The 286912-nt window shown below is 43.8% G+C and overlaps 5 protein-coding genes across 8 annotated transcripts; 4 read left to right on the top strand and 1 right to left on the bottom strand.

Annotated features, from left to right (window-relative positions):
* The first annotated feature begins 47302 nt into the window (after window positions 1-47302).
* On the top strand, window positions 47303-243328 carry LOC115774033 (NACHT, LRR and PYD domains-containing protein 12-like). The gene is made up of 17 exons (XM_030721040.1): window positions 47303-47588; window positions 48480-50259; window positions 50369-50542; window positions 50770-50943; window positions 51238-51411; window positions 215147-215320; window positions 224406-224579; window positions 227479-227525; window positions 227640-228276; window positions 228539-228570; window positions 230316-230380; window positions 230650-230699; window positions 236910-237124; window positions 238523-238791; window positions 240376-240489; window positions 240588-240729; window positions 241672-243328. Exons 1-17 carry the CDS (start codon window positions 47303-47305, stop codon window positions 241995-241997), a joined length of 4833 nt encoding a protein of 1610 aa, XP_030576900.1. The 3' UTR covers window positions 241998-243328.
* LOC115774201 (photoreceptor outer segment membrane glycoprotein 2-like) lies at window positions 54833-103953 on the top strand. Of its 3 annotated transcripts, XR_004019169.1 has the most exons (5): window positions 54833-54969; window positions 55417-56771; window positions 97851-98097; window positions 101949-102390; window positions 103081-103953. XR_004019169.1 is itself a non-coding variant. In XM_030721357.1 (4 exons), the coding sequence occupies exons 2-4, from the start codon at window positions 56191-56193 to the stop codon at window positions 102201-102203; spliced, it is 1083 nt and encodes a 360-aa protein (XP_030577217.1). In that variant the 5' UTR covers window positions 54833-54969; window positions 55417-56190; the 3' UTR covers window positions 102204-103953. The 3 variants fall into 3 exon arrangements, 2 of the variants coding, with proteins under 2 accessions (XP_030577217.1, XP_030577218.1); XM_030721357.1 differs by having other exon boundaries at window positions 101949-103953; XM_030721358.1 differs by having other exon boundaries at window positions 97851-98113; window positions 101949-103953.
* Window positions 122563-129626, top strand: LOC115774200 (creatine kinase B-type-like). The gene is made up of 8 exons (XM_030721356.1): window positions 122563-122674; window positions 124347-124560; window positions 125476-125630; window positions 126820-126952; window positions 128382-128553; window positions 128759-128882; window positions 128962-129151; window positions 129231-129626. Exons 2-8 carry the CDS (start codon window positions 124368-124370, stop codon window positions 129407-129409), a joined length of 1146 nt encoding a protein of 381 aa, XP_030577216.1. The 5' UTR covers window positions 122563-122674; window positions 124347-124367; the 3' UTR covers window positions 129410-129626.
* Window positions 185474-198452, bottom strand: LOC115774193 (MAP/microtubule affinity-regulating kinase 3-like). Of its 2 annotated transcripts, XM_030721346.1 has the most exons (19): window positions 197907-198451; window positions 196639-196827; window positions 196507-196560; window positions 195570-195618; window positions 194621-194686; window positions 194445-194515; window positions 194296-194352; window positions 192070-192204; window positions 191866-191967; window positions 191588-191707; window positions 188144-188243; window positions 187951-188063; window positions 187751-187868; window positions 187475-187668; window positions 187127-187215; window positions 186778-187050; window positions 186479-186523; window positions 185915-186292; window positions 185474-185788 (listed from the first exon to the last, which is right to left on the bottom strand). In XM_030721346.1, the coding sequence occupies exons 1-18, from the start codon at window positions 197955-197957 to the stop codon at window positions 185923-185925; spliced, it is 2196 nt and encodes a 731-aa protein (XP_030577206.1). In that variant the 5' UTR covers window positions 197958-198451; the 3' UTR covers window positions 185474-185788; window positions 185915-185922. The 2 variants fall into 2 exon arrangements, with proteins under 2 accessions (XP_030577206.1, XP_030577205.1); XM_030721345.1 differs by lacking the exons at window positions 185474-185788; window positions 185915-186292 and having other exon boundaries at window positions 186511-187050; window positions 197901-198452.
* Window positions 243329-271890: 28562 nt separating the features above from the next.
* On the top strand, window positions 271891-277310 carry LOC115774032 (gap junction alpha-3 protein-like). The gene is made up of 2 exons (XM_030721039.1): window positions 271891-272005; window positions 276285-277310. The coding sequence occupies exon 2, from the start codon at window positions 276300-276302 to the stop codon at window positions 277308-277310; it is 1011 nt and encodes a 336-aa protein (XP_030576899.1). The 5' UTR covers window positions 271891-272005; window positions 276285-276299.
* Window positions 277311-286912: the final 9602 nt, after the last annotated feature.

The raw sequence follows: 286912 nt of genomic DNA, 5'->3' as shown, positions 1-286912 counted from the left end.
GATTCGACATAAAGCTGCCTTCTTACACTTACAATAACAAAACAGGGTTCCTTCATGTTGTTACTAATCTGAGCTGTTTACCTGTCTCAGGTGGATGTTATCACCCTGACATCAAGTTTTACTTCTCTTTGCAGCTTGATTGATTTGCTCGTTTCATTTTACTCTCTCAGCTTTCAGTTTCTGATTTCTTGATTACTTTCTTTTTCTCCAAAGTAGAAGAAAAACTGTAAAATGTACTCTGATTACTTCTTCTGATTGTTGTTCAATTAACAGACTGAACTGAAATTTCTTCTTGTGTTTGTACTGATGACAGAACAAAAAAAGGCTTTTTCGATCTGTAACTACACACCAGAAAATAATCACGACATGATTTAGAACGATGTTTTTCTCGACTGGTTTGGTTGGTTTGTTTCCTGTAGATTAGAAATGATTTTGCTTTAAATTCACGTGAATCTGCTGATGGGAACCCGCCTGCTGCCTCGGGCCGCTCATGATTAACGTTGGTGTGCACGTTGTGGAGCGACTTCATTCCTGTGGGTAAAACTGACGGTGCCTCATTTAAACAGAATTGCTCGCGTGGGCAATGACAACCGGCCACGTGCGGATTCAGTCCCTGAGTAAACGTAAATCCAGAAACAGACAGTGGTTCTTGTATAGAGGTTTCTGGGCTGCCTGAGCACACAAAGCACTTTGGAAAATCAAAATTCCATCTGATAATGTTTGTGAGGCCGGAAGATGACCTGAGGCAGTTTTGGTGAACAGTGGACAAAATATGAGACCTGTGAAAACTTTTGAAGATTTCCAGAAAATCCAATACGGCAGAAAATGACAATGCAGGGTGGGTGGAACTCGGCTAGATCTGAGGACCAACAGGATCTCCATTTAGAAAAAAAAACAATCACATGGGTCACAGGTTACAGTCCCAAATGCACGTCCAACTTTGCACCAGTGGTGGTGCCACAGAGCCCAAGGTAGTGACACAGAACTCTGAAAATGATACGGAGACTGTCCCGAGGAAGTGCACCAAATTTCATAACCACTGACCAGGCGGTTCTCGGGGCTGCCGTAGACTCCCACTGGACAGGAACAGAGCTGATGATGAGTAATAATAATAAGAACACCTAGAATCAGAGTGGGCGCCCACAGCCTCACTCCTCAATGATAACAGTACTAGTAAAACCAGTAAAAACCACACAGCACAGACAAATGGATATAAATTAAACAAATGGATGTAAATTAAAAAAAAAAGATGTGAGAAGACCAACAGTAACAGTAAGAAAGCACGAACTCATTACTTAAAGAATGAGACCTTAAAAAGCCAAATGTCTGGCTGCAGACACAGAGACTGGACCCCGGAATGTGAGGACATCTAACCATGAGGAGGAAGCAGCCTGACAGGAACACTTATAGTAAGCATGATCTGAATGTGGATCACATCCCTCCTAATGATCCATCCACACGATGATGGGTCCTCACGGCAAAGCTGCCTGAGAACGGACAAACTAACAAAGAAAAGAGGAAAGCTGAAGGGATGAAATGAAGCTGAGGACGTGTGTGCGGACGGCAGCGTTAACCGTGTGTTACCTCTGTTTCCAGAGAACATGGTTCTGATGTTTGAATCCAGCAGCAGAGGTCCTGGAGAGGAAACCTGTTTTTTTCTGCAGCACATCGTGATCCTCAGAGCGGAGTCAGGAGGCTGGAAGCCTGTGAGCTACAGCTGATCTTCTCTGGAAAACTGATTCTGGTTTTTGTTTTTACACCAGGAAGTGTGGTTTGATTAGAAGCTCCACGCTGACAGCAGCTCCACATCCAAGCTGGTGAGAGTCGGACATTTGGGAACCGTCATGAAACAGATTTCACTCAGCTGAACAGTTTGAAGGCTGCTTGTCACTGGTTCAAGGTTATGTGATTGAAGGTTATGTATTTGAGGATATACGGTGGAGGATTATATGTGTACCAAGCTTTACATGTGAATGAGTTTTATTGTTGTATTTATTCATTAAAACGGTAAACGATGTGATGATGAGTCGTTTCTGGTTCTTTGTGCTGTTTTCATGTCTTTCAAATTCAAACACCAAAACTAAATGTGTGGAGGGGGTCTGAGAATGATGTGGATCTGGATTCAGTGGAGCAGCTGTGGACCTGTTCACAGCCTGCTGTGTCTCATTAAGGCTGTTGGAGCCGTGAGATGGTCATCAGAAGAGGAGACATCATGTGACTGAAGTCATCAGGACTGCAGGTCTGCTCCTGCTTGAAAACTTTGTTCCTCTCAATGTTTAGACAACGAACACAGTGAGAGGTGCCAGGGTGGCTCAGGGCTTGAGGAGGTGACCATGTATGCCGTGCGACAGTGTGGACGGTGCAGGTTCAAATCCTGACCTGTTGCTATTTACTGCGTGTCTTCCCTGTCGCTCTCTCTACTGCAAAACTATGAAAAGGCCAAAAAAATAAAACAGTGTGGGTACTGGAAAGCTGAACAAGTGGTGCAACATGAGGCCATAAGCAACCTTAACACTGCAGTGTCACTGTGCTTGATGCATGCCACATGCAGAAAACAGGAGAAAGGTGGTCTTGGAGAAGTTCTCAGATGATGCTGCAGTTGTGTGGTGTATTAGGAATGAGCAGGAGGGGAGTACAGATGGAGCTCTTTATGAAAGAGTGTAGGGTCAACCATCTGCAGCTGAATACTACCAATGCCAAGGAGTTGGTGGTGGACTTCTGGAGAGCCAGGCCCACTATGCTAGCTGTTAACATGGAGTAGGTCAGGGGTTACAAGTACCTAGGGCTGCAACTGGAAAATAAACTGGACTGGTCAGCTAATTAAGTGTGCAGTTTACAGGAAGGGCGGAGCAGGATGTACCGAGGTCATTCAACATCTGCTCCTCCTGCTGATGTTCTTCTCATGGTCCTGAGTCAGTTTCCCCAGTGATTTGAGTTTTTTGTATTTTCAGGTTTATTTAATTATTCTTTGTAAGGTTTGTTTAATGTTCGTTTTTACATCCTGTATCTTTAGTGTGATTAGTTTTGTTCCCAGTTGCTTTAGTCTTATTCCTCTCTCTGTTTTCCTTCCTCTTCTGCTAAATTTGTGTGTCTGTGTTTTCCAGCTATTCAGTGTGTGTGCTTCATTCATTCATTCATTCATGATGAATTTGTGGGTGATGGTAACAGAGGTCTATCAATGTCAAATACCAGTCAATGTTTTAGTCAGTGTTTAAATATATCCAAATAAACTGGTGATCTATTAAGATATATTTTTCCGCTGTGCTGGGACTCAGTTTCTCTTTTTGTAAAATAACCTCTGTGGATTTTGAGGAAACTCTTCCACACGGTGCTGAGGAGGCAGGGCTGAACAAGTACCCCCACAGCATCCTGTCCAGGCTGGATACATGTAGCTCTGCCTCTCCAAGTACTGAAGGGGATCCTGCTGATGTTCGGTTCTGCCAAGTATCTGTGCACTTCAGCTGTGGCATCAGTGGTGAGACTGTGAGTTCTGGACTCCATGAAGTCCATGGAGTCTAAATGACTCCGTTTGCTCCTGAGAAGCAAAATTCAGTTCACTTCAATTCATGTAGCACCAGTCACAACAAACCGTCACCTGAAGGTAAAGACCCTACAGTAATTGCAGAGAAAACCCAACAGTTAAAACGACCCCCTATGAGCAGCACTTGGTGACAGTGGGAAGGAAAAACTCCCTTTTAACCTCCAGCAGAACCAGGCTCAGGGAGGGGCAGTCATCTGCTGTGAGGGGAGAGAGAGAGGACAAAAGACATGCTGTGCATCATGGGAACCCCCCCAGCAGCCTAGGTCTATAGCAGCATAACTAAGGGAGGGTTCAGGGTCACCTGATCCAGCCCTAACTATAAGCTTTATCGTAAAGGAAAGTTTTAAGCCTAATCTTGAAAATAGAGAGGGTGTCTGTCTCCTGAATCCAAGCTGGAAGCTGGTTCCACAGAAGAGGCGCCTGAAAGCTGAAGGCTCTGCCTCCCATTCTACTCTTAAGTATCCTAGGAACCACAAATAAGCCAGCAGTCTGAGAGAGAAGTGCTCTGTTGGGGTGATATGGTACTATGAGGTCTTTGAGATAAGATGGTGCCTGATTATTCAAGACCTTGTAGGTGAGGAGAAGGATTTTAAATTCTATTCTAGATTTAACAGGGAGCCAATGAAGAGAAGCCAATATGGGAGAAATCTGCTCTCTCTTTCTAGTCCCTGTCAGTACTCTAGCTGCAGCATTTTGGATCAGCTGAAGGCTTTTCAGAAAGCTTTTAGGACAGCCTGATAATAATGAATTACAATAATCCAGCCTAGAAGTAATAAATGCATGAATGAGCTTTTCAGCATCACTCTGAGAAAGGATGTTTCTAATTTTAGAAATATTGCACAAATTTGCGCATTACAGCAGCTCAGCACAGAGAAAAAAATGAAAAGGATGAGTAAGAACAAATAAACTAAAACTAAAATAGAATAGAATAAAATAAAATAAAATAGAAAAAGCCCCAACTGGTAGAGGGCTGCAGTGATAGTTGACTTTGTGGAACTTTCCCCCATCTCCCTACTGCATCTCTGGAGCTCAGCCACAGTGATCTTTGTGTTCCTCTTTACCTCTCTCACCAAGGCTCTTCTCCCACGATTGCTCAGTTTGGCTGGACGGCCAGGAAGAGTTCTGGTCGTCCCAAACTTCTTCCATTTAAGGATTATGGAGGCCACTGTGCTCTTAGGGATGTTGAGTGCTGCAGAAATTCTTTTGTAACCTTGGTCAGATCTGTGCCACAGTTCTGTCTCTGAGCTCCTTGGGCAGTTCCTTCGACCTCATGATTCTCATTTGGGGGGTGGGGTGGCTGTAGCTCAGTAGGTAGAGCAGGTCACCTACTGATTGGAAGGTCAGTGGTTCAATTCCTGGCTACTGCAGGCTGCGTGCCAATGTATCCTTGGGCAAGATACTTAACCCCAAGTTGCTCTCCGACCGTTCTGTCGGAGTATGAATGTGAGTGAATGTTAGACGATTAAAGCACTTAGCTTAATTAATTAATCATGGAAGTGCTTGTATGAATGCGTGTGCATGGGGTAAATGTGAACGTGTTGTGTAAGCGCTTTGAGTGCTCATATCTGAGTAGAAAAGCGCTATATAAGAGCTAGTCCATTTACCATTTGCTCTGACATGCTCTGTGAGCTGTGAGGTCTTATATAGACAGGTGTGTGCCTTTCCTAATCAAGTCCAATCAGTTTAATTGGACTTGATTAGGAGCTGGACACTGCTGGAATCCAATGAAGGAGTAGAACCATCTCAAGGAGGATCAGAAGAAATGGACAGCATGTGAGTTAAATATGAGTGTCACAGCAAAGGGTCTGAGGGTCTATGTGATATTTCAGTTTTAATTTTTTAATAAATTTGAAAAAAAAAATTCTGTCAAGGTGGGGTGCTGAGTGTACATGATGTACATTAATGAGAAATAAAATGAACTTTTTTGATTTTAACAAATGGCTGCAATGAAACAAAGAGTGAAAACTTTAAAGAGGTCTGAATACTTTCTGTACCCAATGTATAATGTAAATAGAATTGGTCCTAGCACAGAACCCTGTGGAACTCCATAATTAACCTTAGTGTGTGAAGAAGACTCCCCATTTACATGAACAAATTGGAGTCTATTAGATAAATATGATTCAAAACACTGCAGTGCAGTACCTTTAATACCTATAGTATGCTCTAATCTCTGTAATAAAACAAGAACAGGACAAGAACAGAGATGAGTCCACTGTCAGAGGCAAAAATGGGTAGTATAAATGAGGTTAAAACTACAAAATTTACTTCAAACTAAATCATAAATACTGACCAGGCATTTCAGCTACAGTATCTTGTGAAGAAGCCAAGTGATTTACATCTTGGGTCTAGCGTTGTTGCCAGTGACATAATACTCATGCTTTGGACTTTGTGGAGATTTTCCATTTGACTGAGTAAATTTCTAATAGCAGTTCTACAGAAATTTGGATTTGGTTCATCCTTGATAAACTGGATCAGAACACTGTACAGCTCTCCAAATGCACGTGTTAGGACAAATGATCTTATTTCCCAAAGCTTCAGTCTGCAGAGAGGCAACAGGCAGGGCTGCCCACTCTCTCCCTTGCCTTTTATCATCTTTATTGAGCCACTGGCAGCAGCAATCTGTCAAAATATAGATTTCAAAGAAATTCAAACTGAAAATAAAGACTATATGATAAGCTTATATGCTGATGATGTATTACTTTTCCTTGGGAACTCACAAACCACTCTTCTAAAGACATTCACACTGATAGATAAGTTCTCATCTACATCAGATTACTCCATCAACTGGAGCAAATCAAAAGTTTTGCCTCTGAATTGTAATTTTCAGAACACCTCCACAGCCCCACTGCAGTCAGGCAACATTAGATATTCAAATATAATTTTTTCTGCCAGGCTGTCAGACTTGGTGCGGTTTAATCACATTCCTCTACTAAAAACAATACCTCAGGCATTGGTCATCTCAGACATCTCAGACATTGGTCTACTAATTGTCTATATCTCTCATGGGGAGGGTTGCCACAATTAAAATGATGATTCTGCCTCAAATCAATTATTCAAGCAATTATCTGTTCTCACTGATTCCTAGCATCTCATCAATCTTTGGTTAGGATTCTGAAGAGATCACAAGAAAGTCAGTGGGTTGGGATCTGTATAAACAAAAAGAGGAGCACCTGACCCGACATAAACATCAAAATACTGGAGGGCACAAATCAGTCCAAGAGCTTCTTGTTTGATTACAGAATACTGCAGTTGATCAGACTTGAATGTTTGTGAGAAATAACTCAGTGGTTTTAAAACACCATTATCATCTGCCTGTAATAAGACTGCACCAGCACCAATATTACTTGCATCAACTTGCAACTGGAAAGGAACCCCTCCTTCAGGAGCAGCAAGAACAGGAGATGAACCGAGTTGTTTCTTCACCTTCTCAAATGCTGCCTGACACTGGGGTGACCAGACATACTTTACCCCAGCCTTGAGCAGGTTTTTCAAAGGTGCTACTACTGAGGAAAAGTTGGGACAGAAGCACCAGCAAGTCCGAGGACCCTCATAAGCTCTACTTTAGTTGCTGGAGCTGGATAAGCCTAAATGGCAGCAACCTTGGCGTCAACTGGCCGCATCTGTCCTTGCCCCACCACTTTACCCAAGTAGGTGAAGGTAGCTATAGCAATTTCATATTTAGCCAGATTAACTGTTAAGTTTGCCCAAACCAGTCTGTCCAATAATGCCTTAGGTCGGTCTATATGCTGTTCCCAGTGTCGAATGAAGTCAGTCGAGGTTGAGATCTTGGTTATTCGATGGCCTATGCCTGGTACTATGTGGACAATCATAATTTTGATTGAGGAAATTGTGAAATGTTGGAGAATGACTGAGCAGGGTAAAATGAGGAACTGAAAGCTGGTACCAAGGATGAGTAAGAGCAAAGAGAAAAACATGTCCAGACATGTTCAGAGTGGAAAAGTACCTAAAAGCCCAGAGGGGAGAGGGGATGAAGTAATGGTCAAGGCCCGATACCATATTTGGAGATTGAACAGTGGAGTGATAATTTGTCATGATGATGTTTTAAAACTAGGATGTGTCTTAGATTTAAACTATAAAAGGCGATGCACCGAGGCATCGGACGTGAATCTAGGGAGCCCTTCCCAGCACCAGGACGGGTCTACAGATTGGACAGAGCCAACCCAGCTGTAGACAGCTAATTGACTTGGAATAGTTTTGTGTGCGGTCTCCCTGCCTGTTCAGATGAAGATTGGAAGTACCTAAGCTGTTGGATTTCAAGGAGGATTTCTGCAAAACAGTAAGGACTATAGTGTTTGATATATTTATTGAAAATTTTACATTACAAAATCACTTTACAAAGATATAAATGTACAAGAAATATCCATGAGAGAAAAAAGGAAAAAGATTAGTAATAATAGTAACAAAAAACAAAAAAAAAAAAAAAAAAAGGACCCCCCCCCCCCCCCCCCCCCCCACCCCCAATAATGAACAAACCCAGTCCACACTGTCATGAAATACTATTCAAAGGGTGTAAAACAGTATATACTGATGAATAATACCCGATCGATCTGTATAACTAAAGAAAGAGCCTTATTCCTGAACCTGTGTTGAGGGTTGATTAAAGAAAAGAAAGAAAGATTTCCAAGTCTGATAAAATTTCTTTTCTGAGCCTCTCATTATACATCTGATTTTCTCCAGTTTTAAAGTAGCTAACACATCCCTAATCCAATATGTTACTGTGGGTGGGGCAGCGTCCCTCCACCCCAAAAGGATCAGACGGCGTGCCAACAAAGTTGAAAAGGCAATCACCCTGTGTCCCCCAACAGGTAATATCATCCCCTCGGGAACAACCCCAAAAAGCAATATAATTGGATTTAGATTCAATTTAACTGCAAGAACATCAGAAAGGGCTTCACAAACACCTCCCCAGAATTCTTGTATTTTAGGACAGGCCCAGAACATGTGAATCAGAGTGGCTTCCTCAGATTTACATCTATCACAGATTGGATCCACTTCTGGATAAATCTTAGCCAATTTTGATTTATGAAGGTGCATCCGGTGAACAACTTTAAATTGAATAAGGGAGTGTCTTGCACACATGGAAGAGGTGTGAATTCTCTTTAATACTTTAACCCAAGTTGTCTCACTGATTGTGATTTGCAAGTCTTGCTCCCAAGCTAGTTTTACTGCAGGGATGGGAGGGAGATGCAAATGGGAAATCAATCTCAAGATGGCAGAAATCGCTCTTTTCTTGGTTGGGTTAAATGATATCAGTTCATCAGTTATATTATTGTCTGGTTTATCTGGGAACCCTGAAATGGAGCATGAAACATAATGCCTAACTTGTAGGTACCTAAAAAAGTGCGAAGTGGGGAGATTAAATTTAGAAGACAGCTGTGCGAAAGAGGCAAACTTGTCTTCAATGAAAAGGTCTTTAAAATACTTCAGGCCTTTTTTGAACCAAGTATTAAAAGTGGCATCTTGCATTGACGGAGGAAAGAAAACATTTGATGCTATTGAATTAGAAAGGTTCATGTTTCGAAGGCCAAAGTATTTCCTAAATTGTGAATAAATTCTAATAGAGTTATTAACTACTGGGTTAGTGATTGTCCGATTTATGGAAAAAGGTAGAGATGCTCCGATTACTAATGATAAAAATTGAGGGTCACAGGACTGTTTCTCCATCTCAACCCATATGGGGCCTCTTTTATCAAAGCAGTAATATGCCCAAAATGACAGACACCACAAATTAGTTGCCCAATAATAATATCTATGATTTGGAAGGGCCATTCCACCAACTTGTTTTGATTTCTGTAGATGATCTTTTCGCAAGCGTGGCCTTTTCCCATTCCAAATGTATGTTGATATAATAGCGTCAAGCTTTTTAAAATAGGCATTGGGAAGAAACACAGGGAGACACTGGAACAAGTATAGATACCTAGGTAGCACAGACATTTTAATCACATTCACTCTCCCAAGCATAGACAGCGGGAGGGGAGACCATTTAGCCAAATCTTGTTCAATTTTAAGTAATAATTTATCAAAATTATTTCTTTTGAGATCTGCAAAATCCTTAGTTACAGAAACTCCTAGGTAAATAAAGCTTTGCTCAGCAATCTTAAAAGGCACCCTAATCTTTGCAAGAACAGTGTTATCTAAGTTTAATGGCAACAGCTCACTCTTATGCAGGTTTAGTTTATACCCTGAAATTTTCCCAAATTGAGTGAGAAGGTCTAGAATAGGAGGAATAGTCGTCTCTGCCCTGGATACAAACAGCAAGAGGTCATCAGCATAGAGGGATAATTTGTGTTCTGTACAGCCTCTGATAATACCATGGATAGAACCACTAGATCTTATGGCTATAGCCAAGGGCTCGATTGCTAATACAAAAAGAAGGGGACTCAGAGGACATCCCTGGCGAGTCCCACGATTTAATTTGAAAGATTTAGAATAAAGGTGATTTGTAAGAACCATGGCTGAAGGGTTGGTATATAATAACTTAATCCATGAAATAAATGTTCTACCAAATCCAAATCTTGCCAATGTCTCAAAAAGGTAATCCCACTCTACTCTATCGAATGCCTTCTCTGCATCCATGGAGAGAAGGCACTCCGAGTCAGCCTGGCATGTGGTGTACATAATGTTAAACAGACGCCGTACATTAAAGAAGGAGCGTCTATCTTTAACAAAACCTGTTTGGTCTGGAGAGACAATATCTGGCAAGACATTCTCTAATCGTCGGGCCAGTACCTTAGCTAATATTTTATAGTCACAATTTAACAGGGATATTGGTCGATAGGATGCACAGTCAAAGGGGTCTTTATCTTTTTTTGGTAGCAATGTTATACAAGCCTCATTCAAAGTGGCAGGAAGAGACCCTCTCTCAAGGGAGTCAGAGTACACGGCCGCCAGCACAGGAATAAGTTGTGCGGAGAATGTGGCATAGAACTCGCTCGGTAAACCATCTGGCCCGGGAGATTTCCGAGGTTGTAGCATTTTGACTGCCATCTCGACCTCCCGCTGCGTTATTGGTGCATCCAAGGCAGAGACCTGGTCTTGAGACAAGATTGGAATAGGTAAATCCCTAAAAAAATTCTGTAAGAGATCAGGGTTGCTGAGATTATCAGAACTATACAATTCTTCATAATACTGTTGAAAAGCATCATTTATCCCCTGCTGATCAATGGTGAGCCTGCCATGATGAGACTTGATACCTTTAATAATTTGTTTAGCTCTCATGCCTTTTAATTGTCTTGACAATATCTCTCCAGCCTTATCGCCATGTTCATACAAGTCACTCCTATTTTTCAATAATAGGTATTCTATAGATTGTGAGGTGAGTAAATCATATTCTGCCTTGAGTTTTAAACGTTCCTTATACAGATCCCGGGATGGAGCCTGTGCGTTCTTATTATCTATGGCTGCAATCTGACTTTCCAAATCCAATTGTTTGGCTACACTGCTCTTTTTCTTTTTGGCCACAAAAGATATTACCTGGCCCCTTAGATATGCCTTGAGCGCCTCCCAAACAGTCGACATAGAAACTTCAGGGGTCACATTGATATCCAGGAACAGAGAAATTTGGTCTGACAAGAATTTTCTAAAGTTTTCATCAGATAATAGAAGAGAGTTAAACCTCCAGTGTCTCCTAGGATTCATCACTTCAGATATATTAAGTTTAAGCATCAGTGGAGCATGGTCAGATATTACTATGGCATGATATTCACATGATTGAACATCCTGAATTAGTTTATTGTCAATGAAAAAATAATCGATCCTGCTGTAACTATGATGAGCATGAGAAAAAAAGGAATATTGTCTATCAAGTGGGTGTAAAAAACGCCAAATATCTGAAATGCAATATTCTGCAAGAAGAGCTTTTAGACAGGATGCTGATTTGGATGTGGCATAACCTGGTCTCACTGATGATCGATCCAGCCCAGGGTCCAGACACAAATTAAAATCCCCTCCCATAATAAGCTCATACGAGTTCAAACAAGGGAGTAGCTTAATAAAACGTGAAAAGAATTGAGGGTCGTCAAAATTTGTAGCATACACATTAGCTAATATAACATCTTTGTTATAAAGTTTACCAGTAACTATAACATAACGCCCATTGGGGTCTAATATCGAAGAGGCTGGTGTAAAGGGTACATTTTTATTAATCAATATAGCAACCCCCCTGGCTTTGCCCTGGAAGGTTGAATGGAAGAGCTGCCCCACCCACCCACATTTCAAACGCAGATATTCTGGATTTTTAAGATGGGTTTCCTGGAGAAATGCGATTCCTATTTGCAAGTTTTTGAGATGTGTGAGAACTTTCTTCCTTTTCAAAGGATGGTTCAGACCTTTGACATTCCAAGTAACAAACCCAAAATTATTTATCATATTCAGGACATCTGCAAAGTTAGGGAACTATACAGTTGGTTATAAACATAAAACAAAGTACAAAATAGTTTACGCTGGTCGATCTGGAAAAAGAAACTAAAAGAGTTACTATTATTGACAGCGGGAACCCAAAACCCTTCCCAAAACCTAAGGCGATACTAGCTGCAAAAACAAACAGCACACCTTCCCTATCTACCTGCATCACCTCCCTACAAAATCTATCTAAATGACATCTCCACCTGCTCCTTAGAAAAATTGGCAGGTTCCCCGCTGATGAACAGGACAGGTCAGGCCCAGACAGACTGAATACTTTGTTATCCAAATAACACTCATGATATTAGTACACTTGACCGGGGGAGCCCAGAACCAATAACTTAAGTAAATACTGTCCTTAACTTAGTCAGTGTAAATTAAGAGTCATTTGGGCGTGTTCTTACTTATGTAGGTATACTATTCAAGAGGGTTTATTAAAATCCACAATAAACTTCTCAGCCTCAGCCACAGAGCCGAATGCAGTTCGGGCCCCGTCAGTCTGTGTGATGCGGAGTCTTGCTGGGTACAGCAGGGAGGGTTTCAGTCCCATCTTGTATAAAGATGACATTACAGACCTATATTCCTTCCGTTTGCTCACCACTTCAGGGGGGTAGTCTTCGTAGATCCTGAACGAGATGTTTTGGTATTTCAGATCCCCCCTCTTCCTGGCCTCCCGAACAACGAGCTCCTTGTTTTGAAAACGATGAAAGCAGAGAATGACGGGCCGCGGCCTACATCCGGGGCCAGGCCTGGGCACCAGGCTGCGATGTGCACGGTCCAGCTCCGGTGCCGAGGGAAAAGTGTCGTGACCAAACACGTCCCGTAGTAGCTTTGAAAAAAAAAGACTGGGTTGTGGGCCTTCTATACCTTCAGGTATACCTATTAGCCGGACATTATTCCTTCTGCCTCTCCCCTCTAGCTCAGTTAGCCTGGCCTTAAGCTTCTCGTTGTCAGCTTGTAGCCTCTCGTGACTGCTCTCCACCTTCTCCAAACGCTGATGAAGAGATTCGGCGTTTTCCTCCAGCGAGGTCAAACGCTGATCGTGGCTGACAACAGTCTCTTGGATTACATCCAATTTGTCGTTAACCTCTTTAAACGATGTTTTCAGCTCGGAGATCAGCGCAGACCTATGCTCAGCTAATGAGGCTGTAAGGGCAGCTTTGCTAATGGCGGCTTCAGACTCAGCTTTTTCGCCTGTTTTGGGAGGTTTAGGCGGCATATTGAAGTTAAAAACTTGCTACGCAAGAGTAGCAAACACTTCAATGGCAGATGTCCGACTAAGATAAAAGCAGGTAGGTTTATAAGGATAAAACTTGGGGAGCTAGAAGATGACACGTCTTACCCCATGCTCGTTAAACCGGAAGTCCATCAAAACAGTAAGGACTATAAAAGAGGACAGTTAACAGAAGAAAAACAACATCTCTCTTTTTGGACTTCTCCTTTTCCTCCTCTTCCCTGAGGCAGTAATAGATTGGACATTGGGTGTGGTCGCTTCGGCCGAGTGACTCACTCGAAGCCCTTTCTTCTCAAAAAAGGATTTTAAACATTTGGACATTATTAAGCCCCTTTCCTTAACAATCCAGCTTAAGTATAACATATTGATTCAGATTTAGTAATTCTGAAAGTTATGCTCTGTGATGGATTCATTTTGATTCTGAAATTTAAATTCTAAGTAGATTGTTGAATTTGAAGAATTAATTAAGAATTGATTTTGAGCTAAATGCAAACTGCTTGAGCTCAAACCTGCATAATAAAATTTGACTCTAAAAAGTCAGTATAATTCTCTTGAGAATTATTTTCCCTATTAACAGTACATCTATACCATGTATACCAAGATGGCGCCGCGAATGGATGCCCTGGTACTTCGGTGCGCTCTGTTTTGTTTGTTTTTGTGCGTTATTTCTGTGTCTGGACACTCTTCTGGGTATTCTTACACCAGAGAAGAGCTTTTCAACATTAGGTCCACAACACCTTCGGATTTATTTCCTGTTTTTGTCGCATCTGCGGCGGATTTATTACACACTCTGGCCCAGAAAGTGAGACGCCGAAAGAGAGGGAAGCGCGCTGGCGTCCTTGTGAGGCTAAGGAGACGTGGATTACGCACAGCCTTACCTGGGATTTTCCTCTCCAACGTGCGTTCACTTAGGACCAAATGGACGAACTGACACTGATGAGGAGCATGAATAGAGACTTTTCCATATCCTGTGTGTTATGCTTCACGGAGTCATGGCTGTGTGAGGAGATACCGGACTGCGCGCTCCAGTTGGAGGGATTTCATCTCCTCCGCGCAGACCGGCAAGCTGCGCTTTCCGGCAAGGCTACAGGTGGAGGAGTCTGCTTCTACATAAACAGTGGCTGGTGTACGGATGTGACAGAGATTGCTAAGCACTGCTCTCCCTCACTGGAATATCTTTTCATTCCCTGTAAACTGTTCTTCTCTCCGCGGGAGTTCGCTTCATTCATACTGGCTGCTGTTTACATCCCGCCGGACGCGGACGTGCACGAGGCCCAGTGCGCGCTCACAGAGCAGATTCTGTGCATGGAGCGGACATACCCGGACTCTCTTATCATCGTACTTGGGGACTTTAATAAAGCCTGCCTGTGACAGGAACTTCCCAAATATAAACAATATATCACATGTCCGACCAGAGAGGAGAAGACATTAGACCACTGCTACAGCACGATAAGCGGGGCTTATCACGCAGTGCCCCGCGCTGCACTCGGCCTCTCTGACCACGACATGATCCACCTGATCCCCGCGTACAGACAGAGGCTGAAGCTCTCAAAACCTGTGGTAAGGACAACAAAGCAGTGGACCCGTGAGGCTGTGGAGGAGCTCCGCACATGCTTCGAAACTACAGACTGGGACTCGATGAGGGCTGCCTGTGACAGTCTGGATGACTACACGGACACTGTAACCTCGTATATCCACTTCTGCGAGGACAGCATTGTGCCATCACGCACCAGGGTGAGTTATAACAGTGACAAACCCTGGTTTACTCCCAAACTGAAGCAGCTGTGGATAGAGAAGAGGGAGGCTTTTAAAAGTGGGGACAAAGACTGCTACAAAGAGGCCAAGTACAGGTTTAGCAAGGAAGTGGCCACTGCTAGATCACATCACTCTGAGAATATACAGCAGCAGATCTCAGAGAACGACGCGGCCTCTGTATGGAAAGGTTTTAGGCAGATTACCAACTACAAGCCTAAAACCCCCCACTCCACAGACGACCTACAAACTGCAAATAGACTGAACGAGTTCTATTGTCGTTTTGATGGTCAGTTCAGCAGCCTTCACACCTCCACCAGTCCCAACTACAATACAGCCAACACAAATATTCACCCCCCAACCTCCCCCACTCCCCACACCTCAGAGAAGCCCACATCATCAAGGACTCCCACCCCAGAGTCCCCCTCCTCCCCCACCCCCACAGTCTTTTGTATTCAGGAGGACCAGGTGCTAAAGCAGTTCAGGAGTGTCAAAGCTCGCAAAGCTCCAGGTCCAGATGGTGTCTCACCTGCCACACTGAGACACTGTGCTAACGAGCTTGCCCCATTGTTCACGAACATCTTCAACTCCTCACTGGAGGCTTGCCACGTGCCTGTCTGCTTTAAAACCGCTACCATTGTTCCTGTCCCCAAGAAGCCAAGGATCACTGGACTAAATGACTACAGACCTGTGGCACTGACTTCTGTGGTCATGAAGTCATTTGAGCGTCTGGTGCTGTCCCACCTCAAGTCCCTCACAGCCCCCCTTCTGGACCCCCTGCAGTTGGCCTACAGAGCCAACAGGTCTGTGGACGACGCCATCAACCTGACTCTGCACTTCATCCTACAGCATCTGGACTCCCAGGGAACCTATGCCAGGATCCTGTTTGTGGACTTCAGCTCTGCCTTCAACACCATCATCCCTGATCTCCTCCAAGACAAGCTGTCCCAGATGAACGTGCCAGATCCCATCTGCAGGTGGATCATTGACTTCCTGATGAACAGGAAGCAGCACGTGAGGCTGGGGAAGAATGTCTCGGACTCCCGGACCATCAGCACTGGCACTCCTCAGGGCTGTGTCCTCTCTCCTCTGCTCTTCTCCCTGTATACCAACTGCTGCACCTCTGACCACCAGTCTGTCAAGCTTATTAAGTTTGCAGACGACATGACTCTCATCGGACTCATCTCAGACGGGGATGAGTCGGCCTACAGGATGGAGGTCAAACGTCTGGTGTCCTGGTGCAGCCACAATAACCTGGTACTGACCGCCCAGAAGACAGTGGAGAGTATAGTGGACTTTAGGACGCACACAGCCCCTCTACCCTCCATCATCCTGACTGACACCCCCATCACCACAGTGGACTCTTTTCGCTTCCTGGGAACTACCATCACCCAGGACCTCAAGTGGGAGCCCACCATCACCTCTGTTGTCAAAAAGGCCCAGCAGAGGATGTACTTCCTGCGGCAGTTGAAGAAATTCAACTTGCCAGCAAGGACCATGGTGCAGTTCTATACTGCCATCATTGAGTCCATCCTCACCTCCTCCATCACTGTGTGGTACGCTGGAGCCACCACTAGGGACAAACAGAGACTACAGCGCGTTGTGCACTCTGCTGAGAAGGTGATTGGCTGTAACCTCCCATCTCTCCAGGACCTGTACACCTCCAGGACACTGGGGCGTGCAGGTCGGATCACAGCCGACCACTCTCACCCTGGGCACAGACTTTTTGACCCTCTCCCCTCAGGCAGGAGGCTACGGTCCATACGGACCAGAACCTCCCGCCATAAGAACAGTTTCTTCCCCTCTGCTGTTGGACTCATGAACAATTACCCTAAGACTGTTACCACCACCCTCCACAAACGCTGATGACCCTATGTCTATGCACCTGTCTGATTGCACTGATGTACATATTAGTGGAATATAGTCTACATTCTTTTATCTTTTAATTAGTCTCTGCACTGTATATTTTGTAATTTTGTAATATTGTGCTAATATTGTTCTCTTCCTGCTCTTGTCGGAGACGGTCGCACTATCTCTCTCTCCCTGCCCTCCCCATCTCTCCGCTTGCTGCTTGCTGTGAGAGCGTCTTTTTACACACTGTCCGAATAAGAACAAGATTGAACCATGGATCTGGCAAACTGGGCATTCTCCATCATTGATCGAATTTTTTCCACTATGAGATCCGGGACAGGGGAGCCTGGGTGTCCCAGTGGAACAGACCCGGTTGGATACGTCATCGACTCTTGGAGCTCGTGGAGACCTGTGTGCTTCTCGGCCCTTGGAGTGGAAGACGTGGAAGACGCCTACATATTCGGCTTTTTGGTAGCAGTATCTTCTCTGTTTGGGCTCGGTGGATACCTGCTTTACTGGCAAATTAAGAAAATCTGGACGGCGGTTCGACATCTGCAGAGGCTGCCGATCCAGGTGGAAGGGCTGAGCAGAGCCGCACAAACTCAGACTCAAAGCCTGGTGGACCTGAGCCGCAAGATTAGCGAGCTCGCAGGCGAGAGGGGTTAGATCAGGAGATATAGTTCAGTTCTGCACAGTGAGGACGGCAATCAACTAATTTGGAATATTGGATTTTTGAATGGTTTCCCAGTAAGACTGAAGGCTGTTGGAAAAACAAGCAGCCTGTTCCAAAACAACTTCTGTTATCAGGAATTCGGCTCCCCTGCCGGCCTTGGGTTGGCAACCATATCTCTCTCTCCAGGGCACTGTGTGCGGCTGCTCTCCCCCCCACTCCGCGTTGTGATTTGTGAAGCTGGGTCTGGTGTATCACGGCCGCTGATGAAATTCCACCACTATCAGCAAACTGTTTTGGCTGGAACCTGGCATCTGGCTCCACAATGCCCCCACCTCTCGTCTCCTTCTGCATCCCCTCCTGCCCTGACCTCACCTACCGCCGCTGTCCTTGCTTTACATGTGCAATTGCTTTGCTAAGGTGGTTTTTTGGACCCTGGTATAGTGCTCTTTTTGAGCACTGTACCAGATGACTTTTTTTTTAACCTAACTTCCCCATGATGTGTTGTTTTCTCCTCCTGCCAAAGGTAGCGCTGCAAGTCGGCTGCATGACCCGAGGACACATATCCCCCTATGTGTGTTGTGTTTGTGTATTTGGATGGTGTTCTGTAACTGCAATTTCCAATGTGTGAACTTGTTCACCCACATGGCAATAAAACTTCATTCATTATAGTTATAGCTCTAATATCTCTGTATATTTGCAATTTGTATACTTGTATATTGTCTTATAGTTTTTATACTTATTTGTTTTTTTTCTGTAAGCACGAAGTACCGCAGCAATTTCCTAATGCTGTGAACCTGTTCACCCATATGGCAATAAAACCTTCTGATTCTGATTCTGATTCTGATCTATGTCCATGCAACAGTAAAACGCTAGGCAAGTTAAGCTCTAACATCTAGGTTCTGTTTTGGACACACTAGTCTTCAGTAGTCCACTTCAACTTTACTTATGTCCCTTGGGCTCACTGTCCGAGCCGATAAAAGAAATCTGGCCAGCAACAAGTGCACTGATCTAGGGGTGGGCCGCTATAACTAATTGGGCTATATTTCGGGGTCGGCTGTGTGAGCCTTCCTGACCGGCAGCATCGGAATATAGAGGAAGCGGGGCAGATGTTAGTATTATCAGTGGTTAGACGCCAGATGAGTAACCCCGAAACAGCTTAAGTAGAGTCACAAGGTTTCGGAAGAGGGTAATACCCCGCCGGCCTGTGGCCTGGACCCTATGAAACGGAGTAGCTGTCACAGAGGTAAAACCTGTGGGATCTAACACCAGGAATCACTGTATATAACCACATCATCTAAATATACTGCACAGCTATGTAACCCAGACACAACTGTATTCATTAAATGCTGAAATGTGGCTGGTGCATTTCGAAGACCTGAATATGAATATGAATACAAACCCAAAGCAGTGGTGAAAAAAAACAAATCTCCCTGGCCCTCTGAGTTAGACGAACCTGCCAATATCCTTTCAGTAGATCAAATTTACTCACAAACTTGGCAGCACCCACCTTGTCAACACAATCCTCCATTCTGGGAAGAGGATGTTAAAAAGATTATTGCAGTTAATGCTTTGTAACTGCATCAATGTTATGCTCCACTACATGAGTTCGTAAATGGACTAGTTCTTAGATAGTGCTTTTCTGCTCTAATTTAGCACTCAAATCACTTATACAACACATTTACATTCACCCATTCATACAAGTACTTCCATGGACAGCTGCTGTCATAAAATTGGAATATCATGAAAAAGTTGATGTATTTCAGTAATTCCATTCAAAAAGTGAAACTTGTATATTATATTCATTCATTACACACAGACTGATATATTTCAAATGTTTATTTCTCTTAGTTTTGATGATTATAATTGACAACTAATGAAAACCCCAAATTCAGTATGTCAGAAAATTAGAATATTGTGAAAAGGTTGAATATTGCAGACACCTGGTGCCACACTCTAATCAGCTAATTAACTCCAAACACCTGCAAAGGCCTTTAAATGGTCTCTCAGTCTAGTTCTGTAGGCTACACAATCATGGGGAAGACTGCTGACTTGACAGTTGTCCAAAAGACGACCTTTGACACCTTGCACAAGGAGGGCGAGACACAAAGGTCATTGCTGGCTGTTCACAGAGCTCTGTGTCCAAGCACATTAATAGAGAGCATCTATTAATGCACCCTGCACCCTGGAGAGGATTGTGGAACCAAAGCCATTCAAAAATGTGGGGGAGATTCACAAAGAGTGGACTGCAGCTGGAGTCAGAGCTTCAAGAACCACCAGCACAGACATATGCAGACATGGGTTTCAGCTGTCGCAGTCCTCGTTTCGAGCCGCTCTTCAACCAGAGACGGCGTCAGAAGCGTCTCGCCTGGGCTGAAGACAAAAAGGACTGGACTGCTGCTGAGTGCTCCAAAGTTATTTTCTCTGATCAAAGTCAATGTTGCATTTCCTTTGGAAATCAAGGTCCCAGAGTCTGGAGTAAGAGAGGAGAGGCACAGAATCCACGTTGGCTGAGGTCCAGTGTAAAGTTTCCACAGTCAGTGATGGTTTGGGGTGCCATGTCATCTGCTGGTGTTGGTCCGCTGTGGTCCAAGGTCAACGCGGCCGTCTACCAGGAAGTTTTAGAGCACTTCATGCTTCCTGCTGCTGACCAACTTTATGGAGATGCATATTTCATTTTCCAACAGGACTTGGCACCTGCACACAGTGCCAAAGCTACCAGTACCTGCTTTAAGGACCATGGTATCCCTGTTCTTCATTGGCCAGCAAACTCGCCTGACCTTAACCCCATAGAAAACCTATGGCGCACCCTTCACAGGCAGCTCTGGACATACCCCCTACTTCCACATTTCCTTGTACCAAAACACACAAACTTTATGGACAGGCACAAAAATGGTATTTAAACCCATTCCTCTAATAGGAACACAGCTCCCAGTATCTGACTGTGGTGAAAAAGGCAGAACTGACTCACTGACATATGGATTTAGAGCTCCTGAATCTCAAAATCTTACCTGGAACTTTCCCCTCCTCACCAACTAGAAACAGAAACCCATCAGATAAAAATGGGGAATAACTGCACATAGAATAGAATAGAATAAAATATTACAAAAATATTATAGCTGAACATCTGAACCTATTGTTTTAGTCTGCATCTGAAAAGGATGCTACCTTTGATATATTTGCTATAGAAGTGCTAACTGGAAAAGCTAATCCAGCAGACTTAGGAGGTAAAGCACTGGGCCCTCTTTTATGCTTCAAATGTCTTCCAGGGGCCAGAGCAGGCGACATTCATGGAAATTTGAAACTGCTGGCTAAGGCTAATCGTAGATTTGGTAAGATCGTTATTCACGTCGGCAGTAATGACACCCGGTTATGCCAATCGGAGGTCGCTAAAATTAATATTGACTCGGTGTGTAACTTTGCAAAAACAATGTGGGACTCTGTAGTTTTCTCTGGGCCCCTCCCCAATCAGACCAGGAGCGACATGTTTAGCCGCATGTTCTCCTTGAATCGCTGGCTGTCTGAGTGGTGTCCAAAAAACGACGTGGGCTTCATAGATAATTGGCAAAGTTTCTGGGGAAAACCTGGTCTTGTTAGGAGAGACGGCATCCATCCCACTTTGGATGGAGCAGCTCTCATTTCTAGAAATCTGGCCAAATTTATTAACCCTAAAACCTGACTACCCAGGGTTGAGACCAGGAAGCAGAGTTGCAGTCTTACACGCCTCTCTGCAGCTTCTCTCCTCCTGCCATCCCCCCAAAACCCCATCCCCATAGAGTCGGTGCCTGCTCCCAGACCACCAAAAACCAAAGCTAAAATCAGCAAAAAGCTATTTAAGCATAAAAATTAAAAAACAATAAATAATACAGCTTCATCAACTGCACCAAAAAATAAAACAATTAAATGTGGATTATTAAACATTAGGTCTCTCTCTTCCAAGTCCCTATTAGTAAATGATTTAATAATTGATCAACATATTGATTTATTCTGCCTTACAGAAACCTGGTTACAGCAGGATGAATATGTTAGTTTAAATGAATCAACACCCCCGAGTCACAGTAACTGTCAGAATGCTCGAAGCACAGGTCGAGGAGGAGGATTAGCTGCAATCTTCAATTCCAGCTTATTAACCCCTTAACTGGCAGCAAAAAAATCACCTGACAAAAACTACATAACACCCTCTGGTTATTATTGGCTCTGAACAACCCATTTCATAGCCTATTAACTGGCTGCGTCTGGTCCGCCGGCCGAATGAAGTGCATTTATATGGCAGGCTAGACCCGCCCATTTTGACTGACACCTCATTCGGCCAATCATGTTAAGAAATGGGTTTCCCAGAGCCAATAATACTCAGAGGGCGTCACGTAGCTTTGTCAGGTGATTTGGTGCAGCCAGTTACATGATTGGCCGAATGACGTGTCAATAAAAATGGGAGGGTCTAGCCTGCCATATAAAAGGGACTACAAACGGCCCGTCACCGGGCCCTTGCCAGTTAAGGGGTTAATTAATCAAAGACCCAGACAAAGTTTTCATTCTTTTGAAAGCCTGACTCTTAGTCTTGTCCATCCTAATTGGGAAAATCAAAAACCTGTTTTATTTGTTATTATCTATCGTCCACCTGGTCCTTACTCAGAGTTTCTGTCTGATTTCTCAGACTTTTTATCTGATTTAGTGCTCAGTTCAGATAAAATCATTATAGTGGGTGATTTTAACATCCATGTAGATGCTGAGAATGACAGCCTCAACACTGCATTTAATCTATTGTTAGATTCAATTGGCTTCTCTCAAAATGTAAAGGAGCCCACCCACCACTTTAATCATACTCTGGATCTTGTCCTGACATATGGCATAGAAACTGAAGACCTAACAGTATTCCCTGAAAGCCCCCTCCTGTCTGATCATTTCTTAGTAACATTTACATTTACTTTAATGGATTACACAGCAGTGGGGAATAGGTTTTATTACAGTAGAAGTCTTTCTGAAAGTGCTGTAACTAAGTTTAAGGATCTAATTCCTTCATTATTATGCTCTTCTGTGCCAACACAGTGCAGAGCAGCTACCTAAACTCTGCTCCCAGTGAGGTCGATTATCTCGTCAATAGTTTTACATCCTCACTGCGTATAACTTTGGATACTGTGGCTCCTCTGAAAAGGAAAGCTTCAAATCAGAAGTGCCTGACTCCGTGGTATAATTCACAAACGCACAGCTTAAAGCAGATAACCCGAAAGCTGGAGAGGGAATGGCATCTCACTAAATTAGAAGATGCTCATTTAGCCTGGAAAAAGAGTTTGTTGCTCTATAAAAAAGCCCTCCGTAAAGCTAGGACATCTTACTATTCATCATTAATTGAAGAAAATAAGAACAACCCCAGGTTTCTTTTCAGCACTGTAGCCAGGCTGACAAAGAGTCAGAGCTCTGTAGAGCCGAGTATTCCTTTCACTTTAACTAGTAGTGACTTCATGGATTTCTTTACAAATAAAATTTTAGACATTAGAGAAAAAATTATTCATAACCATCTCAAAGATTTATCTTCATGTTTGGCTGCTTTCAGCACTGCTGGTATTTGTTTAGACTCTTTGGCTCCAGTTGACCTTTCTGAGTTAACTTCAATAGTTACTTCCTCCAAACCAGCAACATGTTTGTTAGATCCCATTCCTACTAGACTGTTCAAAGAAGTCTTTCCAATTATTGATGCTTCAATCTTAAAAATGATCAATCAGTCTTTATTAGTTGGCTATGTACCACAGACCTTCAAGGTGGCTGTAATTAAACCTCTACTTAAAAAGCCATCACTGACCCAGCTGTCTTAGCTAATTATAGGCCAATCTCCAACCTTCCTTTTCTCTCAAAGATTCTTGAAAGAGTAGTTGTAAAACAGCTCACTGATCGTCTGCAGAGGAACGGTTTATTTGAAGAGTTTCAGTCAGGTTTCAGAATTCATCACAGTACAGAAACAGCATTAGTGAAGGTTACCAATGATCTTCTTACAGCCTCTGACAGTGGACTCATCTCTGTGCTTGTCCTGTTGGACCTCAGTGCAGCTTTGATATTGTTGACCATAACATTTTATTACAGAGATTAGAGCATACTATAGGTATTAAAGGTACTGCACTGCAGTGGTTTGAATCATATTTATCTAATAGACTCCAATTTGTTCATGTAAATGGGGAGTCTTCTTCACACACTAAGGTTAATTATGGAGTTCCACAGAGTTCTGTGCTAGGACCAATTCTATTTACATTATACATGCTTCCCTTAGGCAGTATTATTAGAAAGCACTGCATCAATTTTCATTGTTATGCAGATGATACTCAGCTTTACCTATCAATGAAGCCAGATGACACACATCAATTAATTAAACTGCAGGAATGTCTTAAAGATATTAAGGCCTGGATGACCTCTAATTTCCTGCTTCTAAATTCAGATAAAACTGAAATTCTTGTTCTCGGCCCCACAAATCTTAGAAACATGGTGTCTAACCAGATACTTATTCTGGATTAGGGATGCGCCAATCCGATATTCAGTATCGGTATCGGTCCGATACTGGCCTAAATTACTGGATCAGATATCGGAAAGAAATAAAAAATGTAATCCGATACATTAAATAACGTTTCGCTCACATTAGCTGCATTACAGTGCTCCGTCGTCTTCGTCTTGTGGGTTTGCGGTTCACCAAACCAGCTTAGAGCTACATTAACATTGTGTCTAACCAGATATCCTGGTCATTTTTGACCAGGATATGTCCTTCAATGCACATATTAAACAAATATGTAGGACCGCTTTTTTGCATTTGCGCAATATTTCTAAAATTAGAAACATCCTTTCTCAGAGTGATGCTGAAAAGCTCATTCATGCATTTATTACTTCTAGGCTGGACTATTGTAATTCATTATTATCAGGCTGTCCTAAAAGCTCCCTGAAAAGCCTTCAGCTGATCCAAAATGCTGCAGCTAGAGTACTGACAGGGACTAGAAAGAGAGAGCAGATTTCTCCCATATTGGCTTCTCTTCATTGGCTCCCTGTTAAATCTAGAATAGAATTTAAAATCCTTCTCCTCACATACAAGGTCTTGAATAATCAGGACCCATCTTATCTCAAAGACCTCATAGTACCAAATCACCCCAACAGAGCACTTCTCTCTCAGACTGCTGGCTTACTTGTGGTTCCTAGGATACTTAAGAGTAGAATGGGAGGCAGAGCCTTCAGCTTTCAGGCGCCTCTTCTGTGGAACCAGCTCCCAGCTTGGATTCAGGAGACAGACACCCTCTCTATTTTTAAGATTAGGCTTAAAACTTTCCTTTATGATAAAGCTTATAGTTAGGGCTGGATCAGGTGACCCTGAACCCTCCCTTAGTTATGCTGCTATAGGCCTAGGCTGCTGGGGGGTTCCCATAATAGACTGTTTCTTTTCATTCACCTTATTTACTTTGTTTATACTCCACTCTGCATTTAATCATTAATTGATATTAATCTCTGGCTCTCTTCCACAGCATGCCTTTCTCTCCCCTCAGCCCAACCGGTCGCGGCAGATGACCCCCCCTCCCTGAGCCTGGTTCTGATGGAGGTTTCTTCCTGTTAAAGGGAGTTTTTCCTTCCCACTGTCACCAAGTGCTGCTCATAGGGGTCGTTTTGACTGTTGGGTTTTCTCTGTATTATTGTAGGGTCTTTACCCACAATACAAAGCGCCTTGAGGCGACTGTTTGTTGTGATTTGGCGCTATATAAATAAAACTGAACTGAATTGAATTGAATTGAATATGACAGCGTCCGTCGTCACGTTGAAAGGACGAGCCAGCAAATGTTATCTTTAATTCATAACTCAGCAGTAACTGTTGGCCATAACAACGCTGAAACTGTGCGTGTGTGAACCTGGCTGACTGTCTCGCTCTCGCTCCTTCACTCATAACCAGCGAATCACCTGAACCAGTCAGCTGATTCATTCCCAGAACGAAGCAGTTCCTGCTTCATACGTCATATGTCACATGATTTTTTCATCCTGAAGCTTCGAACAGAGGTTCTATGGAGGTGTAAGCCCAGGGTTCGAAGAACATACCTATTGGTTGGTAATGTCCGTGAAACACTCTTGCTTATTTAATAAAGACCACACGTTGGATGAACTGTGGCCAAACAAGGAAGCTGAATCAAAAGTCTCTCCCAAACCACTAATACATCAAGTGTGACACTCCTCAATCCACCAACAAGACAACTTCCCTGTTTGTGTAGATACAAAAACCCTCAACACTCACCACATTCTAAATTCCCACCTAAACTGAAGAGCCCCCACCTTTGTCATAGTCCGGCTCAAGGGAAGGACAAAACTGGAAGGGGCCACACATGATAGTAAAAAAAGTGTTTATTTATCTTAAGAGAACTAACATAACCAAAAATATGTCAATTAGTAGTATGTGCATTGTCTGTATGTGTAATACAAAAGAACCAGTCAGCCAGCATAGCTGCAACCCGTTCTCCTCACAACCTCTCCAATGAGGAGGCAGCCAGAGGTCACAGAGTGTCACAACGAGTCAGCCTGTCTGTGAATGGATGTATGTGTGTCTGTGCTCTGTCCCCTTATTTCTTCTGTTTTCTCTCTTACATTTTTTTTATCTTCTTCTTAATCTTTTCTTCCTGCCTGTCAGACCTGGCAGTCTTATTGTGTGGACAGTAACAGAAATGAATGAATAAATGGAAACATTAAGTAGCCTGCAGAGGACTTATAGAGCTTGTTTGGGACAACAGATGCATTCAGATCATGATTCTGATTGTGAAAACTGCCAAACATGACAGGCTTAAAAAACAAACAAACAAAAACTAATAAAACAACACCACAAACCACAGAATAAAACATTAAAATGACTTTCAGCCCGTGACACTGCTGCACTAATGTTCCTGATGCTGGCTATATTAGTCCCATGCACATTTCCACGTACACTTTCCTCGCTGTAATTGTCTGGCTACAGCCTGTTCCAGTTTGTTCAGCTCACTGTGAATTGATTTTATGTGTTTACCTTCACCCCTCGACCTGCTGTTTCTCATGTTTAACAAGTTACTGGATTCAAATCCCTCCCTCCCTCCCAAATGCTTCATTGTTTTTAAGCAGTGGAGGCAGCGATGCACTTCCTGTGCCCAGTGTGCCGTGAATTAAGGAAGAATGCTACAGCTGTGCTCCCGGTGTGTTCCAGGGAAAGTGAAAACATTTCTCTGTGGTTTGAATGAGCTTTAATGCCTCTGAGAAACAGACACGCCTCAGTGACTCTTCATTTACAGCAGCAGATTGGTGAATCTGCTGAACCCTGAGCATGCACTGTGACCTCTGACCTCTCTGCATTTCTGTGAGGACTAAAGAGTTAACACTCAGTGACTGCAGAGGTCATGCCTGTGTTTTCAGAGCAGAGTGAAGCTCCACCTTAACCAACAGGTCAGTCTGCCTGAGCTGTAAGGAGGAACATTTCCCGCTCTGAGTGCTTCAGCTCATTCCTGGTTGCTGTCTGGCAGGTCTAACCACTCTAATCCTTTTCTGTGGAAGTTTTGTTCCAGGTAGGAAGGCGGCTCTCTGCTCAATTCCTGAGAACTGCTTTCAAAACACGTAACAAACCAAACATGCAGAAAAGGTTTCTGCAGGTGGCAGAGACTCCATCACTCATCACTGTGTTTGCTGTTAAAGGTGATTTCAGAAACAGAAATGAGAACAAAAAATTAAAGTGGCTCGGACAGTTTTCTCCAACAATATCAGAACAACAGCTGTCCTAAAACAGACGTTTATGCACATTCTGTATATGAAGCCTCATACACAACCCCAGCTCCAAAAACATCAGGTCTCTGTGTAAACTAAATAAAAACAGACTCTCAGAAACCCATATTTTAATACAACATAGAAAAAATAGCAACTGTTCAAACAGAGAACATGAAAATCAGAGCTCATTTTGAATTTGATGGCAGTGGCACAGCCAGAAAAGTTGTTACAGCTCTGTTTCCTGCTGTACGGCATCTGTAAACATCTGGAACTGAGCAGAGCAGCTGCTGGACTTTGGGAGAGGTCCCATTCTGTCTGATAGAGGATTCTAGCTACTCAGCAGTCCTGGGGCTACTTTGTCCTGTTTTTGGGTTCCTGATGCTCCAGATGTTCTCAGCTGGTCAAAGGTCAGGACTGCAGGCCGGTTCAGCACCCGGACTCTTCTGCTACAAAGCTGTGCTGCTGGATTAGCTGCAGGATGCAGTTTAGCATCATCCTGCTGAAATATGAAGGCCTTCCCCGAAGGAGACGTCTCTGGATGGGAGCACACACTGCTCTGAAACCTGGATACACCTTTCAGCTCTGATGGAGCCTTTCCAGATGTGCCAGTTCCACTGATGCACCCCCCCCCCCCCCCCCCTCCCCCCCATACCATCAGAGATGCAGGCTTTGAACCGAGCTGGGAACAGCCTGATGGTACCTCAGCTCTTTAATGCATGTTTGGATCTGTCTGGCCTCAGAACAGGTTCTACTTTTCCTCAGTCCATTTATTTTTTTTTTTTGGCCACAGCAGCTTTGTTGACAGTGTAAAAATGACAGGAAAGTGGGAGAAGAGATGGGGGAGGACATGCAGGACAGAGCAACAGGCTGGGACTCGAGCCTGCACCGCCTGCTTCCAGCCTCGCGGCAAACACGGTCGCCTGCTCCACCACTGAGCCACCCCGGGGCCCTTTCCTCAGTCCATTTTAAATGAGCTTTGGCTCTGAGACAGCGTTGTTTCTAGCTCAGGTTCACATGTGGCTTCTTCTTTGACCTGCACACTGATTTCTGGAAGAGTTTCTGAGCCCATGCGGGGATTTCCAGGACAGAACCAGGCCTGTTTTTACTGCAGTGCTGCCTGAAGATCACAGGTTTCCAGCCTCATCCCATACAACAGATTAATGGGACAAGAGGACACAGGCTTAATTCAGCAAACTTAATTTTCCAAATTGTAAACAAATAAAACAGCTCTTATGTTGTTGCTACGCTGTAACGGTTTAATGCAGTAACCTGAACTGTCCATCAAAGTGACCAACCACATTAGGCTCTGCAGCTCTGTGAGAACGTGAAGCTGCAGCACTCGTGTGTGCAATACTTCTTTGAGCTCCTGAGTTGAATTTAGAATGAATACCTGCACTCTCAAAATTAAATTATTTGCCCAGATTCTGTTTGTTCTTGTGTGTGACGTTTGACATAAACATAATTCCATACTCTGCCTCTCTTTTTAAACCCAATCACATCACTGAACTGTTGCAAATTACCTAATTAGCTGGAAAATAGATCTCCAGCTGTTTCTTTGTAGTACTACTTACTTTTCCAGGCTTTTGTTGCCCTGTCACAACTTTGAAGAGACATGATGCTGCCATCAAATTCAAAATGAGCTCATATTTTTTCTTAGAATGGTACATTTACTCAGTTTAAACATTTGAGATGTTTTCTATGTGAATTAAATATGGGTTGCATCATTGCATTCTGTTTTTATTAAAATATTACACAGAGACCCAACTTTTTTGGAAGTTGGTTTGTACATGAAGAAGTGAACAGTGAGCAGGCATCTAATGCATCATCTCTGATCTGACTAAAGTTTTGAGATTAAAAACAAGAAATGAAGAGATTCCTTATCTGGCCAAATTTAATTAACCCCCCAAAACCTTATCCCCATAGAGACGTGCCTGCTCCCAGACCACCAGAAAACAAGCAGCAGGATGAATATGTTAGTTTAAATGAATCAACACCCCCGAGTCACAGTAACTGTCAGAATGCTCGAAGCACAGGTCGAGGAGGAGGAGAGTAGCAGCAATCTTCAATTCCAGCTTATTAATTAATCAAAGACCCAGACAAAGTTTTCATTCTTTTGAAAGCCTGACTCTTAGTCTTGTCCATCCTAATTGGGAAAATCAAAAACCTGTTTTATTTGTTATTATCTATCGTCCACCTGGTCCTTACTCAGAGTTTCTGTCTGATTTCTCAGACTTTTTATCTGATTTAGTGCTCAGTTCAGATAAAATCATTATAGTGGGTGATTTTAACATCCATGTAGATGCTGAGAATGACAGCCTCAACACTGCATTTAATCTATTGTTAGATTCAATTGGCTTCTCTCAAAATGTAAAGGAGCCCACCCACCACTTTAATCATACTCTGGATCTTGTCCTGACATATGGTGTCATGGTCCTGGGCCGATGGCCCAGTGTTTTTTGTTATCTTTTGTATTTGTCCTTGGTTTGTAATTTCTAGTTCCTTGTGTTTCCATGTGTCAGGTCTGTGTCCTTGTTTCCCTGTTTGACTTCCTGTTTTATTTTGATAGTCATTTGGTCTCTGTCTGTCATATTCAGTTTTGCTTCCTTTAGTCGTGTCTGTATGATTACTGTTTCCTGTGTCTCCCAGCTGTTCCAACTCCCCTCATTATCCTCTGTATTTTAGTTCCGTGTTTTCACTGCCTGTTGTCGCATCATTAATGTTTCTGCGTCATTTGCTCTCCGGCTGCGAACCCTCCATGTTCTCCCTGGTTTTCTGGTTTTGCCCACTGATGTTCGGTTTTGTTTCCTTTTACTCCTGGCTACCCTTGCACTACGCCTAATAAAATCTGTTTGCCATTTACCTCGTCTGCCTTGGGGTCCTCTTCCTGCCCGCTACACAGCTGATCTGTGACATATGGCATAGAAACTGAAGACTTAACAGTATTCCCTGAAAGCCCCCTCCTGTCTGATCATTTCTTAGTAACATTTACATTTACGTATGGATTACACAGCTCTTGAATAAGAAAGGAGATGCCTCCAGTTTGAGTTTTAAAGTTAAAAATATCCATAGGATATGAATGAAGAAAGGTAAGACAAAAGTAAGAGGAAAAATGGAAAAAGAGGTTTAAAACCTTAAGTACTACAGAGCTGCTGGAAAGGCAGCCGTCTCCCACAGCACCACTGACTGTGCTGTTTGTTGTGATTTGGTGCCATATAAATAAAACTGAATTGAATTGAGTTTGGAGGTCATGTACAAACTGCTCCTCTCCTTGTCCCCCCTTCCTTTCTGTCTGATTTCTCAGACTTTTTATCTGATTTAGTGCTCAGTTCAGATAAAATCATTATAGTGGGTGATTTTAACATCCATGTAGATGCTGAGAATGACAGCCTCAACACTGCATTTAATCTATTGTTAGATTCAATTGGCTTCTCTCAAAATGTAAAGGAGCCCACCCACCACTTTAATCATACTCTGGATCTTGTCCTGACCAGGGTTATTATAGTTAACAAAAACGAAAGAAATAAAGAAAACTGAAATTGAAAAAACATTGTCATTAACTGAAATAAATAAAGGCTACAATTAAAAGGAAAAAATGATAACTAACTAAAACTGAATCGTGACTTTACAAAACTAACTAAAACTAACTGAAATTATTGTGGATTGATCATTTTTTCGCTCTCTGAGTTTAAGCTGGGAGCGCCGTCGGGCAGCTGTGTGCGTGCGTGTGCACGAGAAAGCGGCAGCGTGGACCCGCTCTGAACCGACCGGGTTCAGAGCAGGTCCACGCTGCCGCAACGCTGTGATGAACCTGTTCGGTCCTTGTGCGTTTCCGTCTACTTTATCAGTGAGAGAATAACAATCAGGAATAATAATCAAAGCATCAGTATAAGGACTCACAAATGTCAGCAAATTCCTGGAGGGAGACTGCTGTCGGAATGGACGTGAGGAAATGAAGCAAGTGGAAAAACAGGGACAAATATGTTTGCAGCCAAAAAACTGAGCACAAAGAGCGAGGACCAAAAAAAGTCCCAGCTGGCACCGCAGCACACGACCGCAAGGTAATAACACACACAACACACACAGCTACACAAGCATAAATGCAGACATGAGGTCGGACACTTCTGTAGGTTGTGAACAGAGGCCGCATAGACCCTGCAAGTTTAATTAGAGCATCTAACCAAGCTAACAGAAGCAGCTTCAGGTGGTGAGAACATCAGGATGCAGCTGGATTTGAGCTTTGACTCCTTCAAAGAGTTTCTTTTTGTCAAACACCACATGTAGCTGTTGTTAATCTACTGCACTGATGCTGAAGCTTATTGTGGAGTTTATTGTAGAATTAATTGAGTTTGGGAGTTCATATTTTTCTTTGTTTCTCCCTGTTGATGTTCATGTGTGTCCTAATTATTACACATTTAGCATGTAGTGCTTCTGTCTTGTGAACTGTTGGTTGTTGAATATATTTCTTTATGGTATATTTTGTTGAGTTTTTATTACACAATAGTCACTTTTGCGCATTGAATCTTGCACCTGACAAAGTATGAAAATACTAAATCTAATACTGAAACTAACGAAACTAAACTAAAACTAAGCATTAAAACCTAAAATAAAAACTAATAAAAAACAAGCAAAACCACTCTGAAAACTAATTAAAACTAACTGAATTAGAAAAAAAAGTAAAAACTAACTGAAACTAAACGATAATGTAAAATCCAAAACTATTATAACCCTGGTCCTGACATATGGCATCATCAGTAATTAAACCTCTACTTAAAAAGTCATCACTGACCCAGCTGTCTTAGCTAATTATAGGCCAATCTCCAACCTTCCTTTTCTCTCAAAGATTCTTGAAAGAGTAGTTGTAAAACAGCTCACTGATCATCTGCAGAGGAACGGTTTATTTGAAGAGTTTCAGTCAGGTTTCAGAATTCATCACAGTACAGAAACAGCATTAGTGAAGGTTACCAATGATCTTCTTAGAGCCTCTGACAGTGGACTCATCTCTGTTCTTGTCCTGTTGGACCTCAGTGCAGCTTTGATACTGTTGACCATAACATTTTATTACAGAGATTAGAGCATACTATAGGTATTAAAGGTACTGCACTGCAGTGGTTTGAATCATATTTATCTAATAGACTCCAATTTGTTCATGTAAATGGGGAGTCTTCTTCAAACAATTATTCAGTTCAATTCAGAGTCAGGGCTAACCTTATTAAAAGGGAGTTTTTCCTTATTAATTATTATTGTAGGGTCTTTACCATACAATATGAAGCACCTTGAGGTGACAGTTTGTTGTGATTTGATGATATATAAATAAAACTGAATTGAAATGAACTGAATTCCTGCAGCTGCATAGTGTGTGTGTATATATATATATATATATATATATATATATATATATATATAATTTTTTTTATAAATTGGAGCAAAAGGCTGAGTGAAAATATAAATTGAAAGGCCAGATGTCTCTCATCAGAGCTGGAGATTGAGATAAACTAGATTTCTTCCACAGAAGTTGAGTGAGATATGATGATCCATGATTTACTGATCAGTATGAACTGATAACCTACATCTGCATGCATGAAATGAGAACAGAGGAGTTCTGCATGTCACATATTTATTTAGATAACAATCAAAACAACAAATGGAAATGAAACTGAACATTCTTTTTATCCAAACATCTGAAAGGAAGGGGGGACAAGGAGAGGAGCAGTTTGTACATGACCTCCAAACTCAATTCAATTCAGTTTTATTTATATGGCACCAAATCACAACAAACAGCACAGTCAGTGGTGCTGTGGGAGACGGCTGCCTTTCCAGCAGCTCTGTAGTACTTAAGGTTTTAAACCTCTTTTTCCATTTTTCCTCTTACTTTTGTCTTACCTTTCTTCATTCATATCCTATGGATATTTTTAACTTTAAAACTCAAACTGGAGGCATCTCCTTTCTTATTCAAGAGCTGTGTAATCCATACGTAAATGTAAATGTTACTAAGAAATGATCAGACAGGAGGGGGCTTTCAGGGAATACTGTTAAGTCTTCAGTTTCTATGCCATATGTCACAGATCAGCTGTGTAGCGGGCAGGAAGAGGACCCCAAGGCAGACGAGGTAAATGGCAAACAGATTTTATTAGGCGTAGTGCAAGGGTAGCCAGGAGTAAAAGGAAACAAAACCGAACATCAGTGGGCAAAACCAGAAAACCAGGGAGAACATGGAGGGTTCGCAGCCGGAGAGCAAATGACGCAGAAACATTAACGATGCGACAACAGGCAGTGAAAACACGGAACTAAAATACAGAGGATAATGAGGGGAGTTGGAACAGCTGGGAGACACAGGAAACAGTAATCATACAGACACGACTAAAGGAAGCAAAACTGAATATGACAGACAGAGACCAAATGACTATCAAAATAAAACAGGAAGTCAAACAGGGAAACAAGGACACAGACCTGACACATGGAAACACAAGGAACTAGAAATTACAAACCAAGGACAAATACAAAAGATAACAAAAAACACTGGGCCATTGGCCCAGGACCATGACACCATATGTCAGGACAAGATCCAGAGTATGATTTATGTGGTGGGTGGGCTCCTTTACATTTTGAGAGAAGCCAATTGAATCTAACAATAGATTAAATGCAGTGTTGAGGCTGTCATTCTCAGCATCTACATGGATGTTAAAATCACCCACTATAATGATTTTATCTGAACTGAGCACTAAATCAGATAAAAAGTCTGAGAAATCAGACAGAAACTCTGAGTAAGGACCAGGTGGACGATAGATAATAACAAATAAAACAGGTTTTTGATTTTCCCAATTAGGATGGACAAGACTAAGAGTCAGGCTTTCAAAAGAATGAAAACTTTGTCTGGGTCTTTGATTAATTAATAAGCTGGAATTGAAGATTGCTGCTACTCCTCCTCCTCGACCTGTGCTTCGAGCATTCTGACAGTTACTGTGACTCGGGGGTGTTGATTCATTTAAACCAGGGAGTGTCAACTGGCGGCCCGCAGGCCACATCCGGCCTGCCAGAGCCCCCCCCCCCGAATAGTACTGCCACAAGTACTATATGCCAATCAATCATGTCACATCATAACCTGTTAAATACCTGTCTCTGACTTGTCTGAATTATTAAAAGCCTCCAAATGTCACTTCCTATTGCCTGCAGATAAACTCTTTGCTCTCATGCAACATTTTATAGTTTTCCATGCTCATTATATCTATAATGAGAACAACAACTGTCAGCATAACAGAGAAGAACATGTAAGTGCAAGACTTGCACATCACATCATTAAAAATAGTTTAAATTTGAAAGGACAAGTGGTGATGATATGTGAAGACTTATCCACATGGTTTAATTGCGGTATCCCAGCTTCACCAAAACTGTGCATTTTAGGTGATGTAAGTTAATTACACATGGAAACAAATATATCACACACAGTTCTTACTGCCTTATGCATCGCTAAGAAAACTATCCTCATGAATTAGAAATCAAAAAATGATTTATGCATTACTCACTATAAAAATCTACTTTTAGAGCACATTAGTCTGGAAAGAATGTCTGCTACCAATTGGCCAAATTTGACTCTCTCTGGTCCCCACTGATCAGCTCCATCACATGATGGGGTGACTGGCAGTCTTGTCTCACGGTGTACCGGACAGGTGGCTGGGGGTGGGCCAGGGGATTCCGGTGTCTGATGGCTCTTGGACTGGAGATGGTGGCTGCCATTCTGTGGTTTCTGTGAAGGGACCTGGTTGTTGGTAGTGGGGGCTTGGATGGACGCTCTTATGGTCTTGGGGTGTGGGGCCCGTGGCACTAGGGATGGCCTATGCCCCCTTGGGCGCGCCGCTGCCGGGGTGGGTTGGCCCGCGTCGGGGTGTCTGGCTGGCATTCCAGGATTGTGGGTGCCCCTCCCGGTGGGGGTGTTGGGCGCTCAGTTGAGGGAGCAACAGTTTCCCGCATGGGGCCAGTTGGTCCTGGACTCAGGACCACTGTGTGTATGTTTGTGTGGGTGTGACATTTGTAGTGTGCGTGTGTGTGTGATGTTTGTTGTGTGTGCGTGTATGTGTGTGTGTGTGAGAGTGTGTGTGTGGGTGTGGGTGTGTGTGAGATATTTGTTGTCTTTTGTATGCGTGTGAGGGTGTGTGTTTGCAGTGTGGGTGGTGGGTGCCGGCCTGGAGCATGATGGTGTACTGGGGGTGTGGCCACTTCAGGCCGTGGACCCTCCCTTCCCTGCACTGCGGTTGGGTGTAGGGAACTGGGGTGTCTAGTGAGTAGTCAGTAGTTAGCTGGCCCTCTTCTTCCAGGAGGTAGTCCTCTACCCCTCTGTCATATTTATCCTGACTCTTCCCCTCCTCCCACTCAGTTAAACATCACATTTTTAACACAAGTTCTTGGGGAGGGGGGTGCTGCAGTGAGTATGTCCACCTCCTTGGCTCTGCTCGCTGTGTTGCTTGATGTCCCACTCCTCCTTTTTAATTGCATCATTCAGTTCACAACACATCATAGTACATATAGGGCCTTGGGGGGCAGGTGTGTCACACAGGGGTTAGTGGGAGGAGCTACTGAGGCGGCGCCACTTGTCTGTTCACTGCTGCCTGCTCCTCAATTTTATTTACATTTTAGACATTGAGGGCCTTGGAGGGGGCAGTGTGGTTGGGCGCTGTTATTCAGTGCTCATATTACATCTGTCCGTCCCAGGGTTATAATAGTTTTGGATTTTACATTATAGTTTAGTTTTAGTTAATTTTTACTTTTTTTTCCTCTAATTCAGTTAGTTTTAATTTGTTTTCTGAGTGGTTTTGCTCATTTTTATTTGTTTTTATTTTTGGTTTTATGCTTAGTTTTAGTTAGTATTAGTATTAGTTTTAGTATTTTCATACTTAATCAGATACCGTTTAAAGAAATATATTCAACAACCAGCTGTTCACAGACAGCAGCACTGCATGCTAAATGTGTGTAATATTAAGGACACACATGAACATCAACACGGAGAAACAAAGAAAAACATGAACTCCAAACTCAATAAATTCTACAATAAACTCCACAATAAGCTTCAGCATCAGTGCAGAGATTAATAACAGCTACATGTGGTGTTTGACAAAAACAAACTCTTTGAAGGAGTCAAAGGTCAAATCCAGCTGCATCCTGATGTTCTCACCACCTGAAGCTGCTTCTGTTTTGGAGCTAGCTTGGTTAGATGCTCTAATTAAACTTGCAGGGTCTATGCGGCCTCTTTAGCCTATGGAAGTGTCCGACCTCATGTCAGCATTTATGCTTGTGTAGCTGGATTGTGTGTGTTAATTACCTTGTGGCTGTGTGCTGGGTTTTTTTTGGTCCTCGCTTCCTTTTTTTTCACTTTCTTCATTCCTTCACGTCCATCCCGATAGTTTCAGCAGTCTCCCTCCAGGAATTTGCTGACATTTGTGAGTCCTTATATTGATGCTTTGGTTATTATTCCTGATTGTTATTATCTGACTGATAAAGTAGCCGGAAACGCACAAGGACTAAGCAGGTTCATCACAACGTTGCGGATGCGTGGACCCGAGGAGTAGTCACGTTTCTCTGGAGGTGCAGGCCAGGTTACCTGGTAGGATGAGAGCAGTTTCCGTAGCTGTCTTGTGTGCGCTTCTCAGGTGGACTTTGATGTTGGTGTTTTTTTCCTGACTGAGAAGTGTTCCACACATTTTTCATCATCCACAACAACACATTCTCTGCTATCTGTGCTATCGTAATAAAAAAAACTCCACATGGGACTCTGCTGCTTTCTCTGCAGACCGCTGCCGTTACTTTGAGGAGCAGCGCGGTGTGGGCGCGCACGCACGCACACATTTGTTTGATGGCGTTCCGAGCTTAAACTCGGAGAGCGGAAAAAATTATTTCATATCAATCCACAAGACTTTAAAAAAAATGATAATATCTATAATTTCAGTTAGTTTTAGTTAGTTTTGTAAACTCACGATTCAGTTTTAGTTAGTTATCGTTTTTTCCTTTTAATTTTAGTTTTTATTTATTTCAGTTAATGACAATATTTTTTCAATTTCAGTTTTTGTTATTTCGTTCATTTTCGTTAACTATAATAACCCTGGTCCCTCCAATTTTAATAGCACCATAGGTTTCACCCCCCCCCCCCCCCCCCCCCCCCCCCCCCCCCAAACGTTGGGTGGGAGGAGGGGGTGGGCGGGTCTTCTCACACCCCTGCTCATTGCCTGTGGCTCTCGGGACTCTTGCCCTTTGGCCGTGGGGGCTCCGTCTGGAGTCTCCCTCCTTCCTCCTCTGGGGTGTGCAGGCGGTTGCCATCAGGATGTGTGGTCTCAGGTCTTCTGAGCTCCTAGTGGCTGTGGATAGCCTGGGTCCCCTGGGTCCTTTCCTATTTGCCTCTGGATCGCAGGGGACATGGTTGCAGTTCTTACCCTCATTGGGTACATTCCATGACAGAGACCCATACACACACATTACTGCAAACAGCAAAATTGTGTGTATGTGTGTATATGTATATGCATACAGTGGCTTCAAAAGTATTCATACCCCTTGAACTTTTCCATATTTTGTCACATTACAACCACAAACATAAACATATTTCACTGGAATTTAATGTGACAGACCAACACAAAGTGGTTACAATTGTGAAGTGGAAAGAAAATTATACATGAAACATTTTTTACAAATAAAAAAACTGAAAAGTGTGGTGTGCAAAAGTATTGAGCCCCCTGAGTCAGTACTTTGTGGAAGCACCTTTTGCTGCAGTTACAGCTGCAGGTCTTTTAGGGTTTGTCTCCACCAGCTTTGAACATCTAGTGACTGAAATTTTTGCCTATTCTTCTTTACAAAACAGCTCAAGCTCAGTCAGATTAGATGGAGAGCGTTTGTGAACAGCAGATTGGGTTTAGGTCTGGACTCTGACTGGGCCGTTCTAACACATGAATATGTTTGGTTTGAAACCGTTCCATTGTAGCCCTGCTTTATGTTTAGGGTCGCTGTCCTGCTGGAAGGTGAACCTCCGCCCCAGTCTCAAGTCTTTTGCAGACTCCAACAGGTTTTCTTCCTGTATTTGGCTCCATCCATCTTCCCATCAGCTCTGACCAACTTCCCTGTCCCTGCTGAAGAGAAGCAGCCCCAGAGCATGATGATGCTGCCACCACCATATCTGACAGTGGGGATGGTGTGTTCAGAGTGATGTGCAGTGTTAATTCTCCGCCACACATAGCAGGCAAAGAAAACACTGGACTTAAATACACAAAGAGGGGAGTGGGAACACAGGTGAATCACATTACACAGATGAGCCAAGAGGAAGCAAAACAGAACATGATAAAACAGGAAGTAACCTGGCACTGAACACAAAGACTAAACATCTAGGGAACACATAAGCACACCAGAAAAACAGGGAGACAAACACAGAAACCAAAATAAAACAGAATTCAATTCAATTCAATTTTATTTATATAGCGCCAAATCACAACAGTCGCCTCAAGGCGCTTTGTATTGTAGGTAAAGACCCTACAATAATACAGAGAAAACCCAACAGTCAAAACGACCCCCTATGAGCAGCACTTGGTGACAACAGAACTATACAAAAAAACAAAAACACTGAGCCAACGGACTGAGCAGGACCCCCTGGCGGCTCGGACTGAGCAGGACCCCCTGGCGGCTTGGACTGAGTATGACTCCTTGGCGGCTTGGACGCTGGTTCGGAACCCCCTGGCGACTCGGTCTGAGCAGGCCAAGATTGTGGTGCAGGGCGCTCAGACCGAGCCGTCAGCTGGGGCTGCTTTGGGGATTGTTTGGGTGTGTATAGTGGTGGTGAGGATGATGGTGACAAGGGCTCTGACTGGGAAGCTAGGGGCACTACTGCAGCTGACAGGAGAGGCTGGGGCTGAGACAGGGAAGCTGCTGAGGATGAGGGGACTGAGGATGAGGAGACTGAAACTGAGGGGACTGAAGATGAAGCTGAGGGGGCTAAAACTGTAGATGAGGGGACTGGAGCTAAGGTAGGGAGGGCTGACACTGGGGACTGAGACAGAGCTGCCAGTCATTCTGTCATGGCTGGCCGCTGTGCAGGCAGGAGGGGGAACCCCAAAACGCAGACTCCGGGAAGGGTGTGATTCACACAGGCTTTGTTTACACCAATCTTCATGACATCAACATGAACTCTCCCTGGCATACCCTTAACAGGGGGAGATACAAGAAGCTAACTAGACTTAACTAACTCAAACAGACGTACATGCAGGACAGCGGAGAACAACCAATGACGTGGCAACAGGCAAAGAAAATACTGGACTTAAATACAAAATGAGAGGAGTGGGAACACAGGTGAATCACATTATACAGATGAGACAAGAGGAAGCAAAACAGAGCATGGCAGACAGAGACCAGATGACTTATCAAAATAAAACAGGAAGTAACCTGGCACTGAACGCGAAGACTAAACATCTAGGCAACACATAAAAGCCCACAGAGAAAAACAGGGAGATGTGTGTATGTATGTATGTATATTTACTTCCAGTATTTTTTCTTTCCTTTCTCCCCTTCGCCCCCTCCCCCCTTTTTTTTCTCTCTTTTTTTATCCCTCTTTTCTATCCTTTTCCTTATTGCCTGTCAGGCCTGGCATAAATAACTAAATAATAATAAAAATACAAACATTAACAAGAATAACCTATAGAAAACTTATAGAGCTATTCTTGTAAAAGCAAATATGTTTGGTATGTCAATGCATTCGGATCATCGTTCTGATTGCGAAAACTGCCAGACATGACAGGCTTTAAAAAAAAAGAAAGGAAAAGTGGTAAATCAAAGATATTACTTAGGATACAATATTAATTTTGTTTTACTTATGAGAGCATCTGGCCCTCACACTGTCTGCAGAGAAAAATTCCAGCCCTTGGACAGATGTGGTTGATGACCCCTGATTTAAACTAACTGCTGTAACCAGGTTTCTGTAAGGCAGAATAAATCAATACGTTGATCAATTATTAAATCATTTACTAACAGGGACTTGGAAGAGAGAGACCTAATGTTTAATAATCCACATTTAATTGTTTTATTTTTTGGTGCAGTTGATGAAGCTGTATTATTTATTGTTTTTTGAATTTTTATGCTTAAATAGCTTTTTGCTGATTTTAGCTTTGGTTTTTGGTGGTCTGGGAGCAGGCACCGACTCTATGGGGATGGGGTTTTGGGGGGATGGCAGGAGGAGAGAAGCTGCAGAGAGGCGTGTAAGACTGCAACTCTGCTTCCTGGTCTCAACCCTGGGTAGTCAGGTTTTAGGAGGGTTAATAAATTTGGCCAGATTTCTAGAAATGAGAGCTGCTCCATCCAAAGTGGGATGGATGCCGTCTCTCCTAACAAGACCAGGTTTTCCCCAGAAACTTTCCCAAGTTTCTCTTAGCCAGCAGTTTCACATTTCTTTGAATGTCGCCTGCTCTGGCTCCTGGAAGACATTCGACTATGGTTGCTGGTGTCGCTAGCTTCACGTTTCTCTAAACAGAGTCGGCGAGTCTCCAACTGAGCCTGGCCTCCAAAGCTACAAACAGGCTACATTAGTTACAAGTACTGTTACTGCTAATGGAGGCTGATGAGTAACTAAACATCTGACACAGAGCAGGAAAGTGCAGGAGGGACAGGAAAAGACACCACGCTAAGTTCGCTAAGAACTAAGCTAACAGCTATGCTAAGCTATTGAATTCCTAAAAACACACTAAGTGAATAATGTGAATATAATTTATAGGTGATTCAGCAGAGGGTGTGCTTTGGATAAAGCACGTGAAGATTACATTATAGAATAAGTCGTTGTCAAAGATATATAATTAAACAAGCTACACAAACACCACAGTGCTCTGTAACAGGAAGTGATACAATACTGCAGTGAGAGACAACACTGTATAACTGTTGTAACAATTAAACATGCACTCATATTTTGACTGTAAATCATTTTTCAAAAAGTGAGAAAAACAGTAAGGACAGCAAAAGGATGCTAAAACTGAACAATGGCATTATTGTTCTTTTTATTTTTTATGTTTGCACACTGTGAATTCAGGACACCGTTACAGACCTCATCTACACACCAACTGCAGAGTGACTCTAACAGGCCCGAGGACTCAAAGCTCGAGTTTGGATGGGTGCCACTGAAAACTGGTTGTCAGTTTGTCCTCAGGAGGAAGATCATTCCTGTAACAAAAAAACAGCTTATAGCATGTGGCAATCCACAGTCACACAACACAATGATTGTATTTGGGGTTTGGCGCTGTCACATCTGTGTATTAAACACAGGTACTCTGACAATACTCTGATACTGAAATCAGCAGCAGGGTGGCGTGGTGGTTAGCACTGCTGCCTCACAGCTAGAATGACATCTAGAAGGTCTGGGTTCGATTCCACCTCTCTGTGTGGAGTTCGCATGTTCTCCCTGTGTCTGTTCAGGTTTCCTCCCAAAGACATGCAGTTACTGGGTTAATTAGTGATTCTAAATTGCCTGTGAGTGATTGTCTCTCTTGTGACAGGCTGGCAACCTGTACAGGTATACCCTGCTTCTTGCCCCATGTCAGCTGGAATAGGCTCCTGTGACTTTTAACAAGTGGAAGAGAATGGACAGAAAATGAATCATTGCATCCATGTTTAATAACTCAGAGTGTGAGGAAGCAGGTGAGCTGTCCTTTCTCTGTTTCAGCCATGACTCAGTGATAAAACCTACAGGTGTCACAGTCTCCGCCCTCTGTGCACATCCCGCCTTATCAAATACATCACTCTGTTGCCATGGATATTGGTGGTGATGTATGTAATGGTTTTTTCAAATATATAAAGAGGTCACGGCAGTGAACAAGCAGCAGAAACAACCAGACGCTAAGACGTGAGGTCAGTGTTTTGTCTGCAGGTGAAGATGAGCAAGAAGGTAAGAACAGCTCACCTTTGTGTGTGTGTGTGTGTGTGTGTGTGTGTGTGTGTGTGTGTGTGTGTGTGTGTGTGTGTGTGTGTGTGTGTGTGTGTGTGTGTGTGTGTGTGTGTGTGTGTGTGTGTGTGTGTGTGTGTGAGAGAGAGCGAAAGGAATTTGGGGTTTGTGCTGATGGTTCTGTATGCCATCTCATTAAATCATTAAAGATGAGAAATTAACTTTGAAGCTTTAGACTTTTGTTTAACTGAGGAACTCAAACCTGAAGCCTCTGAAACATGAACCACCTCCCTTCTATGATTCTGGATTTATTTCTACAGAAACACAGAAAATAAAACTGCAGTCATGATTTAATCTTTAATACAAATAAAACATAACACAAAGTGACTGACATACAGATCAGTTCCACACAGCCGAGCAGCTCGTCTGCTGTGGGTGAGACGCTCGGTGTGTGAGAGAAAGAGTTCATGGCTCAGAGTAAAGCCCGCTGTGTGAGGGTTCGAGGGCTCAGGGAGTGAAGTGAAGAGTTACCTGTACCTGCTGCTCATACATGCTGATAAATGTTTTCAGGCAACACAGGAACAGGTGGGAATGAAAAGTATGCAATATCTATAAAATTAGATTTAAAATATGGTCATATTAAATATTAAATTAAATTCTGTTCTATTCTAAATGTCAGCATCACACATTGATATCTCATTTCATTAAAAAAAATCTTGCTTTAATACAAAGATTTTTTTCTTGGCATCTCTGAAACATTTATATTACAGATAAATTTGAAACCATCAGAAGGATAAACAGTTTTAGAAATATAAACATGAATTCTGGTTTGGTCCGAGGCTGTTTGTGTATTTCATCATCGTTTTGTTTGTTTGGTTAACCTCATTTCTCATTTTTTGTTGGTAGATCAGTTTTGTGATTTTTTTAGGGGAGTTGTTTTAATGTCAGCTTATTGTTGGAGAAGCTGCTGTGTGAGATGGTTGTGGTTTTGGCTTTGATTAAATGGTGGAATGTACTTTTGCTTTGTATTTCATGTGAACATGTTGTGTACTTGGAGCTGTTAGACTGATGCTCTCAGTTCTTCAGAATCACAACCAGTCAAACAGGATGCTGCTGTAAGCTGCAGCTTATGCAGCGGCAGGACAAAGGTGAGAATTTAACTGTGTGAACTGAGATAAGCACCAACGCTGACATTCACATCATGTGATGGGGTTATATATGAGCGCGTATATAATGACATACATGGCATCATAGAAACACCAAACACTGTTTGGTGAGAATTTAAAATGACTGGATATGTTTTATGTCAATTCTTTGCGGCTCTTTGATTGGCAATAACTCACAAACTCGAAGTACTCATTTAACTTGTGGATGATCCCTGAATATATCTGTGAGGTGACTGACAGAAAGCAGAGGCAATGAACCTGAGTGCTGGAGAAGTGAATCATTCCTTTGGTAAACACTATGAAAACACCCCACGACAAATAAAAGTGCATTACTGGCAAGTAAAGTATCAAAAGTACAAGTAATTGCTGTGCAGTAAAATGTTCCCCATTAGTGTTACATGGATCGCTCTTACCGCTGATGTTGAAGGTTCTGAATCAGAATCAGAATCAGAAGGTTTTTATTGCCATATGGGTGAACAGGTTCACAGCATTAGGAAATTGCTGCGGTACTTCGTGCTTACAGAAAAAACAAATAAGTATAAAAACTATAAGACAATATACAAGTATACAGATTGCAAATATACAGAGAGATATATATACACAATATTACAAAATTACAAAATATACAGTGCAGAGACTAATTAAAAGATAAAAGAATGTAAACTATATTCCACTAATATGTACATCAGTGCAATCAGACAGGTGCATAGACATAGGGTCATCAGCGTTTGTGGAGGGTGGTGGTAACAGTCTTAGGGTAATTGTTCATGAGTCCAACAGCAGAGGGGAAGAAACTGTTCTTATGGCGGGAGGTTCTGGTCCGTATGGACCGTAGCCTCCTGCCTGAGGGGAGAGGGTCAAAAAGTCTGTGCCCAGGGTGAGAGTGGTCGGCTGTGATCCGACCTGCACGCCCCAGTGTCCTGGAGGTGTACAGGTCCTGGAGAGATGGGAGGTTACAGCCAATCACCTTCTCAGCAGAGTGCACAACGCGCTGTAGTCTCTGTTTGTCCCTAGTGGTGGCTCCAGCGTACCACACAGTGATGGAGGAGGTGAGGATGGACTCAATGATGGCAGTATAGAACTGCACCATGGTCCTTGCTGGCAAGTTGAATTTCTTCAACTGCCGCAGGAAGTACATCCTCTGCTGGGCCTTTTTGACAACAGAGGTGATGGTGGGCTCCCACTTGAGGTCCTGGGTGATGGTAGTTCCCAGGAAGCGAAAAGAGTCCACTGTGGTGATGGGGGTGTCAGTCAGGATGATGGAGGGTAGAGGGGCTGTGTGCTTCCTAAAGTCCACTATAATCTCCACTGTCTTCTGGGCGTTCAGCACCAGGTTATTGTGGCTGCACCAGGACACCAGACGTTTGACCTCCATCCTGTAGGCTGAAGGTTGAATTCATTTTAAATAACTCAGATATTCTGTTTAGCCTGCAGTAATACATCATATTCTAAAAAATTCATGTTTGTACGGCAGTCCTGTGACCACCGCATACTGCACTTAACAAATGTATGCAAAAAATAGTAAAGCATTTTATTAACCTGTTAACTGGCCGCTCCAAAATCACCAAAAACGCCTGAAAAAGCATACCCAAATTAAATCAGCTGCTGTTCCTGACCTCTTTGGAGTACATGCAAAAGCTTGGTCTCTTTGTGACGAAGACAGGCTATATTTTTCATTTTTGTAGTCAAAAATGCTGTAACTGTAATGAGTATGTAGCTATTAAGTTTGGAACACAGAAAAATTAGACAGTTTTTGCCTCGCCTGGATGTTTCCTGTTTGTTTTATGTAACTACACACTGAGTGTAGAAGGTATTGACTGGAAAATATACTGAAGCAGTACAATGAAATCTTGTCTACCTGTATTTCAAATTTGATCAAGATAGCACAAAAACCTACTGTTTTGTAAAGGTTTTTGTGTGTTGATCTCAGGTGTGGTCTCACATATTAGCAGCCTTTGATATGCAGACTTCAAATGTCTGTAACTCATCAGACATACGACCCTGAGGAATCCTCTGCTATACACAAACTTACTGATAGTACAAATTAATTATAATTATAGACATAAATCAGAGGTTGCCCTAATTTGTAAAAGAAGGAAAATGTTAGGCCTTCATTCACTCCCCCCCAAGTCTATTTTCAGTGATTCCTTCACACACACAAAATAAATAAATTGTATATTGATCAAAAGTTACAGTAAATGTAAACACTACATATACACATAAAATAAAAAACCACAATCCTCCCAATAGTCCTTCTCTGATACACAACTTACAACGCCCTCCCAAACAAATACCCCCACCCCCGCAAACAAAACAACTCACACAAAGCATAAAAAGCTTTTTGTAAAACTTGAGACATTTACTGGTCAAAAAAAGCTCTGAGCCATCGTCCTCCTCATCCTGCCGTAATAAACGTAATAAAGACCCCGTGAAAGCCTCATCGAGACCTGTAACAACCTTCCCTGCCCCCAATGCTGCTCTTGTAAATTTCCATATGTAAAGCACACACTCAATATAAGTGGAGCACCAACAGCGTACGGTGACATTTTCTGTGTAATGGTGCATGTCAAGCTCACCATTACATACATATTTACATCTAAACGGCATATAATACGAGGACGAGCTGAGAATAAAAAGTTACACGTACCATGGAGAGTTTGTGTCAGAGTTGACCAATCAGAACGATTGGAGAACATTTGGGGCAGGTCCAGAGAAGTCACATGACACTGTCTGCTTATTATTGGTTCTGGAAAATCCATTTCAAAACGTGATTGGCCAAATGAGGTGTCAATCCAATTCTGAGGGTCTAGTCATATAAAAGCATCGTAAGAGTGGACTGCAGCGTTACTGTGACGCTACGAGGCTTCAAAGTCGGAAAGCGCTACACAAGATAGCAATAATTTATTGGATATATACCAAGAGGCAATGAGATAAACTTACAGGACAGGACTTCAGTTTGGTTTTAAATTATGTGTATGTTTGATGTTTATTGTTGTTCCAGTGTTTGAAATTTTGATTTCTGTTTTTTGGAAATTTCAAATTCCTGTCAGTTTATTTATTAATCTACTATGATGTGAATCTTGGTTCTCGTGGTTTCCTTACATTTATTCTGGTGATGAGATTCTTGTGTTATTTTTATTGGTAGTCCTCTCCCATGTGCTTCTGTTTGTTCCTCCCTCTGGCTCATTTCTGTTTTAATGCCTTGGTCTTTCTGTGTCCACGTGTCCCTGCTTGTTTTCATCTGCTGCTGTTTTCACTTGTGTCTTTCTCTCTTGTGTTTCCTGTTAAGTAATCATTATTGTGTTTCCTTCGGTCCCTGTCAGGTCATTTGTGTATTTTCTTCATGTGCAGCTCTGTTTTTCTTCTGGCCTTTTGTGTCTCTACTTTGCATTTCTTTGACTTTGTTTTGATACCATTTCCATCAGCCAATGAAGGCTTGCTTTTAGATGATTACTTTTTATCACGTCTGCACTCAGGTCCTCAATCAAGCCTGAATTATGACAACAGAGTTCAACATTCTTTCTAACACAAAATACTGCCCCAGTCTTCCAGTCCACAGGTGCTGTCCTCAGAAAGACACTGAAGTTAGCCACACCGTACTCAAAGTCTTCAAAATATTTTGAAAAGGATGTTTGAGTTCTTCATCCTCGGTAGAAGTGGGAGTGTTTCTTCCAGTATTACCAAGATAAAGTTAACATTTCTGAGTCAATGGTGAAAATAATCTGTGCTAAAACATCCCTCTCCTTCTTTAGATGTCTGAAGGTTTGCCATCACTTCTTTGAGTTTTTCTGTTGGACCTTCATCGTCACACCTAAGAGTCTGCTTTTGTTGTACCTTGTAAACTTGTATCTTTGTAAACATTAAAGTGAACTTTTATTTTGTAAATTTTATGAAGAGCTGCAAAGAGCAAACAGGAATGTCAATGTTACTTACCTTTGCTTTTAGGCAGGAAAAGTAGCATATAAGAGAATAATGACAGATGTGGTCAATCACCCCAGCTATCACAGAACTCTTTCAGACATGAGATTTTTTATGATTTTGGTAGGGAGAAACAATGACAAATTCAACACGTGAAGAGCTACTCCTGAGAGCACTCAAGGATCTGGGAGACAATGAGTTAAAAGAGTTCAAGTGGTACCTGCAAAAGTCTGATGTCCTGGGACGCTTCCCAATAATCCCAAAGAGTCGACTAGATAAGGCCGACAGGCCAGACACGGTGGATCAGATGCTGCAGACGTACTGTGAAAATGTCCTGGAGGTCTCCAAAAAGGTTTTGAGGAAGCTAGATAGGAATGATCTTGTGCAAATTTTAATAGACCCAAATGCAGAGCCAGTAACAGGTAAGTCATGGAATGATTAAAACTCGTATTACAAATGTGCTTTGATTCCTGGTGGCAGGTGCATATATCATATAGAAAATTAATCCAATTAGCATTTTGGTTTGTTAGGAGCTACAGTGCTACAGGTGCTGTTCTTTACCTTGATAAAAATATTGTAGATCTCAGGGGGTGTCAAGGGGTGGGTAATAAAGAACAAGATCTGCTAATCATTTGGACATGAAATGCACTGACCAGACACTTAAGGAAAATTTGGTTATATTTTAATGTTGATCCAAAAAACCACTGTGGCCACTGTGTAAACTTACAACATGTTTTCTTATCAAAGCTTTACACTGAAATGCCATACCTTAAGCTGAATGATATGGTTGCCACACAGCATTAGTGTCCTTTTAACAATTACTGAAAAAACAATACACAATAAGTATCATATAAATACATCATATATGCTTAACAAATAAAGATACATAACCTTGGTTTTATACCTCGAATGTCTATTGAAAGACAGCATAATCCCAGCTATTCTCTGTTATTTTCACACTCCTAAGTTAAATATACTTAGTGTAACCCATACTAATGCCATTCTCACATGATACGACTTCTGCTCTGTTTCTTTATGGCTTAGCACAATTTTGTAGCATCCCAAAACCGTGTTTACACACAACCATATGTCCGCATCATAACAGGGGACACTGATTTTAAAAATTGCTACAGAAATTTGGGTAATTACTGGTTTTTATTAGGAATCTGTCCTTGCCATCCCAACCATGGTCTGCTTATTGTCCATTGACAATTATCAAAGTTACATAAATTTACCTTTTTTTAAAACAAACAAATAAACAAAAAACTCATATTTACTAAAGTCTACTTCCTCTGGTCTTATTGTTCATTCAGAGGGTCTTGATGAGTTCCAGAAAAACCTCAAATCCAACCTGATGAAAAAATTTCAGAATTCAGCTGAAATTTTTAAAAAAGGAGGAAAATCTAAGGTTCAAAATGAAACCTACATAGAGGTCTTCCTGAAAATAGAAAACAGTCAAGAGGTCAACAAGGAACATGAGATCAGACAGATTGAGAAAGCCTCCAGGAAACCAGACAGACCAGAAGCAACGGTCCGATGTGAAGACATCTTTAAAGGCTCACCTGGAAGAGCTGAACCAATCAGAACAGTGCTGACAAAGGGAGTGGCTGGCATTGGGAAAACAGTCCTAACACAGAAGTTCTCTCTGGACTGGGCTGAAGGCAAAGCCAACCAGAACATCCACCTCATATTTCCATTTACTTTCAGAGAGCTGAATGTGCTGAAAGTGAAAAAGTTCAGCTTGGTGGAACTTGTTCATCACTTCTTCACTGAAACCAAAGAAGCAGGAATCTGCAGCTTTGATGGGTTCAAGGTTGTGTTCATCTTTGATGGTCTGGATGAGTGTCGACTTCCTCTGGACTTCCACAACACTGAGATCCTGGCTGATGTTACAGAGCCCACCTCAGTGGATGTGCTGCTGATAAACCTCATCAGGGGGAACCTGCTTCCTTCTGCTCGCCTCTGGATAACCACTCGGCCTGCAGCAGCCAATCAGATCCCTGCTGAGTATATTGGCACAGTGACAGAAATGATAGGGTTCAATGATGCTCAAAAACTAGACTACTTTAGGAAGAAATTCAGAGATGAGAAGCTTATCGGCAGAATGATCCCTCACATCAAAACATCACAGAGCCTCCACATCATGTGCCACATCCCAGTCTTCTGCTGGATCACTGCTACAGTTCTGGAAGAAATGCTGAGAGCTAAAGAGAGAGAAGAGCTGCCCAAGACCCTGACTGAGATGTACATCCACCTTTTAGTGGCTCAGGCCAAAGTGAAGAAAGTCAAGCCCCAGGGAGGGACTGATGCTGATCCACAGTGGAATCAAGCAACCAAAGAAATGATTTTTTCTCTGGGAAAACTGGCTTTTGAGCAGCTACAGAAAGGCAACCTGATCTTCTATGAATCAGACTTGAAGGACTGTGGCATCAATATCAGAAGTGCCACAGTATATGCAGGACTTTTTACAGAGATCTTTAAAGAGGAGAGAAGACTGCACCAGGACAAGGTGTTCTGCTTCATCCACCTGAGTGTTCAGGAGTTTCTGGCTGCTGTCTATGTCCTTATGACCTTCATCAACTCTGGACTCAACCTGATGGAAGAACAACAAACAACATCCTGGATGTCTAAACTTTCAAGACGTAAATCTAATATCTACCAGAGTGCTGTGGACAAGGCTTTACAGAGTCCAAATGGACACCTGGACTTGTTCCTCCGCTTCCTCCTGGGTCTTTCACTGCAGACCAGTCAGACTTTCCTACAAGGCCTGCTGACACAGACAGGAAGTAGCTCACAGGAAATAGTCCAGTACATCAAGGAAAAGCTTGATGATGGTCTCTCCCCTGAGAAAAGCATCAATCTGTTCCACTGTCTGAATGAACTGAATGATCGTTCTCTGTTGGATGAGATCCAGAAGTCATTGAGTTCAGGAAGTCTTTACACAAATGAACTGTCTCCTGCTCAGTGGTCAGCTCTGGTCTTCATCTTACTGTCATCAGAAAATCTGGATGTGTTTGACCTGAAGAAATACTCTGCTTCAGAGGAGGTTCTTCTGAAGCTGCTGCCAGTGGTCAAAGCCTCCAACAAAGCTCTGTAAGTGGCGTGCATTACAGATGATTAGTTATGATCTACTATTGTTACCGTTTTAAAATGCCTGTTAAAAAAATTAAAAAGACTTTATTTCTCTCTCTCTAATTTTCAGGTTGAGTTATTGTAACCTGTCAGTGAGAAGTTTAAACATTCTGTCCTCAGTTCTCAGCTCACAGTCCTCTAGTCTAAGAGAGTTGGACCTGAGTCACAACGACCTGCAGGATTCAGGCGTGAAAATGCTTTCCACCATACTTGAGGGTCCACATTGTCCACTGGAAACTCTCAGGTCAGGAATCCTCTGTTACTGCTGGTCGATGCTCTTCCAGTTGTGTTTTGTGGATTATCTTAATCTTGTTAAATTTAATTGCTTCTTAAAAAAATGTTCCTCTTCCTGGTTACAACATAGAATGCTGTGAAAAAGTACTTGTCTCTTTCCTGATTTCTCTTTTATTTTGTTTTATGTTTGCATATTTTTCACACTTACATGTTGTCTTATGGTTGGCTGATAACCAGGCTGAGTGGCTGTAACTTGTCATGGAGAAGCTGTGAGACTCTGTGTACAGTTATCAGCATCAAGTCCTTGAGTCTGAAAGAACTGGATGTGAGCAACAATGACCTGCAGGATTCAGGAGTGCAGCTTTTATCTGCTGGGCTGGAGAGTCATCACTGTAAACTGGAAACTCTCAGGTCAGGACTCTGCAGTTTATTCGGCTTAGGACCATTTAAATATCACGTTATTCTTTTTATTGTCAACATCAAATCCTGCTACTGTCAAATAGTTTTCTTTAATTTTACTTGTTAATTATTATCAGTGAAGTTTTGGAGTACAATAGTGTACAAAGGGACTATCTGCTATCTTTTTGTTTTTCTTATTCATGTGATTTTCCTGTTACCAGATTTTGTAGGAAGGTTTCTAGCTTCAGAAAAAGAATACGAAAACATTTTAAAGGTTCAACAGAAATGGAACTGAATTAATTTCAGGCTGTCAGGCTGTCAAGTCACAGAACAAGGCTGTGTTGCTCTGGCCTCAGCTCTGAGCTCTAACCCTTCCCACCTGAGAGAACTGGACCTGAGGTACAATCATCCAGGAGACCAGGGAGTGGTTCTGCTTTCTGGTGGAGTGATGGACAAACAATGCCGACTGCAAACTCTCAGGTATGGACAGAAAAATAAACACTATTAACTATTAAACATATAATTAACCGTGTGATGGAGCCAACCTCTATCTCCAAAGAGAAAAAGAAAATAAAAGAAAAAAATATATTTTCCCACATTTCTTCCCCCAGGGTGGACCACTGTGGAGAACAGCGACTAAAACATGGTCTGAGGAAGTGTAAGAGACATTCATGTATCTAAATTTCAACATAATCTTAATATGATCTGCAAAACCCCGACTTGTATTATTAGGGGTTTGGCCTCCTAGACTGATAAGTTGGGGTCAGTAGTCTGGTAGCCTTTACCTCAGCTGACTGCAGTCCCTGAACTGGACCTCTGGACTGTGTTTGTGCTGTTGGACCCTTTCGGAGCATTTTTAATATCGCTGCTGTGTGGTTAATTGTACTAACAGGCCATCCAAGAGGACTGAGCTCCAGTTTTCGTGGGTGAAATTGTAGGATTTTAATTGGATATTACTGAGCACTAAGTAGCAGGTATCTGTGACGCCTGTGTCATGCTCCCATACAATCAGTAGATGCAGTCAAGGCCAAATATGATCATGTCTGGCTCTGTGGTTCGATGATAACCTGATGCGTTTGTCCTGCTGTTTGTTTCAGATGCCTTTGAGCTAGAAATGGATCCAAATACAGCACACAGAAATCTCAAACTCTCTGACAACAACAGGAAGGTGACTGTGGTGAAAGAGGAACAGCCCTATCCCAATCACCCTGAGAGGTTTGACTACTGCTGCTGGCAGGTGCTGTGTAAAAATGGTCTGACTGGTCGTTGTTACTGGGAGGTGGAGAGAGAGGGGCAAGTTGTCATAGCAGTGAGTTACAAAAGAATTAGCAGGAAAGGGAACAGTGCAGACTGCAGGCTAGGGTGGAATGACCAGTGCTGGAGTCTCATCTGCACTGAAGAGAAATATTCTTTCTGGCACAACAAGAGAGAACATGTTGTCTATCATTCCTATGGTGCCACTGTGCCTAAAAGAGTAGCAGTGTATGTGGACTATCCTGCTGGTACTCTGTCCTTCTACAGAGTCTCCTCAGAGACCGATTCACCGATTCACCTCCACACCTTCCACACCACACTCACCGAACCAGTCTACCCCCGCCTTTGGCTTTGGCTTTGGGTTCTGGTCATATAACTCCACAGCGTCTCTCTGTGAGCTGTAGGAGTGAGTCTGCTCCTGACTGCTGAAAGTACTCTGTGCTCTGCCACACAGATTAGAAAGCAATGCATCATGTAACAGTTACCCTCCTACTGATTCCTCACATCAACATTTACCTCCAGTATCAGCACAGGAAGCAGCGTGACTGTTGGAGGTTTGGTGTTGAATGAATGAAAGACTAGAGTTTATATCACTTTTATCAGCTGTGGTCATAAATGGATGGCAGCATTTGAATGGGCTGTGAATAAATCATACATGCAGGTGACGGACAGGTTTATCATAAATGGTTCTATGCCTTTAAACTCATCTTTATAATCTGATTGTGGCATCTTTGTTACTCTAATCTGACTCAGATTAGAGACAGAACTTTATTGCAGCTCTACTTTCATGCTGACCTGTTTCTGCAATCTGTGAGTGAATGTGTGATCATCTCCAATTATTCTCTTCAAATCTGTTCAAAATGAACTCAAACGGTTTTATTTGCTGTGTTTTACTTCTTTTTAAATGTTATTTGATGTGTGTGTGTGTGTGTGTGTGTGTGTGTGTGTGTGTTTTGTTACACTGAGCTGAGATGCTCCAGGTCTCTGTATAGAAAATGAATGGAAGCTGTCGGCTGAGTGACATGGACAGATTTGATAGATTTTTTCGATAACCTCTAATAGGTGTAAAAAATAGATGTTGCATTCACCGACGTGGATCTAATACATGGTTACATTTTCATGTTTGTGTGGTTATATGAGTGAAGTCAGAGAGACTGATGTGGATGCGGTGCACTTCCACAGAACCACAGAGAACAACAAAAATGTCTAAAAGCCTCTTAATAATTTAATGCTCGAGCCTTTTCTGTGGTTGAAACCTCAGCTCTGAAACTGGATGCATTTGGGAAAGTTTAAACTATGGTAGTGAGGGTGCAGGTTGTTCAGTGATATTGTGGGTATAGTGTTTTATTTTTATTTATAATTATAAAGAAACTTAATGGGAAGTGTGACATTTGAATGGGAACTCTGTGTACTTCTCTTTGTGTTTATTTCTCCTCCTTTTTACATGTAATGATGTGGGTTTTTTTTTTTTTTTGTTTTTTTTGTTTGTTTTTGGGTTTTTTTTTTTTTTTTTTTTTTTTTTTTTAATGATGTGTTTTTTAACTTTGGGATGATTTTAAATGTAAACTGTGTTCATATCATCATCATCATCATCATCATCATCATCATCATCATCATCATCATCATCATCATCAGAGAGCACTGATGGCACTGACTTACAGAATTATCTGCTTTGTTCATCTGGAGTAAAAACTTTGATTGTTTCCTTTCAATCAGCCTTTAACACAATTATTTTTAAAATTATTACTGTTTGCATATTCAGCATTATTACACGTCTTTTACCTGCAATTAGTGTGACAAATTGTCTTGATATGTAAAGTTTTGCAATCCTTCAATAAACGGAGACATGGTGACGTGACTGTGTTCATGTGTTCAGTGTTGTTTACTGCTGTGTGTGTGTTTCATGTTTTATTTGTGGATTTTATTCACAGTCACAGAGACAGAGCTGACTAAAGGAGGAACTAGTTTTGGATAAGCTCCATAGATCTGCACATTATGCACATGAGCTTGTAGGACGCTGTCTTCTGTTTGGCTACAGTTAAAACTCTGCATCCAGCTCAAACCTGACCCATCATAAAGAAACTGGAAGAAGAGAGATGCCCCTCCTATAAAACTCTGGCTTAATGACCTTGTAAGTACGTCACACCTCGAAAGAATACGACTCTTTCTGACCAGCTCTCCTCTTTCAGTAAAGTCTGGACACCTCACTCTACATGTCTACACCTGTAACTGGCAGTTACAGATCTGGCTTCTTATTTTGGTGGGTAGCTGCTCTGGGTGTGTGGGGAGGGTATTTTGTTGTGTTATGATGTGTTTGACTTAGTAACTTATGAAACGAGCAATACTTGGATACTGTAATAATGTCAAGCTTAAATCTTGTGAAATGCTCAATAAAATATATTTTATAAAAATATTCTCTACCCTCTCCTACCTTTACCCACTCTACAACAGCTTAACCGAGTCCACACTCACCACCTCCACTTCCTCACCTGCTCTCCCCTACCGCCTGATGTACTCTTTCGTCCTTTCTCCTCTGGAATTTGAGTGATTTAAAGCGTGGATATGTCTTCCTGCTGAAGACCCAGCTGGTGGATCGAGGGTTGGAGATTCTGTCAGCTTATTACAGCTGATTAGCTGTAAGGGGATTAGAGGTGCAGGATGGTGAGTTTACAGGCACTTCAAAACTCCCATTCTCAGGTGCAAAATTTGCTTTGTGCCAGCGCTCACCCGGGGACATTTGGGAGAAGAAAGTCCGGCGACGGGAGTTAGATTTCAGTACACAAGGTAAAATTTTTTAAGGTGTTTTATTGCGTTGGCATAGTGTTGGCTGATCGGATCAGCATATATGTTGTGGCAGCTAGCGTCCTCAGCCCAGCTCATCTTTGCGTGTTGTTCTGCTCTAGAATAATGAACAGGTAAACATGCCTTCACTTCATTTTTAGTCTGCTTCTTATGATGTGGACAGAATTCATAATCCCAAACTCCACAAAAGAAAACAGGATGTTTGGACTAGTAGATGTTTACTTCTGTGTTGGTTTACTGCAGTATCAAAGCAAGTAGATGCAAATATTTCCCAGTTAATTCTGATGGATGTGTTTATAAGATTCCCATTCCTCTGACTGAGACCTCATTCTGACTGAGGGTCATGTTCACACAGTTGGAGTTCTGATGATGGTGGTTCATAGTATTCGCACCAGGTTTGCTAAATGTCTTCTTCTTTCTTCCCTGCAGCGATCACATGCTGGTTGTGTCTTTGTCTTCAGTCAGGAGTGCCTAAAATATCTCTGTAAGCTGCTTATGGCACTCAGCGGGCAGCAGCCCGCCTCCGTCCTGCTCCGTCCTGCAGCTTTCATTTAAAAGCCCACGCTGAAGCCTGAGCCTGACCTCTGAACCTCTCGCACCAGTCTGGATTCAATGTGGGCCTATAAATTGACAGCAACAAGTCACCTGATGGTTTATGACTGCCAGAATTAAACCCCTTAGCTTAGTCTTATTCTCACTGCTGTTTGTCCAAAGAGAAGTTTTCTTTATTTACATCAAGGGTAATGAAATGAAGGCACGATTGGAAACCAGTGAAGGTGTACCCACCTAAAAACCATGATTGTTCTGGTGCCTTCATCATTACATATTCATACTAACATTTAAGAAGCACACATTTTGATGGTTCTTTATGAAAAGGTGCAGCCTTAAATATTTCAATCAATAGAGCTTTATGAGTTTCAGCTTGGACCAAATTAATGTGACAATAAGAAAATTGGTGAGCTAAAATCATATTAATTGCTAAACAAGTTTTAGTATTGCCACAAAAGGACACAGAGGGATTAAACAAGCTGCTGGGATGCTGTCATATATAAACTCTGTATAGACTATTCGCTCAGACAGCTTGACACAAGAATGTAATGCAGAGCCTAGTGGTCACAAGTGGCAATGCACATTGAGGAAATTCAATTTTGGCCATGTTAGGAGCTTCTTGGGTCTGAGTCACTCAGGAACCTGAGAACTGTCATGGCAGTTGGTAAGGTGACCTTCACCAAGGTAGAGAGAGAAAAGCTAGCTGAGGTTCTCTGGCTTCTTAACTGGATCTCTGTAGTGACAGGCACTATCCTCTTCAGCCTGGGCTTATTCCTCAGAGTAGAGATTCACAAATGGCAGGAAGTGATGTCAGAACAGGGAATCCTATATGTGGCACATATGCTGATCACCACAGGACTGGCAGCCTGCTGTATCAACTTCCTTGGTGGCAAGATCTGCCTGGAATGCACTGACACCAACAAGTTCCTGCGCTGGAAGCTGGTGATGATGCCATACATCATCTGCACCTTCTTCTTCACCTCCTGCGTTCTGGCGGGGGCACTGATGTGCTATGGCATCCGCAACCAGCTGGAGGAGTCCCTGTTCCTGGGCCTGAGGAATGCCATGCGATACTACAAGGACACTGATACACCCGGCCGCTGCAACCTGAAAAGAACTGTGGACCTGGTACAGATTGAGTTCCAGTGCTGTGGGAACACCGGGTACCAGGACTGGTTCCAGATCCAGTGGATCAGCAGCCGCTACCTGGACATGAGCAGCAGTGCTGTGGTAGAGTAAGTGGAGCCAGATATGCTGAGAGTCTCTTAGGGTTTGTTGAGTCCTCTGAGTGAGGCACATGGCAGCAGGTACAGGGTCATCTAGTAGAGTCTATCAAACTGAAACTACAGTTCCTCCTAAAGGAGTCTGTCAGAACCAAATCGTCACCTTTAGTGCACGACTCCACTGAATGAACATGACAGAATATGTTGTTAACTATCTTCAAATAACCATCTATTGGCTGTTTTTAGCAACATGAGCCCTCCAGTTATCAAACAAGAATAAAGTGACAGTATTTGTTAAATATTTAGGGCCCGAGCACAACCTGTGCGAAGGCCCTATTGTAATTTCTTTGGACATTTAGGCAAATTAATTGCTTTTTTGAGGGCCTAAACATGCTCAAAAACTCATGAAATTTTGCACACATGTCAGGTCTGGTCAAAATTTACATATTTTAATTTTGGTTTCAGGCATGGCCCTTTCAAAATGGCTCTACAGCGCCACCTTTAGTTCAATTCCCACTGCTGTGTTTCACGTACATGTATGAAATTTGGTACACATATGTAACATGTCCAGATGAAAAAAGACCACAGGGTTCAATGGCCTAAATCCAACGGGAAGTCCGCCATTTTGAATTAAATGGGCAATTTTAGCAAATTTCTGCCCTCATATTTTCTCTAACTACTCCTATGATTTAGAGGGGATCAACTTAATATTTGATCAGTGTAATCTACATACCAGGGACAATCTAAATTTCAAAACTGGTGAGTTTTCGCCAGGGGGCATGGCTGTGATGCCACACGGAATTTCAATCATTCGCCAGGAAATTTTGATTGGCTCTCATTCACATCTACATAATCCAATCTGGACCAATCTTCTTCAGTAGGATGAGGGTCCACCCCTGAACACATACATATGCCAGTATTTAATGAAAGCCACAGTGCCACCTAGTGGGAACAGGAAATATCATGTTTTACACATTGAGGGAAAGCTCCAAGGTGTTTGAGCATAACCATCTCAAATTTCCCCTGGAAAGCCTTAAGGAGTTGGGCTTACATTGTTTTCAAAACTGTGAGCCATGATGACAAAAATAGCAGTCACTCAAAGCCACATTGCCCAGTCTGCACCAAACCTCCGTGTTTTGATAAGCCTCCTGTCCTGAACACATTGATATGCATATAGTCAGTAAAAGTTAGAGCGCCACCTAGTGGGAACTGGAAATATGAAATACCATGTTTTATACACAGCCCTGGAGCTACATTTTATCTACATATCTGAAATTGTGCAGGCTCATGTAACATCTGACGATGTGCAAAAAACTCTCTTGGAGCCGTACCCAAAACCCTACAGGAAGTCAGCCACCTTCAATTGAAGGTGTCCATTTTTGCCATTTTCAGGCCTCGTATTTCAGTGAACTCCAACGAGGGCATTACTACACGATACTACATTAAAGCTATAGTGTGTGAAATATCACCACTAGATGTCAGTAGATTGCAGATTGTAGTGAACTGAATTCTGCAGCTGAAACCCCTCCGAATTCAAGCACATAATCCTAGCTACGGTGGCTGCTGCAGGAAAAACTGGCCACCATTCATCTGTACTGAGTGTAGACTGTCAATATGTGTCCACGTTGACTTACTCTGGAGGAGGCTGTAAAACTTTCTGAAATATGAGCTGATTAGTCAGTGAAGCTCAGTTCTGTCTGATGTCAGTACTGATACTCAGCTGAGTTGTTGAGGATATGCTGAATTTTACTGCTGTTTTTGCTGCTGTTAGGCAGTGGCAGTGAAACTGGTTTTGAAGTGGATGCAACTGTGTTGAACTCTGACGCTGAGTAAATAAACTCTCATACAATGTGAGAATGTAATCAAACTTTATCAGGGGAAAGTGTGATTTTTAGGACACTCAAGCCTAATGTTAGCTGGCAAATGTTAGCTTATAACCAGCTGCCGTCATTGTCAGCTGGTCGAAGATGAGAGGGGCACATGTCTGATCTGCTGACACTCAGTAACTGCACCAATTTTAGGAATAAATAAGCATGTTTGTGCACTTTTTCACGTGTTATGGTCCTGACTTCAGGGTCTCCAAGACAAATTCGGTCATGCAGCTCACGCAGAGTGAACTGGCAGAAGCTTTTGACAATTTTGCTTTGGCAGTGCAGGCTTTAGTGGGCATGATTTGGTCCTTGGAAGGTGAGAATGGCTATGAACTGCAATATGGCTCTTATGTTGATGAGCTAATGAGCAAGCTACCAGCCAACTATAGAGATGGGTTTGTTGAATACAGCCTCAGTCGTGGAATACTGAGAACTGGAACTGACAAAACGTATACACTGCCAGATTTCTCTGCCTTGCTGGAGGTGAAATCACAGGTGAAGTACATCTCAGACAGGGCAGCTGACATTTTTTGGGATCAGACCAAGCAAGTTAATAAAGGCAAGAAGATACAGGGACACCCTTCCACACAGATAGCTGAATCAGAGAAGCACTGCTGGTGACAGGATGACTCCCACGAAAGGAATGACAAAAATACAACCCTACTGCCCATACTCTGACACTCGTAAGCACTATCTTAGTCTGTGCTCCAGATTTAAGATATTATCCACAGCCCAGAATTAACCATCATCCTGTCACCTGCTCTGCAACACCACAATCTAACAGAGGAGTCAGAGTCATTTCTACTGAGGACTGCCCACCATGATGTGATCCACCTACAGGGGGCCTCAGCCTCTTCTGAAACTTCACCAGCCCATAATTTGGAAGCAAGACAGCAAATCCATCATGCTTTCAGTGCAGATAAATTGGGTCTTTCTGAGCGCAGTTATCTAGTTAAAGTGTTTGTGGGCAAATACACACATTTGTAGGCACCCCCACTAAATGACAGGATACGGCCTGTGGTTCTCATTATCTCATATTTTCCCCACCTACATGTCCTAACCAACCTGTAAAATCTGGTCCCCCTGGGGGTCCGTTAGTAGTCTGTACATGTCTTGGGTGTGCACTGTAGGGTCCAGCCACCCTAGCCCAGCTCCCTGCAAGTGAGCAACAGTGTGTCTATACCATATTCCCAACCTCTGATCTTTTTCAATATGTCGAACTGTTGTGGAAGGTGGATATACTGCCATACATAAATATGAGGGGCCGTTAGGGACATTATTACTGAAACGCTCTCACAAACACTACTGAAACGCGCTCACAAACACTACTGAAACGCTCTCACAAACACTACTGAAACGCGCTCACAAACACTACTGAAACGCTCTCACAAACACTACTGAAACGCTCTCACAAACACTACTGAAACGCGCTCACAAACACTACTGAAACGCTCTCACAAACACTACTGAAACGCGCTCTCACAAACACTACTGAAACGCTCTCACAAACACTACTGAAACGCGCTCACAAACACTACTGAAACGCTCTCACAAACACTACTGAAACGCTCTCACAAACACTACTGAAACGCGCTCACAAACACTACTGAAACGCTCTCACAAACACTACTGAAACGCTCTCACAAACACTACTGAAACGCGCTCACAAACACTACTGAAACGCTCTCACAAACACTACTGAAACGCTTTCACATACACTACTGAAACGCTTTCACACACACTACTGAAACGCTCTCACACACACTACTGAAAACCAGAGAATTTTGTGTGAACAGGAAGTCGTTTCGAATGAACAGGAAGGCGTTTCGAATGAACAGGAAGGCGTTTCGAATGAACAGGAAGTCGTTTCGAATGAACAGGAAGGCGTTTCGTGTAAACAGGAAGTCATTTCGAATGAACAGGAAGGCGTTTCGAATGAACAGGAAGTCGTTTCGAATGAACAGGAAGGCGTTTCAGTAGTGTTTGTGAGAGCGTTTCAGTAGTGTGTGTGAGAGCGTTTCAGTAGTGTGTGTGAGAGCATTTAAGTAGTGTTTGTGAGAGCGTTTCAGTAGTGTTTGTGAGAGCGTTTCAGTAGTGTTTGTGAGAGCGTGTTTCAGTAGTGTTTGTGAGAGCGTTTCAGTAGTGTGTGTGAGAGCGTTTCAGTAGTGTGTGTGAGAGCGTGTTTCAGTAGTGTGTGTGAGAGCGTTTCAGTAGTGTTTGTGAGAGCGTGTTTCAGTAATGTTTGTGAGAGCGTTTCAGTAGCGTGTGTGAGAGCGTTTCAGTAGTGTGTGTGAGAGCATTTCAGTAGTGTTGTTGAGAGCGTTTCAGTAGTGTTTGTGAGCGCGTTTCAGTAGTGTTTGTGATAGCGTTTCAGTAGTGTTTGTGAGAGCGTTTCAGTAGTGTTTGTGAGCGCGTTTCAGTAGTGTTTGTGAGAGCGTTTCAGTAGTGTTTGTGAGAGCGTGTTTCAGTAGTGTTTGTGAGCGCGTTTCAGTAGTGTTTGTGAGCGCGTTTCAGTAGTGTTTGTGAACGCGTTTCAGTAGTGTTTGTGTGAGCGTTTCAGTAGTGTTTGTGTGCGCGTTTCATTAGTGTTTGTGAGCGCGTTTCAGTAGTGTTTGTGAGAGCGTTTCAGTAGTGTGTGTGAGAGCATTTCAGTAGTGTTTGTGAGAGCGTTTCAGTAGTGTTTGTGAGAACGTGTTTCAGTAGTGTTTGTGAGAGCGTTTCAGTAGTGTTTGTGAGAGCGTTTCAGTAATAATGTCCGTAACGGCCCCTCATACATAAATGTGAAGACCGCTACACGTCAGAAAGCACTTGAACTTCTGGAGCAGGGCACCACTATGGTTGAGGTAGATGGTGTAAGAAGAAATGCAAGGCCTCTCCACTGTCACAAGGACAGTCCTGTCCTCTGGACACCCAAGATGGCACTATTACCTCAGCTACATGTTGGCTAGCCAAAGATATTTAGCAGGTTGAGACCTACTGTCAGGAAGTGCAGAAGATGGAGATGACTGGTTATGTTAACAGCTATCCCCTGAGAATGTGGAGTCCTCCAGTGAGTCATGGTATCTACTGCATCATGTAGTTCATCACAATGGCAAGGCTAGACTTGTATTTAACTGTTCATACCAATTACATGGGCTGAGCCTAAACATCCAATTACTTCCTGGTCTAATTCTGGGACCTTCACTGCTTGGTGCCCTCCTCCACTTCCTAGAACATACAGTGGCCATAAATGGTGATTTCAAAGTAATGTTACACCAAATCTGCCTACTGCCAGAGGACAAACCTCTTCTTTCCTCTCATCGCTCTGTTGAGAGCTATGAAAAAATGGGAGGAGCTGAATATGTGGGAGTGGCAGGTTCTACTTTTTGGTGTGACATGCAGTTCTTGTTGAGCTACATATGCCCTCCAAAGACAAGTAAGTGACAACAGTCAAAGGAATGAAGATATCTTGGATACTGTAGAGAGGGCCTTCTGCATTCTTTGCACAGTCTCACATCTGTGAAGTCCTTCATTGATCAGATGTGGGAGTTTCTTGCTGTAGGAGGGTTTGAGATCAGGCAGTAGGCTCGTAATGTTTCATCAGTGGTAGAGCAATTCCTTGTGGAAGCCAAAGCAGGCAGTGAAAAGCTGTGGCTTTCCCAGCACAATCAAGACCCAGAAGAACCAGTTTTATGCCTCCATTGGAACTGACTAGGAGGAGAAGCCAAACTTCAGTCTAGTTTTTCAGCTCTTGAAGCCCCCATTAAAGAGCAGCTGACCGGGCAGTTTGAATTCCGGTTTAACCCACCACGTTCCCCACATTTTGGGGGTACCTGGGAATAAGAACTAAAGATTGTGGTTGTAACACCCTTATACGTTAAGTTTAACAGTTCATTCTCAGTGCTCTTGCTGTAGTCCAATGTTTCTCAAAGTGTGGGGCGTGCCTCACTGGTGGAGCACAGGATCAGGACTGGTGGGGTGTGAACGACCTGGGAGAAAAGTCGTGCAGAACAAATGTTGAACATCGGATTAATTCTCATGGCGGAACAAGGAAATGTTAGCAGGTACACTAGCACAACGAATAGTGAAACTCTCCACCATCACCCTCGATGCATTGCCCCCTTGGTGATGGAACGATTGTTAGTGTCTGGCACTGAAGATTAATATTTGTATTTTTACTTTTCCTGTTTTATTTAGAACCACACACATATACATTGGATCCCACTCTTGTATGCCGTTTTCCATGCTGACTTTTTATTCACCTTATTAACCATCATTAAAGTCTATCTGGAATGAACTCTCTGTGCCCTACTCTGACCGGAGTCACTGTCCTTGGAAGAATCTATCAAACCAGCATCCAAGTGATAACTTCTCTACTTCCTCTAACTATAAATGCACAGTCTGCACAAGCAAAATCCAAATCTGAAACTGAGCACAGACATTCTCTATGACAGAAACCAGATCAGAAACTGCTGATCTACAAGATGGCACCAGTGTGTACAGCACACCGTTTATCACTCTTTACTTTGTTTGTGTTTTTGGTGTTTCTGTGTGTCATACAAACTGTCAAGTCGCTTCTTGTGTATGATTGCCAAAGACTTCTGGAGCTTCGTCTGTTTGCTGTAAAACTCGAGCAGTATCACCACGAAGGACTCTGCCTCTACTCTTATCTGGAATACCGGCTTTTCTCTGCTGACCTCCAGGCTCACCTCACTGGAGGAAGAATCATAGATGCTGGGGTAAGCACAGCGGGCAGTTGGTGAAGCCAACTTTACCCTGCTCCACCAGTGCTTTCCTTGCCCAAAATTAATGGGCTCCTCTTCTTTTTCCTTCATGGCCTTCCCTGGACCCTTTCAACTCCTGGCTGGTAGCAGTCTTTGGCTCAGATCAGTCTATTCCACCTCCCTGCTCCTACCCACTACACCTGCATTGACGAGGAGTGAGCCTCCAGAACTTATGGCCTTTGGTGCGTGCCCCACTCACTGCTGCTGTTTTGGATCTGGCCCCCATCAGGATGGGCCTGATGAACACCAAATCTCTAACGAACAAAACTTTTATACTAAAAGATTTTTTTCTTTCTTTCTTCAATTGAGTCTTTTTCGAGTTGGGTCACTCTCTTGCTCTGCTCTGCGTGGCGGTTTACCATCCACCAAAGTATAATAACGACTTTTTTAAGTGACTTCTTTGATCTCTTGGCTGAAATTATGCCAAAATATTACCAATTTTTAATGGTTGGGGATTTTAATATTCACGTTTCTTGCCGCTCACGGGGCCACGGCACCTGTGAGCAGCTTTGTAGATAACTGAAACAATGAAAAACAAAGGATGACACAGGAGACACGGCTTGTTGTCTTGGATTCCTCCACAGCTATATTAACTGTTAACACTGTCCATTTTGAATCAGCATCATCTTGCTGTACACATATATATTGTCTCTTTAGACATGTTTCAGTGTCCATAAATGACATAGATCCACCAAATGTTACATCTTGTCACATTATCTCCTTCATGTCAGTTTCTCATAACTCAGATTAACACTCTGCTCAGTACTGTACTTTAAATATACCTTTAAAAAAATACTATGAGGTTTTTATGGACTCCATGTTAAACAGCAGCACGTAAATAAACAAACTTTTAACTTAAACATATTGATAAATTATTACATTTTTCTCTATTACATTCCCTTTTAAACATGTATCTACTCAGTTTTCCTATATACACTGCTCAAAAAAAATAAAGGGAACACTCAAATAACACATCCTAGATCTGAACGAATGAAATATTCTCATTGAATACTTTTTTTCTGTACAAAGTTGAATGTGTTGACCACAAAATCACACAAAACTCATCAATGGAAATCAAATTTATTAACCAATGGAGGCCTGGATTTGGAGTCACACACAAAATTAAAGTGGAAAAACACACTACAGGCTGATCCAACTTTGATGTAATGTCCTTAAAACAAGTCAAAATGAGGCTCAGTATTGTATGTGTCCTCCACGTGCCTGTATGACCTCCCTACAACACCTGGGCATGCTCCTGATGAGGTGGTGGATGGTCTCCTGAGGGATCTCCTCCCAGACCTGGACTAAAGCATCCACCAACTCCTGGACAGTCTGTGGTGCAACGTGACATTGGTGGATGGAGCGAGACATGATGTCCCAGATGTGCTCAATCAGATTCAGGTCTGGGGAACGGGTGGGCCAGTCCATAGCTTCAATGCCTTCATCTTGCAGGAACTGCTGACAAACTCCTGCCACATGAGGTCTAGCATTGTCCTGCATTAGGAGGAACCCAGGGCCAACCGCACCAGCATATGGTCTCACAAGGGGTCTGAGGATCTCATCTCGGTACCTAATGGCAGTCATGCTACCTCTGGCGAGCACATGGAGGGCTGTGAAGCCCTCCAAAGGAATGCCACCCCACACCATTACTGACCCACTGCCATACCGGTCATGCTGAAGGATGTTGCAGGCAGCAGATCGCTCTCCACAGCGTCTCCAGACTCTGTCACGTCTGTCACATGTGCTCAGTGTGAACCTGCTTTCATCTGTGAAGAGCACAGATTTGCCAGTGGCGGGCGAATTTGCCAATCCTGGTGTTCTCTGGCAGATGCTAAGCGCCCTGCACGGTGTTGGGCTGTGAGCACAACCCCCATCCGTGGACGTCGGGCCCTCATACCATCCTCATGGAGTCGGTTTCTAACCGTTTGTGCAGACACATGCACATTTGTGGCCTGCTGGAGGTCATTTTGCAGGGTTCTGGCAGTGCTCCTCCTGTTCCTCCTTGCACAAAGCGGTCCTGCTGCTGGGTTGTTGCCCTCCTACGGCCTCCTCCACGTCTCCTGGTGTACTGGCCTGTCTCCTGGTAGCACCTCCAGCCTCTGGACACTACGCTGACAGACACAGCAAACCTTCTTGTTACAGCTCGCATCGATGTGCCATCCTGGATGAGCTGCACTACCTGAGCCACTTGTGTGGGTTGTAGAGTCCATCTCATGCTACCACGAGTGTGAAAGCACCACCAACATTCAAAAGTGACCAAAACATCAGCCAGAAAGCATAGGTACTGAGAAGTGGTCTGTGGTCCCCACCTGCAGAACCACTCCTTTATTGAGTGTGTCTTGCTAATTGCCAATAATTTCCACCTGTTGTCTATTCCATTTGCACAACAGCATGTGAAATTGATTGTCAGTCAGTGTTGCTTCCTAAGTGGACAGTTTGATTTCACAGAAGTTTGATTTACTTGGAGTTATATTGTGTTGTTTAAGTGTTCCCTTTATTTATTTATTTTTGAGCAGTGTAGTTTTTAATCTACTTTTTAACCCCTTAACTGGCAGCAAAAAAATCACCTGACAAAAACTACATAACACCCTCTGGTTATTATTGGCTCTGAACAACCGATTTCATAGCCTATTAACTGGCTGCGTCTGGTCCGCCGGCCGAATGAAGTGCATTTATATGGCAGGCTAGACCCGCCCATTTTGACTGTCACCTCATTCGGCCAATCATGTTAAGAAATGGGTTTCCCAGAGCCAATAATACTCAGAGGGCGTCACGTAGCTTTGTCAGGTGATTTGGTGCAGCCAGTTACATGATTGGCCGAATGACGTGTCAATAAAAATGGGAGGGTCTAGCCTGCCATATAAAAGGGACTACAAACGGCCCGTCACCGGGCCCTTGCCAGTTAAGGGGTTAAACTAATATAAACATAAACATGAAATACATCAAGAATCTTCTCACTTAATACATAAAACCACGGGAATGAAAGCACATTAGCTCAGTTAGTTAGTTGTCTGCTAGCAAAACAGAGCATGTTACCACCATTTTTACTCTCAGCAAGCAGCAGGTCTTATACACAAAGAATAATGCATCTCACCACTCTTTAATACCTTCATTTTGAACTCAACTTTGTCTGCAAACATTAACTAGCAGAAACAATGAAAAACAGAGGTTGACACAGGAGAAGCAGCTTGTTGTCTCTGATTCTTCCTCAGCTATGAGGGGAATACACAGCTGCAGGCATACCACCATCTCACAGTGCCTCCTACTGGTGGGAGCGGTGTAACTGCATACACACTCAATATTTAACACACAGTGTGAATCAAAAATTGACCCACATAAATATAAACTAAATGTACTTATAATATAACATTATAGGTCTTATTTAAATGCTTATTTTTAATTACAACAACATGTGAGCACACATTAGTGGGCTTCACCGGCTATATGGACCAAGCTCTCACTGCAGTTGTACAGGGACTGAATGGCCCGCAACAACAGGCCAGACACCCCATAATCCCACAGCACCTCCAGCAGGATACCCCAAGAGACGTGGTCAAATGCCTTCTCCAAATCCACAAAACACATGAAGACTGGATGGGCAAACTCCCTCGCACACTTGAATATCCTTAACAGGATGAAGAGCTGGTCCAGCATTCCACGACCAGGACAAAAACTGCATTGTTCCTCTTGAATCTGAGGTTCAACTGACGTACAGACCCTAATTTCCAGCACCCTGGAATAGACCTTACTGGAGAGGCTGAGGAGTGTGATCTCCCGATAGTTGGAGCACACCCTCCAGTCTCCCTTCTTGAAGATGGGGACCACCACCCAAGTCTGCCAATCCAGTGGCACCACCCCAGATCACCATGCAATGTTGCAGACAGCCCTACAACATCCAGAGCCTTCAGGAATCTCATCCACCCCAGGGGCCCTGCCACCAAGGAGTTGTTTAACCACCTCAGTGATCTCACCCACAGTGATGGGCGAGTCATCCCCCTCGTCCCCAGACTCTGCTTCCACTACAGAAGGGGTGTTTGTGGGATTAAGGAGGTCCTCAAAGTATTCCTTCCACCACCTGACTATAGCCTCAGTTGAAGTCAGCAGCACTCCATCCGTACTATAGACCACATGAGTAGACCCTAGTGAGTTGCCTGACAGTTTGCCAGAATTGCTCCGAGGCCATCTGAAAGTCTTTTTCAATGGCCTCATCAAACTCCTCCCACACTCAAATTTTTGTTTCGGCCACTGCCCATGCTGCGTTCCACATTCCACTTGGCCTGCTGGTACCCGTCAGTTGCCTCTGGAGTCCCACAGGCTAACCAAGCCCAATAGGACTACTTCTTCAGCTTGATGGCTGCCTTCACCTCTGGTGACCACCGTGTGGTTTGTGGATTACCACCACGACAGGCACCAACCACCTTGCAGCCACAGCTCTGAGCAGCAGCCTCAGCAATGGAGGTGCAGAACATGGTCCATTCGTATTCAGTGTCCTCAGCCTCCCTCAGAATGCTGTCGAAGTTCTGCGAGAGGTGGGAGTTAAAGATCTTGCAGACTGGGGCCTCTGCTGGACCGACCCGGGTCTGTTCAGCATCATCCCCTGCCACCTGATCCAACTCATACAAACGGAACATGTGACCACAGATCTGATGATATGATTTCAAAATCACTCATCAACCTGCGACCTAGGGTGTCCTGGTGCCACATGCACTTATGGACATCCTTATGTTCAAACATGTTGTTCATTATGGACAAATTGTGGTTTACCAATAAGTTCAATTACAAAACACCATTCGGGTTCAGATCGGGCAGGCCGTTCCTCCCAGTCACGCCCCACCAGGTCTCACTGTCATTGCCCATGTGAGCATTGAAGTCTCCCAGTAGGATGATGGAGTCACCGGATGGAGCACCTTTGAGCACCCCACCCAGCAACTCCAAAAAGGGTGGGACCTGTCATTTGGTGCATAAGCGTAAACAACAGTCAGGACCCGTTGCCCAGACTGAAGGTGTAGGGAAGCAGCGCTCTCGTCCACCAGTGAAAACTCCAACATACAAGCAGCAAGCTGAGGGGATACAAGAATACTGTCAGGTAAACAGGTTTTTTGTGAAGGAAGACACCTGAAACACTTTAAGTAAAAAGTAAAACATTTAATATATTAAAGGATCAGAAAAAATACACATGCATGTGGGGACTCAGAAGAGACAGCCTGTGTGTGAGCTCTCTCTCTCTGAGCCTGTGTTCCTGTCTAACCAAAACATTTTTATACTCCTGTTATCTATGCATAAACAATCTCTGGGTGCTATGAGTTGACCTTCGTCATCCAGGCTCGTTCCAGCTGGTTTTCATGACTCAGATTCCTATCAGTCATAGGCACATCTTCCTGATGTTCTAATTTAATCAATACAGAGAAATCTTGTCCAGATTAATGACAGAACATGGTGACGTTGGTGATGTTTTAATTGTACATTCAGTGGCTGGTCCTCAAGATAAGGTGCACTGAAAGAGAGAAGTTAGTCTAGAACTTTCTGATCTGTTGCTCTCTGTCTAATGTATTATTTAATTGTTTGTTATTTGGTTGATCCACTGTTAATTATTTAATTTACTGGAGTTTACCTTAAACATTTGTCCTTTATTCACTAAGTAAAAATAATCCCTAACAATACCCACCCTAGCTTTCTGCCTCTCACCAAAGGCAACTCCAGACTGGAACAGAGTCTGGCTCTTCTCCAGGAGACTTTTTCCAGAGCCCAGGCCATGCTTTGAGGTGAGCCCGACTATATCTAGCCGGTATCTCTCAACCTCACGCACCAGAGAGGTAACATTCCATGTATCAATACCCAGTCTCAATAGCTGGGGATCGGTCTGCCAGGACCTCCACCCTTGGCCACCGCACAACACACATTGCACCCAACCCCTATGATGCCTCCTGTGAGTGGTGGGTTTACAGGAGCGTGGGCCCGTGGCTTTTCTTCAGGCTGCGCTTGGCCGGGCACCATGGGCTAATGCTTGACCACCAGACGCTCTCCCTTGAACACCCTCCCCAGGCCTGGTTCGAGGGTGCGGTCGCAGTAACCCTATCCCGGGCAGGGTAAACAGTTCCCTTGGTGACTCTTCCATAGGAGTTTTTGGAATTGCTCTTTGTCTGGCCCCTCACCCAGGACCATGGGAGCCATGGGAAAGGGGAAAAACTGAACATAGCAGGCCTTATCAAAAGAAAATACCAATATTAACTGAACGATCTAAGTGGGAATCTGAAAGAACACTCACCACTGAGTAAAAGTAGCTACTTTCATGAACTGCCAGTTTCTGCAATGCTTACTCCACACACACAGCCATCGGCAGGGACAGGAAGTGACAGAGGAAATGCTGAGGCTTATCAGTCTACCAACACGTGGAGCAGCAAATGACCGTCTCTTCCTCAAATCACATGAGTCACATGTCTCCAAGCTACCATTTTTGTTTAAAATCCTGGAAAAGGTTCTTTACCCAATTGAAAACCTTCCTGGATTAACATGAAATTCTGTTTAAAACTCATCACAGCACTGAGGCCGCTCTGTTGAGAGTTTTTAATCATATTCTTTTAGCAACTGACTCTGGTGACTGACACTGGGGCTACTTGTGCTATTAGACTTAACAGCTGCTTTTGACACTGTAGACCATGAGATTCTCATCTCCAGGCTGGAGCAGTGGGTGGGCATCACAGGCACAGCTCTCCAGTAGTTTAGGTCCTACCTCTCAGACAGAAGTTTCTGTGTCATCACTGGTGACTTTAACTCTGCCTCTGCAGCCCTCCCTTGGGGGGTACCACAAGGCTCCATTCTTAGACCTCTACTTTGCTCTTTGTACCTGCTGCCACTTGGCACCAGGGTTATGATAGTTTTGGATTTTACATTATAGTTTAGTTTTAGTTCATTTTTACTTTTTTTTCTTCTCTAATTCAGTTAGTTTAGAGTGGTTTCTCTCCTTTTTATTAGTTTTTATTTTTGGATTAATGCTTAGTTTTAGTTAGTTTCAGTATTAGTTTTAGTTTTTCATACTTAATCAGGTGCAAGATTCAAGGCACAAAAGTGACTTTTGTGTAATGAAAACTCAACAAAAGATACCATTTAAAGAAATATATTCAACAACCAACAAGACAGCAGCACTAAATGTGTGTAATATTAAGGACACACATGAACATCAACAGGGAGAAACAAAAAAAAATATGAACTCCAAAACTCAATAAATTCTACAATAAACTCCCAATAAAGTTCAGCATCAGTGCAGCAGATTAACAACACCTACATGTGGTGTTTGACAAAAACAAACTCTTTGAAGGAATCAAAGCTCAAATCCAGCTGCATCCTGAACTCTATTGATGATCATCATGAGGAGATTGGGAGAAGGGGAACCCTCTTTCCTCTGGTCCAACTACATACCCGGCTGGCTATGTTATGGATTCATGTGGGGATGGAAGATAACGTTCCTGGCTGCACTGTGTGGACGTGGCATATATATTGATACCAGGATTTTTCCCGAATTGGACCTGGGGATACCTGGTTTCTGGGCAGCTGTTCGGGCCCCAGTAAGGCTGCCTATGAAGGATGCAGAAACAGTACGAACTCAATCAGACTAAGCAGAACTGAATCGAAATGGATTTTGGAGTCTCTGTTCTGTGTGGAGGAGTAGAACCAAATTCGGATTATTGGATTTCTGAGAGGTAACCAGAAAACTGTAAGGTCTGTCAGCAAATAGTTATGACGGCCTGAACCTAAACAATTGCAGTATTTGGAGTTTGGCTCCCAGACGGCCTTGGATGCTGTCTGTCTAAATCGTCTCCTGGAGATGTTTTTAAACAGATGCTCTTCACCCCCCCCCCCCCCCCCCCCGGTGTTGTGACCTGTATGAACTGGTATCCTGGCAACCAAGGCTGACTATACCATCTTATCATGAACATTATCATGAACTGCTGGTCTGGAAGCTGCGTGTCCATCACAGTATCCTGCTCGTCTCCGCCGGCAGCCCCTCCCCTACCCACCCTAGTGCTCTCCAGGCTTTAAATGTGCTGCTGCTTTGCTGAGGTGTTTTTGGAACCTCGTAAGGTGTTCATAATGAACACAGTACCAGATAATTTTTTTTTAACCTACCTATCCGCTTTGCCACTTCCGGTTTGCCATGCGAACAGGGTAGACGTAGTAACGAACTGCTCCGGTGACAAGTTCAACCTATTAACTAATTTCACCCCATAGATAGCTATTTTTACACCGCCTGCAGGTATAATAATATTCTTGCTAGAGTTCTAAAACTTTCCTTACTTACTGGAGATGGCTGGCAAGAATACGAGAGGAAATAAGAAGGAGGATGCCAGCTTGACGCTGGAGGCTATCACTGAATTGCTTCAGCAACATCAGGAGGATCTGGTGTCTGAACTCCAATCTTCAGCCAACATGCTTAGTTCCAAGTTAGACCAGGTGCGACAGGGTATGGAGGAACAGGCAGAGCGAGTTTCCTCCTTAGAGCTCGTAACAGAAGATCTGAGCCAGCGGGTAGCTAGCCTCGAAAACTCATGTGCGGCTCTACGCGAAGACAACACCAAGCTAAAGGATAAACTTACTGACTTGGAAAGCCGCAGCAGGCAGCAGAACATCCGCATCCTCAGCTTACCTGAAGACATTGAAAGTGGACGACCTACTCAATTTTTCTCCAACCTCCTCTGTGAGCTATTTGGGAAAGAGGTTCTCCTGACTCCACCAGAGCTTGACAGAGCACACCGCTCTCTCACAGCTAAACGGCCCGCAGGACGTCCACCTCGTCCGGTGATCATTCGCCTGCATTGGTTCCTGACCAAAGACCTCATCATCTGGGAAGCCAGGAGGAGAGGGAAGTTCGAATATCGAGGCATGTCTCTTCGTATTGTGGAGGACTACAGCCCAGACATCTTGAGCCGGCGCGCCGAATATAAGGACACCATGGCGGAGCTCTACAAGCCTGAAACCGGCTCTTCTCTTCCCAGCCCGGCTTCGCATAACGCAGCCCAGTGGTGCCAAGAAGTTCTTCGGCTCAGTAGAGGAGGCTCAGCAGTACATCAGGAGGCTCCCAAAATCATCGGAGGACCCATAAACGAACAATGTTGCCACTTAAACAGTGATACTGAATGCGAGGTAATAAAAACACACACTCCAGAGACATTTAAGAAGCTGCTTTACCTCTTCAATGCGTAGTTACGTATTACGGGCATAGTTTATCTCATTATCAAAGGACTGATTCATCCTCTCGAACTGTACGGGACTCTATCAAAGGAAAGGTAGCTCCATAAATACTTGTTTGACTGTGGCCCACAACATCTGTTATGTAAAGACTGGAGGCTCCTTTCATGTTTTTCTTTTGATGTTACGTTAAGTTCCATTATATTATTCCTATTTCTTTACTGTGGTCATGGTGGCCTTTAAAATATGTCTCAGAAATCAATAATACTGTGGGGGACTTTCACTTATGCCAAGCTTACTAGGGCAGTGGTTAGTTTGCTATAGGATGCTCTGCTTTTTGATACTAAGGTTATCTATAGGAAGATTATTATGTTAGGAATGTTTAGTTTGAAGGGCTTGCTGCCGTTTTGTTTTTGTTTTTTTGATTTTTCGGCAGCCGTTTGTTGGGGGATATATTTGGGGGAGGGTTAAGGTCACTGCCAGGAGTCTCACACAGTCACTTAATTTTTTTTCTTCATCTTTTTTACCTCAGTCTCCCTGCTATACTGTTATGTCATCTATTAAAGTGAGGGCAAACACAGGCTCTACTTCTGAAAGCATATGAGTCAGCATTTAAACTTCTTAAGTTGGAATGTCAAAGGTCTAAACCATGCAGTGAAGAGAAGAAAAGTTTTTTCCATATTAAAGGACTTAATGCAGATGTGGCGTTTCTGCAGGAGACCCACATTAAGAGCTCCGATAGTGGACGTCTCCTGGCATGTTGGAGAGGTCAACGTTTTTATTCCCTCTTCCAGGTTAAGACACGAGGGGTTTCCATACTGATCAACCAGAATACTCCATTTGAGGCCCATGATGTGGTAGCCGATAAATATGGCAGGTTTGTTATAGTGAGTGGGAAACTGTACAGCACCTTACTTACCCTGGTGAATGTTTACACTCCTAATACAGATGATGAGAATTTTTTCAAACACCTATTTTCTTCTCTACCTGATCTTAATAAATATTCTCTGGTCCTAGGGGGTGATTTTAACTGTTGTTTAGACCCAGCCTTGGACCGCTCATCTGTTAAAAATGTCACAAGCAAGTCTGCGTCGGTTATTCAAACCTTTCTATTTGAATATGGGCTATGTGATGTGTGGCGTACTTTAAACCCTGATAAGAGGGAGTACTCATTCTTCTCACACATACACAAAACTTACTCAAGAATTGACTACTTTATCATTGATACTAAATACCTGCAGCAGATCCGCTCCTGTGACCACCAGAGCATAATTATTTCAGACCATGCCCCACTCACTATGTCCCTGTCTTTTCCTCATCTTCGCCTAAGAGCAGGACAGTGGCATTTCAATTCAACCCTGTTGTCAGATGATAACTTCTTAAAATGTATTCAGGATGAGATAAGTTTTTTCTTTGCTACTAACTCTTCCCAAGAGACTTCCAGCCTTATAGTATGGGATGCCTTTAACCTACATCAGAGGCCAGATTATTTCTTACTCAGCAAAACTTAAAAAACAATCCATCTGTGAACAGAATAACCTAATGCAGCAAATCAAAGAGGTCAACGTAAAATATGCTCAAACTCAGTGCCCAGAACTTTTTAAAAACGAACTTAAAACAAGGCTTGACTTACTGACAACACACACAGCCGAATGTTTGCTTTTACATGACAAATTTAAATTCTATGTACATGGTGACAAAACCAATAAACTGTTAGCAACCCTACTTAAGAGCTCTAGGGCAAGGCAAACTATTCCTAAAATTCAAAAACAGGATGGTAATATAGTCACAAATCACGGAAAAATTAATGATGCATTCAGGGACTTCTATTCGAAGCTTTACAGCTCACAATCACAAACTACCTCTACCATGATTGATGATTTCTTAACTAAACTTCGCATTCCTGCAATTTCATCAGAACTTAAAAATAGATTAGATGAACCCATCTCTCAGTCAGAAGTCTCTTTAGCAATAGCCTCAATCTGGCAAATGGGATGGTCTTCCCTCAGAATTCTATAGACAATTTTCAGCCTTACTTTCTGCTCAGCTTAGTTCCATCCTCACAGATTGCTTTAAACAAGGATCCCTCCCTCAGTCATTTTATGAAGCCTGTATCACACTGATTATAAAAAAAGGGGAAAGATCCAATGGAATGTGCCTCATACAGACCTATATCTCTCCTGAATACTGATGTTAAAATCTTAGCCAAGATTCTGGCCCGCAGGCTTGAAACCACTTTACCGTCAGTTATTTCAAAAGACCAAACAGGTTTCATTAAAGGTCGCCATTTAAATTTTAATATACGAAGGCTGCTCAACATTGTTTATTCCAACCCCACAGACTCGGCTGAGTGTGTTGTCTCTTTTGACGCTGAAAAAGCCTTTGATCGGGTTGAGTTTGATTATCTTTTTGCAGTTCTTAGAAGATTTGGTTTGGGGGGAAAATTCATTTCATGGATTAAACTATTGTATCATCAGCCATCTGCTACAGTTTGCACTAATTCTCAAACCTCAAAACCATTTAAACTACAAAGAGGCACTCGTCAGGGCTGTCCTCTTAGCCCCGTGCTTTTTAATCTGGCTATAGAGCCCCTTGCCATTGCCCTACGTACCAGTAAGGAGATATCCGGCATCTGGAGAAATGATATAGAACATAAGGTGTCACTTTATGCAGATGATGTTTTACTTTTTATCTCCAAGCCATCAACTTCACTGCCTTTTGCCCTTAATATATTTAGCCAATTTGGACACTTCTCGGGATATAAGCTGAACTTAACCAAAAGTAAGCTTTTCCCCTTAAGTATGCCAGATCTTACCAATTTGCCGTTTAGAATTGAAAAACAAAAATTTACATATTTCGGTATCACGGTGACAAAAAAACACAAAAACCTGTTTAAAGAGAATGTGACTCCTTTGCTGAACCAAGTGAAAAGATCCCTCACAAAATGGATGCCGCTTTCCATGTCCTTGGTAGGACATATCAATTCAATTAAAATGACTATATTACCCAAATTTCTATACCTTTTCCAGGCAATACCTATTTTCATTCCTAATAGGTTTTTCAATGAACTGGACTCGATTTTCTCATCCTACATCTGGCACGGTAAACATCCAAGGGTTAATAAGATACACCTTCAAAAACCTAAAGAGGAGGGGGGATTTTCCCTCCCCAACTTCCAGTTTTATTATTGGGCTGCCAACCTTAGGAGTTTAGTGTTCTGGTATTTCTACCATAATCTGAGTGACCGCCCTGACTGGGTGACTATGGAACTACAGAGTGACAAAGATACTCTGTTCCCCACTTTCACTCTCCTCTCCTAATTCCATTTTAAATCCTGTAGTGAAACATTCATTGAGAATATCGGGCCAGTTAAGGAAATATTTTAAACTCCATGATTTTTCCTCTCTAAGCCCCATCGTGCCTAACCATTTTTTTTAACCCATCTGTTCAGAACGGGGTATTTTTAGAATGGAACAGGAGGAGACTCACTCATTTCAAGGACCTTTTCATAGAGAAGAAACTAGTATCATTTGAACAGTCAGCAATAAATATGGTCTACCACAATCCCACTTTTTTAGATATTTACAAGCCAGAACTTTTATTCAGTCTTTTCTTTCAGGCTCAGTTTCTCTACCAGAGTTTACGTTGTTAGAAACCATCTTATTACTGAACCCGACCTGTAAAGGCCTGATTTCATGGCTGTACAATAAAATGCTAAACATGACAGACACTTCCTCATCCAAACTTAAAACTTTATGGGAAGAAGACTTGAAGATGACCATTTCAGATGAGACATGGGCCTCCATGCTTAAACTTGTTAATACATCTTTGTGTGCACGCCACTGTCTTATTCAATTTAAAGTGGTACATAGAGCCCACTTTTCTAAAAGCAAACGATCTCGTTTCTATCAGGAAATCAGCCCATACTGTGACAAATGCAAAACTGCTGAGGTCACACTGGTTCATATATACTGGTCCTGTCCCAGTCTGCATCAGTTCTGGACAGATGCTTTTCACACACTGTCCAGATCCCTCAGAATTGCAATAACACCTAGCCAGATGTACAATCTTAATCAGATGGAAGGGCGCTACCCCTCCAACACATAAGCAGTGGTTATATGACCTCATGTCATGCTTAAAACTGGAAAAAATAAGGTGCTCTCTTCAGCACTCTATTGGGAAATTCAAAAATATATGGGGCTGTTTTCTTGACACTTTCCAAACTATACAGTAATATTTCAGATGAGTTCATTTTTTTAAAATACAAGCCCCCACTCCTGTTAGAGGTAAGGATGAAATGTGTAAATCTATGGCAGTGACCTGGGCAGGATTGAATGTGGTGACTTTGTAGGGATTATTTTTCTGAATTGATTTATTTCTTTTGTTTTTTCTTTTATTTCTCTTTTTTTTTCTTTGGCTATGTTTGAATGGTAGTATTATTCTATATTTAGTTCTTTCGTACCTACTGTTTTTTTTGGGGTTTTTTTGTATGTTTAAAGGAAAACAGACTGTTAGGTTCGGACCACCGTTAAATAAAGAAAGACACAGAAACCCGTAGTTGATCTTTTAACCTGCAGGGAGAGTCTCAGTCAGCCAACACGTGTGTGTGTGTATGTCTGAGGGAGAGTCTGAACCTTCTTCCTGCTTGGCTCTTTTATTTTAGCATCATGTGAGTTTACACAAAGCTCAGGCAACAACATCACTCACGTCACATTATGTAATCATGTATGTGGGTGTGTGTGTGACGTCAGGAAACAGGCGTTACCTGCTTTCCTCACCTGGAGGGTCCAGGTGTGTATGAGTATGTTTTGTGCTTACAATCTGATGGTCATGTGCATGTTTATGATAAACACATTGTGATACATAGAAAAACAGTTTATCTATTCTAACACAGACTTTAATAAAAACTACCTATCCCAGTGTATCTCTATGTTTTCCTGCTAAAGGTAGTGCCTGTATAACAGCTGCATGACCTCAGACACCTGCCCCCCCTGTTTGTTTCTGTTTGTATTTCTTGGATGGGTGTTCTGTTAACTGTAATTTCCCCATTGTGGGACTAATAAAGGTATCCATTCATTCATTCATTCATTCATGTTCTCCACCACCTGAAGCTGCTTCTGTTTTGGAGCTAGCTTGGTTAGATGCTCGCTGATTAGACTTGCAGAATCTTTGCGGCCTCTGTACACAGCCTACGTAAGTGGCTGACCTCATGTCCACATTTTTCATCATCTACAACACGCTTCCATCTGTGATATTGTAGTCAAAATAACTCCATACTGGAGTCTGCTGCTTTCTCAGCAGGCTGCTGCCATTAGTTTTCGGACCAGCACGGTGAGCTTGTGCACACACACAGTTGCCCAATGGCGCTCCCAGCTTAAACTTGGAGAGCGAAAAATATGATTTCATATCAATCCACAAGGCTTTAAAACAAATGAGAAACACGAAAGTGATACTCAGTTTATTGATAATTTCAGTTAGTTTTAGTTAGTTTTGTAAACTCACAATTCAGTTTTAGTTAGTTATCGTTTTTTCCTTTTAATTATAGTTTTAATTTATTTCAGGTAAAGATAATGTTTCAATTTCAGTTTTCCTTATTTCGTTCATTTTCATTAACTATAATAAACCTGCTTGTCACTGTTTTCCAGAAACATAATATTTCTTTCATTGTTATGTGGACAATTGTCAAGTATATTTTTCACTGAAACATACTGGTGCATGCTCTATGCAGCCTCTCCTCAGCTACCTTACTGGCAGGAAGATGGATGTCACTAAAGTTTCTGAATTTAATGAGAAACTTCTACAGCTCTTTTGTGTTACTGTATCTTTTTACCTTCTGGCCTGTGTTTGTCTTTCATGTTTGTGTTATTGTACAGCACTTTTGTCAGCCCTGTTGTTTTTAAAAGTGCTTTATAAATAAAGTGGTGTGGTATGGTATTTATTGTTTGAATAATCAATGTAACAGAACACACCTGGGCAATAAAACACACCTGTCAGTCACATGTTCCAATACTTTTGCTCACAAGAAAAACGGGTGGGTTCAGACCAAAGGTGCTATCTTCTGAACTGTGGATCAGATCCAAATAGAAACACCTGGAAATAAAAGCTGAGATGTTGATCTTTTGACTCATATTCATTTTTTAAAGTCAAACCCAAATGTTTTCAGTCCACAGCAAAAATAAAGGGACTGTCCTCACCATTCCAGTACTTTTGGAGATTAATTTAGCCCGTGTATTTTGGGACATAGTATCTCCTGAAATTTTACTCATTCAGTAGAGTATGTGCAGAATGGCTGCCCATGTTCATATTATTCTGCCTTGTGTTAATTTATATAAAAAGGTTCAGGGCCAGAGGCAGCATGGTGGTGTGGTCGTTAGCACTGCAAGGTCTGTATACTGCACAGAAGAACTTTTTCATGAAGTAACATCAAACTGCTTGATCCCTTTGGAGGTACAGATTAGTTTGACCAACACAGGTTTACAAACACATTCTTCCAGATCAGTAGTTTTGTGAACAGGGTTCAAACTCTGAGAATAGTGGTGCTCAAAGAGAAAAGTGCACTTTCATTAAAATAAAACTTTTTTCTCTGAATGTATCAGTTGTTTTCTGTACAATTCTACTAGAGCATCTCAGTACATAAGAATATTGTGCAAATGTTTTATTTTCTTTTAATGCATTTTAAAAATAATTGCACCATGAAATATTTCAAGCCTTTTTTTGATTTTGCAAATTATGGTTAGTGTTTCTAAAATTAAAAATCCCAATATTCTAATTTACCGAGATGCACTAATCTTCATGTGATTGTGCAATGTTTAGAGAATTTCTTGAAATGTTTCCTCATAAATGTTTCCTCATTGCACTTGCTTTATTATTTATTGCACTTGCTTTATTATTTATTGCACTTGCTTTATTATTTATTGCACTTGCTTTATTATTTATTTATTTTTATTTTCTACTTTTACTTTCCTAATATACTAGTTCTTAAATTTTATTTTAACTTAGTTGCTTATTTCAATTGTTTGTAAAGCAGTCGCAAGTAAGAATTTCATTGCTCAGCATAACCACAGTGTTTTGCGGTGTACATGACAATAAACTTCTTGAATTGAATTAAAATGCAGGATAAAATTGAATAAGAACATGTAAGGGTTTATAAACGTGCTGCATAGGCCACAGCAGGTAGGGCTATTCACATGGCTCTGCTTGCTGGGCTGCGTGGTGACACCCCCGACCCCACCGCTCCCTTGGGTCTTGTGGTCTGGAGTTACGTGTGCCTCTGCAGTGTGAGGGTGGTCCTCAGGTGCCTGGGGCCTGGGTCTCATGCCAGGGTTGCTGACCTCTGCCGGGGGTAGGTTGCGCATTGCCTTTGGTTCTTTAGGACTCTTGCCTGTTGGCTGGGAGGGCCCCATCTAGAGCAGGGGTCATCACCTTCATTTGTCCAAGGGCCGGAATTTTTCTCTGCAGACAGTGTGAGGGCCAGATGTACTCATACAGTAAAATAAAAGTAATATTGTATTCTAAGTAATATATTATCATTTGATATATCATTGTTCCTTTCAAATTTATACTATTCTTCATGATGTGATGTGCAAGTCTTGCACTTATATGCTCTTCTCTGTCATGTTGATGGTTGTTATGGAGACACCATAATTGTGTGCAGTTGTTATAGATCATGATCATTTTTTTTTATTATTATTTTTTTTTTGCATTTTTGGCCACAGCAGCTTTTTGTGACAGTGGAGAGAGACAGGAAATGAGGGAAAGATACAGGGGAAGACACGCAAGCAAATTGGTGACGGGCCGGGGCACGAACCCGCACCGCAACGCAGCATGTTTATGTGGTCGCCGGCTTCACCACTAAGCCACCCAGGCGCCCCATAGATCATGATCATGATTAGTTATGATGAGCACAGGAAACAATAAAATGTTACATGCGAGTTTACAGGAGATGAGAGCCCCGCGCAGGCTGGGGAGTACGCTCGGCAGCCAGTTATGATCCTTCCACAGGTTCAACGACAGAAATCTCGTTATGACTTTTGCTTCCTTTAGTTAGACAAGTTTGATCGCTGAACTTTTTTTCAACACAAAACAAGGTCAGACTCACCTTCAGCCGTGTTTACAATCTGATCACTACCAACAAAAGCTGGCTCCTCAGTGCAGCCAGAAAATGCTTGAGGTCACATGGTCTGATCTTGCATTCTGATTGGTTCAAGGGACATGGAGGCATTTACGGACAATAGGAAGTGGTGTTTGGAAGCTTTTGATAATTCAGACTAGTCAGAGACGGGTATTTATCTGTTAAAACACAACATGATTGATTGGCGTATAGTATGTGTGGCAGTACTACTCAGGGGGCTGGATGGAAAGCTCTGGTGGGCCGGAGGTGGCCTGCGGGCTGCCAGTTGATGTTCCTTGATCTAGGGAATCCGTCCTTCCTCTTCTGGGGTGCACATGTGGTTGCCATCACGATGTGTAAGCTTGTGTCTTCTGCCTCTGGCTCCTGGGGGGCAATGTTGCAACTTTTCACCTTCATTATAAATATGTTTCATGACAAATACACAAACATTCATATTTTCACACACTCTCTTACCCGCTCTCCCTCGCTCACAGACTCACACTCCAAGCTCAGGTCCTCTACCAGAGGCCTGGGAGCTTGAGGGTCCTGCGCAGTATCTTAACTGTTCCCAGTATTGCGCTCTTCTGGACAGAGATCTCGGATGTTGTTCCAGGAATCTGCTGGATCCACTCTCCCAGTTTGGGGGTCACTGCTCCGAGTGTTCCGATTATCACGGGGACCACTGTTACCTTCATCTTCCACATCCTCTCAGGTTCTTTTCTCAGCCCTTGGTTTTTATCGAGCTTCTCGTGTTCCTTCCTCTTGTTGTTGCCGTCACTTGGTATTACTACATCTGTCACTATGACCTTCTTCCTTTGTTTGTCCACCACTATGATGTCCGGCTGGTTAGCCACCACAAGTTTGTTTTCTGTATCTGGAAGTCCCACAGGATCTTAGCTCTGTTATTCTCAACCACCCTTGGGGGCGTGTCCCATTTTGACCTCGGGACTTCCAGATCATACGCGGCACAGATGTTCCTGTATACTATGCCAGCCACTTGGTTATGGTGTTCCATGTATGCTCTGCCTGCTAGCATCTTGCACCCTGCTGTTATGTGCTGGATTGTCTCAGGGGCATCTCTGCACAGCCTGCACCTGGGGTCTTGCCTGCCAGCATCTATCGCTCTTGTCCTTAGAGCTTGTTCCTGTGCTGCCAAGATTTAGTGCCTCTGTGCTGTCTGTCAGTCCAGCCTTGTCCAGATATTGGTAGGATTTTTCTATATCAGCACGTCTTCTATCTGCTGGTGGTACATGCACATGATCCTTTGTGGCCATCTTCCTGATCCTTGGTGGCGCTGTCACTTGGTGTTGGCTCTCACTGCGGTATTGTATCACTTCCTGTTCCTGTTTCGGAGAACAGTCGTGTTTTGCTGTCTGTTAGCTGTTAAATCTGTATAGCTCGATCTATCTGGATAACAACATATTTTAGTGTAATCTTCACCTACTTTATCTAGAGCACACTCTTTCCTGAATCACCTGTATTCACATTATTGACTTTATTTGTTTTTAGAAATTCGCTAGCTTAGCGCAGCTAGTAGCTTAGCTTCTCCTGTCTCTCCTGCACTTTCTGGGTGTCACATGTTGTTACATAGTTACTCCTCGGCCTCCTTTAGCAGTAACGGTACTTGTAATAAATGTAGTCTGTTTGTAGCTCTGGAGGCCAGGCTTTCTGAATTGGAGACTCGGCTCCGTACCCTGGAAAATCCTGCATCTAGCCAGGCCCCTGTAGCGGGTGTGGACCATGGTAGCTTAGCCGCCGTTAGCTCCCCCCCAGCAGATCCCGAGCAGCAGGGAAAACAGGCCGGCTGGGTGATGGTGAGGAGGAAGCGTAGTCCTAAGCAGAAGCCCCGGGTACATCACCAACCTGTTCACGTCTCTAACCGTTTTTCTCCACTCGGCGACACACCCGCCGAGGAACAAACTCTGGTTATTGGCGACTCTGTTTTGAGAAACGTGAAGCTAGAGACACCGGCGACCATAGTCAAATGTCTTCCAGGGGCCAGAGCAGGCGACATTCATGGAAATTTGAAACTGCTGGCTAAGGCTAATCGTAGATTGGGTAAGATCGTTATTCACGTCGGCAGTAATGACCCCCGGTTACGCCAATCGGAGGTCACTAAAATTAATATTGACTCGGTGTGTAACTGTGCAAAAACAATGTCGGACTCTGTAGTTTTCTCTGGGCCCCTCCCCAATCAGACCAGGAGCGACATGTTTAGCCGCATGTTCTCCTTGAATCGCTGGCTGTCTGAGTGGTGTCCAAAAAACGACGTGGGCTTCATAGATAATTGGCAAAGTTTCTGGGGAAAACCTGGTCTTGTTATGAGAGACGGCATCCATCCCACTTTGGATGGAGCAGCTCTCATTTGTAGAAATATGGCAAAATTTATTAACCCTCCTAAAAACTGACTACCCAGGGTTGAGACCAGGAAGCAGAGTTGCAGTCTTACACGCCTCTCTGCAGCTTCTCTCCTCCTGCCATCCCCCCAAAACCCCATCCCCACAGAGTCGGTGCCTGCTCCCAGACCACCAAAAACCAAAGCTAAAATCAGCAAAAAGCTATTTAAGCATAAAAATTCAAAAACAATAAATAATACAGCTTCATCAACTGCACCAAAGAATAAAACAATTAAATGTGGATTATTAAACATTAGGTCTCTCTCTTCCAAGTCCCTATTAGTAAATGACTTAATAATTGATCAACATATTGATTTATTCTGCCTTACAGAAACCTGGTTACAGCAGGATGAATATGTTAGTTTAAATGAATCAACACCCCCGAGTCACAGTAACTGTCAGAATGCTCGAAGCACAGGTCGAGGAGGAGGAGTAGCAGCAATCTTCAATTCCAGCTTATTAATTAATCAAAGACCCAGACAAAGTTTTCATTCTTTTGAAAGCCTGACTCTTAGTCTTGTCCATCCTAATTGGGAAAATCAAAAACCTGTTTTATTTGTTATTATCTATCGTCCACCTGGTCCCTACTCAGAGTTTCTGTCTGATTTCTCAGACTTTTTATCTGATTTAGTGCGCAGTTCAGATAAAATCATTATAGTGGGTGATTTTAACATCCATGTAGATGCTGAGAATGACAGCCTCAACACTGCATTTAATCTATTGTTACATTCAATTGGCTTCTCTCAAAATGTAAAGGAGCCCACCCACCACTTTAATCATACTCTGGATCTTGTCCTAACATATGGCATAGAAACTGAAGACTTAACAGTATTCCCTGAAAGCCCCCTCCTGTCTGATCATTTCTTAGTAACATTTACATTTACTTTAATGGATTACACAGCAGTGGGGAATAAGTTTTATTACAGTAGAAGTCTTTCTGAAAGTGCTGTAACTAAAGTTAAGGATCTAATTCCTTCATTGTTATGCTCTTCAGTGCCAACACAGTGCAGAGCAGCTACCTAAACTCTGCTCCCAGTGAGGTCGATTATTTCGTCAATAGTTTTACATCCTCACTGCGTACGACTTTGGATACTGTGGCTCCTCTGAAAAGGAAAGCTTCAAATCAGAAGTGCCTGACTCCGTGGTATAATTCACAACCGCACAGCTTAAAGCAGATAACCCATAAGCTGGAGAGGGAATGGCGTCTCACTAAATTAGAAGATGCTCATTTAGCCTGGAAAAAGAGTTTGTTGCTCTATAAAAAAGCCCTCCGTAAAGCTAGGACATCTTACTATTCATCATTAATTGAAGAAAATAAGAACAACCCCAGGTTTGTTTTCAGCACTGTAGCCAGGCTGACAAAGAGTCAGAGCTCTGTAGAGCCGAGTATTCCTTTCACTTTAACTAGTAGTGACTTCATGGACTTCTTTACAAATAAAATTTTAGACATTAGAGAAAAAATTATTCATAACCATCTCAAAGATTTATCTTCATGTTTGGCTGCTTTCAGCACTGCTGGTATTTGTTTAGACTCTTTGGCTCCAGTTGATCTTTCAGAGTTAACTTCAATAGTTACTTCCTCCAAACCAGCAACATGTTTGTTAGATCCCATTCCTACGAGACTGTTCAAAGAAGTCTTTCCAATTATTGATGCTTCAATCCTAAAAATGATCAGTCTGTCTTTATTAGTTGGCTTTGTACCACAGACCTTCAAGGTGGCTGTAATTAAACCTCTACTTAAAAAGCCATCACTGACCCAGCTGCCTTAGCTAATTATAGGCCAATCTCCAACCTTCCTTTTCTCTCAAAGACTCTTGAAAGAGTAGTTGTAAAACAGCTAACTGATCATCTGCAGAGGAACGGTTTATTTGAAGAGTTTCAGTCAGGTTTCAGAATTCATCACAGTACAGAAACAGCATTAGTGAAGGTTACAAATGATCTTCTTACAGCCTCTGACAGTGGACTCATCTCTGTTCTTGTCCTGTTGGACCTCAGTGCAGCTTTGATACTGTTGACCATAACATTTTATTACAGAGATTAGAGCTTGCTATAGGTATTAAAGGTACTGCACTGCAGTGGTTTGAATCATATTTATCTCATAGACTCCAATTTGTTCATGTAAATGGGGAGTCTTCTTTACACACTAAGGTTAATTATGGAGTTCCACAGGGTTCTGTGCTAGGACCAATTTTATTTACATTATACATGCTTCCCTTAGGCAGTATTATTAGAAAGCACTGCATCAATTTTCATTGTTATGCAGATGATACTCAGCTTTATTTATCAATGAAGCCAGATGACACACATCAATTAATTAAACTGCAGGAATGTCTTAAAGACATTAAGGCCTGGATGACCTCTAATTTCCTGCTTCTAAATTCAGATCAAACTGAAATTCTTGTTCTCGGCCCCACAAATCTTAGAAACATGGTGTCTAACCAGATACTTACTCTGGATTAGGGATGCGCCGATCCGATATTCAGTATTGGTATCGGTCTGATACTGGCCTAAATTACTGGATCGGATATCGGAAAGAAATAAAAAATGTAATCCGATACATTAAATAACGTTTCGCTCACATTAGCTGGATTACAGTGCTCCGTCGTCTTCTTCTTGTGGGTTTGCGGTTGACCAAACCGGCTTAGAGCTACATTACCACCACCTACTGGAATGGAGTAGATCAGCAAATAACCCCCTCAGTTCTCTGTCGCTGCTAGCGAGCGCAGCTATTAGCACTGGTGACAGTCCAGTACCGGAAGGACCCCATTCCCCGTCAAAATATTTTTGATACTTTAATCCCTGATTTGTGACTAAATATAGACCTGCAGTAGAAACGTATTTAGGAGAATGCTTGTGAATATAAAGCATTACAAGATTACGCTCACACAGCTCCCAGTTTTTCAACATAAACACTGATGACGCAACAGCAGCAATCAGCTGATTTACGTGCAGTCTGTCTGCACAAGAGGAAAGAGGCGGAGCCGGCGAGCTCAGATGGAGCAGAAGGAAATGTTTTTCTAGTGTCCAAAAAAAGCCTTTTCGTCCCTGTAACCTCCATTAAACCTTTACTGGGAAACAGCTGGAGGTCCTTCATCAACCATCTGATCAGTAAGTGAAGAAAAGAGAACTTTGTAGCTGCTCCATCCACCCTGTTTGTTTCACACAGGGAAAAACTGCAGTATGGAAGTTAAAATATGCAGATGCACTGTTAATATGAAAAAGTATTTCTTATCCAGTTACTTAGGTATATATAATATATATATAAATATATAAATAAATATAAATAGAATACGCAATTGCTAAAATAATAGTCCTAATGAAATTTGCAACATGCCATAAGCATCACCTTCTCACACAGAAGCAACAGGATTCAGGTGATAGTTATTGTTGTAAGTAAGTAAAGTTTATTTATATAGCGTTTTTCACAGACAGAAAGGCGCTGTACAATAATTAAAACACAATAACCCCCCCCCCCCCCCCCCCCCCCCCCCAGAAAAACTATGTTAAAAACATAATAACATTACCATATTAAAAAGAAAAAGAATAAAAATAAAGTCAGAAACCAGAAAGCCTGGTTAAACAGAAAAGTTTTCAACTATTTTTAAATGACACCACAGAGTCAGCTAAATGGAGCTGGAGTGGTACACAGTTCCAGAGCTTTGGTGCCACTGCCTAAAAAAGCTCTGTCCACCCTGGTCCTTAGTCTTGTATGTGGGACAACTAAAAGACTTTGATTTTGTTGTGTGAGAGACTGTTGACTTCTTTTTTAAATTTATTTTAATGTTTTTAAATGCCTAGATCAATTTTAAGTATCGGATTTATATCGGTATCGGCCGATATCCAAATGTAAAATATCGGTATCGGACATAAAAAAAGTGGTATCGTGCCATCCCTACTCTGGATGGCATTACTTTGGCCTCCAGTAACACTGTGAGTAATCTTGGAGTCATTTTTGTCCAGGATATGTCCTTCAATGTACATATTAAACAAATATGTAGGACCACTTTTTTGCATTTGTGCAATATTTCTAAAATTAGAAACATCCTTTCTCAGAGTGATGCTGAAAAGCTAATTCATGCATTTATTAGTTCTAGGCTGGACATCCAGTTTATTTTCCTGGCTTCTATCCCTCTGGTATAAATTTTCAGGCTGTTAGCTAAGGCTGTGAGTCTTTTCTTGGCAGTCTCTAAGGCCTCAGGTATGGACAGCCTGTTGTACTTCTTAGGCACCGCTTTCATTACACCTTTCTGCAACTCTGAGAGCTGGCTAACTTTCCTCTGTGCTGCTGCTTTGATTTCAGCCTCTAGCTGTCTGGAGGGTACTGCTCCTTGTGACTGTTCATCTTATAGCCAAGCATCTCAAGGATCACTGCTGCTGTGGTATAAATCAACTGATGGTTTCAGTGATGGTCAAAGTAGGGATTGTCCATAGTGCTGCATTCTTCTTGGAGACTACTTCACGTAGTCTTGGTAGTCAGCTTTGAGGGGTCCAGGTTTCAAGCTTAGCAGTGATCCTATCTTTTAGATCAGCTGCTCTGGAATTCAGCGTACTAGTTGTTACTGGGCCTTGGTACCCAATCTTGGAGTTCCAAAGAGGGTAATGTTTTATATATATATATATATATATATATATATATATATATATATATATATATATATATATATATATATATAAAACATTACCCTCTTTATATATATATATAATATATATATATATATATATATATATTATATATATATATATATATATATATATATATATATATATATATATATATATATTAGGGGTGGGACTCGAAAAAATTAATCGAAATTAATTAGGAGCTTTGTAATTAAATAATCGAAATCAATTGCATTTTAATCACATTTCAATATTTAGCATGATAAATATTAATTAAAGTTTGGTTGATGAATAAATCAATATACATAAGCCTAAACTTCAAAATTTTGTTTATTTTCCCACCAGTCTACTACACAGACCAATGAAGGGTGGAAGTGCTCCTGTGATAAGCAAACTCCTGAAATTAAAGTTAAGCATCATAACTGGATAGTTTTATTCAACATTAATGTCTCACTTGTTATAGTTGGAAATTAATCATTCACTCAGCTGTATTCCTTGATGTTGAAATGCTTGTTTTAACAGCTTATTTTGAATTAAAGACTTAAAATGAAACCACAAAAAGGAGCAAGGAGATGATTTATTTTTTTTTTTCCTCACTCATCCCTATATGTTTTCACTATTGTTTCTGTCTTTTTAATGGCAGCGCCTCCAGAAGGGGGGCAGCATGGCCACAGTTCACCTATCTCCCCATGTTTGTTCTGTTTGTCTTCTTGGATGGGTGTTCTGTTAACTGTAATTTCCCCATTGTGGGATCAATAAAGTATCATCATCATCATCATCATCATCATCAAAAGTTCGTTCTCCGTTTAACCAGCTGCTTTTACACAGCTGTGCTTCACAGTCACGCTTGCTAGGTGACATGAGCTACGCAGAGGTGAGGGCAGGTGACGCTGATATGAAGAGTTTCCTTTGTGCACCCAGTCACCTGCATGAGTCCCTTCATGCTCACTCAGACTGTCATGAGGACGTCTGGAAAGACCATCAGCATCTTGGTTGCTTTTACCGGCACAGTATTTAATATTGAAACTGAATGTTGAGAGAGCTGCCAACCAGCGGTAACTGGCTGCATCTAGTTTTGCTGACTTCGGATTATTGTCCGTTATGACGGTGAATGTTGCACCATAAAGATAGTCTTGAAACTTTTCTACCACTGACCATTTTAAAGGTAAGAATTCTAGCTTATGTGCGGGGTATCGCTTTTCACTGGGTGAGCGCCCTCGGCTCGCGTAGGCAATAACGCGCATCTCACCCTCTTGTTCCTGGTAAAGGGCTGCCCCCAAACCAGTGGTGCTTGCATCAGTATGTAGAATATATGGTAACTCTGGATTAGCAAATCCGAGGACCGGGGCAGTAGTGAGTTTCTCGATAATTTGCTCAAAGGCTTGCTGACACTCGGGGGTCCACCTGTTTGTCAAGGGCTCTTTGGGGTTGTAGTGCCCCTCAGGGCAGGGTTCAACCCTTCTCCCCTTCCTTGCAGGAGGGTAACCTCCAGTGAGATTGTTCAGGGGCTTGACGATCTTAGCGAAATCTTGGACAAACCTTCGGTAGTACCCTGCAAAGCCTAAAAACGATTTGAGCTCCTTGAGGGTCTGAGGCCTTGGCCAAGTGCGAAGTGCTGCGACCTTTTCTGGGTCAGTTTGGACCCCATTGCTTGAGACTACATGGCCTAAGTACTTTACAGAAGTCTGAAAGAAGCGACACTTGGAAGGAGAAAGTTTCAAGCCATTCTCTCTTAACTGTTGGAGGACGTGTACAAGCCTGGACTCGTGTTCTTCCAGTGAGCTGGAAAACACTATGATGTCGTCCAAAAAGACTAGCACTTCCTTGAGATGTAGGTTTCCCATACACTTTTCCATTAAGCGTTGGAAAGTACTGGGGGCATTGGTAATGCCCTGGGGCATGCGATTAAACTCATAAAACCCCAATGGACAGACAAAGGCAGTTTTCAGCTTGTCACCTTCCTCCATCTCAATCTGGTAATAGCCTGATTTCAGGTCCATTACTGAAAACCATTTAGAACCAGAGAGAGCGGAAAAGGCTTCCTCAAGGTTGGGAAGTGCGTAACCATCGCGTATGGTCAAGGTGTTGAGTTTGCGATAGTCAATGCACAAACTGACTTCCCCGTTCTTTTTGCGAACCACTACTATTGGGGAGGAGTATGGTGACTCTGATTCATGAATTACTCCTGCGTCCAGCAGTGTTTGCAGGGGTCTTCTCACAGCCTCATAGTCACTTGGGTGAATTGGGCGAGATCGTTGTTTGAAAGGTGTGTTGTCATGCAAGTTTATGTGATGTTTGACTTTGGTTGCAAGTCTAAGTCATGACAGGCAAACACATCTGCATACTCATTCAGTTTGCTTGTCACTCTCTCTTTCCATTCTTTTGGAAGAGGAGACTCTCCAAAGTCAAAGGTTAAATGGCATTCGGTTGGAGACTGGGTAGGCTGGGCAGTGGCAGCACAACACTGGATGGAATCTGCTTCACTACCTGGAACAGGTAAGTGGTCATAAATATGTTCAGGACTGTGAAGCTCTGCAATTACACAGTTGTTGGGAAGTGTTATGTCATGCTTCGTCTCATTCCTAACCCAGACAGGTAACTTCCGAGGATGCTGCTTAGGCAAATTTATAATGGACTAGTGGACTAGTTCTTATATAGCGCTTTTCTACTCAGATATGAGCACTCAAAGCGCTTACACAACACGTTCACATTTACCCCATTCACACACGCATTCATACAAGCACTTCCATGATTAATTAATTAAGCTAAGTGCTTTAATCATCTAACATTCACTCACATTCATACTCCGACGGAACGGTCGGAGAGCAACTTGGGGTTAAGTATCTTGCCCAAGGATACATTGGCACGCAGCCTGCAGTAGCCAGGAATTGAACCACTGACCTTCCAATCAGTAGGTGACCTGCTCTACCTACTGAGCTACAGCCACCCTAAGACAGCACTCCACAAAAATTCCGCCAGGCAGGTTGGATGTAGATGGCTGTTCGATGATTGCACATTCTCCGGTGCTGTTGGCTTTGACATGTCCATCCAAAAGCACTCTTCCCTGAGCAGGAATGACATGCGGTGTCTTGGACTTTAGTGTCATTAAGCCAACTTTTCCAGTTGAGTTAACTGTTTTTCTGAGTTTTAAAGTTCTGAGTATTTGTCGATAGCCATAGACTAAGGACAATTCATTGGGATGTTTTCCATCACAGTACTCATCATACACTACATCAAGTACATTGGTACCAATGAGTACTGGCAAATCACAGTTTGAACGTAGATCTGGAACAACTAAGGCTAAGGTAGAGACCTCAGGCTCAGTTTGCACAAAGGCTTTTGGGAACTTCAAGCTTAGTTCCACATAGCCTAGGTATGGAACATTTTGGCCACTAGCGGCCTCAACATCTAAACCTGTAATAGGGTGAATGGGATGTTCTGACAGGTTTGCATGATAAAAGGATGAAGACACAGTGGTCACCTGGGACCCGGAGTCCAGGAGGCAGTTGCACAGGACCCCTGCAATTGTGACATCAGCTGTACATTTCTGACCTACTAGGCCTTTTGGCAGTTTGACCTGCTTTTGTTCTGCAGTTTGGGAGTGAAGAAGTACTTTTGTTTGCTTGTTTGTTGCTCGTTCTGGACTTGGAAGGGGACATTTTGGACCTGCTTCAGCCCCTGTTTGTCCCTCAACAGGAACTGAGGTTAGTTTAAAGACAGTTTGTGGTGGTGTTCCTCATAGGCTTTCTGTTTCTGCTTGAACTCTTTGCGTTTGGCTTCGACTAGCGTTGGGTTTGGGCTGTTGTCACAAGAGGACACTATGTGGCCATCCTCGCCACATCTGAAACAATACCCTGGGCGGGGTTTCTTTAAAGGTTTGGCTTCAGGTGAGTAACTAAGGTTTGCATTATTTGAGTCCTTGGCCTTGGGTTTTGAACTGGTTCCAGCTTTAGTGAATGACTGGTTGGGAGTGCTAGAAAGGGAAGCCTTTAGGGATGCCATTTGGGCCTGTAGCTTTGCTAGCTGCTTTTCAAGTTTTTGAGTGTTAGTTGAAGGTGGACTTTCAGTAACATTTGAGAGGTTTGCTTCATCAGTAGGCCATCGATTGCATTGGGCCCCATCATTTACAGTGAGTTGATTTGTCTGAGCTTTATTTTTAAAACTGCCAAAATGTTGTTTCATTCGATTGGACTTAGCTGCTTGTCTGTCCTCTTCTACACGAAGCATGAGAAGTAAGTCAGAGAATAATGGCGGATTGCCTTTCTTTTGCTCCAGTTGCAGACTTGCAACGATGGAGTTATTCCAACAGCCTCTGCAAAATTGCTTAAGTAGTTGGCGATCTGAGTCACTGGGAACTACACCACCTCTTTTGATAACTTTGTTCAGAGCCATTTGCAAGCGTTGTAAATACTCAGAGGACTTTTTACCTGGGTTTTGATTAGTATTTAGAAACTTAGCGAAAAGCTCATCACCATCATCAACAGTGTCATATGCTGAATCAAGTAATGAGAGGTAATCATAGGGAGATGAATTAGGCCCAAGGTGCCTAACAATGTTTGCAGCAGGCGGGACAAGGCTCTCAATGATTTTTCTCACCTTCTGCTGATTGGACATAGTGGAGTCAGAAAGATGGAACTCAACATTACTACGCCATGTGTCATAGTCAGACTCAGGGTAAGGGCAAGGCATTCTTCCTGAGAAGGGTCGGAGTTTAGCATGGCTATGTGAAGGAAAGTCAGTGTTTTTTATAACATGCTCGACTACTACCTTTTGTATTTCTGGGGTAGTGAGCTGTTCGGCATTTAAGCGCACTGTCTCTTTTTTAGGTGGAGCAGTTGCCCCTGCATTCTTAACAGATAGTGGTAAGTTATGTTCAGGTGAGTTGTTCAAAATATCATCGCCTCTAGAGAGAAGGCTTTCATCTGCATTTTGTTCAGGTAGGGCCACATTGCTCAAGGGCTGTGGTTCTTGAGATGTAGCAGACACATCTGTAACTTCAAGGTTTGTGGTGGACTTCTGGATTCGAGCTAACTCATCCAGCAAGACTTTTTCAAAACCAAAACCAGCAAGCTTAGCCATACCTTGAAGCTGAGTTAAGTAAGCATTGGTAATGCTTGAACCTCTATCAGTAGCATACATCTCAGATAACAACTGAATGGTATGGACAACAGTTGGATCACTGCTAGTTCTTTCACAGGGCAAACTATCCTGTAAGAACTGGATGGATTCACCCGATTTGAATTCCACTATGGCAGAATCTTTTTTTTTTTTTTTTTTTAAAGCCTGTCATGTCTGGTAGATCTTGCAAGCAGAACTGTGATCTGAATGCGTTGTTGTGCCAAACATATTTGCTATTTCAAGATGAGCTCTATAGGTTCTCAATAGGCTCTTCTTGTTGATGTTTTAACCCTTTATTTTATTTATCTGAGTTATTTTTCCACATACTATGTAACAGCCAGAGCTGACAGGCTGAAGAAGAGGAAAATAAAGAGAAGAAAAAGGGAGAGAGAAAGGGAGCAAAAAAAAAAGGGGAAAGAGCACAAGTCTATTAATCAGATACTTCATCACTTTAACATATAAAAAAATACTATCAATACTTGCAAAAATAAATTTGTGTGTGAAAGGCAGAATCTTTAAATGGTGGGTCCTGACTGGTTACTTTAATAACTCGCTCAATAGAACCAATATGTGCTAAATATTCAACCACTTCATTGTCAAGCTCAGTACCAGTTATAGGCTTTACCAAAACAGCGTTAGGTACTTTAACATTTTGTGCTTGAATGACCTCCATTTTGAACTTAAAATGTCAATATATACAGGTGAGGTAAGAAACAGGCTGTTCACCCTTAAATTTGTTGTTGTTCTTTTCTTTTAACACTGCTCCTCCTGGCTGGCTCGCCAAGAATTGTGTAGCACCCTTCGCATGGACCAGTGCAGTGTCAGGCACTAACATCTACTAGGCCCGGGTGAGGAGCAGTTAAGCCAAACGGGTCACCACAAATTGTTGAACAGTAGAACAGCAAGAGTTTATTACCTCATTTTTTAACAGCATAAAGACAGTTGCAACATGAAGCACATGAACAATAAAATGATAATTCTGATCTCCCAAAGAAAAGTTTCCTTTGTGCAATGTTCAGAGTTCGAGTTCTCCAAAGGAAAGAGTTTCCTTTGTGCAATGTTCAGAGTTCGAGTTCTCCAAAGGAAAGAGTTTCCTTTGTGCAATGTTCAGAGTACGAGTTCTCCAAAGGAAAGAGTTTCCTTTGTGCAATGTTCAGAGTTCAAGTTTCCTGTAGTGTGTTTAGATGAGTCTTATCTGTAATCCTTTGGATATTATCCAGTTCAAGTTCTCCAGAGGCGGTTGAGTTCGGCCGGCCACGCCGTCTCACCGTCTTCCGTCGCCATGGGCTGGGCTCGCCTCATAAGTTGAAGATTGACACTGAAAAATAAACCAATCTACACAATAGTGTAGAAAGTAGCATCACTGTTCCTGGTCTAATCGTCATGACACTATCTAATCTTAGTGTCCTCAATGGAGCAGCAGTACTCCATCCTTTACTCAGAGTAACAGCATCACACTATAAAACAACCCACACAATAGTCTAATATGAACAAATGTCAACATTGACAGAAATACAGTTTTAAGAGCTTAAATTCTGAACCATGAACATTTACATACAAAACAGGATTATAACAATACTAATGGTGGCTACCTCGCTGCAATACCTAATTCTATTGAACAAAACAGACGCCCCATAGCGATTAGCATCAGCGGCTAGCACTAGCGGCTAGCACTAGCAGCTAGCATTAGCGGCTAGCGCCAATATTAACACATATGGGATATCCACCTTGTCCAACAGTCATGATACAACATGCAGCCATGTAGTAGACATTAGGTTATATTCACACAACTCCCGATTGGTTTTGCTCACCTAAAGTGCTTTCAAGCAATAATCAAAAGATACAATAAGCAACTTATCAATGCTAACCATTAGCACTGGCTATCAGTGGGCATGTCGGAACTCACCAGGACTTCCTCTTGTACTGTCGCTTTGATTTCCACTTTAATAGCTCACCGATCACTCCCAATGCTCTCTTTATTCCTTCTACTCAGTCACTGCAAGTTATCTCCTTGGCACTTCCAGCTAATGCTGGCTATCCTGGTGTGGTCAAGGTCAAAACGCTGAGCTCGACATGGAGTACATGCATATAAACAGGCATACCCAGGCGCCCTCTAATGGAACCAATGAATATTGCACTTAAATCAAATAAACAGGGTTAGTAACCGAATACCTCAGGTGGGCTACATATATATATATATATATATATATATATATATATATATATATATACACACACACTGCTCAAAATAATAAAGGGAACACTCAAATAACACATCCTAGATCTGAATGAATGAAATATTCTCATTGAATACTTTGTTCTGTACAAAGTTGAATGTGCTGACAACAAAATCACACAAAAATCATCAATGGAAATCAAATTTATTAACCAATGGAGGCCTGGATTTAGAGTCACACAAAAAATTAAAGGGGAAAAACACACTACAGGCTGATCCAACTTTGATGTAATGTCCTTAAAACAAGTCAAAATGAGGCTCAGTATTGTGTGTGGCCTCCACGTGCCTGTATGACCTCCCTACAATGCCTGGGCATGCTCCTGATGAGGTGGCGGATGGTCTACTGAGGGATCCCCTCACAGACCTGCAGACCTGCTCAATTGGATTCAGGTCTGGGGAACGGGCGGGCCAGTCCATAGCTTCAATGCCTTCGTCTTGCAGGAACTGCTGACACACTCCAGCCACATGAGGTCTAGCATTGTCCTGCATTAGGAGGAACCCAGGGCCAACCGCACCAGCATATGGTCTCACAAGGGGTCTGAGGATCTCATCTCAGTACCTAATGGCAGTCATGCTACCTCTGGCGAGCACATGGAGGGCTGTGCGGCCCTCCAAAGAAATGCCACCCCACACCATTACTGACCCACTGCCAAACCGGTCATGCTGAAGGATGTTGCAGGCAGCAGATCACTCTCCACGGCGTCTCCAGACTCTGTCACGTCTGTCACATGTGCTCAGTGTGAACCTGCTTTCGTCTGTGAAGAGCACAGGGCGCCAGTGGCGAATTTGCCAATCCCGATTTCTTATACTTATCTTTTCTCTTATTTTCAGCCCCTTTTTTCTGTTTTCTTTCTTGCTCTTTTTTTCCTGCCTATCAGCTCTGGCATTTCCATTTTACACGTGCACTTGTTTGAACTATAGAAATGAATAAACAAATAAAATAAAAATAAAACAATGACAAGAGGAGCCTTATGGAGCTCATCTTGGAAAAGCAAACACGTATGGCGGACTAGTGCATTCAGATCATGATTCTGATTGCAAAAACTGCCGGACAAGACAGGCTTAAAAAAATGGACAAGTAGTGTGGCAGGATGTGGACCCAAACACAGACTCGGGAGGGTCAAACTCAAAAAAACAGCTTTATTGCTGGGCTCACTCACAAGATCAAAAAACAGGGTGATGCTTTACAGGGCGACTTAATCCAGAGAACTATGAAATCCAGGGAAAACACACTACCTAAAAGGATGATTCAATAAAGGAAGATACGTGCAATAAATACACACCAGGTAATGAGGGAAGAGGAAACAGACGGGAACACAGCTGACACTAATCACAGGGAATCAGACAAGCAAGGAAGTAGAAGAAATACTAAACATAAGAGACAAGAGACCGATAAAATGAAACAGGATAGAGCTGGACACGGGAACAGGAATGTGGACTTAACACAGAACACAGGACGGCAGGAACACCAAGGGAACATAATAAACACAGTATTTCAAACTAAAGGCTTCCACTGAAACTCTAAACTCTAAGCAGACAAAGAAACAAGCTGAAGATATTTCACAATAACCAAACTTTAAAGATCAAAAAACACAAACACTGGGCAGCTGACCGAGGACAATGATGTGTGAGGAGGTTTTGGCTGGAAGAATTTCCCTCAGTTGAAAACATAAGGGTGTCTTCCAGAGACAGATTTCCATTTTTCTTTGGGGATGTAGGAAGAAAAAAAGAGTGTATTTAATAAGAATAAACTGACAAAAATGTGCCCTCACACTTTGTTGACATGATAAATATGTTAAATATATTTTCAACCAAATTTAGTACCTTCCACAAGAAGCAGAAAGCAGCTTAGCACCGAGTTAGTCAGTAGATGTTATGGTTGTGGTCGCTCACCTACAGCACAATCTGCCTCTCAACAAGTAACCATGGCAACTGTTGACAGCCTTTCAGGCTAACAGTAAACAGCTAATAGCAAACATGTTTTCTGTCGGTGCATGTTTGCATCATTCTGCTTCCTTAGAGCGAATCTCCGTGCGGTTGGTGGTCCGTCCTGTTATTGCCCCCCCAAAAACACTTCTGCTGTGTTTGTGTGTGTTTGCAGTGTTTTTCTCTTTGCTGGTGCTTCCTTATGTTGCAGTGTGTTTGAGCTCACTGTCATTTCTGCCTGAAAGCCTGTTTATTTGCTCCTGAACACATTTACAGAAAATGTTGGTGACAAAGTTTCTCTGCCAGCAGATTTAGGCCACTGGTCCCATTAAGCAGTTTAGCCTGGAAACTACTGAGGTCAGAGTTCATGGATTAATTAGGATTTAACAGCAGGATTCAGTCAACTGACTCCATATAACCTGTCTTTAATTAGCAATGAGCAGCTTTATTGATCATTCTTATGAAGGAAATGATGTAAAAATGATGTAACTATACGTATCATAGTTGTTACTGCAGCTTTAACATCTTCACACTTGAAAGATGGTGAAATTGTACCAGAAACCTCTATTTTGCTTCTAATTAGCAATGACCCAACAGACCTGCCCAGTATTTGACTTCTGTCTCAAACCTTTAATTTGAAATGAACACCTCATTGTGCATTTATTGTGAAAAGAACAGACTCCGTGACAGCACATAAAACAACATTTAGAAATTCAATGAAATCATTCGAGGTGCAACATGTAGTTGGGAATGATTACTATCAATTAATCTATTTTTCCCCATCAGAAAAGTGAGTAAAGATAAATTTTAGTGTCTTCCTGTTGCTGTAGGAGCAGCATCAGTTACAGTTCCTGTTCCTTTCTTGCAGCCGTATGAGGAGTAATGTGCAGGGGAAGTACCTGATGGACGGTGTTCCCTTCAGCTGCTGCAGCACCTTCTCTCCTCGGCCCTGCATCCAGCACCAGCTCAGCACTGGCTCGACCCACTTCAAGTACGACGTGCAGAGCCAGCAGCTGAACCTGTGGAGGCGGGGCTGCCGACAGGCCCTGCTGGAGCACTACACCAGCATCATGCAGTCCATTGGCCTGACTGTGCTGCTTATCTGGCTGTTTGAGGTACCGCAGCATCAGGGTTTGTACCCACTGTGATTTTGCTGAAACTAGAACAATCAGTTCATGCAGAACAGAAATGAAGGGAGGCTTTCAAATCAGCTCCATGGTAAATGGACTGGTAAATGGACTAGTTCTTATATAGCGCTTTTCTACTCAGTATGAGCACTCAAAGCGCTTATACACCCTGTTTGCATTCACCCATGCACTCCCATTCATACAAGCACTTCCATTTTTCCGAAGCTAAGTGCTTTTAATTACCTAACATTCACACGCATTCATACTCCGACAGAACGGTCGGAGAGCAACTTGGGGTTAAGTATCTTGCCCAAGGATACATTGGCATGTAGCCCGGAGTAGCCAGGATTCGAACCGCTGACCTTCCGATCAGTAGGTGACCTGCTCTACCTACTGAGCTACATCCACCCATCAAAGGAGATATTTTAAAACTCATCTGCAAAGTCATCATTGTGGACCAGTCTGATTTTAAAGGAGATCTCTTCTTTTTCCCCACTTTCTGTGACATTCTCTGTATTATTGCAGTCTTTACAATCTAAAGGGCCTTGAAGCGACTGTTTGCTGTGATTTGGAGCTGTATAAATAAAATGGAACTGAATTGAACTGAATGTTCAAATGTCAGACGTTCACTAAATGTGGCGAAACTTTCAAATACTGAGTTAAAAGTGTAAAAATTATCCTTTGGAGACAAAAGTTCAGACTGCTCTCAATACAGCCACAGATTTTCTAATCTACTGATGTCAGATTCATACTTGTTCTTATGGCAGAAGGGACTGCCCCTCAGCAGGCTTCCAGAAGTTGGCTAATCCAAAGAATGTCAGCATTGAGGGAGACACCCGTTAAAGAGATGACACCCAAACCAGCTTGTTTCAGACAAAGGATGAACTGAGGAGCTGCATGAAGGCCCAGTGTCAGATTAAGAAGTATTATTTTGAGCTGTGGCTCATGCAAAGCTGCTCTGGTGGAGTCCAAGAATGAAAGCATGGAACTGTATAACTGTATAAAACAACACCAAAGATTCAACACCACCAAGGCTTCAGTCACACTAGTGGAAAAATACGACGGCAACCTTCATGTAGCCAGGAACAACCAGTAGTTGGCAACTGATTGCGTTCAGTCCTTTTGATGTGTGGGACTGATTGTAAGCAGCTGTGGTGACCAATCATCAATTCAATTCACTTCAATTTTATTTATATAGCACCAAATCGCAACAAACAGTCACGTCAAGGTGCTTTATATTATAAAGTAAAGACCCTACAATAATACAGAGAAAACCCAACAGTCAAAATGACCCCTATGAGCAGCACTTGGTGACAGTGGGAAGGAAAAACTCCCTTTAACAGGAAGAAACCTCCATCAGAACGAGGCTCAGGGAGGGGGGGTCATCTGCTGAGGGGGGAGAGACAGAGATTAATAATAATTAATGATTAAATACAGAGTGAAGTATAAACAGAGTAAATAAGGTGAATGAAAAGAATGAATGAATGAAAAGAAACACAGTGCATATATATAAATGAAATCTCTGGTCATAAGCAGTGTTTATGAGCTGTTGTTGAAATTGAGCAGAATAACATGAAACACAATTAGTTAATCTCTCTTTGCTTTTAATTGAGAGACTTTGTAAAAAGCAGACCGACATTAAACGTAGCGTGAACGTTTTAACCTGTTAACTAGCCGAACCAAAATCACCTGAAAAAACCTACGCCAAAGAAAACCCATTTCTTAAAATGATTGGCCGAATGAGGTGTCAATCAAAATGGGAGGGTCTAGCCTTTCATATAAAATGCACTACATCCCGGAGGACAGGACACCTCCAGAGAACAGGCAACCACATGGGTTTTCCAGAGCCAATAATAACCAGGTGGTGTCACGTAGCTTTTCGGTTGACTTTGGTGCAGCCAATTATATGATTGGCCGAACGAGGTGTCAATCAAAATAGGAGGGTCTAGCCTGCCATATAAAATGCACTGCATCCGTCCCGTAAGCGGAACGGATGCAGTGCATTTTTTGTGGCTGTCCTCGATCTCTGAGGGGAGAGAAGCTAGAGATTTGAGGTGCCAGCACAGCACGAACAGTTCAGAAACAATTTGAAATGAGAAAAAAAAAGCAATTTATTAACTGATTACATCGTGTTTTAGACTGTTTATTGCTAGCGGATTTATTCTGACCCAAAGTACAGCCGTGACCGGTTCTGAATGATGGCTTTACAGCAGACAGCCGCTCCAACCTTTGCCGGTACTGCGTACCGGCGCAGAATCTTTTAGTGATACACAGTACCGACCCTACCGGCTTACTTTCACCCCTGTGCACGAGAGCAGCCGTGATGCAGCTTCAACTGCGTGATCAAACCATCAACCTCTGCTGCTGCTTGCTTATGAGTTGGATGAACCTAGAATCTCTGTTTCTTCCTTCTCTTGTTTAGAAACATCAGGACCTCATTACATTGTCACTTCATGTCAGTTACACGACAAGTTCACATCCGAAAGTTTCGGAATTTGTCATTTTTACACAACGCGGCCGGTGTGAAACAGCCTTAATGATGTAGATGGCAACAGATTTGTGATTTTATCACAGCTGATCACCAGAGCAGACAGACTGCATGTACATGCCAACCTGACCCAGACTCACTCCATCTTATTGTCAGTTTATCCCCAATTTGGGTTTGAAGACTGCAGCTGACTGGGAGAGGTCTCAGAGCTGGTCCCTGTCTCAAAAGCAAACATCTCAAAGGCTATTCCTATTCCAGGAAGAATGTTCAACAAACTCTGAGTTTCCTGTTGCAGAACAGCTGATCAGAGTTAGTTCAATCAACAGCTCAGACTGAGTTTATTGACAGACCTGTGTATTGGTTACTGAGACAGCAGCAGACTCTGGGGGCAGAGCTGTCCTCAGGTCAGTTTGTTACTTAATAATATCCATCCATTTGCTTCCGCTTATCCTGTTCTTATCCACACAGAGAGGAAGAGGCCTGGGCCGAGGTGGAATCGAACCCAGGCCTTCAGGATGGTATTGTAACTATGAGGCAGCAGTGCTAACCACTGCGCTACTGCGCTACCAATACCAAGCCCTACTTAATAATAATTCACTTTAAATCCATTTAGTTTAGTTTGAAGTCTTCATCATTTCAGCCTCATCTTCACTCAAACATTCCCATCATCTCCAGGATCAGACATTTTTCTATCAGTGAGCTTTTCCAGCACGACCAATGATTGATCATTGATCACTGATCAGTGTGTTCTGTGTCAGCAGCTTCATCCAGATCAGTGTGATGTAACAGTGATGCTACAGTAACTATAGTAAATGTTTCAGAGGAACTGACTGACAGTCTGACAGCTGCCTCATTATAAATGCGTGACATCATCGCTGTCTCCGTCCTTACAGCCTGTTGACGAGTGAACGACTGTAAAAGCTTCATGTTACAAAAATAACAAACTAACGTCTAACTGGGATTTCAGTGCTTGTAGAAACACAAACGTCTGCAGATGAATTCGCTCCTCTGACGCTCTGACAGCCACTTTATGAAGGAGGAAATGAACGGGAGTGTCAGACAGGTGGTTCAGGTGCAGCAGGAGGGGCGGAGTCAGAGAGACACTCAGAGGTTGTTGGGTAAAAGCTGCCAGGTTAGGGTCACAGAGTCTGTTACCATGGTAACTGACTCAGAGTTGGAGTTAGCTCTTCCTGGAACTGAAAACCCGAGTTTCCTCATTTTAGGGTTACAAACCAGAGTTGGAGCGAAACCTGCCTCCTGGAAGAGGGCTCAGGTCTCCGAGCACTGTTTTCCATAGTGGGACTGTAGCCTAAACTACAGTAAAGGTTCAATGTTTTTCTTTTCCCACCAGCTGCTGGTTCTGACAGGTGTCCGTTACCTGCAGACGGCCATGGAGAACGTCCTCCGGCTGGGCGATCCAGAGTCAGAATCAGATGGTTGGATTCTGGAAAACAGCCTGGCAGAAACAGCCCGGACCAACTTTAATATCATCAAGAACCTGGGGAAGTGTTACCAGGTCGACGACGACCCGAACATCAACGTCCCGACTGCTGCCTCGGAGCAGGAGGTGCCATCGCAGCAGGTCCAGGTCCCTGTGACCAGCTAGCAGCGATGTGTGGAGTCACATACGGGCGAGCTGTTCTGAACTCAGGCTGTGACTCACTTCATTTTCCAGGATGCCGTGTGGATCAGGCAAATACATTTAACGTCATCCCAGACACAAGAGCATTCCCTGCTGAGTCCTCAGAGCTCTGCTGGATTTATGGCCTGTGCTCGGCCTTCAGATCCAAAGTGTGAGTTTGAACAGGTTTTCCTCTGATGAGTTTATAGCTTTATAAACGAACTGTTTATGATTTTTTAATATGATGAGAAGAGTTATTTTTGTACTTAAAAATGAATAAAAACACCATGAAAGGGACACCACACTGGTACCTTTTGGTGTTTGTGTTTTTATTGTACGTGTCTCCAAAGGAGTCAGATCACTGAAAAACAACAGAATGCAATGATGTGCACATCAGTTAAAACCTTTATTCAAAATAATGCAAAAACCAAATGCAGAAACTGAGGAAAGTGTTTCAGCAGTGGATGAAGAAACCACACTGAGCTCATATCCCAGCTGCATGACTCCTGAACTGACCTGAATACAGATCATCACCCACCCCCACCCGTCTGGAGCACCACGACGTCAAAAACAGCTCAAACTGTAGCCGTCGGTCTCCTCGCTTCCAGATACGGGCCGAGATTTCAAAGAGCAGCTCAGATGCACTTCATTCAAACACGTGGAACAAATTAAAATGAGCACAGTTTTCTTGTCTTTGGCCATCTTTAATAAAAATGTAGGCTTTAAATGATGTGCTTAACGTTGCAGTCTGGATAAGTCCAACATTTTTGGAACTCATTGTGCAAATGTGTGACAAAGGGTGCCGCTACTGACCTTAATCATACACAGTGGTTTCATGTCTAACTTCATGTACTTCACACAGGAAATGAATGAACTGATGAAGAATTGTTTTAGAGCAGCAGGACAGCCGAGGGGTTTCCGCCACCAGGAGTCAAAATGTGGAGGTGGTGGTCCACGCCTTAACCTTCAGGGGCTTTGCTCATGTTTGATTCACCAGCGCGGTCGTAAAGGATGCAGGAGGACTTGCTGTGAAATGTCTGAGGTCTCAGTTTTAGGCTGAAACATGCTGATTATGACTGAAACAGGTTTGAGCTGAAGCTCTACTGTAAGCAGCAATGCTCTGACTCTACCTTTACAGTTCTTATTAAATGAAAACCTAGATATTAAAGATTTAACAATATTTTTTATGTCCAGCAGAAAATCTGAATGACCTTTCACGTTTTCACATACGGGCGAGTTCGTTGTTTTTTTTCTCTTTGATTCTTGTTCTCGGGTTCATGGCGGTGACCTGTGACCTTTCCCTCAGAGTCACATCTGCTGTTTGAAGCCTGGGTTTCATTCATACACAGATCTGCTGCTGTTACTGTTGCCTCGAGAAAATAAAATTAACCAAAAAAGGAAGTTTTTCTGTTTCCCATCATCAAACACTGATTGCAGCTCTTCACACTCAGACTGCTGCTGGGCCTTTGTTTGCTCATTTGTTTGTTTGTTTGCTCGTTTGTTTGTTTATTTGCTTGTTTGTTTGTTTAGTTGTTTGTTTGCTTGCTTGTATGGTTTTTGCATTTGATTGTTTAGTTGTTTGTGGGGTGGCTGTGACTCAGGAGGTAGAGCAGGCCACCTACCAGTCAGAAGGATGGTGGTTCTATTCTGGGTTGCATGCCAAAGTATCCTTGGGCAAGATACTGAACCCCAAACTGCTCTCTGATGCAAGCGTTGGAGTGTGAATGTTAGACAATAAAAGCACTTATTTTAGTTACACATGGAAGTTCTTGTATGAATGGGTGAATGTAAATGTGTTGGATAAGCTCTTTGGTGCCGTTTACACGAGACCGTTTTCATTTTGAAACGGTGTCGTTTTGATGCGTTTCGCCCTTCTGTTTACACGACAACAGAGTGAAAACGATGTGTTTCAGAAACGGGGTCCAGAGTGGAGCGTTTCAGAAACGCACCGGCTTGCGTTCTCGTGTAAACGCTTGAAACCGGGGTGATTTGAAAACGCTCGACTCGCACATGCGCACTATGGTTGCGACGGCCACAGTTGTCGCGCAAATTGATAAACAGTACTCGCGGATTCACGAGTGCTTCTTGTGCTTTTCTTGTGTTTTTACCGTTTTGTAATTCAGCGTTGTGTGCAGCAGCGATCCAACCTCATCGTCAGTCCACACAAAACCTCTCACACTGGCCGTTTTGTAAGTAATGAACACTTTGCCGCACTACCTACTGTGTCACTCCACGCATGCGCGTCTTGCATAAACAAACTTTGCAAAGAGAAAACCAACGCCAACTTGTGGCCTGGCATGGGAACTACATCGTTTTCATCGTTTCACATGTCATCGTGTAAACGCGGATCGTTTCTGAAACGCCATCGTGTAAACGAAAGGCTGAAACGCATCAAAACGACACCGTTTCCAGTGAAAACGGCTTTGTGTAAATGGCACCTTTGAGTGTTGTTTGTTTGCATGTTTTTCTTTGATTTAAAGTTTTGTCATGATCATTTATTAGAAGACTCATTTTTTGCAAAGGTCCAGCAGAGGATGGTTTGAGGGTAAAATATAATTTGTTTAGATTTCTTTAAGCCTCATCTGTTTCTCATAAACAGTCTGATGGTGGTTGCTTTGAATTATGGGATGTAATTACCTCCTCTCTGTTCAAAAAGGACTCTTCAGTGCCTCCTCTGCTAAAGGAGGTAATAAAGGAAGCACTGAGTCTCCTTTCCTTGGTGTTTGACTGATTCAGCAAGCTCTGACTGCAGAGCCTGCTTCCATCAGTCACCATGAGGCTGAGCAGGAGAACTCTCAGCTTAACCTCTGCACTGCCATCAGCTCACCAGCACCCCCTGCAGGGCAAGGTAGGTCCAGCATCCTAAAGAGGAAGATTTTCACCTTTCAGATGAACTCTCCTCCATTTATGGTGGATTTTCTGTTTTTCTGTTACAGCGTTTGGGTTTTTGAAACTGCTGAAAATTCTGAGAAAACCCATTAACCTGCGATCTGGAGACCTGGAGGATTTTAGGAGGTTAAAAAAATTAACCTTATTTTACTGAATTTTACAGCTTCAGATCTTTATCATGGTACTCATCCTCTAAAACTACAATAAAACAGTAAAACAAGTGATTCAAAGATGCACGATCACTTTGACTGTTTTCTCTCTAAAGAAACCATCCAAACTCTCAAAACAGAAGGACATCAAAAGTCCTGCTGATCCAGTGACCCAGAGGTCCTTCAATGACCTCAGCTTTCAATGGCTGAGCACATCATTCTTCTCAGTTTGTTTGTGAAACACTCCTCACTGTACCTCATGTTGCTTTATGTTACAGCATCCTTCAGGGTCCTTAAAGGCATCGTTTCTACTGTAAATTTCAGTCTGATGTGTTCGAGATCGACTGAGATGCAAAATTTACAGTTTGTCACTTTGTTTCTTCTGAGGAAAGCTTTTACATGCAGTGCTGAATCCTTCATCAAAAATGATGTGAATGCTCCCTGAGGTCAGCCTGCATGCCTCCATCAAGCATCACCTGCCTCGGCTAATTGGTTAAACCACGCCCCCTGCTGACAACTGTACTGTCCTGCACTTTCCTGTCTAACCCTGAAGCACACCTCATGACTGTGACTGTTGTGATTCGGCACTATATAAATAGAATAGAATAGAATAGAGTCGTCACCAGTGATGACTCCAACACTCCTCCAACCATCCAGTCTCATGTTCAAAACAAAACAATTTTTCTGGAAATGCTGAAATAGTTTTTGATTTTTGTGTTACGAGGATCATTTTTATCCTCTGTCACTTTTGAACAGGAAATGATCTATTCTGACAGCAGAGGGTGGGGACCATCACGTGGACCTCACAGTGCTAATAAAGAAAGAGCACCATAAAGCTTTAGGAAATTTGCTGAAATTTTGTTTATTTTGTTTATTATCCTCAGTAGAAAGTACAAATCTGATTTCTGATGCATCAGCCTAATGAACAATAAAGGTGAGTAATTAAGAACATTCCCACAGGTCAGTGATATTCCTCTAAAATCCATCTGATCACGTTGCTCAGGCTGCTCTGGAGCTCCTCGTAGCCACCTGTGAGTGAAGTTTCTATTAAACTCCAATGTGGTGTAAATCACAGGCTACTTTGGACTCAGCTCAACATCGGGAAGTCTCTCAAAGGTGCACCTCACCTGTGACGATATGCTGAGCCTCCACCGTTGACCCACTGGTGGCGCCAGAGAGCTTGTCATGGAAAGATTAAAAGAATGAAGAAGAAACACAGCTGAACAAGAACAAGTGCAGTGCGCCTTTAATACACACGTTTGTCCACCAGAGGGGAGCAGAGACACAGATTTATGACCAATACTACTAACAGTACTACTACACAAATGTGAGACTACTACTACTACTACAGTACTACTACACAAATGTGACAGTACTACCACTACAATACTGCTACACAACTCTCACACAAGTACTACTATTGTACTACTACACAAATGTGACACTGCTACAGACCAACTACTACAATACTGCTGCTACAGTACCACTGTTACAGTATTTTACATTGCTGTGTGTACAGTTCTGACATACTTGTCATGTATTTCCAGCTCTGTCCTCTGTGTACTAAAGGTACATATTACAGTAGTAACATTTAGTAAGTTATATGCAGTACTAAAATACTTATTTACTCTGACGTTTACCTGCAGTTTGTCCTTCCTTTTTCCTTCCACACTGTCAGCCAATCACAGCCTTCCTCCACTCTGCCCTGTGCAGGAGACGGTTGTCACGGTGATGGCCACATGGTCCTCCCTGTCCTTCCTTATTCTCCTCCCTCCCCTCAGATGGCTCCTATTATGTAACACTTCCTCCTCTCCACCACACCCTCCTTCTCAGCAACCAGTCAGGCTCCTTCATTCTGAGTGACATCACAGCTCAGGGGCAGGACCTTAATCAATAAACTGGTGATTGCAGTCACCTTGTACTAACCCACAATGCACCTGTGACTGTCAGAGACAGGAACAACAAACTGAAGTCTACTATTCACATTTTCCCATCCTCACATCACATGATATCATGTTACATCACATGATGATACCTGCAGGTTCCTGTCAGTGGGTTCGTGTGTGCTCTCTGGTTCAGGTAGAATTTGAACTACCAACCTGACTCATGAGAGGAGAAATGATGTGCTGAGACTGCAGAGGTGTAAAGTCTAATCTGCTCATGTGAAACAAACACCTGAATCCTGACCCAGCTGTGACCACACGTGAACACGGAGCCACAGTGATGTCACACTGTGTTTGTGGACCTTTTAAAGCAACAGTCAATTCAATTCAATTCAGTTCCATTTTATTTATATAGTGCCAAACAAGGCTATTACACTGGCTAACAATGATTTTCCTACCAGGAGAAAATACCTGATATAAGGCATTTCAGGTATGCTGATTCCAAATCTATAATTACAATTTCTCTAGCACGTCAGGGTCTTGAGTTATGCACATGTCAATATTGAGCTTTATTTATATTTATTGATATTTATATATTGCTGTACTGGTGCTTCTCATGCAAATGTAGAGTGTGCTAAGATTTTTTATTGTGAAACTGAACAGAATTTAGTAATAATTTGGGTGATTTTGGGTGCTGAATCCAAATATGGTCATTAAAATTCAATCAGATAAAGTTTAACTGCCAATATTGAGGATCAACAATGCCAGAAATTTGCAGTTACTTCCAGTGACTGCTTTAATCTGTCAGTAGATAGAAACAAAGTTTTAGTGCTACATCAAGTGATGAATAGAGTATCTGGGGCGGTCCAAAGTGATGTCAAGCTTAAAGCTGGGAGCTCTGATGGACCCCAAGTCTGTGAGCTTATTAGAGACAAAGACTTTCCATCTAAGCTCAGACCCTTGAACTAAGAGCACGGGAATCATTTGTTCAGGTGGGACAGAATTTCTTGGACAACCACAAACTTTGAAGAACTAGCTGACAACATGCTCGTATCATTCAAACATGGGTGGCAGAACGTCACTGAAGATTCACTTCCTTCACTCTCATCTTGACTTCTTTCCACCCAGTGTGGGTGATGTGAGCGATGAGCATGGTGAAAGATTCCATCAAGATATCTGAGATGGAGATCAGGTACCAGGGGCACTATAACACAAACATGATGGTGACTACTGCTGGTTTCTACAGCGTCAAACTTCAGCGAAGCACAAGAGCAAGTGTTTGTCACACCTTTGAACTGTTTAGGTACAGTAGACTGACTGTGGACTGTATTAGTCTGAGATTCCTCATATGATTGATTTTGGTATCTGTATCTTTCTTCACCAGTTGTATGTTCATGGTGTAGTTTTCTAATAAAATCATTGACGTCGAGTTTGGCGATTGGCATTTATTGGCATACTTAATTAACTCAAGATCCTGATGTGCTAGAGAAATTCTGTTTGCATATCTGGAATCAGCGTACACACATTAGTAACAATCAGTTGTTTTTCCTCAGGTAGCAGACAAAAAGGTTTTTGTTGACCACTGTTATCATTAAGAAAAATGAACAAAATAATAAAACTGAAATTGAAAAAATACTTTCATTAACTGAAAAAAGAAAAAGAAAAAAATGATAACTAACTGAAACTATATTGTAGATTTACAAAACTAATTAAAATGAACTGAAATTATAGATAAAATGCCAATCATTTTCCTGTTTGTCAGTTTATTCAGTTTCTATGCCATATGTTAGGACAAGATCCAGAGTATGATTAAAGTGGTGGGTGGGCTCCTTTATATTTTGAGAGAAGCCAATTGAATCTAACAATAGATTAAATGCAGTGTTGAGGCATTTAATCTATGCAGTGTTGAGGCACGACCCTTATGAGTGAAAAAACAAGGGAACAGTTTACCCTGCCCGGGATAGGGTTACCGGGGCCCCACCCTGGAGCCAGGCCTGGGGAGGGAGCTCGAGGGAGAGCGTCTGGTGGCCAGGCATTAGCCCGTGGTGCTTGGCCGGGCGCAGCCCGAAGAGGTTACATGGGCCCACCCTCCTGTAGGCCCACCACCCGCAGGAGGTGTCGTAGGGGTCGGGTGCAGTGTGTGTCGGGCGGTGGCCGAGGGCGGAGGCCCTGGCGGACTGATCCCCGGCTATCGAAACTGGCTATTGGGACATGGAATGTCACCTCTCTGGTGGGGAAGGAGCCTGAGCTAGTGCGTGAGGTTGAGAGATACCAGCTAGATATAGTTGGGCTCACCTTAACGCATGGCCTGGGCTCTGGAACCAGTCTCCTGGAGAAGGGCTGGACTCTGTTCCAGTCTGGAGTTGCCCTCGGTGAGAGGCGGCGAGCTGGGGTGGGTATTCTTGTATCCCCCCGGCTTGCTGCCTGTACGTCGGAGTTTTCACCGGTGGACGAGAGGGTAGTTTCCCTGCGCCTTCGGGCTGGGGAACGGGTCCTGACTGTTGTTTGCGCTTATGCGCTGAATGACAGTTCAGGGTACCCACCCTTTTTGGAGTTGCTGGGCGGGGTGCTGGAGAGTGCTCCATCTGGTGACTCCATAGTCTTGCTGGGAGACTTCAACGCTCACGTGGGCAATGACAGTGAGACCTGGAGGGGCGTGATTGGGAGGAACGGCCTGCCTGATCTGAACCCGAATGGTGTTTTGTTATTGGACTTCTGTGCAAACCACAGTTTGTCCATAACAAACACCGTGTTCGAACACAAGGATGTCCATAAGTGCACATGGCACCAGGACACCCTAAGTCGCAGGTCGATGATCGATTTTGTAATCGTATCATCAGATCTGCGGCCGTATGTTCAGGACACTCAGGTGAAGAGAGGAGCTGAGCTGTCAACTGATCACCACCTGGTGGTGAATTGGATCAGGTGGCGGGGGAAGATGCTGGACAGACCTGGCACACCTAAACGTATTGTGAGGGTGCGCTGGGAATGCCTGGCAGAAGCCCCAGTCCGGGAGATCTTCAACTCCCACCTCCGGCAGAACTTCGACAGCATTCCGAGGGAGGCTGAGGACATTGAGTCCGAATGGACCACGTTCCGCACCTCCATTGTTGAGGCTGCTGCTCAGAGCTGTGGCTGCAAGGTGGTTGGTGCCTGTCATGGTGGTAACCCCCGAACCAGATGGTGGTCACCGGAGGTGAAGGGAGCCATCAAGCTGAAGAAAGAGTCCTATCGGGCTTGGTTAGCCTGTGGGACTCCGGAGGCAGCTGACAGGTATCGACAGGCCAAGCGGAATGCAGCTCGGTTAGTGGCCAAAGCAAAAACTCGGGTGTGGGAGGAGTTCGGTGAGGCTATGGAAAAAGACTTTCGGACGGCATCGAAGCGATTCTGGCAAACCGTCAGGCGACTCAGGAGGGGAAAGCAGTGCTTCACTCACACTGTCTATAGTGCGGGGGGGGTGCTGCTGACTTCAACTGAGGCTATAGTTGGACGGTGGAAGGAATACTTCGAGGACCTTCTGAATCCCACTGACACGCCTTCTGTAGTAGAAGCAGAGTCTGGGGATGAGGGGGATGACTTGACCATCACTGGGGGTGAGGTCACTGAGGTAGTTAAACAACTCCTTGGTGGCAGAGCCCCTGGGGTGGACGAGATTCGCCCTGAGTTCCTGAAGGCTCTGGATGTTGTAGGGCTGTCTTGGTTGACACGCCTCTGCAACATCGCGTGGAGATCTGGGGCAGTGCCATTGGATTGGCAGACCGGGGTGGTGGTCCCCATCTTTAAGAAGGGAGACCGGAGGGTGTGCTCCAACTTTCGGGGGATCACACTACTCAGCCTCCCCGGTAAGGTCTATGCCAGGGTGCTGGAAAGGAGGGTGCGTCCGTTAGTCGAACCTCGGATTCAGGAGGAACAATGCGGTTTTCGTCCTGGTCGTGGAACGCTGGACCAGCTCTTTATCCTCTCAAGGATATTCGAGTGTGCGTGGGAGTTTGCCCAACCAGTCTACATGTGCTTTGTGGACTTGGAGAAGGCATTCGACCGTGTCCCTCGGGGTGTCCTTTGGGAGGTTCTGCGGGAGTATGGGGTGTCTGGCCCATTGTTGCGGGCCATTCAGTCCTTGTACAACCACAGTGAGAGCTTGGTCCGTATAGCCGGTAATAAGTCGGATTCGTTTCCTCTGGGTGTTGGACTCCGTCAGGGCTGCCCTTTGTCACCGATTCTGTTCATAATTTTTATGGACAGAACTTCTAGGCGTAGCCAGGTGGCGGAAGGCTTCTTCCTTGGTGGCCTCAGAGTCCCATCTCTGCTTTTTGCAGATGATGCGGTTCTGTTGGCTTCATCAGGGGGGGGCCTCCAGCTCGCAGTGGAACGGTTCGCAGCCGAGTGTGAAGCGGCTGGCATGAGAATCAGCACCTCTAAGTCTGAGGCCATGGTCCTCAGCCGGAAAAGGGTGGAGTGCCATCTCCGGCTCAGGAACGAGTTCTTGCCTCAAGTGGAGGAGTTCAAGTATCTCGGGGTCTTGTTCACGAGTGATGGGAGAAGGGAACGGGAGATCGACAGGTGGATCGGGGCTGCTTCTGCAGTGATGCGGACGCTGCACCGGTCCGTCGTGGTGAAGAGGGAGCTTAGCGTAAAAGCGAAGCTCTCGATTTACCGGTCGATCTACGTTCCTACCCTCACCTATGGTCACGAGCTTTGGGTAGTGACCGAAAGAATAAGATCGCGAATACAAGCGGCAGAAATGAGTTTCCTTCGAAGGGAGGCTGGCCTCTCCCTTAGAGATAAGGTGAGGAGTGCGGCCATCCGGGAGGGGCTCAGAGTAGAGCCGCTGCTCCTCCACATCGAAAGGAGCCAGTTGAGGTGGCTCGGGCATCTGATTAGGATGCCTCCTGGCCGCCTCCTGGGTGAGGTGTTCCGGGCATGTCCCACCGGGAAGAGGCCCCGTGGTAGACCCAGGACACGCTGGAGAGATTATGTATCTTGGCTGGCCTGGGAACGCCTTGGGGTCCCTCCGGATGAGCTGGAGGAGGTGGCTGGGGAGAGGGAAGCCTGGGCTTCTCTGCTTAGGCTTCTGCCCCCGTGACCCGGCCCCGGAAAAGCGGAAGAAAATGGATGGATGGATGGCAGTGTTGAGGCTGTCATTCTCAGCATCTACATGGATGTTAAAATCACCCACTATAATGATTTTATCTGAACTGAGCACTAAATCAGATAAAAAGTCTGAGAAATCAGACAGAAACTCTGAGTAGGGACCAGGTGGACGATAGATAATAACAAATAAAACAGGTTTTTGATTTTCCCAATTAGGATGGACAAGACTAAGAGTCAGGCTTTCAAAAGAATTAAAACTTTGTCTGGGTCTTTGATTAATTAATAAGCTGGAATTGAAGATTGCAGCTAATCCTCCTCCTCGACCTGTGCTTCGAGCATTCTGACAGTTACTGTGACTCGGGGGTGTTGATTCATTTAAACTAACATATTCATCCTGCTGTAACCAGGTTTCTGTAAGGCAGAATAAATCAATACGTTGATCAATTATTAAATCATTTACTAATAGGGACTTGGAAGAGAGAGACCTAATGTTTAACAATCCACATTTAATTGTTTTATTCTTTGGTGCAGTTGATGAAGCTATATTATTTATTGTTTTTGAATTTTTATGCTTAAATAGCTTTTTGCTGATTTTAGCTTTGTTTTTTGGTGGTCTGGGAGCAGCACCGACTCTATGGGGATGGGGTTTTGGGGGGATGGCAGGAGGAGAGAAGCTGCAGAGAGGCGTGTAAGACTGCAGCTCTGCTTCCTGGTCTCAACCCTGGGTAGTCAGGTTTTAGGAGGGTTAATAAATTTGGCCAGATTTCTAGAAATGAGAGCTGCTCCATCCAAAGTGGGATGGATGCCGTCTCTCCTAACAAGACCAGGTTTTCCCCAGAAACTTTGCCAATTATCTATGAAGCCCACGTCATTTTTTTTTTTTTTTCAAGCAGAAAACAAAGCCTGAACCTAGGCGGGCAGAGGGGAGCCAGGACAGAGGTCCAGAGGTAAAACAAAACAAAACAAAAAAAACAAGGAGCAGCATAGTCCAGGGAAAACAGTACAACTGGACCCGGGTGGGTGGAGGGGGCTCAAAGAAAGGGACCAAAACCAGAAATAAAAACACAGGGAGCCAAGACAAAAACAAAAAAATGACAGCATAAGGCCGAGAAAAACAGTCCAAAGCTGGATGCTGACAACAAGGCTGGACAGAGGCTAAAACAGTTTGGGGGGGCATCCTATGCCAAGGGGCCAGACCTAAGGGCTGAAGTCTATCAAGGAGATGAAGCAGATCAGGGGACCAGCTGTGATTCCAGCAGTGGCAACGAGGCAGTACAAGAGGCCAATTGCGATCCCAGTGGCCGCAATCCGAGCAGCAGTGACGAGGCAGAACAAGACGCCAGCCGCAATGCCAGCAACGGCAATGACGACTCTCCAGAGCCTTAGCATACAGTCAACAGGACAACTCAACACTGGTGGTGTCAGACCCTTGGACTCTGGATCGGAAGACTCAGGATACTACGAAGACAATGGACCCCTCGGCTCCAGACACTGTGAACACTTGAGTGGAGCTGAGCAGGACACCATACAGACCACTGTGCCAGCCCTGGTCTAAACAGGGTACAAGGGCTAGGTATCAGGAGAGTTCAACAGAATGAGCGCCAAAACAAGAGAGCTGAGTACTCACAGTAATAACAGCCAGGAGAGCCAGCATAAGCAGACACAGGTCGGGCAGATGGCTTCGGTTGACGGGTGGAGCGCCGATAATGAATGTCTAGCTCTTCCCAGAAAGGGGAGGTTGAAAAAACTGGTGCTGGGTTTCAGTGCTCCTTTCATTGCTGTGAGCCCCATTTCCACGTCTGCGATGCAGGTTGCAGATGAGGAGTGGAGCTGGCACTGAAGAAGCAGGATGATGAGTTTCAGGAGACAGGGTGAAGCCGCCCAAGTTCTGATTGGATGTCGTCTCATTTTCATTCCTTGACAAAAGTGTCAATAAGTTTCATCATTGTTTTTATCTTTTTAGGTAGTTTTTCTTTAGTTATCATTTTATTTTCATCATGATAAAAAGGGTCACACAGATACCTGCTCATAGGTGCTCAGCGACTTCTAAATAATTCATAAAACTGGAGCTCTGCCTTCTTGAGTGGTCTGCTAGTCCGAAAAAGCTCACAGCAGCCATATTATTGGTCAGATAATTCCATTAAAAATGCTCCAGAGGTCCAGTTCAGGGACTCCAGTTAGCTGAGGTGAGGCCTAGCAGACAACTAGCAGCTACAGTCTTCTGTGTCACCATCCACCTGTCAGTCAGAGAGGCCACGCCCCTAATAATGGAAACTTTAAACAGGTGAGTTATAGAAACATCCTTCCCCGTACAGCTGTTATGAAGGGGGAAATTATCCACAGAGACCAAAGCAGGTTCTGTATGAGCTGTGAACATGTTTATTTCCAATGGAAAGTTTTAACATGGAAGTCTATGGGGACTGACTCACTGTGGCCCTCTGCTGGACTGCAGAGGAACTGCAGAGGTGGTAGGGGTGGGGTTTGGCTTTGAGTTTTAGGTGGAGTTGGACATTGGTTACTTCAGAGCCAGGGTTATAATAGTTTTGGATTTTACATTATCGTTTAGTTTTAGTTAGTTTTTACTTTTTTCTCTAATTCAATTGGTTTTAATCAGTTTTCAGAGTGGTTTCATTAATTTTATTAGTTTTTATTTTAGGTTTATTGCTTAGTTTTAGTTTAGTTTAGTTAGTTTCAGTATTAGTTTTAGTTTTTCATACTTTGTCAGGTGCAAGATTCAAGGTACAAGAGTGACTATTGTGTAATAAAGACTCAACAAAAGATACCGTTTATAGAAATATATTCAACATCCAACTGTTCACAGACAGCAGCACTACATGCTAAATGTGTGAAATATTAAGGACACACATGAACATCAACAGGGAGAAACAAAGAAAAACATGAACTCCAAACTCAATAAATTCTACAATAAACTTCAGCATCAGTGCAGCAGATTAATAACACTTACATGTGGTGTTGGACAAAAACAAACTCTTTGAAGGAGTCAAAGGTCAAATCCAGCTGCATCCTGATGTTCTCACCTCCTGAATCTGCTTCTGTTTTGGAGCTAGCTTGGTTAGATGCTCGATAACTGTTCGACCTCATTTCTGCATTTATGCTTGTGTAGCTGGATTGTGTGTTAATTACCTTGTGATTGTGTGCTGGTGTTTTATATGCGGTGCCAGCTGGGACTTCTTTTCTGGTCCTCGCTCTTTGTGCTCAGTTTTTTGGCTGCAAACATATTTGTCCCTGTTTTTTGACTTTCTTCATTCCCTCATGTCCATCCCAATAGTTCCAGCAGTCTCCCTCCAGGAATTTGCTGACATTTGTGAGTCCTTATATTGATGCTTTGATCATTATTCCTGATTGTTATTCTCTGACTGATAATGCAGCCGGAAACACAAGGACGGAACAGGTTAATCACAGCATTGCAGCTGTGTGGACCCGACAAGTAGTCTCATTTCTCCAGAGGTGAACGTCAGGTTATGTCGGTTCAGCGCGACTCTGCTGCTTTCTCGTGCACACGCACGTGCGCAGCTGCCCGACTGCGCTCCCAGCTTAAACTCAGAGAGCGGAAAAATGATCAATCCACAAGGCTTTTAAATAAAATGACAAACAAGAAAAGGAAGGTCATTTTATCTATGATTTAGTTAGCCTTAGTTAGTTTTTTAAACTTTTTTAAACTTTTCATTATTTCGTTCATTTTGGTTAACTATAATAACGAAATTCAGTGATGCTTCAACACCACTGCGGCACCAAAAAAACTTTAATCACACAGTTCTGGGAGCTCAGAATCACTGAGTGCTGCCCCTCTGTAGGCTTCCAGATATTGTTCAGTCAGAAGAGAGCTGTCTTAAAATGGGTGGAGTTAAAGCAACTTGTTTCAGGATGAACTGAGCGTTTATTTTGAACAGTGATTGCTTTTAATGTTTCCACATATTTTTCTGTTTTTGGTTTAATGACAGGAAATTTGTTGGCCTCAGATTTTCACCAACAACTTTTTTCCTTTCTTCCTTTCTGCACTTCTTTCCTTCCTTTTCTTCTCATCTTCCTTCCTTTCCTCGCTCTCCTGAATAAAGCAGTCATGGCAGTGGGCTGGCGGTTGCTGGGTAGCAGTCCCGATAGAGCTGTCAATCAGATGAACGATGAGACCGTGAACGCTGCAGACTGCTGCTGTCTAAAGCTGCCAGCAGCCTTTTGTTCAAACACAAAACTTTATTTAACATGCAGCTCCATGACTCGCACACCGTGCACTGGCTTGATGGAGGTACTGATGTCATCACCACCAAAAGAAGGAGCGAGGACCAAATTTGTTTTCTTTCTTGCAGGATGGCCTGCTGTTTGTGTGTTATTGATCAATCGCTGTGTTATTGATCAGGCTGATAGTTCATCTGCCGCGGCGACCGGCCCTTTAAAGCTCGCCACCTTACATCAGTCGGCCATGTTCTACAGCCCATTCTCTGGAAGCTGAGGAGGCCTGTGATTGGCTGGAGGGAGGAGTAGGGTGAACTCGCATTGAGGCTGCTGTCAGCTGATGACCCCGTAAGTGTGGAGATGCCAGGTTTTCCTCCGAGCCAGTGATGGCGAAGCAAAAAGCGACAGCAGGGAGAACCACAGAGACGGGGAGGAGAAGCAGATACAAGGTTTACTGAGCACAAAGGAGAGACTTAACACACCCACACCCACACACACCTCCTCCTCTTCCTTCTCCCCTCGCCCTTATCGTCTTTGTGTTTGGTCATGAATAAATGACGTGTGTGTGTGTGTGTGTGTGTGTGTGTGTGTGTGTGTGTGTGTGTGTGTGTGTGTGTGTGTGGTGAGGGGAGGACTGCAGCGTCTCAACATGCTGATGGAGGGTGGGGGAGGGATGGGGATCTGGTTTGTATTCAGCTCTCAGCACCTGATTCTCATCCTGCTGATGCTGTCGACACACACACACACGCACACACACACACACACGCACACACACGCACACAAACACACACACGCACACACACACACACACACACACACACACGCACACAAACACACGCAGGCACGCACACAAACACACGCAGGCACGCACACACACACACACACACACACACGCACACACGCACACACACACACACACGCACACACACGCACACACACGCACACACACACACACACACACGCACACACACACACACGCACACAAACACACACAGGCACGCACACACACGCACACACACACACACACGCGCACACACACACACACACACACACACACACACACACACACACATGCGCACACACACACACACACACACACTACAGACCACTGTTGTAGTTCTGGAGGTTTGTGGTTTGGGATTCTGGGCCTGGTTCTGATGAAGGTTAAGCCCCGCCCTGCCGCCCACTTCCTGTTAATCTATGTGAGATTATACGACCTTGTTCCTCAATCTCAGACCTCAGCACCCCCACAGCGTTTGCCAGCCAGTGTGAACCTCATCACCCCTACCTGTTACCATGGAGATGGGCGACATGATGTGCACTGGCCCCTCCCCCTGCAGTGAGTTCAAGTCATTATTTATACAGGCCAACACCAAGAACCCTGACTCTGCCTCCAGACTGCACTGAAAGACCCACTAACTGGGGAACAGTGTTTAAAGAACATGTTCAAATCTGTCAGATGTTTGTGAGGAAAAGCTCCCAAATGTCAGAGGAACAAAGAAGAAGTTGTGCGATGTTGTGATGCAGGACCTCAGCGTGCAGGTTAACTTCATCGCACAGTGACATCATCCTTACCACTGAAGCTGATCGTGATGTGAACTCGTATGTTCCTGAGACCTAAGCCTAACCAAACAGTGAATGATGATCTAACTTCAGAGGAACAGAAGAACTGAGTGGTTCTCTGTGAGAACCCCTCCAGCCTGTCAAATGAGGAATAACCTCAGTTTGTGGACACAAATCAACAGATTCTGTGAGCGTTTCACAGCCTGCTGTTAGAAGGTTGTTGCTGATCTACATCAGGCCTTCAAAGAAGGCTTTATTACACATCTGTACAGGTTCTTATTTAGGCTTCATCTCATCTCCATAAAGGGCCACAATTGTTTGCACAAAGACACATTTTATTTTGTGTGTGTGCACCACCACAGGGGATCTTACATCAATCAATTCAGACTTTCAGCTTTAATTCAGGGTTTACATAAAGTTCAGGAATTACACACATTTTATAAACAGTCCCAAAAGGTTGTATGTCTGTGTAGATTCTCAGTCATCCAGGTCATAGTAGTCTCTGGAGCTTGAAAACCCCCATTCACACCTTTGTTCCAGTGACCTCAATAGGCCACAGGAAACAATGGAGCGGAGTCCTAAATTGGTTTCAACTGAAACCACTGATTAAATATGACCCACGCCCCCTTCACACCTGGGCACATGTGTTCACGCACATGATCAATAGAGGGTCATAACCACCTCCAGGGGACTACGCCCACAGGGGTTTAAATACCTGGGTCTCTCCACCATTTGGTTGAGAACTGAAGAAGCCTTTCGGATGAGAGGTGAAACGTCTTCAAGAACCAAAAAGAAGTCCAGTCGCCTTTTTCAAGCTCCAGAGAGTCCCAAAAGGTTCAAACTAATAACTCACAAACAGCTTCATGGCCAGGTGAGGCCAGTCCCTCATTATTCCATGCCATGATATAATATGTGAAGTTGATTCAAGGTTATGAATTTGTTTTTGGTAACTTTTCACTGCAACCTTAAATATGAGGCCCAGCGATCAGTTACTGTAAGTGAGGGAGGCCATGGTTACACTAAAAACCCAAATAAACCAATCAGAGAGCAGAACCTTTAGGAGAGGCCCCAAAGTCCACAGAAGTGCATGATGGAGAATTGTTTCCATGGTGAAGAAAAGCAACTCCACAACATCTAACCAGTAACTCTCCATGCAGTCCAAGAATGGACCTCTTTAGCACTCAGTAGAGACACTAGACGCCTCTGGAGTTCCCCCGAATCCACTGTATATCAAGCAAAGTCTGGAAGAGCCTGAATGGATCCCTGAGTAGATCTCAGTAGATTCCTGCTGCAGCTCTGTTTCAGTGTTTGTCCTGAAGATGATGATGATGATGATGATGATGATGATGATGATGATGATGATGATGCTGAGCAGCAGCTCAGCTGCAGTGTGAACCTGTTAAATCACTACAGCATCTTGCATCTCTTTTTAACCAGTAAGTGATGTCACTGCAGGATTGGGCGGGGCCTGCGGGCAGCCCTCACTGTGAAGAAATCCTTCCTCTGCGTGATTTCATGGCTTTAATTCAGGAGGCGATTATGTAATCTGCAGCTTTGAGGAGGAATCCCTGCAGCGTGGAGAGGAGCTGAGGAGGCGCAGCACACACTAAGGTCACTGAGTACAAATGAGCCTCCTCACATCAGCACATGCATCAGCTGCAACAAGGAAATTCTGTTCTCCACCTCCAAACTGGATTTAGTTACTTTGCTGTTGAAAATTCAGCCTGTCAGCCATGGTGGTTGCGAACACGCTGAATTTGAAACCACTTTGATTGGTTCTTGTCTCCGCGGTGCCACTCCATTTAAAAATCACTGAAATGATCCCGACGTGTCCCAGGTTCATATGAGCTTAAAGTGAGTCCTGCAGGATTATTGGTGGTTCAGGATTGGTTAAAGCTGTAAAACAGCATCAAACACAAATAGCTCTCACTGGGCGTTATTTAACATTATAAAAATATAATTGCAGTGAAGAGGACCAAACTATTTCCTCTAGAGAAATCTGACTGTTACAGATGTGCAGGGTTTCCTGTAGTTGGTCTGTTAAGGATCCAGCTGTGGCTCCAGCTGTGGATGTGGGCACAGTCCAGCAGATCTGCAAACTTTCCTTTGGCTGTTCACAGGAACCAGAGACTGTATGGAAAAAATGGAAGCAACCACAGTGACCCAGTTTCAGGTGCCAGTGTTAGTGTTTTGGCTGCCTAGGTGTTAGCTTTCTGTTTCCATATTTGGATGAAATGGTGGAGTGCTGAGTTATCAGCTTGGTTATCAGTCACACACACAGATACCTGCTCATCAAAATCCCAGAGTCTCACTCAGCAAACCAGAGCTCGGCCTTCTTGGACGGTCTGTTAGTACAACGAAGCCACAGCAGCCGTATTATTGGTCAGATAACTCCATTAAAAAGGCTCCAAAAGGCTCCAACAGCACAAACACAGTCCAGAGGTCCAGTTCAGAGACTCAGGTTAGCTGAGGAGAAGTCTAGCAGACAGCTAGCAGCTACAGCTGCCTGTGTCACCATCCACCTGTCAGTCAGAGAGGCCACGCCCCTAATAATACAAACAGGTGAGTTACAGAAACATCCTCCCCCGTACAGCTGCTACGAAGGTGGAAATTATCCACAGAGACCAAAGCAGTTTCTGTATCAGCTGTAAACATGTTTATTTCTGCTGGAAGGTTTAACATGGGAGTCTATGGGGACTGACTCACTGTGGCGCCTCTGCTGGACACCAGAGGAACTGCAGGTGTTGGCTTCATTAGCAGAACGGTCTCTTGAATATGATTAATGTTCTTCTGTGAGATTTTATTAGCATCCAGCTGATGCTGTGAAGTCTGCAGTACCTTCACCTTGTAAAATAAACCCACTGTACCCATCTGAGGACATCTTTTTTTTTTTTTTTTACAAAAGTAACAACCATGTAACAAAAGCCAACTTCCTGTTCAAAGAGGAAGTTTAGTTTATATACATATCAGGTCTGTCCAATCACAAATATCCAGGAGAAATTAGCTCAGGTCTCAGGAGGTTAAAATGATGGTGGGACAAATTTTCCTTTCACCACAAACGTGTTCACACACACACACACACACACACACACACACACACACACACACACACACACACACACACACACACACACACACACACACACACACACACAGCCTCCTGCATGTGATGAATAATTTAAGGCTGCAGGAGAAAGTGCTCGGTCACCTCTGAAACCCTCTCCAGCCTCTGAGGACGGTTTGTCGTCATCCTGCTGCAGCCTTCAGTCAATCAGCTGATTATTTCACAGATCTGTTTGAAACAGTGACTGTCCATCCTGCTGCTGTGAATATCTGCAGTCATGCTTTAGGCTCCAACGTTAAAATGTGAACACATTTACTGATCAGTGTTTGTCACACAAAGTGCATTAAAGAGATCAGTCCTAAATGAGATCAATACTTAACGTGAGCGCCCCACTTTTCCTTGGTACACCTGCACAGGGTTAAAGGTGGACAGTTTACCACAGTTCATCCTCTGCAGGTAACCTGAACTCTGTGACGTGAGTTCAGAGACCAGCAGCACCAACCGAACATCCAGAAGCTGGACCTGAACAGGCAGCTCATCCCGCTGCTCTCATGGACTTTCTCTTGAACCCAAATCATTTACAAGGTTAAAAAAACACTCAGACTTTTTCCGATGTTCGTTTCACCTTCAGGTTTCACGTCCTGCTTCCAGCTGAAGGCTTGAATCATTCGTCTCATCCAGTGTGAAACATCTGGCCCATGAGTTTGCTATTATCCTTTTCTCATTTAAAGCTGATGGTGTCGTCTTGGATCCAAACTGGCAGAAGCAGCTTTGGGTTCAGTGAAATCACTTCCTGTCTCTCTGAGCTCTTCCCAGCATGTTTGAATCTTTGTGCCACACTCAGTGAAGCAGCTCCATCAGCCTGTGACCGTCTCCTCCCTGTGTCTGCTGGAGGTTCGTGCTAACACTGAACCTGCAGGAGGTCCACATGTTCTCATGAACCAGTTACAGTGAGTCAGTCTGAGGCGTGCGTTCAGCCACAGCACGAGCTGATCTCCACTCCTCTGCTCACACTTTCCTCCATCATTCAGCTTCTACTGAGACCTCTGACAGACAGGACGTCACATGCTTTCTGTTCAGGTTCAGTTCCTGCATCAGTTCTTCAGAGGACATGAGAACATCAGAGTGTGGATCATACAGAGCGTTCCTCATGTGGGACTGAGACAGAGTGTAAGGCAGATCATCTGTGTGTGCAGTTTCTGTCTGTCAGAGGACCATCGTGTGTGCAGCACAGTGACACAACAAAAAGTCTGGAGCATCAAAAGCAGAGAATAACAGAGACAAACAGTGGAAATATTCTTTGTGATGGGCACAAATCAGAGGATGCCTCACTTTTTACTCCTCACACCTGCCGAGAGTCTGAATCTTCCTCCTCCTTATTTCTGACAGGCCTGGCTCAGGGGCACTGAGGCAGGATCAGGACAAAGAGAGAGAGAGAGAGAGAGGATGAGAGACAGTCACGTGGCCCTCTGCGGCTCTGCATCCAATGGAATGAATGGACTGTAAATAGGAGCCAATGAGGAGCGGGGGGCGGATATAAAAGACTGAGAGCCGCTTTAATCCGCAGCAGCAGCAGCAGCAGAACCGGATCCGCTCCAGACCCGCATCCCGCACACTGAACCACAGGTAGGACCACCTCTGAGCCCACCAATCACAGCACAGTCTCATCAATACAGCAGTGCATGAGCAGGAAGGGGCGCTCGCTGTGGGGGTCAGACAAATCAGAGGGAGACGGTGGGATAAAGAACAAAGGAGCGCACGGACGGACAGACGGACTGTGGGGCTGCTTTCTGTCCGTTTACAGGCTGCAGAGCAGCGGGGACCCCGTCCGTCCGTCTGTCTGTGCCTCTGCAGCCAAACGACCTTGCGCTCCGTCCTGCCAGGTGTTGCGCAGTCAGCAGCGCGCGCGCGCACAAAGCTTCTTTAACGTGATGCTCTGTTATTTACAGTCAGCTGATTCATCTGCAGCCCCGGGCTGCAGCTGTGAGCGCGCAGATTGCAACAAAAGGCCCCAAATAATCAGTAAATCCGCCTGAAAGCCGGCCGGGTGCAAACAGGCTCGTTAATCCGCGCCGCAGGATGCGGCTCTGCGTCACTTTGTGCACATTAAACAATCTAACCTTCATCACCGTACAGAAAACAAAGCGCGCATGCGCCGCCTCATTTTGACGGCTTTTCGGAGCTAATGACGTCATGATGCCCTGCAGATTTCTAACCAGTCAGAACCGGTCCGGTTCGGTCGGTTTTGGGTGCAGAGCGAGGCGCTGAAGGTGCCCGGGGCGCCGCGCTGCCGCAGCCGAGCTGTGAAGGGTTAACCCGGCCCGCTGCGGCATCACTCGGCGGCCTGCCGCGCGCCTTAATCCTCCTCCGAGCACCGGTTTACAGCCACACTGATCCCCTCTAATGAACCGAGCCGGACCGAGCCAGGCCGGGACCTGGATCCTGTCTGCACTATGCTCCAATACTGCTGATGAAAAGTAACTGAGAACTTTTAATGCAGTACCTATGTGAGGGTTACAGTAAAGAGCAGCGGCTAATCAATCTAATCAGGTCATTAATAATCAATAACGCTCTTTATTCTTCCTCCCTCACCGATAGTTTACTGGCATGTGAGTCCTTCTCTCGATGCTATGACCATTATTCCTCACGCTGAGATGATTGTTATTCTTTCACTGATACGTTTATGAACTGTACCGGAAATGCGCGCGGGAGCGGTCCCCGTCGGGTCTGTTTGAGGCGCTTCAGCTCTGCAGCTCTGACACCTGAAGGAATCCAAGTGATTGGATGCTGACTCAGCATCTGAGTTTTTAGCTTTCCACTAAGGGGCCAATCAGAGCTGGGCAGTTTTTATTAATCACTTTAATTGATGACGATTTATGTTTGCTCAGGAATAAAAACTTCATCATAAACAGCAACAAACTCATATTTATGAATGCTTATGGGCCGTTTTATTTTTAAAGTGGTGCAGTTTATTGGACTTGTTTTTAAATAATATTCAGATATGTGCTTTTAACACTTAAAATCAAGTCTTAAAACTATTTTATTTAACTTATCAAATGTTGGTCATCTTCATGAGCAGCTTCCTTCCAGTTTACCGACTGAGCTTTACTGTTAATCAGTAATAATAAGAAAACCCAGATGTGGAGCAAGTGCAGGAAACAACCAGCAGTATCCCTAACCCTGTATCTGAGCTACGTTAAACTGCATAAACTATTGGTCAGAGTTCAGGTTGGAGTCTGAGATTGATGCTGTGATTGGTTATCAAACATCTTGAGTGTAATCAGCAACTGTGTGGCAGGCGAGCAGCCCGGACGTCATCATGCCTTTCGGAAACACCCACAACAAGATGAAGCTGAAGTACACGGCGGAGCAGGAGTACCCTGACCTCAGCCAGCACAACAACCACATGGCCAAGGTGCTCACACCTGAAATGTACGCCAACCTGAGGGACAAGGAGACGCCCAGCGGTTTCACCCTGGATGATGTCATCCAGACCGGCGTTGACAACCCAGGTAACCCACCCCGACCCCACCCCCCACCAGCATTAAGACCCCAGACCCTGTTCTAGACCTCAAACAAAGGTAACAAGTCCAGGTGGCTCTATCACCAAGGTCAGGTAAACCCTCCTTCACCAAGTGACCCCTTTCACATAAATGGTTCTCAACAAAACAGGCTCCTCCCTAAACCAAGCAACTCCGCCTTCAGAAGGACCAGGTACCATAGTCCCAAACCAGCTGAGCCCATCTTCCTTATGACAGATCTCCTTCCCAGTTGCAGGTAATCCTTCCCAGCTCTCCTCCAGAGCAGGTAACTCCAGAGGTGACTGTTCCCTAAAAACCGATCCATTAGCCAATCAAATAACTCCACCTTCAGACACACAGACCAGTTCCCTTACCCCCAAAGCATCCTTCAGACCCTGGATCCACCTGCCTATTCCAGGTAAAGCTTCCCTAAAGTAAGACGTCTCCCAGACTGATAACCTTCAGACCAGAGATGAAGCTTCCCTCCAGCTCTTACATAAGCCAGTTTAGCCTTCACCACACTGTAACTTCCTGTGTTCATCACCTTCACATTCAGACGTTCTGTCAATAATAAACTCTTTATTGGATTGACTCATTAGGTCAGGGTAATTTCTGCTCTTTAAATCCCACCCAGAGGCAGGACGTAGTGTTGACCTTCAGTCCAGCAGCTGATCCTCCTCCTTTAATCCTCCTTAATTAATTTAGCAGCTTTTAGTGTGTTAAACACCGTAATACACAATCCTATGAAGAAATCACAAAACAGACAAAGCAAACAGATGAGCACACATTGAGTTATATTTAGTTTCTCTCTGAAGTCTTGCTGTCATTCTAAAGATCATTAACCCAAAGCATCCTCAGCCAATCTGTGCTGGGCAGGAAGTGACTGTCCATCCTTTCCTCCTACAGGTCACCCTTTCATCATGACCGTGGGCTGCGTGGCCGGAGACGAGGAGACATATGACGTGTTCAAAGACCTGATGGACCCAGTGATCGAAGACCGCCACGGAGGATATAAACCAACAGACAAACACAAGACGGACCTGAACCCCGACAACCTGCAGGTAAATGTCAAACTCACCTGAGTCCAACTCACCAAGGACATCTCATTATTATGGAATTAACGATGAGCGTCTCGGGCAGAAAAAATGTTCAGGACAAACAGATGTAAATGCAATCATTACAGAACATACCTGTCAAGGACAGGTGAACACAACTGTTACAGAAGATGTGGTTACTCTAACCTCACAGAACTTCTCTCTGCAAAAGATCTGCTGTTCTCGAGGCCTTTCGAAGGAACAAACCAAACAAAAAAGGAACTAAGCTCCAAGAAGTTCCAGGTTTTCAGTGAAATGACACCAAATACAACGATTCACTTCAAAAATCCACTGTCTCATCTCGAGTTTATCTAAGGTTTTCTGTATCAGTGTTCATATAAATGGGGTGGAGTTGGCACCAGGTTACAATTGCAAACATGGACAGTATAGAGATGCATATCTCTCCCAGGAAGAATAAATTATAATCCTGAATAAATCTGAGGATTTTAAAATATAACTCATCTCAACATCACTGCCCGTCAGTGGGACACAGGCAGGTCTCTAATTGTTGTGATGGAGTGTAAGACAGTGTTATTTTTTCAGCTGCAGATTTGCTGGTATTTTTGTTTGTTTTAAACCTTTATTTTACCAGGTAAAATGTTTGAGAACCAGTGCACATTTACACTTATTAAGCTGAGAGTAATAAATCAGAATTCAAACCTGTTCTAACCCAAACCAGTAGGCTGGCTGACAGCTTTAACACAGCTCCTCAGAGCCTGTTTCAGCACAAAGAGGTGGCAGAGTCACTTACCAATGCTCATCAGGGAAAAACAAAGAAAAAATACAGAGCATTACATCAGCACAGTCTGAGATCTTCCAGGAATGGTGACAGGATTTGAGAATTGATTTGTCAGTAGTGGCTTTTAGAGGTGTTGATCATAGTGTCATATTCCAGAGTGAATTAGCTTTGTAACCTGCAAAACTCAAAATTACATCCACCAGCTACTTGAGAAGAGTTAGGGTCTTTTTTTTTGTAATTCCACATGCTAAATAGGCACATTTTTAACTATTACAAGATGTTAACTTGAATAATGGAGCAGGACAGCGGCTGACTCTGAATGGTGGGGGGACGGGACGGCAGCTGACTCTGGATGATGGGGGGACGGGACGGCGGCTGACTGTTGACACACCTGTTCCTGTATCTGCTGTGTTTCAGGGTGGAGATGATCTGGATCCAAACTACGTACTGAGCTCTCGGGTTCGGACAGGACGGAGCATCCGTGGCTTTTGTCTGCCGCCACACTGCAGCCGTGGAGAGCGGCGCACTATCGAGAACCTCTCCATTGAAAGTATGTCACTTCCTGTATTCTCCCCACGCAGCAGCTTCACTATGCCCCCTGCCTGCAGACTGCTGCATTACCCCTCACTGTCAGTACTTCTGCTGCAGCCCCCTTTCACTTCCTCACTCTTTGACGCTAAACTCCTTCCTCCAAAGTTCTGTTCAAAGCAGAACCTGACCTCAGGTTTTACCTCATAACAATTATTCTTCTACATTAAACTGCTTCGTCTTAATCAGCAGAGTAACCAGATGAACCCCAATCATATATACATATATATATTTTTGTGATCAGAGTTCAGCACTGTTATGTAAGTGACTCGAGACTCAATTTCAGAGTGAAATGAGGAGAACGTGACATTAAATCAGGTTTTTATTGTTTAAGTTCACTTAGGATTTAAACCGTGGTGGTGTGTTCAGGGACCTTGTGATGCAGCAGCTTCTTGTGGTCCTGCTGAGGCAGACAAAGAAAACAGTCAGGTTTAATTTAGCCGAGTCTGCAACTGAAGAGGGCACATCTTTATTTAGATACTTCCCATGATGCCTCAGTGAGCATGTCAGTGAATGCGGCGGCAGATCAAACTCTTACGTAACACTGAGAGTCGTCCTGCTGAGACTCCTAATGAGGCAGACCGCTCGCCATTTAAAGACATCTTTCATATTCAAATGAGACTAAGCCAGACTGGACCGGTTGAAGCTGGCAGACCTGAGGATCTGCTGCCCCCTGCTGTCTGGAACTATGTCACTGAGGCAAAAACAGACCGGCTTTTAAAGACATCAGGAACTGGGATGGGTGAATTCGCCATACAGGGCGAGCAGAAATCTGACTGTGCTGCTCATGACCACCGCCCCATGACCATGTGACCTCTGTATGATCTCCTCACAGCTTTCAGACTCAGTCCTGTCCTCCTGAATCACCCAGAAAGCCTCCAAAGTTAGAATTCAGCAGCAGCTTCAACCAGCACTGAGCAGTTCAGGCTGCTCAGGTACCTCTGCATTAATGTCAGAGATTCAGGAAGTAACGTGTGGAACTTTAATGTGAAGGTTAATTGTACACAGTGGTGTACAGTGGTTTTCCTGTAAAAAGTCAAGACACTGATCAGAGTAAAGGTGACATTCAGGTAAGGAGAGTAAAAATAAGGCATAATGACAGGTGCTGACAGGAAGCTTCACATGATTTGATATTTAAAAAACTGTTAGGTTACAGGTTTACTGAAACAAACCTTTAATCTACTCTTAGTTTGAAAGCTTTCCTTTTTTTTCCCCCAGGAGGGCTGAATATCGAACCGTCCTGTTAGAGATGATTCTGTAAATCAGCTTCCTGTAGCTCAGTTGATAGCTGTTCAGCCTCTCAGGCAGCACTTCCTGTGTGCGCATCTGTCAGTCGTGAAGTAGTGTTTCTGTGTACCTCTGACCTTTGACCTCCTGTGTGGTGGCTGCAGCTCTGGCCTCCCTGGAAGGAGACCTGAAGGGGAAGTACTATGCTTTGAAGAACATGACGGAGGAGGAGCAGCAGCAGCTCATCGATGACCACTTCCTGTTTGATAAGCCCGTGTCTCCGCTGCTGCTGGCATCTGGCATGGGTCGTGACTGGCCTGATGGCCGTGGCATCTGGTCAGTATGATGGTAACCTTTGACCTGCTCACATGCAGAGATGCCAGGTGGGAATAATGAAGTGTTGGTTTGGAAGAATGTGATTCCCAAGTTAGAAAAGCTGGCATAAATGAGGAGTTGATGCTGGATGATGCTGCCTTCAGGGTCACCTGCAAGAAACTTCCATCCCTGTGGTATTGTGCATTAACCCTTTACTCACCTGCAGGCACAATGACAACAAGACGTTCCTGGTTTGGGTGAATGAGGAGGATCACCTGCGTGTCATCAGTATGCAGAAAGGAGGAAACATGAGGGAGGTGTTCAATCGCTTCTGCACTGGACTCACCAAGGTTAGCATTTCACTTTTTCTGTTTATTTCAGCCAGCTGTGTCACACCTGAAGCATCTCACCTGTGTGTCTCTACTGCAGATTGAGGATTTGTTTAAAGAGCGAGGTCATGAGTTCATGTGGAATGAGCACTTGGGCTACATCCTCACCTGCCCGTCCAACCTGGGCACCGGCTTGCGAGCTGGCGTCCACGTCAAGCTGCCAAACCTGAGCAAGCATGAGAAGTTCGGCGAGATCCTGAAAAGGCTGCGGCTGCAGAAGAGAGGAACAGGTAGGTGCACGCACAGCAAACAGGACGGAACACCTGTCCCTCACTTCCTCATTCATCACTTTCTCTCTGTGTGTCTCAGGTGGCGTGGACACTGCGGCAGTGGGCGGCGTCTTTGACATCTCCAACGCGGACCGCCTGGGCTTCTCGGAGGTGGAGTTGGTGCAGATGGTGGTGGATGGCGTGAACCTGCTGGTGGACATGGAGAAGCACCTGGAGGCTGGAGAGAGCATCGACGACATGATGCCTGAACAGAAGTGACCTGCTTCACTGTAACTTCTGGCCCCGTCCTCCTCACCTGTCACCCCCTCTCCTCACTGTAACCACTCAGAAACCGTCCTGATGCTGCGGGACGTTTAGAGCCGCTCAGTTAGACCTCAGTCTTCCAACATGTGAAGGATTTTCTACTTCCTGTCTCACGTGTTGGACTCACCTAACACCTGAAATCTCTAATAAAGTCTCTGTGGCCCAAACTCTCCCGGCTGCTGCTCACCTGTGTTCATTCTCACATACACCTGCTCAGGTTCCACATCTATGTGGCGGTCATGGACCAATCATAGCTGGCCGCCTCAATGGTGTCTCATACTGAGGCTCCTGATGGTTTCATGTCACTCACTGATGACAACAGTGGTTTTTATTTTAGTTTAATTCAGAAAATGACAATAACCAAAAACTCCATGAAAATAAATCAATGACAGAAAAACTGAATTATCTTTTTTTTTTGAGCATGCTCAGAATGAAAACATCAGCAAAATCAAAAAAATACATAAACGATGAAAATCATCCTGGAGATGCTCTGCAGGTCTTTACTGCGGCACCTTCAGCTGCTGTGTGTTTGTGGGTCTTCAGTTTGGTATTTCATAACTGTAAAGCTGCTGCTGGGCTGAGACCAGGCGACCGACTGTAAGAACATCCCGTTTCTGTGCCTTGACAAACTCTTGGGCTGCTTTGGCTCATTATCGTCGGCTCTGTGAAGCTCTGCCTGAAGCTGAGCGGAGGGTTCAGCCCCGAACACTCACAGTTCATCCTGCTGCTCCTATCAGCAGTCACAGCATCAATGAGCAGCAGTGAGCCGGCTTCACTGCAGCTGTCATGCTGCCTCCTCCATGTTAGACTGATGACGTGGTATGCTTCAGATCATCAGCTGTTTCTCTCCTCCAAACTCTTCATCTTTCAGCTTCATCTTGGTTTCATTGGCCCAAAGACGTTTCCTCAGACCTGTGCAGGCTCTTTAGATGTTTCCTGATCTAATCTGTCCTTCCTGTTCCTGAGCGTAACCAGTGGTTTGCACCTTGTTGTAAACTCTGCATTTCCATCCATGAAGGCGTCTCTTGATTGCAGACCTTCACAGTGCTCCTCCTGCCTACACCAGAGTTTTCCTGACTTGATTAGATGTTGTGAAGTTGCTTTTCTTCACCATGGAAATAATTGTAGAAATAATTGTGCACTTTAGTTGTCTTCTGTGGACTTTCAGGCCTTCAGTGCAGTCCTTCTTTTTAACAGTGAACCAGACTGTTGATGTGGTCACTCCTGAAGTTTCTGCTCTCTGATTGCTGTATATGGTATTTCAGTTTGATGACGGCCTGCCTCACTTGCACTAACTTCTCTTTGTATTTCATATACAAGTTCAATACTTCAATTCAGCTCCAGATCTTTTCTTTTGCGTAATTTGTGGTGGAACAATGAAGGAAAACATCTCACCTGGTCACCAAACTGCTTGTCAGTCAGTTTTATACAATTAAATTAAAAAAAGGACTCAAAAACTTTACAAAAGTCATCTCAAATGGTCATCAGCTGTTTGACTCGAGGTGGACTACTTTTTAGTTTACTTGCAGAGTTGAAGAAACTGATGCAACTGATACCTCACAGTTTCAGGTGGAGGGTTTCAGACAGGTGTGGATCCAAGTCTTGGAGGTCATCAATCAAGGATGAGCTGGCTTCTGCTCCTTTGTTTCGAACCACATCGATCACGTCTCGAGCTCGGTCAGCCTTGGGTTTGATTCTGGCTGAATCCATTTCTTCCTCATTTATGATTCCTCGTTGGAGCAGACTGTCCAGCAGCTGGTTTAGAGTTGAACCCGACACTTTTTCCACAAACTGTTTCCGAACTGAGAGCAGACGCTTGTCTGGTGGGAGGCTCTGCAGCCTCGACAGATCACCTGTTCTTTGAAGTGTATCTGAGGGGACAAGCAGCAAAAAAGCTGTTTAGTAACTCAGAGAGTCTACCTACACCTGGCCCTACCACCTGTTCGGTGATGACATACTGACCCTGTTGCATGTCTTGGGTCTCGTTGATAAAAAATATGATTTGTTTGTTTAATAGTGTGTAGCACAGCTTTAAGCTAGCCTTCTAAAAACGTCCAGAGGCTGGTATTGCAGTATGGAGATAGAAGGTTGTTAACCTCCATCCATCCATCCATTCGCTTCCGCACATCCTGTTAAGGGTCACGGGGGAACTGGAGCCTATCCCAGCTGTCATAGGGCAAGAGGCAGGGTACACCCTGAACAGGTCGCCAGCCTGTTGCAGGGCCAACACGGAGTGACAGACAACCTTTCACACTCACATTCACGCACTCAGTCACACCTATGGGCAATTTAGATTAGCCAATTAACCTAACCCCAGTACTGGAGGTTGTTAACCTTTTGAAAGTAAAATCACTCAAAGCAACAACAACAACATATTAATGACTAACCTCAGACGTTCTCCTGGCTTAAGCTTTTCCTGTTTCACATGATGAGATGTGTCTCTGCTGGTCATCCAAATGAAGTACCTCACTGGCTGACCCTCATACTGTCATTGAGAACAATTTAACTTTTCACCCTAAACCTTTAAAAAGACACTTGCTGTGCCGCTCTGTTTATACTAGTTTAACCACATTAGACAGCCATAATCTCAGAGTTATGTACACTAACTTCACTGACTCTCCAAAACTGAACTGCTATTTAATTTATGTCCAAAGTTAAAGTCACGCTGTTCATTTCATTTTTATGGAAACATCTCAGTCTGAATGTGACACCTCTTTAACTAGCTTTTTCCTAACCCCTATCTCCTATTGATGTTACTTTTAGAACGTGAAGGAGTGTTTGGGCCTGGGCAGCGCTAATGACATCAGAATGAGAGCTGATGAAAAACTGTCAAAACCTGCTTTAACAGAACTGAATCATATATGCAGATAATAAGGCATAATAAGAAAGGAACACCTTCACTCATGATTTCTGATCTAATATCAGGTGGAGTTATGTTAAAGGTAGATAAAGACTTTACCAGGTAGATCAACAGTATATGTCCAGATATCTGTGCTTGCTTGGTCTTGGATCGTTATCGTGACTTCTTCAGTTTTTGCAAGAAGGCGGACCTCAAATGTTGGATGGTAATTTGGTCCAAAATCCAGGTCAAAATTTTCTTCCTACAAATTGGGACCACATTATGAGTTTCCCTAGTGTATCCAAAGTTATCTGAAGGTAACTAAAAGGACTTTTATGAAGCATGTCAGCAGGATGCAGCACACTGAATACTCACCCTAGGCTGGATCTTATAGGCGACTGGACAGAGAACAGTGTATCTGTGATCTTTGATCAGTTCACATTTGGAAGGCGTTGGGATGAAGTCAGAATGCCGGTGTTTTGAGCTCACCTTTAAAACACACCAGAACATTTTACTTAGGGGATTTACCCAATAGTAGATCAGTTTTACCTCATCACAGAACCTTCAAGGACACCTTACTAACGGCAATGTTTAATGAAGATAAATGGACTAGTTCTTATACAGCACTTTTCTCCTCTGTCTGAGCACTCAAAGCACTTATACAACACATTTACATTTACCCCATTCACACAAACACTTCCATGATTTACTAAGTTAAGTGCTTTATTATCTAACATTCACACACATTCATACTCCAACCCTTGCATTGGAGAGCAACTTGCGGTTCAGTATCTTGCCCAAGGATATTTTGGCACGCAGCCTGGAGCAGCCAGGAATTGAACCAGCGGCTAGGGTTGCATAAAAATGATTATTTTAGTAATCGAGTATTCTATCGATTATTCCATCGATTAATCGAGTAATCGGATAAGAAATACTTTTTTTTATCAACAGTTCATCTGCATATTTTAACTTCCGTACTGCAGTTTTTGCCGTGTGAACAAACAGCGGTGGATGGAGCAGCTACAAAGTTCTTTCTTCACCTTAACACTTGCTGATCAGGTGCTTGATGAAGGACCTCCAGCTGTTTCACAGATTTAATGGTGGTTACTAAAAGAAAAAGCTGCTGTTTTGGACGCTGGAAAAACGTTTCCTTGTGCACTACTTGAGCTCACCGTCTCTATATCAGCTTCGTCTCTTTGCGCTTGCGCAGTTCAAACCGCTGCCTGCTATGAGTGTGTTGAAAAACTAGTGGCTGCGGGAGCCATGGCGCATGTGTGAGTAATGTTGTAATGCTTTGTATTCACAAGCATTCTCAAAAATTCTACTGCAGGTCTATATTTAGTCACTAATAAGGGATTAAAGTATAAAAAATATTTTGACGGAGCCCCTCGGTCCTGGGGGGCGGGCCTTCCGGTACCGAACCATCGCTAGTGCTAATGGCCCGCGCTCGCTAGCAAACCAGTTCTGGTAGCTACAGCTGAAGTAAAGACAAAAATAACAGCTGAAAATCTCAGCGAGCACAACACACACACACACACACACACACACACTCACACACACACACACACACACACACAGACACACAGAAAGCAGTGGAGGCGTGGAAATGCACGTCAGCGATAGTTGCTACCCGTCCCGTAAAGTACGGAACCCCGCATGTTACGGAGCCGTATTCCACGGAGTCCCGTAACATACGTGGTTCTGTATTTTACGAGACAGGTGGCAACTCTAGATGATCCACTCTGTGTGTGTGTGTGTGTGTGTGTGTGTGTGCGTGCGATTCATACTCCAGTCCAGTAGGGGGCGGTAATGCAGTTCTATGTTGGTTTGGCACCCACCAATAAACCCACAAAAAGATGACGGAGCACTAATGCTGCTAATGCTAGTGAGGAGTGCCGCTTACACCGAGACAGCTGAGCGCTGCAGAGTTTAAACGAAGCATCGACACAGTAAATTTGTGTCGATAAGTTTTTAGAATCGATTTAATTGATGAATCATTGCAGCCCTGCCGCCGACCTTCCGATTAGTAGGTGACCTGCTCTGCCTCCTGAGCTACAGCCACCCCACCCCAGATGTTGTTGAGGATGGCTGACTTTTTCATATGAAGATAAACTAATTTATTTCATTTGGGAAAAAAATTTCTCTCTGATAGTGACAGCGGAGACACTGCTGTTAATTAATGATTATTCAAGACCTTGTATGTGAGGAGAAGGATTTTAACCCTCATCCTGCTGACTGGGGTCCGTGCAGACCCAGAGGTATATTTTTGTCATATGTCACAGGTGCCTATTTATTTATTTATTTTAATCATTCCAACTTTTTATGACTTTGTCAGTCAGTTTGTTCTTAGTAATGTCATATCATTGTTTTCTCTTTCTGCTCTGTTTGGTGCTTTTTAGAAGTAAAAATGTTTTGGGATCTCAGTGAAAAGCATCCAGTTCCACTTTTGCAGTTTTAATAAATTAAACTATTAATTCATAAACTATTAATTAATGTTTGTTATGGGTCCTAAATGAAGGTATCGCACAGTATCAAGGGAGTTAAAGGTACTCTGTCAGTCATTTTAAAGAAATCTGATCAGTGTCTCTAAAATGAGAAGCATCCTTTCTCAGAGTGATGCTGAAAAGTTAATTGATGCATTATTTCTTCTAGGCTGGATTATTGTAATTCATTATTATCAGGTCACTCTAGAACAGGGATCCTCAACTCCAGGCCTCGAGGTCCAGTGTCCTGCAACTTTTAGATGTGTCCCTGATCCAACACACCTGAAACGGATTGGCTTCACTTGTCACTCTTCTTTTAATGCACAGCACTAGCTTAGCACACACACACACATAAGATTCATAATAACTGTATTTATGTAGAGCCCTATATATCTCACTACAGGTGTTGGAGCAGGCTGGATTGGTAGTGTGAGGCCACATAGCGGGTCGCACCATCTACAGGAATGTGGATCGGCCCTCACCCGCCTCACTCTCCCATACCCCACCTGCCTTCCATTTTAATGCATCTCACAAGTCACTTTACACGGGTAGGTGGGACTCACACTTAAAAATAAATTCCAATCAGGAAATTGGAAAATGCATCCTCTGGGCTGAGTTGTCCTGTGCTGCTGAGGCTGAGTCTGGGTGTCCGGGTTGTTCTGGCTGTTGTGCCTCCTGGGCCTTGGGTCTGTCCACTGTCCCTCGGCTCCTGTGGTGCTTTGAGCTCCTTTTCTGGGTGCCTGTGCCGCCTGGGTGGGACCGGGTTGTGCTCTCGGCCTCTGTTGGCTTTGTAGAGACCCTCAGACACTGATGTAGACCTTCCTGCATGTTTCTGCCCTGGCACGTGGGTTCGCACTGCTTCTTGGCCTTTAATGCGGGTTGCTGACACTTGGGTTTTTGTTGCCATCCTGTGTTGTGATGTTTGGACTCACCATACTGACTGATTTGGTTTCTGATACTCTTTGTCCTTGTTTAAGGGTCTGGATTAGGGATGCGCTGATCCGATATTCAGTATTGGTCCGATACTGGCCTAAATTACTGGATCAGATATCGGAAAGAAATAAAAAAGTGTACTCCGATACATTAAATAACGTTTCGCTCACATTAGCTGCATTACAGGGCTCCGTCGTCTTCTTCTTCTTGTGGGTTTGCGGTTGACCAAACCAGCTTAGAGCTGCATTACCGCCACCTACTGGAATGGAGTGGATCAGCAAACAACCCCCTCAGATCCTCCGTCGCTGCGACGGATTCCCTTTGACACTGAGCGATCATCGCTGACATGTTTTTCCGCCTCCACCGCTCTCTGCCTTGTTTGTGTGTTGTGCTCGTTGTGCTGAGAATCAGCTGTTATTTTTTTCTCTACTTCAGCTCCCGGACATACTGCTGTTGCTGACCGTCCGGTACCGGAAGAACCCCTTCCCCGTCAAAATATTTTTGATACTTTAATCCCTGATTTGTGACTAAATATAGACCTGCAGTAGAAACGTATTTAGGAGAATGCTTGTAAATATAAAGCATTACAAGATTGCGCTCATGCAGCCCCTAGTTTTTCACGTGAACACTGATGACGCAACAGCAGCAGTCAGCTGATTTACGTGCAGTCTGTCTGCACAAGCGGAAAGAGGCGGAGCCGGCGAGCTCAGATGGAGCAGAAGGAAATGTTTTTCTAGTGTCCAAAAGAAGCCTTTTCGTCCCTGTAACCTCCATTAAACCTTTACTGGGAAACAGCTGGAGGTCCTTCATCAACCACCTGATCAGTAAGTGAAGAAAAGAGAACTTTGTAGCTGCTCCATCCACCCTGTTTGTTTCACACAGGGAAAAACTGCAGTACGGAAGTTAAAATATGCAGATGAACTGTTAATATGAAAAAAAAGTATTTCTTATCCAGTTACTTGGGTAATCAATATAAATAGAATACACAATTGCTAAAATAATCGATAGCTGCAGCCCTAATAAAATTTGCAACATGCCATAAGCATCACCTTCTCACACAGAAGCAACAGGATTCAGGTGATAGTCATTGTTGTAAGTAAGTAAAGTTTTTTTATATAGTGTTTTTCACAGACAGAAAAGCGCTGTACAATAATCAAAACACAATATCACCCCCCACCCCCAGAAAACACTATGTTAAAAACATAATAACATTACATATTAAAAGAAAAAGAATAAAAATAAAGTCAGAAACCAGAAAGCCTGGTTAAACAGAAAAGTTTTCAACTATTTTTTAAATGATGCCACAGAGTCAGCTAAATGGAGCTGGAGTGGTAAACAGTTCCAGAGCTTTGGTGCCACTGCCTAAAAAGCTCTGCCTGCCCTGGTCCTTAGTCTTGTATATGGGACAACTAAAAGACTTTGATTTTGTTGTGTGAGAGACTGTTGGCTTCTTTTTTAAAATTTTTTTTTTTAATGTTTTTAAATGCCTGGATCAATTTTAAATATTGGATTTATATCGGTATCGGCCAATATCCAAATGTAAAATATCGGTATCGGACATAAAAAAGTGGTATCGTGCCATCCCTAGTCTGGATGCAGGTCGTCACTGAGGTGCTTTCATTCTTGTTTATTATTTTTTTTTTGTAAAGGGGAAGAAAATAAAAATCTGATGAGTTGGGATCGCTATGTTAAATTTGGAAGGGAGCACATGCATGCCTTCACAAGTGCATGAACATGGGCACGTATGTGCACAGGGACATGGAAGCATGAGCACACACACACACACACACACACACACACAGACACTCAAAAAAAAAAAAAAAAAGAAAGGGGCCAATGATGTATTAGAACACTACCAACCAACACATACCCCAGCCTGTAGCAGATAGCATAAATGATTTTTATTTTATTTTTTTCGAGTTTCCTGCCTGTTCATGCTGCATGGCTGGGGTACCTGTCAGATTTTTTTTTTCTCTGAGGCCCTTAAAAAAAAAAAAAGAATGGGAAGCTTTTGATCTCTCAAGAAGAACAGACCAGACAATGGGCTGAACACTTCCAGGAAACCCTCAACCAGCCTCAACCAGCCAGATCCCACCATGACCTACAACTTTATGATGGAGGAGCTTGGGATCAATACTGGCAAAATTACGACTGAGGAAGTGAAGATCACAATCAAGAGCCTTAGAAACAACAAAGCAGCTGGTCTAGATGACATAACCACAGAGCTAATGAAGCATGACAGCCAACCAATGGTGGAAGAGCTGACCACACTATTCAACAAGTGCTGGCAAGGTGTCACAGCACCAGAGGGCTGAAGGCGCCTCATCAAGATTCCTAAGAAAGGCAATAACTCAGAATGCACCAAGTGGAGAGGCATCACCCTTCTTTCTGCACATAGGAAGTCATTCTGCATTGTACTTCTGCAAAGTCTGTGAAGTGCCCTTGGCCAACATCTGGGAGAGGAATAGGCCAGGTTCCAAAGTAGCTGACCGGGCACAGAATAGATCTTTCCTTTAAGAAACATCATTGAACAGGGCACTGAGTACTGATACACGCTTGCCGACAACTTCCCCAACTTCAAAAAGACTTTCAACAGGTCCAATTGTAACACGTCCCCTTCTATCTTCATCAACATCTTCAAGGACCTGTGCTTGCGTTCAAGCAGCTATGTAAAGGAACTGTAAAGGAAGTGGCCACACCAATTTCTTTGAAATTACCACTGGAGTCCAGCAAGGCTGCATTCTCTCCCTACTGCTCTTCCTCGTTGCTCTCAATTTCATCATGAGGAGTACTGCCACATACATTGGGGCTGGAACCCATTGGTCTTTCCAAGACTCTTTTGGTGGATTAGACATTGCCCTCCTCTAGGAAAACAAGCTGAACTTACTGCATGGGGCAACCGACCTAGAAAGATAAGCTGGAAACTTTGGCCTCAGAATCAGCACTGAGAAGTCAAAGATCCTGCATGTCAGCACCACAGACTTAGCACAGGAAATTTTCATTGGGTCATGAAAACTGGAGGGAGATGAGGGAGTCACCTCCCTTGGTAGTACAATCTCCCAAGACGGCAATGTGGATGTGGATGTCAAGTTCTGCATTGGAAAGCCAGCAGTGGTATTTTGGAGGATGAACAATATCAGGTCCTACTTGTCCATCTCCCTGAAGCTCAAACTCCGCCTACTCAGTTCTATCATAGTCCCAACAGTCATCTATGCCTGCGAGACCTGGAAAACGTCAGTGAGCATCAACAAGGTGAACGTCTTCCAGCTAAGATGCCTTCACCAAATCCTCAAGATTAATTACATGAACCATATTACAAATGAGAAAGTGCTCCAAAGAAGTGGCATGGTCAAACTCCACAACATCACTGCACGCTGATGACTCCAACTGGCCAGCCACATCCTCTGTATGGACAACAAGCAGATTCCAAAGACGGCAAGATACTGGATGACTCCTAGCACCAAAAGACCATGCGGACGCCCCAGGAACACCTACTGAAGAATGTTCATACAAGACTTGAAAGTCCTCAACACTTCATGGGACAATATGAAGGTTCTCGCACAAGATCGTGGTCTCTGGAGATCGCCTGATGTGCTACATATGACAGGGATGCACTATGTCTAAGTAAGTCTGTTTTTCCTCAGTGTGCCAGCCTTCCTGTGCTGTCAAGTTTCTGTTTCCATGTCTAATTTTTTCCTGTCTTACTTTGCCTGTCCTCTGTACCATCTGCTTCATTTTCAGTTGTTTCCCTTGTTTTGTTAGTTAGATTTAATTCATCTGTTCCCCCTTCTGTCTCCACTCTTCCCTCTTTATCTGGTGTGTTTATATTTTCTGCATTTTCTCCTGCTCTTTGTCAAGTCATCTTCCTCCCTCATGGTAGTGTGGCTCCCTGTTCCCTGTTTCCTGTTACTTTTAGTTAGATTCTTAGTTCTTGTTCTGCAGACACCTTTGATTTTAATTTCCGTTCCTTAAAAATGGAGACCTGCATTTGAGTCCAAACCCTGCCAGTCACACTGCCTATCATGACACACCAACTCTGTGTAGGTGCATCAGAAAGTGCGGAACATGAACTTGAACTCAATGTCCACAGCCTCCCTTGGAATGCTGTTTAAGTTCTGCCAGTGCTAGTAATTGAAGGTCTCATGTACTTGGGCCTCTTCCAGATACTAAAAGCACACCCTCATGATACGTTTGGTTATACCAGGCCTGTTCAATATCCTCCCCCACCTCTTGATTGAACTCACATCCAATTCCAAACCAGAACAACAGTCACCACAAGGCACTTGATATCGTAAGTTAAAGACCCTACAACAATACAGAGATGAGCAGTTAATAGGTCAGGTCCTCTCATCACCTGAGTGTCCAGAAATATGACTGCAGATACAATTACAAAATCAATCATCAACCTGTAGCCTAGGGTGTCCCAATGCCAAATGCATGTATGGACACCCTTATGCTCAAACAGGCCTTTGTGATGTGTGATTAGTACAAACTGTGCTTAGCACAGATGTCCTTTAATAGAACATTGCTCAGATTCAGATCAGGCAGCCTGTTCCTCCCAGTCACAATATCACTGCTCATATGAGCATTAAAAGCCTCCAGTAAGACAGTGGAGTCTCCAGATGGGACACCTTTCAGAACCCTACCCAAGAAGGCTGGGTACTGCGAAATGTCATTTGTTGCATCCAACAGGTGACATTTTATAACTCACCTGCTGTATTCAGCCTTAAAGTTTGCATTAATAGAGGCGTGGCCCCTTTGATTGACAGGTGGATGTGACACAGGCGGCTGTAGCTGCTAGCTGTCTGCCAGGCCTCACCTCAGCTAACTGGAGTCCCTGAACTGGACCTCTGGACCGTGTTTGTGCTGTTGGAGCATTTTTAATGCAATTATATGACCAATAATATGGCTGCTATTGCTTCATTGGACAAACAGACTATCCAACAAGGCAGAGCTCCAGTTTTGGTGCACAGTGAAATTCTAGAGGTTTACCTCTTCCACTGGAATGTTGCTTGGCAGGAGAATCACACTGAGGTTTTTCCTCTGTGTTTTGGGGTTTGGTGGTTGAAGGAACAGCAAAACCTGGCCCAAAACTGCTTTCTTGCTCCAAAACCTCTTCATGGTGTCCCAGACAAGTCCGAGGGCAGAGAGGTGAGGAACCTCCACAATCACATGAGTGTCTGTGATCTTTAGGGGCTTGAGGACGTCCATTCCATCATCAGAGATGTGGACGACAGACAGACAGTCGGAGAACGGAGCTGTGAAAACACAGAGCCAGCAGACATCTGTTTCAATCACAAAACCTCACTACAATGATAGTGCTAATCTCATTATACACATCAAACACTGAGATAGTGTCCCAGGTCAGGCAGTGAATCTAACACTGCTTAAATGGCAGTTGTTGGGTTTCTTTGGGTTCTGTATGGTGGTTATTACTGAGCTCTGAACAGATCTACTACTACAGAAACTACTATGCTTCTCACACCAGTCCAGTCTGCAGGATGTCTACATTAACATGTTTTTCAGGCAAACATCAGCATGGTCAGTCAGCAGGAAAATAATAAACTCTGCAGCCTGTAGGGGGCGCTAAGAGGATTATGGGGTTTATAATTGTGGCCCCTCACAAACAGCGCTTTGCTCACCATCCTTTGGTTCGCAGTGCGGGAGGTGGAGCCGACAGACTGCATCCTCTGAACTCTTAATGTTGAACAGCGGGCCTGCAGCCATCTTATTGGCTGGCTGTAGGAGGCTCTCATTCCATTGGACGGTCCTGTACAGCAGCTCTGCCTCCTGAGTCATATCAAACACCAGTCCAGTCAGAGTACACTGGAACACACCTGGACCAGGACACCTGAAACTGTACAGAAGAGTTCAACAAGCTCTTATATATGGTTATTAGTCTAAATGGCTGTAAACAGGTTGAGGTGTGGATTTCTTATCGTTACCTGTAGCAGACTCGTGCTGACTCCATTTGAACTGCAGGTGTGAAGCTTGTTGGAGACTGGAATTCAGAAAGGAACATCACCAGTAGCTTTAGGACCAACAACCTGACAGTAAATTCTCCTGTCTCTCTCTCCCCTCAGCAGATGACCCCCCCTCCCTGAGCCTGGTTCTGCTGGAGGTTTCTTCCTGTTAAAGGGAGTTTTTCCTTCCCACTGTCACCAAGTGCTGCTCATAGGGGGTCGTTTTGACTGTTGGGTTTTCTCTGTAATTACTGTAGGATCTTGACCTTATAATAGAAAGCATCTTGAGACTGTTGTGATTTAGTGCTATATAAATAAAATTGAATTGAATTGAATTAAATTGAATTGAAGAAAGACACTTAACAGTACACTCACTGAATTATATGTAACTACAAGGCTACAGTACAATTAGGAAAACTGTTCCAATCCTTATATTTAAAATAAATTTTAAAAAATCCTCCTGTAGGCCCACCACCAGCAGGAGGTGCTGTAGTGTTCAGGTGCAATGTGTGCCAGCTATTGCACCTGAATTCCCCTGCTAACAAGGCTAGCTATTGAGACATGGAACATCACATTTCTGGTGGGAAAGGAGCCTGAGTTAGTGTGTGAGGTTGAGCGGTACCAGCTAGATGTAGTCGGGCTCACCTCAACGCACAGCCTAGGCTCTGGAACCATTCTCTTTTAGAGAGTGGCTGGATTCTGTTCCAGTTGGGAGTTGCCCTGGATGAGAGGTAGTGGGCTGGGATGGGTATCCTTATAACCCCTCAGCTTGCTTGCTTGTTTGTACATCAGAGTTTTCACCTTCCTGGGCTCGATCCGCTGACTCTGTTATCCTACTGTGTAAATACTCTGGTCTGCTCAAAAGGACTTAACGCTTCGTACTGATGTCTACAGACATTTATTTCTTTTACAGGTCATAAAAGATGCATCAGTGGAACATCTGGAACACCGTGAAAACTAAAATAAAGGACAAAATGGCTTCGTTCAAACTCTCGCATTCATATTAAACATAAATCACACATTTCAGTTGTAACAAATATTAACAACATTGCAAATAATCATTACCGTGTGCGCCTGTTGACCAGTAGAATATCGTTAGCAGATTTGAGTCTTTTATCGACGATTTGTTACTCTCGGACTTCTCTTGTGTCTGTTCTGTCCCGCTACTGACAACACACACTTCCGGGTCATGCAGTTCCATGACTTAATACAAATATAGTTTTCTTTTAAGCACAGGTAATTTTACAAACACACATTAACTGAAATGCCATGTAACTTATTGTTATTAAATAATTGTGCCATTATTAAACCAAAATTAGTAAATAAAATCTCGTAGCATATTCCTACTTCCTGTCACTACAGCAACCCACACAGACCACCATAGTGTCAGCTACATACTGGGAGACTTCACTGCTCACATGGACAATGACAGACTGGATGGTCGCGACCGGGATGAACAGCCTGTGTGATCTGAACCCGAGTGGTGTTTTGTTATTTGGCTTCTGTGCAAACCACAGTTTATGCATAACAAACACCATGTTTGAACATAAGGATGTCCATAAGTGCACGTGGCACAGGACACCCTAAGTCGCAGGTCGATGATCGATTTTGTAATCGCATCATCAGATCTGCGGCTGTATGTTCTTGACACTCAGAGAGGATCTGAGCTGTCAACTGATCACCACCTGGTGGTGAGTTGGATCAGGTGGTGGGGGAGGATGCTGCACAGACCTGGCACACCTAAATGTGTAGTGAGGGTGTGCTGGGAATGCCTGGCAGAGGCCCCAGTCCGGGAGATCTTGAACTCCCACCTCTACATTTTGGATCTAATATGGAGGTGCATGAATATGCAGCAGCTCAGCACTCAGAAAGATGCAGTAGAGAAATTACAGTTAGGACTAGATGCAGCCGGCAAGAACTGCTACACATCAGTGTGTCATCCAAAAGTTGGTTTTTAGACCAGCATGATATCCAAGAGGAGATTGGGAGGCCACCTGGATCTACAAGAATAACTCTCCCGTCAGTGAAGCGACGGAGGTGGAGACAGAAGAAGCAGACGTTGGGGTGTTGAACAGGGATACCTGCTAGGTTAGCATGGGACCCAAACAAACATCCCCCGTCGAGTGTCTTTGTTGCTAACATAAGATCACTCCCCAACAAACTGGAAGAGCTGGAACTGAACAGCGTCGCAACAGAACATCAAGGATTGCTGTGTTATGATTGTAGTAGAGACGTGGCTCAACCAGCTGATCCCCGAGGATGCCATCATGCTAGCAGGCAGCACGACTCACCGAGCCAACAGAACAAAGGACTCCATTAAGAGCAGTGGGTGTTATTTTACACAAATAACAGCTAGTGTAAGTACAACAATCAGACACTCACTGCTCCCCATACCTGGAACATTTATCTGTGAGATGCTGCCACTTCCATCTGCTGAGAGAATACTCTGTAGCAATTACCATTGCTGTTTACATTCCACAAGAGCCCTGAGCCACTTGCTAATGATTATTAGTAAGTAACAGAGCATCTGTCCAAAGGCAGTGTTTGTAATAGCTGGTGATTTCAACAAACTTACACCAGCATGTACTATGTCCCACGAGAGGAAACAACATCTTGGACCATATGTACAGTAACATCCGGCATGGTTATAAGGCATCACCTCTCCCCCACGTGGGCCAGTCTGATCGTGTCTCGGCATTTCTGAGTCCAGCATATGGACCTCTGATCAACACAGTGAAACCATCGACCAGAACTGTACAAGTGTGGTCGAAGGAAGCCTCTGAAAACTTGCAGGATTGTTTTGAGTGTAAAGACTGGTCCATTTTCAAAGATGAGGACATAAACACATACAATTCTGCAGTGCTGTTTTTTTTTAATCAAAGCCAGTGTCACCACCACCAAGCACATCCAGCTCCTCCCCAACAAAAACCATGGATGACCAGGAAGGTTCAGCTCCTACTAAGGGCCCAGAACAAGGCCTTTAAATCAGGGGACCCAGAATAGTAAAAATCTGCAAGGGCAGAGCTTAACCCTTTAATACTGGGCCATCAGTGCTGATACACCTGATACCTGCCTTTAACAGCCTTTCACACCGAACGTATCAACCATGGCCCCTGCTGGGCATAGCAAGGAATACACCGGATCCTGAACCAGAGCACTGGCAACAGCATAACTACCGGCTACAGCACCACGCTACAGCCACCATGACAGAATGGAAACAGACCTTGGTTAGATGTCTGGTGACTGTGCACTCACATACCAACAATCCTCACATTTACCACACTGAAAATAGGGTGTTAATGTCCACCTGGTATCCTCCCTTCTATGGTGATCATGACTGGAATATATTTCACCAAGTAGCTGTGTCACAAAAGTTTAGGCCCCAGCTCCTTAGCCTTGCACATGACAAGTTCTCTGAGCATTTAGCGATAAAGAAGATGTACTATCGGATTTTGCGTCACTTCTTTTGGCCAGGGATGAAGAGGAATGTTACTAGGTATTGCTGCCTGTGCCGCGTCTGCCAAGTTGGGGGAAAACTGAACCAAGCCATTCCTCCCACTCCCTTGCACCCAATTCCAGCAATGGGGGAACCTTTCGAGCACATACTGCTTGATTGTGTAGGTCCGCTTCCCAAAACAAAAGCCTGACATCAGTACATGTTAACTGTGATGTGGGCTGCCACACCTTATTTGTGGATTACAGTTTGGCATTCAATATCATCCCTCCATGCAGACTGTTCCGCAAAATGTCCAGCCTGGGTCTTCCACATGACATCTGCCTGTGGACATGGGAAGTAGAGTCTCTGCTGGGCCTTTTTTACCAGTGCTGCTGTGTTGGTGGTCCAGGTGAGGTCCTCAGAAATGTGGGTCCCCAGGAACTGAAGGAGGCTGCTCTCTCTACACAGACTCCATTGATGTAAAGTGGAGCATGGTCCCCTCTCTGCCTCCTGAAGTCAGTGACCATCTCTTTGGTCTTAGTGGTGTTCAGCTCCAGGTTGTTTTTGATGCGCCAACCTGCCAGCTCCCTTATTTCCTCCCTGTAGGTTGATTCATCACCCCCCTGTGATCAGGTCGACCACCGTGGTGTCGTTGGTGAACTTGATGATGGTGTTCGAGGGGTGGATGGGGGCACAGTCGGACGTGTAGAGGGCATACAGGAGGGGCTCAGCACACAGTGTGGGGGGAGCTGATGCTGAGGGTGGAGGAGCAGAGCTGACCCACCTTAAACCACCATCAAGTTTGCATATAACACAACAGTGCTAGGACTCCTCACCAGGGGAGATGAGGAAGGGTACTGAAGGAAAGTACAACCTGCTCTTAAACACATGTAAGACAAAAGAACGGGAGAAGAGGGGAGACCACCTCCTGAAACAGTGCAGGTAGCTTTTTCCTGTAAATACCTGGGCACACTATTCACATCAGAACACCAGCCAAGTCAAGCCAGGTCAAGAAGGCACGCCAGCATCTCTACTTCCTGAGAAAGCTCAGGAAGGTCAACTTGCATAGCAGACCCTGGTGATCTTTCATTACGGCTGCATAGAGAGTGTCTTGACATACAGCATCCTGGTGTGGTTTGGGAACAGCTCGGCAGCTGACAAAAAATTCTGCAGAGAGTAATCAATCCAGCGCAAAAGATCACCAACTCACCCTTACCGGCCCTAGAGGAACTCTTCTGTTCTCACTGTCCAACCAAAATGGCAAACTGAAGGACTCTTCCCACCCTGCCCACCCCGCTTCAGCTCCACCCCACAGGCAAGTGATACACGGCTGTCAAAACAAGCACTGCAAAACTGTTAACAGTTCCTTTCCCAGAGTCATCACTGAACTGAACTCTTTCCTCAATGACAACTCTGTGGATGGACAGATGGAGGGAAAATTTTAAAAATTATATTTAAAATGTATATTTATAAAGTCAGTTTGTCCAATTACTTTTGACCCTCTGAAAATGGGGGACTGTGTCCTGCCTGTAATTCCTAAACAGCTGATGCAAGGCTTTAGTTTAAGCCCTTGAATTAAAGCTGATTCATGGTTTGATTTAAAATCCATTGTGGTGGTGTACAGAGGCAAAACTACAAACAACAAAACAAAAAAAGCCAGAACATATCAATGAAAAAAAACATATGGACCTACAGTAAGCATATATCAGGAACATCGAGATCCGGTCATTCTTCTCTCACCTCCATCGCGTCCTCGTGATCCATGTCTGCTGTGTTATGATCTAGTTCGAAACCTGAGTCCACTGAGGGCAGAAGACAAACAGCTGACATCAGCAATCTTTACAGTAAGCCTCTCATTACTCATTCTAATTGAAATAAAAGCTATAATAATATAATAATAATATGATATAATAAAAGCTGAATCCTGACCATCATCATGAAACAGGACTTCATTTATCACACACACACGAATAAAACTGATTAACTCCAGCAGTTAGGAGCACAAGTGTGTTTTAGATCTTAAACACAGGATGAGAATTTGTTTTCCAGAGCTTGAAACAAAACGTCTTTTATTAATATTTGTGTGAGGAGATGAGCACACACACATTCCCACTGACAGGGTTTCAGTACTCACAGGTGTCGATGGAACTCCTAACTTTCCTCTGGATTCTGCAGACAAACACCAACAATTAAAGGAGGAAGAGAAAGATGTAGTTTGAATTAACTTTACTAAACCTACAAAATACAGTGGTATGCAAAAATGTGGGCCTCCCTGATAATTTCCATGATTTTCCTTTATAAATCATTGGTTGTTCAGATCAGCAGCTTCAGGTAAATGTATCATATATCAGATGAACACAGTGATATTTGAGAAGTGAAATAAAGTTTATAGGACTTACAGAAAGTGTGCAATAATTATTTAAACTAAATTACGCAGGTGCATAAGTTTGGGCACCCCAACAGAAAAATGACATCAATATTTAGTAGATCCTCGTTTTACAGAAATAACAGCCTCTAAACCAGGGATCCTCAAATCCATTGACTGGAATCCATGTGACCCTCAACTTTAACAAGATTCCCAGTACCTGCACTGGCCCCACAGCCCCACAGCATGATGGGACCACCACCAAATGTTACTGTGGGTACCAAGTGTTTGTCTTGGAATGCCGTGTTCTTTTTCCACCATGCGTACCGCCCCTTGTTATGTCCAAATAACTCAGTTTTAGTTTCATCAGTCCACAGCACCTTATTCTAAAATGAAGCTGGTTTGTCCAAATGTGCTTTAGCGTCTCTGTTTGTGGCGTGTGTGCAGAAAAGGCTTCTTCTCCATTACTCTCCCATACAGCCTCTCCTTGTGCAAAGTGCGCTGAATAGTTGAACGATGCACAGTGACACCATCTGCAGCAACATGATGTTGTAGGTCTTTGGAGCTGCTCTGTGGTTTGACTATGACTGTTCTCACCATCCTTCTCCTCTGCCTATCTGAGGTTTTTCTTGTCCTGCCACTTCGGGCCTTAACTAGAACTGTGCCTGTGGTCTTCCAGTTCCTCACTATGTTCCTCACAGTGGAAACTGAAGCTGAAATCTTTGAGAGAGCTTTTTGGATCCTTCCTCTAAACCAGGATGTTGAACAATCTTTGTCTTCAGCTCATCTGAGAGTTGTTTTGAGGCTCCAATGTTGCTACTCTTCAGAGAAGATGCAAAGAGAAACACTTGGAATCTGCCACCTTAACCCTTTCTCATAATTGGATTCACCTGTGTATGTAGGTCAAGGGTCAATGAGCTTACAAAACACATTTTGTGTTCCAATAATTCGTGCTAAAGGTAATCAAATCAATAAAATGACAAGGGGGTCCAAACTTATGCACCTGCCTAATTATCTTTAAATAATTATTGCAGACTTTCTGTAAATCCATAAACTTCATTTCACTTCTCACATATCACTGTGTTCATCTGCTATATGACATATTTAACTGAAACTGCTGATCCCAACAGCCAATGATTTATAAAGGAAAATCATGGAAATTATCAGGGGTGGCCAAACTTCTTCATACCAGTGTAACTAATGTCTCCAAGGTGGACCATATTTTGCGTTGATTACCATCACAGCAACCAGTCAGAACTAAACTGCACAGAGGTCAGTTTTTCATTTTAAATCCTTCACGTTTTAAAATGTGTGTGACTCTCATAAAGTGCAGCTTCTTGGCACAGATGTTATGTCGGATGCCTTTTTTGACACCACACTCCCAGGGATTTGTGTCTCCTACTGGTCTTGAACCAGGAATCTTTTGTGTGTGTTGTACAGAGGTAACATACTGATTACTCTATGTTAGTGTTAGAAAATGGACTCTATGTTAGTGTATGTTAGTAAGCAGGGTGCCTTTGGGGAACCTTTTTTTCGGTTGTCTGTCAACATGCATTAAGTAACAGCAACAGCAAGCAGCAGTGCTGACAGATAAAGGCCCATCCACACACACACACATGCACACACACACTCGTGCACATTTTGTTTATATGACGCAAGGATCTCACAGTAGGAACAGTGAAATTGTACACAACAGCTCAGCTGTTTGTTTGCACAAAAAACTAATGAGAGCATGACGACATACAAGGGTACTGAAGTCAGTGTAATGTCAAAGAAAACGTTCCCAGAGTGGCTGTAAACAGAAGGACGTGTGATTTCTTATTGTTACCTGTAGCAGATTCGTGCAGACTCAGTTTGAACTGCAAGCATGAAGCTTGTTGGTGACTGGAATTCAGAAAGAAATCAGTAGGGTTAGGACCGATTACCCGACTGTGTCTTCAGTGAAGGAAGAAACTTAACTGAAGCATGCTGTCCAGTCTGAATCATATGTAACTACAAGGCAACAGGACTGGGAGGAAAGTTAAATGATAAATTAGAGTTATAGACAGGGACAGGTACAGAGCTGAAAGCAGCCTGATAACATCGACGTCTGTGCAGCAATGGAATAAAACCAGCTCGTTTCTGCGCTGACGAACTCTTTGTCAGCTCCGTCATTTAAACTGCTGAAGAAGTCCTGTGCTAAACATTATAAACATAAAAACATACTTAAACTTATAAAGATATCAGGAACATCGAGATCCGGTTATTCTTCTCTCACCTCCATCGCGTCCTCGTGATCCGTGTCTGCTGTGTTATGATCTAGTTCGAAACCTGAGTCCACTGAGGACAGAAGACAAACAGCTGACATCAGCAATCTTTACAGTAAGCCTCTCCATGAGATCCTCAGCAGCTCAAAGCTTCCTGTCATCACTTTTCTCTCAGGCTTTCTATTCTTTCCTGCTGCTACAAATGAAAGCAGAGCTTTGTGTTTTCTGGGGTGCTGCAGCCTTTTACTCATTCTACTTGAAAATAAATTTCACTCATTAAGATAAAAGCTGAATCCTGGCCATCATCATGAAACAGGACTTCATGCATCACACACAGACGAATAAAACTGATTAACTCCAGCAGTCAGGAGCACGAGTGCATTCATGTGTTTTAGATCTTAAACACGGGATGAGAATTTGTTTTCCAGAGTTTCAGTACTCACAGGTGTCGATGGAAGCTCTGCTCGACCTCTCAAGGACACTGCAGAGACAAACGCACCAACAGATAAGGACTCAATCTAATCCGATCCAAATGTATTTATAAAGCACATTTAAAATGAGGTTGACCAAAGTGCTGGAGGTGAAAAGGGGATAACACAATAAAATTAATACACACACCAAACACATCAATAAATATATCTAAGAAATCACAAAACAATAAAAGATAATACAACAGCCTAAAAAGCTCTCACTCTGGCCTGAAAGAACAAAAATGAGGTTTAAGACAAACTTTAAAAACATTAAAACTTGGACACATTTGGGAGTTCCAACAGGACAATGACCTCAAACACATATCCGAACTAGTTTTAGAATGGATAAAGCAGGCTAGCATTAAGCTTCTAAAAGCGCGAACCTCAACCCTATTGAAAATTTGTAGCCTATAAATGCCAGGGGCCCAACTAATTTAAATAAACAAAATTAATTCTACCAAGAAAAGTGGTCAAATATACAGCAGGATTACACCAGAAGCTCGTTGATGGTTACCAAAATCATCTTGTCAAAGCACAACTAGTGATACTAGTTATGGAGTTCCACAGGGTTCTGTGCTAGGAACAGTTTTATTTAAATTATACATGCTTCCCTTAGGCAGTATTATTAGAAAGCATACCATACCATCACGGAGTCCACAGGAGAGCTGCCTCCATCATCAAAGACCCCACCCACCCCAACATGGATTATTTACACTTTTACCTTCAGGCTGGAGGTATAGAAGTGTGAAATGCAGGACCACGAGACTAAAGAACTCTTTCTTTCCCACGGCCATCAGACTCTTAAACGGCTGAGCTGGAAACTTCCCCATAGACACCACTGCACTTCTGTCACTGTTTACCTGTCTGCATACAGCTGCACTTGTATGTTCAGACCATTCTACACGGACTATTTAAATATAGCACATATGCTATATTTTTTTTTTTTTTTTTTATTGCATGTTTATTTTTATCTATTTTCTTGGTGTTCTAACATCCAGTGTGGGCAGCAGAGTAAGAATTTCATTGTACAGGGAAACAGTGTTTCTTTACTGTGCATATGACAATAAAACATTGAATCTTGAATTGCATCAATTTTCATTGTTATGTAGATGATACTCAGCTTTATCTATCAATGAAGCCAGATGACACACATCAATTAGTTAAACTGCAGGAATGTCTTAAAGATATTAAGGCCTGGATGACCTCTAATTTCCTGCTTCTAAATTCAGATCAAACTGAAGTTCTTGTACTCGGCCCCACAAATCTTAGAAACATGGTGTCTAACCAGATACTTACTCTGGATGGCATTACTTTGGCCTTTGAAAGTACAGGTCTTAGAGCGAGCCCCTCCCTCTAAGACCGCTCTGTGAGGGGAACATGAGAGCCAGACCAGAGGTCAGAGGTGAGACCACCATCTCTAACTGTCCATCAATTTTCTCCAGGTCATTCACATCATATTCTGTGTGTGTGTGTGTGTGTGTGTGTGTGTGTGTGTGTGTGTGTGTGTGTGTGTGTGTGTGTGTGTGTGTGTGTGTGCGTGCGTTTAATTTGTTTCCATTTGTTTTGAGAGAGCAGATTTCTCCCATATTGGCACCATCTTATCTCAAAGACCTCATAGTCCCGTATCACCCCAACAGAGCACTTCGCTCTCAGACTGCTGGCTTACTTGTGGTTCCTAGGATACTTAAGAGTAGAATGGGAGGCAGAGCCTTCAGCTTTCAGGCCCCTCTTCTGTGGAACCAGCTTCCAGCTTGGATTCAGGAGACAGACACCCTCCCTTGTGTTTTGTCCTGTCTCAGATGACCCCCCCTCCCTGAGCCTGGTTCTGCTGGAGGTTTCTTCCTGTTAAAGGGAGTTTTTCCTTCCCACTGTCACCAAGTGCTGCTCATAGGGGGTCATGTTATTGTTGGGTTTTCTCTGTATTGTTACAGGGTCTTTACCTTACAGTATAAAGCACCTCAAGGTGACTGTTGTGATTTAGTGTTATATAAATAAAACTGAATTGAATTTAAATGTGCAATATGTGCAGTATGAGAGCATCTTATGCACTGAGGTCAGAGAACGCTGCTGCCATGAAGCGCTGCACACTGTCTGCAGCAAAGTTTAGGTAGTATGTCCGTGTGGGTTCCCAGTCATTCAGGTCACAGTCGTCTTTGGAGCTTAAAAAAAGGTGACTGGACTTATTTAAGTTTCTTGTAGAGGTGAAACTTAAAGAACTCTAGTATTTTAGATAGGTCTTATCAATGTCACATCCTTAGGAGTGCAGGACACAGGGTTTTTGAGGAGAACATCACTTTGGTCTCTGTTGGCTTGACTTCTTTCCATTGTGCATCCTGGTGCCATCTCTTCCCAGGTAAACAATGCACCATCTATCCACATGATGGAGAAGGCAGAAGCCTATCCAGCTTTCACTGTCATTGTCCCTGGGCCTTGGACCCAGGGTTTTGAGTCTTTGTGGTTTCATGATTTATTCTTGCTTCTCTGTGTCCTGACCCTGTGGTTTTCTGGTTTCTCTGTTTAGTTCTGTCAAGTTAATCTTGTCCTCCCATTCAGTTCTGTCTTTCTTCCTGTGCCTTTAGTTCCCTGCAGAGTCTTACTCTGCCTGCCACACAGCCGACTAATGACAGTCATAAGGTGAGAGGCTATCACAGAACTAACACAGAGGCAGACAACAATTCACACCTACGGCTAATTTAGAATCACCAGCGAACCTAATCTGCAGGTCTTTGGACTGTGAGATGAAGCTGGATACCTGAAGAGATCCCACAGAAACATGAAGAGAGCACGCAGACTCCACACAGAAAGAACCCAGTTGGCTGTAGAGTTCAAACCCAAGACCCTCTTGCTGTGAGGCAACCACCACACCACATGGATCTGCTACGTCTATGTCCAAGAGAATGTGAGGATCTGCTTCCACCTGACTGACGTAAATCTTGTCAGTGTTTTTGCCTCTTTCCACATTTTATGATATTGCCTTTTTTCTTCTTCCTCACACCTGTGTCAACACAACATCAACCCCTGTGTAATAATGACAGTTTATTTAAATATTGTCACTTCAACAAAAATGACTGTGATGTTGTCAGTTCCTCTGTATAACCTGAAAGACTTCATCTTTGCCTTCATCTGGTTCACTGAGCACACTGAAAAGGAGATCCTCTGAAATTCTTGGCAATCATGAGGTGAGATGTTTCCTTCATGTTGAGTTTTCTAGAGTGAAGGAGATGGAGCTCACTGGCTATTATTTTCTTGGAGATTTGCTCCAGTAAGCTCTGGCCCAATGTACTGTAGCACATGGCACTAAATAGAACAACTTCATACTTGACAAATATCCCAGCTTGTGTTGGTACAATGACAGAAACAAGACTTAAACGAGGACCCACCCTTTGAGTGTGGTGCCCACCAGTGGTGAAAATGGACTGCTGATGCCCTCCATGACAAATAAAGGAGGTTGTCATTAAGAACATGTAAAACACAAGAACTGCTCATCAAAATTATTTCAAGCTCTTTCCCATGCTCTTGCAGGTCTCCAGAAATATACCCACAAACTATGAGTTAGATCAGCAGCTGTTATTAAGCTGGAGAACGGAGCTGCTTCATTCACTGGAGTCTGAACTAAAGTGTACTGGAAAAGCTGCAGCTTCAGTTTAAGGCATGAAAGCAGAACCAAGTTCAATTTTTATTTATTTGTTTACCTGTCTGAAGGTTTTCCAGTCCAGGTTAGTTTACTTCTGACATCCTGAAATGGAGAAAAGCACAACATAAAAACTCTGTGCTCACAGAGAAGGACTTAAAGCATCACATAATTACTCTTTGTCAGCAGGAAATATTGATCATAAGATCAAATGGGCAATACAGCGCCAGCAGGATGAAATGTGACTGCACACCAAACCTCTCATCTCCTTCTCTCCACAGTGTCATGTCCTGGGTCCTTTTGAACCAGCATTTTTTGGTTTATGCTTTGTTTTGTATTGGACTTATCCTTTCTGAGTTATGAATTAGGATTTTAGGTTATCATGGTTTTCTGTTTAGTCATTTGTGTTTGGTTCTGTGTCCCTCTGGTGTCACATCTGCGTTATGTTTTTGCTTTCCATGTTGTGCTCTTCTGTCGTTGTGCCTCTGTAATATATTTTGTTCTCATGTTTTCGTCCCTTGCCTTGTGTCTTGTGTTTAGTTTGGCATCCTGGTGTTTTCCCTATGTGGTTAGGTTTTTGTCATGTTTAGGTTCTGTCAGTGTGTCACGTCTGCGTCTTTGTTCCCTTGTCTCACTTCCTGTCTTATTTTGGTAGCGTCTGGTTTCTTGTCAGCGTCATTATGTTCACCTGTGATCCCATCTGTTGTCACTCCCCTGATTATCAAGTCTATACAGTATTGTCTGTGTTCTGGTTAATACTTTGTCAGGTTGTCGTCAGTGTTTACTGGTCAATGCTTATGTGTGTGTGCTCAATGTCAAGTCAAGTCATGTTATGGTACATCTTGTTTTGTTTTATAGATTGTGCTGCTGGCTCCCGCCCAGCCCGTCCTTGTCTTCATTATTTAATAAAGTCTAAAGTCCAAGCAAAGCCCCAGCCTTGGGTGTCCTGCTTTGGGGTCCTCTCCTTGCCTGTCACACTGCGGTACATGACACACAGTGGATCATCTGCCTCCATCTCACCCCATCCCAGCATCCTCATCTTTCACTCCAACCATCTGCATGTCTTCCTTCACTACATCTATAAACCTGTGGCCTTCCTCTTTTCTTCTAACATGGTAGACCAAAGCTGTTTGTTGTCTAAATTCATTTATGTAATTGCATTAAGAGTAACCATCTAATTTTCACAGAGCTCTAGAGGAACCAAATACAAAGCTTTGAGTGGAACAAGACAGAAAACCAAGATTTTTAATTCTGTTGAAACAAAGAAGAAGATATTTCAAGAATCAAACTGCCCCATTTGCCACAACACTAAACACACCGACCGTAAATAACACTGATTATCTCATTACAACCTAATATTGTGATGGCAACCCTTGGGTCCTGATGGTCACGTGGATTTTAATTTGATAAGTATCACCCACCCACACTCTGGGCAACAGAACGCCCCAACATCACTGACCTCCCCAACAGAACATCGTTACACTGCAACTGCTTTCAAATGGCCTTAGGAATATGACAAAGAGCCCAAAGTATGGATGTGGACTCACAGATAAAATTCAACCTGAGCATCTGGGGGATGTGCTGAGGTCCCACGTCCATACCCCAATAGCTGAGAGAAGTTTAGCAGCATTAGGAGGACCTCAAGAACCAAAGTGATTTCAATGTTGCAACTGATCAATGTCTTTTATAGATGAATTTGAAAACCTGTTTCTGAGTAAAAGAGATGCATCTGCAGACTGAATTATCTGTTCAAGAGCTTTTTTAATAGGAGGACTGTCCTTATACTCAACTGCACACAGAGACACTGAAGAACCAGGTGACCAGAATCCAAACCCAGCATACAGAGGTTCAGTGAATGTGGAGCTGAAGGTGTGCAGGTGGATCAGAGTGTCAGAGGAGACTCTGTAGAAGGACAGAGTGCCAGCAGGACAGTCCACATACACTGCTACTCTGCTAGAGCCAGAGGAGGAGGAGATAGGTGTTCTTCTGTCATTGTGCCAGATGGAGTAACAGCCATTATCAGAGCACCTCAGACTCCAAGAGTGGTCACTGCTCCCAAAACTACAGTCACAACAGTGTCCTTTCCTTCTGATTCTTCTGTAACTCACTGATATATAAACCCCTCCTCTCCACTCCACCTCCCAGTAACAGCGACCAGTCAGACCATTTCTGCACAGCAGCTGAGGATGCTCAAATCTGTCTGGATGATCAGGATACAGCTGGTCCTCCTTCACCAGAGCCATCTTTCTGTTGTCGTCAGACAGTTTGATCTTTGGATGTATTGTGTTTGCAGCAGGTGTGAGTTCACAGAAATCTGGAGAGAACAGAAACCAGCTGCAGTTATTGATCCATCATCATGACGTCAGAGATGAAGATGGTTGAATGTATGCTGCTTTGTTTTCATCAATCACATCACAAACACACTTACACTTCCTCAGACCTGGTCTCAGCCATCGGACTCCTGCAGGCGCCGCCCTGAAGGGGGGGGGGGGGGGGGGGGGGGGGGGGGTCAGAGCAGCACAGTCTCAGCATGAACACATGGGCGTTACCAGATGTGACAATAATGTATGTTACTCTTCGATAAAATTTGCAAGCATAAAATCTAAATAAACTGATGACTTTTAATCTGTTTTCTGTAGATTTATTTGGTGGTTATTTAATTTCAAACCAGTGGCATCTTGTAGCATGTAGCCGTGAACACTACAGCAGTTTCATACACACACTGTTACACACTGATAAAAAAAAGCAAAAAACCTTTCTCAAAATCACAGACTTTTCTTTAACATAGCTGGATCAATCCAAACTGAATGAATTATGACCATGAAGCAGGAAGTAACACTGTGTTTCCTGGAGATGCTTGAAGACCAGCTACACAAATATTTATATTAACCAGTGTTTCTGTAGTCAGTAAAGTACAATACAATACAAAGTGCCTTGAGGCGACTGTTTGTTGTGATTTGGTGCTATATAAATAAAAAGGCATTGAATTAAAGGAAAAAGATTGCTATTTGTGCGACAGTTCACACCTACACTAAACTTCCAAAAGTCTTCAGTCGTCTGCCTTCACTCACACATGAACCTGAGTAATACCCATTCTTAATCCAGAGGGTTTAATATGATGTGCCCCCCCCTTCCCCTTTGCAGCTGTAACAGCTTCTGCTTTCCTGGGAAGTCTTTCCACAGGTTTAGGAGTGTTTATGGGAATTTCTGACCGTTCTTCCAGAAGCACATCTGTGAGGTCAGACACTGATGTTGGAGAGAAGGTCTGGCTCACAGTCTCTGGTCTAAATGCCTTTACACACCGGGCGTGTAAATTCTGTGCGAATGTTTCTTGCGTTAAAATATTTTCTGACTCGCCTGTTCTTAATGCAGCCTTTCACACCGATAATTTGCAGCGTTTATTTTTTCAGATCAAGCTCAAGTTTTCTGACTTTCGCAAGCAAGCAAACAGATCTGACCAATCAGAGTGCTGCATTTAGCAACATGTGAGCTCATAGCGCAAAATGCACAATAAGGCCTCCTATCGGTGTAGAGATGGCCTTAAAATCTCCTTTTGTAGATGTTTAGACCACAAGAGCTCAAACTGTCCCACTGACATCCTGAAATATGTGTGAACGTGGCCGTGATGCAGCTTCAACTCCAGGATCAAACCATGAAACTCTCCCTGATGCTTCTTTCTTGAGTTGGATGAACCCAGAATCGCTCTTTTTTCCTTCTCTTGTTTAGAAACTTCAGGACATCATTACATCATCGCTTGATGTCAACTGCATTTTTTTCACAGTGCATTTTATGAAGATGATTTATTAACAAAAACAAAACGTGTCAGGTGTGTATGTAGGTTACATGACAAACTTGAATCTGAAAGATTCTGAATTTCGTGTCGTTTTTACACAACGCATCCGGTGTTTAACGGCCTTAATCCATCCCAAAGGTGTTCTGTCAGGCTGAGGTCAGGACTCTGTGCAGGCCAGTCAAGTTCTTCCACACCAAACTGGCTCATCCATGTCTTTATGGAGGTGCTTTGTGCACTGGTGTGCAGTCATGTTGGAACAGGAAGGGGCCATCCCCAAACTCCAGAGAACACGTCTCCACTGCTCTAGAGTCCAGTGGCGGCGTGCTTTACATCACTGCATCGACACTTTGCATTGAGCTTGGTGATGTAAGGCTTGGATGCAGCTGCCATGGAAACCCATTCATGAAGCTCTCTGCACACTGTTCTGGAGCTGATCTGAAGGACACATGAAGGTTGGAGAAAATCTGCTATCACACAGTCTCTGTGGCTGCAGCAGACCTCACTCTGGGTGGCTGTAGCTCAGTAGGTAGAGCAGGTCACCTACTGATCGGAAGGTCAGCGGTTCGAATCCTGGCTGCTACATGCCAATGTATCCTTGGGCAAGATACTTAACCCTAAGTTGCTCTCCGACCGTTCTGTCGGAGTATGAATGTGTGTGAATGCTAGTTAATTAAAAAAGCACTTAGCTTAATTAATGATGGAAGTGCTTGTATGAATGGGAGTGCATGGGTGAATGCAAACAGGTTGTATAAGCGCTTTGAGTGCTCTGATTGAGTAGAAAAGCGCTATATAAGAACTAGTCCATTTACATACCTTAGATTTTTCAATTTCCATTGTGGATCCTCCAGTCGAGCTGCCAGCAGGGCCACTGCTGAGTCTCCTGGATGATTGTAGCTCAGGTCAAGGTCTTTCAGATGGGAAGGGTTAGAGCTCAGAGCTGATGTCAGAGACACACAGCTGTCCTTTGTGATAAGAGCCTGAAAGACTGAAGGCACACAAAACAACACATTCTGTGTCACACGGTTCTCTTTCATTACTCTAAAAATAGAATAATGCAACAGGATTCTGTTTAACAGAGGAATATTATAGAGTTTTAAATAAATTCATGAAGTCATTACACTTAGTTTAGGGTAGGGTTGTGCCAATAAAAAATAATCACAGAGACTGTTGATAGTCAGACAGGCAAATGATGAAAATTAGCTTTAAAGGATCATTATTGGTTGATTTTTAATGTGCCCTGACCTCAGAGTTTCCAGTTTACAGTGTGGGCTCTCAAGTCCAATAGACAGAAGTTTCACTCCTGAATCCTGCAGGTCATTGTTGCTCAGGTCCAGCTCTCTTAGACTAGAGGACTGAGAACTGAGAATAGATGGCAGAGCTTCACAGCTTCTTTCTGAGAGGTTACAACAGCTCAGGCTGAAGCAAAGATGATACGCAGAAAAAGAAACAATACATTAAGTTACAGTCAGTATCAGCACACTTGAACAACCAGGACTAAACATGATCTGCACACTTACAGAGCTTTGTTGGAGGCTTTGACCACTGGCAGCAGCCTCAGCAGAGCCTCCTCTGAAGCAGAGTATTTCTTCAGGTCAAACACATCCAGATCTTCTTCTGATGACAGTAAGATGAAGACCAGAGCTGACCACTGAGCAGGAGACAGTTTATCTGTGGAGAGACTTCCAGATCTCAGGGCCTGTTGGATCTCCTCCACTACAGAATGATCATTCAGTTCATTCAGACAGTGGAACAGATTGATGCTCTTCTCTGCAGAAGAATTCTCACTGATCCTCTTCTTGATGTACTGAGCTGTTTCCTCATCAACATGTGAGCTACTTCCTGTCTGTGTCAGCAGGCCTCGTAGGAGAGTCTGATTGGTCCGCAGTGAAAGACCCAGAAGGAAGCGGAGGAACAAGTCCAGGTGTCCATGTGGACTCTGTAAGGCCTTGTCCACAGCACTCTGGTGGAGATATTTTAGTCTAGGTTTTTTTTTAAATATTTTAGACCACCAGGATGTTGTTTGTTGTTCTTCCAGCAGATTGACTCCAGAGTTGATGAAGGTCAGATGGACATGAAGAGCAGCCAGAAACTCCTGAACACTCAGATGGATGAAGCAGAACACCTTGTCCTGGTACAGCCCTCTCTCCTCTTTAAAGACCTGTGCGAACACTCCTGAGTACACTGAGGCTGCTCTGATATCAATGCCACACTCTGTCAGGTCTGATTCATAGAAGATCAGGTTTCCTTTCTGCAGCTGATCAAAAGCCAGTTTTCCCAGAGACTCAATCGTCTTCCTGCTCTCTGGACTCCAGTGTGGATCTCTCTCAGCTCCTCCATCATACTTGACCTTCTTCACTTTGGACTGAACCACCAGGAAGTGGATGTACATCTCAGTCAGGGTCTTGGGCAGCTCTCCTGCCTCTCTGGTCTTCAGCACATCCTCCAGAACTGTAGCAGTTATCCAGCAGAAGACTGGGATGTGGCACATGATGTGGAGGCTTCGTGATGTCTTGATGTGGGAGATGATTCTTCTGGCCTGCTTCTTATCTCTGAATCTCTTCCTGAAGTACTCCTCCTTCTGTGGGTCAGTGAATCCTCTGACCTCTGTCACCATGCCAACACACTGAGGAGGGATCTGATTGGCTGCTGCAGGTCGTGTGGTTATCCAGAGGTGAGCAGAGGGAAGCAGTTTCCCCCTGATGAGGTTTATCAGCAGCACATCCACTGAGGTGGGCTCTGTAACATCAGTCAGGATCTCAGTGTTGTGGAAGTCCAGAGGAAGTCGACACTCATCCAGACCATCAAAGATGAACACAACCTGGAAGTGTTCAAAGCTGCAGATTCCTGCTTCTTTGGTTTCAGTGAAGAAGTAATGAACAAGTTCCACCAAGCTGAACTTTTCCTCTTTCAGCACATTCAGCTCTCTGAAAGTGAATGGAAACATGAACTGGATGTCCTGGTTGGCTTTGTCTTCAGCCCAGTCCAGAGTGAACTTCTGTGTTAGGACTGTTTTCCCAATGCCAGCCACTCCGTTTGTCAGCACTGTTCTGATTGGTTCAGCTCTTCCAGGTGAGCCTTTAAAGATGTCTTCTTGTCTGATTGTTGTTTCTGGTCTGTCTGGTTTCCTGGATGCTGTTTCAATCTGTCTGACCTCATGTTCCTCATTGACCTCTGTAGCCCCTCCCTCTGTGATGTAGAGCTCTGTGTAGATCTGATTCAGCAGGGTTGGGTTTCCTGCTTTAGTGATGCCCTCAAACACACACTGGAACTTCTTCTTCAGAGTAGATTTGAGTTTAGGCTGACACTTTTGAAGAACCTCTGAGTGAAACAAGAACACTTATTATCTCTGCTGTTTATTGGTTTACTCAGTAATAAGAGTGAGCCCGGTGAGATCATCATATTTTATAATTGAAATTAGAAAAAAATAATACTTGTCATGTCTTCAGTTGTCACAAATGTATCATCAAGTACAGAAACTTCAGAAACAGCTGTAGGACCAGATTTATATTTAGACTGCTTTTCTTCTATCAGTCTCTTTGAACTAACTTTAGTAATTGCTTTGTCCAAACCATCAACATATCTATTAGATCCCAACAAGCCTGTTCAAGAGTGTCTCATCATTAACTGATACCTCCAATTTAAGTAAGATCATATTCTTCATTAGCAGGCTTTTAAGGTGCTGTAATTTAACCATTATTTAAAAACACCTGTCCTTGAACCTTTTATTTTTTTGTTACAGATGCTTACCTTAGGTAATATTATTAGAAAACACTGCAGACATTTTCATTCACGTGCATGTGGCACCAGGATGCCGTAGCTTGTAGGTCAATGATTGATATTGTAATCGCATCATCAGATCTGCAGCTGTATGTTCTGGACACTCGGGTGAAGAGAGGAGCTGAGCTGCCAACTGATCAACACCTGGTGGTGAGTTGGATCAGGTGACGGGGGAGGCTGCTGGACAGACCCAGTGGACCTAAACATATTGTTCGGGTGCGTTGAGAATGACTGGCAGAGAACCCAGTCCGCAAGATCTTCAACTCCCACTGCCAGCAGAACTTGGACAGCCTTCTCAGTCTGAATGGACCATGTTCTTCACCTCCATTTTTGAGGTGACGGTGCACACTAGAGGTGAAGGGAGCCATCAAGCTGAAGCAGGAGTCCTATCAGGCTTAGTTAGCCTGTGGGACTCTGGGGAAAGCTGATGGGTACCAACAGGCCAAGTGAAACATGACTCGGGCAGCAGCCTAAGCAAAAACTCATGTTCAGTGAGGCCGTGGAAAAAAGGCTTTTGGAAGCGATTCTGGCAAACCATCAGGCGACTCAGGAGGGGAAAGTGGTGATCTTCTCAGGCAGTGTATAGTGCGGGTGGGGTGTTGGTGACTTCACCTGAGGCTATAGTCAGGCGGTGGAAGGAATATTTTGAGGACCTCCTTAATCCCACTGACATGTCTTTAGTGTAAGCAGAGTCGGGGGACAAGGGCAATGATTCGCTCATCACTGGGGGTGTGGTCACTGAGGTTGTTAACCCTTTAACACCAGGCCATCACTGCCAATACATCTGTTACCTGCCTTTAAGATTAGATTTAGATTAGATTAGATTCAACTTTATTGTCATTACACATGTACAATACAAGGCAACGAAATGTAGTTTAGCATCTAACCAGTAGTGCAATAAGCAGTAGTTAAACAGTAATAGAATATAATGAATATGCTTGTGAGTATATTAATGTGAATATATTAGAGGTATTATAGACATACAGTTAAAATATAAAGGTGCTATACATATGTATGAAAGAATTTATCAATTTAAATCTCAATATGAGATGGATGTTTTTATGTCCGCATTTCAATACAAAATGTGCTACATGAGTAAAACTATGAGAATATGCAATATACAATTATACAGTGATGTACCATGTAACAAGTGATGTAAATAAATGTGGTACAGTCAATGTCCAGGATGTAAGTGAATGTTAATGGTGGACAGAGTTCAGTAAGGAGACAGCTCTGGGGAAAAAGCTGTTCTTCAGTCTGGTCGTCCTGGTCCGTAGGCTTCTAAAGCGCCTGCCAGAGGGCAGAGTGACAAAAAGTCTATGAGCAGGGTGATAGGGGTCTTTAAGAATACTGCGAGCACGCCGCAGACAACGCTTCGTCTGGATGTCCTCAACTGATGGAAGTGAAGTCCCTGTGATCTTCTGGGCCGTTTTCACTACTCGCTGTAGAGTCTTGCGGTCTGCGACAGTGCAGTTTCCATACCAGACTGTAATACAGCTGGTCAGGATACTTTCTATTGCACAGCGATAAAAGTTCACAAGGATGGTCGAAGACAAGTGTTGTCTCCTTAGTGTCCTCAAGAAAAAGAGGCGCTGGTGAGCCTTCTTGACCAGGCTAGAAGTGTTTGTGGTCCAGGAGAGGTCATCTGTTATGTGTATTCCCAGGAACTTGAAACTGGCGACACGTTCAACAGCCATCCCCATGATGTAGATGGGGTCATGTTTGTCACTTTTTATCTTCCTGAAATCTACAATAAGTTCCTTTGTCTTACTGGTATTAAGGAGCAGGTTATTGTTAGCACACCACATGGCCAGATGCTCCACTTCCTCCCTGTAGGATGTCTCATCGTTGTTGCTGATGAGGCCGATCACTGTGATGTCATCAGCCTTTAACAGCCTTTAACACCGAGCATATCACCACTGAGATGTCTGATCAAAAGTACTTTGCATGACCATAATTGCGTGACGATTTGTCCTTTCAGAAAAATTTAAGTGGTTTCTGAAAGCTGAGAAATTGCACCCAACATAGGATTATTACAGTAAATGCTGCCTGACGTCCACGAATGGTGGGACATTTGAAATACATTGTGTTGTCGAAGAAACATTTGGCATTAAAGGGTTAACCAACTCCTTGGTGGCAGGGCCCTTGGGGTGGAAGAGATTTGCCCTGAATTCATGAAGGCTCTGGATGTTGTTGGGCTTGGTTGACACCCCTCTCCAGTCCATCTGGGTTGGTAGACTGGGGTGGTGGTTCCCACATTTAAGAGGGTGGATCAGAAGGTATGCTCCATTAAAGGGGGATCACACTCCCCAGCCTCCTCAGGGAGGTGCCAGGGTGCTGGAAAGGAGAGTTTGTCCATTAGTTGAACCTTAGCTTCAGGAGGAACAATGTGGTTTTTGCCCTGGTTGTGGACTGCCTCTTGTATCCTCTTGAGGATATTCGAGTGTGCGTAGGAGTTTGCCCATCCAGTCTACATGTGTTTTGTGGACTTGGAGAAAGCATTTGACCACATCCCTTGGGGTATCCTGTGGGGGGTGCTGTGGGAGTATGGTGTGTCTGGCCCAGAATTGAAGCAGCACGTATGAGGATTAGCACCACTAAGTCTGAGCCCATGGTCCTCAGATGGAAAAGGGTAGGGTGCCCGGGTCAGGGACGACTTGCTGCCCCAGGTGGAGGAGTATCTCTGGGTCCTGTTCACAGGTGAGGGAGAGGGGAGTGTGAGATAGACGGATCAGTGCAGCATTTGCTGTGATATGGACTCGGTACGGTCCGTTGTGGTGAAGACAGAACTGAGCATAAAGGCGAAGCTGACAATTCACCAGCCAATCCACGTCCCTACCCTCACCTATGGTGGTGATGAGCTTTGGGTGTCATGATCTGCTGCAGCTGGCAGGAGTGAGGACCTCAAAGCAGACACCAAAACATGGAGATAAACTCAAAACACAGTTTTAATGCTGGAGACAGGGTAGCGGACACACAAGGGAGCAAACAAAACTGACTGACTGGCTGGCTGACTGACTGACCGCAGGACAAGCACAGAAGACTAACGCTGATGAGAATGACGCGACAGGGACTGACTGGAACACAGACAATATAAACACACTAGGTAACGAGGGGATAAGGAACACCTGGGAGAGAGACACAGGAAGGAAAGCTAAACACACAACACTAGAACTTGGACAGCACCAAAATAAGACAGGAACTACATGAATGAACAAAACCCAATACAAACTGGAAAACATAACAAGAACTCAATGAAAACAGAAACCAACAAGAACTAAACACAAAATGCTGGGCACACGGCCCACGATCATGACATTGGGTAGTGACTGAAAAAAATTAAACTGCGACTCTGCAGCAGTCACTACTCCTCCACATCAAAAAGAGCCAGTTCAGGTGGTTCCGGCATCTGACTAGGATGCAGCCTGCGTGGCTCCTGAGTGAGGCGTTCCAGGCATGGAGGAGGCCCAGGACACATGGAAAAGTTACATCTGGCTGGCCTGGGAATGCCTGAGTGTTCCTGTCAGTGTTCCTGGTTCTGGGCTTGGGGTCCAGTGTTTTGCATTTTTTGATCCTAGTAGTTCTATTACTGTCAAATTTCTTCAGTTGTGTTTCATAATGATTTAGATTCTTAGTTCATTTTTGGTTTTGCAGTTTTAATTTTTCCGTAGTTTTTAGTTTTTGTCACAGTGTTTGTGGTTTCCCTCAGTGTGCCGGCCTCCCTGTGTGTCTGCTATGTTTAGTCACTTCCTGTTTTCTATTGTATTGTATGGTCTTTACCTACCTGCTGATGACACTTGGGCTGACAGGTCTTTCAGGGTAACTTGTGTTTGAGGAAATGACTTTATTAAATGTGACAATTTTCCATTTTCACAAATCCTGCATGGCTTTAAAATAACATGAAGAATATAAAAATGGCGTTTGTCCTCACACAAGGGTGCCTTATTTCTGCTGTATTATGACATGATGAAATATGTTATGTCTTGTTCATCTGAGACTAAGGACCAGATGAATTCTTTTATGATGTGCTGATAAGTCAAACCTTGACATTTCTTTCCTTTCTCAACCTTGTGAAGGCACAAACCCCAAAGTTTAGGTTTTAATACATTTTGTAAAATCAGACACCGTTCTGTCTGCATATCAGTGTTCTGTGTTTCTCTTTCCTCTCGCTGACCTTTGTTCTTCTTCATCTTCTTCACTATCAAACTCGTCACCATCACAGCATCCTTAGAAGCATACATGTGGATCATTAAATCCACTGTTCCCATTTTGTCTTCCTTCTCCAGACTGGTCCTTGTTATGGCTTGGAAACCAGCTACAGGTACATTCTGCAGGATCCACTGAAAATATCCCAGATCCTCCTCATCCAGTTCCTGCAACATCTGCAGTAGCTGCTCCTCTACAGGTACCTCCATCTTTGCACTATAAAGAAACAGACATTTTTACCTGAAGGAAGAGAACTCATCGGGTTATGAGGTCATGTTGAATCACTTATTAACTCATTAAAAATGGCGTTAACTGTTCTGACTGTTCTGGATGGATCCTTAAATGACCTGAAGCTCTGAGCAGAGTGAGAGGAAACAACAGCTGTGACATGTTCTGGGTCAGGAACAACTTGCTGCCCCAGGTGGAGGCAGCAAGGAGGCACACTGCTCAAAATCTACTAAGGTATTCATGCAGAGGAACAAGTACAACGTTCTGGAATGGCCATCTCAGTGCCCAGACCTGAATATTATTGAAAATCTGTGGTGAGATTTAAAGCGGGCTGTCCATGCTCGGAAACCCTCAAACCTGACTGAACTGCAGATGTTTTGGAAAGAAGAACGGTCCAAAATACCTTCGACCAGAATCCAGACTCTCATTGGAAGCTATAGGAAGAGTTTAGAGGCTGTTATTTCTGCAAAAGGAGGATCTACTAAATATTGATGTCATTTTTCTGTTGGGGTGCCCAAACTTATGCACCTGTAAATCCTATAAACTTCCTTTCACTCAAATATCACTTTGTTCATCTACTATATAATATATTTAACTGAAGCTGCTGATCTCAACAACCATTGATTTATAAAGGAAAATCATGAAAATTATCAAGAGGCCTAAACTTCTTCATACCAGTGTAATGGCCTTTCTGCCTTGTTGTCTGTATTATTAGTTATACGTATGTTTGTTTATTGTGACTTCTGCTGTTTGTGTGTCTATTTACTCTGTAAAAGCTGCTACTTTAGTTTCCCTGACAGAATATTCCTAAAGGGATGAATAAAGTTTAATGTGATCTCCACACATCACAGATTGTTTGAGGTCTTTTTTCCTTCATTTAAAATAAAGCGTCTGTTTTGTGTGTGCAGTGACAAGTGGGCTAAAAACAGGTGACATCTCTATTTTACTCACTGAGTTAATAATAATTTGTGTGTCCCAGTGATCCCAGGAGCTATGTTGCCCGGGGCTTGTCCCCCTGGTAGGGTCTCTCATAGCAAACTGGTCCTGGGTGAAGGTCCACACAAAGAGCAGTTCAGAAGACCCCTATGGCTGCAACAAGGGAACAGTTTACCCTGCCCGGGATAGGGTTACCGGGGGCCCACCCTGGAGCCAGGCCTGGGGAGGGAGCTCGAGGGAGAGCGTTTGGTGGCTGGGCATTAGCCTGTGGTGCCCAGCCAGGCGCAGCCCAAAGTGATTACATGGGCCCACCCTGTTGTAAGCCCACCACCCGCAGGATGCGTCGTAGGGGTCGGGTGCAGTGTGTGTTGGGCGGTGGCCGAGGGCGGAGGCCCTGGCGGACTGATTCCCGGCTATCGAGACTGAATATTGGGACATGGAATGTCACCTCTCTGGTGGGGAAGGAGCCTGAGCTAGTGCGTGAGGTTGAGAGATACCAGCTAGCCCTCCTGTTGTCCTCATTTTCTGTATACACCCCGTGTCCTCCGGGTCAAAATGACCCGTCTTCACTAAATCCCAATATAAGATAAGAGATAAGATAAGATAAAACTTTAATAATCCCACGACGGGGAAATTTGTGCATTACAGCAGCTCAATACAGAGAAAAAATGAAAAGGATGAGTAAGAACAAATAACTAAACTAAAAACTAAAATTCAATAGAATAAAATAAAATAGCAAAAAACTATACACATATACATAAGCACTATATACATAAATATATATATCAGTGTCAATACCCACATTTACATATACACACATATACACACACGTCAAAACACTATATAAAGATATCAAAGCAGCTTAATTGAATTTTAAACACCAAATTTCATCTTGCATATTGTCATTCACCACAAAATGTGTGAATACCTGAGTTTTCCCTCTTCACTTGAATTTCTATATTTCTCTTCACTTGAATTTCTATGACCTTTCTAAAGAAAAAAATGTGCAAAAAGGAGTTTTGAATGCATTTTTATTCATCCCAATGACTCAGTTTCTTTTTTTTGTCCAGTGAACAATTTAAGACAATGTAAAATGCAAAAATATAAAAATAACATAACCTAATCAACTAATTAGGTGAAGAAAGTGTCACATGTCACATTATGACCCCTCCGTCCTTCTGTCACATCAAGCACAACTCGCATGCCCTGGTTCTTCTCTGGACATTCACTGGTCAGCTTCCCAGTATAGACTTGCATTTTCCAAGCATAGGTTGATTTGGCATCGCAAACCACCCATGACTTGATCCCATATTTTGCTGGCTTGTCACTTTTATTACAAATATGAAAACAGATTACCTCTAAATGGAACCAGTTGCTCATCCACTGTTACGTCAGGCCCTGGATTGTAGAGGTGGGGCAGCCGCTCCACCTACTTGTCCCATACCTCTCTTATGGCTGCAAGTTTGTCTGTCACACGTCTTGCTGGTCTTGATTCAGAGTCATCAAATCATAGCAGTCTTGAGTAGGTGTGAAAGAGTTTGAGTGGCATTGTGGCTTGGAAAATTGGCCTTCCACTCTCTACATCCCATAGACTAGCTGCAGCCTCACCTCGGGACCTGTATACACCTGCTAAGATTAGCAGCCCTAAGTAGGCCTGCAGGTCAATCTCATCCATCTTTTTCCAGCTGTCTCCATATTTGCGAAAACCCTCCAGATTTGTCATCTCCAGGATTATTTTTTCTGTTGCTGGTGTGATAAACAGGTAGAATGTAGAGACAATGTCATGGGCGTGAGAAACGGCGTACCTTGTCGGTCCTGGGGTCAGCTTTATGACGTTTTGTTCTGCATGCCTGCCGTGTTGGTCATATGCTGCTGAGGACCATGTTATTTTGCCATTTTTTGAAAGTCTTTCTTTCAGCTTTAGGGTTTTCTTCTTCTTCTGAAGATGATTCATCGTGCTCTGGGTTGTATTCCTCCCCATCTTCTTCTTCGGATACATCCTCCACTTCCTCTTCTGAATCAGCGTTGTCTTGCTGGACATCTGAGAAAATCAGCTCTATAGCCTCTTCAACGTTATAACGCACACTCATGGCGTCAGCACAGACAGAATTCGGGGTCCTGTTATCTGCAGCACCTTTATAACCTCTGGAAATAAACAGGTGGTCTTTTGAAGTCTGCGAGAACACCTCCTGATTTGCCTTGTTTACTTCTGCTACTGATTGATCAGAGACACAACTAAACCACTGTAACATTCTGTGGTTTCTAAATAACTCTGTGACCTTGATTTCAACTCTATTTGCCTCACGGGTCATTTTGACCCGAAGACCACCTTTGTAACTTTTTTTGTACAGCTTACATGGAAATGTGAATAAAAGCAACATTTCACTTTTTCTACTGTTGGGGCCAATCTAGGAAAAGTCATAAAATTTCAAGTTAATAAAATAGCATTTAGTGGATTTTTTGGGGGGGTTTAACACAGTGGCGGGTCATTTTGACCCGAGGACAACAGGAGGGTTAAATATAGTTGGGGTCACTTCAACCAGTCTCCTGGAGAGGGGCTGGACTCTGTTCCAGTCTGGAATTGCCCTCGGTGAGAGGCAGCAAGCTGGGGTGGGTATTCTTGTATCCCCCAGGCTTGCTGCCTGCATGTTTTCACCGGTGAACGAGAGGGTAGTTTCCCTGCGCCTTTGGGCAGGGGAACAGGTCCTGACTGTTGTTTGCGCTTACGCACCGAATGACAGTTCAGAGTACCCAAGCTTTTTGGAGTTGCTGGGCGGGGTGCTGAGAGTGCTCAATCCGGTGACTCCATTGTCTTGCTGGGAGAATTTAACGCTCATGTGGGCAATGACAGTGAGACCTGGAGGGGCGTGATTGGGAGGAACGGCCACCCGATCTGAACCTGAATGGTGTTTTGTTATATATATATATATATATATATATATATATATATATATATATATATATATATATATATATATATATATATATATATATATATATTAGGGGTGGGACTCGATTAAAACAATTAATCTAATTAATTAGGAGCTTTGTAATTAATTAATCGAAATTGATTGCATTTTAATCGCATTTTAATATTTAACATGAGAAATATTAATTTAAGTTTAGTTGATGAATGAATCAATATACATAAGCTTAAACTTCAAAATGTTGTTTATTTTCCCACCAGTCTACTACACAGACCAATGAAGGGTGGAAGTGCTCCTGTGATAAGCAAACTCCTGAAATTAAAGTTAAGCATCATAACTGGATAGTTTTATTCAACATTAATGTCTCACTTAATATAGTTGGATATTAATCATTCTCTCAGCTGTATTCCTTGATGTTGAAATGTGTTATGCTTGTTTAAAAAGCTTATTTTGAATTAAAGACTTAAAATTAAACCACAAAAAGGAGAAAAAGTTCGTTCTCCGTTTAACAGCTGCTTTTACACAGCTGTGCTTCGCAATCACGGTTGCTAGGCGACATGCAGAGGTGAGGGCAGGTGACGCTGATATGAAGGCTAGCCGCTCACTTCCGGCCTTTGCGGTCTTCGTGGGCTGCGAAGGACCCGGTCTGCATAGGACTGTGCGTCGATGTAATTTGTATGCCTGGAATTTGTGCACTGAGAAATGTTCCACGGTGCAAAGTGCGATTAAAATGCGTTTTATATATATATATATATATATATATATATATATATATATATATATATATATATATATATATATATATATATATATATATATATATATATATATTGCATGCTTTTATTGTTGTGGGGTTTTTACTTCCTGCTACAGCAATCAGGGGAATGGGAAACACCTGCTTGGTGACCTTTTTAAAGGGCGGACACAGTAGAGAAGTGAGACTGGAAATGAAAGAGAAATGAAACTGGAGCAGGAAGAGCAAGAAAAGAAAATGGACTCAGGGATTTGGGCTGAGTCTGAGCGGAGGGAAACTTGAGCAGAGGTGACCCAGCAGACCAGACACACGGATGCCAAGAGGAGAGGCGGCAATTGACTCGTCTGTGGATTTTGGAATCGGGGAAGTTGGAGTGAGCCATGGAGTTGTGGCTCTGGTCCAAGCAGAGTTGGGCCCGATGCAGGTGTGGCCTCCAGTGGGACATCCTGGATGAGAGGACTGTTTGCTGCAGTGGGCTGAGAGAATTAGTGTGGGACTGGAATGTATGCATAATGCGTAGCTGGACTGCAAAGTTTACCCCTTTTTTAGTTTGTGTTGCCTTTGCCCTCTGTTCATTTTTTTATTGTAAACAAATTGCATGTTTTGACAGTTCATCGGTTCAGTGTACCCTTTGGCTACCACCTATTTTTGTGTTTTTTTAAAGCTGCTCTCCACCTGATTTAACTGAGGCGTGGGTCATTACAATCAGTGGCTTTGGGTGAGACCAATCACCTTCGCCCCATTGTATTAACAGACCTACTGAGGGCAGTGAGAACAGTGTAGGTGTTTCAGGATCAGATATGAATGCTGACAGAATCTGATCATTCCTGAAGCTCATCAGGAAGCACACACTTCACTTTTGTTCAGTGAGACATTTGTGCACCACTACAGTGGATTTAAAGGCAGACCATTGATTGAAGTTTAGACTTTCAGCTTTAATTCAGACAGACATTTTTACACAGAGGCCCAGAGGCTCAGAAGCAGTGATGTCAGTAACGCACTACTTAGTAACGCGTTACTCTAATCTGACTACTTTTTCTTGGTAATGAGAAATCTAATGCGTTACTATTTGCAGTCCAGTAATCAGATTAAAGTTACTTATTCAAGTCACTGTGTGTTACTATTTTCTCATTTTCCTCAGCACAAAGATATATTTTTGCTTTCTTCTTGCGTCGGTTAAGTCCCGTTTTCAGCATGAAGACAACAGCACAGCGACACAAATGTAAACAATGGAGGGAGGAGAGAGATGTGCGTTTTCTAGCTGAAATACAGGAACTATTGTTTGTGTCAGCTAAAGATTACAATATCAAGGTTAGTTGTGCACTCTGTGCTGGCGACAAAGTGCTTCAAAAACACTACGTGAAATATGAGGAAACATCTGGAGTCATGGTGCAGACAAACTTACAGAGCGAGTTGCAACAGGTTGAACGAAGCAGAGCTGCGGCTAATGCAGGAGCCTCCCAGCACCCAAACAACAAAAGCTGGACTTCAGTACAAACCAGTAAGCAGTGGCGGTTTCTGATATGGGTGACATGGGCAGCCGCCCAGGGCGGCTTTTCATCTAGGGATTTTTTTGCCAAAAAATCATTTCCTGTATTTAAACGGTTGTAAATGACTTGTTGACCTATAATCTGTGAAGCATATATCAAACATCTCTCTCATGAATGATATCAGGTCATTTCAAATGAGAAAACGCATTTCTATATATTCAGGTTTTTTCAAGGGAAAAACTGTCATTGACATTAAAAATGTGTTTTTAAACAGAAATCTGGCTCAAAAGGCTGCAGAAATCACAACAAATATAACATCACAGATCTATAAAGCTATTTGAAGTGGCAAAAAATGGTACAATAACACAGACTCCTAAAGATTGTTGAAAAACGGGTTATTTCTGCATTTTATATAAAAGCCCTTCATAAATCATGCTGACTGCACTCTATTTACCAATATAAGCAAAGACATTACACATAAAAACACACAGAAACATCAGGATCACTTTATGACGGACGATCACTTTTTGGCACAAGTAACTAATAAAGTCATTTGCAATTTAGTGTTTATTTACTTAGTAATTTACTGCGTTTTCGCTCATATCACTCGGGCGAACTACATATACGACAAACAGATGCTGTTGGACATTAATTTTTACTACTCAAATGTTGTTTTGGACCATCCATTCAACTTCGACGAGCTACCTCCGGAGTTGAGCAGAACACTGCGTACAAGCGAGCTGTTCGTCCCGACCGGAAGCGCTCAGCGCCGGCATAGAGACCGTAAACAAAGAAGGGGTAAGCGCGGAGGTTTGCGTGCTAAGCTAAGGCTAAATCCACACCGGCCGGCGCTTCCTACCATCTTCCTGGCCAATGTGCGGTCTCTGCCGAATAAGATGGACGAGCTAAAACACAGGAAAGGCTTATGGTCTGCAGCGTCATGATTTTTATGGAAACTTGGCTAAACAATGATGTTTCGAACAGCGTGGTGGAGCTGGAGGGGTACGCTTTCTTCAGAGCTGATAGAGTAGCAGCAGCATCGGGTAAGAGCCGCAGTGGTGGTGTTTGCATTTATGTAAACAAAACATAGTGCATGGACTCTGTCATAGTGAACACCTACTGCTCTGCTGACCTGGAATATCTAGTTATAAAGTGTAGACCCTTCTATCTTCCACGTGAGTTTTCCTGCATTATTGTTCCTACAGTTTATATTCCTCCGGATGCTAATTCTAACGTAGCTATGAAAGACCTTTGTAATGCTGTTGACAAACTTCAAACTTTGCACCCAGATGGAGCTTTTATTGTTGCTGGGGATTTTAATCATTGCAGTTTAAAATCTGGATTTCCAAAGTTTCATCAGAACGTCCACTGCACCACAAGGGGACTAAAAACTTTGGACCATGTTTACACTAATGTAGCTGATGCCTACAAAGCCACACCCCTCCCCCACCTGGGTCAGTCTGATCACCTGTCTTTGTTCCTGTTCCCCAAGTACACACCAGTCATCAGGCGTGTGAGATCCACCACGAGGACAGTTAAGATCTGGACGGAAGGCGCCGACTCAACTCTTCAGAATCAATTCCAGCACACAGACTGGAGCCGGTTTGCTGTCCAAGCCACTACGGATCACACTATCTGCATTGACTCCTACAGTAACTCTGTGCTGGACCATATTAACAGCTGTGTGGACAGTGTGACAACATACAGAAAAATAAAAATATTTCCCAACCAGAAGCCCTGGATGAATAGCGAGGTTCGCCTTCTGCTCAAAGCAAGGAATACAGCCTTCAAGTCTGGAGATCGAGCAGCCTACAACACTGCACGATCCAGTCTGAAGAAAGGCATCTCCAAGGCTAAACATAACTACAAACAACGGATTGAGAACCACTTCAACTCCTCCGACCCTCGGTGTATGTGGCAAGGGATCCAAACAATCACGGACTTTAAACTACTTAACTCCGCTCCCTGTGCCGACAGCGACTCACTCCCTGATGAGCTTAACAACTTCTACGCTCGCTTTCACCGGGGTAATAACATGGTTGCCTTCAAAACACTCTCTACCACGGATGTCTACTGCATGCTGAACAAGGTGAATGCTAGGAAAGCTGCTGGCCCCGATGGAGTACCTGGACGTTTGCTAAAAGCTTGTGCTAAGCAGCTTGCTGGGGTCTTCACTGACATTTTCAATCTGTCTCTGGCCCTGGCTGTGATTCCAATGAGGTTCAAGACAGCTACCATCGTGCCAGTACTAAAACATTCAACTGCTTCAGCACTGAACGATTGCTCTTACTCCTATCATCTCCAAGTGCTTTGAAAGACTGGTCTTCTCTCACTTGAAAGCCAGTCTACCCACTACATTAGATCAGCATCAATTTGCTTATCGTCACAACAGGTCAATAGAAGATGCTATCTCCACTGCACTTCACATTACACTGACCCACTTGGACTGTCATAACACCTATGTTAGAATGCCTTTCATTGACTTTAGTTCAGCATTTAATACAGTGATTCCATCCAAGCTGATTTTGAAGCTCAGTCAGCTTGGCATCAGCACGTCACTCTGTAACTGGATTCTGGACTTTCTAACTAAGGTGCCGTTTACACGAGACCGTTTTCATTTTGAAACAGTGTCGTTTTGATGCGTTTCGCCCTTCTGTTTACACGACAACAGAGTGAAAACGATGTGTTTCAGAAACGGGGTCCAGAGTGGAGCGTTTCAGAAACGCACCGGCTTGCGTTTTCGTGTAAACACTTGAAACCGGGGTGATTTGAAAACGCTCGACTCGCACATGCGCACTATGGTTGCGACGGCCAGTTTTTCGCGCACGCGCAAACTGATAAACAGTACTCGCGGATTCACGAGTGCTTCTTATGCTTTTCCTGTGTTTTTACCGTTTTGTAATTCAGCGTTGTGTGCAGCAGCGATCCAACCTCATCATCTGTCCACACAAAACCTCTCACATTGGCCGTTTTGTAAGTAATGAACAATTTGCCGCACTACCTACTGTGTCACTCCACGCATGCGCGTCTTGCGTAAACAAACTTTGCAAAGAGAAAACCAACGCCAACTTGTGGCCTGGCATGGGAACTACATCGTTTTCATCGTTTCACATGTCCTCGTGTAAACGCAGATCGTTTCTGAAACGCCATCGTGTAAACGAAAGGCTGAAACGCATCAAAACGACACCGTTTCCAGTGAAAACGGCTTCGTGTAAACGGCACCTAATAGACCCCAGTCTGTTAAGTTAGGTAACCTCCACTCAGCCTCCATCACCCTGAACACTGGCGTGCCACAAGGCTGTGTGCTGAGTCCCCTCTTATACTCCCTGTTCACCTACGACTGTGTTCCAACTCCATAATCAAGTTCGCGGACGACATCACGGTGATAGGCCTAATCAAAGACAACGATGAAACGGCCTACAGGGAGGAGGTTCAGCATCTGGCTGCATGGTGTGAGGACAACAACCTGGAGCTTAACACAGGGAAAACGAAAGAGATTATTGTGGACTTTAGAAGAACAGCAAGTCAGGCACACACCCCCATGTGCGTCAATGGTGCTGTGGTAGAGCGGGTGCCCAGCTTCAAATTCCTCGGCGTCCACATCTCTGAAGATCTCTCTTGGTCCCTCAACTCATCAGTCCTGGTCAGAAAGGCACAACAGCGCCTTTATTTTCTACGGAGACTCAAAAAAGCCTACTTGTGTCCCAGAATACTCCTGAACTTTTATCGCTGTACCATTGAGAGCACTCTTACAAACTGCATCTCTGTGTGGTACGGCAATTGCTCCGCAGCTGACCGGAAAGCTCTTCAGCGGGTGGTTAAAACCACCCAACGGACCACCGGCACTCAGTTACCCACCATACAGGACATTTACAATAAACGGTGCGTGGGCAAAGCGAGGAACATTATCAAGGATGTCTCTCATCCCAACCATGGACTTTTCACCCTACTTCCGTCTGGCAGGCGTTACAGGGGCCTCCGCTCTCGTACCAGCAGGCTCAGGAAGAGCTTTTTTCCTGAGGCTGTAACCCTGCTAAACTCCAGCACACCATTGTAAAAATATCACTGCACTTTGTACCACATTTAACTCTGTACTTTTTACAAATGTTTCATTTTGACTGTAAAAATTTGCAAATACTGAATCAGTACAATCAGTATTTGCAAATTTGCACATGGCACTATTGCACTACTTATACAGCACAACAATAATGCACATACTGTATATACTTGCCATACTTATATACTTCACCTTATTTATTCTCATTCATTACCCATTCATGTAGCTATTTTAGTCATTTATTTCTCTGTAAATACATGTTAGTCTATTTTGTATAATAAACATTATCTGTTTAATAGTCTTAATATTCTTATATGTCTCCTTATTTCACCTATCTGGTCACTTCTGCATTTTAACTGTGTATTATATGTATATAATCCCTATCTTGCACTTCTGGTTAGATGCTACTGCATTTCGTTGGCTCTGTATTTGTTTACTCTGCACAATGACAATAAAGTTGAATCAGAATCAGAAATAACTTGTAATCTAACTTAGTTCATTCTATAATTAAGTAATCAGTAAAGTAACTAAGTTACTTTTTAAAGGAGTAATCAGATTACTTTTTCAAGGTAACTATACCATCACTGCTCAGAAGTAACTGGACAGACTAAGATGATTGTAAAAAAAGGATTGTTTCTAACACCTGGATGAAAATCCTCTGCAGTCAGTGACTGCCTGAAGAACCATGTTCATCACCACATGCTGTGTTCCCTCCTGGAGATGCTCTGCAGGTCTTTACTGCAGCACCTTCAGCTGCTGCGTGTTTGTGGGTCTTCAGTTTGGTATTTCATAACTGTAAAGCTGCTGCTGGGCTGAGACCAGGCGACTGACTGTAAGAACATCCTGTTTCTGTGCCTTGACAACCTCTTGGGCTGCTTTGGCTCATTATCGTCGGCTCTGTGAAGCTCTGCCTGAAGCTCTGCCTGAAGCTGAGCGGAGAGTTCAGCCCTGAACACTCACAGTTCATCCTGCTGCTCCTATCAGCAGTCACAGCATCAATGAGCAGCAGTGAGCCGGCTCCACTGCAGCCGTCATGCTGCCTCCTCCATGTTAGACTGATGATGTGGTATGCTTCAGATCATCAGCTGTTTCTCTCCTCCAAACTCTTCATCTTTCCGCTTCATCTTGGTGACAGCCTGAGACTTGAATAAAGCTAAGCTCACATATCACAGTTTAGATCCTGCTGATCGCTCGGTCATCACAGCATACCAACAATGATCTCCACCTACAGCTGCTGTACCTGGTGCAAACAGCAGCCCAACAAACACACACACAGACACACACTCAGAGGATCTTTTCTAGGTTGGGGCAACCCTGTTGTCATAGTAAAGGCAACCTTTACAATCAGTTGAGCGATATTTGACCAATTCAATGCTGCATTAACTGTGCTCTTTACATGAACACAATGTTTGTGAAACCTTTATTAAATAGAGATTAAAATAAACATTTTTTAAAAATATTTTTAACATCAAACAGACAAGTGTGAACCATCTGTGCAGCTGAGTCCTGCCTGCGTCTGCGCAGTCTCACTGAAAGCCTCCGACTGCTGGGAAATAAAACACTAAGCAGCCAAACAGCTGCTCAGTGTTTGGCCCGTTTATCTCAGACTGAAGTCCATCAAACACTCTACACTCTGACTTCTCTGGCCGTGCTGGTGATAAACGTGCATGTGCGTGAAGATCAAAGACTTTTTAGATTCAGGGCACAGCCTCACAGTCTCACAGCCTCACAGTCTCACAGCCGCACAGTCTCACAGCCTCACAGCCTCACAGCCTCAGTCTCACAGTCTCACAGTCTCACAGCCTCACAGTCTCACAGTCTCACAGTCTCAGTCTCACAGTCTCACAGTCTCACAGCCTCACAGTCTCACAGCCGCACAGTCTCACAGCCTCACAGTCTCACAGCCTCACAGTCTCACAGTCTCACAGCCTCACAGTCTCAGTCTCACAGTCTCACAGTCTCACAGCCTCACAGTCTCACAGTCTCAGTCTCACAGTCTCACAGTCTCACAGCCTCACAGTCTCACAGCCGCACAGTCTCACAGCCTCACAGTCTCACAGCCTCACAGTCTCACAGCCTCACAGTCTCAGTCTCACGGCCTCACAGCCTCACAGTCTCACGGCCTCACAGTCTCACGGCCTCACAGTCTCACGGCCTCACAGTCTCACAGCCTCACAGTCTCAGTCTCACGGCCTCACAGCCTCACAGTCTCACGGCCTCACAGTCTCACGGCCTCACAGTCTCACAGCCTCACAGTCTCAGTCTCACGGCCTCACAGTCTCACAGCTGCACAGTCTCACAGCCTCACAGTCTCACAGCTGCACAGTCTCACAGCCTCACAGCCTCACAGTCTCACAGCCGCACAGTCTCACAGCCTCACAGTCTCACAGCCTCACAGTCTCACAGCCTCACAGCCTCACAGTCTCACAGCCGCACAGTCTCACAGCCTCACAGCCTCACAGTCTCACAGCCGCACAGTCTCACAGCCTCACAGTCTCACAGTCTCACAGTCTCACAGCCGCACAGTCTCACAGCCTCACAGTCTCACAGCCTCACAGCCTCACAGCCTCACAGTCTCACAGCCTCACAGTCTCAGTCTCACGGCCTCACGGCCTCACAGCCTCACAGTCTCACGGCCTCACAGCCTCACAGTCTCACAGTCTCACAGCTGCACAGTCTCACAGCCTCACAGTCTCACAGCCGCACAGTCTCACAGCCTCACAGCCTCACAGTCTCACAGCCTCACAGCCTCACAGTCTCACAGCCTCACAGTCTCAGTCTCACGGCCTCACGGCCTCACAGCCTCACAGTCTCACGGCCTCACAGCCTCACAGGCTCACAGTCTCACAGCCTCACAGCCTCACAGTCTCACAGCCGCACAGTCTCACAGCCTCACAGTCTCACAGCCTCACAGTCTCACAGCCTCACAGTCTCAGTCTCACGGCCTCACAGCCTCACAGTCTCACAGCCTCACAGTCTCAGTCTCACAGTCTCACAGCCTCACAGTCTCACAGTCTCACAGCTGCACAGTCTCACAGCCTCACAGTCTCACAGCCGCACAGTCTCACAGCCTCACAGTCTCACAGCCTCACAGTCTCAGTCTCACGGCCTCACGGCCTCACAGCCTCACAGTCTCACGGCCTCACAGCCTCACAGTCTCACAGTCTCACAGCTGCACAGTCTCACGGCCTCACAGCCTCACAGTCTCACAGCCTCACAGTCTCACAGCCGCACAGTCTCACGGCCTCACAGTTTCAGTCTCACAGCCGCACAGTCTCACAGCTGCAGAGTCTCAGAGTCTCACACTCTCACGGCCTCACAGTTTCACAATCTCACAGCCTCACAGTTTCAGTCTCACAGCCGCACAGTTTCACAGTCTCACAGCCTCACAGTTTCAGTCTCACAGTCTCACAGTCTCACAGCCGCACAGTCTCACGGCCTCACAGTTTCAGTCTCACAGCCGCACAGTCTCACAGCCGCACAGTCTCACAGTCTCACAGCCGCACAGTCTCACAGAACATTTCCAGCTTCCTCTGATTTTTCCCATCGAAAAGCATAAATACACAAATAAAGACAGTTGCAACACACAAACTCCACCGCCATCAAGTGTTTGGGTGGAGAAAGCACACAGGCATCAATGCCACAGCGCTGTCGGCCCCTGGAGCAGACTACGTCGTATCACGACTGCAGAAAGCACCAGAAGTGCCCACAGCAGCACCCAGGAGTGCTTCGAAGCTGAGAGTCGGGCCTCTGGGACAAGTCTGTAGTTTGAGATTAAGCTGATGTCACCTCCTGAATTCCACCTTTGCCACAGGGGAGAGGCTGAAAGGATGGTGGCGGCTTAAGAGCACACCTTAAAATGAGACTCATTACCCTCCCCTCCCTGCACCGCTACATCCTGTCAGCTCCCCCACCCACCCAGCACCACCTGAAAGGTGGACAAACTTTACTGATCCCAGATGGGGGAACAAAATGTCCACGCACCGTTTTCTAAATGAGGAACATCGTTCATCAGTCTGCCGGTTATGAAATCGTTTCTCAGCCGTGGTTATCCAGGTAAGATATCACTTCCTGAAACACTCACCTCAGCACGGTCTCCGTGGAGAGCAGCACCTGAAGCCCAGGCGCTCAGAAAGGACCTGAAAACACTGAAGTCGGACTGCAGCCTCATCTGGCTCCTCAGTTATGACACTGTCACGTGGGCTAAAACCACAGACTCCTGTAGGTTACAGGAAGGGTGCTGTGACCCAAATATCAGGACACACCTGACATCAGGTCGATCCAGGCCAGACCTGCAGCTGTGCTGCGGTGTCGCACAGATGTGCACAGATGTGTGTGATGTGTTAGGAACACCACAAACCGACATTTCCGCCTCGGTGAATACAGCTGTGTACCCGCTGCATTCAAACATGCTGTTGTGCAGCCTATTATTAAAAAGAAAACTCTGGAGACCAATGTTCTTTCTAATTACAGGCCAATTTCTAAACTATGTCCAAAGTATTAGAAAAGGTTGTTCTTAATCAACTTCAAACCTTTTTAATTATGACTGGTGTCTGTGAAGAGTTTCAGGCTGGTTTAGAACCCATCACAGCACTGAGACAGCACTTTTAAGAGTTTTTAATGATCTTCTTTTAACTGTTGACTCAGGTTGTTCTGCTGTTTTGGTTCTTTTAGACTTGATGCTGCCTTTGACACCATTGATCACAGCACACTCTTGTCTAGACTCGAACACATTGTGGGTCTTAAAGGCATAGTCTTGTCGTGGTTTAAGTTTTATTTGAGTGAGAGGTCTTTTTCTGTAGCCCTGGGGGAATACTACTCTTCCTCAGCACCTATTTGTTGTGGTGTACCTCAGGGGTCCATTTTGGGTCCAGTCTTGTTTCATTGTATATGCTGCCTTTGGGATGGATTTTTAGGAAGTATAATATTCCTTTTCATTGTTATCCTGACAATATCCAAATTTATTTCCCTATCAAAGTGGATGTTTCCGTCCCACTGCAGCCTCTGTTTAACTGTTCATGATGTCAAAGACTGTCTAACTCAGAATTTTCTTACTTTAAATGAAAACAAGACAGAATCTATTGTGTTTGGAAGTCGTATCCTTGTGGATAAGTTAGCTGATATCCTTGGTCCTTTTGCTTCTTTCTGCTCCTCGAGTGTTAGAAACCTTGAGAGTGTTTTTTGATAGTTCCTTTAAATGTGAGAACCAAGTGAACACAGTTGTAAAGAGCAGTTTTTATCAGTTATGGCTAATTGCAAAGCAAAATCCTACCTTCCTCCAAAGGACCTTGAAAACCTTATTCATGATTTCATCAGCTGTAGATTGGACTACTGTAATTCTGTCTATTCAGGTCTGGAACGATCATCTCTCCATCGTTTGCAGGTAGTCCAAAATGCTGCTGCACATCTTTTAACAGATACTAGAAAGCATGAACACATCACTCCAGTTTTAGCAGGTTTACACTGGCTCCCTGTCCAATCTCGTATTGATTTTAAGATTCTTTTACTTACTTTTAAAGTCTTAAATGGAACGGCACCCAGCTATTTAGCAGCTCAAACTACATAACCCTAAAATAGCGCTGAGATCAGCCAGATGCTCTTAGTGCAACCGAGGTCTCGTTTTAGGCATAGAGAGGATCAGGGTTTTGCACATTCATACTGCAGAGCCTGTTCAGTCATTTGAATCCTCTCTAAAAACTCACCTTTTTACTTTGGCTTTTAATTCACGTTCAGTTTGAGTCCCATCAGGTTTTATGTTGTGGTGTTTCATGTTTTTAGCTTGTCATTAGTCGGGTCATTCTCTGAATTCGGTGCACTTTGGGTTCTCAGGTTACTGAAAAATAAACCTCAAAAAATAGTGTTTCTGAACATTGCAACTACTAAAGAACTATGTGAACCTCTGAACAGTGGCGGTTTCTGATATGGGCGACATGGGCAGCCGCCCAGGGCGGCTTTTTATCTAGGGCGGCATGACCGCCCCCCTCCCCCCAACACATTGCGATCGCCACAGCAGCGCCTACCTCACTACTCCACTTGTGGGGTAATGGGCGCCCTCTGCCTGCTGTGTGGTGCATGTAGCTTCCTGCAATGGTCAGACAGGTTGTAACAGAAGGAAAGGGGCAGGCGGGGGATTCTCGCCTCTCGGTTGCTGAGCCTAGAATTATGGAACCCTGCAAAGGACACAAAAAAAAACAAAAAACATGACAGGGAAAAAAAAAAAAGAGGCAAGTTTGCGAGATCTCACAAAACTTTTTAATAATAGTACATACACTTCCGCGTTAATCTTGATATGGCAGTGTCAGTGAGGATGAAAGGTTTGGCGAGAGACTGCCAGCAAAAGTCGCCTTTAATTTATAATTCAGCGGTTCCTGTTGGCTGTAACCAGGCCAAAACTGTACAGGCATGAACAGAGGTGGGCTGTCACTGCTTCACTTGATCGCTACACACACAGCGCTGCCCCACCCCCTTCTCCCCTCAGCCGGGGGTGCGAGTCGAGTGAAGCAGTGATGGCGTGAGAGCGAGACAGTCAGCCGGGTTCATTCATTCATGCCTGTACAGTTTTGGCCTGGTTACAGCCAACAGGAACCGCTGAATTATATGCTCGCCCAGGGCGCCAAACAGGCTAGGACCGCCACTGCCTCTGAGAAAATATGTTTTCCCACCTTACAAATGAAATCCCAAAAATTATTAGTTATTTCTTTGTTCCTTAGGTTGTTTTAAATTCCACCCCATAACGGGACAGTTTTATTCTTGTATGAGTATGACTCTAAAACATAATCAAACTAATTCTTCCAGTTCCTTTGTCATCAACTGTCCCTTGTGTAAACTAACTTATTGTAAGTATATTTTATTTGATTCTAAATAATAATAATTTGACTGTCAAGTAGAATATGGCAACTTAATGTACAAGCAGTCTTCATAAATCATGAAAATACACTTTAGCATAAACATTAGATCAGGCTTTTTTATGTTTTCTACTTGTCCTCTAAACTTTGCATACAGTTAAACAAACATTAGTCTAATATTTGTTATTACTATCAAAAAATGTATAACAACGTATCAAGTAACGGGGTTGAACACACTGTAACGGGGTTGAACACACTGTAACGGGGTTGAATAAATGACATTTAATCAAGATGAAATTGACTTTAATTCATTAAAACAAACAAGAGGAAAGAAACATAACAGTAGATATATAATATTTAACATTGTTTTAAAATAACATCACATATAGATTGAACAGATCTGTCTTGTGAGAAGAAAAAAAATGAAGGACAGCAAAGACTAAATGCTGTATACAAAATCTGTTTCACTGTAATCAGTTTAACAGTGTAACGACATCACAACACAGTTACACTCTTAACTATCAATGTTAATATTAAAATAATTTTATATGTGCTTGAATCTGCCATCTGTGCTATCTGCAGTAAAAAAAAAAGTGCATTGTTGTCAGCTCTTAAAAATGGCAATTGAGAATTAACTAAACTCTGAACTGAAAATCGGTACTTGGATAAATTTTGAAAGTTGTCAGTTTGATTTAAATTCTAAGCTAAATTGATAGAACTGTTCACACAGATTACAGAACAGTTTAGTTTTTGAAAATCGGACCAGGGGTTCATGTTCTAGAGGGATTTGAATCCAGCAAATTTGGGGGCAAGTCGTTAATTCATTTTAATGGTAAAACAATGAAAAATCTGATTTTATTCTGTGACTTTGAAATAAAATGTAGTACATCTTCAAATAGGCTTTCAGTCACTTTCTTAGCAATTGCACAGGTACCTATTCGATTTGGGATTACATTTGCATTATGCCTGTGGCATTGGCACTTAATCTTGACCTTTAACCTTCAAGGTCACGCGGTCATGTGAAAATTTAGTCATGTCTGAAATATAGCAAGTAGTATATCAAAATGAAGGGAATTTGACAAAGATTATGAATCTGCAAAGGAAAAAGGCTGATGGGGCCATATTAGCCAGCAATTACTTGTAAAACTTCCTCCTAGTACAAGTCAAAACTTGATTCCCATAATTATCAATAAGAACATGAAAATCCACCTTTCTCTCTGCATTTGATTTAGCCATCTGATAGCCGCAATCTGAAAATAATCATGAAATAACAGTTAGAGAAAAGGGGCTGCCTGACTTAAGAACAGTCCAACCCTCAACCCCTTAACAATGATTCAACCCCGTAACAGTGGAGTTTGTTATGTGGTTGAATGTTACGGGGTTGAAGATTTTAGCTAAATATAGCCATAGGTCCACATTAGATAGGGTATGAAGCAGCATATGGCATGAGGAAAACAAGAAATTAATATATTTTTCTAAGACAACTCTTTGCTTTTTCCCAAAAAATAATTAAAATCATTTATGCATGTAACAGTGTTGAAAGGTTGAGCTTGACGATGTTAGTCTGTGGATAAAAACAATGAAATATAGGTAAGAAAGTATGCCAACACTTACCAGTCTTTACAGTGTGAGCGGGAAAAGACTTGAGTGATGTCACTTCCTGGGTGCTGAGGAAGTTGAGCTGAACCATTATTTTTAAAAAGGGGGGAAATGGTATGCTGTTACGGGGTTGAACAAAACTGGGGAACATGATTAAAAAGTACTATTTTATAAATAAGTCATATATATATATTTTTTTTTAGGTTAAAGAATACCGGCAAATTTTTATATTAGTAGAAATAACTTGCAGTTAGTGGCTATTTTTATTTGTTTTATATTCAGTGAAAGAATAATGTTGATCAGTGGTGACATGCTCATTTGGCTGACCTCTATATCTCGACAATCCATAAAAATTTTTAAAACACATTTTTAAAAAAAATATTTGTGTGTTATATTGTAAAGACACATGGATATTTCCATTTCTTGTTTTTAAAGAAATATTGTTGTTTATATGAAAATCTTTGAGGTAAACCTGGGAGACGCAAAGTGCACCGAATTCAGAGAATGACCCAGTCATATTTATTGTATTGTATTTATTATATTTGTTTGTTTTTATGTCTTATGTTGAGCTCTATTTATTTTATTGTCTTATAGATTCCGTTTTGCTTATGCTGCAGTAAACCTGTGAAGCACTTTAGTCAACTCTGTTGCTTTTAAGTGTACTATATAAATAAAATTGACAGTGTTTAAAGAAAAACACGATAAAACTGCTTCTGTCAGTTTAACTGCCGCTGCCCCGCCCACCAGCTTCTGTCGGCGCCCGTCTGAAACACTCCCTCAGTAAAACATTCAAGACAAACCAGCTGCAAACATCTGTACGACAGCCACAGATGCTCCAGTTTCATGTTTTTCTGCAGCTTTTATTTTGTAAAGCAACAGCAGCAGAAAACAAACACTTCTTTAAATGGAGACAGGAAGTGGCTGCATCCTGCAATCCTTTTTGGACCGGGCCATCATGTGACCTCAGCTCACAGAGAGAGAAGGGGCGTGGCTCCTCCAAGCTCCTGTACCTTCACAGAGACTCCACACAGAAAGGTGAGCTTCGTTCAAGGTATTTAATGAGACACAGGTGAACCTGAGGAGCAGCTGACCATCAGCTGACCACTCACATGTACAAAACTAATGAAAATATCTACATTCACAAACACCAACCTGTCCACGAGGCCCCGCCCACCGCCCGCTTCCGGGCTCTGGAGGCAGGGCAGAAACACCGGCGGGCTAGGTTCTTTCAAAATAAAATTAAAGAACACCAGTACAGTTCCTTTGTCGTCCTTTGAGTAGACTCCCATGAGAGTCCCATGATGCTTTGCAGCAGTCAGTCCATTCATTCAGAGCAGTGACGAAGAACTGCCCCTGCTGTGGGGGTGGGGGGTGGGGGGGTGTCAGGGAAATCCCGTACAGAGAGAGAGAGAGAAACAGGTCATCATAAGAGCAGCATGTGACATCAGCACCCAATAATCAATAACCAATAACGCTGCGTACCTGTGCGTCTACAGTTTGAGCTCATTGGCGATCTTGGAGGCGATGTTCTTGAAGGCGATGGATGTTCCTGAAATCCTTTTGAAGCGGACTCCGTTGAGGGAGAGCCGGGGCAGCTTGCACACCTCCATCTCCCATTGGACGAGGCTGTCGGCATGGCCGTCTCCGTGGACGCAGAGCAACAGGAAGTGCTCGCGCTGCTCATAGTCGCAGCTGTTGGCATCGAGGACCTTCCTGATCTCACGCATCATCTCGAGAGGCTCCATGGATGACGTGGTCTTCATGCTCCACGTGAACCTCAGCGAGCGAGGCTTCGAGTCCTTCAGGTGAGGAGCGGCGGGAGAACCAGGCTCCTCCTTCAGCTCCGATGACACGTTACGGCTGCAGACAGACAGACGGACAGCGTCAGGGGGAATCCCGCCTCTCTGCTGCAGCTCATTTATCATCGGTTCATTGTGTCAGCTGACAAACACACTGCTCTCTGATTGGACAGCCTCTGTGTTTATCATCAACCCTCCAAACACAACAAAGAGAATTATGACAACCAGAAACACCTGTCTGACTCACCTGGACCCTTCAGCTCTGCCGTTCCTCTCAACCTCTGAGCGGCCTCTGCCGCAGGAAACACGGAAGGGAGAGAGAAAGGATGGAAGGGAGGGAGGGAGGAAAGGGAAGAAAGAGGGAGGAGGAGAAGCGGAGTTAGCTGCAGCAGAGGAAGAAAACACTGGTGTCTCTGACAGGGTTCAGACCTGGTTCCGTTTAAACTCAGCTGTGAGGCAGGTTGTGAAGGTTATTCCGCCCCCTATCTGTACAGCAGACTGTTGCAGCCACTCTCTAAAAACAGCTCCTGGCTCGCTGTGACATACCTGCGTGTGAATTTGGAGGTGAGCTTGGAGAACAGGTTGGTGGAACCTCTGGCCCGTGATTGGGCGAGTGGCGCAGCATCATGTGACAAGGTGGGGGAAGCAGGGGGGCCGTTGTAAGTGGCGGTGCGTCTCTCTCGGAGCTGACCGCCGTGGAATGTGCTGCGACTCGCCGTGCCCCGAGGAAACCGCAGCCGATCGGGAGGGGTCGCGCCGCTGCGGACGCTGTGAGTGGAAGCTCCGCCCCCTGACCGCTGGGTGGGTGTGGTCACTGAGCTGTGAGGAGGGCAGCAGAGGCTGTTAGAGACGAAGTGCATGAATCAGCGATCGCGACTCACCTGAGCGACTGTACCTGCTGTCTCTGCCGTTGAGGACTGCAGCGTGGCGTTCTGTGGAGCTGCACACATACGTGTTCCTCCTCGTCATGCTGGACGACCCGCCCTGCCACACAGAACCAATCAGGAAATACGAAGAACAACAAGAACATGCCAGAAACAGTCGCTGTGTTCCCATTCAGTGTCTCAGATAATAATCAATAAATAATCAGTACCCAGTAAGTAATAATCAATAACTGAGACCCAAGCAGGCAGACAGCAGGGCCTAGCTTAAAAAAAAAACACTGCACAAACTGATCTACAGGCGGCGCTGCTGCTTCACACCTGCATCCACCCTTCTCTACCTTCCACCCAGGTGCACTCACAGGGGGCGTGGCTGAAGTCTTCCTCCTTTCAGGGATGTTGGCCAAGTTGGGGTTGTTGGTGCTCCCCAGCAGAGGACTCCCCGCCTCCACAGGACTGGACTTCCTGTTCTGACCTCCTCCTTCCGGGTTCGCCTCGCCCTCTGCTGACGCGGTGGCCTGACTCCTAGTGGGAGGAGCCACGGAGACAGGACACACTAAAGAGGAGAGGAGGGGTTAGCGTGGCTTGGGTCGGAGCTTGGTTCTGGTCCAGGTGAGGGTGGGGGTGGGGGTGTGTACCTTGGTCGCTGTATCTCCTCTGTTTGGAGGAGGTGGAGCGCAGGGGGGCGAGATGAGCCGGAGACTGGCTGCTGCTGGACGGCCGGGCTTTGAGCAGGGAGGAGTCGCTCGCCTCCGCCTGCAACACAAATGCAGTTGCACCTGTGTTACACCTGCTACACCTGCCGACTTCACCTGCTGTCACCGTGGTAACCTCTCACCTCAGTGGCCTTGCGTCCCAGCAGCAGGTAGGTGGCTGTGATGTCATCATACTTCATCTTGGAGAGCGAATCATTGATCGCCTCTCTGGAGTAACCCATCCCCACCATCAGGTCTGACAGATCAATATACTGATCAATACTGTGATCAATACACACAGTCAGAGTGTATGTGTGTGCGTGTGTGTGTGTGTACCGATCCTCTGTTGGTCTCTGATGTCCAGCTCCGGCTCGATGAAGGGCTTCAGCTCCTCTTCGTCAGAGCTGCTGTTGATCCATCGATCCTTCATGATTTGCTGAAGAAGAAACATCCACACAACATTCAGGTGACCTTCAGGTGAAAACAATAAGCCCAGCTGTACAGCTGCTGTACTGATGGTCAGTTGGTTCAGCATTGATGACATATTGATGATGTATTGCTGCAGTAATTGATTATGTATTGAAGGGTCAGTATTTATAAACTGTATTACTGCTGTATTGATTATTTATTACTTTTCAAAATGACAGGCACTGCAGCGACTGTTCCTTCAGTCAGAAATTTGTGCCTTTATTTTGGTAGGATTTCAGAAGTGTAACTTTATCTCTTCAAAATAGAACTTTGTTTCAGAGTCGGACTCGAGGGCGGCCGAGTGAGGCAGGAAGGTCAGAGGTCACACTAGCAGTCAAGGAGCCTGAGCAGGAGCAAAGTGACCGCACACACTGTCCATTATGGATAAAATCAGTGTGTAAACTAGAGCTCTGAGGCTTTTTCATCACCATATGTCGAGAAGAGGAAATGTACATCATTCTGAATATGTTGCAATGACCCACTGACACAGTCTGTGCCCACAGCCACAAACACCGGTGACATTAAAACACTAATTAGGCACACAGACCACAGGGAGCAGCCCCCACAGCTGAAAGCATCCATGCTCGATGTTCATGCGATCATATCTACGGCGTGACACGGATCCGGATATACAGTGGTCCCAGTTACAGGCTCTTCCAGTCCATCACAGAGCCAAATGAGACGGATGCCTCTGATGAGCCGAGACCTCAGCGGGCTCGTGGGTGAGCTCACATAATTACAGACTTCAGGTGCGGTCATGTGGCCCCAGCTCAGGCTCCTCAAAGGCCGGGACGTCCACCTCTGACCTTTCACCTTCCTCGACTGTGAGGAGTTATTTCAGTGTTCAGACCTGCTTCCTCCATCTGTTTATGAAATTAAAGACATTTTTACGTGCAAATAAAAACAGTATCATCACATCCTCAATTAAAAAACAGACAATTAGCTGCAACACGTTTCTGTCTTTCAACACCAGAACGCTGCTTTAATGATTCCTGATGGAGTGCTTTACCTCTGGGTGCAGGTGATGAGGAGATAAGCTGGCAGTGTGTATGAATGCAGCAGCCCTAGGCTCAGTGATGCTGCGTACTATGTTTGTGTCATGTATACTGGCAAAGTCGCACAAAGCTTATGAACATCGAACTCGAGCAGTCACGAGCGCACTCCGGCAGACTCACAACATCCTACTGGATGTAGGCAGACTGCTGGCTTACTTGTGGTTCCTAGGATACTTAAGAGTAGAATGGGAGGCAGAGCCTTCAGCTTTCAGGCCCCTCTTCTGTGGAACCAGCTCCCAGTTTGGATTCAGGAGACAGACACCCTCTCTATTTTTAAGATTAGGCTTAAAACTTTCCTTTATGATCAAGCTTATAGTTAGGGCTGGATCAGGTGACCCTGAACCCTCCTATTGTCACCAAGTGCTTGTTCATAGGCGGTTGTTTGGACTGTTTGTTTTCTCTGTATTATTGTAGGGTCTTTTCTTTACAGTATGACAGGGATGTCAAACAGCTGTGCTAGCCCAGCTAAGGAAACAACCATTCAAGCAACCGGTACCAACATCTTTCTGGCAAACCCCCGATCCATCGTCCACACGGCTGGAGCTGCTGCTGGAAACCGACCGCTTCATTCAGAACTGCTGCGTGTTAATGGTCACAGAGACGTGGCTACATCACTTCATCCTGGATGCTACAGTGTAGCTAGCGGGCCGTACCATCCTTGGGTAAGAACAGAGGCGATGGGCTGTGTAACAGATAATAGGACCACAGACACCCACTGTTCCCCTGACACTCGTCTGCAGACCCTTTTTTCTACCAAGGGAGCTAACCATAGTGACCATCACAGCAGTGCACCGAATGCTAACCCTCTCCTTTATGATGCTGTCAACAGACGACAGCAAGCCCAGCCTGATGGAGCTCAGATAACTGCTGGTGACCTCAGTCAGACATGTTTAAAGACAGTCCACCCCAAATTTGTACATTATGTAACACACTGGGGCGAGTTTATTCTAACTTGAAGCACAGAGTCCAGAAACCACAATCAGTCCTACAGAGAGCGTGCAGCAATGCCGCTCTGATAACTCTCATGCGGTGTGGAAGGGGTTAAAACATCTAACCAACCACAACAGTCCTGTGACCACCAGCCCAGAGACCTCACTGTGGAGGAAATAAAGAATTCCATTGTCTCCTTCAGGAACAGGCAGTGAGCCGTGTTCAGGACTGTGAACATGAAGAAAGCTGCTGGGCCTGATGGAGCCCGTGCTCACCGGCTCTCAGCAGTCTTCACTTAGATCTTCAGCCTTCCCGACACACGTCACATTCCCACCACGCCTCAAGTCAGCCACTGGAATCCCCATCACAAAAACTCACATCCACAGTCTGAGTGAGTACGCGGCAGTAGTGCTCCTGTCACAACATGCCAAAGCCCGCCTTCCTCCTGGCTTTGCACAGAGGGGAAACAGATCCACTGCTGATGCCCTCCATACCACTCTAAGCCACTTAGAGCTCTCAGGGACGTCAGCCACTCCACTCAGTCTCTGTGGTACAGCAGCCCAACACGGTGCAGAGGGCAGTACGGACAGCAGGAAAAATCACTGACCGCCTTCTTCCCTCGCCTGATGACATCACCGGCTCTTGCCTTTCCAGAGAGAAGAGGCTCATCAGCCCCTCTGGAAGAAGATGCAGGAGCAGCAGACTGAAAAACAGCTTCTTCCCATGGGCCATCAGGCTACTCAAAACCCACAATACACCTGAAGCAGTCACTGAACACTGCTGATCCCAGTGCAGTATCGACCTGCACTGCAAAGCACAACAGTCAAAATACCTGTATTATAGCCATCTATTCCACTTCCTACCTATGCTACTGTTAAAGGGTTATTACCTATTTATTTATCGTTTTTATTTAGCACAGTGGTTAGCTCTGCTGCCTCACAGCTGGAAGGCCCTGGGTTCGACTCCACCATCTGGCCGGGCCTTTCTGCATGGAGTTTGTTCTCCCCGTGTCTGCGTGGGTTCTCTGGCTTCCTCCCACAGTCCACAGACATACAGTCAGTGGGGTTAGGTTACCTGGTGAATCTAAACTGCCCACAGGTGTGAGTGGTTGTCTGTCTCTCTGTGTTAGCCCTGCGACAGGCTGGAGACCTGTACAGGTGTACCCTGTGACAGCTGAGGTAGTGGAAGAAAATATTCTTCTTCATTACTCTTTTATTCTAATAGTATGACTGTTTATGCTTGTATGCACCAAATTCAGCAGTGCTCCCAATCTCATTGTCTGTCTGTGCTTACAGTGACAATAAAGTTTATCGCGTGCAGACTTTACCTCCAGCGTTCCTCTCTTGCCCGGGTTCAGCACCAGGAAGCGTTTCAGCAGGTTCTCGCAGTCTGTCGACATGTAGAAGGGGATTCGATATTTCCCTCGCAGCACACGCTCCCTCAGCTCCTGCACACACACACACACACACACACACACACACACACACACACACACACACACACACACACACACACACACACACACACACACACACACACACACACACACACATCACCAACATGACCTGGTGCTGCAGGACATCTTCAACCCTCCCTGCTCCTCACCTTCAGGTTCTGCCCGTCAAACGGCAGAGAACCACTGACCAGAGTGTAAAGAATCACCCCGAGACTCCACACGTCCACCTCCGGACCGTCATACTTCTTACCCTGAAACAAACACATGCACAATATACATCACAAATACACACACTCTGTACTCTGCAGCTTCACAGTAAGCCACGCATACGCCACGGACACCTGCGTGTATACCTGGAAGAGTTCAGGTGCAGCGTATGGAGGAGACCCACAGAAGGTGTCCAGTTTTCCTCCCACAGTGAACTCGTTGCTGAATCCAAAGTCTGCGATCTTTATGTTCATGTCGGCGTCCAGGAGAAGGTTCTCCGCCTGCAGGAGGAGAAGGAACGCCTCATTAGGAACATGTGCACACCTGTTTTTGCCTACAATCAGAGAGGGACATGTGACGTAAACCCACTGCAGACAGATTTGTTTCTCTAAAACATGTTAAGAACTCCTCGATGCTCCGACACACGCAGCATGCTGAATGTTCAGCCTGTGTGTGTGTGTGTGTGTGTGTGTGTGTGTGTGTGAGAGAGGAACTGATATCTGGTCAGTTCAGAGGCCTCCACTCGCTCATAAAGCCTACCTTAGTTTCTCCTTGGTCCCTGCTGCTAACTCTAATGGAGCTACTACAGCTTACTGTGAGAGGACAAACAGAAGCGAGTGAGTGCCCCCTACTCTAACTACATGTTGTAGTAATACAAGTGCACTATAACAACAACGAGACAATTTTAACAGCAGCTTTACAGAAATAATCTGGGGCTTTTCTGTGAAACTACAGACTGTATATGAAAGATGGAAACAACTGCCGTAAGATCCGTGTCAGTGCGCTGACCTTGGACGAGAGGTCATCACACTGAACTATATTATCATAAAAACCAGCAGTGAAATGAATAAAGCCTGCAGTGGGACAAAGAGACGCTCTGGAATCAAACCGAACTGAACAAATATATAAACTGCAATAACGCCGGGCTCAGCTTGAAGCCTCGAGCATTTTCACCGTCACCATCTTGGTGTCCTTAAACTGGATGTGACCATTGAGGGGCATCACATTAGCCCCGCCTTAATTCCTCCCCTGCTTCCTGGTCCTCTGTGACTAACAGGACCATGATCCCCAGAACGAACTTCATGTTTCACTCAGTGAGATCTGAAAGCAGCGACTGAGACCATCAACTCATCAGGAAAGAGTTCACCGAGCTCAGACATCAGCTGAGCAGGAGACACTTCTATACAATCAGACCAGAACACTCGCCCCCTGCTGGATGTTAGGAACAATGCAGTTCTAAGGAGCTGCTTCCAATATTCTCAGTTTGATAACCTGTAAACAGGAAATAGAAGACTTTTAAAGAATATCGTCTTCAGCCACTTTCAGATTTGAAGGTGACTTTTTGTCCCAGAGACCCCTTAAAATAAAGTTATTCCTTTAAATCAATTCAATTTTATCTACATAGCATCAAATCACAAGGTGCTTTATACAGTAAGGTAAAGACCCTACAATATTACAGAGAAAACAGCAGAACCAGGCTCAGGGAGGGGCAGTCACCTGCTGAGGGGGGGCTGAGGGGAGGGAGACAGAGATTAATAATAAGTAATGATTAAATGCAGAGTGGGGTAAAAACAGAGTGCATCATGGGAACCCCCCAGCAGCCTAGGCCTATAGCAGCATAATTAAGGGAGGGTTCAGGGTCACCTGATCCAGCCCTAACTATAAGCTTTATCATAAAGGACAGTTTTAAGCCTAATCTTAAAAATAGAGAGGGTGTCTGTCTCCTGAATCCAAGCTGGAAGCTGTTTCCACAGAAGAGGGGCCTGAAAGCTGAAGGCTCTGCCTCCCATTCTACTCTTAAGTATCCTAGGAACCACAAGTAAGCCAGCAGTCTGAGAGAGAAGTGCTCTGTTGGGGTGATATGGTACTATGAGGTCTTTGAGATAAGATGGTGCCTGATTATTCAAGACCTTGTATGTGAGGAGAAGGATTTTAAATTCTATTCTAGATTTAACAGGGAGCCAATGAAGAGAAGCCAATATGGGACAGATGTGTAGTTTTATCTGAATTTAGAAGCAGGAAATTAGAGGTCATCCAGGCCTTAATGTCTTTAAGACATTCCTGCAGTTTAACTAATTGATGTGTGTCATCTGGCTTCATTGATAAATAAAGCTGAGTATCATCTGCATAACAATGAAAATTGATGCAGTGCTTTCTAATAATACTGCCTAAGGGAAGCATGTATAATGTAAATAAAATTGGTCCTAGCACAGAACCCTGTGGAACTCCATAATTAACCTTAGTGTGTGAAGAAGACTCCCCATTTACATGAACAAATTGGAGTCTATGAGATAAATATGATTCAAACCACTGCAGTGGGGGTGTCAGAATAACTGCCCTGAGGCGTCAGGATGGCTGCTGAAGGCTGTTACCTTGAGGTCTCGGTGAACGATGTGCTTCTGATGGCAGTACTGGACTGCAGACATAATCTGTGGAAACACAAAGTGATGCTGAAACACTGGGGTATCATAGGAAGGTGGTACTGCTGATGTGATTCTATGGTAACAGCAGTGTGTGTTACCTGTCTAAATTTAGCTCTAGCCTCCTTCTCCTTCATCCGTCCGTGAGCTACAAGGTAGTCGAACACTTCACCTGTATACACACACACACACACACACACACACAGACACACACACACACGTTAGAGGTTACGTCTGCCCCAGACTCTGACTGGTTTAAAGTGTATGAAGAACTGACCTCCACTGGCATACTCCATCACAAGGTACAGAGTCTTCTCTGTCTCAATCACCTCGAACAGCTTAACTACACACAAACACAGGAGAGACATATCCATCAGTTGGAACAGTGTGTGAAGAGGATCAGCTGATCTGCAGCTCTTTAACACGGAACAGTAACGTCGGGTGATTTTTCACCCGTATGAACGTGATGGTCTAAATCTCATCTGAACCTGATGTTTCAGTGCAGGTTTCCTGACGGTGCCCACTGGATCAAATCCAGCTCCGTCTGAGCTGCCTTTCTTCTGAGTGATGTTAGCTGACCTGATCTCAGTGTAGCAGTTTTCTGGCTGGCCTCTCTAACATTTTCTAAATCCTGTGTGAAGCCACCACATTTTAGTTTCTGTCCTTCGTGGAGCTGGAGCCGGTCGCTGGTGATGCTACTGATTAGTGGAGCTAACGCCAGCCAGTGAAGAGAGCCGCTGAAGCCCTCAGAGCAGAAACTGTCTGTGAAGCTGCAGTCTGAATGGGTCACACCCATCCAAGCATGTCCATATGAAACTAAGCTAAGTGCTTTTATTGTCTAACATTCACACACATTCACACTCCAACACTTGCATCGGAGAGCAACTTGGGATTCATTATCTTGCCCAAGGATACTTTGGCATGCAGCCTGGAGCAGCCAGAATTGAACCGCCAACCTTCCGATCAGTAGGTGACCTGCTCTACCTCCTGAGCTCCTAAACAGAAGGTGTCACGAATCAGCCCGATGAAAGCAGACGGGCGCCCAACGTCAGCAATCAGAATCTCTTAAACAACATCTCAGCCTAGCGTGGCTCCACCGCTCACACTTTCATCTGTTTAATGTTAAAGAACTACAAACATGGCGTCTGAGCATCAGGCTGCCTGTGACTTCTCGCATGGCTTTACCTGTTCAGACAGGTGTTGTGATGAAGTGAGGAGTTACTCACCGATGTTGGGGTGATTTAAGATCTTCATTATTCGGACCTCCCTGTAGAGCTGAGACACACAGACAGGAAACAGACACCGTCAGTAAGGAAACAAACAGGAAGCACCTCCCCCCAACAGGCCTGAAGGAGCAGTACAGACACATTTACCGTCGGTGCTGCTCCGTGGCTTTGTCCAGTATTATTCAGGAGTTGTTCATTTATGGCTCTCTTCTGTGGGTCATTAGTTGTGGATTTTAATCATTTTTATGCAGAAATAAGTTAAAAAACAGAAATGAAGCCTGAAACTTCCTGTTTCAGTGATGAAAGAAGAAGCATCTGAGCGACTGATCATTGCTTGTAGCACTTTAACCAAACAGCCTTCTGCTGCCTCACCACACCACAAGCCCAGGAGCTGCAGAAAGGACTCCTGATGAATTCAACAGCACAGAGATACACGACTGCGGTCAGCTGAGGCTACGTCAGGGTCGTTCCATCTCAAACCATCTCAGATCAGCCTGAAAAAGTAAAGGTGCTCTTCTTCATATGAGTTATGATTGAGCTCCCTGCTGCGAGCTCCTGTGGCTCTGTGAATACAGACTCTGAGGAGCGGGGCTCGGGTGAGCACAGACTCCAAACCAGCTGAACGCGTCACACACTGAACAGCAGCAGGGTCACCTGCATTCCTTCAGGTGAGTCTCAGCGGTGCATCAGGAGTCTTTGTTTCACATTCCTGCTCACACAAACCTCAAACATCTCTCTGCTTCAGCTGACACACATGAATGTGACTATTTCTAAAGCAGTCCTTATTTATTAGTTATTATTATTATTATTATCATTACTTAATTCTAATTTCTGCTTTCATCAACACATGAGTCTGGGTCCACGCAGTGCCCGAGCTCACTGAACTTACTTCCTGTCCTGTTTAACTGGTCAATACTGCAGTGAGATGGGTGCTCACCTTCTGCAGGCTGCTGGGGTTCAGCTGGGTCTTATCAATGATCTTGATGGCTACCTGTCAAGACACACACAGGTGATCAGTACTCTGTTGGGTTGGGGGTATTTCCCAGCAGCCCCTGGGCATGCATCTCACCTCCCGTCCCGTCGGGATGTGTCGAGCCAGCTTCACTTTGGCAAAGTTTCCCTTTCCGATGGTTTTCAGCAACCGGTAGTTTCCCACATGCGGCGACTCGTCTGCACCGGACGACGAGGATATTTTACAGCGTGCGGAGCGAACGGAGCGGGACGGCACCTCGCTGCGCCCGTCATCCACTGAGGCAAGCTGGGGAAGAAGCACACAGTTATCACGGAGTGATTTACGTGTTCCTGAAACTGTCCCAACTCAAAGTAAGGAAGTTAAAGTGTTCATGTTCCACATGCTGTGGACTCGAGACATACGCTCTAACGCATCTGACGGAAACACAGGTGATGAAGAACAAACGTGACAAACAACCGCTGCAGGGCTCAGGAGAGGATTTAACCCTGAGGTGGATTCATCAGAGTCTAACAGCACGACTTCACCTGCAGCACCGACTCTACACCACGCTCCCCCAGAACTGACATCACTGAACCTGCATCACTGCGCTCGCTGACATCACTGCACTTGCTGCACTATAAAACAACCACACAAAAATGCTTCAGGTGGTGCAGCTGTGGAGAATCCCACTTGTTCACCTGGAACTGTGTTTGCTGAAATAATCGGAGACACGGCCGATCTCGGCCTCTTCACTCTCAGCTGCAGGTCAGCAAATACACCAAGATTTTGTTTTCCTGTAAACTTTAAACAGGTGAATTTATGTGTTTTTCCTGGTAAATCTACAAGTTTAAGTGAGTATATTTGTGTGGGGTCATAAATTAATGATTGCAAATAAATACATTTGTGTTGTTTTCTTAGTACATTTACAGCTTTAATCTTGTAAAGTTTGTTTAATTATAAAGTTTCAAACACCTGAGCCTCGTCTCAGAGTATTAACCTCCTTATTTTCCCTTTATTGGTTTAACATGCAGTCGTAGCTTCTCTGAAACACAAGGGGGACTACATAACAAACACACAACAGCATAAAGGACAAAATGACAGCATCAGTCCAGCACACAACCGGCGTCTCCACAGAAAGCAGCAGAACCAGGATCTGCCGGCTCCGCTGACCGCTGTCAGTGTGCTACAATCAAACAAGTGTTCAGATTACTGCAGTCACTTCACTCCAGCAGCTTATTTAGATTTTAACTGTAAACAAGCGGACAAATAAACGCAGGTTTAGAGCACATCAACATAGAGACCTCTTATTGTTGTTGGTTTGTTTACTAACTTTTGCAAACTCTCTGATGACGCACACACACGCGCGCGCGCTCACTCACACTCACGTGCTCGGCGTCCCGCTCGTTCACGGTGGGCAGCGGGGTCCTGGCGGACATGTTCCCGGGTCAGAGTGAGCGAGGGTCGGTGGGTTCTGTCATGAAGCCCCCGCTCCGCTCCAGAACACCTGCGTGAACCTGAGCCCGGGTTTAACTGAGCAGGTTCCCACCCAACATCACCGTCCCCGGTCCTGACTACAGGCCCGGCGGGTTATCTGTCCCGGCTAGGCTCGGCACGGCTTCTTTTCCGGCAGTCTGTAACCGACATCGACCCAAACGGAACCGGAGCAGCAGTTCCTCTTTGCTGGCGGCTAGCCTGCTAGCTGCCCGGCAGAACCGGGTGTGCGTGTGTGCGGGATCAGACCCCGTCCGGATGCGTCTGCTGGCCTCTGGTTCGGTGATACGGAGTTGGTTTGGTCAACGCGGCACCGCTTCGGTTCGGTCCGGTCAGCGTCTCCTCATCCCCTTCGGGTAGGTTCCCCGTTAGCCGCTACACTAGCCTAGCCGGAGCCAAGATGGAGGACTAACCCAGCCCAGCGCGCTGACGGGATGTGACGTCAGAGACAGCGTGCGACGGGATTGGTTAGCAGGGCAAACCGGCGGCGTTTGTTGTTGCTAGGGTGACTGCAGAGAATCCGGATGGAGGCCTCCAGCGGTAAGAGGTTATCCAGGGGTGAATCCGTGTAAAGACGGGAAAAGTCCGAATAACCGACTGATCGGTCACAAATTCATTTTATCAGTTTTAAGAGAGATTTAGCGCGAGGGTGATAATACTGTAACTAAGATTATGACAGCTACGTACACACACACACAAACTGTTTTTAGTTTTAGTCCACTAAAGTATAAAGGGTAAAATGTAGATGCTTTTTCTCCAGTTCCCCTGAATCATTTAAGTCATTATATACACTTAGACGAAATGAAACATTTAAGATAAGATAAGATAAGATAAGATAAAACTTTAATGATCCCACGACGGGGAAATTTGTGCATTACAGCAGCTCAATACAGAGAAAAAATGAAAAGGATGAGTAAGAACAAATAACTAAACTAAAAACTAAAATTCAATAGAATAAAATAAACTAGCAAAAAACTATACACATATACATAAGCACTATATACATAAATATATATATCAGTGTCAATACCCACATTTACATATACACACATATACACACACGTCAAAACACTATATAAAGATATCAAAAATATTATATACATTTGTAGCCGGTAAGGTACACAGCATACACGGTATGCATTATATGGGTGAGTGTAATAAATAAAATGTATCTGGACTGTATGGATAAAGTGATGGCAGTGGAGGTAAAGTGTCCAAGTGACTCAAGACATTATGAAGTGTTGTACAGTCTAACTACTGTTGGGATGAATGACTGTGAAAGCGCTCCTTCCTGCAGCGAGGATGTTTCAGTCTCTGACTGAAGGAGCTGCTCAGCTCACCCACGGTCTCATGCAGAGGGTGATGGGGGTTGTCCATGATGGATGTCAGCTTTGCTAACATCCTCCTCTCACCCACTACCATCACAGACTCCAGAGGACATCCCAACACAGAGCTAGACCTCCGCACCAGTTTGTCGATCCTGCTCCTGTCCCTTTCGGTGCATCCACCCCCCCAGCAGGCCACTGCGTAGAAAAGGGCAGATGCTACCACTGAGTCATAAAAAGTCTTTAACAGAGTCCTGCAGACACCAAAGGACCTCAGTCTCCTCAGCAGGTGGAGTCGACTCTGGCCCTTCTTATACAGGACATCTGTGTTTGTAGTCCAGTCCAACTTGTTATTGAGATGAACACCCAGGTACTTGTAGGAGACCACTGTCTCAATGTCCTTTCCCTGGATGTTCACCAGTGCTGTAGGGGGTGGCTTCCTCCTGAAGTCTATGATCATCTCCTTCGTCTTGCTGGCGTTGATTTGGAGTGCGTTGTTCTCACACCAGCCGACAAAGTCACTGATGACCCCCCTGTATTCCTGGTCGTTCCCATCTGATACGCATCCGATGATGGCCGTATCATCTGAGAACTTCTGTAGGTGGCAATGGTCTGAATTGTACCTGAAATCTGAGGTGTACAGACTGAACAGGAAGGGTGAGAGGCCCGTGCCCTGTGACGCCCCCATGCTGCAGACTACCACATCAGACACACAGTCATGGCACCTCACATACTGTGGTCTGTTGGTGAGGTAGTTGATGATCCATGCTACCTGTCCACTCCGGCTCCCTCCATCTTCCCTCTCAACAGTGCAGGCTGGATGGTGTTGAAAGCACTGGAGAAGTCAAAGAACATGACCCTCACAGTGTTCCCCACCTGCTCTTGGTGAGAGAGGGATCTTTGCAGCAGGTAGATGACGGCATCGTCCACCCCGATGCCAGGCTGGTAGGCGAACTGCAGGGGGTCCAGCGCTGAGCTCACCAGTGGGCGGAGGTGGTGCAGGATGAGCCTCTCCATGGTCTTCATCAGGTGAGAAGTCAGGGCCACAGGTCTGTAGTGGTTGGACTCCCTGGGATGTGCGATCTTTGGCACTGGAACTATGCAGGAAGTCTTCCACAGTTCAGGAACCCTCTCCAGATTAAAGCTCAGGTTGAAGATGTGCAGGACCACCTGACAGAGCTGGTCTTCACAATCCCTGAGCAGTCTGGAGCTGATTCCATCTGGACCCGCTGCCTTCCTGATCTTCGTCTTCCTGAGCTGACTACTCACCTGATCAGATGTGAGGTGGATGTGAGGCTGGGTTTGGGTGGTTGATGGGGCTGGCTCCGCTGTGGGTGAGGGTGAGGAGAGCGTAGGCAATGATGGCATTGCACCAGGAGAGAGGGGGGTCAGCATAGGGAAGGGGGCAGATGGGAGCTGAGGGGTGGGGGAGGTGGTCAACGACCCACAGTCAAATCTATTGAAAAACAGATTCAAGTCATTAGCCCACCCCCGGTCAGCAGACACTGTGGCTCCTCCATTGTCCTCAAAGTGGCCAGAGATTTTTTTCATGTTTCTCCAGACTTCTCGGACTTTGTTATGTTGGAGCTGTTCCTCCATCTTCCTCCTGAAGCTCTCTTTGCCTCTCCAGATCTTGTATTTTACATCCTTTTGCACTGTCCTCAGTTCCTCCTTGTCTCCAGATCTGAAGGCCCTCTTCTTCTTATTCAGCAGGGCCTTCAGCTCTGGGGTCACCCACGGTTTATTGTTGGAGAAGCACCGTACCTTCTTGGTTGGCACAGTGTTCTCCACACAGAAGTTCATGTAGTCTGTGATGCAGTGGGTGAGGGCGTCGATGTCCTCACCGTGAGGCCTGCAGAGTTCCTGCCAGTCTGTAGATTCAAAACAGTCTCTCAGGGCCTCACTGCAGTCCTCAGACCACAGTCTTATTGACCAGTTATGGAATATTATTGTTTGAAAGACAAATACACACACAAACAGATTTAACAGGTAACATCTTTATTTACATGACCTTGGTTATTGAGCATAACAATAATAATATATTGATGTTGAGTAAGCCTGCTCTGCTTATAAAACATATGCATTGTTCATAACAAATCGCATATAAAACTGGGTACCATAAAAGCAGCAGTGCCATTAGTGCAAAAATAAACACTAAACATATAACAAAACAGCTGATGTATTAATAAGTTAGTATTGACAGGTTAATTAATTTAACAGGTGAAATTCTCAAAAACATTCAAAAACCTCTCATTGCCCGTTGCTCCGTCTAGCTCCCTCTGGATTCTCTCGTCTGTCACCAAGCACAGAAACGTCTGCAACTCCTCATTCGACCACGGTGGAGTTGGTGTGCGTGCCTCCAGTTTCTTGCTGTTGGGTTTTAAAAATGGCAGGCTTGATTCTGGTGAAGGAGTCGCTCTCATGACTCCGCTAGTGACAACACTCCCTGGCCAATCAGTGGCATGCTGTTCTTTGACATCACATTTTCGGATCGCCTTGGATCGCTAGGAACCCCGACTGGGTGGGTACTGAAAAAGTACCTGGTACCTGGACCTAATAGAAAAGCCTACAAACCGGACCAAGTCGAGTTGAGCCATGCTGAGTAGGTACTAGTGGAAACGTGGCATTAGTTCCATTGTGAGTAGCAACAGTTCACAGGCTAGTAGGGGAGAGTGGGGTAAGATGAGCCACTTTTTACTTTTTTGGTTCTACAGACAAAAGTAGATGACACAGGAGTGCAGTGAAAACATCAATTTATAATTTGGATTGTTGTCTAACAAATGAAATTATAAGAATGAATCTATAACAAACAGCTTTGGAAATATGACATCACAAATAAAAGCTTTCCAGTGGCTCAGTTTGCCCCGAGCACAGGGTAAGTTGAACCAGTTCACAGGGTAAAGTGACCCGTCTATTTTTCCCAGTATTAAAACAGACATTAAAAAAAAAAAAGAAATTCCAGACAAAGCCATTTAAATTGAACTGAAACAACACAAAACCAGCTGGGTATGGTTTGATTTTCTTTTATTTACCACTGATAAACAGTGACTTTAAGGTGAGGGTGCAAATGGTCCGTGTACTTTGCGAGCAATGGATTTTTGTTTAGCAATTTTGTTTTTTAATTTATAAAAAACAAACGGAAAACAAAAAAATGAACTGTTATCTGATTTAATTTAAGTGCTTAAAAAAATTAAATTCTGGATATTAAATCTGGTGTGGAAATTTTATTTATCATTTTGTGGTGAATTTTATACATTCTTAGCATAATAGCTCTTCTGCAATGTGACAAAATATGGCTGACAGTTATTGGCTTTTGGCCATAACCTTTAGCTCACTTTGCCCCATAGCAGCCATTTTGGACAAAATGGTCCAGTTTAGCTAATAAGTCTAATCTTTAACAAAAAGATTGACATGGTTTTATAGTTTGGGAATCCACCAATATATACCATGGATAATAATACCTTAAAATAAATTTATCTTGATATAATTTTCGTTGAACATGAAATGCTAAAAATTTACTTTGACAAGGAAAAATTGGTTATTTGTGGAAAAATCTTACCATTTGTCACATGTACTCCTGCCTTTTTCAGTATGATTGAAATGATGTTTGCCACCTGAAAGCAAGGTCACATGACCCTAGACAAGCATAGTTGCTAATATGCTGTACAGAGGGTGGCTCATCTTACCCCACTGTCCCCTGTGGTCTTCGCAGGTTTGGATCAAATTTGTGCAAGTGTGTGTTTCATTGGATGGCTACCCGGCTTGTCCAGCCTTTCCAAATAAGCCAAAGTAGTTATGATTTGCATGATTTCCTAACTTGTGCCTGCTTTTCTGAAAACTGATTGGATGTCATACTTGCCAAACATTTTTGTCTCATTTTTATTCATTGACAAAAGTGTCAGTTTTGTCTTAGTTTTTATCCTTTCATGGAGTATTTATTAGTTATCGTCTTGTTTTTGTCATGAAGAAAAGGTTGCTGAAAATGAACACTGATGTGGCCTCAGCTCAGCCTGACAGTGGAGAACAAATGACTTCCTGTGTATTTATACTCTCAGAGGGCGCCAATTCTGAGAGGCTACCAGGAGTTTTATAGGAAAATACAGAAAAAAACTGATTCAAGTACAGCTAAAAATCAGTGTTCAGTTCAGTTCAATTTTATTTATATAGCACTAAATCACAATAACAATCGGCCCAAAGGTGCTTTATATTATACCAGGCGTCGGCAACCCGCGGCTCATTCAGGCTTAATCTGCGGCTCTGTGCGGCTGGCAGAAGTAAATTATAAGAATCCAATTGAAGTGCATTTTATTTTTGTCAGTTCGGTTTTTGTTGTAGTTTTAAATTAGAACATTATTGTGAGCTTGAAATATTAAAATAAAATCATTTTATTTATTTATTTTAGTTTCTCAATAGATGCGTCACTCCTGGTAGCCGCCACCAACTTCCGCATGTATTTGCGGCTCTCACTGTTTTGTTTTTACGTGGAAACCGGGTTCAAATGGCTCTTTCCGTATTACAGGTTGCCGACCCCTGTATTATACGGTAATGACCCAACAAGGAAACCCAACAGTCAAAATGACCCCCTATGAGCAGCACTTGCTGACAGTGGGAAGGAAAAACTCCCTTTAACAGGAAGAAACCTCCATCAGAACCAGGCTCAGGGAGGGGGGGTCATCTGCTGAGGGGGGAGAGACAGAGATTAATAATAACTAATGATTAAATGCAGAGTGAAGTATAAACAGAGTGAAAAAAGCTGATTCTAAGATTAAGATTAAGATTAAGATAGTGTTTATTTGTCACATGCACAGTTATACACAGTACAATGCACAGTGAAATGTATTTTGTACCTGCAACCATATATACACACACATATAAATAAGAAGAATAAAAATGAAAAAAAAGTAATTCACACTATACACTATACTCTATATACTATACACTATACACACTTTTTTAAATTATAATATTTAATATTATATAATATTATAATATTCTGTGCTGTGAAATGCCTTAAAACCAGACTGGAACACCTCAAGAATCCCATGCATGTCTAAAAAACATTGAGGCTGAAGAAGAACCACTTTCTCTAAAATCTTAGAAATAAAAGGGAGCTTAGAAATTGGGCAAAAATTGGAGAGGACTGAGATGTCAAGATTTGTTTTCTAATCTAAGGCTGCACCACTGCTTGCTTGAAATACAAGGGAACAACACCAGAGCCAAGGCTACTTGAATATTGGGCCTGATAATGTCCCAAACTTCCTTGAATAAGCGAGTTGGGATGATATCAGTGGGACAGGCTGAGGCCTTTAAATTGGCAAAGATTTTCTTAAGAAAAGGCTGGGACAGTCGGAGCCAAGATGGTTGCTCGGGTCGTAATAATCTTATCCACAAAATAGTGGAGAAAGTTTTCACAAGAGGCTGAAGGAACATTAGAAGATGTGTATTGGAGGGTTTAAGATAGGAGTTAATTGTACTAACCAGGACACGAGGTTTGCAAGAATTAGTCAAAATAATATCAGGAAAATGCTTAGTCTATTCAGCCTTTACAGTTCTCTGATAATTTTGCCAACTTTCCTTGAGTACATCATGAAACACCTGTAGCTTATCCTTCTTCCATTGGGTTCTGCTTTCCTGCATTTAGTAGAGAATTAGTAGAGAATGTCATTTAACTGTACAAGGTCTGACAGCCTGGAGGAAAATGTATACCTAAATATCTAATGTTGCCTGACTGCAGTGAGGTGGCCATGGTGTTCTGAAAATTATAATTCAGAGGCAAAACTGTTGATTTACTCCAGCTGATGGAGTAGTCTGATACAGATGAGAACTTATCTATAAGTGTGATTGTCTTCAGAAGAGTCATTTGTGAGTTCCCAAGGAAAAGTAATACATCATCAGCATAAAGGCGTATCTTATGGTCTGTGTTTTCTGTTTGAATTCCTTTAATATCTACAGTTTGTCAGATTGCTGTGGCTCAATGAAAATGACATAAGGGGACATACCTAGGTATACATATATACACTTATTTATACATAAACACATATATACCCTCATTCCCTGTTATCCCAGGGGCGTGGATCTAGAGGTAAACAGGGAAAGTCCCAGGGGACCCGGGCCATTCACAGCCCACCTGGAGGTCAGGAGACCTGCAGCCACACATCTCAATAACATCCACAATCACACCCCAGAAGAGGAAGGAGGGAGACCCCAGACAGAGAGGTCACTGTGAGTGAGAAACAGCATTTCTGTCACAAGGTAGAAGCTTTTGGCAAAGTGACTTTTATATATTCATTTTTTATCAAGGTAAAAACTGTCTGACATTAAAAATGTCTTTTTAAACAGAAATCTGGCTCAGAAGGCTGCAGAAATCACAACAAATATAACATCACAATTATATAAAGATATTTGAAGTGGCCAAAAAGCTCTGGATTGATTATAATGTAGGTACAATAACACAGACTCCTAAAGATGGTTGAAAAACAGGTTATTTCTGCGTTTTATATAAAAGCCCTTCATAAATCATGTTGACTGCACTCTGTTTACCAATATAAGCAAAGACATTACACATAAAAACACACAGAAACATCAGGATCACTTTTTTGGCAGACGATCACTTTTTGGCACAACACCGGCAGCTGTTGATGTAACTAATAAACTTGTAATCTAACTTAGTTACTTTTAAAATGAAGTAATCAGCAAAGTAACTAAGTTACTTTTTAAAGCAGTAATCAGTAATTGGATTACTTTTTCAGGGTAACTATACCATCACTGCTCGGGGGTTACAAGGACAGATGTCTGTAAGCTGTGCTTGCTGTACTTCAGCATCTTAGCTAGCGCTACTGAAGAGGAGTGAAAATAAAGGGCGTTACATGTTGCAGGTCATTTTAAATGCAATGTTTCTAAATGCTCAACAAATATCAGCAAACACACAAAGTGTTTGTGTGCAGTTTGTCACACAGTGTGTCTGCTAGCTAAAAAACTGAGAATGAGAGAGAAGTTCACTCAGAGCTGGAGAACGAGGAAGCAGAGAGGTTAGAGTTAAAGGGAAGGACTGCTCAGTGACACCTGATAAACTGGAAATTTAAAGCCTACATTTAAAAAAAATCAGATATTGATCTGTGTATGATGTGAAGTTATGATTTTTCATATTGTGAAATGTCCTGTAAAAAACTGAGGTACACTAACTTTGTGTTATTCAAAGATTGTATGAAAATACTGCAGTTTAGTGCAGGATAAACAGGTCAGTGTGCTGTACTGTATTTACAGTAAAGCTCTGTGTTGCTGCACAGAGGCTGTGTTCATGGTCAGAGTTACAGGTTACATCAGTGCAGCAGAGCTGAGTTTGAATCAAAGCTGCTGATGCTGAGATTCATTCACTGAATCCAGCATTTCCACAGCGTGTATGCTGTCAGTGTAGGGCAGGGGTCTCAAACTCCAGGCCTCGCGGGCCGGTGTCCTGCAGGTTTTAGATGTGTCTCTGCTTCAACACACCTGGAGGAAGGCCTGCAGCCTCCACCCCGCCCTCCTCCTGCTTCTTCCTCACTGCATTCTTGGTAGGAGGGCCTAAGGATGCAGGAGAGGAGCTGAGGAAACACCAATGCAGAAATGAGATATTTTAGATTTTAGTCTGTAATGGGTTGTAGTGGAAGGCTGCAGATGCTCAAACATCTGGTAACAGACCGGAGTGGTCCGAGTCACAGAGTTCGCGCTGCTCTGAAGGAGAGGGATTCCAGGATGTGACCAACATCTGGAGCTCTTCTGATAGCCTCAAACTAGTGATGGCCTGATGAAGCTTCATCTCTCCAGGCTCTTTTTGTAGAATAACTTCTGTGGTTTTTGAGGAAACTCTTCCACGTGGTGCTGAGGAGGCTGGGCTGAACAAGGATCGCCTGTACAGGCTGGATACGCGCAGCCCTGCCCGGATGTAGAGGAGGTGCAGCAGCTGCCAACATGAATGAAAACAAAGCTTGAATATTATAGTAGTGACGCAGCTCAGTGTCGCCCTGCAGGGAAACCGGAGAAACTCCAACACGAACACGTCTTTAATTTTTCTGTATACTCTTAAATCTCGCCAACACTCCAGCGCGGCTTCAGACGTCACCTGTGACGTCACCCGCCACGCAAGCGTCGATACGCGCTTTATAACAGACTTCCTGCGTGTCTGACAGAAGCCTCGGCACAGCAGTGTCGTCACTAGCCGAACCCGTGAAGCAGGGAGGCAGCAGTTACCTGTCCACAGGTGTGTGTTCAGGACTTGTACTGCGGGACAAACGGTGAGCTCACAGGAAGATGTTTACTTCCTGTTTCTGAGCCGTGAACGGTAACGGGGACACACCTGCCGGGCCTTCCTCACAGGAACCAGTGAGCGCGCACACACGGTCACTCAGCCTATGAGGAGTCCGCGCACTCCGCGTGTGTGGCTTCAGTCAGTTAACGTTACGGTTAATTTACATTTCTACACCTGAGCCAGGTGAGTTATTCCACAGGAGCACGAGCTCCACAGAGCTGTTTACAGCCAGTCAGTGAAGAACATCCTCCTCCTCCATGTCCGCCTTCACTACACCCATGGACCTCCTCCTCCTTCTCCTGCCTGCAGCTCCGGCTTCACGCTCCCTCCTCTGCGCATGTGCAGTTAGCAGTTAGGCTGATACCCGTGATGAGTTCAAGAGGTCACACCAACAAAGTGTTTGTGGAAGTTAGTGGAACGATGTGGTTGAGCTGAAACTCGTGTTAATTATGCTCACAGGAGCAGGCTCAGTACCTGTAAACACAGGTGTGTTTCCAGCTCGGCAGCTTCAGCTCAGCGCTGCTCATTTTGCTCCTCTTCTGTTTTTGAGTGAATGTCTGAAACCTGCATTCGTCTGCATGTTTCTGCACTGTGTGGAAGCAAAGGCTACGCTCACACCGTTATTATTATTATCCACTATCATCACACATCATGATCATTTTTGTTTATGAATTCAGTAATAAACTCCAAGTTTGTGATTGACAGACAGCTGATCTGATAATGATGAATCCCTTTGGGTGTTTTTCCCTCTTGAACACACGGTGGCGCTGCTGGACTGTTTAAAGGGTCAGTGCAGACTAGAGTTCAGGTGCTTTCACAATCAGAATCAGAAGGCTTTATTGCCATATGGGTGAACAGGTTCACAACATTAGGAACATTAGGATTTCAGACTCAAAATCAGAATATTTTATTAATAATTTTGTTACAATTCAAATATAAATATGAAAGATCAAAAATGCAAACTCTTTATATAAAAATAAGGTGCAGCACAAGGTTAAATGGCGTGCTGTACAATATAGCCCAGATCTTACAAGTGAAAAGGGTCCAGGTGTGGTGGGAATGAGGGGGCAGTAAAACTACAAAAGCACTACATATAACATGAGTACAGTGCAGTTCACAGCTGAGCTCTGATGTTCCCACAGGGCAAAGATGGAGATGCAGGTGAAGCACCAGCTGCTGGAGATGCTGCAGGATTTGAGAGAGAAGGAGCTGAAATCGTTCCAGTGGTATCTTCAGGATCCTGGGTTACTGGAAGGTTTCCCCCCTGTCAGAATAAAGGACCCAGAGACCGCAAACAGAATGGAAGTGGTGGATTTGATGGTCCAACAATATCCACTGGATGATGCTGTGAGAGTGACGAATCTGATCATGAAGAGGATCAAGAAGAATAAAAGTGAGTGAGTCAGGAGAAAACAGCTGGTGCAGGACAGACACAGCAGCCTCACAGTTATTCTGCTTCAGCTTCTGTTTTTCATTAAATTAATATCTATCACAGTGTTGTGTTGAATTTTGTAACAACTGAACATATATGGTAGAGGTGACGTGGGGATCAGGAGATCCAGAGGAGCAGAAAAGAAACTGTTTTGGGTCACAGGTGTCGACATGCAGTTGTGTCCATATTTACTCTGTGTGTGTGTGTCTGTGCGGGCGTGTGGGTGTGTGTAAATGCATAAATATGTAAAGGCCTCAGAAAGGGGAAAAAGATGCTGCCGTATATGGTGGTGTGAAGCACACTGTATGACTCTGTTTCCCATGCTGCACTGTGAGCAGATGTTGGTGGTGACGTGTTTGTTGTGTTCTGTGAATGAGTTTGTGTTGGACGAGCTGCAGGTTACTGTTTGCTGTCCAAAGATGTGGAGTGAGGGGGGGTGGGTGGGTCATTATTAGTTTGAATAATTGAGAGTTTTTATGATCTTTGAGTTATTGAGGCTTAATGGTGTTGTTGATGCCCATTTTGCCTCTAATGATTGATTTGATTTGCATGGATTGAAAAGTCTGCTGGGGTATAATTCCAAATCTCTGAACTAAACTTCTTAAAGGATAAAAAGGGATTGGTGTGAAAGAGGTGATGAAGCTGAGGAATCCCTTCCTGTTCCCATGTGTGATGGTGAATCAGGGTCTTGTGAAGGTGGGAGTCTGGATTGTGCCAAATGGAGCAGAGTTAGTGTTTTCACCAGGCTGTGAGCTGCATTTTCATGGTTCTTCAGTAAAGTGTTGAGAAAAGGTAAATCTGCCAGTGTGAGCGGTTTTCTGTGTAAAGGCTGATTTTATGTTGTGAGTTCATGGTTTAAATTTCTTGGATTGTCTTATCTTTTTCATTGCTACATCCAGTGGGTCTCTGAAAACAGTTAAGAAAAGCACGAGGAGCCTCTCTTTGATGCATTTCTTCCTCTCGGGTCAAGCTCCAACAGAATGTGTTGATCTGTCAAAGGAGCATCAACCAATGAACCTCAGGGTGACATCCACCACCTCAGAGGCGAGCTGTCATCTTACCGACTTTTCCAGTCAATAGTAGAGGACACTTAAGAGCTCGATGTTTGGAAACTAGTTACAAATTTTTGAAGTGAGCACAGTATACATAATTTTATATAAAGTTCGATTCAAAATTCTTTCATGTCAAGTCAATTCAGTTTTTATAAAGCACTGTTTAGCACAGTCATCTTGATGGCAAAAAGTGGCAACATTAGAGAGAAAATTCCTGTGAACAGCACTTGGTGACAGAAACACTCCCTTTGAACAAAAAATCAGGCTCAGGGAGGGGCAATCATCTGCTGAGGGGGGAGAGAGACAGAGATTAATAACAACTAATGATTAAATGCAGAGTGGGGTATAAACAGAGTGAAAACAGGTTAACCCCCCAGCAGCCTAGGCCTATAGCAGCATAACTAAGGGAGGGTTCAGGGTCACCTGATCCAGCCCTAACTATAAGCTTGATCATAAAGGAAAGTTTTAATCCTAATCTTAAAAATAGAGAGGGTGTCTGTCTCCTGAATCCAAGCTGGAAGCTGGTTCCACAGAAGAGGGGCCTGAAAGCTGAAGGCTCTGCCTCCCATTCTACAAGTCTAATTTCTGACACTCCCAGAAATATATGTGCATGATTTGCTTTTATATTTCCACACATTTTCCAACATGGGAGGAGAGATCTCATTTGTTTACTCTTTATCTTGGGTGTAATGAAAAATGTAGTGAGATTTTTCCACCCAAACTCTCTCCAGACTCTGGAGTTTGTTGCTGTGCTCTGATTTATACATATATCCTGCCATTCTTTGGGTGATATTTCCATTTTGGTTTCTTTTTCCCAGTTTTATATATATATATATATATATATATATATGGTTGATGCTGGTGTATTTTCTCTTAAAGTTTTATATAGTGATGCTATTTCCTTGAATTGCATCCCTTTGTAGGTTTTAATCACCCGACTAAGTAAACCATGTAATGTTTGAGGGCTTTGTATTGTTCTTAGGAAATAATCTCTGAGCTGAGGATATCGAAAAAAGTGAGTGTTCTCCAGTTGATATCTTCCTCTTAATGCCTCAAAGCTCATTATCTTTCCATCCTTAATTATAGTACAAATAGGTACCAGAATGTCTTAAATGACTTGATATCCTCAAATGTCCTGGAGGCCTATACCTGAGAAGGTTGGCATTTCCTCCTCCACCCGTTGGTCTTGCTTGCTGCCCTCGGTCTCAGACATGCCAGCACCGTGGCCCAGAGTCCGTTTGGATTTTTTCATGAATTCTTTGATATTACTTTGTCTTCTTGATCTTCTCCCACCTTTCATTACACTCCTGTTTTGTTTTACAGTTACATTTAATTCTATTGTGGGTTTTTTTTCGATTGTTGATCGGGAGCTGTTGACTTAAGCTGTCATCTTCTTGGTGTGTCCAAACCAACCATCTGGTTCATTTTTAAAAACAAGGTTGGCACTGAGCAGCTCAGCAACACCAAAAGGCACGTTTTCAGTATTCTCTGTTCCCTGTTAGGTTTTCTTTCCTCTTCTGTCACAGTATTTGCTGTGGAACTGCTGAACAAGGTCATGGACTTCCGGCTTACCGATTTTGTGAGTCCACCATTTTTTCTCACAGTGATTTTGTAGTCCAAGTTCAGTTATGCTGAAGTTACAAATTTTAACCCCCCCCCCCCCCCTCTGTCTGTGGAGCTATAATAATGAGGAATTCAGACCAAAGCATTGCAGTTCTACTTTACACAGACCACAAGTGAATGATTTACATATGAAAAGGAAGGATTTAAAAGCACGATATGTGCCCTTTAGAACACCAATTCTCAACTACAGTTACCACAGGGTGCTTTATATTGAATCTGAAGACCCTACAGTCGTGGCCAAAAGTTTAGAGAATGGCATAAATATTGGTTTTCACAAAGTTGCTGGTTCAGTGTTTTTTTGATCTTTTAGTCAAATGTTTCTATGGTATACTGAAACGCTTGTCAACAACTAATGACAAGCGTTTCATAAGTTTCAAAGACTTTTATTTACAGTTACATTAGTTTATGCAATAAATCAATATTTGCAGCTTTGGTCCTTCCTTTTCAAGACCCCTGCAATTCACCCTGGCATGCTGTCAATCAACTTCTGGGCCAAATCCTGACTAACAGCAGCCATTCCTGCATAATCAGTGCTTAGTGTTTGCCAGAATTTGTGGGGTTTTGTTTGTCAATGCGCCCTTTTTTTTTTTCTCTTCCTGCTCTCGACGGAGACAGTCGCGCCTTTCTCTCTCCTGCCCTCCCCTTCTAGCCTGCTTTGCTGAAAGTGCCTCTCTTACACATCAGTCGAATAAGAAACAACATGGATCTGGCAAACTGGGCCCTAAACACCATGGATCGTATTTTCTCCAATGAGATCGGGGAAAGGGGAACCCGCATGTCCTAGTGGACCAGACCCGGTTGGACACGTCCTGGATTCGTGGGGCATGTGTAGACCTCTGTGTCTCTCAGCGCTGTGGGTCGAGGACGTGGAAGACGTATACATATTCGGCTACTTGGTAACAGGATCTCTTCTGTCTGGGTTTGAAGGATACCTGATTTACCGGGAAATTAAGAAAATCTGGGCAGCAGTTCGGCGTCTGCAGAGTCAGCAGAACCAGATGGATGGGCTATGCAGAACCGTTCAGACTCAGACTCAGAGCCTGTTGCACCTGAGATGCAAGCTGGATGCGTAGTCCAGCTGTGAATGTGCTCGCAGGCGAAAGATCTGGAGATAAAGTTCGGTTCAGCATAGCAAAGACGGTAACTGCAATTTGGACCATTGGATTTACTGTATGGATTCCCCAGTTAAACTGAAGGCTGTTGAAAAAATAACAAGCAGCCTGCTCCAAAACAACATTTGCATTATCAGGAATTCGGCTCCCTAGCCGGCCTTGAGGCTGGTAATCATGGCTGGATCTGGCATACCAGGCCTGCTGACGTCCATCATTATCAGCGAACTGTTGTGGCTGGGAGCCGGGACCTGGCTCCATGATGCCCTGACCCTCTCGTCTCCGTTGGCATCCCGTCCCCTCCCTCCCTGCCAACCATATGGCTATCCCGGCTTTAAATGTGTGATATGCTTAGCTAAGGTGTTTTTTTGGACCCTGGTACGGTGCTCGTACCAGATGATTTTTTTTTTTAACCTAACTACCCTATTATGTGTTTGTTTTCTTTTTCTTCTTAAAGGTAGCGCTGCATTAAGGCTGCATGACCTCAGACACCTGTCTTCCCTGTTTGTTTTGTTGGTTGTATTTCTTGGATGGGTGTTCTGGAACGTAATTTCATTGCATGTCTTGACATATAATGACAATAAATTCTTCTTGATTCTTGAGTCTTTTGAGGATTGGCCATAAGTTCTCGCTGGGATTAGCGTCTCGGGAGTTTCCTGACCATAGACGCATATTTTCAATCTTTTGTTCCCACTTAATTATCACTTTGATGCTCCAAGCTGGAAAGAGCAGCATTCCTCACCAAACTGTTCTTCGACAGTTGGGGGAAGTTGCTCTTGGAGGATGTTTTGGTACCGTTCTTTATTAATGACTGTGCTTTATGGCAAAATTGTGAGTAAGCCCACTGCCTTGGATGAGAAACAATAATTGTTAACTTACCGGGAGCGATATTCTTGCCTGTGAAGCAAAGCAGTGATGACTGCTCGTTTCCTTGCATGTAACCATGGATAACAAAGGAAGAACAGTGATTTCAAGCACCACCCTGCTTTTAAAATATCCAGTCTGCTATTCAAACTCAATCAGCGTGACAGAGTGATCTCCAGCTTTGTCGCCATCAACACTTCTCACCTGTGTTAATGAGAGTATCACTGAAACTATGTCAGCAGCTACGTTTGTGGAAATGTTTTTTGGGGATTAGGTTCATTTTCATGGCAAAGACGAACTTTGCTATTAATTACAATTCATCTGCTCACTCTTCATAACATTCTAGAACATTGCCATCATAACAATTGAAGCAGTTCTCGTGTCATTCTCTGTCTTTAATTCCATGTGACCTGCCGGATCGCTGGCGGTCTCGACTGCCGAAATGCCAGTAAAATTGAAACCACATGTGATAGATCAATAAGTCTTTTTGAATATAAAACCAGAGGATTTACACTTACATATGATGCATTCAATGTGTCCCAGAGCGCTGTATCCTTCCTCTAATGGGTTCGCAAAAATCACGTAGAAGGCACTAACAACAACATGTACTCCATGTGCTTTATCGTGTGCATTAGCATGTACAGCTATGCTAGATACAGCATTTCTGTATCTAGCATAGTATGTAGATACAGAAAATGGTTTTCACTTTCTCTGTGGGTTAGTGCACTCTTTAGCTACCTTATGCAGTTACTATGGATTACCTTCATACATATTATTATAATTAAGGTTCTGAAGGTTCTACTGATGTATAGTGAGTTGTAATATTCCACACGATGGTTCTACAGCAGGGATCCTCAAATCCAGGCCTCGTGGCCCAGTGTCCTGCACCTTTTAGATGTGTCTCTGCTTCAACACACCTGAGTCAAATATAGGAGTCATTATCAGGACTCTGGAGAACTTGACTGCATACTGAGGAGGTAATTCAGCCATTTGATTCAGGTGTGTTGGATCAGGGACACATCTAAAACCTGCAGGACACCGGACCTCGAGCCCTGGATTTGAGGATCCCTGTTCTACAGCATGTATAACTGTAATGATATGGTCTGGCAGACTTGTTCTATTATAGGTCTCAAAGGGCTACACAGGAAGAAACCTGTTAAATGGGACCTGTCAGGCAGAACCAGGATCAGGAAGCCATCTAGCACAACATGTGTGAAAAACACTGGATAAAGATTTAAGATCAACTCTGGTTTTCATCTTAGCTTGTTCAGAAGATGATCCGGATGTGTTTGACCTGAAGAAACACTCTGCTTCTGGGGAGACTTTTCTGAGGTCGTTGCCACTGGTGAAAACCTCCAACAGAGCTCTGTAAGTGTGTAGAGACAGTGTTCAACAGCTGGGATACTAAATTTAAAATAAACAGAATTTTTTCATTTGCACTTCAGGCTGGGTGGGTGTAACCTCTCGGAGAGAAGCTGTGAGGCTCTGTCCTCAGTTCTAAGCTCTGAGTCCTGTAGTCTGAGAGAGCTGGACCTGAGTAACAACGACCTGCAAGATTCAGGACTAAAGTTTCTGTCTGCTGGTCTGGCAAGTCCACACTGTAAACTGGAAACTCTCAGGTCAGTACACATTTAACTGCTTAAAACAGACATGATGTAACCTATAAAGGAAGTGGTGTCCTGCTCATTTTAAAGAATTTCCCCAAATCTGGAAAGATTAGTCTATGAATCTATTAAAAAACACCTCATCTGAAAAGTTCAGACTAACCATCCATCCATCCATCCATCCTCTTCAGCTTATCCTTTTCAGGGTTGGGGTGGGGGCTGGAGCCTATCCCAGCTGTCACAGGGCTAACACAGAGAGACAGTCAACCATTCACACTCACATTCACACCTATGGGCAGTTTAGAACGACCAATTAACCTAACCCCAGTAATTGCATGTCTTTGGACTGTGGAAGGAACCCCACACAGACATGAGGAGAACATGCAAACTCCACACAGAGAGGCCCGGGCCGAGGTGGAATCGAACCCAGGAGGGTTAGCAACAGTGCTAACCACCACGCCACCATGCTGTCATTAAATTCTTTATAGCTAAAATAAAACGAGCAACTCCAAGTTTCTTTTCAGTATTCTAGGAGGGTTGAAGCAGAGTCAGAGCTCTGCTGAGCCTTATGTTCCTTTAGTAGTAATGATTTCATGTTCACCAATATGATTTTAATCACTGAACCATAAACTGTAATTTACAACGTTGACTCATGGACTAAACAAGGCCTGAAAGAATCATACACTACTCTCACACAACAGTTGGCATCTATAAAAATAACCAGACATACAGACAAATGCGGAAGAGCTCTGGCAGTGCTGGTGAACTGAAGCCAAATAATGAACATTAAATGTGTGGAATCATCCTGTCTATAATGATGCCTCATGCATTTAATTTGAATTCATGTCACACTTATAGAATCATTATCAGAACATTTTAACCAGCAGTGAGCCATAACTGTGCCATAATCTAGTGGCAGTGGCGCAGTGGGTAGGCGCTGGCCTTGCAGCCGGAGGGTTGCGCTGCGTTGTGTCCTTGGGCAAGACACTTAAACCACATTGCCTAACATTGCCTGACACTCGTGGTCGGCTGTAGAGCTGCACAGCAGAAAGGTAAGATGCTGGCAGCTTGTAATAAATGGTAAATGGACTGGTACTTATAGAGTGCCTTCTCACTAGAGCCTCATTCACCCAATCACACACACACAATTAAGCGTGTTGGGTTCCCTTTCAGTCGATTCACTTGGTACAACACATATACCATGAGATATCACACCCTCATGTGTCCTGCTGAAGACACCTCTATTCACACCCTTAAGGCAGATGACCAGTGATGACATATGTGTGGCTCCGCCCGTACATATATACTCTGTCATCACAGTCATCCCGCAGTTCTTATGCTCTTCACCTCGCTAAAAACACCTCTGCCAAGGCAGCTAGTTAGCTGGTGCTGGTTAGTTCTGTTGTCTGCCGGCTCGAAGTTAGCTTAACTGCCCCTGTTGGTGTTAGCCCCCACCGCCCAGTTGGTGTGTGGGCTGCCCGTGAAGCACTAATGTTGAGTTTCTTGTGCAGCATTTTTCACTTTGCGTCTTTGTATGAGTAGCAGACCGAAGCAACCAAAGCAGAAACCTTTTGTTCGCCCCTGTCCTCAGGGGTGTGGTTTCTCTTTGCACAACAAGGACCAGCACGAAGCGTGCCCTGTTTGCCTGGGAATTGTCCATGCTAGGAGAGCGTTGACTGAGTCCGAAGGCTGTGCGTTTTGTCATCAGCTCCGGTGCTCGACCCTAGAGAGACAGGTGACGTTCGTGGAGAAAGTGTTGGGAAGGATGGCTGTCCTGCCCAACGTGACCCTCTTCCTCCGAGTCTAGTAACTCAGCTTCGTCTGGGTTCGAAGGCGAGGAGTATCCGGTCGATGACCCCACAATTAGCCGGGCAGACCACATAGATTACGGTGAGGGGTTAGTCGAAAGCAAGCCGGAACAGTGCAAGAGTGCTGGCCAGCTTCACTCTAAGCTAGCTTACCAGGATGACAATGACCTGTTGGACATTGGCCTGGACTTGCATGGTCTGTCGGAGGATGAGCAGGAGAGTCTCTCGTTGACCTGGTTTGCCGCCACTACTGTACCATCCGGCCATGATGACGTCTCTCTTTTTTCACTGTTTTGCCACGCAGCGGATAAGCTGCAGGTGGACTGGCCCTCTCCTTCCCTAGCTCAGAAACCGTCACGGTTCGTGGGTTTTTTCCTCCCGCACGACCCCGCGACAGTCAAAAACCACCTCCCAATTTTCCCAGGTTTTGTCTCTGAGCTAACCGCTTCACTGTCTACACGCGTAACTCTGCCTGGCTATGGACAGTATCTGGAGCTTGACGGTGCAGAGGAGGCTGGCTTAGCCAACCCTCCTGTGATGGAGCCGTCCCTGGCAACTTATCTGGCACCGTCCCATAACCATGTTGTGTGTGGCCCGTCAACTTTTCCATCCAAGCACTGTAGATTCTTTTCATCCCAGCTGGACAACATTTATCAGGCTCAGGCGGGCATCGCCTGCGCCATGAGCTCCATCACTATGCTCCACTATGCTACCAGGCGATGTGCCTGGCGAGCTCAGGCCACTGGGTCCCACCAGACAGCACATTGGCGCCTCTCCTTAATGAGGTTAGCGTCACCGCGGATTACATTCTCCGTGCGCCCTGCTGTGCAGCGCTGTCCCTGAGCAGAGGGATGGCTTCAACAATAGTGGCACAACAGCTTCTGTGGCTCACACTCTGTGATGTCCTGAATAGGGACAGGGCTGTTTATTTGGATGCACCAGTGTCTGCTGTCGGGCTATTTGGGCAATCACTCAAAGCCATTCAGGCTAAATTTGAACTGAGGAAGAAGCAGACAGAGGCTCTGCGCCCCAGACGTGATACGAAGCCAGTTCGCTGTTTGTCTGCCCACCGGCGAGAGAGCAGCGCCCACTGTTGCTCTGGATGTGCCACCAGCAAGAAGCTGTCCAAAAGGTGCCGCCTAAGTTTTGTTCAGGTAGTCAGTCCCAGAAGGCGCTGTACTCTTCTAACACTGTCTCCCTGCACACAAAAATGTTTTTTTTTTTGTTGCCTCAGGTTGTTCCTGGTTTGGATGTGTTAAATGTTCAGGTGACCACTGTATTTCAGTGTTGTGCCCGAATAAAGGTGCCTCCAACAAACTATGTGAATGTACATGTTCCCATGTTATGATCAATAAAAAATGCATATTCTCAAGCAGTTGTAAATCCTCAACCTGCAGGCCAAATGAGCCAGGTCAGACAGGTGATGCCTTTCCCTGCAGACACACTGGGGGGCAACAACGCCTCACCTACAGTGCTGCAAGTGAGCCGACTGGCTGCTCACCTCCCTCAGTGGCACACTCGCACCCCCTCTCCGTGGGTTGTGAGAACCATTGCTACTGGTTACGTTGCAGTTCTGTCCTGGCCGCCTCGTTTCCACGGTATAATAAGTCCTACCACAATAAACAAAATAGTTGCAATACTAAAGGAGGAAATAAATGCACTGCTGCAGGAGAAAGCAGTATGAGTGGTCCCCGCTTTGGAGAAGGACAAAGGTTGGTACAGCCTCCGAGAGTCCGCTTTTTAGTCCATCTACACGACTGGACTCTCATAGTGAGTTCCACAGAACAGGCAGCGACACGGCTCCTGCTGGGTCTGTCACACATTCAAGCACTGGGATTTTCAGTGAATCTTCAAAAAGCTCGCTGACGCTGAGTCAGCAATCTCTTTTTTGGGCTGGAAATGCGCTCGCTCCGGCCGAGCACGCTTGTTGGAGCCCAGAGCAGCCGCGTTTCAGCACTACCTCGTTCAGTGTCAGTTGGGACGCAGACTGCGTTTCCAAACGATCTTACAGTTGTGTGCACATGATGGCATCTATGATTGCTGTAGTGCCACTCGGCCTGTTAAAGATTAGCGATGGACACTCTCACGCCTGTGTGCGTCGCATTACCTCCGCAGGAGGGTGATGATAACTGCATCTTGCATCTCAGCGCTCCACTACGGTGGCCCAGAGGTGTCAGGTCAAATACAAAAGCCGCAACACAAATACAAAATCCGCAACACAAATACAAAATCCGCAACACAAATACAAATGCTGCAACGGATATAGAAAACCACAACGGAAGTGACGCAACATAAGTTCTTTTTTGTTTTGTTTTTTCAGAACTTTAAATAAAGACGGTAATTGTAATGAACAACTCAAGGAGTCTGTGGAGATGATTTAATAGAATATAGTTGAAGTTATAGCTTTCTGAGCGATCAAGTCTCCGTTTTTTGCACCGTACTGTCACTAAGCAACGCAAGTTATCTGAAATTGCTTCATTGTGTCGCAGAGAGACTCCCACAGCCACCTTTCATCCCGAAGCCCTGCTGGGACTTCAACCTGTACTTTTCATGAACTTAACAGATTTCCTCAAGTGGCTCATGGCATCTGTGTGATAAAGAACGTCACCAAATTCATAAACTACGTATTTCATCCGAAACTGCCGGTGATTCAGGTCCTTTGCATTGCTCCTGTTTCGAAAGATCCATTCTCCTTTTTTTTTTTTTGTGGGGGGAGGTCAGGCTAGTTTAAATGTCACTGTAAAATGTGATGATTGTTGTTTTTATCAGCTGATAACTGATCATTGTGTCATTGGCAACGGAAAATGAGTTAGTGCACAGGTCTTGGCCTGCACGGCAGCTGTTCAGTGCCTTGTGGGATTTGTAGTATACGGTGGGAGCGCAAGTTACCCGCTAACCATTAATAATAGCGATATGAAATCATCAACCGGCCCCAGACTGTGAGACTTGGCCCCCATCTCTCCTCCACCCGCACACTGAGCACTGGCTCCCCACAGGGCTGTGTGCTGAGCCCCCTCCTGTACTGTCTCTACACCCATGACTGCAGTCCGACCCACAATAACAACCTCATCGTCAAATTTGCTGACGACACCACAGTGGTCGGACTCATCTCAAAGGGAGATGAGGCAGCTTACAGAGAGGAGGTCCTGAAGTTGACAGCCTGGTGTTCAGAGAACAACCTGGTACTGAACACCATGAAAACCAAAGAGATCATCATCGACTTCAGGAAGCACAGGACTGACCCAGCTCCCCTCTACATCAACGGCGAGCGTGTGGAGAGGGTCCACACCTTCAGGTTTCTTGGTGTCCTCATCTCTGCACACTCACCCACTGTAACTGTGCAACACCCACATCTCTGTGCAATATTATATCATTCATACTGAACAATATCTAACATTCCTATATTGTGTAATATCCAGTATTCATTCACTAGTGCAATATTCATTCACCAAGTGCAATATTCATCATCTTCATTATTATATGTATACACATATTTACTTTTCTTACTATGTACAGATGCACCAATGTATGTATATATTTTTATACATTCTATTTTTTGTATATTTTACACATTGTTTATTTTCTGTATATATCTTGATCATATTGATTATACTAGATTATAATATTTTTGTAATATTTTTATTTTCATTTAGAGAGTTTGATTTTCTGTTACATGGCACTGAACAGGAGTGGCCCTCCAATCTCATTGTACATCCTGTATAATGACAATAAAGGCATTCTATTCTATTCTATTCTATCTTACGGACGTATAAAATTATATCGCGACCCAGATGTGGCCCGCGGACACTGAGCCTGACACATGTGCGCTCTAGCTGCTGAGTCTCTCGACTATCGTCTCTGTCAGCAAGCAAAGCTTCTCTTCGTGTTGTTTCATTCAACGGGCACTGTTACTTATGTTGCAGGTTGCGTCACTTCCGTTGTGGTTTTCTATATCCGTTGCGGCTTTTGCGTCTGCTACAGGCCTACATTGACCGCACTCAGTGTTTATGTGACCAGTTGTTTGTCTGCTTTACTTTTTGCATTTGCGCAATATTTCTAAAATTAGAAACATCCTTTCTCAGACTGATGCTGAAAAGCTCATTCATGCATTTATTACTTCTAGGCTGGACTATTGTAATTCATTATTATCAGGCTGTCCTAAAAGCTCCCTGAAAAGCCTTCAGCTGATCCAAAATGCTGCAGCTAGAGTACTGACAGGGACTAGAAAGAGAGAGCAGATTTCTCCCATATTGGCTTCTCTTCATTGGCTCCCTGTTAAATCTAGAATAGAATTTAAAATTCTTCTCCTCACATACAAGGTCTTGAATAATCAGGCCCCATCTTATCTCAAAGACCTCATAGTACCATATCACCCCAACAGAGCACTTCACTCTCAGACTGCTGGCTTACTTGTGGTTCCTAGGATACTTAAGAGTAGAATGGGAGGCAGAGCCTCCAGCTTTCAGGCCCCTCTTCTGTGGAACCAGCTTCCAGCTTGGATTCAGGAGACAGACACCCTCTCTATTTTTAAGATTAGGCTTAAAACTTTCCTTTATGATCAAGCTTATAGTTAGGGCTGGATCTGTCAGGGGCGCAGCGAAGGAGGACCCAACTGCAGACACAGACGGAGGCAAGACTATAATGGGTAATGCAATTTATTATCACCAGGAACACCATAAACAAGGAGATGGCTCTCAGAGATTCCCTTAACACTGAACTTGAACTCTTAAACTGTGGGAAGGGGTGCAACCACCGAGGGGTCGGTGTGGGGAGCAATATGACAGAGTCCTGAGGGGAGGCAGATGGCTGGAGTGGTGTGCTGTTTTCTTCAGGAGGGCAGGCAGGCAGACTAGGGGACGAGATGACTTCCCAAGCATTAGCAGACACTCTGGCAAGGAGACCAGAGCAGATCCTTAAATAGTGCCCCGATGAAAGAATTCACAACAGGTGTGCAGAGCCTCCGCACGGCAGCCTCCAGCCCCGCCCAAAAGAGGAGGAGAAAACAGCCTGCCAACCCCCTGAAATGAAAGAAAAAACAAAAAACACAGCCACAGCACACTGATCCATAACAGGATCAGGTGACCCTGAACCCTCCCTTAGTTATGCTGCTATAGGCCTAGGCTGCTGGGGGGTTCCCATGATGCACTGTTTCTTTTCATTCACCTTATTTACTTTGTTTATACTCCACTCTGCATTTAATCATTAATTGTTATTAATCTCTGGCTCTCTTCCACGGCATGTCTTTTCTCTCCTCTCAGCCCCCCCCCCCAGCAGATGACCCCCCCCTCCCTGAGCCTGGTTCTGCTGGAGGTTTCTTCCTGTTAAAGGGAGTTTTTCCTTCCCACTGTCACCAAGTGCTGCTCATAGGGGGTCGTTTTCACTGTTGGGTGTGTACATACACCTGTATGTACACACCCTGGTCATAAAATTAGAATATCATGAAATAGTTGATTTATTTCAGTAATTTCAATCAAAAAGTGAAACTTGTATATTATATTCATTCATTACACACAGACTGATATATTCCAAAGGTTTGTTTCTTTTAATTTGATGATTATAACTGACAACTAATGAAAAGCCCAAATTCAGTATCTCAGAAAATGAGAATATTGTGAAAAGGTTGAATATTGAAGACACCTGGTGCCACACTCTAATCAGCTAATTAACTCCAAACACCTGCAAAGCCTTTAAATGCTCTCAGTCTAGTTCTGTAGGCTACACAATCACGGGGAAGACTGCTGACTTGACAGTTGTCCAAAAGACGACCTTTGACACCTCACACAAGGAGGGCGAGACACAAAGGTCATTGCTGGCTGTTCACAGAGCTCTGTGTCCAAGCACATTAATAGAGAGTCGAAGGGAAGGAAAAGATGTAAAAACAACAGGGATAACTGCACCCTGGAGAGGATTGTGGAACCAAAGCCACTCAAAAATGTGGGGAGATTCACAAAGAGTGGACTGCAGCTGGAGTCAGAGCTTCAAGAACCACCAGCACAGACGTATGCAGATATGGTTTCAGCTGTCGCAGTCCTCGTGTCGAGCCGCTCTTCAACCAGAGACGGCGTCAGAAGCGTCTCGCCTGGACTAAAGACAAAAAGGACTGGACTGCTGCTGAGTGCTCCAAAGTTATGTTCTCTGATGAAATAAATCAACTTTTTCATGATATTCTAATTTTATGACCAACACCTGTATGTCCCATACTATATGTGTTGTACCGAGTGAATCGACTGAAAGGGAACAAATAGTTATGTCTATAACTTCTGTTCCCTGAAGGAGAGGAACGAGGTACAACACTAGGATGCCCCGCCGCGCAGCTGGGCTCGGTGAAGAGCGGCTATTCAACTGAGGGATGACTGTAATGACAGAGTATATATGTACGGGCAGAGCCACACATGTCATCACAGGTCATCTGCCTTAAGGGCGTGAATAGAGGTGTCTTCAGCAGGACACGTGAGGGCGTGGTATCCCGTTCTATATGTGTTGTACCTCATTCCTCTCCTTCAGGGAACAGAAGTTATAGGCATAACTATGCGGGGGGTTTTTTCTATACCTGAGCACTTTGTCTAACATTCACACACATACATTCTGATGGATGCATTGAAGGCAAGTCGGGGTTCACTATCTTGCCCAAGCGTACTTTGGCATGCAGGTTGGAGCAAACCACTGACCTTCCAATCAGTAGACGGCCCACTTTGCCTCCTGAGTCACAACCACCCCAGGATATTATAATACTACTTGCCTGGCTTAGAGTTTGATTATGAATCTGGCCACCAAGCTCAAACTGGACTCCTCTCCAAGGAGAACCACTGCAGCTAATTTATCCAGTGGTACCCCTCACTCTACCCTTTAAGGTTTAACATCCTACAATAACCAGCAAGGCCTGTGTAGTAGCAGGTTACCTCAACACATCACCAACCTCTAAGAGCAGGAAAATAATGTCAAGGAGCAGCTCTGTTCTCCTACCGTAGACAGCAATACTTATCACATAATTACCAGCTCAATTTAATTCTAGCTTTGTAAACCTCATGATTATCCCTGTTTACTGTGCAAAAAGTGCAAACAACCATGCACATTACAGTCACCAACGAGCTGCTGCAGTTCAGTTATTCCTACAGCACCAAACAGAAATAAAGGAGATGGGAACCAAACGTACGACTTTAGCCTGCTCCCTCGTCTTCCTGTGGTCTGCACCCACTTCCTGCCTGCTATTGCGACCACACACAGACCACTAACTCTGTATAAAAGTTAAAAAGTGAACCCTGTGATGCAGTGTGTGCATTGTGTCTTTGTAGTCTGTCAGGCTGTCTGATCACAGAGGAAGGCTGTACTTCTCTGGCCTCAGCTCTGAGCTCCAACCCCTCCCATCTGAGAGAGCTGGACCTGAGCTACAATCATCCAGGAGACTCAGGAGTGAAGTCGCTGTCGGCCGGACTGAAGGATCCACGCTGGAGACTGGACACTCTCAGGTACGGAGAGTCCTGCTTGAACCTGCCTTTTCCTGAGCCCCTGTTCATGAATACCAAAGTGTTTGTGAACCTTCTGATTTGTGGACAAACTGATTTCCTCCTGAGCCCAAACCATGTTTGTTCCAGACAGAAGAAATCATCACTAAAGGCTAATAATGCATCTGCCGTGGCACAACATACTTCAAAAGTGCCGCCGTTCGCGGACTTCCGGCCAAAAATACCTCTATATGGCTGTGACATGCAAGTTCTGGGCTTTCAGGAACCGTTTGCATTTTTTCGATAGGACAAAGGTTGCAGAGTTAGGGTAAAAAGCCAGCTGATCGACGTTCCTTTGATCAGCCGACTCTGCGCTTACACCAGCTGTTCGCCGCTATTAAGGGCAAGTAATGGGCTCGACACACGGGGAGCGACAAACGACAGCGACAAATGGGCCGCATCGCCACTGGGGTGAAACTGAACACAGGGGAGGCGATAGCGACGGCAGCAATGCGAATCGCGCTCTCATGTCACTTGTCTCCAAGAAATGTGATTGGTTATGAAACTGGAGGGATTTAGACATTTTCAAAGCAGTCCGTGATGAGGAGTCAGAAGATTTTATTGGAACTGACAGAAATCTTGCTGTAAACTCTCCTCTACAAAAGAAAAAGACAACCTTGGGTTCATCCTATATTGGCACCAAAGTCCTCTCTATGCGTCTGTTTAACGTTGGTCTTGCACCAGCACGTTCCCATACGGCTGCCTTTTATGTGTACATCGATAATCACTGTGTGAAGTGTCATATAACATAGGAAAGTCAAACACAGATAAAATGATGCTTTCCTTCCTGCTGAAAGTGGTTGCAGACTGCAGTGTGTAGCATACTCTCCGCTCATTGGTCAGTCAATGAAACTCTTGCTGATTGGTTTAGCGCCACGTGACAGCGACAAAAGTAGAACATTTTTCAACTTTGTTGTGTCGCGTCGCCTGGTCACGTGTGCACGTCTACGTGCACAAGCTCGAAATTTCACATGCACGAATGTCGCCGGTCGCTTAGCTGGAGGAGGGCAAGCGATTGTCGCCTCATCGCACAAGCTCCATAGGAAATGAATGGAGAGCGAGCGACGTCGCTCCCCGTGTGTCGAGCCCCTAACGGGCGCTTCAGCGGCGATCGCCCAGCGTTAAAGGGCTACAGGAACACAGTACAGGACATTAGAGGCAGTGGCGGTTTCTGATATGGGCGACATGGGCAGGCGCCCAGGGCAGCTTTTTATCTAGGGCGGCATGACCGCCCCCCTCCCCCCAACACATTGCGATCGCCGCAGCAGCGCCTACAGCACTACTCCACTTGTGGGGTAATGGGCGCCCTCTGCCTGCTGTGTGGTGCCTGTAGCTTTCTGCCATGATCTGACAGGTTGTAACAGAAGGAAAGGGGCAGACTGCCAGCAAAAGTCGCCTTTAATTTATAATTCAGCTTTGTTACTGTTCGCTGTAACCACGCCAAAACTGTACAGGCATGAACAGAGGTGGGCTGTCACTGCTTCACTCGATCATCTCACACACACAGCGCTGCCCCGCCCCCTTCTCCCCTCAGCCGGGGGTGCGGGTCAAGTGAAGCAGTGATGGCGTGAGAGTGAGACAGTCATCCGGGTTCATTCATTCATGCCTGTACAGTTTTGGCCTGGTTACAGCCAACAGTAACCGCTGAATTATAAATAAAGGCGACTTTTGCTGGCAGTCTCTCACCAAACCTTTCATCCTCACTGACACTGCCATATCAAGATTAACGCGGAAGTGTATGTACTAATATTAAAAAGTTTTGTGAGATCTCGCAAACCTGCCTCTTTTTTTTTTTTATCCTCACATGTTTTTTTCCCCCGTCTCTTACGGGGTTCCATATAGAATGAATCTGTTAAAATTAGATGCACACAACAGATAGAACACAAAGCACATTTCATTTATAATGCTGTAAATATGGTTATTATTTCACAGTATTTGTGTGAACCCGAATTCTGATGAAAAAACACAAATATGAATCTAGACAGTTCGGACAAATGTTGGTGGATGGCGCAGTGTTGCCAGATTGGGCAGCTTGTCAACAAATTGGGCTGGAAAATTATATAGATATGTAATTTTACAATAAAAACTTCCTAAAAACCTACCAAATATGGTGAAAAGCAGCCAAAATTTTAACAACTCAGCCAAAGCTGTGGATATTTAAATATATATATCACACCTGGTGCTATTAACATGAGTTTCAATGGAGGTTTTGTTGTGTTGGACTGGCAACTGTCAGTCAGATCTGACAACCCTGGGGATGGGCGGTGGTGATAACTTATTCCGCTTCAGTGCGAATTACGGCAGATGGAAAGGAAAAGGTCAAAGCCATCAGGTGTGCAGTTTAGGAAAAAAGAAATGAAGAGGAGAAACAAGCAAAGATAAAGGTAAGCAGAAGTGGTGTAATATTTCAGTTTCTTCCATGTTTTTTCAAATAAAAATTTAAAAGAAATTCTGAGTGTGCCTGTGATGGTGGGGAGACCTTCTGTGGACCTGTCTGTCAGACCATGGCAGAAAGCTACATGCACCACACAGCAGGTGCTCATTACCCCCCAAGTGGAGTAGTGCGGTAGGCGTTGCTGTGGCGATCGCTATGGGGGGGGTGCCAGCAGGGATGCTCGCCCAGGGCGCCAAACAGGCTAGGACCGCCACTGATTAGAGGTGCTTCATTCAAGTGCAACTGTCCACATATTGAAAATATTGCTAAATTAATTTACCATGAGATGAAATTAAAAACAAACTTGGAATTCGTCAGTTTTTCAAAATATGCAGGTGTCTCATTTGAACATGTAAATGCATTTGATTCTTAAAATGTATGTTCATGCTGACTGAGACTGTGCTGCTCTGACCCCCCTCCTCCTTTCAGGGTAGAGCCTGCTGGAGTCCGATGGCTGAGACCAGGTCTGAGGAAGTGTAAGTGTGTTTGTAATGTGATTGATGAAAACAAAGCAGCACACATTCAACCATCTTCATCTCTGACGTCATGATGATGGATCAATAACTGCAGCTGGTTTCTGTTCTCTCCAGATTTCTGTGAACTCAACATCAACACAAACACGATGTACAGAAATCTGAAACTGTCTGACAGAAACAGGAAGGTGACGTATGGGGAAGGTGATCAGCCGTATCCTGATCATCAGGACAGATTTGAATGGTGCACTCAGCTGCTCTGCACAAATGGTCTGACTGGTCGCTGTTACTGGGAGGTGGAGTGGAGAGGAAAGGTTTATATATCAGTGAGTTACAGACGAATCACAAGGAGGGGAGGCATCGACTGTGTGTTTGGATGGAATGACCTGTCCTGGAGTCTGGACTGCTCTGATGCAGGATGTTACTCTGTCTGGCACAGTAACAGAGGATCAATACTCTCCTCCTCTGTCTCTAACAGAGTAGCAGTGTATGTGGACTGTCCTGCTGGCACTCTGTCCTTCTACAGAGTCTCCTCTGACACTCTGATCCACCTCCACACCTTCAGCACCACATTCACTGAACCTCTTTATGCTGGGTTTGGACTCTGGTCATTTGGTTCCTCAGTGTCTCTGTGTGCAGATGAATACAACAGTCAACAGTCTGTTCCTGTTATAGAAACACCTGCTTCCATCACCTGTCCATTTCAGGATGCCAGAAAATCACAGGTGATTGAGCCTGGAAAACCTTCATACAGGTAAACAAATTATTAAATGCAGAAAACCTGAACCTGCGTGACTAGATTATGTTATAACCTGCTCTGCTGAAACTTTAGTTCATTCTGGTTAGTTGCAGTTCAGTTCTGTCTAAGAAAGGAAATACTCTTTGTATGATATTAAAGGTAGCAGGCTAACCCACGAGGTGGATCTGCAGACACAGGATCAGTTCATGTTCAGCTGTATCAGAATGGACCTAAGTTGGATTATTTTCCACTGTGAATGTTGTGGTTGTCTCTGCAGGGTTGATGACATCAGGATGGCTAAATCTTCCTGTGAGTATTCAAACTGTCCTGTGTTAAACTCATCACACTCACACTTATCAATTACTCTTCAGAGTAGTCAGAGCTCTGTAGAGCCGAGTATTCCTTTCACTTTAACTAGTAGTGACTTCATGGATTTCTTTACAAATAACATTTTAGACATTAGAGAAAAAATGATTCATAACCATCTCAAAGATTATTCTTCATGTTCGGCTGCTTTCAGCACTGCTGGTATTTGTTTAGACTCTTTTGCTCCAGTTGATCTTTCAGAGTTAACTTCAATAGTTACTTCCTCCAAACCAGCAACATGTTTGTTAGATCCCATTCCTACTAGACTGTTCAAAGAAGTCTTTCCAATTATTGATGCTTCAATCTTAAAAATGATCAATCAGTCTTTATTAGTTGGCTATGTACCACAGACCTTCAAGGTGGCTGTAATTAAACCTCTACTTAAAAAGCCATCACTGACCCAGCTGTCTTAGCTAATTATAGGCCAATCTCCAACCTTCCTTTTCTCTCAAAGATTCTTGAAAGAGTAGTTGTAAAACAGCTAACTGATCATCTGCAGAGGAACGGTTTATTTGAAGAGTTTCAGTCAGGTTTCAGAATTCATCACAGTACAGAAACAGCATTAGTGAAGGTTACCAATGATCTTCTTAGAGCCTCTGACAGTGGACTCATCTCTGTTCTTGTCCTGTTGGACCTCAGTGCAGCTTTGATACTGTTGACCATAACATTTTATTACAGAGATTAGAGCTTGCTATAGGTATTAAAGGTACTGCACTGCAGTGGTTTGAATCATATTTATCTCATAGACTCCAATTTGTTCATGTAAATGGGGAGTCTTCTTCACACACTAAGGTTAATTATGGAGTTCCACAGGGTTCTGTGCTAGGACCAATTTTATTTACATTATACATGCTTCCCTTAGGCAGTATTATTAGAAAGCACTGCATCAATTTTCTAAAATTAGAAACATCCTTTCTCAGAGTGATGCTGAAAAGCTAATTCATGCATTTATTACTTCTAGGCTGGATTATTGTAATTCATTATTATCAGGCTGTCCTAAAAGCTCCCTGAAAAGCCTTCAGCTGATCCAAAATGCTGCAGCTAGAGTACTGACAGGGACTAGAAAGAGAGAGCAGATTTCTCCCATATTGGCTTCTCTTCATTGGCTCCCTGTTAAATCTAGAATAGAATTTAAAATCCTTCTCCTCACCTACAAGGTCTTGAATAATCAGGCACCATCTTATCTCAAAGACCTCACAGTACCATATCACCCCAACAGAGCACTTCGCTCTCAGACTGCTGGCTTACTTGTGGTTCCTAGGATACTTAAGAGTAGAATGGGAGGCAGAGCCTTCAGCTTTCAGGCCCCTCTTCTGTGGAACCAGCTTCCAGCTTGGATTCAGGAGACAGACACCCTCTCTATTTTTAAGATTAGGCTTAAAACTTGAAATTGAGTAGAATATTACATTTAGCTAAGATCCTTGAATGCTACCTGGACCTCCTTTAACCTTTAGGAATTGGACAGACTTGCAGGGAGCAGGGTGTACACACACATATACACACGCATGCACGCACACTCTGATGTTTTTTCATGTGGATCAGTTCCCAGAACTGTAACTACACATCATATGGAGGAAAGTCCTCAAACATCCTGCAGCTTAAAAGTATTTTGGTGCTCAAAATGTTACCAAGCCAGGTTCAAAATGCCAAAACATTCCTGACACCTGCTGCTGATCTTCTCCCATCAGGTGGCGCCAGTGTAAAAGCAGACACACAGCCTGGTTTGTCAGAGGACAACACAAAACTGATCAAGGTGATTTTCCAGATATTTAATATGTGCTGTGGCTTGGTGCTTATTCAACCCTTTGCGTGACAACCAGACAAAGAGGCTGAGAGCATCACTACATAATAGCTTTGTGTTATCAGGCTGCACTCCAGCTTTGTACTCTTCCCAGCTAATTCTATTTTCTCATTTTTGGACAGCTGTGTAGCCTTCTAGTTACATATTGTTCACGTGATTCATAACCTGTACTGCACCAAAGACATGGTCAGGTTATTTATCCTAAAACTGTTGCCTTTCAGTCCAGTTTCACCCCTGAAGTGTACAGTGACTCTGCACATATCTTCTACAGGTAATCCTGTAAAAACACTTTCAGCCTCTTCTTTCATTTTTAGTGCGTGCAATGTGTAATGTGTAATGTGTTACAAAGTAACACGTTACTGTACTAAATTCATTAAACACATCACAGTTACAGTTATGCCATTACTTGCATTACAAAGGTTCTTCAGTTATCTGCAGATAGAAAGAAAAAAACATTAAACAAATGTGTGTTAATACACTACAATCAGCTGATCGTGTGCGGGAGGCAGGCAATGGCGAAGTGATCTACAGAGAGATATGGACATTATTTTTATTTTTAAAAAGAATGAGAGCTCGGTGGTAAAGTGCAACATGCGTCCTGGACAGAAACAGCTGCATTGCACTGCTAACACAACTTTGGCTCTTTGCAACCGTCTGCACAGACAGCACGCTGTCCCGGAGAACCCAGAGTGATGTTAAAGCTGAGTGCATGCTGACCCCAGGTCAGGTAACAAAGGCAGTGATGAGCAGTCCGACCTGCAGCCTCACCTGTTTCTGCAGTAGAATCAGTGTGGCCATGGCTCTGAAGTCTCTCTGGGTTTCCATCTTTGCTTTGTGTTGTCACAGGTTCTAAAAGACTTCATCCCGTGTGAACCTACCTCCCAAAAATGCTCCCACTGACAGCTGGTAAAACTCCCACTCTAAAAAACTCATTAGGGCACTTTATCTAAGTATACAAAATTCATTCCCACACTTATGCATACTACACAAACACAGGTGGGTCTAGAAACCCAAATTTTAAGGGCACACTGTTTTAAGCAACTTGAACCTTAAAAAAAGGTTATATTAAAGTGAAGCTTCTATATATAGATGAGAGTGGTTTTAGCAGGAGCCAAGAGTGAGGCCCAGAGCATCTATGGGAATGAATACAACAGGCCTCAGTTTTATCTACTGATCTACAGCATACAGTGTTCAATAATCCAGTGTGGGTGATTAATATAGGTACTAATAAATGACCATTAATCCAGTGTGCATGACTAACATAATTGGTGATAAATGATATAAAATAGTCACAGTAAAATACCAACATCAAAGTGATAAAATTCCCAGCACTAACTCGCTGGATGTGGCACTTCCTGTCTCATGTTTCCATGTGGGAGGCTGATCAGTTTGCTGTTGCTCAGTGAAATCACCAACAGGACTGGACACAGAGAGGTGATATTATACTGGGGTATGAGAAATGACCTTCAGAACAATAACAGTGAAAAGTAATGATGATTGCAAACAGTATCACATGCAGTTTAGTAATGGGATAGTGTACAAAAGGAAATAAATACAATAAAATAAAAAGCTATAGAGCACTAGGATACAGTAAAAAAGTAAATATTAGCGAGACACTAAAAAAAGAAAAAGAAAGTATCTGGGTGTCAGTGGTTGGTGCCTGTCGTGGTAATCCCCGAGCCAGATGGTGGACACCGGAGGTAAAGGGAGCCATCAAGCTGAAGAAGGAGGCCTATCAGGCTCTGTTCGGATGTGGGAGGAGTTTGGTGAGGCCATTGAAAAAGACTCTTGGATGGCCTCAGAGCAATTCTGGCAAACTGTTAGTCAACTCAGGAGGGGAAAGGAATAATGAGGGAATACTTTGAGGACCTCCTCAATTCCAGTCACACACCTGTAGAGTCTGGGGATGCAGAGGATGATTCGCCCATTACTGGGAATGAGGTCATTGAGGTGGTTAAACAACTTCTTGGTGGTTAAAGAACTCCTCGGTGGCAGGGCCCCTGGGGTGGATGAGATTTGGCCCGAGTTCCTGAAGATGGATGTTGTAAGGCTTTTTTGGTTGACACTCTGCAACATCATGTGGAGATCTGGGGTGGTGCCAGTGGACTGGCAGACTGGATTGATAGTCCCCATCTTTAAGAAGGGGGAATTCCAGGGGTAGTCTTCAACATATGTCTTCTGCCCCTCTTGCTCCCCATACAACACACCACTCACACGCATAGGGTCTCAAGAGGTGGACATGTGTGGTGCACAGGCCACAGTCAATAGGGCCATTAACATGGGTTTGCTCGCTGTGCCACGTAGCCACCCACCCCTCCCTTTTTTTAATGACACTATAGACATTATGGCTCAGGACACGTCACTATACAAATAGGGCATTTGGGGGCAGATACAGTGGTGTGAAAAAGTGTTTGCCCCCTGCCTCATTTCCTGTTTTTTTGCATGTTTGTCACACTTAAGTGTTTCGGAACATCAAACCAATTTAAACAATAGTCAAGTACAACATAAGTAAACACAAAATGCAAGTTGTAAATGAAGGTGTTTATTAGTAAAGGTGAAAAAAAATCCAAACCATCATGGCCCTGTGTGAAAAAGTGATTGCCCCCCTTGTTAAAACATACTATAACTGTGGTTTTTCACACCTGAGTTCAATTTCCCTAGCCACACCTAGGCCTGATTATTGCCACACCTGTTCCCAATCAAGACATCACTTAAATAGGAGCTGCCTGACACAGTAAGGTCCACCAGAAGATCCTTGAAAGCTACACATCATGCCGAGATCCAAAGAAATTCAGGAGCAATTGAGAAAGAAAGTAATTGAGATCCATCAGTCTGGAAAGGGTTATAAAGCCATTTCCAAAGCTTTGGGAATCCAGCGAACCACAGTGAGAGCCATTATCCACAAATGGCAAAGACATGGAACAGTGGTGAACCTTCCCAGGAGTGGCCGGCCGCCCAAAATTACCCCAAGGGCGCAGCGACGACTCATCCAAGAGGTCACAAAAGACCCCACAACAACGTCCAAAGAACTGCAGGCCTCACTTGCCTCAGTTAAGGTCAGCGTTCATGCCTCCACCATCAGAAAAAGACAGCAAAAATGGCCTGCATGGCAGAGTTCCAAGAAGAAAACCACTGCTGAGCAAAAAGAACATTAAAGCTCGTCTCAATTTTTCCAAAACGCATCTTGATGATCCCCGAGACTTTTGGGACAACATTCTGTGGACCGATGAGACAAAAGTGGAACTCTTTGGAAGGTGTGTGTCCCATTACATCTGGCGTAAAAGGAACACTGCATTTCAGAAAAAGAACATTATACCAACAGTAAAATATGGTGGTGGTAGTGTGATGGTCTGGGGCTGTTTTGCTGCGTCAGGACCTGGAAGACTTGCTGTGATAAATGGAACTATGAATTCTGCTGTCTACCAAGAGATCCTGAGGGAGAATGTCAGACCATCTGTTCGTGTACTCAAGCTTAAACGTACTTGGGTTCTGCAGCAGGACAGTGATCCTAAACACACCAGCAAGTCCACCACTGAATGGCTGAAGAAAAACAAAATGAAGACTTTGGAGTGGCCTAGCCAAAGTCCTGACCTGAATCCTATTGAGATGTTGTGGTATGACCTTAAAAAGGCCGTTCATGCTCTCAAACCCTCTAATGTAACTGAATTAGGACAATTCTGCAAAGATGAGTGGCTCAAAATTACTCCAGAACGCTGTAAAAGCCTCATTGCAAGTTATCGCAGACGCTTGGTTGCAGTTGTAGCTGCTAAGGGTGGCCCAACCAGTTATTAGGTTTAGGGGGCAATCACTTTTTCACACAGGGCCATGATGGTTTGGATTTTTTTTCACCTTTACTAATAAACACCTTCATTTACAACTTGCATTTTGTGTTTACTTGTGTTGTCCTTGACTATTGTTTAAATTGGGTTGATGTTCCGAAACACTTAAGTGTGACAAACATGCAAAAAAACAGGAAACGAGGCAGGGGGCAAACACTTTTTCACACCACTGTATGTTCCCCAGAAGTTGGGCGGTGGGACTACTTAAGTGGCCCCACTCACTACTTCGCTGCTGTCTCCCTCTCAATTTTATCTTTACTTTGCTTTGCTCAACATTGGGCAGTTCTTGGGCACCTGGGGCCCTACTCTGGCTTGTGCTGGGATGACCGGCCTCTGGCGGGGTTGGCTGCCTGTTGTCGCTGGTTCTCTGGGGCTCTTGTGCCCTTTGGCTGTGGGAACTCCAGCTGGGACCTCACTCCTCCTTCTTTGGGGTTGGGCATGCAGTTATCATCAGGATGTATTGTCTCAGGTCTTCAGTGCTCATGGGAGGCTATGGGTGGCCTGGGTCTATCTCTGGCTTTGGGGGTCATTGTTGCAGCTTCTCACCCTCATTATGAAGTACGTTTCATGACACACACACAAGCAGCAGGTTTGTTGTGGGGTGTTTTTGGTGTTTTGTCTCTATCTTTTCTACTGCCACTTCCTGCCTGTTGGCTCTGGTGTTGTTGGGCTGTGCCATTTAAACTTGTAAGTAAAGAAACAAAGAAAGAAAATAAATGGTAAATGGACTAGCTCTCGCTGAGCACTCAAAGTACTTTATCATGTTTGCATTTACCCATTCACACCTGTTCATTAAAGCGCTGTTTTTTTTATAACTGAGTGCTTACTATCTAACATTCGCACACATTCACACTCCAGCAGTTGCATCAGAGAGCAACTTGGGGTTTAGGATCTTGCCCAAGGATACTTTGGCACGCAGACTGAAGCAGCCAGGAATCGAACCACCAACCTTCCGATTAGTAGATGACCTGCTCTACCTCCTGAGCTACAGCCACTCCAAAAAAAGAAAGAAACTAACAAGAGGAGCCTAAAATACAGCTCCTCTTGGCACAGCAAAGGTGTTTGGCACAACAGTGCATGCAGACAATAATTTTGCTTGCTTAAGCTGTTGGACAGAAAAAAAAATGGTGTGCTTCAACTGTCAGGGGATCAAGATCCTCAGCCTCCCTGATAAGGTCTATGTCAGGGTACTGAAAAGGAGGGCCTGTCCATTAGTTGAACCTCAGATTCAAGAGGAACAATGCGGTTTCGTCCTGGTCATGGAACACCGGACCAGCTCTTTATCCTCTCGAGGATAATTGAGTGTGTGTGGGAGTTTGCCCATCCTGTCTACATGTGTTTTGTGCACTTAAAGAGGGTATTTGACCACATCTCTCGGGGTATCCTGTGGAAGATGCTGTGGTTGTACAACCTTGGTCTGTATAGCCGGTAATATGACGGACTCATTTCCTTTGGGTGTTGAACTTCAACCAGGGCTGCCCTTTGTTATCGATTCTGTTCATAATTTTTATAGACAGAATTTCTAGGTGTAGCCAAGAGGTGGAAGGTTTGTGGATGGTGTGGTCCTGTTGGCTTCATCAGGTGGTGGCCTCCAGCTCGCAGTGGAACGGTTCGCAGCCGAGTGTGAAGCGGCTGGCATGAGAATCAGCACCTCTAAGTCTGAGGCCATGGTCCTCAGCTGGAAAAGGGTGGAGTGCCCTCTCCAGCTCAGGGATGAGTTGCTACCCCAGGTGGAGACATTTATGTACCTCTGGGTTTTGTTCACCAGTGAGGGAAGAGGCAAGCAGGAGATTGACAGAATTGGCAGAAATGAGCTTCCTCTGAAGGGTGGCTGGCCTCTCCCTTAGAGATAGGGGGAGGACTGCAGCCATCCAGGAGGGGCTCAGAATAGAGCCGCTGCTCCTCCACATCGAAAGGAGCCAGTTGAGGTAGTTCGGGCATCTGAGCAGGATGCCTCCTGGGTGAGGTGTTCCAGGCATGTCCTAAGGAGAGGAGGCCCCGGGGCAGACCCAGGACACGCTGCAGAGACTATATCTCTCAGCTGGCCTGGGAATGCCTCAGTGTCCCCCCGGATGAGCTGGAGGAGGTGGGAGGGGGAGGTCTGGGCTTCTCTGCTTAGGCTGCTGCCCCTGCGACCCTGCGCTGGATAAGCAGAATAGGATGAATGGATTAACAGTTGTAGACCTAATGGGTTAGGAAAGAAGAACATAGGTACAATTTTAAGCAAATGGCCTATACAAAAACAATGTAAGAACAGTTCATATAAAAAAAAAAGTTGAATGATAGTTCTGGGCCCTTAGAAGAGTTCAGAGAGAGCTAAACTAATGTGATGCCAGCATACAGCAGGATAACAAAGGAACAAACTAACTGCTCAGATAAAACCAAACCTGATCAAAAATGCTCAATTAATTTAAGTAATTCCTGTCCTGCCACCCTTATTAAGCACAGCATTTACTGTGCTTAACTGTAGTCAACTGCTTATAAAGTACGTGTTAATCTTAACACATACTTTAGAACAATGCTTAAGAAATATGGGTAAATTGTCTTAGAGTCCTGGTGTACTCTATCAATCATATGTATTCATATGCAGATCTGTTTGTTTATAGGTTTTAACATGGCCATTCAGCTCTTCTGTGTTTCAGTTTCAGGTGTCCTGGTCCAGGTGAGTTCCAGTGTACTCTGACTGGACTGGTGTTTGATGTGATTCAGGAGGCAGAGCTGCTGTACAATATCATCCAGTGGGATGAGAGCCTCCTACAGCCAGCCAATAAGATGGCTGCAGGCCCGCTGTTCAACATTGACAGTTCAGAGGATGCAGTCCGTCGGCTCCACCTCCCGCACTGCGAACCAAAGGATGGTGAGCAAAGCGCTGTTTGTGAGGGGCCACAATTATAAACCCCATAATCGTCTTAGCGCCCCCTACAGGCTGCAGAGTTGACTGTTTTCCTGCTGACTTGTCACAGGGAGCACTGAGACCATGTTGATGTTTGTCAGACAAAGACACTTAATGTGGTCTTCCTGCAGAGCTCAGGTTTACTTAGTGTCCACTGGTAGACCCCGCTGTCAGTGGACAACAAAGGCTGAATATTCACGATGGCTCATTTCCTTTCCAGTCAGCTGTGACAGCGAACCAGAGTGAGCAGTCAGCCCTCATTTGGACACCTTTATATGGCCAGGGTAATCCAAGGCATGAGCTAACAAGTATTAGAAATCAGTAGAATTTGTTTCCATTCAAGTTCAGTTTTGTTTGATGGCTTCAATCCCCTGGTCTAATAATAATAATCAGAAGAATAATGTTGTTTTTTTTATTATTATTATTATAAATGGGTAAATCTGCAGCATTAATTTGGTATGTTTGGGTCTAGAAAGTTGTCTTTTAGAAACCAGCTACACACTAACTCAGTGGTGTCTACAGATCACAGGAAGTGTTGTGTTAAAATGTTCTGCAGGTGTCTGATGGCTTCTCTTCATCAGTGTCAGGTGCCGTTTACACGAGACCGTTTTCATTTTGAAACGGTGTCGTTTTGATGCGTTTCGCCCTTCTGTTTACACGACAACAGAGTGAAAACGATGTGTTTCAGAAACGGGGTCCAGAGTGGAGCGTTTCAGAAACGCACCGGCTTGCGTTCTCGTGTAAACGCTTGAAACCGGGATGATTTGAAAACGCTCGACTCGCACATGCGCACTATGGTTGCGACGGCCACAGTTTTTCGCGCACGCGCAAATTGATAAACAGTACTCGCGGATTCACAAGTGCTTCTTATGCTTTTCTTGTGTTTTTACCGTTTTGTAATTCAGCGTTGTGTGCAGCAGCGATCCAACCTCATCGTCAGTCCACACAAAACCTCTCACATTGGCCGTTTTGTAAGTAATGAACAATTTGCTGCACTACCTACTGTGTCACTCCATGCATGCGCGTCTTGCATAAACAAACTTTGCAAAGAGAAAACCAACGCCAACTTGTGGCCTGGCATGGGAACTACATCGTTTTCATCGTTTTCATCGTTTCCATCATTCCACATGTCCTCGTGTAAACGCGGATCGTTTCTGAAACGCCATCGTGTAAACGAAAGGCTGAAACGCATCAAAACGACACCGTTTCCAGTGAAAACGGCTTTGTGTAAACGGCACCTCAGATTCACTGCCTGACCCGGGACACTATCTCAGTGTTTGATGTGTATAATGAGATTAGCACTATCATTGTAGTGAGGTTTTGTGATTGAAAGAGATGTCTGCTGGCTCTGTGTTTTCACAGCTCCGTTCTCCGACTGTCTGTCTGTCGTCCACATCTCTGATGATGGAATGGACGTCCTCAAGCCCCTAAAGATCACAGACACTCATGTGATTGTGGAGGTTCCTCACCTCTCTGCCCTCGGACTTGTCTGGGACACTGTGTCGAAGTTCTGGAACAAGAAGAAACCTGTTTCGGGCCAGGTTTTGCTGTTCCTCCGACCACCAAACCGCAGAACACAGAAGCAAAAGCTCAATGTGTTTCTCCTGCCAAGCAGCATCCGAGTGGAAGAGGTAAACATCTAAGAAGGGTTACACCTTCACTTTCAGTTCTCACTCATCCTCTCAGAACTGATGATAGGAACTAAATTCAGTTCGTCCATCTTCTTTTGTCCATCTTCTGTCACATATCTCGGGATGGGTTGCATAGGAAGTAGAAAATGTGTTACAAAGTTAGTCCGGATATCCTCATCTTCAAAAGAACCCTATATGGATATTTTGGACCAGCTCTGAGGCCTGGACTACAAAGCATCATCGCAGGATACCTTATGATGGGTATTTATATATAGAAGTAACCTGCTGTGGAGATAGGAGTCAACACTTCACTCCCTACTGACCAGTCAGTTCTCCAGTCTAAGGACCCTGGAGAGTGTCTGACAAGTTCATCTGCTTATAACTCATACTCACTCCCCAAAGTACCAGAAGTGAGGGAACAGGTATCGTCAGGTACTCTTCTTTGCTGTATTTTTTTGTAGAAGAATGTGCCAGCACTGAGCATCTCTGAATCACTTTCATTTTTCTGGGTTTGACTGTGTTTGATTATGTTCAGTCACCTGCTCACCAGACGAAACCTGGATATGGGGCGTGCAGTAAGAACAGAGCAGTAAAGGAAGGCTGTGGGTGAATCTGTGTGCGATGTGATTTGTGGGTGCTGGCTAGCAGAGGATGCTCCACAGGGTGAAGGCATGTGTTCATAAGACAAAAGAAGTGCTGATGAGAGTTCTCAAGTTAGATGATGATGCTGAATCTCACCTACAGTTTGATCAGGATGAAACTCTCCTGCTTATCAGTGCAAACATGAACGTAATGAGAAATCAAACAGCAAATTCAAACTGAAGGAGACGATTCAGCTGTGACTCCCAGGGTTTGATTTTGTCTCAGAGCTTAGGTGCTGCTAAAGAGTGGCAGAAAACTCAAACCTCATTCTGCAGCTTAACTTCTAATTCAGCGTCAGTCATGCTGGGCTTTCGCTGTTACAGTGAGGAGTGCTGAATTCACCAATGGCTACTTGCAATGGCAAAGACAGCTGAGCCTCTGTGGTATTGTAGTGTTTTTATATTCTATGCACCAAAATGTCCAAAAAATACAGTGTTTCTCGGGTGGTCAGAATATGCACGACTGTCCTGCAGCTGGATCTTTGTCCCCAGGTCTGCTGTTTGACTCCCAGGTGGTCTTTGCTGTGCTGTGGCCATTGTACAATAAAACCCTAGAAACAACAAAACTTCATAAAAGAACAAAAACCTGGGTGCTGGATCAGTGTGAGTCTGTGCTGCATCAAAACCTTTTTGTGATTGCTTTGGTCAGGTTGCCACAGTTGCATGAAAAACAGCAACTTGTGTACAAGCCCAACAACTGCTCGCTGAAACCTGAAAACGTGCAACGTGAAACAGAACGTTCACCTTCGAAAGCTGCACCTCACCACTGCAGCCAGCATGGTTCAACATACTCTTCACAGCTATACTGCTGCTTCAGCATTAACTGCAGTTTTCTGGACACGTCCCAATAAACAGCAAAACAGTAGTAATATTACATCATTGATCAGGTAATTTAGAACTACTGAACATAAACCCTCTAATTTAACACTCGTCATATCTTAAGGTGAGCATGAAACACAGATATTCTGACTACATCCCGGCACCTTCCAACTGTGAACTCATCCTAGATCACAAGTACACTCTTCTGTGTCCGATCGCCAATAAAATCCAGCCTACGGTGAGTCGTTCAACTCTTTGTGTTGGAATACTGACAAGGAATTTGACATGCTTCATTCAGAGGACTCTGGAAGTGATAGACACCCACACTGTTTGCAGGAGGAAAAGTTTCACTTGGACGTGGGACCAAACCTCCACCCAACGTTTGAGGTTCACCTTCCTACAGAGACAGAAGAAGTGTCGATAACGGTCCGCGACCAGATGACGACAGATGTGTGGAGGCGGGACATTGATCTGACTGGTAAGGTGGCTAACATCATTCCACCTGATAGTATATCAAAAATAATGAGTAATGGTGGCTTTTCATTTTGTTTCCATTAATGGTGTTTGCTCTCATTGAGGTATCATATCACTTCCTGTTGTAACGTGTTTTGTGTAGCTCGCTTAATTATAAATCTTTAGATAATGAAATATTTCATAATGTAATCTTCACCTGCTTTATCCAAAGCACACTCTCTGCTGAATCACCTGTAAATTGTATTCACATTATCCACTTTGTTTGATTTTAGGAATTCAATAGCTTAGCTTAGCGCTGCTAGTAGCTTAGCTCTTAGCCGACTCACTACCAGCATGGCTTCTTCTCCTGTCTCTCCTGCACTTTCCTGCTCTGGGTGTCACATGTTTAGTTACTCCTCGGCCTCCTTTAGCAGTAACGGTGCTTGTTACAGATGTAGTCTGTTTGTAGCTCTGGAGGCCAGGCTCAGTGAATTGGAGACTCGGCTCCGCACCCTGGAAAATCCTGTATCTAGCCAGGCCCCTGTAGTCGGTGTGGACCATGGTAGCTTAACCCAAGTGGGTGACTGTGAGGAGGAAGCGTAGTCCTAAGCAGAAGCCCCCGGGTACACCACCAACCTGTTCACGTCTCTAACAATTTTTCTCCACTCACCGACACACCCGCCGAGGAACAAACTCTGGTTACTGGTGACTGTTTGAGAAACGTGAAGCTAGAGACACCGGCGACCATAGTCTTCCAGGAGCCAGAGCAGGTGTTTGTTAGATTGCATCTGCTCATTTTGAATTTCATTACAGGTGCATATTTTTAATGACCGAGGGTCCGAAGATCACCGATGTTCAGTGTTGATTGTTACCTGCACAGGTGTCTCTGGATTCTCTGAAGCTTTTATTGTTCTGTAAAGTACATGATTAAATCTACAGATTCTCTTTTTTTCTGCTTGGCCCTCAGATATTGTCCAGAGAACAGATAACTGGCCAAATCGCCTCCCACCAGACAAGCGTCTGCTCTCAGTTCGGACACAGTTTGTGGAAAAAGTGTCGGGTTCGACTCTAAACCAGCTGCTGGACAGTCTGCTCCAACGAGGAATCATAAATGAGGGAGAAATGGATTCAGCCAGAATCAAACCCAAGGCTGACCGAGCTCGAGACGTGATCGATGTGGTTCGAAACAAAGGAGCAGAAGCCAGCAATTCCCTAATTAATGACCTGCGTGAGTTGGATCCATACCTGTCTGAAACCCTGCACCTGAGCTTCAGTCACTCACCTCGAAGGTGAGAGCCTGCCCACTGCATCATCAGTGGTTCATTCACCCACAGATGCCTGAAGTCACCGAGTGTCACGGACCTTCTGTGGTCTCTGGACGACATGTCGCTGTGAATCACTTCCTGTGTGGACGACATGGTGTGTGACTGTACCCTCATGATGGCAGCTACATTCACAGGTGCTGAAACACGAGGAACGCTGCTTTACTCTGGCATAGCCTTACTGATGACATCACACTGGTTGTGAAAGACAGTGAACTCTGATTGGCTGAGGACCAAATGTAGTTTGAATGTTGAACTTTAAACTCATTTTTATATTTTATTGTATAAAAATGTTTAAATAGTCCTTTTAATTTTCTCACTTTTATACTGATTTATAGATTTTATTATTGCTTTTTCACCACAGTGAAATAAATCCATTTCATGGTGAGAAACAGCAAGCCTATCAGAAGCTCAGTAATGAATCTACCAAGCTGGCTGGTCTACAGCAGTGATGTTCTGTCTCATTACCGTCCTCTGGTTTAGTTCACAGACTGTCTTTGACTTAATTATGTCGCTCTTTGTGATTTTCAGGTTAAATTTTATGCTTCATGAGTAAATGGACTAGTTCTTCTCTGAGCCCTCAAAGCGCTTGTACAACTCGTTTACATTCACTTCCATAAATAAGTGCTTTTATTGTCCAACATTCACACACACATTCATACTCTAATGGTTGAGTTGGAGAGCAACTTGGGGTTCAGTATCTTGTCCAAGGGTACTTTGGTATGCAGCCCAGAGCAGCCAGGAATCGAACCACCAACCTTCCAATTAGTAGGTGACCTGCTCTACCTCCTGAGCCACAGCCACCCCTAATGACTCCAAGAACCAAGCAGATGGTTCTGCTTTCACAATACGAGCCAAGTTAAAGTGCAGATATTCTCGTCTGTTTCCTAAACCATTAAAATTGTTCGGAGGTGACTTTGTGGTGTCTGTACTGCTCTGCTAAACTATATATGCATATATGGTCTCTTTCTCTTAGGCTTTATTAATTTGTGTAAAATAAGTAACACGAGCTTGAACATGAAGGCTTGGCCTCAGCTCAAAGAAAGAAGAATGCAGAGGGCCTCTTGCAGGTCTCTGGCCTTCCATAAAAGGGAATGACCTTACATACATGCAGGAAACAAGCTATACCTGGTTCTCCATAAAATACTATATGTGGTACAAGGTCAAAGGTCAAGAATGTGGGTGCTGACTATATAACTCTTGCCAGTCCCTTTGTCTCATGAGCTAGGGCGATTAGAGACTTACCCTCTCCCAGGTCGCAAAGGAAAGCGCCTGTTTTGACACTGTCTGTTTCTTTGCAATAAACTTTTGTATATATGCATTAAGACTTTGTCAGCGAGGATTTTTTCAACTTCTTGAGGACACAGGTTTAATTTCCACTGGTGCTTTTCTGTATGCACATGTGAACTATGGACAAACATGGTCTCAGCCCCTTTGAGCTTGTGTTTGGAAAAAGTCTCCCTTTACTGGTCTGGGTCTAGTTACATCTATATTGATAAATGGCTACTATGAAGTTGAAATTTTTAGATATTGTCCAACCTTGCCCGCATTTTGTTCTGCACTTCACACATAGGTCAAAGTAAAACTGCCCTCTCCAGCTATGGCAGTGCAGCATCCATTGAAGCTGGGGGACTGGGTACTCATCAAGGATCCCAGGTGGAAATACAGGAGCCAAGGACAATGCAGGACTGTTTCAAGCTCTCCTGACGACCGAGACTGGTGAAAGTTGCAGGGAATGTCCGTTGGATCCATGCCAGGCATTGTAAGCAGGTCCCAAGTCTGGAAGCTGAAGGAACGCCTCCCTCTAACGGGTAGCTCAGGTGGCTCCCCTTCAGGACGGCCACAACAATTAACAGCCCCTACTTTTGCCTCGGACGGGGATGGCAGGATGGGAACGTCATCTTTCACTGAGACAAGTGTATACCATTTATGTGTTATGAAGTAGCTATGTAACATACGCCCTTGTTGGAAGCATTCAAAGTCACACGATCATCTTAGGTCGTACATATCTGTACCAAGCCTTGGTTTGCTCAAATAGATTTAAAGAGAGAGAGTGCAATAAATCACTGCCCCTATACCTATATACTCTTTGATTGGTGTTAGTAAGTGTGTTTAATTTTATGCAGTAGAAAGATTTCATATAGGTGCGAGCCATTATAAAGGTAAAACTTATTTGTGTGTCCTCAGTGAAACTACTAGATTTGCGTTGCCAGATAAGACCTATTTAATTTCTGGTAACTTTGCGTAACCTTGCCTATTGTTGGGAAATCAGGATTCCTCCGTCCCGTTGCCTTCCGGGTCCGTTGATAAAGGAAGGTAAAAGTCAGACTTTTAGTTTCATTCTTAAAATTTATTAATCACCACACATAATACATGAAGGCCAAAAATAATGCAGAATTAAACAAGCATGCTTGGAGATTGTAGAACAATATTCCCTTACCACGTTTACACTTTCTCCATCCCAGATGGAGCCTGCAATCTGTCTGTCTGTTCGCGCGTCCCTTTTTTATGCCCCTGGGAACATGCCCTTATAAGGAATTGTTTTCCCTCGCCGCCAACTTTCCGCCAGTTGTACGACCCCCACTGCTCCCCTGTCAGCTGTATGCAGTGGGGGGAAATACTCCCCTTTAGACTTCTTAACCTTCTTTCCCTGATCAGTAATAATCAATTCCTTCACTATCCGTGTGTTCCTGTTTTATGGAGTTGCACAGAAGACTTCCTATCATACACAACACCATGGCGCTATCCCTTCAGGTTCAAGAATTGTTGCATACTGATACTGATATGGCACACACAGGAAGCAATAATTGCATTCGCCACCATAGTAGAAAGACAGGTTAATAAATCTGTAATAGGCTTTTTATTCATGCAGAAGGAGATAGATGTGTGACAAATTATTATACAAGAACCAAGGCATTAGGTTTAAATTTGGTTTTACAGAGGAATGCTTGCACACTTGTGGGTTCAGAATGCTGCACCTATTCCAACCATCCTCTCTGTAGCGAGTCTCTAGGACACTTGCCAGACTTGTATCTAACCTCAGACTGGATTCCACCGTATGCTGACCATTCAGAAGAGGAGGATGAAGAACTATAGAAATGGCTATGATGGACCATTGCTATAATGGAGAGCTAATACCATGTGATGTTTTGTATCTTTCAAGAATTAACAGATGTCTTACTCTGACACTGTATACTTCCTTGGCTTATGTAAATTAGGCGAGATTGTCGTAAATGACAAAAAGGGAGGAAATGTAATGGAAAAGTACCTAATTGAACTTTCACTTAGCATATGCAGATGTGTTGTTTGCTTTTACCTTAAGTTTTGCAGACACCAAACATATATGTGCGTGTCCCGTGGGTACTGTGTAAGCTGTGTAAGTAGTGTGTACATGACCTTATGCAGCTGTCTTGCTCTAAGAACTGTCTGTAGAGTTTAGTTGTCAGACTTCTGCTGCTGTTTGGCAGGAAGAACTCTGTCCCTGGTTGACCAAACAGAATAGTTTTGACTTGACCTTTGACTCTTCCTCTGACTCACGCGTGAACGATTTTGTATTGAAACGGTTAAAATCTTTAATGGCTCTTTGTGATATTTTTATTTGGAAAGCTGAATTCCACCACAGTTTTCACAGACCAAGCAAGAGTTCCTACAAGAAAGATCTGAGGATCAGTGGGAACAAAGCTGCTCTATCAGCAACTACATACAGCAACAAGTCAGGTATTGACTGTTTGACAGAACTTTACAGTGACCAGGGAGAGGCTGACACAAGGCTTGTGTTACATGCAATACACCTTGCACCTTCCAGTGGGTAGAAGATGAAGGCTCAGGGAAGATGGATTCATTGAACTTGTCATGTATCAGGAGGCACCATGACCTCCAACACCAGCTTGGATTCAGGACACAGACACCCTCTCTATTTTTAAGATTAGGCTTCAAACTTTCCTTTTTGATCAAGCTTATAGTTAGGGCTGGATCATGTGACCCTGAACCCTCCCTCAGTTATGCTGCTATAGGCCTAGGCTGCTGGGGGGTTCCCATAATGCACTGTTTCTTTTCATTCACCTTATTTGGTGGGGTTGCTGTAGCTCAGTAGGTAGAGCAGGTCACCTAATGATCGGAAGGTCAGGGGTTTGATTCCTGGCTACTCCAGGCTACATGCCAATGTATCCTTGGGCAAGATACTTAACCCCAAGTTGCTCTCCGACCGTTCCGTCGGAGTGTGAATGTGTGTGGATGTTATATAATTAAAAAGCACTTAGCTTAGTTAACATGGAAGTGCTTGTATGAATGGGTGTGCATGGGTGAATGTAAAAAACATGTTGTATAAGCGCTTTGAGTGCTCTGACTGAGTAGAAAAGCGCTATATAAGAACTAGTCCATTTACTTTGTTTATACTCCACTCTGCATTTAATCATTAATTGTTATTAATCTCTGTCTCCCCCCTCAGCAGATGACCCCCCTCCCTGAGCCTGGTTCTGATGGAGGTTTCTTCCTGTTAAAGGGAGTTTTTCCTTCCCACTGTCACCAAGTGCTGCTCATAGGGGGTCGTTTTGACTGTTGGGTTTTCTCTGTATTATTGTAGGGTCTTTACCCACAATACAAAGCGCCTTGAGGTGACTGTCTGTTGTGATTTGGCGCTATATAAATAAAATTGAATTCAACTGAATTGAAATTGAAATTTTTATTTGATTTTATACTAATGATAAATACCATAGACACTGTTACACAGAGACCTCAATACAGTAATACATACCTTCAGCAGAACCAGGCTCAGGCAGGGGCAGTCATCTCCCACGTCCTGCTGGGGGTGAAAGTCTCTCACAGATGTTTTCAGAAGCAGTTTGCATGCCTAGGTGTTTTGTCTGAAACACCTGTGGCCATAGAAGCGATTGAAACACCTGAATTCAATGATTTAGATTGGTGAGTCAATACTTTTGGCAATATAGTGTATCATGAATGTCAGGGCGTGCTATTTATTTGTGAAGGAGGACACCTGAAACAGTTTAATTAAAAAATTAAGACATTTAAACATCAGAAATTAACACTCGTGTGCATGAGGGCTCAGAGTTCAGGAGGAGACAGGCCTGTGGGTGCTCTGCCTCCATCCCCTCTGAGCCGTGTTCCTCACTAACCAAAACATCTTCATAATGTCACTTTATCACATATAAACAGAGTCTGTGTGTTGCGGTTTGGCCTTCGTTATTGTCCGTCCAGTGCTGGTTCTCGTGACTCAGCTCTCTCTCATGAGCGATAAAGCTCTGTACAAGAAGCACATGTTCCCCCCCCCGATGTTTCCTCCAGTTTTATCCAGCTTAATAACAGAACATGGTTTCGTTTAATTGTACATACTGTGGCAAGACCTTTAAGGTTAAGATAAACTGAGACTGGGAAGTTAGTGTGGCACATTCTCTCTAATGTATTTATCTATTTATTAAGTTGTCTGTTGTTCACTTCAGCCACTGTTTATTAATTAATTTCCTGGAGTTCACTTTCAGCATTTGTCATTTTATTCTTTGGGTAAAAAAATAAACCCCAACATGAGAAAAAGCTACAATTATCTGAAGATCAGCTTAAACCATAAGCACCCTCTCAGAGCCCTAAGCCCTAAGTAAGTGACCAACATTCTGGCTTTGCATGTGTATGACTGAGGCCTGTTTGGCCATAAAGCTGTGGTCTATCTGAACACTAGGACCCATGACGTGTCCATTTACATGACTTGTCCACTTGACACAGCGGGAATTAAATTTTACCAAGCACAACCTTCCTGGACCAGCTCCTTTTAAGGGGTCCCAATACTTCCTGGCCCAATTCAGTGACCCACTGTTATTTTCAAGCCAAGTCTCATATGTTGCAAAGCCAAGAGTTTTATGTCCAAGTTAAAAAGGCATTGGCCAGTTTCTGCAGCCACTGTGACAATCACCATATGGAAATATAAGACCAATGCCTGTTCAGCCAAATATGGGTGTGCTCATGCTGATTTATGTAAAGGGGCAGAAGGAACTCAGTCTGACCCCAATTTTAGTCCACTGGGTAAGGTGCTTTGGGATTAGTTTCTGGCTGTCATACTCACAAGCACACACACATACAGAGCAACGTGGACAAAATGTCTTGTTACATCTTACTTTGTGTTCACTCAAGACCCACCTATACTCAAGTTGTCCTTGCAGTGTGTGCAGTCCATCTGTGTCTTGGGCCTCACCCAGTCTTGCCTTAAATGGAAATGATGGGTTCAATACCACAACATTAAGTGAGACCCAACACACAGTCAAGCCATGTGACACACCAGCTCAATACAGACCCTACTTAGGAGTAAGAGGTTTGTGAAGAGATGTTGGGTATTATACTGAGAGTTTGGGTTTAACCTAGTATCTGAATACAAGACTCTATTTTTTATTGTCTTTGGGTCACACCCAACATCTCCCTACACATTGGTATGTTGGGTTTATAACACCCAGCTTCTCTTTACTGCACATGGAATGACCCAAAACCTCAAAGCAAAGATGGATTTTGACCCAGTACTTAAGTAGATAACTAGTACTTTAGGAAATATGGTTATGTGCTCATGATTTTCAAAAAAGGTTTTAAAATCTTACAAAATCTAAATTTTTAAGATGTTTCCTTATGTACTCCTTAAAAACTCCAGTCCACATATCTGAAGTGTCTATATTTTATTTCAACATTTAGAATTTAGAAATCAACAAGTGCATTGAGTTCTTCATCAAAAACAGAAGGAGCCTTGTCCTGAGGATGTGGCCAAAAGTTATGGCAGTGGCACCACTGACATTTTTTTTGCAGTTAAACATTTTTGAAACATGAAATCCTTGTGATTGTTCATCACTACATCATATAAACATGTAAAAATATTCAAAATACAAAATGAAGTGGCAGAGTGGAAGAAAAGCAAACTGCCAAAAATGTTTGACTACAGCCAGACAGAGTGTCTTATCCTCTCTCATGACACAATCATTCATCTTTTTGGTTGTAACACACCAGTGAAACAATAAAGGAACAGTATGAACAATCTGGTTGTCCTCAAGGATGTGGCAGTTGGATGTCCTGGTCATCCATTGTGACTGAGTCCTCCATCTTTTCTGGCTGTAACAAAAAAGTGAAACGATAAAAAAATATTTCAAGCTTGTGACTGTTCTCATATATAAAACAAAAAATATGTAAAATAGAGAGTACTCAATGTGTCTTTGACAGCAGGGAGGATCTGCCCATTATAGTTCAATTAAATCTACCAAGACCCACAAATCTTCCTCAAAAGTTTAGCTTTTATGATGTCATTTGGTGCAGGATAAACAACATCCACACCAATAGCACAAGTGAGTCTTGACTCCTCTGTACTCTGACAATTGAGGTTTCAGTCTTAAATCCGATATCTTTAGCCAGTCAAACCAACAAGTCCTGGCCCAAAGAAAACATATGATCATCAATAAAGTGTGAAAATAAAGAAAAGAAAAAAACTCACTTCCTAAAGATTAAAAGAGTCAAGAGATTAAACTTTATTAATCCCTTTTTTAGGGGCACAGACAGAAATCTGGCTTTTACTCCCACTAACAATGTAACCTCACTGTTTTCATGGGCCCTCCCATCAGGGTTGCAGACATCAGTTTCTGACACATCTGTCTTCAGGGGTTTCTGCATGAAAAGAATTTGCATTCTGATTTTTGTATTAAGATACTTATTGCAGAGAAAATGGATAGTGTTCTGTATGATTTGGATTTACATGATCTACTGTAATTACATGCAAGTTAATCTATAAAGCCTGCTCACTAATACTCAGCAGTGCTTCACCACGGACCATTGCACCGCATCTCATGGATCCAACACTTTGCGATGGGAGAGCAGCTCCTAAGGATAAAAACATGATTATTTTTAATTCAAGGTGCACACTGGAAGAAATGTTTTTTACTCTTACAAAAAGTGGCAAAATGGTTCAAGTTTTCTCCCCTGGTACAACGGTTTAGGCTACCAAATTATGAACTGTAAACTAAATTGCTATTTTAGATCTGAAAAGGTGACAGTTGTGTTGCCTTAGCATCAGATAAATCATGAGACAAACATGTACTTGATGTATTTTGCATGCATATTTCACTGTTACTCACATCCATGTTCTCATAGATGGTCAGATGTGTCTTTTGGAATAATGCATAACACAGTTGTATCATTATCATTTATCAATCATACAATGTAAATTACACTTAGATATGTTTTGCATACGTATGTGACAGATACTCACAATGTCCTCCGTGTTGGTGTGTGTGTTCTCTTCCATGTTCTCATGCACACCCAAATGAACCTTGTGACCAATACATAACTTGATTGGACAATTTTAGGTTAAACTTAGACTATGTTAAGTTTTTAGCATGCAATGAGAAGACTTCAGTTAGGAATTGGTGCTACATTAGACAAAGATGATATCTCAGACAACAGACCCAACTTCTAATTTCATCATGAGCTACTGAACTTTTTTGTTTTTGTTTTTTTTCTTTTACTTTTACATGTAAAAAAAAAAAAAAAAAATCCTTTAATTTTCTCACCTCTATATTGCCTTGGAGGCTTTCCAAAGACCCAGGCCCTACATTGTTCCTCTTAATGGAATGCCATTTATTGGGAGGAAGTTCATCCACCAATATTTCACTGCCAAACTCTTCTTCATTCTTTTTTCTGCGGTAGCAGATAATGACTCTAGTGATCATGATGACAATGGCAATGGCCACAACCACACTGGCAGAAGTTGCTGCTGTACTTCCAGGTCCATAGTTCATGGTCGGTGATGGTTATCATCACCTTTGGAAGCCCAGAGTCAGAACTGAAATAAAAATGAGTCAACCAGCTCTTGTTTCCATCATAACATTTTTCAGAAAATGTTGATCTTTTTTCATGACATTTAATTTCACCTGGTTCTTTGGCATTTTAATGTACTAGGAAGTATTAAAACTATGGAACCCCACAAGGGACATGAGAAAAAAAAAAAAAAAGATTTACTTTTGTGAAATCTCGCAAAACTTTTTAATTAAGGCCGTGCGCTTCCACATTAATCATGATATGGGAGCGTCCATCAGGATGTTGAAAGATTGCAGCAAAAGTCGCCTTTAATTTATAATTCAATGTTGGCCGTCACCGCGCCAAAACTGTACAGGCACGAAGGATGAACCTGACTGACTGTCTCGCTCTCGCCATCACTGCTTCACTGATCGCCACAAACACACACAGTGCTGCCCCGCCCCCTTCTCCTCTCAGCCACTCAGCTCATAAACAACCACAGTGATGGAGGACACACACCTGTTTATCATATATATATTCATAATATAAAAGCTCAAGCTGAGTGTGTGAGTGTATGTGAGATCTCACAAAAGTACATCTGTCTCTTTTTTGCCTTGTGTTTTTTTTCTCCCATGTCCCTTGCGGGGTTCTGTAAAAACACATCCTGGTTTAGAAAACTTCTGTAGATCTTGGTATTAAATATAGTCTTTCCTATCTATTAAAACATTGTATTGTTGCACTAATAAAAATCCATCCATCATTCTCTTCCGCTTATCCTTTTCAGGATCAAAGGAGGGCTGAAGCCTATCCCAGCTGGCACAGGGCGAGATGCAGGGTGCACCCTGTGACTAACAGATATACCTATATATTAGAATTTATAGAGTGCAATAAACTGATTTGAATTTTAATGTGAATGTGTACTGCACTGCATGTACACACTGCCACACTGTACACAGTGGCAGCAGAGTGATTTGTCATCTGAATAGCCATGTGCTTGTGCCAAAAACTGATTTCCAGTATTTGCCCAAAAACTTATTGCTGGTATTTATATTGTTGTAGATGATGTACGCTCTGGAAAATGTCAATATTTGTGAATGACCCCTAAAAAACGAGAAGTGAAGTTTTCAGGTGGAGGGTTTTTGGGGTTTTTGTAAACTTTATTTTACCAGGTAAAAGGTTTGAAAACCAGTTCTCATTTACAAACATGACCTGGCCGAGAGGCCCCAGTAGAATCAGGTCCACGATTCCATCCACACTTTATGCAAAGACCACATACAGTGGGGAAAAAAGTATTTGATACACTGCCGATTTTGCCCAAGTTTTCCCACCTACAAAGAATGGAGAGGTCAGAAATTTTTATGGTAGGTACACTGTGAAAACTGTGAGAGACAGAATCTAAAAAAAATCCAGAAAATCACATTGTATGATTTTTAAATTTGTAATTAGCATTTTATTGCATGAAATAAGTATCTGATCACCTACCAACCAGCAACAATTCTGGCTCTCACAGACTTGTTACTTTTTCTTTAAGATGCCCTCCTATTCTGCACTAATTACCTGTATTAACTGCGCCTGTTTGAACTCGTTACCTGTATAAAAGACACCTTTCCACACACTCAGTCAATCACTCCAACATCTCCACCAAGATCAAAGAGCTGTCCAAGGACACCAGGGACAGGGTCAGTCCTTCTCCGTCTGGGGCTCCATGCAAGATCTCACCTCATGGGGTAAGGCTTAATCTGAGAAAGGTCAGAAATCAGCCCGGAACTCCACGGGGGGACCTGGTCAATGACCTGAAGAGAGCTGGGATCACAGTCTCAAAGATGACCATTAGTAACACACACTGCCGTCATGGATTAAAATACAGTACCGCAGGGCACGCGAGGTCCCCCCTGCTCATGCCAGCAAATGTCCAGGCCTGTTTTAATTTTGACCATCTGGATGATCCAGAGGAGGCATGGGAGAAGGTCATGTGGTCCCATGAGACCAAAATAGAGCTTTTTGGTATCAACTCCACTCGTCGTGTTTGCAGGACGAAGAAGTATGAGTACAGCCCCAAGAACACCGCCCCAACTGTGAAGCATGGGGGTGGAAACATCATACTTGGGGTGCAGTTCTGCAAAGGGTACAGGACGACTGCACCGTATTAAAGGGAGGATGGATGGGGTCATGCTCAGTAAGAGCACTGAAGATGGGTCGTGGCTGGGTGTTCCAGCACAACAATGACCTGAAACACACAGCCAGGGCAACTAAGGAGTGGCTCTGTAAGAAGCATTTCAAAGTCCTTTAGTGGCCTAGCCAGTCTCCAGACCTGAACACAATAGATCTTTGGAGGGAGCTGAAACTCAATGTTGCCCAGCGACAGCCCTGAAACCTGAAAGATCTGGAGAAGATCTTGGTCAAGAACTCCATGAAACGTCTGACCTCTGTGACTGCAAACAAAGGTTTCTGTAACATATATTCATTTCTGTTTTTTCTATTAAATCAAATACTTATTTCATGCAATAAAATGCAAATGAATAATTTAAAATTCATACAATGTGCTTTTCTGATCTTTTTTTTTAGATTCTGTCTTTCACAGTTGAAGTGTAGCTAGGATAAAAATTACAGACCTCTCCATTCTTTGGAGGTGGGAAAACTAGCACAATGAGCAGTGCATCAAATACTTCTTTTCCCCACTGTATTTATGCTGGCTGATGTGTCACCAAAGTCTGTGAGCTGGGATTGTCCCTCACAGCGGATGCTCCTGATGAGTCAACTTTACTTTTACACAGACTCACAACAGCAAAATTAGAGGACTGCCTGCAAAGCTCTGAAAATATGCTCCTGTCACCGAAGTCCTGTGTTATTAGAGCCCCAGGGCCTAACTAATAAAATGCTGCTTACAGTCAGCACCTTTAAGTCTTTCTTCTCTTAGTTTCATTAACTTTTGTTAGCATCTTCCTGTTGGCTTACAGCAGTGTGAGTTGATGGAGTGAGACTTTTTCTCTCAACGTGTTCACAATAAACTGAACAGAAGACCTCGTTCAGGAGCTCCACTCCAGATTAACTGAACTCAGATTAAAGTTAGCTTCACGCTTACCTCTGGATGAGCCAAAGAAGCTGAGACAAACTCCGTAACTAGGCGGGAAGTCTTCTGCTACTTCTTCTTCTTTTGGGTTTATTAACGCTTAAAGGTGTATTACCATCACCTACTGGACGGGATTGTTCATCCCAGACAGCAAAAGACTCCATGGCGGATCATGTTCCCACAATGTATTACAAGCACCTCTCTCTCTCTCACACACACACACACACACACACACACACACACACACGTATATATATATATATATATATATATATATATATATATATATATATATGGTTAGGGTGCGTTACCCCTAAGCCTGTTTTATGTTGTGTCCATTCTGCGTGGGTATCATGTTCGTGTTACTTCCTGTTTTATTTTCATAGTCTTCTAGTCCCTGTGTGTTGTGTTTTGTTTTGCTTCCTTTGTAGCGTTCGAACGATTAGCTTCACCTGTGTTCCCAGCTGTTGTCATTCCTCTCATTACCTCTGGTGTGTATATATAGTCTGTGTCCAGTTCAGTTCTTTGTCATGTCCTCCTCCTTGATTTCCCCTGCTGTGTGCCTCTCTGTCCAAGTGTGTGTGTGTGTGGACTCCTCTTCCATGTTGTATTTCTGTCAGGATTAGCTGTCGCTGCATTTTTCCTTCTGCACTACCTCAGTAACCTCTGCTGTCTTCTTCTGAAATCCATCCATCCATTCATTCGCTTCCGCACATCCTGTTAAGGGTCGCGGGTCCTGTTGAGGGTCCCTGCCTCTATGCCCCGCCCTATGACAGCTGGGATAGGCTGGAGCCTATATAGGGCGAGAGGCAGGGTACACCCTGAACAAGTCGCCAGCCTGTTGCAGGGCCAACACAGAGGGACAGACGACCTTTCACACTCACATTCATGCTCTCATTCACACCTATGGGCAATTTAGATTAGCCAGTTAACCTAACCCCAGTAAATGCATGTCTTTGGAATGTGGGAGGAAACCGGAGTACCCGGAGGAAACCCACGCAAGCACAGGGAGAACATGCAAACTCCCCAGAGAGAGGGAGAGGCCTGGGCCAAGGTGGAATCGAACCCAGGCCTTCCAGATGGTATTCTAACTGTGAGGCAGCAGTGCTAACCACTACGCCACCGTGCTGCCCCTTCTTCTGAAATCTTCAAATGTTATTACTGGCATGAGCTTAACCCTCTGGGGAAAGTGAAATATCAAAATAGTAACTTAAAGGGCCAAATAACAATTTATTTTTTATTTTGGAACACTAAGCAGCCGGAGTTTGGCACACCCTTGGTCAATTCTGTCCTCAAGTGGTTGTAATAAACATAGTTGCAATTCATGATCATGGCAACACATGTGATAAAGGTCCTACCTTGAGGCACATGTTTACTGTAAGTGCACATGCTAGCTGATCCAAAACTTCAGCCATTCACACCATTCTATGCTCCCTGTACTTCTTTATGCTTTGGGAGTAAGTAATGCAACGGCTTAAGATCTGGCAAAGGTTTCTGGTCAGCGGGGTTCACCTTTGTATATAATCTCTCCTGTTGTTTGGAGCTGGGAAAGATCATGGCTGCATCACTGTGGCTGTAGCTCAGTAGGTAGAGCAGGTCACCTGCTGATCGGAAGGTCAGCGGTTCAAATCCTGGCTACTCCAGGCTACATGCCAATGTATCCTTGGGCAAGATACTTAACCCCAAGTTGCTCTCCGACCTTTCTGTCGGAGTATGAATGCGTGTGAGTGTTAGTTAATTAAAAAAAAAAGCACTTAGCTTTGTAAAAATGGAAGTGCTTGTATGAATGGGAGTGCATGGGTGAATGCAAACAGGCTGTATAAGCGCTTTGAGTGCTCATACTGAGTAGAAAAGCGCTATATAAGAACTAGTCCATTTACCATCACTCTAGGGACAGGGGACCTGTGGTTTACCAGGGAGAGAGTTACTGCAGAGAGCAGCCACCACTTTCAAAAAGTGAAACTCATTTTCAGCTTCTTTTTCAACTTAACTGCTTTTATAAAATGTGCTGTGATTTTTTTTTTTATTATCTGTGGCTTTAATAATTTAACAAATTGTATACATGAATTTGTATTTTTAATTGCTGTATTTATTACTAAGTATGCACTGACTCTATGCACCAAGTTTGTTCCCTCTACCATTTGGTTCAGTTGTTCCAATTACTGGGTGCTTGTAAAGCGTGTGGACATAAGCTTTGGGGGAATAAACATAATTTGCATAAAAGCAAGTTTTCCTTCCTTCCATCCAAAATCTCCTTGCTGGCATCAGTTGCCGTGTTGTTCAGGTTGCTCTGGAAGTTTGTGGCCTCATGCATTCCCAGGACAGAACAAAGTTCCCCTGACACCAAGGTGCCACGCTACTCTGCAGAATATAGCCTGTACTGACAGCCTTTGCACAGACAGAGAACAGAATAGAATATAGTGCCTGTTATTTAAACAGACGACTCAAACAGTGATATTTATTTATTTATTTAAACCAAGTAGAAAACCCCAATCTGACAACACTGGGTCACAGACGAAGGGCTGTGACAGGTATACCTGTTGTCCTTTGATTCCTCCCACTGTGCCAGCTAGTAAGAAACAACTCAATGCAACACACACACCCATAATGAAATCTAAACAGGTGTGAAAACGAGCATGCACCTTAAAACGCATTGTTTTGAGGATGTCAACACAATGTCTTGGCATAATTGTAAAGTTTAGAAATGAGGAGAGGCCCTGGCCCGTCGCTTCCCCCGCCTGTGTGTCATGGTTCTGAGCCGTGTGCCCAGCAGTTTAGTTATTTTGGTTTCACTGAGCTCATTTTTTCCCAGTTTGGTTTATTCACCTTCTTTCCTGTCTTTTTTTTTTTTAATATTTTAATTCCTGGTTCCCTGTGTCCCAGTGTCTTTTTTTGTCCTCCTTTCATGACCCTGGCCTCACATGTTTTGTATTGAGTTTTTTTTTTCTTCCCCAGTGTTGTGACTAGTCTGCCCTATGCCTGCTTGTTTCCTGTTTTACAGTCCCTTGTCCTTTTGTGCCTTATGTTTAGTTTTACTTCCTTTGTCTCCTTAGCATTATCCTTTTCACCTGTTCTCCCGAGATGTCTCCACTCTCCTCTCGTTACCTCATGTGCATGTAAGTCCTCAGTCTGTCTGTTCCTTGTTGTGTCATTGTGTATGATTCCTGCTGTGCGTCTTCATGGTTTCCCCCTTAGCTTTAGTTCTGGCACCCATCCAGCCCAGTATGTATGTATTAGTTGTCGTGTCAATAAATCACACGTAACTTCAGTTTGCCTTCAGAGTCCTGCATTTGGGTTCTAACCTTGCCTGCCTGCCACAGCTAACCATGACAAAATGTCCTTCACATGTCTCCAGAGTTGCTGCTTCTGGCAGGAAAATCTCAGATGTCAAGTCGTCTCTGGAGCTTGAAAAAGGCGACTGGACTTCTTTTTGTTTCTTGAAGACGTTTCACCTCTCATCCGAAAGGCTTCTTCAGTTCTCAACCAAATGGTTGGAAGACGATTGGTTGGAAGACAGAATGGTTGGAAGACAGGAAGACGATTCCTTACTGAACAGAACCAGCTTCACCCCAGATCAGATTTGTGCACTTTTAGATCTCTGCCTTACCACAACATATTTTAAATACAATGATGGATTCTACAGACAGAAGCATGGATGTGCCATGGGCTCCCCAGTGTCTCCCATTGTAGCCAACCTTTACATGGAGGAAGTGGAAAGTAAAGCCCTTGGTTCTTTCAAAGGGATGGCACCTAGCCACTGGTACAGATATGTAGATGACACCTGGGTCAAAATCAAAACCCATGAAGTAGAAGCCTTCACTCGTCACATCAACTCAGTGGATAAATACATACGTTTTACCAGGGAGGACACCAGAGATAACAAGTTACCATTCCTGGACTGTGCGGTGCTTATCGAGGAAGATGGAAGCCTCAACATTGAAGTTTACCGGAAGCCCACACACACAGACCAGTATCTCCTCTTTGACTCCCACCACCCTCTGGAACACAAACTTGGGGTGATCAGGACCCTACAACACCGTGCGGAAAGTGTTCCCTCTAAGGCAGAAGGGAAGCATAAGGAACACACACACATTAAGAAAGCCCTCAAAACATGCGGTTACCCCAACTGGGCCTTCATCAAATCAGCTAAGATGCACAGGAATGAAGGCCAAACACAAACTACAGAGAATAGGAAGGACAAGGGGAACAACATTGTCATCCCATATGTGTCAGGCTTGTCAGAGAAACTCAGAAGAATTTTCTCCAAGCATGACATCTCAGTATACTTCAAACCAAGTCACACCCTAAGACAAAAACTGGTTCATCCCAAGGACAAACCCGCCAAACACAAGATCAGCGATGTAGTGTATGCTGTTCAGTGCAGTGAAGAGTGCTCGGACCTCTACATTGGTGAAACCAAACAGCCTCTTCACAAACGAATGGCACAACATAGAAGAGCCACCTCGACAGGACAAGATTCAGCAGTACATCTGCATCTGAAGGAAAAAGGGCACTCTTTTGAGGATGCCAATGTCCACATTTTGGACAGGGAAAACAGATGGTTTGAAAGAGGAGTGAAAGAAGCCATCTATGTCCACTGTGAACAACCATCATTGAACAGAGGAGGTGGATTACGTCACCAACTTTCCCCCGCTTACAGTGCTGTCCTGAGCTCCCTTCCCAGACGTCTCAACCCCCATTCACACCTTTGTTCCAGTGACCTCAATAGGCCACAGGAAACAATGGAGCGGAGTCCTAAATTGGTTTCAACTGAAACCACTGATTAAATATGACCCACGCCCCCTTCACACCTGGGCACATGTGTTCACGCACATGATCAATAGAGGGTCATAACCACCTCCAGGGGACTACACCCACAGGGGTTTAAATACCTGGGTCTCTCCACCATTTGGTTGAGAACTGAAGAAGCCTTTCGGATGAGAGGTGAAACGTCTTCAAGAAACAAAAAAAAGTCCAGTCGCCTTTTTCAAGCTCCAGAGACTACTATGACCTGGATGACTGAGAATCTACACAGACACTCAGATGTTAAGCCACTCCAAGTCTTCCCCTTCTCCTCCAAAGGATTTGAGGGTGATAGTCCCACAATAGTTCCTCACGTCTTCAGAATGTGTCCTTGTCTGGGTGACATGCACAAGGAAACCCAGAAGAGTCAATGCACATTCCACTGCAACGGCCACCCTTGAAGAACAGATACCCCCACTGTGGCCTGTTTCCCTTCAGCTTGTGATACGAGCGTGCCGTGGTATTTGCAGACCCCCCCACCCCCCTTGCTGAATGGCAGTGCGAAAACACCTGTAAGGGAATGGAAAGCATCAACCATGTCTTATGTCAGTACAAATGTTCACTTGCCTTTAAAAGATGATTGTAATCTGAATATGTGCATTTACATTGATGCTTTTCCTTTCCAAAATCTTTCAAGGCCAGGCCTGTCCGTTTCTGCTCTGAAAGGGGGATGATGAATCGCTGTCCTCCAACTTGTCTTGGAGTAACCCAAGCTCTCAAAATCTCATCAGCAGTGTGTTGGTAGTCCATGTCTCCCTATCAAAGTACATCTTCATTCTTCCTGCTTGTGGGGAGTACGCTTTCTGGTAACAGAAACACCTGTACAGGGAGTGCAGGAAGTAAAGAGGAGAAACAGTGCAAGTCAGGAGTGCGTGGAAAACAACAGAGAACCCCTTTGAAGGTGGGTTACCCTTCAGGGGGACGTGGAAGATCCTGTAGAAAACATCCCATTGTTGGAAGGGTGAGAGCTGAGTTTTAAAGGATGTGCTGCAGAAAGGGGTTGGGGGAGAAAATTTTGATGTGTGTGTATATATAATTCCTAGATTTGTAGTGTTTAATTTATTTAAATTATTAGTGTTCTTTCTACACAACAAACCGTTGCAGCTGTAACAGAAATTTCCCTCTGGGACCAATGAGGTATTTCTGACTGAAAACCCACCAAACTTTGTATGTTGAAACTTGTAAACATATTCTGTTCATTATGAGGACTTTGTCAAATTAAAGCTGTGTAAATTTTTCAGAGCATGTATTTGATGATGTGATGTGAGGAACTCACTCAGCCTTCAGTCGCCGTAAATCTGCTGCTGATTTGGACAGAGGGAGCACGCTTTCTCCCAGGAAGAATCTGCCCGTGTCTTCACTGCCTGCACTTTGATTTTTCAGGGGAACTCGCCCGACGTTTTTGAAGTAGCTCTCTAGCAGCTCCACAGAAACAAGGCATGAGGGATAATTATAATTTCAGTCAATTCAACAGGTACCTGCATTATAAGACATGAAGACAATACCTGTCGGGAAGATATGACCTGCTTCTTCGTTGTCGCTTAGCGTGAAGGTCTGACTGTTGTTGCCCTCTGCTCAATGACAGCACCACTGGCTCCTGCCTTTCGCTCAAGCCAGTCACGTACCTGTTAATGTGTGTCCACTGGAAGCTTAAGTTACCCAGACTTGCAAATGTTTGCGTCATTATTTGTATGTTTCTGTGCTAGTGTTGGCATGGGTGCTAACACAGAATTCCACAACAGCTTTTCCTGTCAGTCCATGCTCTAACAGCAGGATGGCCTCACAGTACTTTCTGAACGTTGTAATAGCAATCTTTGAGAGACAGTCACCATCTGCTAGGCTTTGCTGGAAAAACTCAATGTCCTTTGTTGCAGTGGCAAGGACATCCTTCTTTCTAGACCTACTGCAAAAATGACAGCATAGAAAGCAATTCACAGGGCACTGGCAATAAGATGATGGTACCTCTGGGGAGTGTTAATCACTATAAAACAACGAGCCTGAAGGCGATTGCATAGTTTGACGCAAGATGTTGCATCCTTGCAATGTCCCTCGAGCTCTGAGAAGTCCCAAACTCGAGCCTCTTTGGCAAACATTTTCTTGGAGGGGATACTCCGGTTTAGTTAGGATCTGCCTGCTGGGTTTGGTGCAGATCAGACAGCCTTTGGTTTGCTTTTGCCAAAGAGTTGTTAGACTGTGCTATAATTCCAGATTACAGCGTCTTCTGACAGCCGTTTCGGGCTTTCGCCACAAGAGGGTGCCAGAGGCTCACTCAGCCCCACAGCAAGCCTGCATTCTGAACACTTTGCTGAGCCAAGTGCTGCCTCATCTTCCCAATCACAATATGACAAGGTCAACTCACCCAGATGTTTTACATATAGATAAGTGGCAGTATACAGATGTTACGGTTAGACAGGAATAGGGGCTCAGAGAGAGAGTGCGCACACTCAGGCCTGTCTCTTCCTCTCTGAGTCCCTGCATGCATGTGTGATTTTTCTGATTCTTTAATATATTAAATGCCTTACTTTTTCAATCAAAGCGTTTCAGGTGTCTTCCTTCACAAACAAACCTATTACCTGTCATCATTAATACTCGAGCTGCTTGAGATGCTATTTGGCTGTGTGTACATTTTCTGTTAAGAAAAGAAATGAAGTTGATGAGGTTACTTTTTGTGATTACATTTCAAAGCCTTTATTTTTTTATCATATAGAATAGAATAGAATAGAATAGAATGCCTTTATTGTCATTATACAGGATGTACAATGAGATTGGAGGGCCACTCCTGTTCAGTGCCATGTAACAGAAAATCAGTCTCTAAAATAAAAATATTATAAAAATATTATAATCTAGTATAATCAATATAATCAAGAGATATACAGAAATAAACAATGTGTAAAATATACAAAAAATAGAATGTATAAAAATATATACATACATTGGTGCATCTGTACATTGTAAGAAAAGTAAATATGTGTATACATATAATAATGAAGATGATGAATATTGCACTTGGTGAATGAATATTGCACTAGTGAATGAATACTGGATATTACACAATATAGGAATGTTAGATATTGTTCAGTATGAATAATATAATATTGCACAGAGATGTGGGTGTTGCACAGTTACAGTGGGTGAGTGTGTGAGTTCAGGGTGGTGATTGCTCTGGCGAAGAAACTGCTCTTGAGTCTGTTTGTTCTGGCTTTGATGCTCCTGTAGCTCCTGCCAGAGGGCAGCAGGTCAAACAGGTCAAAGCCAGGGTGTGAGCTGTCCTTGATGATGTTCCTGGCTCTGCTGATGCAGCGGGAGGTGTAGATGTCCATCAGGGAGGGGAGAGGGCAGCCAACGATTCTTTGTGCTGTCTTGACTACCCTCTGAAGCCTGACCCTGTCTGCCTCAGTGCAGCTGCCGCACCATACTGTGATACAGCAGGCTCTCAATGGATGAGCGGTAGAAGGTCAGCAGCAGGTTTGAGTCCAAGTTGTTCTTCCTGAGGACCCTCAGGAAGTGAAGTCGCTGCTGAGCCTTCTTGATAACAGCTGTGATGTTATCTGACCAAGAGAGATCAGCAGAGATGAGGACACCAAGAAACCTGAAGGTGTGGACCCTCTCCACACGCTCGCCGTTGATGTAGAGGGGAGCTGGGTCAGTCCTGTGCTTCCTGAAGTCGATGATGATCTCTTTGGTTTTCATGGTGTTCAGTGCCAGGTTGTTCTCTGAACACCAGGCTGTCAACTTCAGGACCTCCTCTCTGTAAGCTGCCTCATCTCCCTTCGAGATGAGTCCGACCACTGTGGTGTCGTCAGCAACTTTGACGATGAGGTTGTTATTGTGGGCCGGACTGCAGTCATGGGTGTAGAGGCAGTACAGGAGGGGGCTCAGCACACAGCCCTGTGGGGAGCCAGTGCTCAGTGTGCGGGTGGAGGAGAGATGGGGGCCAAGTCTCACAGTCTGGGGCCGGTTGGTTAAGAAGTCCTTGATCCAGGAACATGTGAGAGGGGGGAGGCCCAGGGTGTGCAGTTTGGTGGTGAGAATGTCCGGGATGATTGTGTTGAACGCTGAGCGGTAATCCAAAAAGAGCATGCGAGCGTAGCTCTGCTGCTGCTCCAAGTGGCTCAACACAGAGTGGAGAGCTACAGCGATGGCGTCCTCTGTGGATCTGTTTGCACGATATGCAAACTGATGGGTGTCGAATGTGGGGGGCAGATGGTCTTTGATGTGCTGGAGAACCAGCCTCTCAAAGCACTTCATGATTACCGGTGTGAGGGCCACAGGGCGGTAATCATTTAGGCTGGTGACAGATGACCTTTTGGGGACAGGGATGATTGTGGCTGTTTTTAGGCAGGGGGGGATGACTGCTTGGGCCAGGGAGCGGTTGAAAATCCTGGTGAGAATCAGGGTGAGCTGGTGGGCACACGCTCTGATCACCTTGCCAGGTACTCCGTCTGGTCCGGCAGCCTTCCTGGGGTTCGCTGCCAGGAGCACGCGCCGTACCTCATGCTCCTGGACAGTGAGTGGGGTGCAGCCTGGTGGGGGGGGGGGCAGGAATGGAGCAGATGGGTGGTCCTGAGGTGTCTCAAAGCGAGCAAAGAAACAGTTAAGTTCCTCTGCTAGTGACACACTCAGGTCTCCTGCAGTCACATCACAGCCTCTGAAGTTTGTGATGTTCTGAATGCCCTGCCATACCTCCCGTGTGTTATTGCTGGACAGATGGGACTCTATTCTCCTCCTGTAGTCCGTTTTGGCTTTTTTAATTCCTCTTTTCAGGTCAGCTCGAGCAGCACTGTACAGAGCTCTGTCGCCTGACCTGAAGGCAGCATCACGGGTTTTGAGGAGTGAACGGACCTGGCTGTTCATCCAGGGTTTCTGGTTAGGGAAAACCCGGATGTTTTTGCTGACAGTCACATTTCCGATACAGAACTTAATGTAGTCCAGTACCATCCCTGTGAATGTTTCTAGGTCCTCGTGTTCGAATAAGTCCCAGTCTGTGTATGCAAAGCAGTCCTGTAGGTCGGAGAGTGCGTTTTCAGGCCAGGTTGTAATGGTTTTTACAGTAGGCCTGGCTCTCCGTCTGAGGGGGGTGTATGCTGGGGTGAGCAGCAGGGAAAGATGGTCGGACTGGCCGAGGTGGGGGAGGGGTTTGGCTCTGTAAGCGTGCTTAATGTTGGAGTAAACATGGTCAAGAGTGTTCTCCCCTCTTGTGGAACATTTGACATGTTGGTGGAATTTCGGGAGTACAGTCTTTAAGTTGGCCTTGTTAAAGTCTCCCGCGATAATAAGAACACCGTCGGGGTGGACCCGCTGCTGTTCGTTAATGGCGTTCAGCAGGACAGCCAGCGCCATGCTAACGTTAGCATCGGGAGCTATATACACAGCTGTGATGATCACTACTGTTAGCTCTCTGGGTAGAAAAAAGGCCGACATCTTACAGACATGTACTCGAGGTCTGGGGAACAATGTTTGTCTATGATTGTTCCGTTGTTACACCAGTCCTCATGCACGTAAATACAGAGACCCCCTCCCCTGCTCTTACCGGAGTCCTTGGTCCGATCTCCGCGTAGCAGAGTGCGGCCTGCTAGCTGCACGCTAGCATCGGGAATGTGGGGGTTTAGCCAGGTCTCGGTGATAATCATTACACAGCAGTCACGAACATAGCGATTTACAGCCAGCTCTAACTCTAGGTTGTCCGTTTTATTTACCATGGACCTGGCGTTGGAGAGATACAGGCTCGGCAGAGGAGGCCTGTGTGGTTGGCATTTCAGCTTCAGCATAAAGCCGGACCTGCAGCCCCGCTTCTGCTTCCTCTCCCTCCGCTGTCGGCGGCCCCTTCCAGACCCGATAACAATCCACGGAGCCCCCGGCGGTCTCGCTATAGCGTCTGGGATGTTATGAGTGTAGTGAAAATCACTCGATACTGATATCTTGTGCCGGTAGCCAATGTCCACAAGATCCTGGCGTGTGTAGCAGTTGTTTGCAGAGACAAATGCACCAAAACTAACAAATATGAAATACAAAAAGTACAAAAAAGAGCACCGAAAGAAAGAGCCGTGAGCCGCTGCGTCTGTGCGCGCCGCCATCTTGGAGATGTGAGATATGCTTGATATTGAAGGAATTTAAAATAATAAGAGTGTGTGTGCTGTTGCTGTTTAAGCCTTTAGGTTTCTAAGTGTTAGTTTCTTGAACAGGAATGATGACAAAACAGGAATAAGGAGTCCAATTATTAAATTTAATAAAGCCATTTTCAAACAGTTTACAGATATCTGGGTCAGAACTGCATACCATACTCGTGTGAGATGGCATGAAGTGCTGGCGCTTTCTAATTCAACTTAGAGTTTTGATATAGTCAGAGCTTATCAGTCTTGATTACATCCTTTACAAAACAGAATGTGGAAAGCAGAGAATTTCAACAACAGGGTGACCTCGAAGTCTCATTTCTATCATTGTTTAGTCTTCATCAGTGTACAGTCAGAATACAAAGGTCATGATGACACAGAACATTATAAGCTTCTGTATTTAATCAGTTATTTTCCAGACAAATTTCTCAGGGAAGTAAATGTATGTAAGTAAATGTATGTAGCATATATCATATTCCAACACAAGCTTATTTTTTTTTAATTAGCCAGCTCCTGGCAGGTCCTCAGCTCTGATCTGCTGCAAAGCATAACTGTATGATAATATAACAACCTTAATCCGTGTGTCTGGTTTACTCAAACTAGCAAAGCTGCTAGTAAAGTGTTTGCTGAAATGTATTAAGTAAAAGTCAGTCAAATTTCCCAGAAAAATAAATATCCAGGCAAAAGGCAGATTGGACACATGCTGCTCTGATACACAACTGTATCCTGTAAGGTTCTTTTGTTCTGAAACCCCTGCAGCCAATTTGTTGTGCAGCCTGAAGTGCATCTCAAAGGCCTCTCACACCTCGGCTCCATTGTTCCATTGCTGGGGCCATCTGGCAGAGCTGACATTGTCTTCCAGTGACACCTGGAGATGTTCATCTTGGAGGCTTAACTAAGGTGCCGTTTACACGAAGCCGTTTTCACTGGAAACGGTGTCGTTTTGATGCGTTTCAGCCTTTCGTTTACACGATGGCGTTTCAGAAACGATCCGCGTTTACACGAGGACATGTGAAACGATGAAAACGATGTAGTTCCCATGCCAGGCCACAAGTTGGCGTTGGTTTTCTCTTTGCAGTTTGTTTACGCAAGACGCGCATGCGTGGAGTGACACAGTAGGTAGTGCGGCAAAGTGTTCATTACTTACAAAACGGCCAATGTGAGAGGTTTTGTGTGGACCGATGATGAGGTTGGATCGCTGCTGCACACAACGCTGAATTACAAAACGGTAAAAACACAGGAAAAGCATAAGAAGCACTCGTGAATCCGCGAGTACTGTTTATCAGTTTGCGCGTGCGCGAAAAACTGGCCGTCGCAACCATAGTGCGCATGTGCGAGTCGAGCGTTTTCAAATCACCCCGGTTTCAAGTGTTTACACGAAAACGCAAGCCGGTGCGTTTCTGAAACGCTCCACTCTGGACCCCGTTTCAGAAACACATCGTTTTCACTCTGTTGTCGTGTAAACAGAAGGCCGAAACGCATCAAAACGACACCGTTTCAAAATGAAAACGGTCTCGTGTAAACGGCACCTAAGAAGTATCCTTCTGTTTCACACACACCATCATATTAAAGTCAATAAAACAACCATTATTCAGTCAAATTACATCCAATTGATTTTAAAAGCAAAGAACACAGTACTGAACAACCCCTATAATTTTCAGATCATTTGATGAATAATGTCCTGCAGGTTTTAGATGTGTGTCTGCTTCAACAGATCTGAGTCCAGTATAGAAGTCATTAGCAGGACTCTACCTCTCTATCCCAAATTTTTATCACATGCATGTAATAACTGAAAATATTTTTTGCTTTTCTAGATGCAGGTTACAGTCACAGCTGTAGTTCTCAAAATTGTAAATGAAAAGTTGCACAAAATCCTTTCAAACCTCAGAACTTTTGTGTGTTCATAACGTCATTTTTGAGATACCATACTATTTTATTTTGAAAGCACTTTTTAAAACAACAGGGCTGACCAAAGTGCTGTACAATAACACCAAACATAAGAGACAAACACAGGCCAGAGGAGAAAAAGATACAGAAACACTGGTGACAACCAGTACACCCCACAATGCTTGGGCCTTTTTTTTTTACACTTACATTCATTTATAAAAGAGAAACACAACCATACTATAGGCACACATTGTTCTGCGCTGTTGAGAATGTTGATGAAGGTGATCCATATCCTGCAAATAAGCCAAAAGAAACAGGAAGACAAATCACAAAAATCACCGTAAAGTGTGAATATGTGTGGAATGGCAAAATATTTTTCTTTTTCCCTGTTAAATCAGGGAGATATGCATTAACTGGAAAATGATAGTTATGGCAAAAGCACACTGCATTACATCAACACATATTGTTCCACTAATATGACAAAGAAGAACTGGACAGTTTGCGTAAATGTGTTTGAGGCTATTTATGCTTTCTGTTTTTCTTTTTGCATATCTTTGCCTTTTATATGCCTGGGGTAGGGTTAGGGGGTTAGAAAATTGGGGAAGAGCCCTTCTCCCGGAGGAGAAGGGTATCTGTAGTCTTGAAATGAAATGTGATATGCAATTTTTGGTCGTTTTTAAATGTAGGGCCTTTATAAATTGTTGTGTCCAAAGAAATCAATGGAATTTTCATCTATTTCATATTTGACTTGAATCAGTGGATCATGGGAGTTAAAAAATATTTATAAATTGTATAAATTCCTCTTTCGACCCAGTCCAAATTCCCCAGATATCATCTTCTTTTTCCTCTCTCTCTTTTTTTGAAAAAAAAAAAAAACCCTCTAGTAAATCTGTAGAACCAAAAACATTGGGGATCTACATCTAGATGTTAGATTCAACTCATTGGTTAGGGTGAAAAACTAGCACACACACAGTAGGCACTGCGTGTGGAAAACAATGAAGTGGGTGTGCAATATGTGGTTTCTGTACACAGAGTGTACAGTATACCCACTTCATTCATTTCCACACACACACACACAGACGGGGAAAGCCTGGCCCCTGCTGGCCACTCTCCCATTCTACTCTTAAGTATCCGAGGAACCACAAGTAAGCCAGCAGTCTGAGAGCGAAGTGCTCTGTTGGGGTGATATGGTACTATGAGGTCTTTGAGATAAGATGGTGCCTGATTATTGAAGACCTTGTAGGTGAGGAGAAGAATTTTAAATTCTATTCTAGATTTAACAGGGAGCCAATGAAGAGAAGCCAATATGGGAGAAATCTGCTCTCTCTTTCTAGTCCCTGTCAGTACTCTAGCTGCAGCATTTTGGATCAGCTGAAGGCTTTTCAGGGAGCTTTTAGGACAGCCTGATAATAATGAATTACAATAGTCCAGCCTAGAAGTAATAAATGCATGAATTAGCTTTTCAGCATCACTCTGTGCAATATTTCTAAAATTAGAAACATCCTTTCTCAAATACAAAAAAGCGGTCCTACGTATTTGTTTAATATGTGCATTGAAGGACATATCCTGGTCAAAAATGACTCCAAGATTTCTCACAGTGTTACTGGAGGCCAAAGTAATGCCATCCAGAGTAAGTATCTGGTTAGACACGTTTCTAAGATTTGTGGGACCGAGTACAAGAACTTCAGTTTTATCTGAATTTAGAGGTTTAATTACAGCCACCTTGAAGGTCTGTGGTACATGTACATAGCCAACCAATAAAGACTAATTGATCATTTTTAAGATTGAAGCATCAATAATTGGAAAGACTTCTTTGAACAGTCTAGTAGGAATGGGATCTAACAAACATGTTGCTGGTTTGGAGGAAGTAACTATTGAAGTTAACTCTGAAAGACCAACTGGAGCAAAAGAGTCTAAACAAATACCAGCAGTGCTGAAAGCAGCCGAACATGAAGAATAATCTTTGAGATGGTTATGAATAATTTTTTCTCGAATGTCTAAAATTTTATTTGTAAAGAAATCCATGAAGTCACTACTAGTTAAAGTGAAAGGAATACTCGGCTCTACAGAGCTCTGACTCTTTGTCAGCCTGGCTACAGTGCTGAAAACAAACCTGGGGTTGTTCTTATTTTCTTCAATTAATGATGAATAGTAAGATGTCCTAGCTTTACGGAGGGCTTTTTTATAGAGCAACAAACTCTTTTTCCAGGCTAAATGAGCATCTTCTAATTTAGTGAGACGCCATTCCCTCTCCAGCTTTCGGGTTATCTGCTTTAAGCTGTGCGTTTGTGAATTATACCACGGAGTCAGGCACTTCTGATTTGAAGCTTTCCTTTTCAGAGGAGCCACAGTATCCAAAGTTATACGCAGTGAGGATGTAAAACTATTGACGAGATAATCAACCTCACTGGGAGCAGAGTTTAGGTAGCTGCTCTGCACTGTGTTGGCACTGAAGAGCATAACAATGAAGGAATTAGATCCTTAAACTTAGTTACAGCACTTTCAGAAAGACTTCTACTGTAATTAAACTTATTCCCCACTGCTGTGTAATCCATTAAAGTAAATGTAAATGTTACTAAGAAATGATCAGACAGGAGGGGGCTTTCAGGGAATACAGGCTTGTTTTTTGGTGGTCTGGGAGCAGCACCGACTCTATGGGGATGGGGTTTTGGGGGGATGGCAGGAGGAGAGAAGCTGCAGAGAGGCGTGTAAGACTGCAACTCTGCTTCCTGGTCTCAACCCTGGGTAGTCAGGTTTTAGGAGGGTTAATAAATTTGGCCAGATTTCTAGAAATGAGAGCTGCTCCATCCAAAGTGGGATGGATGCCGTCTCTTCTAACAAGACCAGGTTTTCCCCAGAAACTTTGCCAATTATCTATGAAGCCCACGTCATTTTTTGGACACCACTCAGACAGCCAGCGATTCAAGGAGAACATGCGGCTAAACATGTCGCTCCTGGTCTGATTGGGGAGGGGCCCAGAGAAAACTACAGAGTCCGACATCGTTTTTGCAAAGTTACACACCGAGTCAATATTAATTTTAGTGACCTCCGATTGGCGTAACCGGGTGTCATTACTGCCGACGTGAATAACGATCTTACCAAATCTACGATTAGCCTTAGCCAGCAGTTTCAAATTTCCATGAATGTCGCCTGCTCTGGCCCCTGGAAGACATTTGACTATGGTCGCCGGTGTCTCTAGCTTCACGTTTCTCAAAACAGAGTCGCCAATAACCAGAGTTTGTTCCTCGGCGGGTGTGTCGCCGAGTGGAGAAAAACGGTTAGAGACGTGAACAGGTTGGTGGTGTACCCGGGGCTTCTGCTTAGGACTACGCTTCCTCCTCACCGTCACCCAGCTGGCCTGTTTTCCCTGCTGCTCGGGATCTGCTGGGGGGGAGCTAACGGCGGCTAAGCTACCACGGTCCGCACCCGCTACAGGGGCCTGGCTAGATGTAGGATTTTCCAGGGTACGGAGCCGAGTCTCCAGTTCAGAAAGCCTGGCCTCCAGAGCTACAAACAGACTACATTTATTACAAGTACCGTTACTGCTAAAGGAGGCCGAGGAGTAACTAAACATGTGACACCCAGAGCAGGAAAGTGCAGGAGGGACAGGAGAAGAAGCCATGCTGGTAGTGAGTCGGCTAAGGGCTAAGCTACTAGCTGAGCTAAGCTAGCGAATTTCTAAAAACAAATAAAGTGAGTAATGTGAATACAGGTGATTCAGCAAAGAGTATGCTATTTAAAGTAGGTGACGATTACACTAAAATATGTTATTATCCAGATAAATGGAGTTATACAGATTTAACAGCTAACAGACAGCAAAACACTGTGCTCCGAAACAGGAACAGGAAGTGATACAATACCGCAGTGAGAGCCAACACCAAGCGACAAAGGAGTAATCAAGTCACTACCTTTTCAAGTAACAAATAAAACAGAAATAATGTAAGATATTTATTGTTTCAGTACACGAGAAATTGTGGTCTTAATCGGAGGGGAAAGCGAAATTTTAAAAAGTAACTTCAAGGGCCAGATTTTGATATCAATACGTGGCCGGAAGCTACTGAGAAGTAGCGCCGTGGACGGCACATTTTTGCGGCCCGGTCCGTTTAAGGAGTCCCGGTAAGATAAAAACACTGTAAAATGACCCTTTGAGCTTTAAAGCTAGCTCCTGCGGCAGGTTTCAGGTCTCTGAGGTGTCTTAAATGATTCTTTAAAGTATATGCCAAGTTTCCCCTGCAGCCCTTATTCCCGCGAAAATAATTGGATTCGAGTGTTCAGGTAGATGATGATGAAATTAGCTTGCTCTCACCTGATGCATGATTAGTGTCGATTTGTGTGATTTTGGTCTCCTTTAGCAGCCATTAAATGAGCTTATTAGCGTTTCGTGCAGACAAACACTCATATGCAGCTTTTAAATCAAGCTTCTGACGTCTGCGGTGTCTGAAGCTTCTACTCATTAACCCTCCCATGATGAGGAGGACACCGAGCATCCAGAAGCTTCAGACAGGTTCGCAGGTGTGTTTATGTGAAGCCGAAACACGTGTTATCAAGCTTCAGCAGCTGACGCACAGCCCGTCACTGTTTGCAGCACTCAGGGGCAAAAGCAGCGCCAAACAGGGCTGAACAGTACGGGCTCAGCTTCAGCGCTGCTGGATCCTTACAAATAATGTTGCTTGTCTGCAGAGTCAGTGTTTCAGACCAGTGATGTGCTCTTAACAGCAGAAATGGGGAAGTGGAACAGCAATAAGATGACTCACAGGCTAACTTTTGAAATAAAAGTGACCTTTTAAGGATGTTTGAACTTTTCCTGCAGTATGTGTGCAGTTCACTGCAGAGAAAAAGAGCACTCTTTGTACACTTTGGAAAATGTTGATGATATGCTGGAAAATCTTAAAACGGGACCTTGGAAGTGCTTAAAAGTGCTTGAACTTGAGCCTGGAAAGGTGCACGAACCCTGCTGACTTCTAAAGTTGTGCTCTCATTGATAATGCGTCACCGATTATAAGCTGTTCATTTATGCATATTTAAATTCTGCTAAAACAGTGACAGTTGGGATTACACCAAACTTCCTAATCTTTATTTTAGTTCAGATTATTTCACATGATTACTCACCGCCTGTGGAAAAGCCTTTTTAAAATAAAATCCTGCATTGGTTTGTGTAATATGGAATAATCTGCTGTGTGTTTGTGTGCAGCAGGTTACCATGTCAGCAGGCAGCGAGACCAGCACCCCGACCGCGGATGATGAGGACAAACTGGTGAGAGCGGCGAGTTCCCGACTTCTTCACGGCTCTAAACTCTTCACTGACCGTGTGACTCAGTGTTTTCCTCTGTGTGCATTCAGGTGAGACCAAAGGCCGAACTCTGCTCTTTGCTGCAGCATGTTGGAGCCACTAAAGAGGTTTTCACCATGAAAGAGCTATGACATGTCCACTGGGTGGGGGGCTCTGACACAGGCTGGCTGTGGGCTGTGATGTGTGTGATGGGCATCGTCAGGTGGTGTTCAGGTAAACAGACATGTCTGTGAAGTGTTGAGGACTGTTGCAGGATCTGCATTCACAGACGACCGTGAATGATTGAACCTGCTGATGTTCTGGCTCAGCATGGCTCAACTTAACATAATAACTCCAAACTTTTAACTGGGGCATCTCAGACCATCTATGCCCTCATTTTTTTACTGGGCCTGTCCTGAGTGTCTCAGGATAAGAGGCCAGTCTATCACAGGGAGGCAGAGCCTTCAGCTTTCAGGCCCCTCTTCTGTGGAAGCAGCTCCCAGCTTGGATTCAGGAGACAGACACCCTCTCTATTTTAAGATTAGGCTTAAAACTTTCCTTTATGATCAAGCTTATAGTTAGGGCTGGATCAGGTGACCCTGAACCCTCCCTTAGTTATGCTGCTATAGGCCTAGGCTGCTGGGGGGTTCACATGATGCACTGAGTGTTTCTTTTCATTCACCTCTTTATACACCAATTTCCATTTAATCAGCATTATTCTCTGGCTCTCTTCCACAGCATGTCTTTTGTCCTCTCTGTCCCCTCGTCCCCAGTGGGTCACAGCAGATGACCCCCCCTCCCTGAGCCTGGTTCTGCTGGAGGTTTCTTCCTGTTAAAGGGAGTTTTTCCTTCCCACTGTCACCAAGTGCTGCTCATAGGGGGTCGTTTTGATCGTTGGGGTTTCTGTAATTATTGTAGGGTCTTTTCCTTACAATATAAAGCACCTTCAAGGTGCCAGATGCTGCATTTTAACACTTTATGAATAAACACTGCCACCTAGTGGTGAATATTTTAGTTGCCTTTTGTAAATACTGACGAGTGAGGTTAGTTGGAAAATTCCTGCGTTACAGCAGCAAAAACATTAAACACAGCTGTGACAAAACAGCTTAAATAAAGTAAAATACAACATGACAAATCACAGTTACTCAGTACGGGAAAAATTACACATACGAAAGGAGCTCTGTTAAATTTTAATAAAATGTAGAAATAAAATACAGAAACAACAGACAGTGCTACAGAGACGCTGCTAAACTGGTACATAAGGTGAGAGGTTGTAGCGTCAATAATAGAGTGAGACAACGCCCTGCACTTGCACAGCAGTCCGTTTTATACAGCAAAATAGAACAAGTAATATTTGAGTACAGAAACATGGCAGTTGTCCAGGTCATCTGTTTAAATCAATGTTATACAGGCCTCAGGAGTTTCTGTGGCCTCCCTCATTTCCACTGAAATAGATGGGTCCTTACATTGATACAGTGTCCAAGTTTTTCCATATTCACCACTCTGTGTCCCTCAGGCTGGCAGCTGGAATGGCGTAGTGGTAACATTACGGCCTTTGGAGCAGGAGGTGGGGTTCGAATGCCGACCAGGGCATACCTCCAGTAAGGGTCCCAAGGCTAGACCCCACATGCCAACCAAGCCTACCTCGGAATATGAATGAGATATATTTACAGGTGCTGGTCATAAAATTATAATATCATGAAAAGGTTGGTTTATTTCAGTAATTCCATTCAAAAAGTCAAACTTGTATATTATATTCATTCATTACACACAGACTGATATATTTCAATGTTTGGTTCTTTTAATTTTGATGATTATAACTGACAACTAATGAAAATTAGAATATTACTTAAGACCATACTACAAAAAAGGATTTTTAGAAATGTTGGCCAACTGAAAAGTATGAACATGAAAAGTATGAGCATGAAAAGTATGAGCATGGACAGCACACAGTACTTAGTTGGGGCTCCTTTTGCCTGGATTACTGCAGAAATCTCCGGCAGCAGTCCAGTCCTTTTTGTCTTCAGTCCAGGCGAGACGCTGCTGACGCCGTCTCTGGTTGAAGAGCGGCTCGACACGAGGACTGCGACAGCTGAAACCATGTCTGCATACGTCTGTGCTGGTGGTTCTTGAAGCTCTGACTCCAGCTGCAGTCCACTCTTTGTGAATCTCCCCACATTTTTGAATGGCTTTGGTTCCACAATCCTCTCCAGGGTGCAGTTATCCCTGTTGTTTTTACATCTTTTCCTTCCCTTCGCCTCTCTATTAATGTGCTTGGACACAGAGCTCTGTGAACAGCCAGCAATGACCTTTGTGTCTCGCCCTCCTTGTGCAAGGTGTCAAAGGTCGTCTTTTGGACAACTGTCAAGTCAGCAGTCTTCCCCGTGATTGTGTAGCCTACAGAACTAGACTGAGAGCGTTTAAAGGCCTTTGCAGGTGTTTGGAGTTAATTAGCTGATTAGAGTGTGGCACCAGGTGTCTTCAATATTCAACCTTTTCACAATATTCTCATTTTCTGACATACTGAATTTGGGCTTTTCATTAGTTGTCAGTTATAATCAAAACTAAAAGAAACAAACATTGAAATATATCAGTCTGTGTGTAATGAATGAATATAATATACAAGTTTCACTTTTTGAATGAATTACTGAAATACATCAACTTTTTCATGATATTCTAATTTTATGACCAGCACCTGTGCAGCTGGAATGGTGCAGTGATAACATTACTGCCTTTGGAGCAGGAAGTATACCTCCAGTAAGGGTCCCAGGCTAGCCTCCCCGAAGCCGTAAGAAGGTTACGGCATAAATATGTGTTTGTGTATGTATGTATATATATATACACATACATACACGTACGGTGAAATGCAGAGTTCGTTGTGGTTATTGGAGCAGGATTGTGATGAAGCTTGCTGGTGCATTGGTACTATCGACCTTTGTGTGGTCGCTGGAGGTTACAGGTCAACCCGAGGATCTCTGCTCTTACCTGTAAGAATAGCCTGAATACAAGTGGGGCTTCAACTATCAATTATTTTATTAATCGAGTATTGTCACGTGTCAGACTCGAGGCCTGCGGGCCACTTCTGGCCCTCGATCTAATTTTATAGGCCAGCAAGATGATGTCATATAGCTATTATTAATAGCCCACGGGTAAATGTGCTAACACCACTTATACTACAAATCCCACAATGCACTGCAACAGCTGCCGGCAGGCCAAGAACTGTGCGCTAACCCGTTTTCCGTATTGCCGATTGATCAGTGATCAGCGGATAAAACATCGGTCAGCACTTTTTACAGTGACATTTAAGCTGACTGACCCCCAAAAATGACCAAAGGAAAAGTGGAAAACAGGGATTTTCCAAACAGGTGGGAGGCAAAAGATCTGAATGCTGACATCGGAGGTGAACCATCTGTCTCTTTTCCTCACTTGCGATGCGGGGAAAAGAGCAGATTGGTGGGACAGATATAGGAGAAGATGAAGAGGGAGACCTGCACAGGTGAGCTGAGAGTGCGTCACTGCGTCACACAGCAGGAAACTCTGCAGCAAAGTCCTGAAGACAGAACACGTCATAAACACCGAAACACAGACAGTGTTTCGGTGTCCATAACTTCCTACCTCGGCTCCACTGTCTGGTCTCCAGCTTCATGCTGACCACCTCTGTATTCAGATTACTTATGTCCAGTGAAGTGTCACCCTTTAGTTCTCCTCCTCCTGGAAAGACAAAGTTAGCTCTGACCGGGCTATTCCCTCGATCACACCTTTGAGATCTCCTGGGCATTTGATTTTAAAATAATGGTCACTGTACTGGGAAGCTGTAAAGCATCAAGTAACTGCAACACAGCCTCTCCATATACTAGAAGATTGCCTTCAACTCTCTGAAATCCTCTCCATCTATAATATTAGCATTAGCATGACAAACCTCATTAACATAGGCTGAATCAATGTACACATTAAGTCTTACCTGCAGCCAGTGTACAAGCTGCTGTTAAGCTTTTTGATCTGAGATCAGCAATGAACTCAGCAGATCAACCTTCTGAGCTTCTGGAGCAGAAAAACTGCACCCACAGTGTCAGGCTTTTGTTGCTCTTAGTTTCTCAGCTGTGAGGATTTGTTTGTAAATTGCTAATTTGGAGCATTTTGAACTTCCTGCCAATTTTAATTTTTTTGTTAATTAGAAACTTGTTTGTTGACATTTTTCAACGCACTCCAGCGAAGGCACCAATAACGGCAGATGGATTTGCCATCCGTGTTTAAGTATGACATCTCAAATAGGGTTCACATATTGTAAACCCCAATTGATGGATTTATTACCTTCAATGCAAGAATACTTAATCTGCACTTTCTCCATAGGCTGAATCTTGAAGCATGGGTGACTGGAGCTTTCTGGGGCGGCTGTTGGAGAACACTCAGGAGCACTCAACGATCATCGGCAAAGTCTGGCTGACTGTCCTCTTCATCTTCAGGATCCTGGTGCTGGGGGCTGCAGCTGAAGCGGTCTGGGGCGACGAGCAGTCCGACTTCACTTGTAACACCCTACAGCCTGGATGTGAGAATGTCTGCTATGACAAGGCCTTCCCCATCTCGCACATCCGCTTCTGGGTGCTGCAGATCATCTTCGTGTCAACGCCAACTCTCATCTACCTGGGCCACGTGCTGCACATCGTCCGCATGGAGGAAAAGCGGAAAGAAAAGGAGGAGGAGATGTGCAAGACAAACAGATTCCGAGAGGAGAAAGAGCTGCTTTATAGAAATGCTGGCGATACTGGAGGAGGAGGCAGCAAAAAGGAGAAGCCGCCAATCAGGGATGAACATGGCAAAATCCATATGAGAGGCGCATTGCTGCGTACCTATGTGTTCAACATTATTTTCAAGACCCTGTTTGAAGTGGGATTCATTTTGGGCCAGTATTTCCTCTATGGCTTCCAGCTGAGGCCCCTGTACCAGTGTGCACATTTGCCCTGCCCCCACACCGTTGACTGCTTCATATCGAGGCCCACTGAAAAGACTATTTTTATTATATTTATGCTTGTGGTGGCTTGCGTGTCTCTTTTGCTAAATTTGTTAGAGATCTTTCACCTTGGATGGAAGAAAGTTAAACAGGGCATGACCAATGAGTTTGTCTCTGACCATGAGTCGCTGCGTCGCGTCAACATTGCAGAGCCTGACTATTTGGCCTCGGCCTCCAGAACTGCCCCATCCAGCCTCAGCTACCCTCCGAACTACATAGATGTGATGGCAGGCAGCAGGGCATTCCTGCCTCCAGTGGCAGCAGCCCTGGCAACGCCTCCAACGCTGGCAGCTGGGATGGGGGAAAGAGCGAGCAGGAGGAAGGGCACGTCACCACCACCACAGCAAAAATGCACGAACGTCTTGTAACGGTCAGCACAGACCCTCGGCAGCTCATTCAGGTCAGCAAGAGCAGCAGCATCAGGGCCAGGCCGAGCGATCTATCTAAATCCATTCAGCTCTTTCGTGTCCCTATAACCCTTCTTGAATAACACCCCACTTTCCTCACCCCAAGCCCAATCACAATCACAAATGTGTAATAAGCAGGAAAAACACAAATAAAAAAAAACACAAAGCAAAACACGGCAAAGAAACGAGAGACAAGAAAGCAGAAAGTCAAGAAAATGTTCAGGGCAAATGTGAAATGACTGAACCAGTAGCTGTCATTGATTTAGTGCAGTCAGTGAGTTGCAGTATAGTTGAGGCAAGGTTTGCTTTTTCTTGATCAATAGTCTATATTTATGCACAAAATATGTGCACTTCTACAAAGTCAGGAGGCTCTGGTAACAGCAGTGGATGGAGTGAAGGACTATTCATTTTACATAAAAAAATGGACACATCCCATAGGGGATCCTATGGTGTTTCTCTAATTTTTTTTGTTGTTGTGGTGGAGCCACAAGGACTAACTATTCCAAATGTAAGTGATCACTGAAGAGCAGTGACTGAGTATTTTGGATTTTATCTGGAGGCAACTGAGACAGCTGGCACTGAAGCACAGATCACCGAATGTGTAGCCCAGCAACTTGCTCACATATCTTGGTCCACATTTTTATCTGTTTATATTGTCAACTTTGCTGCACAAACATCCACGATGTGTTCCACCACGTGTCAAGAGACCTGGAAGGTCTCAGCCTCGAGTGCTTCTGTTTTGTTGTGTTTATCTTGATTCTTAGAGACCTTTAGAAAACCAAACCTTGAATCTGAACTATCATTAGCCGCAGTCCTCTGTTCCTGTTATGTCTCTGTGCTGTTTGGTTTGTCCACAGCCCAGGCACTCACTTTCAAAAAAGCTTTTTAAGTTTACATCAACAATAATCTGCTGTACTTCCTGTGAGTTCAGGCAGCAGCTCTGTGTGAAAAGTTAATAATCTGCATTGGAAATATTGCACTTGTAGAGCACAGCAACACGGCTGATTACTAATATGTCTGTAGGAGCGGTACTTTCCCATGAGTTATTGTGGAGGTTAATACGAGCAGTGCAAGAAGTGTTGTCTTCCCATTTTTCAGGGTGGTGCAGGGTTACAGTATAGTTTGAGAGTATTCGTGCCCATATGAGTACGATAATCTATACTGTAACTTACTAACAGGGACACAAAGAAGAGATTATACAGAATACAAAGATTAATGCTGCCCTTCCAAATCCATGTTTCTCATTCAAAATGTTTTCTACATTTACATTTTGGTAGTTGGCAAAGATTTGCACATTTAGAAACAAACTTACTCTTCTACAGTGCTCATATTGGTAGTGATGGGGGGACAGGGAGAGAAAAAGAGGCCAGTCTTTAAAAATGTCTTAAACCAAATGCAGTGACTTATCACAGCAAAGGCAGTTTAAAAAAAAAAATCATTCATCTCCAGCTCAGATGAGGATGATGTCATGGCCGGGAAGGAAACGGGCGAGGAAGGGCAAACATGAAGGACTCCAGAATTAATCATAACTTAAAGCGGTATTTATTTAGGTAGGTGGGAAAATAAATACAAAAACCTTGGAAGGGAGACGGAGGGCAGGCACAGGGAACACAGGAACATGCGGGCACAAAACATCAACGACGCGACAGAGAACAAATGAAAACTGAGGGCTAAAATACACAAAGGGTAATCAGGGCAAGAGGAAACAGCAGGGAACAACAGGTGAGGCAAATGAAACTAATTACACAGGGAAAGCAAAGCTAGACACAAAGCACAGGGAAAACACACTGGCAAAATAATACAGGAAGTGATAAACCAAGGAACACGCAGACGAGTCACAACACTGGGAACAAGACAACACACTGGGAGGACAAGCACAGGAAATAAACTATAAACACAAAACGCTGGGCAAACGGCCCAGGACATAACAGATGAGGATGATTTTGAAAATTAAACACACATAAAAATATACAGTATCTGGAGAAAGACAAACAGCTGGGGTATTTTCCTGTCTGTTTACTCAGTATGTTCTCAGAGAGCTGTCGGTACTCTGGTTAGACGTCACATCAGACGACTCCAATGCTGAGAGTGTTCGCTGGGTAGCTGGCCCTTCCCTAACCCTGCATACAAAGCCCTGACAGGATGTTGTGTTCAAAGCCTGTGATCCCTGTGACTCTCCGAACCCTCTCCTCTTATGCTTCTGGCTCGTCAGGGACTAGGAACCATCTCACAATGCTCACAGCAGCAGCCTGTTTTCAATGCTGTCTTAAAGAAAAGAAGTACTTGTGTATGAATGATTTGTTTGTAAGGACAAGTTGATGTAAATGTTCATTTACCTCAAATGTTTGCAAAACTGTTATTAAATACATTTTTTGTACCATTTAAAAAAGAAACTTCTTTATCCATTAAAAAAATATGAAAATAGGAAATTTTGTCTTGTAATTAATTCAAAAATTATTTTATCTAGAGTCTCACTTAGCAGGGCGAGGTCTGGTGTGGATGTAGCCTGGTATCACCACAATGCTATGCTGGGTAAAATTTTATGTCTGGGTCTGTGTGAACAAATGAGGTGTAATGATGTGTGAAGGGTTGTTTCTTATTTTAATTATACTTTCTTGGTTTTACAGTGGTATGCAAAAGTTTGGGTACCCCTGATAATTTTCACAATTTTCCTTTGCTGTTCAGATCAGTAGTTTGATTTAAATATATAGCAGATGAACACAGTGATATTTGAGAAGTGAAATGAAGTTTATATGATTTACAGAAAGCGTGCAATAATTATTTAAACAGAATTAAGCAGGTGCATAAGTTTGGGCACCCTTGTTTTATTGATTTGAATACCTTTAGCACTAATTATTGGAACACAAAATTTGTTCTGTAAGCTCATTGACCTTTGACCTACACACACAGGTGAATCCAATTATGAGAAAGGGTTAAGGTGGCCAATTGTCATGTCTGTCACATGACGGAATATGATCCGAATGCTCTGGTGTACCAAACATATTTGCTTTTCCAAGAACAGCTCTATAAGTTTTCCAATAGGCTACTCTTGTTAATGTTTGTATTTTAATTTTATTTATTTATACCAGGCCTGACAGGTAAAGGAAAGGGTAGGAAAAAAAGAGTGAGGAAGAGAAAGATGAAGAAAAAAACAAAACAAAGGGGAGAAAAGAATAATCAAAGAATGATATACAGACTTCCGGTTATGGCAGCCACGTAGGAAGACGTGCTACACTTCGCTCTGCTGCTGCTGCTCAAATTGTGGGCAAGAAAACTTCTGCTCACATACAACCTATGCACAAAAAAGACGACTTAGGGGATAATGCCCAATTCGACAAAAGCATATAAAGGGAAACGTGAGGCATCCAAACAAACAAAGCTGTTTGATTACAACCTCCGTGGTGAAGCGCACCAAGTTAGCAAGAAAATGGCTACACGTGATGGGGAAAGCGAGCTAGAGAGTAACAAAGCTGACCAGATACTGGCCGCACTGGAATCATTGAAAAATGAGTTCTCCTCGAAACTGGACAATGTGATGGTGACGCTACAAGACATGAAAAAAGAGGTGAGAGACTGCAATGATCGCATGTCTCGGGCAGAGGAGCGTATTGTCAAAATGGAAGACGAGGCGACCAGTTTACAAGCTAAGGTGAGCACATTGCAGTCTAAAAACAAAATGATGGAAGACAAACTTATGGACTTGGAAACAAGGTCTCGCCTAAACAACTTAAGGCTTGTGAATCTTCCCAGAGGGTGCCGAGGGATCAGATGTGTGCGCTTTTTTGGAGAAATGGATACCTGAGGCACTGATGAATGCAACGCTGAGGTCCTCTGTGGTTTTGGAAAGAGCACACAGAATTGGTCCAAGGAAGGATAACGCTTCGCATCCGCGAGCCTTGATAATGAAGTTCCTAAACTACCGAGACAAACAGACTGTCATTCGAGCTGCGCGGGATAAAAAAGATGTCTATTACAAGGACCAGCAAGTTCGCTTCTATCCTGACTTGGCCACGGGGGTGCACCAGCTGAGGAAAAAATTCGATCCGATTCGTGAGGAGCTGCACACACTAGGCATTCGGCATGGACTGACTCACCTGGCTACACTCCTAGTGACTTATGAAAACAAAACACATACATTCAAAACACCCGCGGAGGCAAGAGTGTTTCTCAAGAAAATCCAAGATGGCTCAGAACACACAGAGCAATAATTAAGAATCGAAACTTGTCAATATGGTATGTGGTCAGGTATTGTTAAGACACAAATGACTGAAATCATTGATGTAACAAGTTTTTTTCTATCTTTTTTCATACAACACATTTGATCTGGTATACTTATGCCCCTAAATGTGCAACGCTAATTAGTATAATGAGAAGTTATCCTTTAAGTTAGTATCCATTATCAGTGAGCAATAGTCACTTTGTTATAATTAAGCAGTAGCAGTGGTATAATTTAAGTTCAGAAAGTGGTCTGACTTATCCTCACCAGGTGTGGATCGGTTGTTGGCAATGACTGGAGACGTAGAGATGGGGGATGGGATTTCCCTAATCCCATCAGACACCCATCAGTTTGCATATTGTGCAAACAGATCCACAGAGGACGCCATCGCTGTAGCTCTCCACTCTGTGTTGAGCCACTTGGAGCAGCAGCAGAGCTACGCTCGCATGCTCTTTGTGGATTACAGCTCAGCGTTCAACACAATCATCCCGGACATTCTCACCACCAAACTGCACACCCTGGGCCTCCCCCCTCTCACATGTTCCTGGATCAAGGACTTCTTAACCAACCGGCCCCAGACTGTGAGACTTGGCCCCCATCTCTCCTCCACCCGCACACTGAGCACTGGCTCCCCACAGGGCTGTGTGCTGAGCCCCCTGCTGTACTGCCTCTACACCCATGACTGCAGTCCGACCCACAATAACAACCTCATCGTCAAATTTGCTGACGACACCACAGTGGTCGGACTCATCTCAAAGGGAGATGAGGCAGCTTACAGAGAGGAGGTCCTGAAGTTGACAGCCTGGTGTTCAGAGAACAACCTGGTACTGAACACCATGAAAACCAAAGAGATCATCATCGACTTCAGGAAGCACAGGACTGACCCAGCTCCCCTCTACATCAACGGCGAGCGTGTGGAGAGGGTCCACACCTTCAGGTTTCTTGGTGTCCTCATCTCTGCTGATCTCTCTTGGTCAGATAACATCACAGCTGTTATCAAGAAGGCTCAGCAGCGACTTCACTTCCTGAGGGTCCTCAGGAAGAACAACTTGGACTCAAACCTGCTGCTGACCTTCTACCGCTCATCCATTGAGAGCCTGCTGATGTACTGTATCACAGTATGGTACGGCAGCTGCACTGAGGCAGACAGGATCAGGCTTCAGAGGGTAGTCAAGACAGCACAAAGAATCGTTGGCTGCCCTCTCCCCTCCCTGATGGACATCTACACCTCCCGCTGCATCAGCAGAGCCAGGAACATCATCAAGGACAGCTCACACCCTGGCTTTGACCTGTTTGACCTGCTGCCCTCTGGCAGGCGCTACAGGTGCATCAAAGCCAGAACAAACAGACTCAAGAACAGTTTCTTCGCCAGAGCAATCACCACCCTGAACTCACACACTCACCCACTGTAACTGTGCAACACCTACATCTCTGTGCAATATTATATTATTCATACTGAACAATATCTAACATTCCTATATTGTGTAATATCCAGTATTCATTCACTAGTGCAATATTCATTCACCAAGTGCAATATTCATCATCTTCATTATTATATGTATACACATATTTACTTTTCTTACAATGTACAGATGCACCAATGTATGTATATATTTTTATACATTCTATTTTTTGTATATTTTACACATTGTTTATTTCTGTATATCTCTTGATTATATTGATCATACTAGATTATAATATTTTTATTTTAGAGAGTTTGATTTTCTGTTACATGGCACTGAACAGGAGTGGCCCTCCAATCTCATTGTACATCCTGTATAATGACAATAAAGGCATTCTATTCTATTCTATTCTATTCTATTCTATTCTATATGGGGAAGGGACTTGGGAGAAAGGAAGTGTTTTTGTTTATGGGTTGGATGCATGTTCTAGAGTCCAGTTCAGTTGTGCCTATATGTTTTTACAACACAAGCAACCTAATTACTATGCTTTCGTATGTCTTAGAGCATAAATTTTAACTTCATTTCATGGAACTGCAGGGGTCTGCAACGCCTCCAAAAAGTCAAACAGGTAATGACAAGATTAAAGGAAATAGACTCCAAAGTTGTGTTTCTGCAAGAAAGGAGGAGGAGGTGGAAGGGTGAAGTATTCACGGCACAGTTTATATCTCACTCTAAAGGAGTTATGACACTAATACATGAGTCAGTTCCAATACAAATTAAAAACATTATTAAGGACAAAAGAGGAAGATACTTGATACTTCAAGGCTCCCTCCTGTCAGAAACCCTAATTCTGACCAATATTTATGGCCCCAATGTAGACGATAGCAACTTCTACAATGATTTGTTTCTTACCCTCTCAACACTTAAAGGATCTCATGTCATAGGGGGGGACTTTAACTGTACATTAGATCCAGGTATGGATAGATCGACCGGGATTGACCAGTCACACAATAACTGTAGAGCTACAATTCATAGATTTATGAGAGACCTGAAGCTGGTGGATTTATGGAGAGAGAGGAACCCAGGCACTAAAACTTATTCCTGCTACTCAAGAGCATTTCAAACCTATTCAAGAATAGATTTCTTCTTAGTCTCTACAGAATTACAATTTAGAATCCATGACTGCTCGTACGATAATATAGTGATTTCAGACCATGCTCCCTGTTGCCTGGTCTATAGAGAAAAGAAGCTAAAAAGAGACCCTCCGAGATGGCAGTTTCAACATAAATGGCTACAAGATAAAGAATTGGTGAAATATTTAGGAAAGCAAATTGATGAAATTTTCCAAATTAATACCACCCAAACTACGGCATGCACAAAATGGGAAGCATTTAAGGCCTTCCTTAGAGGACATATAATTAGTTACACAGGGGGTAAATCTAAAAAGACTCAAGAAAATAGACTGCAATTAGAGAATAAAATAAGAATACTCCAAGCCAAAGTAAACAGAGACAACAATCCACAACTAGAAAAGGAATTGTTGATTTTGAGAGCAGGATTTGATAAATACTCTGCCTCTAGAGCTGCGTCAAGTCTCCTGCGACTTAATCAAACGTTCTACGAACAGGGAGATAAGGCTGGCAAATTGCTGGCATGGCAGATAAAACAACTAGAATCTAAATTACCCATCACATCTATTATATCAAATGGACAAACTTTGCTGGACCCAGAAGAAATTAATGTTGTTTTTAAGGATTACTATGAAGAACTGTACAAGGCACAGACAACCATAAAATTAGAAGATAATAATACCTTTTTAAACAACTTAGACATACCTAAAATCTCAAATGAAAATAAGGACGACTTAAATCTAGAAATTACTAAACAAGAATTAGGAGTAGCCATAGACAGTATGAAATCTGGAAAAAGAGCAGGGCCAGACGGCCTTCCAATAGATTTATATAAGACATTTAAAGATAAACTATTGACCCCCCTATTCGATATGTTGAAAGAAGTCTTCCACTTAAATCATCTTCCTCCTTCAATGAATGCAGCCATGATTACACTTCTGCCAAAGCCTGGGAGATCCCCAAACAAAAGCGAGAATTTTAGACCAATCAGTCTGTTAAATTCGGATCTGAAAATAATCTCTAAGGTGTTAGCACAACGTTTACAAAAGATTTTACCAAGCATAATTGACCGAGATCAAAATGGATTCATTAAGGGGAGGCAAGGCTTTCATAATGTGAGGAGAGTACTGAATATAATTCATTATAACAAAGATGCAGCAGATTCAGCCCTTCTATCATTGGATGCCGAAAAGGCTTTTGATAGGGTTGAATGGTTGTATCTTTTTCAGGTCCTGGAAGAATTTAAATGTGGAAATAATTTTGTGAAATGGATCAGAATATTGTACGAAAACCCCTCAGCTGAGGTAATAACTAATAGAAACATATCTAAACCAATAAAGATTAATAGGGGTTGCAGACAAGGCTGTCCACTTTCACCTTTGTTGTTCACACTAGCAATAGAGCCATTCGCGATTGCAATACGCTCACACCATCAACTTAGTGGAATCACCATTGGATCTACAGAACATAGGATCTCCCTGTTTGCAGATGACGTGATCTTATTTCTATCCAAATTAGACAAATCAATACAAATTATTCTGGAAATAATTACGTTATGTAGTGAGGCCTCTGGCTACAGAATAAACAAAACCAAGTCTTCTATTTTACTACTAAATACAAAGGAGAGAATTAATCCAATCCCAGAAGCAGTACAATTTAATGTAGTGACAGAGTTTGAGTATCTGGCAATATATATCCTCCCAGATCTTGAACAAGTAGTTGGAACTAATTATAAACTCATAATGACTGAAGTCAGTAAGTCAATTGAGAGATGGATGCCACTACCAGTATCTATGATCGGGAGAATAAATATAATAAAAATGAATGTATTACCAAAGTTAATCTATGTATTCCAAAATATCGCCCTTCCACCTCCTCCTGAATTTTTCCCACAAATTAAGAAGATGCTAATACGCTTCATATGGAACAACAGGAAGTCAAGACTCCGTTTGTCATTATTATACCTCCCCTACGATCGAGGAGGCTTAAAACTCCCAAATATTTTGTCGTATTACCAGGCTACACAGTTGAGATCTACGATGTTTTACTATAAGTAAGTAAAACTTTATTTATATAGCACCTCTTGAGGCAGCTGCCACGAAGTGCTTCACAACAGTAAAACAAAGTACAAAGAAAACATTAAGCAAATGCAATATTAAAAAGATGAGTTTTTAACTGTCCTTTAAAAGATGCCACCGAATCCACCGCTCTCAGGGAGACAGGGAGAGAATTCCACAGACGGGGGGCCACAGAGGCAAAAGCTCTGTCTCCTTTCGTTTTGAGTCTTGAGGGATGTATAGCCAGGAGACCCTGGTCACATGATCTCAATGATCTGATGGGAGTATATGGATGCAGGAGTTCACTGATGTAAGAAGGTGCTTGTCCATGGAGTGCTCTAAAAGTAAGAACTAAAATTTTAAACTGGATTCTGAATTTCACGGGGAGCCAATGAAGCTTGATCAGAAGCAGGGTAATATGAGATTAGAGGATTTCATAAGAAGCCTTGCCGCTGCATTTTGAACAACTTGTAAATGTTCTAAAGAGCTTTTGCTAAGACAGTTAAACAAGGCATCACAATAGTCCAGACGGGAAGATATGAATGCATGAATGACAATCTCAAGTTCCGAGTGTGACACAATGGGACTCAATTTGGCAATGTTCCTTAGGTGGTAGAAACAAGAATGAACCAAAGACTTGACGTGAGTGTCCAAAGTGAAGGCAGAATCAAATGTGACCCCAAGGTTCCTAATGGAGGACTTAGCAAATTTTGCGAGGGGACCTAAGGCTTCCATTATATTGGGCACAAATCTATCT

This window comes from Archocentrus centrarchus, chromosome 24 (genome assembly GCF_007364275.1).
Source record: "Archocentrus centrarchus isolate MPI-CPG fArcCen1 chromosome 24, fArcCen1, whole genome shotgun sequence".
Taxonomy (NCBI): domain Eukaryota; kingdom Metazoa; phylum Chordata; class Actinopteri; order Cichliformes; family Cichlidae; genus Archocentrus; species Archocentrus centrarchus.
Note: the sequence above shows the minus strand (reverse complement) of the source record. Positions and strands in the feature narration are given on the sequence as shown.

What these genes read in the sequence shown, in the direction of transcription:
- LOC115774033 (XM_030721040.1), top strand. Translation starts at nt 47,303, where the DNA reads ATGACAAATTCAACACGTGAAGAGCTACTCCTGAGAGCACTCAAGGAT. An exon ending in GAGACCAGGTCTGAGGAAGT is followed by an intron (nt 227,526 to 227,639) that starts GTAAGTGTGTTT and finishes TGTTCTCTCCAG; the next exon opens with ATTTCTGTGAACTCAACATC. An exon ending in GCGGGACATTGATCTGACTG is followed by an intron (nt 240,730 to 241,671) that starts GTAAGGTGGCTA and finishes CTTGGCCCTCAG; the next exon opens with ATATTGTCCAGAGAACAGAT.
- LOC115774201 (XM_030721357.1), top strand. Translation starts at nt 56,191, where the DNA reads ATGGCAGTTGGTAAGGTGACCTTCACCAAGGTAGAGAGAGAAAAGCTA. An exon ending in AGCAGCAGTGCTGTGGTAGA is followed by an intron (nt 56,772 to 97,850) that starts GTAAGTGGAGCC and finishes CCTTTCTTGCAG; the next exon opens with CCGTATGAGGAGTAATGTGC. An exon ending in TGCTTATCTGGCTGTTTGAG is followed by an intron (nt 98,098 to 101,948) that starts GTACCGCAGCAT and finishes TTTTCCCACCAG; the next exon opens with CTGCTGGTTCTGACAGGTGT.
- LOC115774200 (XM_030721356.1), top strand. Translation starts at nt 124,368, where the DNA reads ATGCCTTTCGGAAACACCCACAACAAGATGAAGCTGAAGTACACGGCG. An exon ending in TGAACCCCGACAACCTGCAG is followed by an intron (nt 125,631 to 126,819) that starts GTAAATGTCAAA and finishes GCTGTGTTTCAG; the next exon opens with GGTGGAGATGATCTGGATCC. An exon ending in CGAGAACCTCTCCATTGAAA is followed by an intron (nt 126,953 to 128,381) that starts GTATGTCACTTC and finishes TGGTGGCTGCAG; the next exon opens with CTCTGGCCTCCCTGGAAGGA.
- LOC115774193 (XM_030721346.1), bottom strand. Translation starts at nt 197,957, where the DNA reads ATGTCCGCCAGGACCCCGCTGCCCACCGTGAACGAGCGGGACGCCGAG. An exon ending in ACGAGCGGGACGCCGAGCAC is followed by an intron (nt 196,828 to 197,906) that starts GTGAGTGTGAGT and finishes CTTCTTCCCCAG; the next exon opens with CTTGCCTCAGTGGATGACGG. An exon ending in CAGAGACCAACAGAGGATCG is followed by an intron (nt 188,064 to 188,143) that starts GTACACACACAC and finishes TTGATCTGTCAG; the next exon opens with ACCTGATGGTGGGGATGGGT.
- LOC115774032 (XM_030721039.1), top strand. Translation starts at nt 276,300, where the DNA reads ATGGGTGACTGGAGCTTTCTGGGGCGGCTGTTGGAGAACACTCAGGAG.